Source organism: Cupressus sempervirens, chromosome 5 (assembly GCF_028749045.1).
Source record: "Cupressus sempervirens isolate cs-2001-9-10 chromosome 5, ASM2874904v1, whole genome shotgun sequence".
Classification (NCBI taxonomy): Eukaryota; Viridiplantae; Streptophyta; class Pinopsida; order Cupressales; family Cupressaceae; genus Cupressus; species Cupressus sempervirens.
Window position 1 is genome coordinate 822,610,408 of NC_143122.1, and position 288,358 is coordinate 822,898,765.

The window sequence follows — 288,358 nt, forward strand, 5'->3', positions numbered from 1 at the left end:
TGAAACCGTTGATGGCTCAACACATGGTTAGCTGATCGTGATCATAAGATCATGAGGATAAATATCGTTGTTGCTAATGATATGCTAGAATGCAATTATAATATCGTAAGGACCAATCCCCAATCTGAGACACCATGATAAAAGGTTTATCATATGATCATGTGGTCTTAGCATCATGAGGTCGAGTGATTGCAGGTGCAATTTAAGGATAGTTCTAATGCTATGACAGATTGTTTGTCATGAGATCATTAGGCGAACTAGACGAGGTTTAGATGCTATGAATATGTGCTTTTCATGTGATCACATTGCCGTAACATTGTAATGGTCGTACGATCATAAGCCAAAACAAAAGCCCATTTGATGTTATGAGGTGGTCAAAGATCAAAAGATCGTAGGGTAGATTGGTTAACTAGGAGACATCATGAAGTGGAGGCAATCATAGGATCATAGGTGCTACTGAGGAGTCTTCCAAAGACATGAGGGAAAAAGGTTGGCATAGCATCATGTGGTTGTAGCATCATAGGTGCCATGAGATTGTGAGCCAAGTAGTGATGTGTTTCGATGCTATGAGGACTCAATGATTGTATGATCATAGGTTTGACCTTCTAGGTTGTTGAAGCTACAAAAGGCAAGTTTTTTCATGTGTTCGTACTATCATGAGATCATAAGACAATGATGTGTCATAAGATTGTGAAGAGGTTTCAAGGAAGGCCAGATGTTAAGATGAGTTGACAATCATAAGATCATAAGAGGTTATAAAGGTTTCCTTTGACCATGAGATATATTAACGATCGTAAAGTTTAGCTTCCAGACTGAAGATAATACAAGGGTTTTTGACTCCAGTGATGATTGAAAGATCATAAGTCCTAGATTTGACCATAATATAAGAGTTTCGCCCATCCATACTGAAAAGTGAATGGTCTTCGACCAATAAGATTACGAGAAAGGTACAAGACAAACATTGAATATGGTTGACTTGCTGATATTTATGACTTGGCATGCTAATATAGGAGAATATAGTTGTTTAATAGAAAATTTGATATAGTTGATCAATTATTGGTTATTCTCACTGTCTCCCATGCTTGTTTAATGCAAAAAGAGCATACTCATCACTTGGTTATCCATGTACCTAGCTATACATTAATGGTGTCATTTTTGTCTTCTCAGGCTTTTGTTTTGGTTAAAGATTACATTTTCTTTCATCTGGATGTGTACCAAGATCAAATATTCCTTAAATTTGCATGATTGTTTCTGCAACTTTAATTGTAGTGGTTGAACTTGGCTTCTTTCAAAAGTCATCTCAGTTATGCTTGAACTATAAAAGAATATTTTGTAGTCTTTCTTAGGGTTAGTTCTTCTCTATTTTCTTTGGCATGTCTTGGCATGCACATCATAAATTCATTTGCCTTTGAACTTCAAGACATTCTATTTTTATCCTTTTCAACCATTGATGTACTATGTAAGATCTATTTTCCCTTCACCAATGGATTGTGGTTATTTGTAATTGGCATGACTATATCTTTTTTTACCTTTGAATGATGTAAAGTGAATCTTCTTCCTTGTGTCATTTGTCTAGTTATTTGATCTGCATGTGATTGCTTGATTCAAACAAGTCTGAATCTGTATATGTTTGGATGTCATGATAGTTTAACTATGCATGTATGGGCACAGATAGGATTGAACACTCTATTTTGGTGCATCACCCCTTAGGTTAGAATAGGTATATTTTCTTTTGTGCACTTCTTCTCCCTTTACCTCTCTAAGAGTAGTTATGTGCACCCTGATAGTAAAGGTAGCTGACTTTCTCCAGAGAATCAATCTCACAGTTCAAGTCCCATAGCTTGGAGGTTGTTTCCATGTTACATAAGGCAACCTAAGATGCATTCCCTCAGGCAAGGGTGCAAGCTTTTGTGTCAATAATAATGTTGTATCTAATTAGTAACTTTAAGGGTTTCTCTTCTTGAATGACCTTAGAAATCCTTTTGACTAATAAAACTATTCCATAGCTTCTCGAAACTTTAAATCCATGTCCTCATTTGGCCTTATTCATAGTGCACTATTTCTAGCTAACTACATGTCTTTTTATATTCCCTTTACCATCTAATTAGATGAAATATCTAATATGTTTTTCTATGTAGTTAAATTGAGCTCAATTGAAGAGTTAGGTAGATACATAGTAAATAGTAGAGGAGACAAATATATACTAACATACCTAAATTCTTCTTGTCAAGGTGAGGCAATATTTAATTAACCAATCTTCTTGTCAATTATATTCAATTTAATCCATTATGATATCTCTTTCAGGTTAGGATTAGTGTAAAATGGAATACCAAAGTATCTGAATATATGATTTATTCCTTTGCAAGATTAAAAAATCTACAACAAGAAGTTAGGGGTGATTTTTCCACCCTAGCATCACTAATTTAGTGAGTGAAAATTTTCTCCCTAAGGTAGCACATAAAAAGTAATCGATCTATTAGAAAAAGAAAAAGTTAAAAACCTGTCATTCTCATCTAAGCTTTAGATAAAAATATTCTGCTGTGAAAAAAATAATTGACCCATGAGCAAAATGAGGTCATGTTTGTTCTTTAGCTGATCGTAAGCAAAAGCAAATTGAGAAAAAGCATGACTACCCATGAGCAAAATGAGGTCATGTTTGTTCTTTAGCTGATCGTAAGCAAAAGCAAATTGAGAAAAAGCATGACTACTATAGTTGGTTTTCACTATTAATGGAGTTCCGGAGAAGAGTGGAGGCAACCCGCTACATTTCTCCACATAAATTTAAAAATAAATTACAAGGGAAATAGGATTAAAAACTGAATCGATTATTAGAAGACAGCTATGAATCTTAGGAAAAGGTGGGCAGCAGCTAGAAAGAGAAATGGTGGAACTGTGTTGGAGCTACAGGAAAATCAAGATCAAATACACATTTATAATGAAGCTTCAACCAGGAAGTTGGAAGCAATGGTCACACACCATGTTCCTTTAAACTTTAAACTTTGATTTGAAATTGATAATGAATTCCTTGTACAATTTTATAAAATACCAACGGTGTTTTCTTTGATTAAAATGACCTCCGTGGAAGTTTATTGTTCTTTGAAATTACAAACCGATGTTTTATGGAGTCCACTACTTTTGTGTTTGTTTCAGTCCAAGTATTAGCACTTGAAATCAGCACATAAAATCAGCGTATAAAGTCTCTGGCTGAACACACAAGAAATACATTGCAGGCTTTGAAATCAGCGTATAAAGTCTCTGGCTGAACCCCATAATTCTCTTTTCCCAAATCCAAATCCGACATGCATAGGGTAGGGGGAGAGCATCTGTGACTTAGAAAACAATGGTAGTTAAGAAAAAATGTTATAGAAAATATACAAGTCTTCATGAATATATTTATGCAGTGGCCACACATAATGTTAGCAAAAATCTTAAGTCTTAAAATGTGAAATTATAAAGACTCTCTGACTATCAACAGCCATGGTCATTCTCTATGATTTTTTTTGGAATAGAGTTTTTAAATTCCATTTTGTGTCATCCTGTTCCAAATTCCTTCTCCCAAGTTTTTTCAGACTTATAGAGGACTTTTAGTTTCCTTATAGAATCAATTCATTAGTGGATAATTGGATAATGTTTTACCATTATCAATTCATGCTAAAATACTTGCGAAGTTTCGATTTTTATTTCCTGTGTGAGTGAATTTTAATAAGGAGAAATCAATTTTCTTGGAGGTAATTCACTTTTCTTCCCAATTTAGAAGTGGCTATTGGTCTAAGAATGAGATGATGGATTGGGGATTTTCTAATTAGTATTTCTTCCCAGGAACCAAGGTCAGATCAGGTGGATATTGGGGATTCACACTAATTTGGATTTGGAATCATTATAGTATTGGGCCTTTCATTATATGAGTTGATTCTAACGAGATGAATCGATTAAAACAGATTGAAAGAGGACTTCTGTAATATTTTATCTACATTTTCATGGACAACAAAAATATGAATCTTGAAGTTGGGTATCAATTTTATTTAGAGAACATATTTATATCTAATGGACTAAAGGGAAAGGAGAGCACCCCAGAAAGTCATCTAAGATCAATATGCACATCATGTATACAATACTTCCTTGTACAGCTTCTAATAAGAAAATATAAGTGCATACTACTATGCCTTAAAAGCGGAAACAAACATAGTTGATTTTCCACAATTAAAACCTTAAAGGTAAGTTAACAATTATCTGAATTTTCCCATTTAGTGAGGAAAATTCAAATAATTGTTAACCAAAATGCCCTCCCGCCAAAAAATTGAATTCAAATGCCTTAGCATGCCCTAATGTTCATATATTCAAAAATTCAAATATTAGAGCATGTGAAAACCCATTACATAAAACTTTGGCTTATCCCATGTTATCCTATGTCTTAGCCATTTTTATGTTATATCCTTTGGAGTTTTAAGTCATGGCTATGTGACTACCTTTCCCTCGCCTAGTCATCGTAGTTTGTGGCTTAACCATTTACAGATGTGCAAAGGTGCGATGGTGGTCTTCTCACGATTGGTGCAAGGTCACAAGCATTTTTATAACTGCGTGCTTTTCACTACAATGCTTTTGTTGGCTCTCGATTTAACAGATTTAAAGATAACCAAGAAACCAAACCAATACATCTAAGGCTAGCAAATTCCTATGATGGATGCACTTGACTGCAATCTTGGACCAACTATAAGGCTATTTAACTCTCCTTCTTCTTCTTTAGGCTCTGCAAGACCTAGGTGGGTGGACCTTAGATTCTTTATATGGTACTAGTGTAAGGCATACAACTGAATATAAATAATAAATAAAACCCCTTAATCTTCTATGTTTATGCAAGCATTCATGAGTGTGAAATAGCTAATAATAGAGCACATGAACCTGATAAACCAAATGAGGGAAAACTTTTTTAATTCCTTAAACATAAAGGGAAAAGATATTCAATTAAAGATTTGGATCATCAGCATAACCCAAGTATGCAACAGAAAAAACATGTAACCTCTAAGCTGACCAATCCCTTATCCATTAAGCATAAACTGAACTTTAACATACACATGGATGCCTAAAGTATACTCATATATCCAGACATCTAATCTATTTATCTGACTTGCAAATAGACATCAATCTTCATAAAAACTCTCATACTTATTTTAATATCCTCCTGGTGAGAACTGCAACCCTATCAAGGTAAACAAGTATTTATTTAGCCCTTTGTTCCAATAGAAGATTTATCCAGACATATAATCTTAAGGGATTGCAATTAAGTTTAAGCTCTTTGTTCTTAAACACAAAACATTGCAAATGATAGGGGACGGAGATGAGAATCAAAATGAGACTAAGAAAAATGAAGCTCTTATATTAATTTTATTGAAACCAATACATCATCTATATGTCAAAACTTAGAAAATACAAAATGAATGATTGTATAATATGAATGCTTCAAAAGAAAGCTACACTATTATTATTCATAATAGAGCAATACTAAGAAAATGGTATCTTAACTCTATAACTAGAGCCAACCTTGTGGTCTCACTAGTCATAAAAATTGGAACCCATACCAAGAGCAGTGAAGAAAGATATATAGAAGAAAAGATATTTCAGGATCTAGAATCTGAAATTGACATGTGCCCTACTGAAAATGTCTCCAATCTAATGTTGTTGAAACTGATCTTCCTTCATCTGTTTGTAACCAAAAACCATAAATGATGTAGAAAATATATAATATATCCCCTAAAAATAATCTACAAAATATCATATGGAGAAAATATGAGATACATATCAAATATGTGATGGAGCCTTAAAAACTTATTTTGGCATGTCACTTCTGCCTTTGCCATGAAATCAATTGTGTTCTTACCAAAACATCATTTGCAACCAACTACATTTAAAACAATCATATCTCTCTTAAAGTTGTCAATGAAATCAAATCTGATAAAATTATGGCTATATCTAATCTCACTTCAACCTGGAAACACAAATCTAGAATTTTCACTGAGAAGACCCTAGAATCACAAAACCTCATGTAGCTACTTCTTGTTAATACTTGTTCAAATACTGATTGCAAAAATGGAAAATTCATCTTTTTCTGATTTCGTTGGTATATTACATTATATTTTTTGCACAAAATTCGTGCCCTTGAGACCAATTCAAAATTTCAACTCCCAGGCTATGAATAGAGCTAAAAATAAAAAAATTAAATTTTCATATAGTAACAACTTTATAAAAACTTAAAATTATTTATATCTTTCAACTTTGAAATTTTGAGCATTAAACACTTCTGAATTTTTTTTTATATTCATCTTTCACTTCCCTACTTAATGGATGCCAAGTGTTGAGTTCCAATTCGACATCTTACCAGGTGGGCCCCACACGATTTCATACATTAGAAAATTGGAATATCTCCCAATGTGAAATCTTAAGACTAAACATTCAACCTCACTGATCACTCAACAACCCAATGTTACGAGGAAATTGTAACATCTCGTATCTCAAATATATGCATCTTGATCATACGTTGGGCCCCATTCGTAGCATCGTAAAACTATGAAAATCGTTCCACAATCTCATGCTACTCGTAATACCGCAATACATGGAAATTTATCCAATGATCTTATGATAAATCATAGTATCGCAACTCCCCATGCTCTTTGTTTCGATCTCATGATGCCCTCCTTGAAGCTGACACGTGGCAATCCATCCTAGCATTTGAACATCAAAATCTATTGACCTCAGTTAGTAGGCTTATCCACAATACCAGCGCCTGTCTTGAACCAACATGTCTTCAAAGACACATTCACCTTTGAGTGTGTGTGATTTTAAAAACCAAAGATGCTTGTCCTTGGAAGCATGTGGGATATTTCTTGTAGATCACACCGCCTTCTACTATAGAGTTCATCATATCCCTACTACCGGTGGTCTTTCTGCAATGTGAGGCTCACTATTCTATAGCTTCCTCTTGTGATGTATCTTCCCACCATGGGCATCTCCTATAGATGGTGTATCTCTAATAAGCTATGGCCTCCTTTTATTCTTGTTGTGGAGGCTCTCTTGTATGTTGCCAACATGGAGAACTAGGCTCCTATACCACCGTGGAAACCCTATAGATGAAGCTTCATTTTCTGTGGATGCTTCTCTATCTTGTGCCCCCACACTCTGTAATCTCCTCCAAACTGTGGATGCTTGGAACAATTATTGCTGCTTCTTCTCATGCCCTCATGCCATGGAACTTTGGACTATAGCTCATATGTGGGTACTCTTCCCTAATGTTGCAAATGATCTAATGCACTTTGTTGCCAATGTGGATCTTCCTCATACATGTTGTAGTTTATCTTAAAATTCTCCAAGTTCATTCCCTTGTGCATCATTTACATATGCAATAAACTTATGATTGGGGTTCATCTCAAATGCTCCAATATTATAGAAGTCATGTTTTTCAGCCTTCACATTTTCATCAAGTAAAACACTCTCCACTGGTGCATTAGATCTAGTCTTCATTATTTCATCAATAGAGTAAGGCCTTTTACCTTCAACAATGTACCTTATATAATATTGTGCATATTTCTTTTCCTCCAATGTTTTCTCATAATAAAAGTAAGATTCTTTCGTGATGTTGAGTCATGGACCTTACCTTCATAGTGGAGCCTTCTCAAAATTGACTTTCCAGTGTTTAAATCATGGTCATAAAAAATTGAGGTGTTCAAAATGAGCTACACGTATATCGTAATACACTAGAATTGAATTTTGATTCCATAGGCGAGACATAATATATTGGTTGTTATTGATTGAACTTCCTAAGCTTCTTGACAAATCTTAGCATTCTGCTAGCAACAGTCAGGCCCCAAGAAGGGCCTAACTAAAAAAAAATTCAAACTCACACACCTGACTCATCATATTGATGTAATTGAGCTATTGAACCTTTAACACACACTAGATTCCAAAATAATTGATATTTGATCAATTAAAAATCATTTTGTAACCCCTTTTCACAACTGTCAAATTCACATCAAGAGGCCTATTGGTCGGCTTTGAAAACTAACAAAAATGCTTGGTTAGGCTCTGAAACACTGGATATCTTGTCCCTCTGACATATTCAATAGGTCTTCCAAATCTCATCACATGATGACATTAGGGTCAAAATATATTGACCTCCAAAGTTGCTTACTTAAAATCACCTACAAATAAACATGTTAGAAAACCACAAAGTGGACTCGGATTTGACTTTAAAAACTAGGCAAACGAGCACTTAAGGTTCTGCAATCTGGGGCATTGGTAGAAACTAACATAAAGAGTATGAACCCCCAATTTGGGATCATGATGAATGACTGGGAAAATTTGGAAAAGGTTGGAAGTTGGTTACCTAGATTTGTAGGATTGGGGATATTGATAAGATAACAATTTTTACAAATGGAATGGACCTGGAAAAATGTACAAATGGATTTTTCAAGACTTGAAAACTGGCACACTTGTAGTATTTTCATTATGGAACATTGTGCTACAATCCATTTGGTCCCACCAATCACAGAATCAAAGATATGATGACCCGAATAGGACTCTTGACCATTCTGCATCTTTGATTACAAGTGAAACTCTATAAATTGCAAATGGAATCAAATTTGAAAACTAATCAGACAGATTCATCATAAGTTCAAAACTAGAGTGTAGCAATTTTTGACCCACAGAATATGATCCAAAAGGAATTTTCTTATTTGGTTCAACTGGTCAAAAGTTATAACTTGTCAAACAAGGCTACTTGGAAATATGAATGATATGCAGATTTACAACAGAGGCAACTGACCAACTTTGAGACATTCAAAACCTAGGCAAAATATGTTGAAACAACTTGAAACTTGGAAGATAGGCTTTTTGGTATGCATACTAAACATCTCCAAAGTGGTGGGTTATGAAACATTTCTAGGTAAAAGATATTCGAAGGCAAATAGGGCTACTCTACACTATTTGACACTTAGCAGAATTGCAAAATATGATGCTAGCTTAAAACAAAACTTCACCAAATGACTCGAAATGATAGTTTATCATTACAAAATGCATGGATATGTTGAATGTAAGGTGTTAGAAACATAAAACACCTTTTAGGCTTTAAAATGACAGCCAGATACACAAGCAAGAAGATGCATTTGTAGGGCTCAAAGTGACTCAAAATTTAGAATAGACATTCAAAACAAGAATGCAATTTTGAGTGCCATTAGCTACAATCACATGATCTCCACAAATGTAGGTTCCAAGCTAGGGGACCCACTATTCTCTTCTGTTAGATTTTCCAAGATCAACAGTGGGTGTTTTTTCACATTTTCAAGATGCAAAATGTTTAGGCAATGTGGGCAAGCACCTCACTGCCATGTGGCATGTGGGTCTTTTTCTCTTGTGGGTCACAAACAAAGTAAAGGTGTTAGGTAGGTTGTTAGGTTGTGTTGGCATATAGAGGGGATTTCATTGGTTGATATGATGACATGGAGAATAAAATCGTTTGCATGCTTCTGGACTATCAGATGTCAAAAGATTGACAATTCTCACTTTTTTGCATTTTGAAGGTGCAAGAAGTTTAGACAATGCAGGAAAGCGAGGTCTCAACATGCGGACTTCATGATGTCATTCCTATCATAGCTACAAAAAGAATTTGTCAGAACAACTCAAAAACATGTCAAGGCATGTTGGAATTTTAGCGTCGCTTCATTGGATGAAGTCGATGACTAGACCAAGTAAAGGTGCTAACTATGCAAAAGGTGGACCAATTTTGTTTTTGTCATTGGATGGAGTTAGTCAATGCCTCTCATTATGTTGCTATATGAAAATGATTGATCTTTATCTATAGTGATATAGCGAGGTGTCACCATGTGTCCATGTGTGCCCAATCTCATGTGTTCCCATTGTTGTAGCATTGCAAGGAACCATTTTTGAAGTAATCATCCATAGAATGAAAAGATAAAGGGTTCAATTGAAAATTTTTATATCAATAGAAGTAGGAAAAGTAGTGTTCTAATCTTATGACAAGGCAGTTGTTCATAAGATCATAGGTGTAAAATATGAAACCGTTGATGGCTTAACATATGGTTAGCTAATCGTGATCATAAGATCATGAGGATAATTATCGTTGTTGCTAATGATATGCTAGAATGTAATTATAATATCGTAAGGGCCAATCCCCAATCTAAGACACCATGATAAAAGGTTTATCAAATGATCATGTGGTCATAGAATCATGAGGTTGAGTGATTGCAGGTGCAGTTTAAGTATAGTTCTGATGCTATGATAGATTGCTTGTCATGAGATCATTAGGAAAACTAGATGAGGTTTAGATTCTATGAATATGTGCTTTTCATGTGATCATATTGTCATAACATTGTAATGATCATAAGATCGTAAGCCAAAAAAAAAGCCCATTTGATGTTATGAGGTGGTCAAAGATCAAAAGGTCGTAGGGCAGATTGGTTAACCAAGAGATATCATGAACTGGAGGCAATCATAGGATCATAGGTGCTATTGAGGAGTCTTCCAAAGACATGAGGGAAAAAGTTTGGCATAGTATCATGTGGTTGTAGCATCATAGGTGCCATGAGATTGTGAGCCAAGTAGTGATGTATTCTGATGCTATGAGGACTCAACGATCGTATGATTGTAGGTTTGACCTTTTGGGTTTTCAAAGCTACAAAAGGTAGATTTTGTCACGTGTTTGTACTATCATGAGATCATCAGACAATGATGTGTCATAAGATTGCGAAGAGGTTTCAAGGAAGGCTCGATGTTAAGATGAGTTGACAATCATAAGATCATAATAGGTTATAAAGTTTTCCTTTGACCATGAGATATATTAATGATCATAAAGGTCAGCTTCTAGAGTGAAGATAATACAAGGTTTTTTGACTCAATTGACAATTATAAGATCGTAAATCCTAGAGTTGACCATAATATAAGGGTTTCGCCCTTCTGTACTAGAAAAAGTAATGGTCTTTGACTAATAAGATTGCGAGAAAGGTACATGACAAACATTGAATATGGTTGAATTGCTAATATTTATGACTTGGCATGCTAATATAGGAGAATATAGTTGTTTAATAGAAAATTTGATCTGGTTGATCAATTATGGAGGCAAGAATTGCTAGATCCATAAACTAGACATTCTTGATGAGCAAAAAAGTAGATTGCTATAATCAAAAGTGAAAGAATGTTTATAATGAGAGATCATCCTTATAAAGGAGATCAAAACCATAAAAAGGTCTAAGCTAGGTTGCATCAAAATAATTAATAAAAGAATTAATTATTAGATGCCTAAAGTTTAGCTTAAGCAACTAGAGTAAATTAGGAAATATCTAATTACTCTAACAGTTTCTCCTATTTTTTGATGATAGAGGCAATCTTTAATTCCATAGTAATCTTAGACTTGGTCATCTCATAGTTACCAAATGCTTTAGCATCTTTGTTTATTTCTTCTGCAAGTAATGTTGTTATTGCTGCATAGGCCTCATCTACATTAATTTCATAGTCTAATGGCCTCAGCCATCTTACTCTTGGGGTTGTTGCTTGAAATAACGTATAATTAGCATCAACTAGGAAAAAAACATCATGATAATGTTTTTCCACTAATGACATTTGAATCCTTAATCTCTTCTTCATGGATTGCTTGAAGTCCTCAAAGTAACTGGTCATTATTGACTCAATATTTTCACCAAATTGTTCAATAAACTCTCTTCTTTGAACTACAAAAAACCTATTTGTCTTCCATGCCATACTGCCAAATGTAGGAAATGTGTTCTAAACATAAAAGAAGATACATATCAAAATAGATCCAAATTAACACTAAGCACTCTTTGTTTTCCTTATTTCTCCTAGGTATTCAATCAATTGTTGTAGCTACAGCTTGGCAAGATCATATGCATGACTCTTCTTCACAATCTTGTAACCCATATCCACTGCAATACAAGGCACACTATTCAATCTACTTGATTGATAAAACTTATGTGCAATTGCCCTTACTGCAAAATCTATCAGAGGATCTGTGATGGTGTCTATGGTCATTCCCCTCTTGTTCCACACACCACATAGATCCCATGTTCTTTTCAATAATTTCTTTAAATTCACTTCTCATAGTCTTTAGTTGGTCTAGGGTTGGATACCCTGTTACCCTATAGATTATTCTCTTTGATATTTTGATTTGTCTATTATCTAACCACACTGAACTATCATGAATCAAAGCAATCTTGATCCATTCAATTTTGAAAACATTAGGGAAATCTAGGGCATGTGTTAACCCTTTCTTTTCTACAATCTTGAATTCTTCCCTTAACACACTGTTTTCACAAAGTTTTCCATATGCTTCTATGATTTCCATGTCACCAATACTACTAATCTTATAGTTGTAACACTTCTAACATCTTGAATCATTAGAACTTTTAGTGGTATCATAGATAGCACACTAGAGGGATCTTGTTTGTATGTTATGTTTGGTATGGCTTTGAAAATAGGTTGTTTTACTCCATTGCTAAACAACTGAACATACAAAACCTCTTTTCCTTCTACACCTTTTTGCTTTGAATAACTAGACACCATTTTACAAAACTAGGGTTTATGAAATTAGAAATAGCATAGCTCAACACACAATAAATACATTGCAAAATTTGATGAAATGATGTCAAATAGTTGTTCAAATCTCTTACAAACGCTTCAAATAGAATTTCCTTGTCACCTCTAGCTCTTCTTGCTCTCTCTCAATTTTGAATGATGTTAAATGAGCAAAAATTGATTAAATATGCCTTTGAAATACTATAATTAATATTGAGTGCTTACACAACTGTAAGCTCGGCTAATTTTTGGCTCACTCAGCATCCATTAGCATTATGAACTTGGCTACAACTAACTAGTCTGTTAGCTGGACATCCACTAGAATTTCACTCGGCAATCATGGGAAACTTTTCATGCTCGAAAGTATTTCATGAAAATTTGACAGAACTTAAAGATTTTTCTTTGATTCCTGGTAACACATTGCATCTTTATTCATGCTTATGTAATCTTTTTAGAACTATATCCTTTGGAACTGATGTATGATATAACTTTTGAATTATATCAGTCCAACATACCTCTTGATTGCTTACTTTGATGAGGTGTGATCACCTAACCCATTGGGTGAAGTAATTCCTTCTCCACTTGATGTGTTGTAATCCTCCTTTTTCTTCCATGTCTTGTTCATTTCATTTCTGATATTTTCAATATCTGCCTTGCCTTTGCCTTTATTGAACTCACAACTTGGTGCCTTTGACCTTGTTGGACAATATTGACTGATGTGACCAATCTTAAAATAGCTGAAACATATGGTTTGACTCAACCACCTTTTTTAGTCACTTCTAAAGTGTGTTCTAATACAATTCACAGGAACATGTCCATACTCTTGAAAATAGTGACAACTATACCTTGTATTATAATCCTAGTTACAAGAGTTGTCATTGTTCTTTACATTTGCTTACCTTTTTGATGACCACATGGGTTTGGATTTGCACTAAAAAGCTTTGTGTTCATACTTCTAATAGTTATAACAATATCCTTCAAATCTTTGAGTGTGCATGGTCTTAGTTATGCATTCATGTGCTTGATGACCTTGTTTGTTGCACTTATGAAAATGATCCATACTCTTTTGCTTAACATTCTAATTTACAGTCTTGCTCCTACATACGTTTGTAGTGTGTCCTTTCTTACCACAATTATGACAAGTAGATTTGGAATTCTTACCTTTGTTACACCTTTCTTCAGCACTTTTGGATGACTCTCCTTCTTTAGTACTTGTGTCTTTTAGTCCAGATGTATCATTGTTGGATCTAGGGGATCTCAATAATTGCTCAAAGTATTTGATGGCTTCACTAGGTTTATTAAAACTTTCAACAAATTCCTTTTCCAATTTTAGGTCATTATTCAATTGCTTATTCTACAACTTCAATTTTGTTATCTCAATGTCCTTGACATTCAATTCATAGTTGGCATTCATCATTTGACCCAAAGTATCCAATTGCGTGTTAGGAATCCTAGTTAGCTCTGATGATTTCTCTTCTAGTTTGCTAGTCAAATTTTTTTTTTCATCTTCAATCACGGCTTTGTCTTCCATAGTTTTCTTTTTCTATTTAGTCACTTCATGTAGTAGTATGGCTTGTGATTCTTGCTCTAACTTGAGATTTCTAATTTCTTCAGCTTGGGCTTTGTTCTTTTCCATTAGATCTACAACTGCTACATCAAATCATTGGAGTCTCCATTAGCAGATAGCTTAGTAGTGTATATCTCTCTATATTGTGTGTCATTCTCCTCAATAGCAATTTCCTTCCTTCTCTTTAAAGATTTCTTTAAGTCTTCTCTTGCTTCATTCAGTTGATGTAGAATGAGTTGTATTTTAATTCCCTAATTCTCAATGATCTTTTCCAACTTGTAGACTCACATTTCCAAAATCTTTCCTCAAAGCTGCAAAGCTTCACTTTTAGAGAACAAGGCTTTGATACCAATTGTTGGAATTTACAATAGGAAAGGTAAACTTCTGAGAGGGGGGTGTGAATCAGTGCTTCAAACTTTGATCCATAAAATATTCACTACACATCCATCTTACATATTTAATAAGTAAGCTAAAATGCCATGTAAATCATGTACATCTAAATCATGTAAACATGTAAGCATTCACACATATATATGACCCTAGATATGATAACTTAGAAACTCTCCAATGAGAAGGTAAAAATGGGGTAGGGATGACACCCAAAAATCTTCACTACTATAGTAATAAAGTGTATACAATGAAGGTTACAATGTTTGATCATGAAACATGAACTACCCTGTGAAAGGTTTGCCTTGTTAAAAGCTTAGAAAGAATATTAAATCTTACCCTATTAAAGGATTTTAACACCATGTTAAAAGTGTGCCTTTGTAAAGGACTTTAACTCACAATAAAGTAAGCACCTTGTTAGAGGATTTCAAAATAGCCTATTAGGACTACTTTGTTAAGAGATTTAATTGATTCACCTGTTAGAATGTCTTAGCATTGATCTTGTGGTTAGCACTTTGTTGCTTGATGACAGATCACCTCTAAATTGATGTATTCTTGATCCTTCTTGATAAGATGTCTCTCTATTGTTCACTATTTCCTTCCTATGTTCTCCTTTAACTAATTTTGCAATGCAATTTCACTTCACAACTCCTTAACCACCATGAATACTTTGTTTGTGCATGCAAACATCTCTCTTCGCTCCTTTCACATACTCTTGAAAGTTTAGGGTTTGTCCTCCTTAAGAAGACCTAGGTGACTTAGGTATGAATCAATGACTGTGATTCATCCATTTTGCCACTTAAACCTTCCCTTTACCTAATTGGATGCATGTAATGCATGGGATTCCAACTTAAGATTCGTCCTTATCACCAAAATATCATAATTCAATCTATAAGTTGGCTAAAAAATGGTTTACATATTAGTTTATGCCAATACAAACAACTATGACAAAACTATGTTACTCGACATCTGAAGTCTCTAATGCTCGGTACATACTAACTTCAATACTAACTTGACATACACTGTTTTCTTAGCACTTGAGTGACTCGACACTCATTGTTGACTTGACATGGTCTAACTTATACATGTTTTTCTTGGCATATACTACTTGTTTGACATGAACTAAGTAAATGACTTAATTGTATAAACACTCACTAGTCAAAACCAATCTAAGATCAACAAGAACACAATTATCAAATTATCAAACTCAAATGTTGTCAACCTTCCCACTAGTGCATCCAAGGTTATATCACTCTTAGGATTACATCTCATTTCTTGAATAGTTAATACTCTAATTGCATAAACAAGAAGAAGCATTCTAAGTACTTCGCTTACCACTGTTATATCATCAATTTCCCACCCAAAGCTCTGATTGCACACACATTGGATTTGATTCTTTCATTGTATTGTTCAATGTTCTCATCTTCTCTTATCTTCATATGATCAAATTGACCTTTGAGACTTTCTTCCTTGGCTCTCCTCACATTATCATCATCTCCATAGATAGCTTTTAGCTCGATCCACATCTCATAAGTAGTAGTACAATCTTTTACCTCATCAAATTCAACATAGTCGAGAGTGGAAGCAATGTCAATCATCATAATGTTATAGTTCTTCTTTTCTATAATTTCTTCCATAGTCATAGTTCCAGTAGGTGCCACATACTTGGTGTTCAGATACTCTAGGCCCGAGTCTCCAATTATTGCCAAATGTAACTTCATAAGTTCCTACCATGCTTGGAAGTTATCTGTGTTCAGCTTAGGAATATCCCTTCTATAAGACATCTTGATCTTTAGCTTAGGTCCTTGAAACCTTCTCTGCAAGCACCAAATGCTCTGATACCAATTTTTGGAAATGTAAGAGAAGTAACTAAGAGAGGAGAGGTGAATCACTTACAACAAAAACAAATCCCAGTCCCTTAAGATGTCAATACAAAATAAAACCAAACTTCGTTGAAATAGTGTTGTAACTCAATTAGCACTGAAACACTCGGTTAACACAGTAATTCAGTTTACACTAATGACTTTCACTCGGTAAACACTCGATTAATATTGAATATATGTATTGTTACTTTGTTAACAGTGAACATGTATATCTTATGATATTAAGTGTGATTATCCTTAATTAACTTAGTTACATAATCATAAAGCAAATAACATGAACACAAGAGACACCATGATTTAACTTGGAAACCTAATTTGGGAAGAACCACCAATTACAACTAGTTACTATTTTTCACTCTTCTAAGGTGAGCCCTGTTAGGAGCCAACCCTATTAAAGGTTACAAAACACACTGTTAAGTGTGACCCTGTTAAAGGATTTAGTTCACCCTATTAGGAGTGGCCTTGTTAGAGGTCTTTAGACACTTCAATCTAGAAATGCCACCTTGTAAGATAATTTGGCAAATAGTTGTTAAGCTAACTCTATTAGGAGATTTGATTCACTACTACAATTATTAGAGAGTAACAATGATATGACCTGATTGTTAATGCAACTGTATTTGTTGATTTTAGATCTCTGTTTTGTCTTGAATACTTGATCCTTTTTTTTAGAATGTTCTTTTCATCTTAGTCAACTCCTAATTTGCTTCCTTGATTTATCTTTTCAATCCCATGCTTCTTCTCTTATTCAATTCTCAACTTGACCTTATACATTTTACCATGTCAAGTCAGCTTGAATACAATATCAAACAAATGAAATTCATCCCATGAGTTAGTTAGAACTAACCAACAAAATTGATACAGGGAAATCCTTCATTAGCTAACCCAAATTGGTCAACACTAACTCATAAATGATTTTCCTTTAGACTTCCTTTGGTAACCGAGTGAGCTCGATTTAGATTGGTTTCATGCCAACTTTTCTTCAGTAATCAAGTGAGCTCGGTAGACATTGTATTCTTGAAAACTTGATTTGGTAACTGAGTGAGCTTATTTAACACTCGCTCTGAACTTGGTTAACATTGAAATGCTTGTCATACACTGCAACTTCCTTTGAATCTTGAGTGAGCTCAAGATACACTAATTTCTTGGTATATACTTCACATTTGTGTAACATCAAAGACAACATACAATTGAATGATTGTATCCAACACCAACTTCTTCACTAATTGCACCAGGGGGATGCTTACTTCTTCAACCTTTTTCAATGAAGTGTATCTATGAGCCAAGTCTTTTAGTTCCATAGTCTCTTTCCCTTTCCTTAGAATTTTCAGGAAATCAACTTCTTTCAATTTGAAGATTGCTCTTACCTATAAAAAAAATCAAGAATTATGAGTCTCTTTAGAGACTTGGTAAGAAATCTAGTTTTTCCATGAAATACATCATTATTCCTAAGTTTCCAAATCACCCAAAGAATATGAAAAGATAAAATAGACCAAAGTAAATTGAACAATTTATTGCTGCAAATCTTCCCATAAATGATGTTATGAATGCTGAAGTTTCCATCATGAGAGAAGTCAAAAAGATCCCAGACACCTTTGGCAAAAGGGCAAAAGAAAAACACATGAAGGATAGATTCATATTGTTGGCAGACAAGATAGATGTTAGGGTCCCCTCCTAGTTTCTTGAAAGGCAATTTGTGCAACCACAATTTCCAAATAAAACAAGAGATTTTAGGTTCAGTCAGGTTAGACCAAAGCTTCAGCAAGTATCTTTTCTAAGTCAAGGGATCAAGAGTAAGGTTTCAGTAGGAGTTAAGAGTGTTAAGGATGGAATGGCTAGCAGAAAGGGCAAAATAAATCTGCTTGTACTTAACAAAGAGGATGGGGGTGGAGTCAATCCATCTCAATTGATAAGAATGGGAAGATAGGGAACATGAAAAGAATGAGGCCAAAGATCTCTCAATTGCCAGCTTGATAGAGAAATAGGTCCTCCAATGGGAATTAGGGAGGTTGAACCTATTCTGAAGATCTTTCCAAGGAATAAGCTTGTCATCCAAAAGGATATCCTAAAACTTACAAATTCCAGCTTGTGCCCATTTCTTAGTAGAACATCCCTATATAAGAGCTAAAGGTTTACCATCTTTTTTTAAATTCCACCATATGGAACCTCTCCCACACCATCTTTTGCGCAGTTCCATTCTCTAAACAGGACCCAACAGGGGTCTATTAGTATTCCAACCCTTCCATAAAGATTTAAAGATGTTAGAACGTTTGATTGAAAATTTAACCTCAAGAGCCAATATATCTTGTATATCTAGTCCTTTCTAGTACTTTGGTCGAATAGGAGAGCCACTATAAATATTATATTCCTGACAAGGGATCTTCCATGGTTCATCACCCTTAATGGCTTTCACAATCCATTTTTTTGCTAAGGCAATACCTTGATCTAATATCTTTAAGACCCAATCCACCATTATCCTTACTCATAGTGCACTAGTCCCATCTAATTGCATGCCCAGATTTACCTCCTCTCCCATCTGACCACAAGAAGTTCCTAATAATTCTTTGAAGATACCAAAATCGTCCTACATTGAATAACCACATAGATGAAAGATACACAGTATATGAAGACAAAATTTTCTAGTAGACTTAAATCCTCTCAGCCATGTTTAAATATGTGGTGTTCCACTTATTAAGGTTCTTAGTCACCTTGTCCTTTATTTAGTTCCACATATTATTAATATTAGGATTAACTGCAAAAGCAATACCAAGATATCTAACTATGTGATTTGGTCCTCCCTAACCAATATTAAATTTCTCACACTAGGTTAGAGGAATCTCATCCCAACCTAACAAGATAGATTTACTAATAGATATCTTGCTACTTGACCCTTTGTAAAATATATCCAACTTAGTCATTAGATGAGCCATATTTTCTTCCTCAAGAACAAAAAGAATTGAAGTATCATTAGTGAATTGTATGTTTGTTATTTCCTCTTGATTGGGTAAAATAAGGTCTTTGAATTTTGGGGAAAGAGCATGATCTCTTAGTTAAAAAATGCAAGGAGTCTACAACAATAACATAGAGGGAAGGAGCCAATGGACATCCTTTCCTAATTGATTTGGATAGTCTGAATGTTTCATATCTACCCTCGCTAACTTCTACAATTGTTGAAGCATCTTTCATTAAGGTAGAAACCATATGACAAAATTGATGTGGGATTCCTAGGGCCTCAAGCATCATCAAGATGAAACCCCACTCAATTCTGTCATATGCTTTTTCATAGTCAATGAGGAGAATACCAATTTTTCATTGAGAAGATTTAGCCCATTCCATGGTTTCCCAACAAGTCATAAGGTTTTCCAATAAATAGGATCCTTTAAAATAAATCTAGTTTGGGTAGGATTGATAATCTTAGGAAGAATATTCTTCACCCTTTTTGCAAGAACTTTGGCCAAGATCTTATATGAAACATCGAGTAATGTAATTGGCCTCTAGTTTTTTATAAAAGGTTTTATCCTCAGGTTTGGGAATAAGTTTAATAAGACTAGCATTGATCTCTGGTCCTAAAGTTCCTTTGTTAGGTGAAAATTCATACAACTGTTTGAGTTCAGTACTAATCCATTCCATGTTTATTTTAAAGAACTCTACTCATAAGCCATTTGGTCCTGGGGCTTTCTCTATGGCCATACTCTATCTAGCTCCTCTAATTTCCTCCAAATTGATAGGAGCTTCTAATGTTAATGAATTTGCTATAGAAAGTTTTTTTTGGAATAATAGAATGAATATTCTCTGTTGCTCCTTCCATATAGTTATTAACATCTTCCAACCTGAAAAGAGTCTTATAATATTTGGAGAAGGCATCAAGGATACATCCTGGATCTGTAATAATATTCCCCTCCTCACATAAACAATCTATCTTATCCTTTGATTCTTTAGACTTCAAGATCTTAAAGAACAACTTAGAACCTTTATCTCTAAACTTAATTTAACCAATTAAGCCTTGACCTAATTCTGGCTCCTTGAGCTTTCCTAGTTTGAAGCTTCCTAAGGTTCTGTTTGGCTTTGGCCACTGACTCCACCATTAAATCATTGAAGGGATAGGATTGAGTAGATACTTCAGCCTCATGGAGCATATGTAATTATCTCATGAATAATTACATATGCGATATAATGTGTACATTTTATATATATATATATATATATATATATATATATATATATATATATATGTATGTATGTATGTATGTATGTATGTATGTATGTATGTATGTATGTATGTATGTATGTATGTATGTATGTATGTATGTAATGTAATTAATGAATTAGCATGTCCCATGGACATCTCTCTTCATAGCCTTATTCCCAATATAAACACAAGGGAGATTGCTGCATTTGAAAAACACATACCAAATAGGTAGTGCTTAGTACATTTGTAATGATCCTGAAAAAAACAACACTTTATTATATCAGCTATACTTTTGTATCTCTGTATGAGATTATATATTTGTTATTCTTTTATGATTATGAACATTGTACTTAAGATTTAAACTTATTAATAAAAAATCTTAAACAAGACTCACCATGAAGGAACCCTTAAGGAATGAAATCTGTATTTGTATTGCATATGTGTAATTGATGTGTATGTGTATATCGCTTCCACATTGCTACTTTGATGTTGTTTAAACTTAGAAAAAATAGTTCATTGAACTTTGTAATATATTAGGTGTATTTCTTTTGGGTTCCAAAGCTAGGCACTACAACAATGAAGGAATTAAAAAAAAGTTAGATAATCCATTGTCCATTAGGATAAATGAAAGATAGAGAGATCAACATTAGTACAATAGACCAAACATAATAAAAATATCACATTACACCTTGATAAATAAAAGAAGGAAGGCAACATTTACACAATCTCCATATTTGTTTAAGAGCAAATATACTAAGGCTGAAAATCAACCTGCAACTTACAAATACTATAAATGTATTTAGAATGGTAAACAATGGGCTCTTTTAGCCAAATATTGAAGAATTTTGCTATCAAAAGACTACTTTATCGGTTCTCTCTAATGCTTTTCTAAAAAAATGCTTCCTTTTATTTATATTGTAGGTTGATGTTCTATAGATCTTTCCACATGATCTTCTAATTATTACAACAATTATAATTGCCTTCATGTTGAATATCTTTACTTTACATTATTAGTTTGTTATGTAATTGGTATGGTACTAGTTGAGCTTTCTACATCTCAACCACCATCATTAGAAGGTCACCCAGAAATTCTTTTTTCAAAACAAATAATCTTTCGTCGATACTTGTCAAAATTTCCTTTCAAAATGATTGCAATAAGGTTGTAGAGTTGCCACATATTTGCACATGATAAAGGAGAATCCTTAGTTGATAAAATTAGAAGTGAGACAAATTATTGTAGAGAATATCTACAATCAATAAGTAACAACTATTAAGATATAAGTTGAAATATACACAAATTTAAATTTCATTTCTAAATTTTTAAATTTATTTATAAATAAATATATAAACTACATATTAACTATTCTTTAAATATATGTAAAAACAAGATTTGATTAAATTTAAGTTAATTCTCAATTTCTATATTGAAACACATTTTCTAATATACTAATCATTACATTAAAATAACTTCTTACGACATACTGATTTAATATTATTATTTATTTATTTATTCCATATTTTTTTAAAACAACAACAAACGGACGGAAAACGAAACAGGGAAAACGGAAACCGAACAAACAAAAGCAAACTACTCACGGAAATGCATTCAACCAGGAAAAGTAAGTGAGCTCCTCTTGCCAGAAACAACGATTTAAATTGGTCGTTTTCCTCTTCCTCGCAATTCAGTCCAGAGACCTTAGCTACTTTTTCGGTTCGTTCTTCAGGTGAGGGATGCATACGCTTCCGTTTGGTTTTACTTGCAAAATCTTTAAGTTTACCATACTTAGATCATTCAGTTTACCTACAATTAAATGAGTGCCGCTGGTTTCCAATATCACAATTCTGAACAGGAAATCATCCCCATTAACCCTCTATACGTACATCTTAAATGTTTCTGTAAATTAGTTTTGAATTTCAAGGCTTTTTGAATTATATTATTTACCGCAACTTTACAAATTTCCCTCTTCAAACTACCTTGTTTTCTCTTTTCATTCCTTAATGATTGAAATATAAAATTTGGAGATATCGTCTCCTTTTTACAGTAATGTATGCATTTTTGGTTTTTAATATTTTCAAATTTTAAGAATTCCTGTTTTATTTACCTTTGTCATCAATTCTTTCAAGTTTCCATGGTTCAATTCATAATCTGTTTTTTTTCAGCAGCAAGGAAAATTTGTTAGACTGAAAATAAATTCAAATGATACACAAATAAACAGTTTCTATTACTCAAGTGGAAACGTAAAAGCACATGGAGCTACAGTGATATGCATTGTTTGGTTGAGGATTTTGTCATAAACCTGTCTTCTAAAACTATGCTTAGTAGCGCTCTGTTAATTATGAAGACAATAAGGGCCCGTTTGGTTGATGGAATAGGAATAGAAAAATTGGTATACGATTTTTATTTTCTGTTTGGTTGATGGAATAGGAATGGAAAATTTTGGAATACGATTTTTGTATTCCCATTTTGCCTCTAAAATGAGCTTATACCCATTACAAAAAATACCTGTTATTGGAATAGCCATTCCTATTCCCAATATTACATGCCTATTCTCCGTTCCTATGCCCGTGGCCAAACGGGCCCTAAGAGTCTAGGACACATTACTATGCTATATTTCAGGTTTTCCTTTTAACACCAAGTATCTATGTAATTTTACTCAGCTCTATGCTTAGTAGCGCTCTGTTAATTATGAAGACAATAAGAGTCTAGGACACATTACAATGCTATATTTCAGGTTTTCCTTTTAACACGAAGTATCTATGTAATTTTACTCAGCTCTATCTCTTTGTTAGTTATGTTTTGAGCAAATTTGTTAATTTTCCTTTTTGTATCATATTTTTCAGCTTATTTAAAGAATTACATAACCTCATTTAAAGAATTGCATAGTTTGGTTTTAAGCTATGATTTAAGTGAGCACTCTAAATTGCAATGTAGGCATCATTTTCCATCACATGTTCATTTACAATTTACTTTTATGCATAAAAAGATTGCCTTATCATTCTTATCAATTTTGTTTTGGATAAAAGACAAAATTGCCTAAACTTGTTTTGAACATAGAAGTTTACAATGCAGAATGCCAAAGAGGGAAAATGGCAGCAGAAGGCCAGGAAAAGGAACTAACCCAGTCTGGAAAAAGCCTATAATACCATTGTTATCATTTAAATATTTGAAATTCCTCTATATTTTAAAAATTTCTTTAGTTTCTATACAGCCATCCCCTGCTGTCCCCAAAAATGGTTTCAGAAAAATCTGTCCCTGAAACACACCACCCCTTTCCCATGTTCCCCTGTCCCGGAAACTTGGTGGAATGTAGGGAAATTCACAACCTTATTGTGCTGATTAAGTATGCCAAACTGATTTATATCTGCGAGAACCACCATCAACCAGGAGCTTCTTCATCTTTTTCTTGGTATAGTTCAACCTCAAGCAATGTACAAGCTAGCTAATACGCAGCAGCATGACACAATCACCTCGTAACTTGACAAGGGAGAAGGCTATTGCTGATTTGACCTGACAGGTGAATGATGATAAATCAATGATGAAAACATACATTAAGTAGTACAAACACTGGGTTTCATTCATATAGATACCGACAATGGCCATTACAGAACTGCAATGAAGACTGAGTAGATTCACTGCCCTAGACCGATTAGTTGATATCTGTATTAGCAGTTCGGACACTATTTAGCAGTGGAGATACATGGCATGCAGTGTATGAAATATATGATGCTAGTTATATCTCAAAATTCCTTAGGCTCTAGAGTATGTTGGTTAGCAAAAATTAGGGAATGTAACGCCGTCCAATCCACCAGACTTTGGTTCTACCAGGAACTTCTGGGATGGCTATGTTTTAGATGCAAATCTTTATATTAATATGCGTAGTGCTTATCTGTAGCAGATTGTTTTTAATAGTTGCTCATTTATCCATGTTCACTTTCTTGTTAGTAAGAGTCAAAGATAATCAATCAAAACAAATCTTGAATTTTTTTCTTTGGTCATTTCTATTACGTTGCCTTTACTACAATTGTGGGTGCCAGCAGTGTCTTCTATTACAATACGTGTGCAGTCTGACTTAAATCACCATTCTCCCTTTGGTTTGAAAATACCTGGTGTGGAGATGTCTTCCTTAGCTTGGTGAACAGTCCTATAACGTGTGTTGTGCTACCCAAATTTAATTTGCCCTTGCCATCTGGACTAAAACACTGTTGTTATTTCTTGTGGGTGTTAGACATGCCTTGTTCCCATTGTTGAAATTAAGATGATAGTTTAGAATCCCATTTTTTGATTTTGGGCAGCAATGTACTTACAGTGTTTTTCCCCTCTGCTTCTTCCTAGCTATCCTTAGTACTTGAATTATGTGTTGGCACTTTTTCCTTTTGTTGCTTTTGTGAGTTTTATGACTCCCATTGCTGAATGACATTTTACAATTCCCATTATTGACTTTGGGCACTATTACCTTGATATTTTTACCCAAGAAGTTAAAAGAAGGTTAATTCGGGAATGAGAGTCAATTGAAATGCGAAAACCTTCTCTCTCTGCCAACTTCTCTCTCCACGTACTAAAATTTTTCTCTCTCCATGTACTAAAAGTTCTCTCTCCCCAAACCTTAACTTTTTGCCCTAATCCTAACCCGAACTTTTGAGCCCAAACCCCAACTATGAATAACTACCATATTGAGTTCATCAAAGATGCAGGTGGTGGTGAGAATAAAAATTGCAAAAACCTTCTCCAATCTTCTCTTCAACACAGCTGTGCAAAGCATATCCTATGTCATAGTTGATAACTCACAGAGCTTGAAGACGATCATACCGGTAATAAAGATTACTTTTGAGATCATTTGAAGCTATGCTAATCAGCAGATAGAAAAGGTAGTTGAAATGGAAAAATTATTCCACATCCATCTTAAAAGAGTACTTACTCTTAGAGTGTGGTGAACACATGTAATGTGTTGGCCAAATATCAAAATTGGTATGGAATTCATTGGCAAGGTTGACAGAGTAGTGCAAGGTGGCAGCTTGAGACTTCATTTACAAAGCCAGTAATACCATGAGTGTTTACCACATAGGTTAATTAAGAATTGCACACAGATAATGAACATGAACACGAACAATAGAACTCTTCTTATTATTATTCGCATATGCCAGAACATTACATTATGCTTCAATGATAAGATGAATATAATGCTTCCCGAAGGGGTTATAAATACTTTTCGAAGAACTTTCCAAAGGAGTCCGTCGGCCACATACAACATGTCGCTACATAACAAAAATCTTTCCGAAGGGACCCGTCGGCTATATAACAAGAACCTTTCTGAAGGGACCCGTCGGCTGATACACAATTTCCTTTCCGAAGGGACCCGTCGGCTGATACACAATTTCCTTCCTGAAGGGACCCGTTGGCTGATACACAATTTCTATCGACGACATCATCCCCCCCCAAAAAAAAAGTCGTCTTCTGACGACTATTACAAAATCTCTGAGACAAATCAACAACCAAAATACATTGACTAACTAACTGGTCTTCAACACTGTCACCTTAGCCAATCTGACATCTGACCCTGATAGCCACCTATGCCGCTTTCTGCATTCCAATTCCGGGTACACTGAACCAAGTGTCGCTGTACTGCCTTTAACTGGATGACCAACTCCTCCCGAGCTCTCTACGCATCCACCAAGACAGCCTCATGGCCAACACCTACTCGTAGTGCCTTTGGTACACAGACACTCCATGCCTGCAGCAGCTCCAAGTCTTCTCAACTGGTTAGACTCCCACGACTGATATCTGCAACGACTGGGGGTCCAAGGGGCAGGTACAGGGCGGGGTCGAGGGGCAGCGCCCCTCGCCGCCAAGACCAAATTAGCACTCTGAAACCCACACAAAACTGCACGGAACACACCATTTTTGTCATTTTCTGCCGATTCTACACTCTTTTTGGCAATCGTTGGTTCTTCCTCTACCCTGTGGCATCATCTGATACTCATTCTGAGCATTGTTGATTTGTCGATGTTTTTTTTTTTTTTTTTTTTTTTTAAATTTTTAAAACCTCCTATCACCCTTCTGTGCTACCAAATAGCAAGTAGAAGCCATACGCCAAAACCTCCTGTCACCTTTCTGTGCTACCAAATAGCAAGTAGAAGCCGTACGCCAAAACCCCACTCTTTAGAATCTGTAATCTTGCAATCCAAATCCGTACAATTACCTCGCATTCGAAATTGTAATTTCCGTACGCTGTCTTTACTTCCAAATTCCGTACGCCGTACGGCCAAAATCTGCAATGTTAATGGCTTTCCTCAAAAATCCGTACAGAGATACCGTATGGTAATTTTCATAAAGTCTGTATGGTGCATAGTTAAAATAGCTAAAAATTTGTACACTTCCAATCCCTCCAAAAATTCCGTACTGAGACTCCTAGTTTATAAGATTTTTTAAAAAATCCGTACGCTCCAAGTCTTCATAAAATCTGTACGGTGAGTAGTGAAATCCTCTCAATGAAAAAAATCCGTACATTCCCAGACTATTTAAAAAAACCATACGGTGGTCTCAAATTGATGTACAATGTGCAGCTCCTGAAAACCGTACTGTCTTCAAATATTGAAACCCATACACCAAAAAAAAATCCATACACTTGCTGGAAATCCGTACAGGAGAAAGTCGTACATCTCATACTTTACAATCTACAAAACCGTACTCTTCCTCCAAACTTCGTACGATGAGTAGGTTAAAATCCGTACGGTGCTTCAGAGTTTAATTTAAAACCGTACACTGGCTCCCAACTTAAAAACCGTACACAATCTCAAAATCTCAAAAATCGTACAACTCAAAAACCAAGTGAAAACCGTACGGTGAGTAGACAAAATCCGTACGATACTTTTTTTGTTTTGGTTTAATTTTTTGTTTTTTTTTTCATTTTCATTTTTTTTTTCAATAGCAAAGTCAGTTTTCCCTTTGACCGTCAACATTTACGGTCTGCAACGACAAAGGGGTCGCCCGAAGGCCATTCTCTGACGCAGAAGTCTTCTGGCCATGGTATACCTTCAGCTTCGAGCCATTCACCGCCTGAGGCACTTCCTGTCCATCCAAAGTCTATAATCTTATTGCTCCATTGTCCCCTACTTCTCGGATCTGATACGACCCGACCCACTTAACTTTGAACTTGCCTGGTTTGATCTCATTCCGGTTGTCGTACTTCAACACCCACTGTCCGAGTTGAAACCTGCTACGCCTGTTTTGTGTCATCTCCATATTGCCCAATTTGTTCCCGAAGCTCGCTACCATGGACTCCGTCAGCTATCCCTTCTGTCCGTCAATAACACATTCACTCTGTACTGCTACAACTTTTATTGAACCCTTCCTCTTTGTTGCCTGTGCAGACCGTATCGTGTGTCTTCCTTGCTGCTGGTACCTTTCTGCTATATTTGTGGTTCGACGTAATACTTTCTTTCGGCGCAGTTGTATAGTAGAATCTTTCCTTCTTTTGGGTTCGTACTGTATGTTCTGTCCTTCAGCTTCAGTCATACCCACGTTTCCTTCTTCGGCTTCTCTGTGTTGCTTCGAACATTCATTTCCTCCTTTGGCTTCTCCATGTTCCTTCAGACATTCATTTCCTTCGTCGGCTTCTCTGTGTTCCTTCGGACATTTATTTCCTCCTTCGGTTTCTCTGTGTTCCTTCGGACATTCATTTCCTCCTTCGGCTTCTCTGTGTTCCTTTGGACATTCATTTCCTTCTTTTTTCTTACCTTCGTCGATCCTTAGCATATTACAACTTGGAAAGAGCTCGTAATCCTCTATCTGCCAGTGGTAAAGACCATTTACTAAATTCAGATCGTCATCTCCTTCAAATCGTAGGACTCCCTCCTGATCGAGTTCCATACTCTACCTCCTCTCATCATCTTCTCCTTCGGAATCTGACGATAGAGCTTCTTCTCCAACCATCTGAGTGTGTAGATCGATGACATACTTTCGGCCTTTGCTTTCGAGTGATAAAGTATTTTTCTTCCAATCGTGCTTTGCCTTGGCTTGTATCAGCCACCCTCGGCCCAGAATGGCATCATATCCTCTACACTTCAATGGGATCATGACAAAGTCCAACAAGAACGGTTGTGTTCCAATTGTCACTGGTTGTGCTGTGAGTACTCCCAATGGCTTGATTCCATGTTGATCGGCTGTTAACAACTGGAAGGTAGGTGGCCGCAATGTTGGTTGTCCCAACTTTTTCCAGGTATCCTCTGGCAGCACATTGACACCGGACCCTCCGTCCACGATCGTGTCCGTTAGCACAGTCTCAAGAATGCCCATTTCAACAACTGCCGGATAGCGTTTGGATGAAAGAGCTAACAGCATCGGATCTTCTGCACTTGTGCCACTTTCCTTCTCCTTTTTGTCCATTGTACTTGCTCCACTTTCCTGCTTCCTTCCATGTTCTCCTGGTAGTTGAGCAGTGGGAAGGATGTTTGTGAGTGCCGATCGGAGCTGAGGCATAGTGAGCAATAGATCACTTATCCTGATGGGTATCTTGGCTCGCAATATTTGCCGTACAATGTTCTGTTCTACGCAGTTCCGTATGGAGGTACTCGGCATGTCCTTTGGGTGTGTCGTTTCTATCTGCGTTGCTCTCTGGATTTTTGCTCGTGCTTCCTCCAGTCTCTTATTTTCCTCAGTCGAATCAGGCTATAGCTTCGCCTGCTTCCGAGTGATTGCCAAAACTTCTTCCTCGTCTGTCTCGACGGTAATCAAGTTTACTCCAGACTTCGGGCACTTAGCATCGTCATGATCGCCAGGTCCACACCATCGGCATAGCAACTTCGGTGTGTTCGCTGTTGTGCACTCTCGGGCAAAGTGACCCCACAGATTGCACGCGCGGCATTGAACTATCGGCCGACCATTCGCATCATACTGAATTCGACTCCTTCCGCCTGTATTGTTGTTGCTACTATTGTTGTTGTTTTGACCGTGCCGGTTGTTTCTGTATCCGCCCGATGTGGCACCTTCCGTGCTGGTGTTCCCGCTCCCTCCTGCCGCAGACGCTTCTTGGGTGAGGAACACTTGCTGTGGTGTTCTTGATTTCAGGTTGAAAGGACATTCCTTTACCGAGTGTCCTAGAATCTGGCAAATCTCACAAAATTGATCTTTTGGGCAGGATCCCTTCGTATGGCCTTCTTTCTTGCACTCTGTACACCATAGGTCATTGCCCTTAGTCTCCTTGTTCATGTTTTTGAACTCTTTCATCATTCGAAGCATGTCCTTCTGAAGAGAACGAACTTTCTTGCTGCTGCCTTCATCATCGCTGCTATCTTCTCCTGAAGGCTCATCGTCATCTGAATCGGATGAGCTGGTCTTCTTCTTCTTCTTTGTCTTCTGTTCACTTTTGAGGTTCAATGCCCGATTGTATGCTTTAGTATATGTCGATGGTGGCACGATCTTCATCTTTTTCCGCAGTTTCGGGTGAACGCCTTCAATGAACCATCTTTTCTGGAGCCCATTTGCCGGCTTATTCTCCATTTTACTGATTAAGTCCTTCAACCTCCTGACGAAGACCCGTACTGTTTCATTCTTCTTTTGCTTGGTATTGAATATCTTCGCTACAATTTCATTATCATCACGTAGAAGTTGAAATTCTGTGATGAACTCCTTCTTAATGTTATCCCAACTGTTTAACTTTTGTGGATCAGTATCAGTAAACCAATCAATCGCAACACTCCGTAAGGTAGCGGGAAATTGTCGGATCCATTCGTTTGTATCTGTTATGCCATTTGCCCTCCAGATCGTTTCACATGTTTTACAATGTCGAATGGGATCAGTTGCTTCATCACCATCAAATTTAGGCAACTTTTCTTTCGGACCTGCCATTATCACTGTATGTTGGGGGTTTTGTTGTGTACCTGCGCTGTTTTGCACTCCCGCGCTGTTTTGAGCACCCGCGCTATTCTGAGCTCCCGCTCTGTTTTGAACACCTGTGCTGTTTTGCACACCCGCGCTGTTCTGGACACCCGTGCTGTTCTGCACACCCGCGCTATTTCCAACACTCGCGTTGTTCTGGACACCCACGCTGTTCTGCACACCCGCGCTGTTTTCGGCTTCCGCGCTGTTTTCAACACCCGCGTTGTTTGCAACACCCGCGTTGTTTTCAACACCCGCGTTGTTTTCAACACCCGCGCTGTTTTCGACTTCCGTGCTATTTGGTGAAGAATAGGGTTCGTCAACCGAAGCTGTTCGTTCCAGAAGTATATCTCGGACGAAGAGGTCACTCCACGCTTGTGCTCCTTCGGCACTTCGAGCCGTGCGAGTCGATCTCCTTCCGTTAGGATTCTCTTCCCGTGGCGTATGCAGGTTCAGAAACTCCTCCCTTGCTTCTTCCACCAAATCGAGCCGCTGTCGAGTCTCTTCCAACAATTTTTCAGTGCTTTTGTGTCCGTCGGTAACTTGCTGAAATCTCCGTCTGCGTTCAGCCTGTTGTGCCAAAATTAAATTTTCCTGTGCTGTGCGTAATTCATCCTTTTCCTTCAACTTATTCTTATTCTTGTTCAACTGATTCGACATTTAATCTTCATTTGCCTGTCACCGTACCAGGTCCATCGGGCAACGGCGCCAAATGTTTATCGCATAGGTTAATTAAGAATTGCACACAGATAATGAACACGAACACAAACAACAGAACTCTTCTTATTATTATTCACATATGCCAGAACATTACATTATGCTTCAATGATAAGATGAATACAATGCTTCCCGAAGGGGTTATAAATGCTTTCCGAAGAACTTCCCGAAGGAGTCCATCGGCCACATACAACATGTCGCTACATAACAAAAATCTTTCCAAAGGGACCCGTCGGCTACATAACAAGAACCTTTCCGAAGGGACCCATCGGCTGATACACAATTTCCTTTCCGAAGGGACCCGTCGGCTGATACACAATTTCCTTCCCGAAGGGACCTGTCGGTTGATACACAATTTCTACCGACGACAATGAGATGATGTATATTGATGCATTTCAAACTCTGTATCCACATGAACATCTTTTTCATCACCTTTCATTCGTTTGATCAAAGTCCTATTTGTAGACATTATGGAGATTAGTACATGTGCAAGGCATTTAGTCAAACACTTCCTGCTCATCCTCTTCAAACTTAACTTCCTAAAGCTTATTCATATCTGCAATTTTGCTCACATCGTGAGGTGGATAATGCACACGAATGAGAATTTAGGTAGTGCAGTCTCATCTATGCACGGGCTAGAGTTGCAGCTAAGATCATGCACATACTCTCCATGACATCAAACTCCCCCACCGAATGCTTTAGAGGAAGAGTTGGTGTGAGACCATGAAGGTTGACAAAATCGTTAGAGATCTATAGTCCCATAAAATGTTATGATCATGAAATATGAAAACAAGAAAACATAACGTTGTCAAGATGGAACTGTGGTAGAGCCAAATTAAATACAAGGGGCAAATGTGGAAACTTGGAATCATATGTAGCGTGCCCACGATACGTTTGATCAAATGCCTCATGGAGGTGCTGCCATGCAGAGTACAACGATCAGATGTGAGTTGTGAACCATATGTGATATGATATGATATAATAGATTTTAATGATGTCCACGAGGCTAAAGTAGCCTATGGGACCCACACGATCACCTCCTTAAGGCAGGAGCAGAACTAATCTAGCCACAAAGTTTTGGTTAACTTGTCTCTCCTTCTCTGAAGTTTGATAATCAGAACCGCTGTTCTCTTCAATTGATCTTCCTTGAATAAGTAGTTGAAGTCTTTGTTTTGCAATATCTCTGTGTAACCAGATTTGATGTCACTGTATGCCAGACAATCCTTGACAAAGTGCTGCTCCATCTCTACTGCTCCCATATTACAAAATAAACACGTTTTGTCTGCCCACTCTTCCTTTGGAACTTGCCATCCGCCAGTTTCACATTGCAGCCGGTGTGAACTAGTTCTGAGTTGTGCCATCAGCATTTTTGCTTTCCAATTAATAGGTGCTCTTATATAGGCCTTTTCATCGTGACTAGAAGTGGGGTTAAATTCTTTAATGTAATAAGAGTTTTTCCGCCTATGTGCCTTTTCCATAAAATATTGCAAAATTTTTCCATGACAAACTTCTTTATTTCTTTAATGTTATCCGGGCAAGTATGGATGTTGATATCTCACTTTCGCATTCACTTGTCATTTTGCTTCATCCATGTGTTTTTTTGTTTGACAAGTTTTTCCTCTACGACTAGCTTGGGCCAGCGATGTGTTTCTAGACCTTGGGTTTTCTTTAAATAGCTTAGCATCCGAACCAATGCGATGGCATCTAACAAAAAGGAACCCACCTTTGCCAATAAGATCTCATACGGCACCGTGGACTTGACTTTAAGATTGCATGTGATGAAGTGATTTTGAATTCTTTCTACTTGTCACCATTTCTGTTCGGACATACTACTGCCCCAAACTTCACATCCGTATAGAATAAATGGAGTGACCAGCAAAACCAAAAGAGTTTTCATGGTCGTCCAATCCCATAATTCTGCGTTCCTGCACCTGCTTCATAAAAAATATAATGCCTTCCAACACCCTCGAATCCTTTTTGATTTGCATGTGTAAACGACTGTTCATAAGTTGCACTCCATTAAATACCCATGGTTCTCATCTGCATATTTCAATATGGATAGCCTTTTCTTGAAAGCATTGGTGATAGGAATGAGTTGGATAACCAAATAGTGAGGTGATGCAAGTCGTCGTAACTGAGACGTGTTGCAGTGAGACTAACAACCAACTTGGCAACAAGCTTCCTATATAACTCGCAATGCCTCAGTATAGATATCATTGTGCCATCTCAAAGTGTAAAATCAAGGTACAACACGATGCAACACCCATATTATTTAAAGGGGGTGTGAGTCATCGTTAAGCGTAGGGAGCTCTTTTGTCAATATGTATGCCAAGCATGGGAGTATAGAAGATGCAACTCAACTATGCCATTGAAACATTTGACTTCATTGAACACCATGATTACTGGAAAGGCACGATTCATCAACCTGACAAAATAATTTCTTTTTGTAATTTGTTGAGATTGGCAAGAAAGATGAAGGGATTAGGCTTTGTGCCTAGTACAAGTTTTGTATTAGATAGTGCCGAGGGAGAATAAAAAAATAAAGGCTTCTCTTTCAGTGGAATCGATAGTCTGAAAATTGTGGAGTCAAAGGGAAGGCACATGAGGTGGATGGATTGAGCATGGTAATCATTTAATAAAATGCCTCAACATGATTGAGGGTAGATACACATATGGTATGTGAAGCCTGAATAAAGGGGAACCCAAATTGTTTAACAATTTGCTTTGAATGAATGACGTCTCATGGAATGCGATCCACAGGCTCTCTCTAAAAATGAATGTATGAGAAAGTATATGTCTATGCTTTTAAATAACCTTGTAAAAGCAATTGGCTATAGCGAAACCTTACTCAACCACCTTCACAGCTTAATCTAGACAAACTTCATACAAGACAACCAAATGTTTGACTGAATGCTCAAGAAGATGCTTTTTGCCATGTCGATCTTAAGAAGTTTTCAAAGATGTATACACAATATGTGGGAACAAAGAAAGAACAGTGAGCAATTTGAAAATGTGCCTTAGTATGGGAAGCATGTGATCTACGCACAAAGGATTCATATAATTTTGTAATTCTCTAATCAATTTATACACAAGACAATGGTAAAACCCAAGCTTCCTTCATATAGCAATAAGCTCATCCAACTGATGAATAGATTGCTTCATGGGAAATGTGAACTTGCGACATAGTAATAACAAGGTGGAGAGTTGATTCATCAACTTATCTAGTATTCTCTTGCCAGCTTGTAAAGCGAGAACCTCGAAAGGACATGTAGCTTATTGGATTGGTGCATGGTTGGAAGCAAATTTGCAAAGAAATCCATCAAACAAGTTGCCACTTCTTAAAGTCATTAGTGTTAACATTGCCATGGTGCCTCATCTACAAGTGATTGTATATAAACTTGCAAGACATTTTCTATTCAGCCAACATGGATTTATTTGGTTAGCAATGGGAAATAACATTTTGAATGCTTATCATCTTATAAAGTGGATTGAACAGATTCTTATGAAAAGACAAGTGAAGAATATCATGATGGTAATGATGAAGCTAGAGAGTCTCTTCCTAAATAGGTAGGTTGTTGATGGATTAACATTGCTCGTATTGAGAGAAGATGCGATGCATAATTTACCATAAATCAATTCCTTTATCTTTTGCTCAAACTGTGTAAGTTTCGTGTTATTCATTTTGTAAAAGTGACGTACGTTACTTATTGTAACTAGAGTTAGGATCTTAGCTTTCCTTTGGTTAAAGTTAGCTTTAGATGTCAAATTTTGCGTGAGTTAGAGTTCGAGTCAGTTTTCAGGTGCATTTCAAATTCAAAACTCTACTTTTTGAGTGGTTATGAACCCGAAAAGTTGGTTATGCTAGAATGGCTATAATTCCCAATCTCATTGTAATAAGGGACTTTTTGGGATTTGGAAATAAGGGGACACTTGTGTTTAAGTTTGATAGCAAAGCAATTTTTGGAAAGTGCATACAATTCTTGCTCTTATAATCAGCAAATTTTCTCATGTTCTTAGTGCAAAGAAATAAAAGGAAGTGCATTTTGTGTTCTCTTTTCTACAAAGTCTGAACTGTTTGGGTGTTGATTCTTGTTGCAATTAATGTTTTCACAGTATGGTGTAGATGTTAGTGAACCATCGAATCATCATTGAACTAATGGTAGCCTTCAAGCATAGTTCTTGATCGTTCTTGTTAGCAGTAGAAGATTTAGGAAGGCTCGGAAATCGTTTGGTGCATTTGTTTTCAATAGCTTTCTTCATATCTTTCTAAATTTGAATACTTCTTTATTTGAAAATAAAAATATTACATCATACGAGGGAGCTGCCCCTCCCAAACGCAGAGGAAGATAGTAATCTGATTGTGATCGGTTGCAATCTCTCCAACTGTTGGCACTATTGTCACTTTTCATAGGGCGAACAGGGTCATTTCTATAGGTAATTTTACAGTGACAAATCTGTTTACCAACAGGCAGCAATTGACTACAGTGTTTTCTTCTTTTTTTGCTTCTTCCTAGCTATCCTAAGCACTTGGATTATATGTGTTTGCATTTTTCCTTTCGTTTTCTTTGTGGGTTTTATGACTATCTTGACTCTCAGAAGTTATTCTTGATTTACTAAGTGTATATTTTTTTCTTGTTTTCATTTGAGAGGTTTCTTAAAGCATTTTTAGGCACCATGAGATAGTTCCTTGATGTAGGACAACTCAATTTGTGTAACTTTCTCACTTCTTCATGGAGCTGTTTTGACATCTTTATCTCAATGTAGGACAACTCAATTTGTGCAACTTTCTCACTTCTTCATGGAGCTGTTTTGACATCTTTTATAGCTTGGACTTCCTCTATTCGCAGGTTGTGAAAAATGGTTGATGCAAGTAATAGGCCTCAAATTTTTCAACATATATGTAAATCTTTGACAACAGCAGTGTACGACACTTTATGGGTTCCTAGCAGGTTAGGAGCAAAGAGCAAAGAGCTAACAGCAGTGTGCTAATTTACCATTTTTCTTGATAAAAAATAGGAAGTTAAGACCCTCACTTACATGCGAATGAATTCTTTAACAGTGCTAGGTTTGTAGTCCTGGGTTCCACTGCTCATTCAGGAGGCTCCATTCAGGTTAGTAATGAAGAACAATTATCTACCTGATTAAGTTTTGTTTCCGAGCATTAGTTGCTGTAGATTCTCTTTGCACTTAGTTGAACTTCATCCATTCTTAGGTCCATGTTAGAAAGAGGCAAATTGCGATTGACAAATCTCAAAGAAAAAAGATTCACTTTGCAATCAAATGCAAAAGCTACATTGATGTAATGATCCTAATGGGTGATCCATTGTTTTGCAGGTTTATGAATTGAGTGGCTCTGAGTTGAATAAAGTTGCAAAGGTAGGTCCTACTTGATTTGTATTGAGAATAACACTTGAAAATTGAACTGTTCATGCTGATTCTTTCTGGGAAATTGCTGTATGAGAAGGATTTCAGTTGTAGAGGTGAAAAATTCTTTAGGACAGTAGCTCCGCAAAACATGAATAAATTAATCCAAACATATGGAAAATTATGCTGAACATATCTATGCAATTTGCTGTACAGGTGGAGAAACCGTGCAGTTTTAAGTGTGGAACTTTTGGTGCCTCCACACTGGTATTATTCTGCCAATATACCATGAACCTTTTTACTTTTTCAACGTAATTTGCTTGTACTTGTTTTTTCTTTTTCTTTTTCTTTAGGGTACCTGGGGGCTAACAAGTTCTGGTATCAGTTCCCTAGGCATATAACAGAAATCTTTTTGTCTGCTTTATCACAGCTGCATTATTGCAAGGAGCTGGTCCATTGGTTCCTGGATGAGAATTGAACTCCAGTTTTTAATTGTAGTGGTCCTTTGCCTTGCCACTCAGTCAAAATTGCTATAAGCTTGTATATTTTTTTGCTCTGTAATATATCTATTTGATTAATTATAAAAGATTTATGTCAAGGATTTCAATAGAAACCATATGAGCATGAACAGATCCCATAATCTGACTACACTCTATTAACCAACCAGTAAACCACACCCACTTGAACAAAGCCTTCTAACTGTAAGGCCTAAAGCAACTCACACCGTTACATCAGATTCCATATCTACCTTGAAACTTAATGGACAGACTGCCATTCGATTGTTATCAACATAATTATCATTGCTCATTAACAAAATTACTGACAAACGACTGCAGACGAAAACTCCCCAGTCACTACACCAAAATAGTGCATGAAAGACAGACAAAATCAGTCTTCTTTCCATTACTCATTAAGCTCTCATAGCATATCAAACTCTGATTGCAGCTCTTGTTCATGGTCGCCTTGGAATTGGAGCAGGAAAGGCTTGTGCAGCAGCATTCACATCAAACTCATGTTGCCTGATCTCAGCTTTGATCTCCTCCTATGCAATCAAGATTTGCAGCTTATATTCTTCCTTGTTCACTTTCCCCAATCACTTTACAAACGAAACAATTCCAAACTCCCATGCCTCTTCTTCATTAGCAAATCCTTTTCCGATGTCAGTTCCTATTCCTGGATGTAACATACTAAAAATTAATAACAGAAGTTTAACTACATATTCTGATTAATTACGGTGAACTGAATTGCTATTGTTTAGTATGAAATGAACAGCAAGACAAATAAGTTTTTTTTAAGAGTTAACATGACAACATAATTGCTATGCTATTTTTTTTAACATGGTTTAATTACTGAAGTAAAGTTGATCTCACAAACTAATTCTATGAAAGAAAAGATCTTATAATGTCATTAAATCACAAGGTACATTTATTTTAACTTTATACTTCTTTCATCACAAAAATCTGCTGGAAATATCATGTATCTATCTGAATAACAATTTACTCACAGTAAGTGTACAGAGGTTGAACTGACAGAGTAGATCTGGTGGCAAGGCAAAGCATCAAGTCTCCAATCTGATAACAATGTACTCACAGTAAGTGTACAGAGGTTGAGCTGACAGAGTAGATCTGGTGGCAAGGCAAAGCATCAAGTCTCCAATCTGATTCTCGATCTGGGGAAGGAAAAGGCATCACCAGGGTGTTTAGCCCCCCAACCGTGGGTCACAAATGATCCCTCCTAGGCTGCTCATGATATGAGCAGACCCGGCCCTCTGCCAGGAATGGTTGGTGATCAAGACAAATTTCCTGGGAATCTGGTGGTAGAGGTACTTACATCATGACCAGTCAAACCTGTAGCTCCTGGCTATCTATTGACTTCTGTCATGGATGTATCTAATAGCTCTATTCTGACATCCAATAATTTATCTTGGCCAAGGATTTTCAGAAAATACTGGAGTCAACTTCTCACCTTCCCATTGAGTCTAGGTTCTGAGTTTATTCATCCTTCTTTCATGGTTATAATTGAAAAGAGTTTCCGTTTCTAATCAACTGGTCTGCTGTCCAGATCAGCCTAGCAGTTTCTTCCTCCCCCTGACTACTTCTGAGTCTCTTAAGGAATGTATAATTCACAGAGGTCAGCAAGACCTTAACTAGTAAATGAATTCTCGAGTTTTCTGTGTGAAGTTCTTTTAATAAAATGTTTTCGGATTTATACTCGGGCTCCAAGTTCAGCTCTTTTGTGACACTAGACAGTTAGTTCTATCTTTTCAAGAGAGTTTATAGTTCATTTTATGCTGTCCAATCAGAATAGTTACGTTATCTTTATCAAATGGTTCTACTTAGAGAAGTACTTATCCCTTACGCTCTGGATGATGGAAATCTGTGATATGGTTGTGAATGGTGAATCGTAATTAATGTTTGGTTGAAAGTCGGTCGTGAGACTTCAGTTTTCAGCAAGCTCTAACCTGAGGAAAGTTATGCTGGTACCAATCAGCAATGTGAAAATCGCTGAGATGTGCTACACTGGTACCTACCAGGGGTGAGCTGTTAATAGTTTTTTCTTTTCCCTTGAAGGAGAAACTAGAACTCTTATTTTCTCAACGGGGTTCCGAGAATATCATTAAGAGTTGAATAGTTTGGTCTCAAGCAACAGCCCAAGAGGTCACACAACTGGTGTGTTTAGTTCTGACCAGAAGTGCTAAAAGAAGTTTTCCCATTGTTGCCGTTTGACATCTAGTCCTAGACATTTCATACTTATCCAAAGAAAAGCTCGATAGCAAGAAGAAGCAACACATTTCATGAAATACATAACAAGCATGTGAACAAGAGGAGGAAAGGAAGGATTTTCTAATCACAAGCTTAATAGCAAAAAGAAGCTGTAGGTTTCATGTAGTACATAACAAGAATGTGGATGATAGAAGGAAAAGAAAGATTTTCGATTCACAAGCTCAATAGCAGTTGCTAACGTAGAACTTGCCTGTGAGTATCGTGTCTCCTAGTTGACAAGGTGTGACCACTGTAAACTCCCAGTACCTATGTGGAACGGGTTTGCTATCCAAACTATGTTTCTTTCCTGCATTTTCTAACACACATAACTATTTTCTTCTTATGCTGCAAGGTGGTGTCCACTTTGTTGAGTAACATGGATCGTTTTCTGCAAATGTACTAACATTGCCATTGTAATTGATAATTTCCAAATTTAGATTTGAAGACTCATAAATATGAGAGAAGACATGTCTCATGTCTCATGAAGAGACATGTCTCTATAGTTAATATATTAACTATATGAATAACCATATATATATAATAATAATATATAAATAACCACGCACGCACACACACACGCACACACGCACACACACACACACACACATATTTATCTAATGATAATTTACCATCAACAATGTATCTCATCATCAAATCAATCTGATTGCAACTATAAACTTAACACTCCCTCTTAGTTAGGGAGGATTGATATGGAACACATTATGCTCTTGAGTATATGAAGAGATATCATTTCAGTATATTCCTGAAATGGCATATTTAAAGATATCAACATAAATCCATCAACTGAGATGTTATAACTCAATATAATCCGAAGTATGATTCAACAAGAAATATCAATCATATGATATTCATCATACGTATATTCTTTGGTATGTGCACTGGCATCAAATCCTTGATGCCTACCAAAAGAATATGTTATGTTATATCCTAGAAGGATATGAGTTATCTGATTTCCAGCACTCTGGGACAACAATTTAATACAATTTATGAGATAACAAGAAATCACAATGTCATGGTCTCTATCATAACAAGTATCATGATCTCTGACACTCCAGGGCAACAACTTAATGAAGTCTAATCATGATAAGCTCATTATCATGACTTCCAACACTCTGGGACAACAACTTAATGAAGTTTGTCATGATAACAGGTCTACCATTTATAAGATCATCACCTTACAATGGTTACCTTCTGTTCTGGGACACAATTTAATGAAGTCTGTCATGATAAGAGGTCTACCATTTATAAAATCGTCACCTTACAATGGTTATCTTCTGTTTATATATGTCAATGAAAGATTGTCACCTTTCATTACATATCATACGCAAAATAGTAACCACCATGAATCAATTCAGAGGGTGGTACAGAGGCTTTCACCTTAGTTTTCTCTCACGGAGAAGAATGCATTACAAAGAATTTCACTTAGAACGTCTCCTCATAGAGAAGATATCATTCACAAAGGATTGCACCACAAAATTCTCCTTCTAAACAATGATCCTAGAAGTCAGGTCTTGTAGTTATTCCCTTTGAGACTCTCTTCCCCCAAGGATGCTTGTCAAACTCCCTCTAAATCTGATATTAATCTTTCAACCTTTAGGTGACAAGTTATTACTTCCTTGTGATGTACGCATGAGTAGGCCCCATCACAATCATGTAGTCATACATAGGTATGTTAGACTTTGTCTAAGCATCAATCTTCTAAGCTCCTTCTATAAGGTGGTCTCTGATGAATTATTTAACTCCCTCTTGATATGAAAGGATACTCATAATCTCAATCATCAAAGATATTCGCTTCTTGAGCCTCACTTTAACCAACTAGATCATTAGATGACTAATAAATTCTAGATCACAACTTCTTTCAGTTACTACCATAAGATTGAGTCTGCACAATATTTGGTAGCATGTGTAAAGTACTAGCCTTCTTTTCCTGCAAGAACATCCTCATACATAAAGGAAAAGATCAATGCAGATAACTCTTATTGTAGTATAACATTATAAATAAGAGAGAATACAATAAGTATATAAATGTAATACTTGGGATAAAAATACTTATTTGTACATCAATATCCTTGATACAAGTTTCTCTAATGAAGCTCCATATGCAACATCAAATCAGAAGATAGCTCTATATATTTGTCAATGGGAATGGAACATTGGTTATTATTCTCCCCACAATGTCAAATTCTCATTCAGATATTTTTCAACAATTTTGTATCACATCAAATATGGAAAACTTCTTTTCTCCATATTTCTTTTATGGTTGCTCCGATTAGTCAAACCATCAATTGCTAGATGTGAATTTATCTCTTACTACAAATCCTCACAATAGGATCCTCAAAAATAGAGACTCTAGCATACATTCTTCATTTCAATCCTTGGTACCATTATAAATAGTTGAACCATGAATATATTGACGCGGTCTCTTCTTAATTATAACTCGAAATATTAATAAATTATATTTATTTCTTTTTATTTGATTTGTATTTGCAACACAACTTCAATCCTTGAGTAAAATTTTGCTTCTTATACTTGAATTGTAGGCCCATACATATATGTTTGCAAATGGGCAATTGTTTTTCTAATGCCAAGGTGGCTACTACTTTAGAGCTATGTGCCTCACTCATAAGTAGAAGATACTATGCCTTTGCACACACAACTTGCCTAGTGCTAGAGTAATCCTTCTTTGAGGTAGAAGTTACCTCACTTTTAAAACACATGTCTGGAACTCTCCTTCATAGGCTTCTTGGACAAATGCATCCAACTGTACAATAATAGTAAGAGCTGATATGGGTTTTCAAATAGTTTTTCTAAACATGTATGTTGCGACATCTGTACTTGAATAACAAGTGAAACTGCTTTAAGCCAGCCATTTGTCAATGATGCGCTTGTTGCATTTCTTTTGAACTTACAAGTATTGTAGATGGTTGTGGTTAGTGTAGACAACTGTTTCTTTGCAAAGTTAAAAATGACCTTTTTTTGATGGAGTGGACTAATGCAATAAGCTCTTTGTCACACAACAGATAGTGCACTATTGGTGTTAAGACGTTGTAGTAGTAGGATATCAGACATCACTTTGTGACAAGTGGCTATCTTGGTGTGTAATTGTTTCAGTGTAATGTCCCCATTTTAGCAGTTGACCAAGTGTGTGTGTGTTAGCCTTGTTCTACATGGTCCGAGGGCTAATGAAGGGTTTAATGGGATCCTGGAGTGTTTTGGCCTAGTCATTTCCAGTTTGGACCAAAACGAAGTTGATTTACTCAGTTTCAGGCATACTTACTATTTTTAGTAAGTCGGCAGGACACAGTGCGGGTCAATTTTGGTGATTGGATTTGATACTCCTTGGTGAGAGCTTTCCGATGAGCTATCACTCGCATTATTCAGAGTCTGATTGCTAATACATTTTAATGCCTGAAGTTTTATTAAAATAACGTCTAATTTAATTGTAAAATATTAAAGTGTTACTTTAATATTTATTTTATGGGGATGTGTACCCAAGGGAGACATAAGGGGTATTTTAATATATGTTTTATATATTACACATCTTTTATACCACATTGCCCATATGAGTTGAGCGGACCCTCGGAAATAGAATAAAAGGAAGCATTTGTGGCTTCATTAGAGAGGTTGAATATGAGAAGAAATTGGTGTGTGAGTTGCAGCTCCGTTCTTGGCATTTGAGGACGTTTATCCTCTCTTGTAACATTCTAGACGTCATTCCCTTGGGGTTTGGCCTTTGGAATTCTTTGTTATCGGCTTCATTATCAGGCAGTTTAGTTGCATTTCCAGCTACAGGCAGATTTGGTATTTTGCTCATATCTTCTTCACTACTTATCCGATGCTTATGCCGCTTTGAGGGAATGATATTACGAAGGTAGTGGACTGATTGAAGGACAAAGTACTGTAGCAACACTGTTCATGCGGCACTATTCACGCAACACTATTCATGCGGCACTATTCACGGGACACTATTCACGCGGCACTATAGCAGCAAGTTCGAAAGCATGGGCTGGAGTATTATGTCAATAATGCTGAAGTAATTAGTGAGTTGATAAATCTGCCATGTATTTGGTTTTATGAATTTTGAAAATAACATTTTATTGGCAGCAATTCATTTCCACTTTGCATATTATTGTAGTTTCTTTCTTGTTTATGGTGTATGATACCAATTCCATGCACAAAACACAACAAACAAATAAACGTTTGATTTCCGGAGTTATAAGGGGTTTATAACATTAAATGGAGAAATAAGAGGTTGAATGCAAACTGTTTGACAAAATTCCTTTCAGCAATTTGGTTTAGTTTTTTGGGACATTTAGGGGTGCCCATTACATTCAGCAGTCCAGATAAGGGGTCCAGATGGGGTGGTAACATCCAGAAAATCATCTGCATATCTTGTCGACCACCACAAACTAGGCAGGAATAATCCTTAGCAATATTGTGAGGACCACGATACAACATTTTTGACCGAGCAGAGCTGTCCACAAATGGATTTATTCAAACAGCAATTTAATGTAGAGGAGTAGCTATGGAAGATACGACTGGAATGAACTTTACACATACATTGCATAGCAGGTAGCACTTATGTAACTCAATTACATTTGTCTCAGCCTCAAAGGGCAGTTGCAAGTTTTGTGAGGCCAATACTGGAGTGTTGCAAATCTTATCCTTCTTCATTAATCATTATTTCATATTGTTGATCACTTTGTATTTATTCAAATTAATCTTGATCTTGTCTTCTAATGTAGTCACCACTCTTAATGCAGTCAGTTCTAATACAAAGTTTAACGCAGTTAAGACTTCTGCGACACATTATCATTCTTTTTCTATATATAAAATTGCTAACTATTTCGACTTTGTGAACACTTCACACTCATTTAGGTTTTACCATCCTTTGCAATCTCTTCTCTTTTAATCTTCTTAATAGTTATTGTTATAGACTTTAAACATTTATTTTTATTGCTGTTTAATATGATTGTAATCAGGCTTTGTGTTGGTTTGTTGGTTTCATAACCACCTTCAATGATGACAAATATATTCTATTAACATAAATGGCACTCGTAGTCGTTGCTTTATATAAATATGAGGTTCACAATCATATTCAGATAAAAATCACTGCCTTATGTCTCCATTTTTACCTTGTTGGATTATGAATTCCCATTCTCTTTGACATCTGGTCCACATTATGATACTGTCCTTTTGATAATATTCTTATGATACTGTAACAAATATCAAAGTGAGAGCATATATAATATTGATACAGAGAGGATGAATATAAATGATAATTATGGGGCAATCTGTTTTGTCCAATCAATTGTCTGATAGAGATGGCAGTTATTGAACTTGAGGAGGATGATAACTTGTGAATTTTGCAAATACACTGAAGATTATATGTTCGTTGTGCATTTAGCAGATTCCATGACTGAATGGTCATGGCTTAACCTGGAGTCACGTTCAATGTATAACTGAAGTGACATATCCAGTCTTCAAGCGACGGTATGGGAATCCATGTTGGATGTCATTGCAGATGCTAATTTCCTTTATATTCCAAACTCCCTGCTTATGTGTTTTATTATCTCCTTTCAAATCCATTTAATTCGAATAGGTCATTGGCCTTGAATATGGCTTAATCATATGTTGTATGTGCATTCCACCAATAGCAAAGATATTAGGCATAATTATTTTATGTCAATCATGTTATTGTCAACTACTTCTGTGCATGGTCGATGGTGTCAGAGAAGTTGCTTCTCATATTTTTTTTCATATTTCTCCTCCCTCGGTATTTTCAGCAATGTATACTGATGCTTTTATCTTGTCACCATTATTGTGTTTGCAGATGATCAAAGATTGAGTCTTGAGCATGCCAACGCCCACAAATTGATCTTTTCCATAATCCCATTATATAGATGGTGATAAGGAAATGTCTAGGGTAAACTGCTCACCACCGTAATAGATAATTGCTACCATACATGCAACCTTTCCTTGTATGTCATTGTTGTTGGAGACTTAATGGTTTGATTAGAACTTCAAATCCCAAACTTGATATCAATTATATTAAGAGCTCGAACTTATGCCCAGTCGAAGACCCAAGCCCAAAGCACACAAATAAATTCTTCCTCTATCAACAATCTTGATAAAAGCAAGTGGGATGTCTATCTTCGATGTAGAACTCAAAATATATAAACTTTGACTATCTTGGGTGTTGTAATTGTAGGTCTCCTATAAAAATGTTTTAACGCCATGCCTTGATGCATCAGTTTTCATAGCTATTGGATGTGAAGTCCAAAGGAGTCTCTATATTAGAGTTTGCTTGTCTTCGATCCATAATGTCCTTGTTCATATCCTTTCCTCCTATCCACTAATTGTTCTACATCTTTTCTATTTTCTATTTTCTAATGATGATTTACCATCAACAATGTATCTCATGATCGAATCAATTTGACTGCAACTACAAACTTAACACACTTCTTGGTTGTGTTTTGCATATATTAGCTTAACTTCCACCTAGCATGAACAATTAGGAATCCCTAATAATTGTGTTCGTCCAAAGCTTATCGTGCGATCCTCACCTTGCCATCTGTTTCGAGCATGAGTGTACCCCTTAACAACAATTCTCGGGTTTATTTTTAATGTTTCAATTTTAATTAAGTTCTGATAGTAATTTCAAAGATCGGAATAATTAATAATGAAACATGGTAAAAGACTACAGTCTTAAGTCTTGCTTAGAGTTGGAATGGGCTAGATGAAAATAACGTGGTCAAGATAAGAAGTGTAGTCGTCAACAACTTCCACTATACAAGGACTCTACCCAATTTGAGATTAATCAAGTGAAAATATTCTTAGGATTGAAGATTTGTTATGAATCTAAATTGAATGAAATTGTTTGAGTTGATAGAAGTCATTAATTAGTGTAATGTTCCGAACAACTCCAAACTGAAATGAGTTACAGGACAGACTGGCCGTATGAATGTGACCAAGTATGCAAAGATTGGAGGTCTTACAAACTGGAATGGAGGGTAAATACAGACATTGTACGGTGGGTATTGATGGCCGTACGTTGGGGTCTAGATGGCTGTACGGTGTGCCAAGGGGAGTGTGTGAGGTACGATTGATGGAAGTGGCTGTACGGTGGGTAGAATTGGGCCATAAGGTGACTATGAGTGAAGTAAGAAGGGCGATTGGGAGGGCCATATAGAATGACTGTATGGGTATAATGATGCCGTATGGTATAGACTTCTAAACGTAGAAGGATGGTGGGACACTATGTAAATGCCCGCACGGTGAATGTATGGAGGGTTGGGGTAATACAAGGTAATTCGATGATACCACCTTAGAATGCAAAAATGCAATATGCTTTAAACACAAATAGTTTGCAGAAGCTAGAGTCTGAAAAGATACACACTTGTTACCAAATAGTAATGATGTTTCCACATACAAGAAATGCTTCGATTTGTTAGATCCGAGCCAGCAAATTATAGATGGAATAGGGTGAGGGTTAAATCCCATCGAAATCGGAGAGCCAAGTAAGGAAGATCTTTCACTTCCGAAATGGCGAACAATAGAGAATCCCAATTGGAATTCATAGTATACAAAAATAATCCAAAATAAAATGCATACCTAAAAACTACCTACAAGCTGTGCTTAAATACCCATTGGGAAAACTTTCTGAGGGTGTACAAAGATAGCTGACGGTGACACAAACTACGGAAACAAAAATAAAAATGGGTCCGAGATATATTAAATCAATCGGCCCATTAACAAAAGTTTGATACATAATTTATTTTATAACGGGGGTATTACAATTAGGGGGAAAATGAAATGACGACTCCCTTAGTTTAAATCATTTGGCCATCTAGGCGTATTTGCTATGTCATACCGTTTCTTGGATTGAACTTGATCACCCCTAGTACCCTTTCCTAGTGATACCTCATCCCCCTTCGGGTCTATGTCACATTCTTCCTGCATCCATGCCAATTAGGTGGTTAAATTTTGATATAAAGTTATACACAAGAAATGAGCTTAACATATACAAAGTATCATTATTATATCCATGAATATTCTTACTAGAGATCATCAATTTTAATCCACAAGATTACCAAAAGGTTTTTTGATCACATTTAACTTATAGTTACTTAACAAATCATGCGTTTTGAATTAGGAATATCTTACGTCTTGAAACCGGAATCCACTTAGGGCACAATTTGCAAAACCGCGGTTAGTCAAAACATACCACCTAGGGCAAAAAAGCTATACCATTGTATCATTGTAAGCAAAACCACTTTAGGGCAATGAAACCACGGTATTCAAAACCATTAGGGCATTATTACAAACCATTAAAATAATATTAAATTTTATATAGGGCATCCATTAAATAAGACGTAAGCATAAAAGTGTCATCAAAAAGGGGTGTGACACTGGAACTGCCCACTCCAAAATAGTGTTGAGCCCCAGTAGCAAATCCTCTTCGAACAATGATTGTGCAAACCACTTCACCATTTGTGACTTCACCCAGCTCCACACACCATGCGATCACCATGGAGATGACATTAAGGTTCAATCTCCAACTGCAACTGTTTTCCCAAAACATCGGACCCAACACTCCAAGCACCGACGCCATCATTTTCTGTCTTAATCTTTAGAAGGCTGCGGATTCTTTCCTTACTTGCTGGCCCTGGGAAGCCTTTCTGTTGTTTCTTAGTGTTAACTGTGAAGTTGGCCTCCATTGCTGTCACTAAACACTTCAAAGCTTCTCAAACACTCTACTAACTACTGCAATCCTTTTGTTTCTTTCCAAATAACCAACAACCCTTTAAAGAAACCTCCCATCTGCACCATAGTGTGCCTTTATTTCTGACGGGACATTTTCAACACCAACATTCTGCCCACCATCATGCCACTTATAGAAAGTTGTATCCCATATCCCCCATTGTCCTTCGCCATCTATTTTCATGATTGCATGATCTCCAAATTCCTATAAAAGCTGCAAATTCATGCAAGCTTGAATCATCACCTGCAAAAACTTATGACTCTTAATCACATAAGCCAAAGCTTGCATCAACACCTAACACATATTCCTATTCTTGATTATGCCAATCTTTTGACGGAAACAAAACAGTAAACAATAGAAGTTGCTCAAAAGGATTAGTTGCATCTAAATCCTCCATTTTGAATTCAAGCTCCTCACTGAAAGATAGAGCCCATTTTATAGTTCGTCCACAGCAGTGTTCCCTTCACTTAAACTATAACTTAATAGCATCAATGAATGGTTGAAGATGCCAAGTCTCCTAGTGTTCTTTGATTATAGCCTGAATCACTAGCAATGAATCACCTTCAAGATGAATCCACTTAAAACCAATCTGTTTGCCAATTTCAATAGCAAGCAAGGCCGCCTTGGCTTCTGCCACATTATTGGTTCCCTGAGCAAGTTTTTAAGTTCCACATGCCAAAGTCTCAAACCTAAAGTCCTGGATAATTATTTCCGCTCCTGAGATTCGTGGGTTTGAATTTTCAGCCCTATCGAAATTAATCTTTACCCATCCCGCGTCCAATTTTTGCCATTTAACCAGTGACCTTGTGGAAGAAGATTTATCCTTTAAACATTGACCTGCCTCCTTTATTCTGATCGCTTGTCAGCTGGATTGAATGCTTTGGTCCCACATTGTATAGGGCACCCCATTATGAAAGTGAGCAGTAGCAGCAGCAAGAACTTCCTTAATCGAAATATTGATTCGGTGTTTAATCCTCTTCACTGATTTATATTTACCTGTGAAGACCCTACGGCTCCGTTCCTTCCATAAATACCACACTACAATTGAAGGGCTAACTGTCCACACACTAAACATTGCTGATTTCTTTTTCTTGCAAGGTTGACTTATGAAGACATGTTTTAAGGAATTCTGCAAAGGACTATGCCACCCCAATTTCCCCAATACCATCTCCCAACACTCCCTGGCCACCTTACAATTTTACAGAAGATGGTCAACACTTTCCTCTGCCTCCTGACATAATGCATACCTTGTTGGGCCTTCAAACCCAAAGCATTTCCTTCTCTCTACTGTGAGGATTCTTCCCCTAGCAGCCAACCAAGCAAAGGACCTCACTTTTGGCATGCAATCATTTCCCCAGAAAAGCTTGAAGGGCCAATCACTCCATTCCTCCCTCCTATCCAACAGCTGATAACCCACTTTCACCGAGTAATTCTCCCTTTTAGCAGCACACCAGATCAGCTTATCCTCCTTATTGGTGAAAACAATTTGTCTCAATCCAAAAACCGAGTTCATCAACTCCTTTAGCTGTGCACTATGATCTAACCCCTCTAAGGACTTCCATTCCCATTCTAGACTTCCAATCCCTTATTTTTACTCAGTATACTTACAAACTTTATTACCCACACTTTTAAAAAAGATTCCTCAAGTCATGTGATTCTGCATTTTCTTTAAGAGTCAGGAAAGCATTTTACGAGTTATCCTAGAATTTGGCCTTGAGACAAATACCAGTCTGCTGCAAAATATGATTGGTGATAACAGACCTAAAACCCAATATAAAATTCCAAACAGCCGAGCCCTTAAAGAAATCCCTAATAGTTAAAAATTTGTCATTTTCCATATTTAGCCTTGACAATTTTGACCACAAAATGATTTGGGTTAGAATAAATGGTCCAAACTAGCTTAGCTCCAAGAGCTATGTTCATCATTTGCAGTCTCTAATTCCAGTTCCACCACCTTTTTTCGCCTTACAAATCTCCTTCCATGCTTAAAGAGGTCATTTATCTTCCTTCTGAGACCCATTCCAAAAGAATTTTCACATTTATTGTTCAATTGTCTTAATCACTTCCCTGGGAATCTTCATGCACATCATAGAAAAAATTCTTCATGCACAGCATAAGAATTATACCAGAAAAGGTCAACCATTTACTTTTTCACCCTTCCATCTTCTTAAAACAACTATCAACTAAATCCTTCCATAATGCTTCCTTGGAAGCACCTCCAAATAGAGGAGCCCCAAGATATCTGCCTGGGAGTGAACTAACTCTCATCCCAAGAATTCTGCAAATGTTCCTTTTGAGCTGTCTACTAGTATTGAAAAAGTAGACTTCTAATTGATTCCAATTGTTGCATTGTCCTCAAGCCTGACTGTATTTTTCCAAAGAGGATCTGGTTACCTTGCCTTACCTTCTTTTGCTTCCGCCATTAAATATGTGTCATCCGCAAGCTGGAGATGGGGAGGTGGGTCAACTCCATCTGTAATCTTAATGCCCTTCCACTATCCATCAATACACCTCCTTGATATTAACCTCCACAGGGCTTCTGTCATGATTATAAAAAGGCAACAGTGGATCACTTTGTCAAATGCCTGTTTGAATAAAAGAATCCCTATGGGCTTCCATTGACCCGGACTGAAAACCCACGGGTGCTAATACAACTTTTTGTCCATTTAACCCATTTCTTACAAAACCCAAAATTTTCCAACGATTGACTGCATCATATGCTTTCTTTCTGTCAAGTTTTATCATCATCCTTGAGGTTTTAACTGTCTTCACTGTGTAGATAGCTTCATGACAATGATGCCTTCATAGATTGATCTATTTGGTGAAAAGCCATTTTCCTCATTAGAAATTACAAAATCTAGATTCCCTAAAAGCCTGTTAGCTATGGTCTTGGTGATTAACATATAAATTGTGTTACATAAAGAAATGGGTTTATTTGGTGAAAAGCCGTTTTCCTCACTAGAAATTACGGAATCTAGATTCCCTTTAAGCCTGTTAGCTATGGTCTTGGTGATTAACTTATAAATTGTGTTACATAAAGAAATGGGTTTGTAATCACCAAAACGCAACCTTTCTTCCTTCTTTGGGATTACACCAATAAATGTGTTATTGAAGTCCTTTAGCATAAACCTCCCATTTCTCAACTCTTGGATCATCTCCAAGATCTCCTGAACATCAATATTCCAAAAGTGCTGATAGAAGATGGCTGAAAAGCCGTTAGGTCGGGGAGCCTTTTCACCCCCCATAGAGAAGAGAGCCTTTTTAACTTTCTATTTTAAAGGTGGGGCTCATTAACCTTAGAGTTTGTGTGTTTGAGACACATTTGGGGATTACATCCAGGATGTCCAATTCTGAATTAGAATCAATTCAGTCATCCCAAAAAATGTTTTTGAAATGTCCTACTGCCTCTAAACTAATTTATCAAGCTTCTCCACAGTATTAAGAATACTACTAATCCCATTGGTCCATGTGGATTGTCCATTTCTCAGTTCAACCTCAATCAATCCATTCTCTGTTATGATTTGATTGAAGTCCTGCTAACTTCTCCCCATCCATCCTTTCTCCCCATTTATTCTAGTGGGCTTCTGATAGCATTAAAATCCCCACCCCCAGCACAAACATGTCATTGGAATTATTTTGAAGAATGCATAAGATATATTGCCAGACCAATTTTTCAAAGCTGGGTTGTTAGGTCCATAAATGTTTACTGCTTTCAATATAGCCTGAAGCTGCTTTGAAGCAATTTCCACCCACATCCAGTTTCTACTTTGGGTCTTAACCCTTAAATCAACCACTGATTCTAACCACAGAATGCCCAATCCCCTCGAAGCACCAACCAAATCTACAAAAACCCCTTCCACTTTGGAAAACTCTTTTGGAAAGAGAGAATTTTCTCAGCACTTTTTTTTTTCCTGAATAAAGATCATATCAATTCTCACCTGATCAAACATCTTTTGATCAGGCGAGTCTTGTTAGGGGCATTGCAGCCCCTAACATTCCACGAAAGGAGCTTTATTACTCCTAGGAAAGGGCTTAACCATTTCCCAACCTAGAGAGTTTAGTTTGATTTGCAACACTCCCTTCTATGGCCAATTTCCCCTTAGTAGATTCTGGGTCCAACTTTTTCTTCTCACATATTTGGTTTGTCTTTGGTAGGAGTTAGTTCAATGGATCTGCACTCCAAAACATTAGGAATATCCATGACCCCTAAATCGTTCGCATCCCCTTCTTCATCTTGCAAGGTCTCCTCACAATCTGAATCATCTATGTCCCCACTACTATCTCTAACCCTTCAAAGGAGCTCTCCAGATTGTGAATATGAGATATCCTGATGTCTTTGAAGCCGCCCTCTGCATTCGAGTCTCCACCACACTTCAAACCTACCTCATTTATAAATCCTGTCGTAGGCTTTGTCCTGCCCAGTTGGAGATCCAACTCTGTAAAAGATTTCCTGTTCTATCATTATCCCAGGCTTGTTTATTACTTTGCATGCAGATGATCTGGGGGTATAGCGTGCCTTCCAACATTGAGACCTGCCCATCATTTTGATCTTGTGGTTCCTCTCTCAGCCACCTGTTATCCTCTTGTTGTTGCACTACATTCTCCAGTTCCATGAATGATTCCACAACTAGGGTATTTGTTGTCACTAGCTCACCATCACCATCGTGTAGGTATTGTGGGTTGGGATCTATGTCCCTTTTATTGAGAATCTTTTCATCGCCTATTATCAATATAAATTCATCTGAGTTTGTTGAAAAATGACCACTGTCCATTTAAAAAGTAGAGATGATTTCAGATTTTTCGTCATGATTCCCAATCAAAGAAGTCCTTATCTGCCTTCAACTCCTTTAGAGTGTTGTCTAGAATAACGCTTAGTGCTGGTCCTTCAAACGTTATATTTTTCTTTTCCTACGAGATCTTTATAATCATTTTCTCTAAGTCGCCTTTGTCTAATCCTTTTCCAGCGTCACGAGCTTCCGCGTCCACCATTGTGCCTGTCGCGACCACCACTACCTTCGCGTTTCTTGCTTTCGTGTTGCATTTTTCCTCGCATGGCTCCTCTGATTTCAACCTCCCTCCATGCTCGGGTGCCCTTCGTTATTTCTCCGTTGGTTTTCTTATTGCTCTAGATTATTCTTGTTCGCGGGCTGACTGGTGTCTGTTCGACGGGCTGCTGTATTTTTCACAGGTTAGGGCTTCCGCTTCGGGTTTGTGCTCACCTTGGTGTGCTTTTCGTCTGTGTTCGAGTCTCTTGCATTTGTGATCACGCGATTGGTGCCGTTTGTGCTCTGGTTTTCACACTTTTGTGCTCATGCATCTGCGGGTTTTCTTCATGCGTTTCCTCTCACGCGTTTCGCGATTTTTCTGTGTAAAGGCACCTACCTTTGCAAGTTGGAGTGTGTTTCGTGTTGCTCTTCTTCCCCGAGTCTTCTCTACCTCTTCCATGTGAGATTTCCATTCATTTATTCTGGACTCATTCGTATTTCGTTGTTGCTTATGGGTTTTTGATTGTGGGCTTAGTTTATTTTACCTCCGAGTTTTAACTGCTTTATGATGACTGCAACTGGTGATGCATCACAGTCACAACCTCTAACCTACTAGAGGCTCTGTGATTAGGTTTCTAAATTGGAAACTGATAATCAGGTGCTCAAAGAACAAATACTATCACTGAACGAGACCATTACTGAACTCAAACACGCTACAGGATCAAATACCTCCAGATCAAGCACTTCTTTGATACTTTCACTTCAGAAACTGTAGGTTTAAATCGAATCTAGAATCCATTATTGAGCAGTTTGAGGAATTGGATACAATTAAAATACAGCAAATAGAAATGGCAGCGAAACACTCCTCTTTGATCTTGGAAATTGAATAGAAAGTGAAATCATGGGCTTCTATCTACAACACCTCAGTTGTTACTGTACCTTTACTGAATCTGGATAAGATTGTTTAGGGGAAATTGAGGACGAATGTGTGAGATGTGCTCGTGAGCTCAACCTACGAGTCCGTGGTCTCTCTCCCACTTCCGATCCTCTCTCGGCGGGACGTTTTTTCCCTAGCAATCAGCTTGCTCTCTTTGACATTACACTGGACAAATGTTGGATTGGTCACAGTGACATCCTTTTCATTCGATTTCTCAACTTTTCAGATAAGCTTTTGTGCTCTTAGAGCAAAGAGGAAGTTATTCTCTCTCCCTTCTAATATTTTTCTAGATGAAGATCTTATGAAGGCTCAGGTTGTAGAGCTGAAATATGCTCGTGGTATTGTTGCGGATGCTAGATGGGCTAGGAAATGGGTAGTTCTTAGGAATCTTAAGGCAGTTGTTTAGGATTCCTTCCCCTGTGGTTGGGAAGCGAGACATGCCCCTAAGACCAAATGATGGTCTTGCTAGCAGTCTGACAAGAGGGAGACCTCCACTTGCTCTTTTCTTGTTAACTACTGGAATGGTAATGGATCTTTATGTTAATTACCTAGTCTTTTATATGATGCAGTGGGATTCGCCGATATACTTGTCATCACAGAGACCCACGAGAGTCCTGTGCATCTTCTTCTGGGTTTTAGGTTATCAGTGATTATCTATTTGTAGAGAAGAGGTCCGTGCTTCTGGTGGGGTCCGAGGATCTGGTGGCATTGCTTGTTTGATTAGAGATTTTATCTTTAGTTGTACATCTATTGTCCACTTAGATACGTTTGCAAGTTCTTGTTGGTTGCTATTGACCATAAGAGTCACCGACAGAGAGATTTCTTTATTGCTGTTTGTTATTTCCTGCCAACTTCCTCCCATTATGCTATCCATGGTACTGAGGATGGAGACTCTTTTGTTGATCTTAGCGAGAGTGTCTCTCAGATTGTTGCTTTAGGTGACATCATCATTCTCAATGATTTCAATGCGAGGACTAGAGAATTCCAGACTCCGCTTTATGACCGATGCTCTAATTCCATCTGCTCCATTGAGATTGATCCGACCACTATGGGACTTCAACGTATTTCTGAGGATTTTCTTGGACCGGTTTCTTGCTATGGTCGCCATCTTCTGCAGCTTTGTGAGTTCTCTGGGCTTGTGATTTTGAACAGTCTTTCTTGCTTTCCTGGATCTGAGCTCTTTACTTGCTGGCCCCATTGTGGGGGTGCTAGTGTGGTTGACTATGCCCTCACCTCTCCCTCCTTCATCCCCTTATTCACAGCTTCACCATCTTATGCTTTCCTCTTGCGACCATGCTCTCCTTAGTATTCATATTTGTTTTTCTCCTCATTCATCGCCTCTTCAGTTGCCTCATCTCTTCTCTTCCACTGCCCGCTGCCCCGCTCGCTTTCGCTTCCTCGATGGTGACAATGAGCTTTTTTCCTTTCATCTTTCGAGACTCCTTAATCTTGCGTAATTTTGCTAATTCTTGTGAGGCCTCCTCCATGTTTGATTTGCTTGCGACGACCGTTTGGAAGTCCACCATCCTTTCCATACCTCACAATCCTTCACTCTATCTTCGTTGCAAGTGCTATAATACATGCCTTATGAACCAATGGTTCGATGTTGATTGCAAAGCTTTTCATCGCTCAGTACGTTCTGCTTTCGAGGCTCACTCTCCTGATTTTTCTCACCTTCGGTTGTCTTACCTTCTTTTTCTTCATTGCAAGAAACAATCCTTTACTGCTTCTTAATGTAAATCCCTTTGCTCCATGACGATCCGCAATCCCCAACTTTTCTGGCACACCCTTTTCCCTTGCTGCACTCCTCTGTCTTCCATCCCCGACTTTCGCTCTCAAACCACTCACACTGCGGCTCTTTATGACATTCTTGGGCAGCCTTCTATTCATCCCATCCCGCCTCCTTTCTCTCACGTGTTGACCCCCTCTTTCATTTACGAGGCCATCAGATCCATAAGATGCAGTAGAGCAGCGGATGAGGAGGGGTTCTAGGCTGAACTCTTCAAGCTTGGTGCCTCCATTTTGGGCCCCTATCTCTCTATAAATAAGGTGGTTTGCATTGAGTTTCCGGTTTCTTGGTCTAGGCATTTGATTTACCCAATCCATAAGGCCGGTCATGTCTCTGACCTTGGGAATTACAGGACTATTATGATCGGACACACATTCACCAAGTTGTATGCTATAACTCTCAATGCGATGTTATCTAGAGAGTTTGATAAGAAAGGCTGTAGAGCTAGAGGACAGGCTGGTTTCTAAGCTAACTATCAGACCATGGATCACATTTTCACTTTACGGGCTATTATTGAGGAGGTTAGACACAGATCAAAGAAAGTTTATTGCGGCTTTGTTGATTTTTGCAAGGCTTTTAATTTTGTTCCTAGGATGACTTTATTTCAGAGGCTTTAGGAGATTGAGATTTCAAAGATGTTATAAACTGCTATCATGAGATTATATGAAATTGTGGTGGGTAGATTCAGAACTCTTGATGGTTTCTCAGTTCTAATCCGTAGCACCGTTGGGGTTAAACAAGGATGTCCTCTCTTCCCCACTTTGTTCGGTTTGTATATTGATGAGCTTGAGGATTTCCTTTTGAAATCTTCGCTCCCAGGTGATGGTTGCTACTTACACCAGGTTTTGATCTCCATTCTTCTCTTCGCGGATGATGTGGTTCTTTTTGCTTCTTCTCCAGAGGGTTTACTGAGGCTTCTAGATGATTTGGCTTCCTTTTGTGTTTAGAGATAGCTTGTAGTTAACCTAGGTAAGACTTGAGTTATGATCTTTAATTGCTTAAAGAATTCTCATCTTCACTTCTTTTTTCAGGGACAGGAGATTGAAATCATATCTTATATGTATCTGGGAGTGAAGTTTCCGAGGCCCTGCTTCAATACAAGACCAGCGATACAGTCCAGAGTTAGTAAGGGTATGAGTTCTTTTGCTATGCTTGAGAAATAGTGTTTCAGACACCATTTCCAGGATACCTTGTCCAAGTTATCCCTCTTGGACTCTCTTGTTCAACTGACTGTTCTTTATGACTCAGTGGGTTGGGGGCCTTCTCTCCTTGGTTTTGACTGGGCTTCGATCGAGCGGGTTCAAACATTGCTTTTACGGTGCATCATTAGATGTCACAGGTTCACTCTTCATAGTTCATAGTATCATTTTTGTTGAGTTTGGTGCTCATCCCTTTAGTCTTGCGGCCATATTTGATCTGATTTGGTTCCTTTATCGCCTGTGTGGTTTTGCGGAGTTGGCTGGTAAATGTGATAGATACTCCTACCTGGCATATTGTTCTTCTGTTGCTACTACGAGTTCCAATACTAGCTCTCGTGCTCGTTGCTGGTATGTCTTTGCTGAGTTTGATTGGGATTGATATTGATCGTCTCCCTCCTTACCAATTCTCATTGAATTCCCCTGCTCATCTCCTTCCCTCTTGACAAGAGTTGAATGAGCATGTCAGACTTGATATCTACAGACAGTATATTACCACTACATTAACCAACCCTCATGGTGGCTTACGATCGAGGATGACCTATGCAGAGCACTTTTTGGAGATCAGTGATGGGATTATTGTTCGTCCTAGTTACCTTTTTCGATGGTGGTGTCATGCCTTGCGTATCTCTCTGGGGTCTTTCAGAGTTGGTTCTCACCGTCCTCATCCTCAGACTGATCATCATATTGACAAAGGTGAATGTATTTGTAAGTTGTGTACTCTAGCTGAGGTCGAGACGGAGACTCATTTTATTTTCCATTGCGCTATCTTTTATGAGATTAGAGGGAGATTTTATTGTCTGTTCCAGGACTGTTCTCTCTTTTAGCCTTCAGTTATTGTGACCAGTGGTGTCTAGCGCTTTATCTTTAGGAGGTCACTCTACTCCATGATAGTACTTTACAATGACTACTTCCTCACTGACATAGCTTTGATAAGCTTAGTACTGCCTTTTTCACACCCTTAGCTCCTTTACGGGGTGTGAAAAGGCCGTTTAGTTTTACCAGTTCTACTGGCCATTCTAGATCGGTTAGACCCCGCAGTGGTTTCTTGCGTTAGTGACACTCTTCCACGAGTACGTTCATGGCTCCTTACTCACAGTCTTATCCTTCTGTGACTGATTTCTTTTTGCCAAGGAAGGACTCCTAGTCTTTCCTTGGCCTCTCTCTCTTCTTGCTTCTTCTTGTTCTCTTTTCTCGGACACCATTTGGTGCTCCTGCTGTTGTGAGCTGTCTGTTTGTAAACTCTCAGTCCCATAGACCTTTTGTGGTCTTTTGTTGGACATTAATAATTTTATCTTATCTTTCCTTTGTCTAAAACTGAATCTATGCCCTCCCTAGTTTTATCCTTTATTTCACCATTTGAACCTACATTGATGTTGACTTCCAGCCTTTGTTCCATAGTGCTTCCCTTGTCCGGATTTCTATCAATTCAGGAAGAAGGTGGACCTCTTGCCACAAAATTTGCATGCAAGGATAAATAGACAAATCTTTATTGTCCATTGCTTCTTCAAACTTCAAAAAGATTTCAAGTTTGTTCCCAATAAAATTAATGGTCTCTAGATCTCTATATTCCTTAGGCAAATTTGGCATTTTGATCTAGTTTGGAACCTCATTCAACTCTTTTGCAATCGGATCAAAATTCAGCCACCAATCAACAAAATATAAACCCTTTCCTTCAATCACAAACGGCCCACTGTTAAAAACCCAAACTTTTTCTTTTGAAATGGAATAAATCACCAAGAAAAACCCATTGAACAGGGTTTTTAGGGTGCAATCCTCACCTAGATGTCGTTCACACCATTGCTTTACCTTATCAAAGGAAGTCCATGGCCCTGCCCGTTAGAAAAAATAAGTCTTCAAAAAATTTACTGTTTCGCTTCACTCTTTGTTATCAATCAGCATTGAAGTGACCAGAGCATGCTCAATGTGTGGGCTAGCCAAGGTTTGGGGCTTGATCACCGTTCCCTTCTCCTTCAGCCTTGAGAATTATTTTTTGATCTATTTGAAACCAAAAACCCCTGCTATCCTTAATGGGTGCTCCTCAAACTGCCTTTGTGGCCAGTTTTGATATTTCTTGAGCGTGCCGACCATCCCAATGTTCCTTGACTCTTGCAGTTGCAGCATTGCGTCCCCTTTGCCATTGCAAATCTTGCTTATTGTTGAAAGCTGGCTGGTATCTATGGTTGAAAGGCCAACCCGAGCCAAATTTTCCACTGCAGTGCAGTCCATCATGTTTGCAAAACCTTGATTTCGGCTCCCCACTTTCAATAAAGCTTCTTTAATTGTAGTAGATTTTTTTTCGTTTATAAGCTTGTATTTATTGATTTCATTCATAAGTGGAATTTTACTGTAGCATTATTTAATTTCTAAGTTACCGATTCAGATGCGGATTCCGAAGCGGATTCCGGAAGCGGATACGAGATGCGGGGATTTTTATTTTTTTTGGATGCGGATGCCGGAGGAAACGTGTATATATATATATATAATAATAATAATAATAATATATATGCAAAGAAATATATTATATCAAATGATATTATTATCGGGACCTGTTTGTTAGACAGTCTTCTCAATACACAGGTGCTAATCTGGAATAGCACCAAATCTGCCAGATTCTCCAATATCGATGGTCTCCTAGTACAGATTTCAAATCGGATATAATAATTGTTTTTATTATTGACCTGTATGCTTGCTCTGTTATCGGGACCTATTTGCTAGACAGTCATAGAAAACGTTTTTAATAGTTCTTTTTTTTACTTTAATGCCTGGGCAGGCCCGCAGATGCTCCCGGATACATCCGGAAGCCCTGGCGATGCTGGCAGGAAGCCAGCCGTAGGCTCCTGGATGCGTTTGGAAGCCAGTCTCTGGATATAATAATTGTTTTTATTATTGACCTGTATGCTTGCTCTGTTATCGGGACCTATTTGCTAGACAGTCATAGAAAACGTTTTTAATAGTTCTTTTTTTTACTTTAATGCCTGGGCAGGCCTGCGGATGCTCCTGGATACATTTGGAAGCCCTGGGGATGCTGGCAGGAAGCCAGGCGCAGGCTCCTGGATGCGTTTGGAAGCCAGAGACTAGCTTCCAGACGCATCTAGGAGCCTGCGCCTGGCTTCCTGCCAGCATCCGCAGGGCTTCCGGATGCATCCCGCATCCGTTCGCCTCCGATGCGGAAGCCTCTGCCTCCCAGGACGAATCGGTATCTAAGTTTAATTTTATTGTATATACTATATAAGTTTGTCTAAATGCTTAAAATTGTGGCCAGTGATCCCAGCTGTCAAACTACTTTATGGTTTGATTTTCCAAATATATTAAATTAAAAATTTAAGAACATTAGTAGGACTTAATGTATGTGGCAAACTGTATGTTACTTTCTAAGAAAAATAGTCTATACTATAAAGCTGCAAACAATTTAATCACTTGACATAACAGGACATAGGGATGTTATGAATATGCTTGGGAATAGTTTCTGGGCTGTTGCAATGCAGGCTCTTGAGTTCCTTATGAGAAGCAAACATTCATCATTCTGAAATTTAAAATGAAGCTAGAAGAAGGCCAAATGAGCATGACAAATCAAAACTGCTTTCATTATATATAAATATATTTTGTGTATGATAATTTACATGTAATGTGTTTGAAGTATCTCCACCTTATTCTACTAATTTGCAAATACTTTTGGGAAAATTTGAGAATTTTTTGAGCTGCTTGGCAATCGCTAATACCCAAAACAAACCTAATTGACACTATCAGAACATGACATAGTTGGATATATTGTCACAATTTGCGCACTTAAATGAGTTAAAACTTGCGTTTGATTTAACTGACAACTTTTTTCCTGATTAGTAAATTATAGAATCCCAGCCCATGAAACCAATGTGGTTAATGTGGTGTTCCATTTCCGTGGCATTGTCATGACAAAAACTAGAGTATATATGGATTCAATTATATGGGTTTAAAATGGGGAAAACCTTAAACATAAAAAAATGCTAAAATACTCAATAAAAACATGGAAAAAAAATTCCTTTTAAACTTGGGGAAATTGATGGCCAAGTTAATAGTATGTTTTCTTCCTCTCAATTGATTGAGACAATGAAGCAGGAGTCAAAATTTTGTCCGTTCCCTTGTAATAAGCAACATGAGTTACTATCTTGTCAGTGAGGATCACTGCTCTATGTGCCAATGTTCTATATATATTTCAAAATTATACTTATGTTTTTATCTTACACAAAGTGAATGCCATTTTATAGTAATCACCATATTCTCATCTTTATATGCAAATTCTCCCTATCAGATACATGAATTTCAATTCCTGTTTACATCCAGTTTTTGCTATTTCTTACTTGGAAGCAAATTTGATTTAGCAACTATTGGGCTATCAATTTGAATGACTACTAAGAGAAACTCAAGGTTTAAATTTATTAATGATTTCTTTCCAGAATACAAACACAGTTCATTATCATTGTCGAAAGCTAGCACAGGTGTTTTGGCTCATTGTTGGTTATGAATAGAAAGGTTGTTTGTTATATTGTCCATTGGCATTTACATTATTTTTCTGTTATCTTGCATTGTTTTTAAATGTTAATTCTGGTCATTTATTTATTGAGCACAAATGCCATTAGTTATCATGGCTTCATTCATTTTTATGCTCCAGATTTTAAGAAATGATAGTCATTTTTAGACAACTGTTCAAATTTCAGTTTTTTGTCAATTTAGAGAAACTCCAGCAGTTACTCGGTAAGATAACATTTTGTATGTTAGTTTCATATAAGTAGTACATTAACCCTTAGACAATTTCGAGGCAAAATATATTATACAAGGTATGTCCAGGCTTACTTTAAGAATACTCAATAATACTATAATGTTCACTATGATGATTTTTAAATCTATCAATTATCCTATTCCGCCCTTTGACAAATTAGTATATTAACTTGTGGACAACTTGCAAGAAAAATCTAGTGTAGAATATATGTCCAGGATTGCATCAAGAATGGTCAACACAAATTATTGTCCACTGTAATGTTTTTTGAATCTTTTAACGATCCTCTTCTGCGGTCTAGTAAATATAATTCTCTACTTATATGCAAGCAGCCCGTTCATCTGTGGTCAGTTTGTAAGCAAAATCTATTGCAGAACGTACATCCAGGATTAATTGAGGAAATAGTTATTTTCCGCTGTAATGCTTAATCTGTGGACCTTAGCATGTAAGAATTAATGCTTATTTCCCATTGTAATCTATCAGTGATTCTATTGTTTGCTTCCACAAAATATTCTAAGAAGTTAGTGGATGATCTCTGTAATGGCCCTCCTCAAATCTGCCCTCAAAAAAAACTAATGAAAGCTCAAGGAATTTCATCAAACAATTCACATGCAAGGGACGTATGACTGATATAGTATTTCAGCTAGCTTCAAATGACTTTTTCTTCAATTTGCATCAATGAGAATCTTGTGCTAGAAGACTACAATGGATTACACAATGACCTAACATGAGTGTGCTACTAATTTTGACAATATTCAGTGCATATATATGATCTAAGCATGAGAAATGAACACCTACAGCCAACTGACATTTTTACAAACAATTGGTATGCAAACTAACTAGCTGATAAATAATGATATTAAATTGCTTAAATGACACCAGCAACTATTATCTTCTTAATTGCAATGAAAATTACAATGCTCATGAAATATGGCCAAGACTTTGGCATTTACATGGATTACAAAAATGATAATGCTGGTATAATGCACACTTACAGCTGAAAACTTATAACACCCTAAAAAGCAATATGAACAAAAGAATCTGGTTGTAGATGGCTGTAATAATTTCCTTCAATGCTGCCCCTTCTGCTTTGCTTTTTTCGAACTGCTTTTTCGGCCTGCTTTTCCGGTTCTGCTTTTTCGGGCTGCTTTTTCATACCCGCTTTTTCAGCCTGCTTTTTCAGTTCCGCTTTTTCAGACTACTTTTTCGTATCTCTAATATGTTGAATCTCAAGACCATATCTTTCAATGGCGTCAAGATTTTCAGCTTGAAGGGATTTCGTCCTTCAAACTATAGAGACATAATCTCCAGAAAATTTTCCAATTTATTTGATATTTCTAAGCATGCTTAAAAAGGAGCTCTTCCATTTTTTTTATAGTGTTCTCACAAGAGCTCCATTCTTCATTTTCTCAATGTGGGATAAAACATAACTCCCTTTATGTAACTTATGTCTCCAATGTGTTATAAAATAAAGGGGACTCTTTTAATTTAAATATTTCCCACAAACTATAGTGTATGCATTAATAAAGTTAAATATTTAAATTTAACTTTATAAAATAGCTTTATCAATGCATAACAAATCTTATCAATGATAAACAAGTCTTCTTGCCGATTTTAAACAATTACCATCGACATACCGGTGCCACTGGATGTTCGACCATATCCAAGATGACTTACTATAAATAGTAAGTATGCCCAAAGTTGCCTCAAAACCCCTCAAAAAGACCTGCAACTGAAACTATGTAGGCCAAATGGCCTCTAAGCCCCTTTAATGTCCTGGTTAGCCTACGGGACCGTGGGGAAATAGGCTAACGACAACATCATGCTATGAATGCTAAAAAGGGGACATTACAGTCCGCCCTTCCCAAAATTGCTTGTCCCCAATCAATGGTCGAACAACAACCTAATCAATCCACCTGGATCCCAAATGTAGTCATGAACTATACTGCTGTCAGTCAACATAGGCTCCTGCAACAACTTCTGAAAATTAACCAAGAGGAATCCATAATCAAATTGGCAAATACAACTCACCCAAATTCCAAAGTCAGGAACCCATGAGAAACAAGCTCTCGAAATATCAAAACCCAAGTAGAGTAGATAACCCATACTGCCAACATAGTAAATACCATCAACACATCCCACTAGCCTATGTGGAATGTACAATACAGTTTTGCAACAATGATGAATACTCCCGCATGAAACTGCACCAAATACGGAGAATCCACACACTGCACACCTACTGCAATTAACACAACTCTGTAGATCACCGGTCACTGTCTCATAACCATAACACTCATGCACTGTTGATGGTGAATAGTCATTACACGGTAGATAGCAAAAACGAGAGCCCAGACCAAACCTTTCTGCCATCAACTCCTCAACACATGGATCAAAAGCAAACCGATGAACATATCCTACAGTATAATGCCGGTAAAAAGAACCAATCCCAGTCAAAGACTCATCCTGCAGACGTGATACAACCAACTGTGATTGATCATCAGCTAAGTCAGAGGATGATATAGCCAAGAGTGCAGAATCAACAACAACATCACTAGTCTTTGCGCCCTCCAAGTCAAACATACCACAATGCTCAGCTGCAGCGCCCAACTCAGCTGAACTTGCCTCCAGTAGAAACGGACCAAATATGCCAATACTAGTGTCATGGATAGATATATCCTCATCTCCACTGCCCCTATCAACCTCGACCATGGACATCCTCGGATCACCAGACACCACGGTCAGTGACTGTACAGAATCTGGTAAAGACTGAAGTCGTTCCAACTCCACGGTCACCTTAGCTAAATGAAACTGTGACTCGTCGAAAGCCAACTGTGTACTCTCAAGAAACTCATAAGTCACCTCAAGCTGCTGAGTAAGCTCACTCACCTCATCTTCCTTGACCAATAATGCGTCATATGCTGTACTGCCCCACTCCATAAGATAATCTCTGTCAGCTGCCAACTGCATATAATTCTGTCTCAGAATCCGGATAGCCTCCCATAAAGAGTGGATCTCTGTCAAGGAAAGATAACTGCCTCCCTGCTCATCACTAGTAGGAGAACCCCATCCATAAACTGCTAACAACTGCCGAGCAGCATCGAAATGCTCGCAAGTGATAGAAATGTCTCGCTCGCCAACTCTCAACTGACTAGACACGTGATTGTGCCGACTGGTCAAACTCCTATACTCTATCCCTGGTACACTGTCCAAAGGAGTAACCTTAGAATAGCTATCATATGTAATACTCAGATCTTGGGACTCTTCTGTAAACTCTGTCATATCTGAGAGATCATTAACCCATTCCAACAAGAATGGTCGACTGGATATATGAACAATGCCCAACACAAGTGTGTAAAAACTAAATCCAGCATCAAACAAGTTGCTGGCATGGATGAGAACTACACCTGGCAAACTACTAATCAAGTCCATGATGGTGCAACAGATACTACTACCAAGGAATGATAGATATCTCCGGTCAAAACGATCCAAGGTACTAAGATAAGGATCCCAACATCTAATCCATGAACGGAAACCAACTGGCAATTCAAGCAAACTTCTCACCTGAGTAATGTGAACAATACCAACTGAATTCACGCACCTGTCTACAATCTCTGAATCCGGAGTGTGAATGCTAGACTCACTCATATCATCATCAACATGTGACCCAACTGTAAAAGAAAACTGAGTGCTTGGTATACACGCTAACTCCCGAACTGAACTCACCTCAAGACAAAGCTCGTCCACGTGTCTCTCAGAATCTTGGAGAGCCAATTGAGTACACACCAAGGAATTCCGAGTATCCTCCAGCTCATGAAAAAATTGGTCAACCTCCTTCTCCTCCTTCTTCACTGCATCTAAATAGATCCTTGCAAGATTAAAGATATGATCGCGATTTGAAAGTAGGTTTATGTAACTTAACTTCATTGCCTCCATGCTTTCCTTGATCTGTCGTAAGTCGTCACAAGAAGAACCTGTTGTGACTCCTTTCTGTCTCTCCTGCAGTTGAATCATCCAAATGTGATTCTCAATCAATCCATGTCTCCTATCATGATGAGATAAAGCCGTGACAATATTCTTGTCCCTTGGCTTCAGCTGGCATGCCAAACCAAGTAAAGAGCTACTAGCTTCTATCTCATGTGAAGAAGCATCCAACTGTGCCTGATACTCACTTTCTGCAAAGTCCTGAATGCTCACTTTTTGATCAATTGTACTATCCTGAAACATGACAGTATCCTCAACCGCTTTAACTTCATCCAGCCCAACTGTACTAGAATCACTATCTGTGTCAATCGCACAATCCGGTGTGCCTGTGATATCACCTTCTGGCTCAACCTGCACAATGTCTATAACCCCTTCTACCTATGAAGATGATGCAGATAAACCATTACCTGAAGATATGCTAATGCCTCCCTGTATCGAATCAGCATGTCTGTTAAACTCCTCATACAAGTTTCTGCTTGTCATAGGGAAGGTATGATCCTTAGGCCTATCAAAACGTTCAATCAGTCTCTCCTTAAACTCCATATATGAGGTAATGTGTGCATGACCCATAGTGACCATACCATGATGCCACCACTCGTGTGCTAACCGATCCAAGTGAATTGTTGCATACTTAATAGCTTCTTCCTCAGGCATAGGGTTCATTTGAAAGTATGTGTCAAGCCTTTGAACCCAAGCTCTTGCTATAGACTTCCTCGAGCCATCATAATATGGTAATTGAAGTTTTCCTACTTTCTTCCGTAGCTCATAGCTCTGGTTCTTGTCATGTCCACGAGGCATATGCTTCATCCGCACATCTATATACTCCCTAAAGGTAATTGCAGCAGTAAAATCTGGACCTCCGGCTTCTCAATCTCTCCTCAGCTGGTCCTGTATATCAGTGATCTGGGGCTCTGGTACAAGCTGCTCTGGAGCTCTAGGAGGAAATGTGGGAATCATGGGCCTCGAACTCACTGTCGTAGCTTGCTGGGGTGCATGACCGAAATTGTTTCCAACTTGTTCACTTCCATTATGTGTCCCATTCTGATTATTCCCATTCTGATTGTTACCATTCTGATTTTTTCCTCCACCTACGTTAGCACTCAACCCCATTTGATGAGCCATCATCTGCATCATAAGCTCCAATCTCTGACTCTGTTCCTGTGCTCTTTGCTCTGCTGATCGCTGTCCCCGTGCTAAGGTGTCTAATAACTGTAAGAATCTTTCCTTTCCCTGATCTGGACTGGCATTCATTTTGTCAAACATTTTTCTCTCTATCTGGCTAATCCAAATTCCCAATAAGACCTCCATAGGATGGCAAAAAACCGCTCTGATACCACTGTAATGGCCCTTCTCAAATCTGCCCTCAAAAAAAACTGATGAAAGCTCAAGGAATTTCATCAAACAATTCACATGCAAGGGACGTATGACTGATATAGTATTTCAGCTAGCTTCAAATGACTTTTTCTTCAATTTGCATCAATGAGAATCTTATGCTAGAAGACTACAATGGACTACACAATGACCTAACATGAGTGTGCTACTAATTTTGACAATATTCAGTGCATATATATGATCTAAGCATGAGAAATGAACACCTACAGCCAATTGACATTTTTACAAACAGTTGGTATGCAAACTAACTAGCTGATAAATAATGATATTAAATTGCTTAAATGACACCAGCAACTATTATCTTCTTAATTGCAATGAAAATTACAATGCTCATGAAATATGGCCAAGATTTTGGCATTTACATGGATTACAAAATGATAATGCTGGTATAATGCACACTTACAGCTGAAAGCTTATAACACCCTAAAAAGCAATACGAACAAAGGAACTTGGTTGTAGATGGCTGTAATAATTTCCTTCAATGCTGCCCCTTTTGTTTTGCTTTTTTCGAACTGCTTTTTCAGCCTACTTTTTCGGTTCTGCTTTTTCGGGCTGCTTTTTTGTACCCGCTTTTTCAGCCTGCTTTTTCAGTTCCGTTTTTTTGGACTGCTTTTTCGTATCTGCTTTTTCAGATTGCTACTATGTTGAATCTCAAGGCCATATTTTTCAATGGCGTCAAGATTTCCAGCTTGAAGGGATTTCATCCTTCAAACTATAGAGACATAATCTCCAGAAAATTTTCCAATTTATTTGATATTTCCAAGCATGCTTAAAAAGGAGCTCTTCCATTTCTTTTATAGTGTTCTCACAAGAGCTCCATTCTTCGTTTTCTCAATGTGGGATAAAACATAACTCCCTTTATGTAACTTATGTCTCCAATGTGTTATAAAATAAAGGGGACTCTTTTAATTTAAATATTTCCCACAAACTATAGTGTATGCATTAATAAAGTTAAATATTTAAATTTAACTTTATAAAATAGCTTTATCAATGCATAACAAGTCTTATCAATGATAAACAAGTCTTCTTGCCAATTTTAAACAATTACCATTGACATACCGCTGCCACTGGATGTCCGACCATATCCAAGATGACTTACTATAAATAGTAAGTATGCCCAAAGTTGCCTCAAAACTCCTCAAAAAGACCTGCAATTGAAACTATGTAGGCCAAATGGCCTCTAAGTCCCTTTAATGTCTTGGTTAGCCTACGGGACCGTGGGGAAATAGGCTAACGACAACATCATGCTATGAATGCTAAAAAGGGGACATTACAATCTCTAGTTTCCTTTCCATGAAATATAAAGAAATACTGTTGCAAAGGACTCAGTTCTGGATGTTTTCATACAAAGACTTCGTTTTCTAGACAATGTAAGTTAGTAAATAATTTTTTCATTGTATGTGTTAATATCATGTGATATAAGTATGATCTACTAAGGTACGTTGTTGTAGGTTTATATACATGTCCTTATCATTTATATTTGTATATGTTGCACAGGTTGAGAGACAGCTGGCTACTGGTGATTTTAAAGGAAATCTTCACACATGGTATTGGCTTGATTGATGCTAATCACCTTTAAATATCTTTTCTATAGATTGATGAATCTTGTTTTATGTAGTACTTTTGTAAAATATAATACTTTCTTATCTTACATAAGGAGTATAGTTTTTGTTTCTCTTACTATGTACATGTTTTTTTCTGGCTGGAATAGAAACTTCTTAAAGATCTGAAAATTCTCAAAGATTCATAATTAAAATGTTGTGAGTGGTGGTAAATGAACTGGGCCTTTCTATTTAAAATGTGTTGCATTACTTTGCCTGTTGGTTTAAGTATGAAGATGATATTTGACCATAAAATTGAGCTTCTAATGGTGAGGGTAAATAGTAGAGTTCTTTTTAGAAAATTCTGTGAACTTATGGTTAGCTTTCCTATTAAATATTCATTTCTGTACAGGGATTTGGAAAAAATGGGCAGTCCTGTTTTTCATGTAAAAGGTGCATCCTTTACTTTCTCAACTTACCCAGATTTTAGTTTCTTTCTATTATGGGAATTGAAGTAGCAAGCATTTATTAAAATTATAACATGCTTATATATATCAAATTGCTAACCAGTATATATATATATATATATATATATATATATATATATATATATATATATATATATAGTACAAGTTGAATTTAACATTCTTTAGTTTCAAAGTGATTTATAGTTACTCACAAATTTGTATTTACTTACATAGAAGATTGATTCTAAGATTGTAGTTTCAGAATAAGCTCTCCTTAGTTTGATTACCTTGGTTTACGATTTTATGATCTAGTTTATTATTGCGAAGGATTCCATATTCGTAATAAGCACTAAATTATACCAAGAAGTAATGACTTTAAACAGAAGATACCAAATTTAAATAAGACTTGAAAAGTAAATTGCAGTAACATGCTAATATATCTTCTTAAAAGATAATAACAACAATTTTTCAAAAATAAATTAAAGATACATTCTAAGAGTATTCTAGCCTTGTAATCATAATTATCATCATGAATAAAGTATTGCGAAAGGAAACACTCTCGCTATTTACATTAGCAAATGATATACATTTATTTTTCTTTAGTTCCAATTTGTTTATCCACCCGACCATGGATCTTTACCGATCCCCCTTTCTCACTTCCTACTCAAAGTGGGCCAAACCCTCATTAAGGGATGTAGTATTGTTATGTCAAGTCATGTGAGAACTGGTGTAAGACCCTACAATTATAGTCGGCCATACCCTATAGCTGCTACTATCTTGGTTGAATCCTGACTAGGACTGTATCCAGAATCCTAATACTGACAAGCACTAGCACAGGGTTAGTGCACCTTAGCCAAGGATTAATTCTTCCATGTTTTCTTGTCGCCAAGTTCTCACCCTATTTAACTTGCATCCTTAGAATACAATGGGCCATTGATGTTACAAAAGGAAGGAATTCTAGTGACCTCTATGTGTACTGTCAAACTTGTCTTAAAGACAAAAAAAATTACCTTCTTATTATGATTTCATTGTTGGCTAGGGCTGCTGTTCACATTTGTACAAGACAGTTAGCTTAACATAGGTGGCTATAGGAGTGTCCAGCTTATGAGCATAGCTAAGCTCTTAAGGTACCATCCTGTATCTTACAAGCACATCGGTGTAAACATCTAGCTCACTGCAAATATATTCATGTCAAATGAATCCTAAAAGACTTCTATCAGCCCCATCAAGTTTACTGCACTTAATCCTTGACATGTTACAGTTACAACAGCGTTGTATAATCGAGACTTCATTGGGTCTCAGGTCTCAAGGTTACATTATACTTTGACCATGATAGTGTGTATTTAAGTTATTAAGTTACTGAACATCTAGAGACTTTTCTTAACTAAGTTACTTAGATCTATTAGATTTCCACAATCCATTTGATTCTGATAATTTCTGGATTAGATTGGGTAGATTTTTTTCTCATCTACGTTTTGGATCACATCAGGATATGCAAGAGAACATAAGGAGAAAAGGAATATCCTGATGATGGATCACGGAGTGTGATCAGAAATGTTGATGAAAAAATTTCTACACAATCTAATCCATAAACTATCAGAGCAAGTTACTGTTGAAAACTTAATTGCTACTCTCAGAACTGGCACAAGAAACAGACTCTTCTTCATGGCCACAACAAGATGAGTTCTCTTTGGTATAAAGAAAAGCTGCAGAAAGAATAAAAAGTCAGGCTTATGATTTAGTTTCTTTCATATACCGCTTAGGAAACAAGGCATTCAGCTCACCTTTTACATCAACACTATCATTTCCGAAAAGAGAACAATTAATTTAGTTCACTGTAGTTATGGCTGTGTCAAGACTCAATACATTAATCATTATGTACAAAGGTTGACTATAAGGTTGAGTAGGTCTACATACATGTGCATTGCTTGCACAAGAGCATACCTAGGCTGCCAATGTGCACTCTTGGTTTTTATCAGCATTTAAGTTTATAAACTATGAAACTAAAGGACTGCCCCCTTCGTAATATATTCCACTCAAGACTTGCATCACTTGTCTCAAAACTATGGCTTGCAAAATCTGTTGTAAATTGTATTGTTTTCAATAAAATCACAATACCACAGGTTTCACACCAGGTATTGTCGGCCAAATTCTTATTTCGGATCAGTGGTAACAGAGATCGTTCACACCTATATGTCCCATCGCATGAGGTCATCTTACCAAAGGTTGGGATTGAGCACGAGAGATCCCTTAGATTATCTTCCTTTGAGACGCACACAACCGCAGATGGAAAAACAACAGACTGACGGGACAAAAGATTCCTTTAAGATGCTAGTGGAAGAGGCATTAAATAAACAATGTGAAGAAATGATGGAGTAGTTTTCACGGATGCTTGAAAAATGAGTTTCAGGCCAACCTAAGGAATTCAACATTTGGCAGACAAACCCCATTCAAAGTGTAGGTAAATTTTGATATCCCAACTTTTTAAGGAAAAATTGATGCAGACACTATTGATGATTGGTTGTCCAAATTGGAGAGGTACTTTTGTGTTAATAATTCTTACATTTTGAAAAGATCACCTTTTAACCTACTCAAAGCTGAGAATCATGTGAAGTTGGCATGGGAAGTTCACACAACAACTAAAGAAACCCAAGAAGCCCAATATAGACACGAATTTTTTATTTGATAGTAGACCCACATTGGAAGAATTTGTGGAGCATATAAAACAAGAATATTACCTTGAAGATACTCATTAGCATAAATATTGCAATGGAAATTACTCTTGTAGAAGAAGGACCAATTAGTTTAGGAGTACACCAACACATTTTCTGCTCTCTCAGCCAAGCTTGGTATCAAAGACTCATAAAAACATCAAGTTTTGAAGTGGTCTTCATAGATACATTTAGACCGAAATGGATTTCTTGAATATAGAGACATTGTCCAGTGCTTTCAAATATGCATAAAAAATTGAGGAGAAGTTCAAACAAGAAGGGAGGAGGGAAAATTCCATGAACAACAAATGGAAAGGTGAAAGTAACAAACCAACAAGAAAACAAATAGCCAAGGAGTCATCTCCAAATTCACCAACAAAGAAGACATGGGGTGTGAAAAAAATAGGGGAAGAATCAGTTATATTGTGTCAAGTCCGGACAAAAGTCCCTCTCATAGCACTAAGGATTGCAAAACTATAAAGAATTTAATAATGGAAACCCATGAAGAAACTATTGAAATCGAGATGGTAGATTCTTGCAAACAGAAGGAAGATGAACAAATAATTCAGTCTGACCCATATGCCATAGTGGTTATTGCTAAGCTATTTGCCTAGGATGATGGAGAGAGATTATTTCATTCACGGATGTGGATTAGAGGAAAGGCTTTGCATTTTATTGTTGGTAGTGATTGTCAAGAAAATTTGATATTTGTTGAGACTGTAAAAGGATTGAATCTGAAAACATCACACCAAAACCATATTATATGGAATGAGTAAGCCAAGGACGAGATATTGAAGTAAACAAGCAATGTCACCTTTCATATTCCATAAAACCATTTAAAAATGAGGTGATATCTAACATAGCTCCTCTTGATGTGTGTGATATTTTGTTAGGGCAGCCATACATGTGTCAACGCCATGGGGTGTATGATTCTAGGCTACGAAGTGTGACAATCAATTGGATGGACATAAATACTAGGTACTAGAGGTAAGTCTCGCACACTTTGCATGCTTGATTAGTGCAAAACAGTGTAGAAGATTAATAGCCCAAACTAGTACATTCGTGTTATTAATGACTTGTCTTGAGGAACAAAAAAAACTGTGTAATTCCCATGCCACTATGACCATTGCAACAAAACAACAAAGGTCAATATATTAGATTTTAACAAAATAATCGAAATGTGTTCAAGTCATATTTCCCAAAGTCGGATTCGACTTGGACTTGGCAAGGCCGACTCGCCAATGACTTGGAAAAATGAAAAAACCCTTGGAATTTAGAGATTTTAACTATTTAAAACTTGTTTCATGCACCCTTTATTGAATATAACTTAAAGACATTATGACATCATAAAATAGAAGCTAGCATACATAAACATAGAAAACATAGAGTCATATGACATGGATATATAGAATTATAAATATTGTAAATCATAAATGTATGTAAAATCCATGAAACCAATGACATCAAATATTCTATTAAAGACTTATGTGTAACTGTAAAGTGTAAATAGTAACACTGTAAACATAAAACAAGTCTATTTTCTCAAGCTCTAGCTCAAGCCTCATCCTCTTCCTCAGCCTCAACCTAAGTCTCATCCTCTTCCTTGGAGTATCTTGTCGACCTTCTACAAGTAAATACCAAATGCTACATTGTAATAAATTTATCTCCAAAATTTTTGGAGAAGGGGTCGAAAACTAGCCTCAACAAAAATGTAATTTGGCACATCTTATTACGATAATAGATAAGCTTCTATTATTAGTTAATGGTTGTCTGTTTGTAATCTATTGTAAATATTAGAATGTTTCTAATATTTATTTAGCTGTAGTTATTGTTAGCTTTCTTTAGCTTTCTTGTAGCTAGAATAGAATATTTCTATTCTTTATGATCGTTTCCTAAGGAAACATCGCTTTATTCTTTTGTATATATTGACATCTCGATCTCTGTTAATAACAAGCAAGTATTTTACCAATTACTTTGTAATATGTATTAGAGCCAATTCTTTGAACTTTTTTGAAAAATATTATAATCTCTTGTTTGAAATTATCAGAGCAATATTTTCCGAAATTATTTTTTGTGATATCTGCTTCTTACAACCATTCTTCTGCAACTGCTGTTTGTTTTTGTTGCACATTTCTGCCATTTTTTGTGTTTTTTTCAGCAAGGCCATTTTTGTTCAAAACCCTAATTTCCTATACCCAATCAAAAAATATTTTATAGATTCTTGGTGGGTTTCTCGAGAGCTCAATTGGGTTGTCTGATTTTTTTGGGTGCCTCGATTTTTGTGCCTCAATGTTTGAGCCAATGGATTTAGAAATCGACAACATATTCTTTCTAGGCTTTTCGAGCTCTCTTGTGGATACCCCTTCAAATTTTATAAGTCTTCCATTTTTTGCCTCGAAGAATGCACCTTAATAGATTTTCATGCTTTTTCATTGAAAAATGTGCTATGGCATCATTGACTAATATTCTGCTCGAGAGCAATTCAAAATTCAGTGGTCAGAATTATGTGATGCTCGGACAAGATTATTCAAGCAAAAAAAAAAGACCTCAACTTAAACCTACTAACATGCCCTGCTCAGAGTTACACGTGGAAGCAATATGTATCACATGAAACAATGAAAATAAGATTTACATGAGGCTAGGTAATTGGCAACCACTTTGGTGTAATTATTAAAAGAAATCTGTCAACGTGCTTGACTGTGAGGCCTTTCGGTTTTTGGTCATATAGAAAGGAAACTATGAAATTAGAGTCCAAGCTCGCATCCTATCTTCCTCTTCAATATCTCATGCTACTCCCCTCTTATCTTTTACATCTAACCAAGCCTCTCATATAGCCAGCTAAACCACAAGTCGGCTAGGCAAGCATTTAATTACATTATAGGTCCAACCTAGGAAGAGTAAACCAAAACCATCGCCAAATGAAACATAAAGCAACGTGCACTCAAAGGTGGATCCACACGTGTCCGAGAAGTCGGCTCCTAACTTCGCAATAGGCCACGTTAATATAGGAAACTGTGCTAAAAGGAACAACACGCATTGCTGGAAGAATAACTCAGGAAACAGGGACCGCAAAGAACGATTCACAACTCGAGAAATACAAATGATCAAGGCTTGCACACTTAGGAGGAGGATCATGGATAGGTCCTCATCATTATATTAACCGCACATAACACAAAACCGACAACAACAACTACCTCGCGAACAATAGATTGGTACAGAAAACAAGAGATATTTTTGGTTGATGCAAGATCGCTCCAAGATCCAAGATGCTCCTACATCATAATGGCACTTGGAAGCAGTAGATAATTGCATTTTTGAATATCGGAATACCGATCAAATTGTTCTACGTGTTACACAACGTCTGACTGCCCCTGGTATTGATCAGGATACGTGGGATTTGAATAATTGGGAGGCGATAATGCTTCTCAAATTATCCGTAGCTGATGATAATCTCTCTTAGATTCCATCCGACAAGACAATTGCCAAGATACGGGCACATCTCAAAAATCTTCATGAGGCTTTTGAAAAAAGCAGAGCTTTCATCTTAAAAAACACTCTGTTTTCTATTATCATGGATGAGCAAACATCGCTCCAAGCTTACTTGAATAGGATTCAGGAAATCTGTGATCAGTTGCTTGCCATTGGTCGTAAGATGGAGGAAGAGGACATTGTGGTTATCACTCTCTAGATTTTACCCAAGTCCTACGACCATTTTATCGAGACTCTCAACATCACTTCTATTGGTGTTGTTCTGAAGTTCATGGATCTTTGCACACTTCTGCTTCAGGAAGATCAGTGGAAACAACAATTCGGTAGCAGTTCCAGCTCCACCTCCACAAAGCAAGCCTTTGCTGCTAAATCCTTTCAAAAGGATAAAGGCAAGTTCAACAGTCTTCTCAACAGAAGTACTTTGTTTTAGCTTCAAAAGGCTCCTGGAAGAAGAACATTCAATGCAACTTTTGCCAAAAGTTTGGTCACATGAAGGTTGATGGTCGGAAATGCTTAGCTGCCCAATCTAAGCAATGAGATTCATAGCCCAATGTGAACAGTGCAGTGTGTAGACAAAATTTGCCTTTTATGCCTTGATGGCTAAAAGACCTGCAAATCATGTGAAGTCATCTTCCTAGTATATTGATTTAGGTGCCTCTCATCATTTCACCCACCACAGAGATTGGTTCATTGACTACCAACGTTACTTAGATTCTGTTATTTTTGGTGGTGGAGAAGAGTACACCGTTGTCAGTAAAGACAACATTCAGATTTAGTCTGCTAGGAGGAATCTCATTTTCCTCGATGTGTACTACGTTCCAGGGATGGAACTAAATCTACTCTTAGTGAGTTAATTACTGCGACATTTTACACACTTGGATGTCACCTTCATTTCACATTAGTGTACCATCACTGATCCGACAACTCAGTCAATTGTTGTAGTGGGTCTTGAGGATCATGGTTTTTTTTTGTCTTACTGATTCTGGTGATTCTCAGGAGTTAGCTATGGTTGCTTAGTGGTCTTCTGTTAGCACACTTTGGTATCAATGGTATGGGCACTTAAATGTGCATTATGTAAGAATTTAGTATAGCTCTGATACCATGTAAGAATTTTCCTTTGGGCAAAATTCACCCAAGACCAAGGAGCACAATAACTAGCACAATAGACCAAATGAAGTATGATCAAAATAACAATATGATATTCAATTCATTGTATTGATTGATGTAATAGTACACTAGAGGTGCCTGTATATAAAGGCCTCTAATATGCATCTAGAATGTCTAGGAGTTAGCAATATGATAAGCTCCACAACTAAGCACATGTCCACTAGGAATGGGTTATCCTCCATTAAGCACAAGAGTTAGTGCGATGATGAGAGGATAAGCCTACAAAGGTGTGTTATGTAAAATTGTGTTGTAGACACCATGTGCTTAATTAAGAGTGCGAACAACTGTGTTGTCTACATGACAACTCAGTTGTTTATGCAAACTCCAGTGTTGTAGACACTGTGTTAAATTGAGAGTGCGAATAGCTGTGTTGTCAACATGACAACTCAGTTGATTATGCAAACTCCAGTGATGTAGACACCATGTGCTAAATTGAGTTGCTTACTCCTGTGTTGTCAACAAGACAATTCATATGAGTACGCAAACTCCTAGGTGTCTAACCTAATAAATAATAAAATAGTGCATTTATCCTAAGTAAACTTAAGTAAAGTCTAAGTAATAATTATTTAAATTTTACACTAACACCCCCCTTAACTGCAACTTAGGATAAGCAATCAACCCCCCAAAATGCAAAAATAAGCAATCAACCCCCCCTAATGTATGATTTGGCACTTTATAGGTAGTGCATTTACAATAGGCCACTTTGTCAAATTTGACCTTAGTGGACTTCCGATTTTCTGTTTACAACCTCCTTTGATAGTTCAAATCGGGAACTTTACAACGTAGCTCACAAATACAATAATTTTGAAGCAATACAATACAAAGAAAGGACCTATCTTTGAAAGTGATATTTGTGTCCACACAAGCCTATAATCTGATTGCAGATCTGGAAAATAGATGAAAAATTATGCACTTTAAAAAAAAAGTGAACCTAATTTGGAGTCCAGATGAGCCCGTACTAAGCATTTGAAGTTGCAAAAATCGAGATTTGCGACTTGCAAAAAAATTCAAGAATAGAGAGATCAAACATCCTGCACCAATGTGTAGATCACAAAATTCTACCCCAAAACAAAAAAATTGCTCGAAAAAAGGAGTCCGTATGAGGGAGATATCGCTGTTTCAAAATCACCTCTGTAATTATTTTCCCGGAATCGCTGCCGTTGCACCTCCAAAAATCAAATGACTCTAATTTTTACCTCAGATTTCCGATTTTGGTGAAACAAAAGTTGATTTGGGGGTTTTCTGACCTTCTGAATATGATGCCAATATCTGATTTGCACCAACCAGCTCCAATCTTCACTTACAAAAAATCTCTCCTACTGGCTTGATGGCCAAAATTTTTTCGGACAAAATATGCAGATTCGAAAAATAATGTAGAGAAATTGCAAAGACTGAAATAATAAAATATTCAGATCTAAAAATTAAATTCAGAGATCTAAAATGATCATACCAATTCTACAAATCGGGTCTCCAGGTGCCGGTTTACAAATTTTTTTGCCTCAATGTTGACTATGGCCCAATATAGGCAAATTTATTGTCAATTTTCACCGAATCGACGCTCTAGATGCAATGGCGAGGTCAGCTTTGGCTCTAGATGCTCCCAATAGCTGCAGATACTTCGGATCTGTGTTGACGTGTCCTCAGAGAGGTGAAGCAAGATTGGTCTCCAGTGGCTATGAAATGATGCTCCTATGGCTTTGATACCATGTAAGAATTTGGTATAGCTCTGATATCATGTAAGAATTTGCCTTAGGGCAAAATTCACCCAAGACCAAGAAGCACAATAACTAGCACAATAGATTAGATGAAGTATGATCAGAATAACAATATGATATTCAATTCATTGTATTGATTGATGTAATAGTACACTAGAGATGCCTGTATATAAAGGCCTCTAGGATGCATCTAGAATGTCTAGGAGTTAGCAATATGATAAGCTCCACAACTAAGCACATCTCCACCAGGAATGGGTTATCCTCCATTAAGTACAGGAGTTAGTGCGATGATGAGAGGATAAGTCTACAAAGGTGTGTCATGTAAAATTATGCTGTAGACACCATGTGCTTAATCAAGAGTGCGAGTAATTGTGTTGTCTACATGACGACTCAGTTGTTTATGCAAACTCCAGTGTTGTAGACACCATGTGCTAAATTGAGAGTGTGAACAACTGTGTTGTCAACATGACAACTCAGTTGATTATGCAAACTCCAGTGATGTAGACACCATGTGCTAAATTGGAGTTCCTTACTCTTGTGTCATCAACAAGACAACTCATATGAGTATGCAAACTCCTAGGTGTCTAACCTAATAAATAATAAAATAATGCATTTATCCTAAGTAAGCTTAAGTAAAGTGTAAATAATAATTATTTACACTAACTCATTATCTCTCCCAACTTGCTCAGGAAGAGCTTGTCCTCAGTTTGCCAAAGATTTAGACTCAGTAGCTTGGAGTTTGTGATGCATGCCAGGCTGGGAAGCAACATCGTACACCTTTCACCAATGATGATTCATGGTGAGCTTCTCAGGTACTTCAGCTTGTTCATGCTGTGTAATGTCCCTTCTCCTATCTTGAGTATTTTATGCTTAAAATCTGTAAAAAATGTTAGTAGATGGAAAAGACAATAGAAACATAGACGAGTATAAAAATTTTAGTAGAAATTAACAAGATGAATATTATTAAATCATCTAAGTACTATTTCCCATACTAAACCCACCTAATCCTTTGAAGGAGGCTTTACTCAGGTTTACCTAACCCTCTAATGAGAATAACTCTCAGTTAGGAAACCATCATGTTAAGAGCACCTTCTAAGGCCTCTGGGACCTCTATTAATGAGTGAACTCATTAGCAATACATACTTGGTAGAGATCCCACCTCTAACCAAGCCTCTTGTCTCTAACATATGCATATGATTAACCACTACAATATATATTGTCTTTAAGAGATTCTCTACAAATCTCTCTCTGGATTCCAATTCGGAATTCCGAAATATAATCAAGAATGTCCTCTAATCTTTGAGTTCTCTTAAAATAAACTCGACATTCTAATGAATTTCCTTTGCCAAGTTCTTACTTTATCTCTATGAGAACTATAAAGTTCTCATCTCAATCCTTGATCTTGATAATTTCATTTATCAAATGATTCATATTTATTTATGAAATAAACATATCAAATGAACACGCCTTTGGTTCCCTTTAGTTTTTCATTTTATAATTCTTCATAGAATATATATTACTTCAATTCCCAACATTCAATATAAATTAGTGTAGTTTTTTTACTTTCTTTATTCTGATGTAGTTCAATTCTCTTATGCATAATTGTTTTTAATCCTCCCATATTTTATTTATCATCCATGGCCTTTTTAAAGAGTTGCAAACCTTCATGATCACAATCCTTTTGAAAAGTCACAACCCTTCATAATCACAATCCTTTGGAAAAGCCACAACACTTCATAATCAAAGTCCTTTGAAAAGTTACAACACTTCATAATCACAATACTACCATAAAGTTACAATACTTTATAATCACAATACTATCAAAAAGTCACAACCTTCCATAATCAAAACTCTTTTGAAAAGTCACAACTCTTCATAGTTAAAATAATTTTGAAGAGTCACAACCATTCATAATTACAACCCTTTCAAAGAGTTGCATCCTTTCATCTTTGAAAATATTTGAAAAAGTCACTTGTTTTCTTCTCATTCCTTTTCTAATAATCCTTTAACTCTTTTCTTCTCCTCCTCTTCCTTCCTCTTTAAAATGAACTCTCCCTTTTCTACCTTAATTTTAAAGTGTCACATCTTTTTCTTACATCTCTTGACTTTTTATTAGATTTAGTTAATTTATATTATATTATATATTTACTTATCTAGTTTATATTTATTATTAAGTCTTATTTAGAAAGATAACATACTTTCTACAATATTATCTTGTATTTAAGTTTAATTAATTAATTTATTAATTGTAAATTTATTTTTATTTAATTGTTTTAAATATTATACTAAATATTAGTTTATTGATAATATATCTTATATGTAATTTACTTGAATATGATTTTATTATTTTTATTTATTTAATTATTATTAAAATTATGTCTTAAAATGGGGACATGACATGTTGATATCTGCGGCCCTATGGCCACTCCTATTCTTGGGTCCAGGTATTTTCTATTGTTTGTTGATCATTTCAGTAGAAAAATGTGGGTGTATTTTCTTAAAAAGAAATTAGATGCATTTATGGTATTTCAGAAGTTTAAATCTTTAGTTGAAAAAGAGTCTGAAAAATCTATTATCACTCTTAGGTTAGACAATGAGGGAGAATTTTGTTCTAATGAATTCTCTAGCTTCTTGGATACTCATGACATCAAATGCTAGTTAACCACCCCCCACACACCACAACAAAACGATGCAGTTGAACGTCGAAAGAAACCAATCACCGAGATGGTTCAATCCATGCGCAAACATAGACATGCCTCGAAGAAGTTCTGGGCAGAAGTAGTCAACACTGCAGTTTATCTTTTGAACCGGTCACTCACAATGGTGGTCAAAGGTAAGATTCTAGAAGAGGCCTAGTAAGGTTGCAAGCCAAAATCACTCACTTGAAGGTTTTTGGCTCCCTTGCTTTTGTTTGGCTCCCTAATGCGTCATGCACCAATTTGGATGCCAAGAGTCGGAAACTCACGCCTTCACTAAGCCTACCACTTGATTGACACTAAGATATCTCATCTCCCGTGCAGTCATGTTGTAGTGTTTGATAAGCAACGAGGACCATTCATGCCTTTTTCTCCTGTACCCGATCCAACAGACCAACCTATGAAGACTCATGGTTTGGGAGTTATGCTTCCATTAGGTCCACTTGATGGGAGGGCTCCAATAGCTCCTGCAGCTCCAGCTATGCTAGTGCTCCCTGTATAGACACCTCCACCTCCTCCTGTAGGATCACCTTGATTTGTAGATGCGTCACATGAGTTTGATCTAGATTCTTCAGGTGGAACCTGATCACCAAACATCTCCTCATACTAATGTTGGTTGTTCTCCTCTCCGGCCTAAGACACTTGTTGATCTTCGCGAGGATGAGCTCATTGATGGGAGAACTGCTCGGAAAAAAGGCGAACCTACAGAGTCTATTAACTTTGCTCTCATGGCCAACATTCATGGTGTGTTTGAACCTCAAACATATTCCGAGGCTAAATGAGTTTTAGAGTGAGAACATGACATGACATCTGAACACTAGAGCTTGCTGAAGAATAACACATGGGTCGTTTCTGATTTTCCACTAGGGAAGAAACCCATTAGTTGCAAATGGGTTTACAAATCAAATACAAATCTGATGGTACTTTGGATAAGTACAAAGCTTTTTTAGTTGCGAAGGGCTTTTCTTAGCGCTAGAGCATTGATTATGAGGAGACCTTTGCTCCTACTACAAATATGAGCACAATTAGATTAGTCCTTGCCATGGCAGCACAGTTTGGTTGGAAGGTCCATCAGATGGGCGTCAAGAGTGCTTTCCTGAATGGTGATCTCCACGAAGAGGTCTACATGACACAACCTCCTGGTTTCAAGGTTGTCAATAGAGAATATCAGGTTCTCAGATTAGTGTAAGCTCTCTATGGCTAGATGATGATTAGATGATAAATTGTCATGAATCTATGATTAGACAAAGAAGACTTCAACTTCGAAGTCTCAAGTCCAAACTATAAATATAAACGTTTAATGTAAAGCAAATAAATAAAAAGGACTCACCTGACTGCAACAAATGGAATGTTGCAAGAGTACCAAAATTTGCAAATTTGTATTTGTAGCATTATGAATCTCCTTGTTCCAACCCATGCTCTTGAGTGAGGGTTGTGCGCTAGGAGTAGTGCGCGACGTAAAATAACTATCCAATCTCAACTTTCGCACTCTAGAACAAAACATAGTAGTGCTACTATTAGGAGTAGGAGCACTAGCATTAGCATTAGGATGAAAGGGAGGTCTAGTAGAACCATCTCCAACACAACCTCCGAATTAGGCTGTGGATGCAAATGCGAGAGCATGGGAGCTAATAACACTTAACTCATCAAGTCGCCCCTTCCCAACCAACTTTTCTTGTTCATGTGTCTCTAAGCTGACTTAACAAAAACTTTTTGCCTCGACAATTTGTTTAGTGTACGCAATAATGTCATGCCCAGGTATGGCAACAATTTGGTATTTGAATCTATTGATGCTGCTAGAATTTATATCTTTACAAAAACGAAGTTTTGTTTGATTAGTTTTCTACTAGGAAAATCCTCAGTATATTTCCAAGCTAGACCCTTTGGAGGCATTGTGAAAATTGAATGCTAAGGATGCTGCAATAAGAAAATTCAAAAGTTTACAAAGTTATAAAGTTAAGCTAATAACATAATGAGAAAACCCTAAATTTTGTTGAGAAAATTTTATATATAGATTGTTTTTAAAAACATTATAGGGTTTGCACTTTGCCATTATTCTACTTCTCTTGTACAATTTAATAAAAACAATTCAAGATTTACAAGTTAAAACTAAAAAATTTTAACAATGAAAATACATTAACAACAAAATAAAATCAACAAAATCTACAAAGTTTAACACTGCCTCTTGCAAATGAGTTGAGAAGTGTTGCTATTGACTCCTTAATGTTCACAATGCAAGCTTATGGCCTCCTCAAATTGATTTGTGGTCTCCTTGATGCTCTTCTTCCTTGTTGGTTGCAAGCCTACGACTTGTCTTTTTTCTTCCTCTCTCACACTTTTCCTCTCTTCTTTCCATTCAAAGCAATTAGAAGGCCTTTTAGGGTTATAAGAAAAATAAATGTAAAAGAAAAGCAATAAAAAAAGTTAGTTTTTTTATATGTTTTTATCTTTGTGAAATTCCCAACCGCACAACTAAGTGATGAGGCATGTAACTCGACGAGTTTACTGAGTTTTGCCGACTCGCCGAGTTAGGTGAGTTATGAGCCATAATTCGCGAGTTGAGCTGCTGAGTTGGCATTACTCGACAGAGTTGACCTTGCACGCCAACTCGCTTCTTGTGATGAGTTTTGGATAGCTGGTTTGATTTACCAACAAGAGTATCGTCACATTGCCAAGTTAAACACTATTGATTTGATACCAGGAACTCTGTTACCTAATGAGCCAATAAATTGGAGGTCAATATTAGAAAACTATGAGATAAAAAGTCAGATACAAGAATTGATTAAGAAAGGACATATCTGCCCAAGTGCGTCTCCCTATGGTAGCCCTATTGTTATTGGAAAGAAAAACGATGGAACATGGAGGCTTTGTATTGATTATAGATCATTAAATAAGATCAATGTGAAAAATAGATATCCAATTCCTCAAATAGATGATCTCTTGGACCAGCTTAGAGGGGCAATTGTTTTCACTAAAATTAATTTGAAAATCTAGGTATCATCAAGTACCAATTGATCTAGTAGATGTATGGAAGACTGCTTTTAAATCTAAGGAGAGGCTATTAGAGTGGTTGGTGATGCCTTTTGGCCACGCAAATGCTCCAAATACATTTATGAGGATGATGAATGATGTACTTAGGCCATTCATTGATTATTTTGTATATCTAGATGCCACTCTTATTTTTAGCAAAATTTGGGAAGAACATTTGCAACATGTATTTTCTACCTTGCAAGGCCATTGACTCTATGCAAACAAGGAAAAATGCTCTTCTAGTATGTAGAGTATTAAATAGTTGGGTTATGTTATTGACAGTGAAGATGTTCATGTTGACCCTAAAATGGCACAAGTAATTAAAAATTGGTCTTTTGTAGGGAATCTCATAGAGTTACGTAGCTTCTTGGGGTTGGCTAACTTTTATCACGGATTTTTGTTTGGGTTTTTTTGCCTTCAAATTAGTCACTACGAGGAGTGCAAGCTAAATTCAAGTGGACAGGTGCTCAACAACAAGCATTCGAGGAGTTAAAGCAGAGGTTATGTTTTGCACCAATTTTCTCTCCTCCTGATGTACAATAGTCTTTTGAAATACAAGCTGTTGCATTAGAATATGCCCTACGAGGAGTCCTAATGCAACATGGACATCCGATTGTCTACCATAGTGAAATTTTTTTTGATACAGTGCATAGGCATCCCAAGCATAATAAAGAATTATATGGTATTGTTCAAGCTTCTAAGCAATGAACGCATTATATTTTGGAAAAGGAAACTATCATCCATACAACCTCTTCAATTTTTGCAAACATAAGGCAAATTGCAGAATGATATGCACCAAAGGTGGTCAATGTATCTTCAACGATTTCATCTCAATATTCGCCATAAGAAAGGAAATACTGATAAGGTAGCAGATTGCGAGTAGGCCTCCAATTGCAGTAATAAGCTCTGTGTTAGAATTATGTGGTCACCAAACAAAAAGTTGGGCTCACTTGTATGGATATGATAATGAATTTGCTTATGTATATACTCAACTTGTAGAAGGTAAACATGTGAATGATTATTATTTGCAAAATGGAATGCTTTGTCAGCTCAGCCAAATTTATGTGCCTGAATGTAACATCCCCTTTTCCCGAGCCTTAGCTAACAACTAGCAAATCAATGAAATATGGTTACTAATTCAAATTCATGAGAAGGTAGTTATAACAGTTATGTTCATGCGTAAGAGATTAACAGTTACCATTAGTTTAATCGAATTGTTATAACTAACAATTGAGGGCATCATCAATATATCTAAATAGAGGATTTGAGCTTTCCATACCCTAAATTCCGAAACTGGAGTCCCCCTAGGGCAGCATCTGTAAAACCCAAGATAGTCCACATATACCACTTAAGGCACAAATAGTTATACCACTGTATTGTAATTATCCCTTTTCTTTTCTATTGCTAACTCTGGCAATAAAATATTGTTAAAAGATATGTTAATATTCATTATTCACATAAATGAAAGAGAGATATAGCAATCATTTGGTATGCCTGACTCATGCACGAAGATACATTTCATGTTCACTTGGAAGATCAACTGATTTAACCATTTTTCAAATACATTAAGAAGGACTATTAATCAATCTAACATATCTTCAACTTGTAATTTCAAATTGAAGAAAATAAAATACCAGTTGCTAGTAGACAATTTAATGTATAACTTATCTCTGTCTTATGCATATCTTGGCATTTGGTGGAGAGAAGCATTGTCAAGGGCTTTACCTCCCAACTTCGGACATTTGAATATTAATACACTATGTCAACTGAGAGAGGCCCACCCTACCTTGGAATTAGGCCTAGGACACCATTGACCAATCACTGAGCAACTTGGAGCTAAAGTGACAAACCACTGCTCAACTTGAGAACAAGAGTCCTTACAAGGTTTTCAATTAGCTATCTTTATACTTGATTTAGAGGATAACACTGATAATATTCTTTCTTAGTTGCAGGAATTCTTCCCACTCTTTTCTCCCTTTAGCTTGACCATAAAACTGCTAACTACTTGGGAGGAAATTTGTATTAAATCTCTGGATTTTATAATCTCTTATTCCTTTGCCATACATCATGCCTTTATCGACCAATGGCATCATAAGATAGTATGCTCTTAATTTTGTCCTATTATTACAAAAGAGAGTATTCCATCTTAGAGACATATCGCCTATGCCCCTTTATGGAACTCTTATTCACATATTTTATTAACACAGTATGGTAATATCCAGAATGCATAAACAGATCAACATAAGATTATTTTAGTCCAACGAATCATGTGCAGCCCTGAAGCATTGAAGTATTAAACAAGATTGATAATCATGACGTAACTCATATGAATGACAAGGTATTGAAGTAATAATTTAGGACTGATAATCATGTCGTATCACATACGAAAGACATGGCGTAATGAATACAAGGAAACAAATGCATGAACCGATTCTTAGTTTAGTCTGAAGTATTCGGTGAAAACAAAATGAGTCGACACTAATACTTTGATTGGGTTGATGAACAATATACAGCTTGAACTTACAAGCTTCGGTTCTAGTAGTCGCTTCAATGACACCACCTCAATGTGATATGCATCAATATTATATTGTAGATAATTCTCTATGCATGGAATGTTGCAAAAGAATAGAGAGAGAACAATGAATATTGTCTTGAAAGAGTCTGATCCGCAGGGATCATAAAACACATTATAAACTTGTATCAGCCAAGATGGTAAGGCGTCCTGCGTGGTTCAGTTAGAATCAAGATGGACGTGGTGCAAATGTTGCAAGATTGTCTTGTTCTTTTCAAAATTTAAAAATGAATAAATATATAAACTATAAGCCTGATGCCATGAGGTGGTGATAATAAGTTTGATCAAGCAAAATAATAATAATTAAGGACCATGCCTATGGCAAAGAAAATATTATAAAAGCATGGTGCAAAAGGATATATCTAAGATTCTAAACATATATTTTGTATAAAAATATCACCTACCATATATTCATGCTTGCCTGAGTCCTTTGATATGTAGGTATATATATTTGCATGCATACATATATATGTGTATGCTAATGATTATTTCGCACACACACACACACACACGTGTGTGTGTGTGTGTATGTATACATACATACATTTTTCATACCCACACAAGTATGAGTATAGACAAGATATTTTTATATCAAGGTATGTAGGCTTACACAGAGCGAGGAAATGATGAAGGTATTATTCTTATTTAAGTTACTTTTAATGCATCTTTTTATAATTGTTTAACCAATTAGCTCATGGTCATCCTTTGTTCTTCTTGCTTGTCTAGTCGTTTCATCCTTGGTCATGGTGGTTTAGGACTCCCACCTATTTGCTCAACGGTAGGTGATGCTCTCCGTACCTAACTCCTTTCTAGAAATGTTTCCCCCCCTGCGAAGTGATCCTGTAGGGAAGAAATTCTCCATGATAATGTCATATTCCTCAATATAACCATAACTACCATAACAATTATTATTCATAAACCATCATAACGGCTAACCACCATTTCATTTCCATGAATTCATGATGAATAACCAACTTTCCAGGATAACATTAAAATATTCTCATAACGGTTAACTAACATGCCAACTTCATATGAAATTATAATGATTAACCATCTTATCATTTCACATGATCATAACTAGTTTTATCTGTCAACTAACTTCACATGAAACCTCAACGGCTATACAAACATTTTTAAATTGAGCCGAAAATTAGGATGTACGTTGAGACAGAACGTAAGAAAGTAATATGGGAAGCTCATTACAGTAAGGTTGCAGGTCATTTTGGAATAGGTAAGACTACTACTGTACTTAAAAGATATTTTTACTTGCCAAAACTGAAAAATAATGTGATAGCATATATGTTGTGTTGGTTCCCAAAACTGCAGATTGGAATCCTACGAGCCTTGCCTGCACGATGCTAGGATATCCAACTGGTTAAGGCCAACTTGATGAAACTGAACAACACGGTCCGAGTTCCCTGCACTTCCAGCTCTGGAAGACCGAGGCGGGTGTACCTGATCCTGGACAAAACACTTAAAGTCCAAGATGCTTAAAGCAGATTGATTAGAACACAAAAACAATAAAAGTTTTCCAAATGGCAAGAAATATAGGAAAACTTTTAACTTGCAATTTATGAACTGAGAAGAAAAGTAAATGATTGAAGTAATGTTTAAATAAAGAATAAATATAGATTAACACAACATATGAATATATTAATTCCTCTAATGGAAAGAAATGAATCAATTGCTAGCATATGGATTATGAATCAGGAGTAAAAGACCAGTGCCTCATTAAATGGGCAATCAGAGTCAACATTATAAGCTGAGACGTACAACTTTATAAAGTTCAATATATTAAACTATAAACAATTTTAATAATTCAAATGCAATGGATCAATTATATAAACGCAATTTTAAATGACTCTAAAATGCACTTTAACTCCTGTGGAGACAAATTAGACATAAATACGGAAACAATAAAATATTTCACTATATTTATGTTTATCAAATTTAAAATGCAATAATGATCCAATCCACTTATCCGAATATTAAAATATTTATAGAAAATAAATAAAAAACATTTACAAAGGACACAACTTAATAATAATTAAAAACTCCGAAATATAAAATAAATAATAATGCCGAAAATAAAATCACAATAGAGACATTCTGTACAGAAGATCCATCTATTGCAAACATATCCGGATCGCACAAAATCCACTCAGTAACTCAAATCCCTGAGCTTAGTTCAAAATTCCATTTCTCCGCAATTGGAAAAATATAATATATCATATTGTATACAATAGGTAAAAATTAAAAATATGAATAATTAATAATGTCATAAGTCTCTCCTTGTTTTGATTTTACATCATATATTTATAGGCGATGAAAGGGTGTTTGGGTGAATAGACACACCCATTCGGCATCTAATTTTTTCAAAATGATGCAACTCTTCATAACAACAAACTAATCGTAACTCCCTTTAGATATCTTGGAAGTTTATTCTTAATACAAACTTTGTATAATCAATGCCAATAAACTTTATCCGAAGATAAAATTAGTAATATGAATAATGCTCGATTTTGAATGTTTGATCGCTCCAAATTTTCCTACGCGTGAAAACTCCCTCTATACATTTTTTTATGTTTTCAGACGGCTTCCCCTCAATGCGTGAGGATCTTATGCTCCCGATGGCTAGTTCGATATGTCTTGTTTGGAGGTTTCCATATCTCCCACGCACCTGGACCTGCAAAACAAACCACAAAACGTCAAACTAATGATGAATAGGCAGAACTACCACTCACGCAATCCTGGGAAATACTTCGCCTGAGAATTTACTCATAGCGTGAAGCAACAAAAGCGCAAGACGTGAAACCCCTTGCTGAAGACAAAATCTGGCCATACCTCATGCGATTAGCAACACAAAGATAAATTATTACCATTGGGTTGATTTCGCTACAGTTTACAGGTACATTTAATGGAATCCTCTCGACAATGATTGATAGCCTTCCAGTGGTTTATCATGTGTGTGTTCCTTCAGGCAGAGGTTCCTTTCATTACCATATATACTTTTCACCAAATAATTGCTGGAGAATTTGTGTCAATGCATATGTATCTGCTTTTTCTCCAGACTGATTAACAAAGACTGCAGTGTCCTTTCTATGTATTGGTCCTTGTCTATCAAGCAAATCACTTGTAATTTCCACTGTCACAGGAATACCTGAAAGCTCTTCTACAATTGCTCTGGATGCCAAAGCAGCATTATAACTCGTCTGTACTGATAAATATTCCTTAACAGGCTCTTCTTGTATCAGATTTTCTGTAGCATTTATACCCAATGTGTTTCTCACTGTCAATATTCATTATGTACTACTTTGAATGCATTCCTCTTGTTCTGAAAACGTTCCTCATGCATCCTGGATACTGGTCTAGAAGCTTGAAGCGAGAAAAATACTGTGGAGTGCACAGACAACACAAGGATCGCCCACATGAACATGCAGGGATTTTGACAGTACAAGAAGCTCCTGCCGAAATCTCTGTAAATGCCATAGTGATTGTATGATAATATTTAAAAAGCAGTTGCACTCGCCAACTTCATTCTGTAGTCCTTTCTGAAGATTAACACGCTAATCATGCTCTGAACACCGACCACCTCCATCTCCCATGCACTAAAGCTTTCGATCATTTCTTCTAAAATGATATGTACCCGAGTCAGCCTTCAATCATTTCTAATGCAAAATGAAGGAGAGTTCCTTCATTTTATACTCTTCAAGCATCTCCTTAGCTTTCCTTTATAGTGCAACCAAGTGTCATTAATAATCTATTTGGAACGACTGCCAGGTATGCTATTTATTTGGTGTATACCTTTCTCTGCGGCATCTTTCCATTAGTGCAGTCGGTTCTAGTTTTAACTCTGGAATTTGATTAGATGCAGATAGTCTGAAGTCACATGCATCATTGGACCCATGGATTGCAGAATCATCGGATTTAATTATGTATCCACATCCACTTGACTCGATCTTATAATCAGTAGCAGGCATGACCGTAAACTCCAACTCATTCTAGCAAAGGTCATGGAAGAAGTCTAGGTCTAGGCTAGCAAACTGCAAATAGCTACACAGTAGTGTTTTAATCCAATACTCTGAATCCTTTAACTAGAGTCACAAGCCCATGGTGATCAACAGCTTCCCTATTCATGATTGGGATTTCAACAAAATCACTGTTGCTATGAAACTTTCAATAACATCTTTCTTTAATTTGCTACCAGTAAGTGTACAGAGGGTGATGTACAGAAGCAATATGCTTATTTTATGTGGCTCTGTATATAAGAAGTCTAAATCCAGAAACTCTCCAATGTCTGTGCTTACTGCTGGGTGACTCGGAACCACTTCTAGATTGCTTGATGCTTATTATGAGTATGTAAACTCTGCTGTATTACTTTTTTACTGCTAGCTGTGACTGATGCAAACTGATTGCGAAGTCTGTAGTCTTCACTATCTCGTATATTTAGTGAATTACAAATCTACTTGAATATGTTGTGGAAGAAGATTCCATTCATCGTGAAATGAAATTATTTTTGATGCAAAGTCTTTGAAGCCTGTATATGAAATATGACTATTCTTGCCTTCATCATTGTTTATCTGATATAAACTTTGAGATATATTGCATGACCTTCCCAGTATTGTAACTAACATCTTCAAATCGAATGCCTATAATATGAATTACCGATAAAGAATATGCAAGAAAAGATTACTGAATACATACTGAATAGAAACAGCAAGCTTGGATGTGTGAACATAAATTTCTGAATCCCCCTTGTTCCAAATCTCGATATCCCCCTTGTTCCAAATCTCGATATCTGCTATGTCATGTTTTCTTTTTAGATTACTGGTTCACGCAACTGGAGACTTTACAACATCATACACAGACCTCAACAGAGAAGCACCCTTGATTGCAAGGAGAACAGAGTGAAATCATTTCTACGAAATAGGTTTTTGTATGCCAAGATATGCTTTTACAATCCTTCATCAATCTCCAAACATATTTTCTAAATGGAGACTCTAAAATTAGAGTTCCATCATGTTGTACAACATGTGCCATCGCAAAGCCTACAAATTATAAGCTTGGTTTACTTCCTATTCCAGATAAACCTTGGCATTCAATTTGTATGGGTTTTATGTTTGGTTCACCTACCACTAGATAGGGGCATGATTGTGTATATTTTATAGTAGATAGATTTTTCAAAAATGACAGTCTTGGTGATCTGTAGAAAGGCAATCTTTGCAGAAACTGTAAAACTCTTCTTTGAGCATGTTTGGGTTCATTTTGGGCTACTAAGAAGCATTATTTCAAAAAGTCGGTTCTGTTAAAATTTATCGGACTTTATTTTAACACTGAGAAATCTTTATTTCTTTTGATCTTAAATCCTTTATATAGCAACACATATATATAGATATCTTGATATCTATATTGAATGGTAAATGTTTATATAGTAGTGTGCTGATGGTACGCAGTTTGAAAGAAGATGGGTCTTGTATAAACCAAATCTGTAGGATGATGTCGTGACTTGAAACCAGATTTGATGACGTTGAAATAGAGGACTGAATCTGCAATTTACATTGAAGACTTTTGTACATGATGTGTTTGCTTGTGTAAAACTGCATGGTCTTTGGTGAGTTATATATTTCATTGGGGAGCCACGACCTTGATGGAAGTGACTCCACCGTGAAGTCACGTCCCATCAGGTACGTAGCCCTTGATGTATTTTATTTTGACCAACATAAAATTATATTATCGACCAACTCGAATGCATAATACAATCAATCGGTCAAGCCAAAGTTTGAACAATCAATTTTTATTAATTTGATATTATTATTGTATAATATTTTGGATATATCAATTTTAGTAGTTTTGTATATGTAAATATATATATATTACTTTCTAATATATTATACAATAATAATAATATAATATATTGAAACATCATAAAGATATATTACACAAATATACTTATTTTTTCAAATTATTTTATCCTGATTAAACTAACACATTGACAAGTTTCTTAGTAAATTTTGGTCTTCACTATGGGCAATGATGGACACAAAACTACAAAGTCCACTACATTCCATCCTCAGATAGATGGTCAAACAGAGTTTGTCAATCAAATGATTATTCGAATTCCGTGCATGTGTCACTCAAAACATTCCTATACATGGGATGAGAGCCTTCCATACATACAACATAGCTACAATAGGGCAATTCATAGTTCAGTTGACCATAGCCCATTTGAAGTTTGTCTTGGATATCAACCTTCAGCCCCAGTAAATGTTTCTATACTAGTTATGCAACCTGAGTACCATGCTTGGATAAGGAGAAGGACAAAGCCATGAAGTTCATTGATAAAATTTATCTTTTGTTGTAGAAAGTTCAAAGTTCATGAAATTTTGGAGCAGACCTCTAAGAAGTATAAATAAAGGCATGATAAGCATCAAACTCCACATAATTTTCTGGTTGCGGATAAGGTATAATTGCATTTTCAAAAGGAACGATTGTAAGGTCCTCATAGGAAGCTTTGTCTTCTTTGCTATGCTTCGTATAATATCATCTAGAAAGTTGTTGAAATGCATTTGAACCCAACTTGCCTCCATTTTTGGGTATTCTTCCAATCTTCAATGTAGAATTATTGAATCCCTATTTGCTTCAGGAAATCAATCATATAGAGTTGAATCTACAAATTACTAATCCACTCAACAGTGATCAAGTGGTGGAGGTGGTTGTGAAGAATTTAAGAGACTAGACTATTTATTTGTACCATGTGGTGACAGCAAGACAGTTTATGCATCAATGCAAGTGTCTTACGCCTGAACAAATCTAGCTTTGTTTTCCACATCTGCTACAAAGTGTGGATGAAATGGGGAAGGAATGATTAAAACGCAATTTAGGATCATGCAAAGGATGTTTGACACAAGCAGAAATAGGAAAATATCAAAATCTATTTTTTTTGGTCTTTTCTATGTTTTAGTATCTTACATTTTCAGAGGCCTTCAAGGCATTTTAGGGCTTCTCAACCTTTGGGAAGGTGCATCACTTCACTTAAACACGTTGGCACTAGATATATAACTTGTGGAGATCTTTCCAACAAAGTTAATAGTTAGCAATTTCGAGCTAGGAGTAGAAAGTTACGACTTCTCCAAGAAGACCTAACTTTTTTATATAATATTTTATGGTTTTGGTAGTTTTTAGAGTTTATTTTGTAATTAATTAATATGTGGACTTATCATTTTCATTTCCAAGGGAAACTGGGGACCCTTGGGATCCATCAGATTTTAACTCCAATTTCGAATAGAATGGATCACTTTTTGCCTGCAAAATCTGTTGTTATACTTTATTGTTTTCAATAAAATCACAATATCGTAGGTTTCTCAACATGTATTGTAGTCTGAATTCTTAATTCAGATCACTTTACTAATGCAAGGGATGGAGGGGTATTGTGAACCTAGGAACACTCACCAACCTCCTTGCTAGAGTTACACACGGAAGCCGACACAAATATGAAAGAAACACTAATTTATATAGAATCCAATGTAGATGTGTTGAGACAATCTTCTTTACATGTGCTAGGCATAAGACCTTCCTGGTTGCTGCCATAGACAATCAAATTACAATCAGCGAGCTTAGAAGCTTGGGCTTATAGAGCCAAACCTATATTATTCTTCTTGTACTTCATTCTACCTCACTACTGCCTACTCTATTCCTAGATCTCAAATATATAACCATCAAGACCACAAGTCGCCTTGACAGATACAATTATTACAAAATATAGGTCGAGTCCCAAGGGGGGAATCAGCGACCGCAAAATTAAGCCAATTAACATCCATGAGATCAAAGATAGGTCCAAATGTGATCCAAGAAGAGAACCCCAAGGCTGCGGAAAGTCTTGATTTCGCAAAAACCTCATAGAAGCAAATAACCACATATTACTCGACATGTCATGAAATGAACACACTACAAGCAAAGAGAAAGGAGAACTCTTTGGCAAGTTCAAATGAAGTTCCACGAACATAGGAGAGTGATCCACAATAGGTCCTCACCAGGTTAACAATTGCACGGAAAGCGATAACACAAACAATAAGGGCCATTCCTTGAATGACATACAGGTTCAATAAATAGGAAATATTTTTGGTTGATGCAAGATTGCCAAAGAACCCAAAATGCTCTTGCATTATTGACATTCCAGGAAATGCATGAACAATTACAAGAAGATTGGAATAACGGACACATGGAAAGGGATATATCCTATAGAGATTATGAAGATTTGAGAATGAGAATTACACACCTACTCCACCACCTCTCTCATAGGAGGAAAAAGACAAGGAGATGACTCAGAAAAAGCCTCTGATGGATGACTTTCGATAGGAGCTTTAAAGGAGGAAGCTTTGCCTCAGTTGTAAGGAGCCTTGGGGACCGGGCCGCCGTTGTCATGGCAAGGGGGAAGATTCCCTACATTGAGTTATTACCTAATGATGGAGAAGAAGATTAGATATAAAAAATGCTAGGTGAAGAAACTATCTAGGCAAAGAGAATTGCCACACTCGTGCAAAAATGGGGTTCGATTGCTACACTCTGTGCGACTTTTAGAAGTAGTATATTTTGGGTCTGTGGCACACTTTACGGAGGGCAAGTCACTATCATGATTGATAGTGGAGCCACACTCAATTTCATCAATTCATCATTGGTCGCTAAGTGGGCTTTGCACCCAGTGGTTTATGGAGGATTTGAGGTTAAGGTGGCAAGAGGAACTTTGTTACCCTGCACTCTCGTGATTTCACAACTAAGAATCACCCTGGGAAACTATATTGTGACAGATAATTTCTTGTCATAGATTTGGATAACACATATATCATCTGGGGCATCCAATATATAGAGACCCTTGATCAATACACACAATTTCAAGAGGATGGAGTTTTCATTTGAGGCGGATGGCAAGAAGGTGCTGCTAACAAGGATGTCAAGTAGAGGGCTAAGGGAAGTCGCAATGAAGAAGATGGAGGCAATTTATAGAGAAAATATGACTCAGGCATGTAACTTTGACAATGCAGAGGTGAGTAAAAACGTGATAGTTAACACTTTACTTGAGGCATCTAGCCTTAACCCCTTACTTAAGGTCTTTGAATGATTGGATGGCTCCTTTGCTGGTTGAGTACTCCAAAAGCACTTTTGCATGACAGTTGATGGATGGCTATAAACAAGATGATAGATACAAAGTGATCGATGATATCATTTACTACGACATTAAAATCTACTTGGTACTTGGCTCCAAACTGAATATGTTGATGTGAGGATTCCTAAATTGCTTGCGGGCAAGCAATTTTCAAGATGGGAGGACTCTAATGTCCCTGTTATTAAATAAAATGAAATAATATGTTGTATTTGGGGTCTTGATCGTTTTATGTATATCCCGAGCCTATCTTTTATTTTTGGTTGTAGGTGTTTGTTGTTGTGTTGACACTAATTGTGCACCTTTGGAGTTTTCCTTCGATGGGGTATTTATGATGGACGTGTAGGATTTTTTGGTATGCAACTTGTATTATTTTATTGCATTGTGAATTCCTGTTGGAGTTCAGCTCTGTTTTCACTATTTTGGAAGTGAAAGATCTTCCCTATTTGGCTATTGCAGTTTCGGTGGGATTCATCCCTAACCCTATTGTGCTCTGCCCTCTTTGTTTCAGATTTGGCAAATCTTATATGCTATCATCATCTGAATATAAAGTTCTTTGTGGCATAATATTTAATTTCTGTATTTTTGTGGCGTTAAACCTCTCTTGCTTCATACTGCTTATACTAAAACAGGAAGAACCATCATAGTAGGCAGAAGGGAAAGCATTAGAGAACCGTGCACCATCCAGGAGAGATTAGTGACCGTACATCATAGTTAGCTAGTTGGGTCCCCACGTATGGCTGAAGGAGCATCAACGTTCCCTTGATATCATTTGCACATTGTATAGTAAGTATATTCACCAATATATGGAAGCAACGTATGACAGTTCGAGGGACTATACAACTGTACAGTGGCACACATAGTACTGTACAACCCTCAAACAATACTATACAACTCTCACAAAGCCAATACAGATAGGTCCATATGGTCCCAACACCTCCAAGTGCCTGCATAGTATCGTACGACCTTAATAGTGGAAGGACACTTAACGCCATTAGATGCTTTGAGTCATCAATCCATCAGTTTGCTAAGGTGATCCCTAGGATAAACTATCATAATCCAAAAAGGTACATTATAGATTATGATCTGCAAGTTGATGCTAAGTGCAAGTCTTGATTTAATGGTTATTTGGATATGAAGGCCGATATTTTGTATTACCGTCTCTGATAATGGGATTATGTTATATATGTGATGATCCGATTTCTTGACTCAAGGAAAGCTTCATGTAATAGTCAATCAGAAATTCTTATTGTTTTCTCTAATTATGACTTTATGATCACGTGTTGCACATTTTGGAGGCTATGGCTCAATCGATTTTCTGTTATTGATATGATCTTTACACTCCTACTTTAAACTTGAAGTCGTCTCTGAATATTGAGTTTGTATTCATGCATTTTTACTTTATAATGAGGTGGGTTGATACCCTCTCTTACGTGGCTGTCTAAAGCTCTTTAGAATGCTCAAGATAAATCGGAATAGAAATATAAAATCTTGTTTAATTCCCTTGCTTTTATATATTTTAATCTCCTTTTAGATATCTCTTTTCAAATCAGAAGTTACATCTTTTCTTTGTTCTTTGTTGCTATTACTTTGGCTGTATTCATTTCTGTTCGGACACCTTTGTGTGCTCCTGCTGGTGTTTGCTTCACCGTTGTAATCCTTTCAGTCCCATAGGCCTCTTTTTGGTCTTTTGTTGGACATTAATATCATTATCTTATCTTATCTTCATTGTAATTGTATCCCTTTAGAGAATAATCATATAAATAAACTTTGACTTATTGAGAATATTTAGTGAATATACTACATCACAGCTCTTGAATTTGCTTTTTGCATATTACACTATTATACCCAGTTCCTTCAAAGGCATATTTCCAAGTCCCATCTCTAGCCCCTTTAGGGTGCGTGCCTACAAATCCAGATGGACATGCGTTTATAGGGCCGCTGATAGATGCTGCAGCTCACCCAGTTGTAGAGGAATGTATATTTGCCATTTAATGTAAAATTAACCTACACATACAAAATACAAATTGAAGCCACAAATTTAGAAATTTAAGAAACATATTTAGGATCAAACTAAATTAGATTATAACTTAAAAAAAAAGCTGAAACTTGAAAAGAAAACCAAAAATGTGTTAGGTGTTGATGTTTGATAGCTTTTGTCAGATAAACATTATATGAGATACAAATATATGAGAGAAATTAATATTATATATTTATATATGATTAATTATGTTATTATATTAATTATTTGATTACCAAATAGACATGTCCCTCCATGTCTATTCACTGCCTATTCTCAATATAAATTTAAGGGATTGTTGCATTTGGAACTCACATATAAAGCAATGCTTAGTACATTTGCAGTGATCCTCCAAAACCAACATTAGGTTACAAAATTATTGAGAAAACTATGTTTTTTTGATAAATTTGCAAAAGTATGGTGTTAGATCTTTTAGTCATTAGGCTCTAAGATGTGTTAGAGAACATTGCAAATGGTATTCTAGAGTTTCAATAAAGTTAGATGCAACTAAGACAAGACAAAACGATTTTTAATTAAAAAGGTAAAGAATTTAGAAAACTTGTGAATCAGATTTTCTTGAAAAGAGCTTCGAATCCGCCTGGAATCCACTCGCAATCAATCTACAAGGCTTCTGAACACAATTTCTCTCCTCCAAAACCCTTCTCACTCACAAACGTCAAAAAATGCAAAATGAAAACAAAATAAGCAATTTGCTGGGTGTCACAGTTTTACTGCTGCTGCCTGAGAGAAATCTGCTAGTTATCACGCGAAGTGGCCAACTTCTCGCCAAGAAGTTCAGGACTTCCTTGCAGGGATTCTCGGTGATAAAACTATGTTATTTCTTGTTTTGAGAAACTTCTCACGAGAAGCAGAGATATCTGCCACTTCTAGGCGAGAATTTGAACTAAGATGTAAAGCAAATTGTAGAGGAAAACAAGATGCCAGGATATTGGTGATAAGCAGTTTTTGTCTTTGGAAGTCTGTAGGAGATATTTCTTGTTTAAAGTTTTTTCTTGTTGGTCTTTCTTAGATGAATCTCTTGTTGTGGTCATGTTCTCTAATTTTTGCAGTCTCTTTTCTGGTTCATTTAACATTGGGTTTCTCTAGGATAGAATTTCTTGTTTGAGATCTGCTGTTCTGTATGTTTGGTATCTTTTTCTTGCTTAATCTACATCAATTACAGCACTTAGGCATCTTATTTCTAGGCACAATTGACTGTTTCCTTGTGCAAATACGAAGAAGAAAATGTACATAGTTGATTGAATTACATTCATTGGAGATAGTGTTTATGTTAGTAATTACTAATCAGCTATTGAATATCTTTTTGATGCTAATTATTGATCATTTGATCAAACCAGAGTTTAAACAATTCTTTTAGTTATATTATAACTGATAGAAACAGGAATCTGGCCACATAAACTGTCAATACTGCATTGTTGAATGATGTTTCTTTTTTGGCAGCTCATGAAACAATTATAAATGCTATTGATGGATGCGGTGGCCTTGGAATCGGACATGGGGCTCCTGAAATTGTTACAGGTGGAAGAGATGGTGAGTTTGTGTTACCTCCATCAGATGGCCACGGACTTGGTAGTGTTAAGCTTAACATTATGTACAAAATTCATCTATTGATATTCATAACTAAATCATGAATTGTTTTAGTAAATTATTTTTCACAGATAATAGAGGCAGGTCTGTCTGAGTTTGATGCTTTTGCTGGTCTGGAAAAGGTTGCGGTATTATAGGTTATGAGTTACACTTTCTGTTGCACATACACCCTGTTTTCCGAACAGAAAATTTCAGAATTCTGGTTGTAAATTAAGTTTAAATGTGACTGAGTGATGTCTATGTTCTGATAATTGCAAAATTATGGAACCATGAGTATTCTAGAGTAATTTAATGAGGTGTCTATTTCTCTATTCAAAACTTCCTCCTTGGAACAAACATATATTTAGCGCTAATGTATAGTAGCTTCAGTCAGATTATTCTAATTGATGAAATCAAATGCTCAATTGGCCTATCGACCTTAAGCATTTGATATCGATCACTCACAAGATGGTAATCTGATTATTTGCTTTAATTATGTTAATCATAAATTAATTAAGCATGATTATAAATTAATCATCATGTGTGTGTGTGTGTGTGTATAAATGATCATAGTTAATAATATTAATCTAATTAAGATTGATATTAATTACATATAACATGGCAAACTTAATTGATCTCATTACTAAATGATTGCTGTATATTATAGTATGAAACAGCATCATTAAACTGGCCGAACAGAACATGTCTCAGGTAGAGACACGTCATGGAACATGTAAGCGTACAGAAGACATAAGTGCAAAAACCAAGTATCCTTACAATGATTCATACTATCTCAAATAGCATTATTAATAAAGAGATTGGGTTTCCATAAGAGATCGATACCAGCAGATTGATCTAAGCAATAAGAACATATTCAGATTGAGAGTAATCTTATTAAGATTAAACAATACATTTCTATCCATTAAGATCATATTACATCAGCCTAATTATAGATTTATAGGAAATCAATGTTGAGATTAGATCTCTTAGATTTATATCTGCACTAATATTAGAACTGATTGATATTAAATTGTGATTGGTATATAACAATCATCTTTGTGATATTGTGAAGAATTATACCATCAACATTGAAGATACATACATAGATCTGAGATTAAAATAAAATTCCTTCTATATAAAAATCCGATCAATCTTTAACCTTTAGGTATAATGACTTTATGTTGGAAAGATACTTCGATTTTGAAAATATATAATTTAACTTTGCTTTATCTAGATTTTAATAGTTTGACTGAATATTTGGATTTATATATATATTTTTAATGCTAAATATGTTAACTATGTTTTGTAATGTCCCCCTTATGGCTTTTCTAGAATTCTGAGGGAACTTCAACTTTCTGGGAGAGCGACAACTTTATTGGTCTGGAGTTCATTACTGGGATTGAATTTTGGGGATTTTGTTGAGTCCATTGTTGCTTTTTAGGAGCAGCTATGGCATGTTAGGTACATGTCAAACTATTTGGAGGAAAATTCAAAATTGTATTTTTAAGAAGTTGGATATCCAGTGATGTAATTGTTCATGTGAGTTTTGTGACCACTCCAACCTGCATAATAAAATATCGAGTATTCTATCCTCTCTTGAATGAGGAAACTTCATATGGTAAAGAATGTGGCATTGTGTGATCAAATACATTGTGAACTAGTGACTTTGTGTTAGATATGACTTCATCTAATGATGTGATGTGCTGGTAATTATGCAGGGACTTATGCTATTCTTCCAGATTTATCAACTTACTTTCTTCTAACTGACTGGAACTTGGAAATCAAAATGACTTAAACATCAAATAAAAGATAAAAGGGTGAAGGGTTAGGAAATCTAAGTTTAATCTAAGGACAATGATATTAATAGATGTTGCCTAGTGGATTGAATTCCTTTAACCAAGCTTTGCTTCACCAACTGAGATAACTACATAGAGATAACCAAATATCCTACAGGCCTTAAAAGCTTGCAACTATTCCAACTGCATGTGCAATATCATTTCTACTGTGTACTACATATTGCAACTTGCCAATCATTGATCTTTATTATGTCTCATTCAATTCAACAGTGTTGTCTTCCTTAGATAATATGTATCCAGTGACCATAGGGGTTCCAACTGGCTTTGATTCATCTATACCAAATGTCTTCAATATCTCCTTTATCTACTTAGATTGGGTCACATATATACCACATTTTGTTTATGAACTTGTAAACCAATGAAAAATTTAATCTCACCAAACATAGACATCTCAAATTCTTTTGTCATCCGATCAACAAATGATTTGCACAACAAATCATTACCACCAAATATTATATCATCAACAAATATCCCAGCTATTAGGACCTTATATTCAGCTTCATTTCTCAAGTACAAGTTACTATTATCACTTGTTCTAACAAATCCAATCTTGGTCAAATATGAATGTAATCTTTCATACCATGCTCTTGGTGCTTGCTTCAATCTATACAGTTCTTTGTTCAATTTACATACTAGGTGCCTCTAATTTCCTCAAGTCCTTTAGGTTGTTCAACATAGACCTCTTCTTCCAGTATTCCATTTAGAAATGTGGGCTTAACATCCATTTGATAAACTTTGAATCTCTTGTAAGTTACATAAGCCAAAAGTGTTCTGACTCCTTCCAATCTAGCTATAGGTGCAAAGGTCTCTCCGTAATCAATTCCTTCTTCTTGGGTATAACCTTTACAAACAAGTCCGACTTTGTTCCTCACAACTTACCCTTTTTCATTCAATTTGTTCTTGAATATCCACTTGGTTCCAATCACGTTTCTGTCTGAGTCTCGATACCAATGTCCATGTATGGCTCTTTTTAATTTGATCTATTTCCTCATTCATAGTATTGATCCAATTATCATTATCAAGTGCAACTTTGGCTCAGATTGAGCAATCAAACACGTATTGCCCTTCACCTTACTTCTTGTCATGATTCCAACACTCTTATCTCCAATTATATGATCTTGTGAATGATTCCTTCTCACATGCTTTGCTAGGACAGGTTCAACTCTGTGATCTCCAGCATTAGCATTTCTCAGTTGGGGCTCAACATTCTGCTCGGGTTGTTCTATCTGTGGCTTAGGTAATGCAAATTGTTGCTTGGTAGCTCTCTATTGCAATGACTTAGTTTGGTGCTCAGGTACAGTAGCAGATGTAACATCATAGACATACACAAACTAGTTGTAATCTTCAGTTTTTTCTTGCTTTCTCTCCTCATCATTCTTAGCTAGAGACTTATCAATTCTAAAATTTGCACTTTCAATCATTGTGTCAGTCTTTTTGTTCAAACATTCATAAGCCTTGCTCCTAGATCACTTAGCATTCTCAATCTTAAGCACACTATTATCAAAGTTAACTCCAATGCAATTGATCTGTCGACCAAACCATCAAGAGTAAGATCATTACTTGACATAGCATTGAATTCCTAAATAGAAGACACTCTTATAACATAAATAGGTAATAATGTTCTTAGAACCTTACAACTTCTTCATTGCTGATGATTTGTCCAACAACTTTGATGGCACTCACAGCTTCTTTGATTCGATTAACATATTGAGCAATGTTTTTTCCTTCTTTCATCCTCATCACATCATATTTTCCTATTAGACTTTCTACTTTGGCTCTCAACTTGTCTCACATCTTGTTTGCAATAGCATAATTTTTGACATCATCAAACTTAAGATCATTCACTATAGAAGCAATCTCAATCATCATGCTATTGTGTTCTTTCTTTTGGTTCATTTCCTCAACTGTCATAGGAGGGTTAGGAGGGGAGTACTAGTTGTCTAGATAGTATAAAACATTGTCTCTAATCCTTGATAGATGCAGCCTCATCCTACTTTGCCACGAAAATAAGTTCGTATTCAACTTTGATACCTCTCTCTTATACATCTTCGGATCTTTAGCTTAAGTCCCTTCAAACTTTTCCTTCAAGCACTCAAATTTGATACCAATTGTCAGATGATTGGGGGGGGGGGGGGGGGGAATCAGTTATAACTAGTTATCCTACAAGTCTTAAAAACACCTTTTCACAAATTCAAACACTTTAATCTTTCATATCATAAGCTTGATAACTAGATCTAACATCAAAATCTAAACTAATATAAACTCTGCATTAAACTATCAACTTAATATACCAAGTATTAGAGTAATCTTCCAACTTATACCGAGTTGCAGTAATAAACAATAAACATGAAATAAACTTGCAACATAATAAGCATCCACGCAATCTGACAAAGTATTTAAAGTGGAAACCTTGTAAAGGGAAAAACCACCCGGGAGCTGATAGCCCAAAATTTTCTCTTTTAAAGTGAGCTCTGTTAAGAGTCAACCTCGTTAAAGGTTACATACACATTGTTTGAGGATTTTCACCAAATATCATCTAGACCTTGTTCATTCCTTGAAACATCTAAAGAACGACTTGCTCTAAAGGACTTACAAAACATTCGACAAAATGTCACCATATAGGATTTCAAAAGTCTATTAGGTCCACTTGGTGAAGAGATTTTCTGCTTCAATGATTAAAGAGTAATTAGGTTTGAACACTACCTTGCTTGTTTAGATCTCTATGTTGCTCAATCTCTTTCCTCTTTCAACTTTTGATCCCTTTCCGGTCGATGCACACACTTCACACATCAACTTGGCACTTCCCTTGCTTGATCTTCACAATGCAGTTCTGCTTGATTCTCCTTTACTTCTTCAACTTCTTCAGCATGATCAACAACAATATAATCAGCATAATCAACAACATTAAATCACAATGTTCATCCTTTAAATAGAAAACTTTCTCCGTTCCTCTAGAATATTCCAGGTTTTGCTACTTAATCACAACCATCAGATCTTCATCAAGTTCATATTAATTAAATCTAGACGCTCGGAAAATATACTTCCATGTTGAACTTTGTGCTTCATTTCCAATTGTTAAATCTCCTTCATCAGATCTTCTTTGAATTTCTCCAACCGTTGATCTCATAACAAACTTTCACCTAATCTTCGAAACTTCTCGAACAATCTTTTTTTCATCAAATGTTGACCTCTGTTTAAATTGTTTCTTAAACTATTCTTCCTTTTCATGTTGGGTTAACATTACATCTTGCTTGGTCAACACTAGACTCAGTTAAAACTGAAATTGCTCGGTTGATAGTACACATCCTTCATTTCTTTATCAAGTGTTCAGTGACAATTGTAGTAGCTTGGTTAATACTATGGTTCTTCATCAACCGACTAAACTGTCTTGCTTATACATGATCTCGACACTTAATCAAATCATGCAAAACAATCAAACCAACATTATAGTGTTAGGGTCTAACTCATTCAAGTGCCCATTGAATACTATACACTTATCAACCCTTGCATCATCATACTTTCCTCAAATCCTCTTCATCAAGCAAATGATATGACACTCTATTGAATTAGCACAATGTCTAACCAACTCAGGCTTGACATGAATGGCAACATAATTGATATGATTCTTTCACATAAATTAACAACATTATCAATTGGGGCTAACAGATCCACCATATCTTCAACGAGAATTATATATAAGCTTCAATTTAGTGTTGGCAACAATTTCTTGTTTCCTCTTACTCTACTCTAACTCATCCTTTACAAATTAGAAGGCCCAACCTTTTATAGACCTCTTAGTTATAATGATGGGCTTAAATTAATATGCATCAGCAATTGATGTAATTCTATGAAAACCCTAATTAGTTTTTTTTTTACAACAACTTACAATCATTTAATGTCATCCAATGAGAGAATGACATGGCTTTTAGTTCCATATAATTTCAAGAATGAACCAATGAGAAAATTCATTGTGATAATACATTAAATGCTCTCCACATGTCAAGTTGGAATCATTTGATTAGTTGAAGATGAATGGGCACCGCCTAAATATGCTTATCTTGTTATCTTTGTTTCAACTCCATTTCGTTATCTTCATCATTATATGCATCTCTAGCAACAATATCTCTTGATACTCAACATTTTCAAGCGTTTCAATTGACTGTGATGGCCTATATTCCCAAATTGCTTCATCTTTATGAATTTTCTCCATCCTCTCCATTTTGGAAATCTTCTTCTTGAATTGTTCTTGAAATTTTTTAGTCTTGATATCTTGCCTCAATCCTTCTTTATGTCTTGAACTTTTTGTCTTTCATGTTGTCGGATCCTTATAATTGATCTTGGATTTCCAAAGGAAATTTAGGATTGTGGTAGTCTTCTCCATTTGTAGACTTGTTCATTTTCCCTGCACAGCTTGTTCTTTGAATTCCATCTTGAAGTGAGTCTTGAAACCCCCATGTAATTGTTGACTTGAATCTTGGTATCGATAATTCCCATCCAATTTGTTAACATTTTTCTTGAATCCTTCATATCGTTGAAGCTGTGATATCTTCCGTTCTCCATCTCTCCTTCAAGCCTTGCCCTTAAACTCGCCTTTTTTAGTGCATTCACCTAAATATTGCCTTTTTTAGTGCAAAAACACAAGTTTATGAAGTAAAATTGCAAAAATACTTTCATGACATTAAGAACATGGTGTTAACTTCCTTCAATTTCTGATTTTCCTTTGATAATGCTTTAATGCATACTTTCAGAAAATGCATACCCTTGATTGAATTTATACTATTTTAATCGTCAGTCCATCCTTATGCATGATTGAATTCTCTTCTTGCTGGGTTATTAAATTTCGTAACGCTTTGATGTGATTTCAGCTTTGATATCTGGAAATTCATCTTTTAATTCTACTGTTGAATTTGCCTTTCTATTCTGGAGACCTGTTTTTGATTTACCCTTGAATTGATTTAATTCTTGCTATTGATAAATTTGCACCCGATCTGATTAGAATTCACTATTTATGTGATGATAATTCATCTTTCTTGGTCTGCAAATTCGCTTTTGCACATGCTTGGACTCTCTTGGATCTGATTTTTAGTTTTCCAGGGTCTGCAAGTAATTTGCATTTATTCCCTCTGCTTTTGTCTTTATTGCCCTTTAAAGTCTTTAAAATGTAATCTGATTCTTATTTGCCCGGTGCCTCATACCTGGAAATCATACTTTTCTGCTCTTAAATCACACTTTTCTGGCTTAGTCCACCTTTGAATTCATGTTTGATATGATGTTCTTAAATCATTATATATAAGCAATCATACCGAAATGTGTTTTACCTCCTCAAAGACTTGCATTAAACTTAATAGGGCGACCCTCATCATTTTAAATTTTGCTTTTTTCCATCTTCTAGGTCGGTCAACATATCTTGAAAAGATATGTTGTTTGAGAAGATATAAATACAAACTTGAATTCTGTACTTGAAAAGCTGTCTGTGCCTTGTAGTACGAATGTTGTCAGCCATTGTTTAAAACAAAATATCATTCATTAAGTTTGAACATGTTATGAATGTATAAGAGCTTGGTTAGGTCAGATTGAATTCATGAATATTCTTCTATATCATTGTGTTTTGGAAGTAATTGGAATTTGCATAAAAAGAACTACTCCAAAACTCTACAGACAGGTGTTTTGTGGAGCTTAGATGGCTGAGACATGCTCAAAACCCTTTTTTGTAGGATTCTGGGTAGTTTTACCATACCCATTCTAGAATCTCAACCCAGGCATGGACTAAGCTAATTGCTAGTGTTACTATTTTAGTTTTGTTGGTGGATGCAGTCTTGATAGTTGATATAGTCCATTGCTTTTAATTTTAACAGTGATAAGTTATGAAGTTAAATTAAATATTTAACTTTTATTGTTTTAATTTATTTGGTGAAGGGACTATATCGGTGCCCCAAATAATAAAGTGTAAGTATTTAATGAAGGGTGCCTTATTGGACTGAGCACCACTTTAAGGAAGACAAATATTTAAAATTAAATTAAAAAGCCTCCTTAGCTGGGCATGGCTTTTTGAGCACCTATAAAGACAAATTTGAAAGCTCAATTTTGTATGCTTTGTTTTGGATATTTGGATACTTCTCTTGCTAGTTGAAATTGCTCATCTAGTGGCTTTGTGAGGAGGAAAACCCTTGCAAGCAGCATCTTCGACGTTGATGAAAACCCATTTTGGAAAATTAGCTGGTGTTTTCATGCCTTGGGACAAGAGACGCCTAGGGGACATTGACATGGACATCGAAAGAAAATTGGACATTGACTCTCAAACTAACATAAATTTGGAATGTAATTTTTGCTAATTCTTATATATCAAGGAACAATTATGTATAAGTGCATGCTTTGTCCATGTTTTCATATGAATATTTTGAATTTTTTTACAATATTTTAATTTTCCCTATGGTTACATTAATATATAGCTGTCCCCTATTCGTCCCCGAAATTGGCTCAAAAAATTGTCATCACGAAAACTCATCCTCCTTTCCCTTGTCATACCTGTCCTGGAAACTGGGGGTAACTCTAGAGATAGTTGATTTGGTAAATTTGTTGAGAGCAGAATGGAGGAGTTTGAGCAGTCATTGAGCAGATTTCTCCTGCCTAAGGCTTGCTATACCATTCCTAGTTAGTCCTAAACAAATAACTAAATTGGGAGATATTGTTGAGAACAGATTGGAGGAGTTTGAGAAGTCATTAAGAAGATTTCACCTCTCTGAGGCTTGCCATACCATTCCTATCCAGTCCTCAACTTGTTGGAAGCGTCATTGTAATAACCCTAACCAGTTATAACCTTAACAAACACCAAATTCTATTATAATTTAGTTGTTTGACATTTCATCAAACACTTTGTAAGCAAGCTCTGATACCATTGTAATAACCCCAATTGGTTATAACTTTGTCAAACATCAAATTCTTTTATAATTAAATTGTTTGACATTTCGTCAAACACTTTGCAAGCAAGCTCTGATACTGCTGTAATAACCCGACTGGTTTTCAAACAATCTGTACTGAAGAAATGATTTCTTTTTTTCATTCTTGAGGTTTTGCAATTTTGATACAACAATATAGCAGCAAACTAGAAGATTTTGCAATAATAATTTCAACTCAAATATTTAGATATTACATAAGGAATATACAGCTGAAAAAATTTCAGATTTTAGTATCAACTTAGATACTGAGTATTTTCACAAATTCGAACAACCCAGTTGATAAAATATACCCATTATCTAAAACAACAATACCCCGAAAAATTAGAAGTTACAATCCATGAACTTACAGGTAAGACATGCCTTGAAACCCTCTTTAATGAAGACTAGCAGCAACAAAGAATTCTCCAACAAACAAATGCATCTGTAGATTTGGAAAATGCTGGTTCCAAAGTGCAGATAGAAAATAACACCCAGCAACAAATATAAATTGGCGCTCGACCAACTCCAAATTATCCATCACAAAATTTGATATAACAATTCCTGTGAATCCCTTCACAAATTCTAGAACAACCTCCAACAGCAAGAAAAATTAAACTTCTCCTTAGCAACAATTAATACAGTAGGAGAAATGACAAATCGTATACCTCAACACAATTTGCATTGCAATCTCAGAATTGAATTTACAAATACTTCAGCTGTAAATCCCAAACCCTTATACTTCAGCAAGGGCAGAAAATTTTAGAAGTGTCACAAAGACAACAAAGAAAGATAAGATAATGAAATAATTGGATGCTTTTCTTATCAAATGTCCTCATATTTATAATCTCCAAATGACACCAATTTCCCAAAAGAACTCCACTTAAGAAGCTTTCTCTACACAACATTAAAATATAATAAAGTGCCATTAATATAATTTATTAATTGCTTTTGGCTCCAAAAATGACTTTTTCCACCATAACTTAATGTTTTGACATGCAAGGCCATTGTTTCTTGTTCCCACGATTTAAAACTTTTCATCCTAGTTCAACTGAGCTATGATACTAAGGTGTGTTAATTCTGTAATTTCGATCTCATATTGATCTGATTTTATAGATCGTACTGATCATGTAATGCATGTATATCCTCATTTGGATTTGCCTCTTTAATATGTCTAAGATTGTTAACCTTATTGGCGACCTTCCTAGGAGCATTTATTAATGTTCCTTTGCATGATTGTTGTTAGTATATTTACTAACAAATTATGTTAACTAGGAGACACCAATCTTAGAGTATAATAACTAAGTTACATATAAGGGCCGACCTAGGAAGAGACATGTCCTTTCTAAGAACATACCTCTTGGGTGCATTATAAATATAAGGTTAGAATGAGGTTAGAGAACACACAATACAAAATAAAGTTTGCTTCTCTACATTACTGCCTTATATGTATTATTGCAGAGTAAGAACATTTCCAGAATTGAGATTATACCATTTAAGACACTTCATATAAGTTTGATATAGAAGATCGTCTTCTGCAAGCAATTAAGAAGGTATTATTTCAGTTTGATTTATAGCAGAACTTGCAGAAACTTTACATGGTGTCAGAGCTTTGGTAGTCAAACCTAGGCTCTACAAATTGACAATTAGATTTAAATATCTAGCAACATCCTTCTACATTCAATGGCTAGCAGAATCAGACCCAAAGATAGGTTTCATGGAAAGCAACACGACGTTGCTTGGAAGTTCAAAATTATGATGGTTCTTGAAGACAATGATGTGAAATAGTTTGTTGATAAAGAATTCAAGCAACCTAATGCTTATCCCTATAGAACTGTCTGGAGTAAAGGAAACAAGAAAGCCATGCAAATCATATTAGATGGAGTAAAAAATGATATAGTACCTATGCTCATGAAACATCAAACAACATTTCATATGATGAATGCATTACTAAATGCATATGAGGTTAACAATACGACTAGCAACCTTGCACTAAAAAGACAACTGAATCATATACAGATAAAGAAGGGAGAATCTATGAATTCATACTTCCTAAGGGTGGCTAGTCTAAGAGATGAACTTGCAAGCATAGGGACCATAATTGAAGACAAAGAGTTAACACTTATGGCTATAGATGGGTTATCGGATTTGTGGCAAACATTCTCACAAGGAGTAAGTGCTAGAGACAATCTTCCAGAGTTCAATAGACTTAAAGGAGATTGCATTCAAGAAGAATTTAGGAAACTTAAGAAAGGAGGAAAATTGCAAACTGAAGATGAAGAACTTCATGTTCTCAACACAAATTCCTATAAAAGTAAGAAGAAGCACTTCAAGAAGATGAAGGGTAATCAAAGAAATGATAAACCTAAGAAAGATTTATTCAAAATAAAATGCTTCAAATGTGAAAAGTTTGGACACTATAGATTTAATTGCCCTGAGAATACAAAGCAGCAAGTAAACTGTACAAACGTTACCAAGAAAGAAGAAATCTATGATCCTGAGAATTTTGTATTGCATTTTGCACTATCAAATGAAGTATCAAGCAAAGCATGGGTAATTGATAGTGGATCATCTCAACACATTATAGGATACAAAGAAGTACTAGATTCTATATTAGAGGAAGTTGATGGCGAAGTTATCAATGGTGATAATTCCTCTCATTCAGTTAAAGGGATTGGGAATTGCACCTTGAAACTGAAGTCAAGTATTTCTCTACATCTCAAAAGAGTACTCTGTGTACCAGGAGTTAAAAGGAATCTAATCTCTGTTACAACACTTGAAGATGATGGACATAATGTTGCATTCATGGACGGTAAAGTAATGACCTGGTCTAAGAACACTTCATTTAAGAAATCAAAGTTGATTGGTTATAGAAAGGGATTCTTGTATGAATTAAATACATAACCTAGTCAACCTATTAAGCCTTAATTCATGAAGCTGCTAATATAAACGAAATATGGAACAAAAGGTTAGGACATCTAAATTTAAAAGCTTTATTAACTACGAAGAAGATGGTTACTAGTTTACCTAAGTTGAATAAAGATCATTCAAGCAAATGCAAAGGATGCACCTTGGGTAAGAACACCAAAAGTCCATTTCATGATAGCATTAGAAAAACTAACAGTGTTTTCAAATCAATCCACTCAGATTTACGTGGACCTATGTTTGTTCCTTCTCTTGGAGGATTTTGGTACTATATACTTTTTATAGATGACTTCTCTAGGAAAACTTGGATTTACTTCTTAAAATGTAAAGAATCAAAAGAAATCCTTAAGAGATTAAAGAATTCAAAACCTTAATTGAAAACTTATCAGGACACAAAATTAAAACTCAGCACTGGTAATGGAGGGGAATATACTTTAGATTTGTTTAAAGAGTTTTGTTAAGAAGTAGGAATTAAGAGGGAGTTTACTGTTCCTTATAACCCACAACAAAACAGGGTAGCAGAAAGGAAGAATAGAACAATTATAGAAGCAACAAGAGCTATGATATTTGATTAAAATTTAGAATATTATCTTTGGGCAGAAGCCTCTTGTACTGTTGTCTATATTCAAAACAGAAGTCTTCACTCCTATCTTAGAGATAAAACTCTTGAAGAAGTCTTTACTAAGGTTAAACCTAATATAACTCATCTTAGGAATATTGGGTGCCCAATATATATACATGTTCCAAAAGAAAAGAGAACTAAGTTAGAACCCTTTGGGAGGAAAAGTATTTTTGTTGGGTATAGTGAAACATCTAAAGCATATAGGATTTTCATACTTGGTCAGAAAAACATTGAACTTAGTAGGGATGTAAAATTTGAAGAAGATTTAGCATTCAAAAGAGTCCTAAGTTCTAAAGATCCCTCTCCCTTACCTAGTTCTAAAGAAAATATTGAATCTGAGTTTTAGAGGGAGAACATTGAAGAAATTGAAGATGAAATTCAAAATCTTAATCTTGAAGAAACTCAAAATCCAAACAAAAGACCACTTTGGGCTATTAAGATAGTAGAGGAAGCACAAGACTTCGCTACACCATCTGAAACCTTCAGAGAGCAAAAGACTCAAAAGCTTTTCTAGTTATGAAACAAACATGAGTGATTTATCTAAATCAGAACCAACCAATGTTTCAGATGCTATTAAACATACAACTTGGAAGGATGCTGTGACAGAAGAATACTAATCCATTATTAAGAATGATGTTTGGGAAATTGTTTCAAGTCCTGAAGGTAAATTCGTTGTTTCTTCTAAGTGGATATTTAAAATAAAGCATGCTGCTGACGGTAGCATTGAAAAATATAAAGCTAGATTCGTAGCCAGGAGATTCTCTCAGAAAGAGGGAATTGATTATGAAGAAACCTTTGCTCCTGTTGCCAGATACACCTATGTAAGAGTAACCCTAGCTATTGCAGCATTGAAGGGATGGAAAGTACATTAGATGGATGTAAAAACAACATTTCTGAATGGAAAGATTACATACGAGGTATATTTGGAACAACTTGAAGGATTTGAAACTCATAACCCTAAAGTTTTTGTTTGCAGGCTCAAGAAAGCTCTCTATGGGCTTAAACAGAATCTAAGAGCATGGTATGAAAGAATTGATAAGTATATCACCAATTTGGGATTCTCAAAGAATGAAGCTGATCCAAATCTCTATTACAAAAAGGATAAAGATGATATGATAATTTTGATACTATATGTTGATGATTTACTAATAACAGGTGATGACCATCTTATAGATCAATGCAAGAAAAATCTAATTAGAGAATTTGAAATGAAAGATTTAGGGCTCCTTCATTACTTCCTAGGACTGAAAGTATGGTAGAACTCTGATAGCATTATACTTAATCAAGGAAAGTATACTCTAGACATCTTGGACTAACCTACACAAACTTAAGGAATCAGCAATAGAATCACCCTTCGCAGATTCTACTCTCTACGGATAGATGATGGGTCCCTTATGTACTTGATAAATACAAGACCTGATATTTACCTGATATTTGCTATGTTGTTAATGCTTTAAGTTAGTTTATGTGTGAGCTAAAGGAGATTCGCTAAGTTGTAGTCAAACACATCATGACATACTTACAAGGAACTCTTAATCTTGGGCTCAAGTATGAGAAAGTTGACTTGGACTTACATGGGTACACAAACTTAGGTTGGGCTTGAAGTGTTACTGATAGAAAAAGCACTTCATGATGTTGTTTTAGTTTAGGCTCAGTGATGATATTTTGGATATGTAGAAAGCAAGCATCATTAGCGTAGAGTTCCATAGAAGTTGAATACATTGCTGCAACAATGGCCTCTCGGGAAGTAGATTGGCTTAGAAAGTTACTTGTGGGAGTATTTGGTCAACCCATGAATCCTAATATTATTCATTGTGATAATTAGAGTTCCATCAAACTTTTTGTGAATCTAGTTTTTCATGACAGGTCCAAGCATATTGAAATTCTTTACCATTACGGAAGAGATATGGTAGATAGGAATATTGTAAAGTTATAATACATTTGCACTGCAGATCAGACAATAGATATTCTTACCAAACCTCTCTCTCAAGTGAAGATAGATCACTTCAGGAAAAGACTTGGTATGGTTGAATTGTAATACATTTGTATTCTTTAATTATTAAAAATTTTGAATTAAAATTATTATTGTCAGGCTATTGACTGTTATGGGCTTCACTATTTGTATTCATTATTTAATAGGTGACGATCTTTGAGATAATGAACACTTGTATAAAAGATATTATGAGAGATGACAATCTCTTAGATAATGTGCTGAACAGTAGAGAACTACTGTCAGATCTAGATGAGTTCAAGATCATGTTGTGATGTAGACATTTCTACGTCTATGAGTCACAACCTGGATAAAGGAATAATTTAATCATTCTCCGGATTTTATCGTGTGTTTTGGTAGATCTTAACTTAGGATCATGTTGTGATATAGGAGTACGAATACCTATGAGTCACAACTTGGATAAAAGAAGAATTCAATCATTCTCCATGTTTTATCTTGTATATTGCATTCCATGCAATACTGTTATCACAAGTATAAGTGATAAAGTCATATCATAGGTATAGTAGTATGGCATAGTATCATGTGTTCAATGATATGACATGCTTAGAAGATTTAGATAGATATAGAGTATCAATCTATGCTTATTCATCTTAATTGATGATGCTAGATATGTTATCTCTCAGTATGAATATCAAGTTAAGAGGGAGTGTTAATTCTATAACTTCGATCTCTTACTGATCTGATTTTATAGATCGTACTGATCACGTAATGCATGCATATCCTCATTTGGATTTGCCTCTTTAATATGTCTTAGATTGTTAACCTTATCAGCGACCTTCCTAAGAGCATTTATTAATGTTTCTTTGCCTGATTGTTGTTAGTATATTTACTAACAAATTATGTTAACTAGGAGACGCTGACCTAGAAAGAGACATGTCCTTTCTAAGGACATGCCTCTTGGGTGCATTATAAATATAAGGTTAGAATGAGGTTAGAGAACGCAATACAAAATAAAGTCCGCTTTTCTACATTATTGCCTTATACGAATTATTGCAGAGTAAGAACATTTCTAGAATTGAGATTATACCATTGAAGACACTTCGTATAAGTCTGATATAGAAGATCGTCTTCTGCATGCAGCTAAGAAGATATTATTTCAGTCTGATTTATAATAGAATTTGCAAAAACTTTACAAGGCGACCGACCAACTATACCAACAAAAATAGCAACCTCAGCGTATTTAGATGAATAATAATAAGAATTCACCCATCTTGCAAAAACAACTGAAAAAGCATCAGAATCAAAATCTGACAACACCAAAGTGATCCTGATGATGAAAGATGATGAATGAACCTGACGGGTGTGACTTACTATAAATAGCCGCTCCCTCCAAGATTCTTGGAGCTCAAATTGGAAGCCTGAAATAAAAACTGAGAGCATTACCCAACTCCTCTAACTCAACTGAGCTCATCAGAACCTACAAATTGACTTACTATAAATAACAAGTCTCTAAAACGGAGCCAAAACACACCATAGGCTGCTGAAAGCCTATAATCACACAACTGAGAGCCTCAAATCGTACTGTCAGCTCACGAGGGTCACGATGGTGAACTGACCTGGCCAACTGTAGTAACCTACTTAAAATGGGGACTTTACAGTCATGAGGGTTGAGGATGGATGGATTTGGGGTTTGAAGTGCTTATATGCAGTTTTGTGGCATCTATTCTCTTGCTACATGTTCTTTCATCAGTTTGTCCTTGGTGGTGGTTATAAATAGTGGCGTCTAGAGCTATTGGGCATCATTTTTCAGTCTTTTCTCTCATTGCTCAATATCCTATGTAATCAGAAAATGGCTACGTTAAATATTTGATTGTAATGAGATTTAATCAGTAGGGTATCTCTAGTTTTGCTACTGTATTGTGCTTCCAGGTTATAGCTGGTTGTGGGTATTTTGAGATATTGTATTTGCAAGTTATTTTCTTTTTTATTTGCTGCAATAAATCTCTCTATATATTGCTATATACTTCTATACTTCTGTCTTCTTCTACAAGACACATCAAATGTAATGTCCCCTTTTAGCTTACCATGGTTTGTGGTTTTGGTTAGCCTATCATTGGCCCTCGTATGTGAAGTCAGATGGTTAGAGGATCCTAATTGGTAGAACAAGAGGTTCTTTCCCTTCTGGAGATCAAGAGTGTTTAGGATTGCTCTTTGTTTGGGTCTGTTTGGTACTCTTACTATCTATGCATTGTTGTATGTATTAGAAATGAAGACTTTTAAAAAGTTTTAAACTTCAAAACACTTGAAAAATTTTTGCATTGCAAAAAGTTCAAAAAGGGGCAATTGACAAAATGTTTAGAGATTGAGCCAGTAGGTCTCATCACAATGGTTTCCGGCCATCCTATTGAGGGAGGGGGTGTTGGAAATAAAAAGGGATGAAGTGCTTAGCATGTTCAAGGATGCAATCTTCTTCCTTAATATGTTAAGAAAGATTTATCTTTCTATCATTTTATGGACATTCATCCAAGGCTATGCAGTATGATTGGTTCAGTAAAGAAACAATATCACATGATAACTCACGACCTACTTGCAAGAAGAGTTGGTTCATGTAGTGCTAGGAAAGATGGCGTTTGGTGAAATTTAAGGAAGAACTGACATTACTAATGCCTCAGAAGTTTACTTATAATGATTCTGATATTTATTACAAGAGTGATAATGTGGAGCCTGCTCATGAGATAGAAGCCATTGTATGTGTGAAAATGGTTGTATGGAGTTCCATAGTGTTGATACTCATGATTTGGGTGTAAGAAAAATGAATTGAATGATACAGATTCATGTCACAACAAGTCTGGTTCAGCAGGTCAGACCTTGGCAAAAATTGCAGATAATACAATGGTTGGCAATGAGTTCAAGGATTGAGTTTTGGATGGACATGTAGCTAAATTAGAAGTGGAAATGTGTGAAAAGATTGTCAAAACAACATCTTTCACTTTGCTAGTTTGAACTTTGAACCATCCTTTGAGGTGCATATCAACAGTACCTTAGTTGTTGACTTGTACATATGACGTTGCTTATCAGGAGGTGAGTGATGTAGATGCAACCTCATGTCATAGTGTAAATTTATGGTGAAACACTTGCATGCAAGCCATTGGTGTTAGAGTCCTTATCATTTGGTTGGGCTTTGGGCAACTTAAGGTTAACAACAACTTGATTGCCACAACTATACAACACTTTGATGTTGCTCATCAAATGTTGGCTACATGTGTTTTGGGAACTCATATGGTGGTTGAGTATTGTGATAGTCTTCTTTCCTTGGTTGTCACGTCCCCTTTCCTAGGATAGTGATTTTCGCTGCACCATTAGCCCGTTTTGCCTTGGTCCAAAGGGCTAATTGAGTTTACTCTGGGATCGGTTCAATTTTTGGTGTAGGCAGTTTTTGTTGCAGGCCAATCAGGGTTGTTTTAGAGGAGTTTCTAGAAACCTACTATTTTTAGTAAGTTAGTAGGCTCAACATTCATGACATTTTAGGGTTGAGTTAGGAGCATCTTGTGGAGACCTTTTTGGTGAGCTATCACACATACATATCCAAGTCCATCTGATCAAAGATTTTAATACCTGAAGATTTAACTGATTGATTATAAAATGACTTTATAAGTTCATATTGTTAAAGTCCCTTTATTATCTGTGGGCACTTTATTTCCTTAAGTGGGGGAAAAGTATAATTTTAAATATGAAATAAAGAAACAAAGAGAGGAATACGAAGAGTCACTAGGTTATGTTTAAAAGAGGGAAGCAAAGCTCATTTTCAGCATACTTGGGTATTGAGTTTTCGATTCCTTTTCTCTCTTCAAGAGCTTTTGGGAAAACTACAACTTTCAGTAGGCAAGAGAATGAAAACCCATAAGCTTGGATAGTGGATGGAAACCCATAGTTGGTTGGAGACATCATGCAAGTGTTTCACATTGTATTTCAAGTTCATCTTTTTCGTTATCTAGTCTTATTGTGGTTACTTATTTACAATTGAATGTCTTGGTCACTTTGCTAAAGAACTTCAATGAAATATTATTCCCAAAACTGTATCGATGCTGAAGATTTATTGCAATAACATTTTGTGACTTCTAATTTGATGAGGTTTTTCTGTTGAAATTTGGAGAATATTGCATGAGTTCATTTGTTAAAAAATATTTGAGATTATGTTAAGGGTTCTGAGAAAATATCCGGTTAGGGATATTATAGTGGTATTAGAGCATCAAACCTGCCATCCTGTTGGGTACAATTAGAGGTTTCATAGAACATAATGGTAGATATATAGATGTATTAACAAGGATTTGGAGTTTTGAAAAATTTATCAGTGTTGGAAATTGATTCATCAACTATTTTTATTATTGCATTAAAGGTTTATTTATTCAACATGCAATATACATGAAATACAACGTTTGATAACCCATATTAAATGTAGTTTACAGTGGGACCTGAGTTTACTGGCCAAAAATATGAATAGTAAAGAATTGGGATTGCTCACATTTCAAGTGTTCCAAATAGATTAACTTCTTGATAAGAGCTCAAAAACTTTATCGATTATGGTCCTATAATTAAATGCCGCAAACCTCAAGGGGAGGATTAAAATTTTCTTTTTAATAGGAATGAATTGAAACAAGTATTTTTATTAGTGGAATAGATGGAGTGATAAATCTTTTGGCCTCATATATTTGTTTGGAGTTTAATATTTGCCTGTGGAATTATGTAATGTCCCCCACTTAGCCAGTTTGGATATATGTTGTCGTTAGCCCGTTCTTTTCATGGTCCCGAGGGCTAACCAGAACTTCAGAAGGGATCCCGAGGTTATTTGGCCTAGTCAAATCTAATTACAAGCCAAATGGAGTTCGTTTGTTGGGTTTTGGGGAGGACTTACTAGTTTTAGTAAGCCAACAGGGGATGGAGTGCCTTCATTTTTCAGTGGCAGGATGAGATGCATTTTGTCAAGCTCTTTCCGATGAGCTATTATATGTGGAGATTCCAAGTTTATTTGTTATATTATTTTAATGTTTGAAGTTATAACGATAAAGTGACTATTAAAATTAAATATTATAATGTTTCATAAAGTCACTTTATAAAAAATCAAGTCCCGCCTTTTAAAATACATACATGGGCATTCATAAAAGGGAAAAAGTAACATTTAAACTCGTATTATCCCACATTGGCAATAGGGAAGCGTTGAACTAGTGAGGAAGGGTTAAAAGAAAGAGGATAGCTCTCATTTGGGCATGCTGAATATTATTTGAAATTGGAAGTAATTGTGGAGATTATTTCTTCGGGCCTGGAGGACGCAAACCCTCTACGCTTTCAATCTTGACGCCATTGAAAGATATGGTCTTGAGATTTAACATTGTAGCAGTCTGAATGACTATAGCACGATACTGTAGCAGCGAGTTACTGTAGTAGTTCGAATCACTGTAGCGCGGTACTGTAGCAGCGAGTTACTGTAGCAGTCTGGATCATTGCAGCTATGAGTTACTGTAGCAATTTCAGAACTATTAACACTGCTGTAGCTGCAATGGGTATGGACCATCATTGAACTTTATAATTGATATAATGTGTTGAGTTTAATGAGAAGATATGATTGTTATGGTAGTTGTAATTTTCTGATAATCTGAAACAAGAAATAAATGGATGGTCATTGTTATTTTTTGCATATGGTTCTATGTTGCCTCCTATTTGCATATCATATGAAACACAAACAATCTTGAGAAACCATTAATCAACATCAAGCAGAAAACTATAAGAAATTTAGTTGCAAGTCAATTGTTTGACAAAATTACAGGAAGAAATACACATTAAAATAACAGAATAAGGCAGACTATTACAATGGTATCAGAGCCAAGTTATCTTGCCATCCTAGTGGGTACAAACACAATGAACAAGTGGTGATATGACAGATTGGAGTGTTCAACCTTTAACTCATGACTATAATTTAAGAAGAACCAGGGCTCGTCTAAACACAGGACAAGAGGAACAGGGAAATCTAGAGGATCATATTGATACAGGTGAATAGGTTATTGGCAATATGGGAGACAGGAATGTTGGGGATCCTGGAGAGGAAAGATTCTTACAGTTATTAGAGATCCTCGCACAGGGACAGTGATTAGCAGAATGGAGGGCACAGGAATAGAATCAAAGATTGGAGCTTATGATGCAGATGATGGCTCGTCAAATGGGGTTGAATGCTAACATGGGTGGAGGAAATAATCAGAATGGTAATAATCAGAATGGGAATAATCAGGATGGGACACATAATGGAGGTGAAAAAGTTGGGAACAATTTCGGTCATGCACCCCAATAAGTTAGGACAGTGAGTTCGAGGCCCATGATTCCCACATTTCCTCCTAGAGCCCCAGAGCAGCCTATACCAGAGCCCTAGATCACTGATACATAGGACTAGTCGAGGAGTGATTGGGAAGCAGGAGGTCCAGATTTTACTGCTGCAATTACCTTTAGGGAGTATATGGATGTGCGGATGAAACAGATGCCACGTGGACATGATAGGAACCAGAGCTATGAGCTATGGAAGGAAGTAGGGAAACTTCAGTTACCATATTAGGATGGCTCGGGGAAGTCTACAGAATGAGCTTGGGTTCAAAAGCTTGACACATACTTTCAATTGAACCCTATGCTTGACGAAGAAGCTATTAAGTACGCAGCAATTCATCTGGATGGGTTAGCACACGAGTGGTGGCATCATGGTATGGTCACTATGGGTCATGCACACATTAACTCATATGTGGAGTTTACAGAGAGACTGATTGAACATTTTGATAGGAAGGATCCAAAACTCCATTTCAAGGAGTTAACTCAGCTTAAACAGTGGGGATCATTGGAAACATACATTTCAGAGTTTCAGAAACTTGCAGTATTAGTAACAGATGTATCTGAATGGAGGATACTGGTTCTATTTATGGATGGGTTAGCTGATCTGTTGAGAGGGTGGATTAAAGCTCTCAACCCTCCTACTTTGTAGGAAGCCATTAAGAAAGCTCATGACATGGATTCCTCTTTAGCTTCCAAAAATAAATTCCAGGCAAAGAGTTTCCCTTCAAGGAAAGATAAGAACAAGAAACCTTTTCACAGAGAGGCTCAGCCACCTAAGGAGGAAAGTAAGAGGTTGGACAATGAGACACTTAATGATCTCAGGAAGAAGAAGCTTTGTTTTCATTGCAAGGAGCCTTGGGATTTGTCACATAGGTGTCCATTGAAAGCAAAAGCTAAGCAGATGGAGTACTTTTCAGCCGAAGAGTCAGTGGATGGAGATTCAGAGCAGTCATCAGAATTAGATGGAGATGATGATAACTCTTCACATGAGGAAGCAGGCAGTGATAGCACGATAGCTCAGTTGTCCAGTATGCAGGAGGCCGTCACTTTCAGAGTTAGGGGAACTTTAGATGGATAGAGATTTGTGGCACTCATTGATACAGGGGCAACACATAACTTCGTTGATAAGAAGTTTGTGTCACGCAGAGGGCTACATACAGAGGAGCATAGGGGATTTAAGGTGATGGTTGCTAATCGCTTCAAAATCGACTATACCAAGAAAATCCTCAACTTGCAGCTTCGTTTGGGAGATTATGACATGGTGGGAGATTTCTTTGTGGTCAACATTGGTGATCAGGATATGGTGCTTGGAATGAACTGGATGAAGTCTCTGGAAGAGTTTACATTTAACCTCTAGAAAATGGAAATGAGGTTTGAGGCAAATGGTAAGAAGATAGTGCTCAGGGGTTTGTTAGATGGGAGACTTCGAGTGGTGTCACTCAAGCGGATGCAGAGTTTCTTTAGACATGATCAGGTGCAGTGGGCAGCAGAGTTCAAAGCAATGTCGAAGATAAGAGAGCAGTATGAACAAGAGTATCCACTTGATGTACAGGAACTAATAACAAAACATACTAAGGTGTTTGGTGAGATACCTCCAGGGAGACCCCCGGATAGGGGAATTGAGCATGTTATTGAGCTAGAGGAAGGGGCTAAGCCAATCATCATCACACCCTACCGCCACCCAAAGAGATATAAGGATGAAATAGAAAAGGCAATCAAGGAGTTGATTGACATGGGGCACATACGGCCAAGCAAGAGTCCTTTCGCTTCTTCAGTAGTATTGGTGAAGAAGAAGGATGGTACAATGAGGATGTGCATTGATTATAGGGAGCTAAACAGGAAGACAATCAATAACTGATACCCTATCCCGCGCATTGATGAGCTTATTGATGAATTGCATGATGCATGCTACATCTCTAAGATTGATTTGAGATCCGGCTACCACCAGATATGGGTTAGAGAGGCGGATGTGGAGAAGATAGCTTTTAGATGCCACTACGGACATTTTGAGTTCTTAGTCATGCCCTTTGGGTTGAGTAATGCTCCCGCCACTTTCCAGTCCTGTATGAATAGAGTGTTCAGAGATTAGTTGAGGAAGTTTGTATTGATATTTTTTGATGATATATTGATATACAGTCGTACTTGGGAGGAACATTTGAAGCATATTGATACAGTGCTCAGTATTCTAGAGAGGGAGTCATTATATGCCAAGATGAGTAAATGTGAGTTCGGGATGACAGAGTTGCTCTATCTAGGGCATATTATTAGTGCAGGAAGTGTTCAGGTTGACCCAGACAAGGTCAAGGCCATTCTGGATTGGCCACCGCCGAGGAACACTTCACAACTCAAGGGATTTCTCGGGCTTTGTGGGTTCTACCGCAGATTTGTGAAGGGATTTTCACAGATAGCAGCACCACTTACAGATTTGACAGGGAAAGACAGTTTCAAGTGGTCAGAGAGGGCTCAGGATTGTTTTGACAGGTTCAAGAAGCTGATGAGTACATGTCCTATTTTGGCTATTCCAGATCAGACCTTTTGAGTTGCAGTGTAATGCCTTGAGAGAAGGCATAGGAGCTGTCCTCATGCAGGAAAAACATCCCATCGCATATGAGAGCAGGAAATTACGAGGTGTCAAGAAAACCTATAGCATTTATGACAAAGAAATACTAGCAATCATGCATGCGCTAGCTAAGTTCAGGCAGTACTTGGCAGGAAGCTGATTCACAGTGAAAACAGATCATAATAGCTTGAAACATTTCTTTGGACAGAAGGATCTTAATGAAAGGCAACAGAAATGGGTGAGTAAATTACAGGTCTATGATTTTGACATAGTCTATGTCAAAGGGAAGAAAAATATTGTTGCAGATGCTTTATCCAGGAGGCCTCATTTGCTTGCTGTTGGGATAATCATGGATGATTGGAGAGAGATGATCTTGGCAAAATATGCTAAGGATAGTTGGGCATCTAGTGTTATTGAGGGGGCTATTTAGGATAGCCGATACACCATTGTAGATGATCTGATCATCTACAAGGAAAGGATTTATTTAATACCCGGGTCTGCTATGAAGCAAAAGATTTTGAGGGCATTTCATGATTCACCATTGGCAGGACATTTCGGATTCTTTAAGGCATATCGGCAGGTGAGAGAGCACTTTACTTGGAAATGACTCAAATCAGAGGTGCTTCAGTTTGTTAGGGAGTGCCTAGTGTGTCAGTAGAACAAACGGGAACATTCCTTTCCAGGTGGTTTACTACAGCGCCTATCCATACCAGAGAAGAAGTGGGATAGCATTTCCATGGATTTCATCACAGGCCTCCCCAAGGCATAGGGTCGGGATTGTATTTTTGTTGTGGTAGACAGATTGACGAAATTTGCACATTTCTTTGCAATTTCGTCTATGTATTCAGCAATACAAACAACATAACTATTTTTTCGAGAGGTATTCAGACTACATGGGATATCGCGGAGCATAGTCAGTGACAGAGACAGCAGATTTATGAGCCACTTTTGGCAGGAGTTGTTCAGGTTATGTGGAACAGAGCTCACTCTGAGTACCAGTTACCACCCCCAAACTGATGGGCAGACAGAGATAGTGAATAAGTGGGTTGAGGGATATCTCCAAAACCACATTGCAGGGCAGCAGAGGGCTTGGGTGAAGTGGCTACATCTAGGGGAGTACTGCTATAATACCTCTTTCCATATGTCTATTCAAATGTCCCCTTTCATGGCACTGTACGGGTATGATGCTCCTAATTTCTTGGATTTGTTATTTGGGGATAGTAGGGTGCCTAAGGCCAAGGATATTTTGTAGGAGTGTCAGGACATTATGCGATCCTTGAAGGAAAATTTGCAAAAGGCACAAAATCAGTAGAAGCAATATGCTGATCAGCACAGGGTTGAGAGGTCTTTTGAGGTGGGAGACATGGTGTGCCTCATGTTACAGCCGTATAGACAGTCCTCTCTCAAGAGGAGTGGAGCAGAGAAATTGAAACCACGTTACTATGGACCATTCAAAGTAATCAGGAGAGTGGGCGAGGTAGCTTATGAGTTGGAGCTGCCAGCAGACAGTAAAGTGCATAATGTGTTCCATGTGTCACGCCTTAAGAAGACATTGGGGCATAATGTGGTGCCTTAAGTAGTATTGCCACCTCTCAATGATGAGGGAAAGCTTATCTTGATTCCTGAGGCTATACTTGACACCAGGGAGAGGGTGCTTCGCAAGAGGACTATCAGGGAGTACCTATTGAAGAACCTACCAGTTGAGGATGCAACATGGGAGGCAGAGCAGATTCTTCAGCATCTTGAGTTGAGATTGGTTGGGGACAAGCAATTTCAAGAGGGGCGGACTGTAATGTCCCCCACTTAGCTAGTCTAGATATATGCTGTCATTAGCCCATTCTTTTCATGGTCCCGAGGGCTAACCAGAACTTCAAAAGGGATACTGAGGTTATTTGGCCTAGTCAAATCTAATTACAGGCCAAATGGAGTTTGTTTGTTGGGTTTTGGGGAGGACTTACTATTTTTAGTAAGCCAACAGGGGATGCAATGCCTTCATTTTTCAGTGGCAGGATGAGATGCATTTTGTCAAGCTCTTTCCGATGAGCTATTATATGTGGGGATTCCAAGTTTATTTGGTATAGTATTTTAATGTTTGAAGTTATAACCATAAAGTGACTATTAAAATTAAATATTATAATGTTTCATAAAGTCACTTTATAAAAAATCAAGTCCCCCCTTTTAAAATACATACATGGGCATTCATAAAAGGGAAAAAGTAACATTAAAACTCGTGTATTATCCCACATTGGCAAGAGGGAAGCATAGAACTAGTGAGGAAGGGTTAAAAGAAAGAGGATAGCTCTCATTTGGGCATGTTGAATATTATTTGAAATTGGAAGTTATTGAGGAGATTATTTCTTCGGGCCTGGAGGACGCAAACCCTCTATGTTTTCAATCTTGACGCCATTGAAAGATATGGTCTTGAGATTCAACATTGTAGCAGTCCAAATCACTGTAGCGCGGTACTGTAGCAGCGAGTTACTGTAGCAGTCCGGATCACTGTAGGTGCGAGTTACTGTAGCAATTTCAGAACTATTAACACTGCTGTAGCCGCAATGGGTATGGACCATCATTGAACTCTATAGTTGATATAATGTGTTGAGTTTAATGAGAAGATATGATTGTTATGGTAGTTGTAATTTTCTGATAATTTGAAACAAGAAATAAATGAATGGTCATTGTTATTAGTTGCATATAATTCTATGTTGCCTCCTATTTGCATCTCATATGAAACACAAACAATCTTGAGAAACCATTAATCAACATCAAGCTGAAAACTATTAGAAATTTAGTTGCAAGCCAATTGTTTGAGAAAATTACAGGAAGAAATAGACATTAAAATAACAGGACAAGGCAGACTATTACAAATTAAGTTTGTTAGCTTAATTTTATTTGAGGTTTGAAATAGCAATTTTGGGCTATTCCTTAGTCTATGCCTTCAACTGTAAATTTCTGCGAAATCTGAAACGGTAAACACTTATATCCATGCAAACTTTGGAGATAATTTTAAGTTTTTGACCTTTAATATTTATGAAATATTGAGGTCAGAGGTGTAGCAAATATTCTTGGAAGATAGTCATATTCATTGGGGCTACGCATATTGAATAAACATCTCTTTGTATGAGCTCAATGAACTTGAGTCTTTGGTGCGGAAAGAAATTATCCAAGGCCAATTGTGAATCAATTTTCTTTGTAATTTCTATGAATCTTTGTGAGTAAGTTGGGCATGAAAGCTTCAGAGAGAGGTATTATAGTAGGCAAGTGATGGATATGGTAATAGTTTTAGGAGCTTTTCCACATACTGCATTGACGAAGATGGTTTGAATGAAGATTAGGAATCTCTGGATTCAGGTGTGGTACACTTGCACAATATTAATGACAGTGAGACTCGACAGAGATCTTTTTAGTCATGATAACATTACTTGAGTTGTGTGGGGACTTGTGTAGCCATTACTGGGGGAGACAAATGTTAATTGGATAGTAGCTTAGCGAACAAATTTTTCTTGTCGAGCAAGTATTATCTTAGGAGAAAGCAGTTCTTAGTTCTGTGTGAGTAACGTCAAAGGAGGGAGGTCATGAGAGTTGATGTCTTGTGTTGTGCAACTCAGAATGCACCTTTCAGTTATGCAGTTATTTCTAATAGGAGCATGCTCAATGTTTCCTATTACAACACCAAGGTGATATCCATTTAGTCTTGGAGAAAGATTGGAGGACACCAAAATTTATTCTTAACTTTGGTTGTTGATGGATTACACGAGAAAAAATATATGAGCATACTTTTATATAATTGGCAGTAAATAGTGTGAATTTGGCCCATTTCAATAAAGGCAAGAGTAATCTTCGCAAATTAAAATATTCAATTAATGATGTGCTTAGAGGGGTTAAAACTATCGGCAAATAATATGAATGTTTCCAAGCCATTGATTTAATAGTTGCAGGAGCTGTTTTTCAATTTTGGTTCACTATAATGGAGGACGTGTGAATGTGTTCTGAATGACAATAATATCTGGTCCCACACTTTAGAAAATCTCGTTGTTACTAAAGATTAGTTACCAGTTTGGAACACTATGTGGATCATTGTAATATTCTCTAGATGAAAAATCTGCTGAATTTGAAGTGTAACCACTATAAGGTGTAGATTTGTTGGCTTCTTCTTGAAACTTTGCGAAAGCTACTTGGAAGTCAAATTAGAATTTGGTGAACTGGAGGTGATTTAAAATTGTCATAGCAAAACAATATTTCCAGGTTATATGACATTTGAAGAAGTTGTTCGTGAAGGTAAAACGAAGCAAGTTCTCCTAAGAATGACAAATAACAGTCTGGATTGTGGGACATTTCCTTTCTTCCTACAAAGTCTTGATGATTTCCATGGGTGAACCTTTTCTTTGCATGAACTTATTGGGGGTGACAACATCTGAAAGAGTAATTAAATTAAAATTGGATCCTTTTGAAGTTTACTATTAAGTGAAGCATTCAGTGATGTGTGTTATATCTAAGTTGAAGATCGTGATCGTCTATCATGTTGATTATTGTATATTGGAGGACACATCCACAAATAATGTTAACTCTCTCTTGATTATATCTAATTTCCGAGATACAATTTATGAATTTATCTATAAGCTAGGAAGATATAATGGGTCAATTATGGTATCACATGATTATCATCGAACTTCATAGACCAGTCATAGCTCAATGCACTTGTTTGACGAAATTCCATTGAGCTGATAACACACAAAAGAAAATCAGAACACAATGAACTCATATATTGAGAGAAGGAAAAGTTTGGGGGCATAGATTGCATTGAGTCTGGACATTTTTCCGACACTAAGAGAACAAAGAATTGAGTTGGGTTGGCTTTGTAGTTTTCCTACCACATAATAAATTGGGGTAGCAAACCGTACCATTCGATAACTGAACGTAAATATTAGAACTTCAATACAAATCGATCAAGCTTCCATTGGTGATAAAAAATTTTAGTTAGATTTTGAAAGAACAACTTCCTTGATAAGAATGGGGAAGGGTGTAGTGGCATCTAGCAATGGCAAAAATACATGGTTAGGGAAAAGTTGAAAAATTTCTTGTTAAATTACAGTAGCAGTTAGCCCAAAATTTCAAAACCGATGCAAGAACTGAAATACTCGGCATATACGATGAGTACAACAAATTCCCTCCACAGATTTAAAAAGATTTACCCTTCATTGATTACACGGACTTTCATCCAAAGCTACAAAACAAGAAAGATATGGCAAAGAAAAGTACTATTAATTAGCCCAGGATCTTCTTGCAATAGATGGGCAAAAATTTTTATGAGTAATTTTCAGTAGACAATAATCACTTACAGGCGAACCAAATTTCAAACAAGATTTGGAAGGCAAGGAAGAGGAAAATCAGCTTATAGGCGGTCTTGAAAAAGAAGAGCAACCAACTATAATTGATTTGCAGTCTTCTCATGATCATGTAGAAGATGCTAAATATGATGCATGCTTATTGATTGGTAGCATGGAGTTAGAGGTTTTTTACAGGGCTATCTATACTAGTGCTCTTGATGGGCATGTTGATAACACATTGGAAAAGATTGTCCAATCAGAAAATGATGAGGATTCAACATCTTTTGTGAGCACTGATGCTGATTTTGATTCAGACTTAAGGGTCTCTACATATGGTATGGATTCTTCTTGTGCTTAGTTGATTTTTGAACATAGTACTGCCTTTAATTTTTTTTCTTGGTTGAGTATGAAAGATGACATTGGTGATGTTGATATGTATGATGAAACACTCTCTCCTACCTCATGTGCGTTTGACTTATCTCATTCACCTACTAGTCCACCTTATTTGGAGAGTCAAATGAAGGTGACTGAAAATAAAGTTGGTGCAGCTCTATCACATTTTAAAAAGATATGTGAGATGGTAGAAATTTTTTTTGGGAGGGAAGAATTAGAGAAAAGCTAAAAAGGACGCAAAGAAGAATTTTTGCATTTGTAGGTGATTAAGGAAGGGCTGTAAACAATGAAATCAGACTATCTACATTTTCATTTAGATCATGATCATCTTGTCAATCTCACCAAGATCTCCTCTGAGGCAAGGAATAAGGAAGAAGAAGTGGACATCCTTTTTTGCAAGCTCACGAATACTAAGGACATCTGCGAGGCTGTCTTAGTGACATTTCATAGGCAGAAAATCAGAGTGTTGGGCTTAATTGGGAATTAAATTTGGCACACTCTACCTTAGCTCAATATTTAATGTGAGAGTTGAGGAAGTTGACAATGATGATAACGAGGGGTTTAATAAATATGGACATGTTTTACCACATTCAGCAGGCACATAGTACTGTATGATGAGTCATCAACTGAGGTTGAGGTTATGTTTTGTGACTATACAATGAGGAGTGCTTATCACTTTTCGTTTGATCCACATGTGAAGGATTTGATGAGGCGTAGGTGTGGATTGGCTCAAAGTTGATATCATCCATTGTTGGATGGATGACTGCCATCTCTAGATGATGGGATTAAGAGGCTACAAGTATCCGAATCAGGTGACTATGGGAGATTACTTAAAGAGACACTAGTCAGTTCTCCACCATAGCGATACGTATCCAAGAGGCTTGATTGCTTCTATATCACAGAGATCTAATTGGAATAATGAAACAAAACTATTTACAGTTATTGGTTGACAAGGAATATCTTCTTGAGTGGGATAACAATTGATGCATTGAGGGGAAAGGAAGAGGAGGCAGATGAGCTCACCCATGAGATGGGGGTGACTATGGATTCTTTGGAGAGAGCACAGTTGGTCCTTTACGAGTCTCAATCATGAATTAAGGAGTAGTGTCTTCGCCAACTACAGATACAATATAGTCTTTATAGTGACAGCTGGCAATGATATTAAATCTACAGATTATGGTTATGAGAAAGTTGAGGCTATGGGCTGTTTCAAGTGTAGTTGATACATATTGGAGTGCCTCTTTAGAGAAACAAAGAAACACATGTTGTACCGGGTTCTCCTATGGTTACATCTATCACAGGTATTGTTTGTGATGAGTTAGATAACATAAGTTATATTCAGAACTATGGCAGTCAACCATTGTCCAAGGTTGGAGCTTATTATTGTGCTTGTATGGGGAGGAGTGCTCATCACTTCTTTTATGATCCACACATGGTGTATTTGATGACTCATCAATGTGGATTGGATTTGAGGTTGTACCATCCTTTTTGGGATGGGTATTTGCCTTTTGCAGTAGTTTGGACCAATGGCTGCAAGTTGGATTACTTGCAGAGTCATCACATCCATGGGAGCCTAGCAAAGGATGGAGATAGTGGTTGTCTTACATAAACCTTTAGATATTCTAATCTCCATTAAATAGATGGATGTGAGTTTGGTGTGCTTTGGGACTCGAGTGATGACAAGGTTTATATGTAGTTCGGGCAGGTCCAATTGATTGGCTTCACCACTTTGGCCATGGTGAGTTGAGTTCAAAGTCGAGCAGCAAAATGTAATGTCCCCATTTTCAAGAGCATCAAAGTTTGTGGGACTAGTCTATTATATGACCCTTGTGGGCTAATCAGATGGATATGGCCATGGTGAGTTGAGTTCAAAGTTGAGCAGCAAAATGTAATGTCCCCATTTTCAAGAGCATCAAAGTTTGTGGGATTAATCTATTATTTGACCATTGTGGGCTAATCAGACAGATATAGGGTCTCTGTTGGTGGCAGAAAAGTCCTTTTCCGCATTTCATAGGTTAGGGATGTTTATGATTTCTCTTCGTTTGGGTCAGATTGACACAATTACTATTTATAGTGTCTATTTTCAGAAAGTCAGAGTTTCCATCTTTAGCAGGGCACTTAAACAAATTGGCGGCATTGTGGCATTTTGGTAACATTGTTTGTGCTTTCATTCACAGACTTAATTTTTATAGTAAGTCAGTTATGTCATTTTTCTATTTTTCGAAAGACATTTAGGTGTTAGGGTCAAGGAGTGTGTATCTGGATTCAAGTTGATTAGGTGGAGACTTTAATGAGCTATTTATCTGATTATTAATTATTAATGAAGTTATACTTAAATTATAATTAAAGTAAAGGTTATAATAAATAAAAGTCTTGTGAATTAAATGTTTTACTATACAATGACATTGGCACCTAAATATGGAGGGGTCATAATTAAATATTATAATTTGAAATCAACAAAAGGAAAATAACACAAAAGCTTAATGTTTTCCTCAATTTATGCGAAGAGTACAAATGAAGACTCGTGATCTTTCTCTTTGAGAATTATAAATGTTTTCAATTCAAGGGAAAAATCATTTTATTGTGCATCTTGACATTGTGAAATTAGTATTGTAAATTGAAACCCAAGGGTTTTCAGTTTTCGTCAACTTGTAAAATTGTGAATTCTACTTGGTGTTTGCACTTTGAATTGGTCGATATCTGTTAGTGAATTGTCTCAGCGTTAATCTCGTTCAGAGATAAAGATTCTGCTTAATTGGTGTCCAAATTGTGAGTAGGATCCAACTCTACATATCAATATCAATTTGTAGTGTGCTTGAAATGTGATTCAATCGAGATCGCTGCCATTAGAGGTGCGTGTTCGGAGTTTAAGGTAGCTGCTCTTCATTTGCAAATAGCAGCCATTAGTCAAGGGGTTCCGTTCTAAATTGTGGGAAGGGTATGTATAATTTGGGGCATGTTTGCATTATTGGATATGACTTAACTGAATTACATTTTGTGACGTCACCTAAGAGCATCAACAGAGGGATGCCATTTTATTTTGGTTGTCTATTGATAGGTAATAGGCCCCAGGATCATGACTTGCATGGACTTTATGGAAGTATTGTCATCAATGTCAAAGTTTTGCAATCAAAATTGTTACAAATGGTGTATACATGTGGCTTGATCAAAGAAAAGTGCTGATGTGATCAGATTGACCTCGGCATAACAAATAATAGTATGATGAGTCAATATGTTTAAAACAAATACATATAGAAAGTAATGATGGAGACAATGATCAACAGTAAAAAGATCATTCAATGACCAATGAAGATGCATTCTTTCTATCTTTCTTTGTTGATATGGAATACTTTTTCAACCCGATCATTACATGAACTGGAGTCTCTAGTTGGAGAATAAGGATTTGCAATGAAATAGATTGGCATAAGTCAATTCAGTGCATTTATATGAACATCAAATAAGCTTAAGGAAGATGCGACCTCCTTAATGAGCATAGTATGCAGCAATGATAGCAAAGGATTGACAATAACAGAATGAACAAATCAGAACATGAAGTAAACAACAACAGAATAAACAAATCAGAACAAACAAATCAGAACAAAGGAATGAACAGATCAGAGCATACACAAAATTCTGTACATACACTAAAATCAATGGTATACAACTTGGCACATCGCCATATATGTTGCAAACAGTTTGCAGAAGAAACAAATTCCTATCATGCAATGCAGATGCGTTAATTGAGATCAACGACTATCTACGAAGGATGTGTATCTGCAATAGACTGAATATGGAGTCTATAATATATTTTACTGTGTGTATAATCCACACAATCATGTCAATGGTTCAATAGAAATCAGAAAGCAATGATAAAGATAAATGTTTGACAGTGACCATATATGTTTAATGATGACTATTTTAGAAGGCACGTGAAAGCCACGTAAGTTAGAGACATGTCATCAAAAAGGACGTGCCAAATCATAAACATTTCCATGTTAGCAATAAGGAAGAGATTGTCTGACGGGTTGTTCAATTCAGGAGTGAAAATATGCACATGATGTAATTCGATATAAGATGATAAGGCAGTATCGTCAGAGTTGGAGGGTAAGCTGAGTCAATGAAGACAAAAGATTTTACTTTCGAGCAAGACGGAGCCTGACGAAGCCCAATAGAAGTATCAAACAAACCTGCATATTGAGTAATAATATTGTTAGAGACATTAAATTGAATGGGCAAACAAATATATGTGAGACATGTCAAACAAAGGTTCTTATTAATATATTATTAATATGTGAGATAGTATTGGAGCTCAAACTAGAAGCCCAAAATAAAAACTAAGAGCATCACCCAACTCCTCTAACTCAACTGAGCTCATTGGAACCAACAGATTGACTTACTATAAATAGTAAGTCCCTTAAATGGATCCAAAACACAAAATAGGCTGCTAGAAAGCCTATAACCATACAAATGAGACCCTCAAATCCTACTGTCAGCTCATGAGGGTTGCAATGGTGAATTGACTTGGCCAACTACAAGAACTTGCTAAAAATGGGGAACAACATTGACGATACAACCACATACCACAGTGAGGACTTTGATTCAAAGAGTTTGCATGGGGGCCATGAATTTTAGAGACATTAGTTGGTCGGGCAATTAAAAGTGAATGAGAGTATGACTGCCACATCCATTGGGCATTTCAACATTGCTCACCAGATATTGATTAGGTATGGTTGGAGCACTCATTTGATAAATGAACACTAAGATGGTAGTCTTTACCTTATAGAGATTCATACCCCTCGAGAAGACATCAAAATAATGAAATAAAGTTATTTACAAATATTGGCTAACATAGACTATCTTTTTGAGTGATGTTGCATTTTCTATGATGCACCAAGGGCAAAGGTAGATCAGGTAGATGAGCTCATTCCTGAGTTGGGAGTGACTATGGATTCACTTGAGAGAGAGTTTACTTGGTCTTTCAAGAGCCTCAATCAAAAATTGAGGAGCTTATCGTAGGGTTGAGTCAGGCATAGTCTTCTATTACTACGACCACAATGCAATTCTCTGTAGTGACGGTGATGACCTATTATCCACAGGTTGTGGTGTTGGATATCTTGAGGATGTGGCTACATCCATTATAGATTCGGGTGCAATGTCTCAGTCAGAATGAGCATACTGGGTGAGAGGAGAAGGGAGCCATTGGGTTCAACAGGTTTTCTCAAGACTACTCCTATGACAGATGATAGGGTGTCATTTGGTTGGGAGCATGTCTTTCATGTTGATTTGTTTCTCTTTATTGGAAGAAAATTCATTACTTCATCTCATGCAGTTGATGGTGGTGGACAACTTGTTGTGCTCTAAAGTCAGAGTGATTGGTTAAAGGTTGTAGAGAACAAGTTGATCTTGCCCCATACTGTTTTTATTGCAAGGATTTGATTAATGAGTACTTGCTTCAAATTCTGTAGTTTAAGCAGGGACCTTTTGGAGTCACATAGGCTACTCTAATGCAAGGTTCTTATGAGATTCATCATTAGGTGGAAGTGATTGTAGATACTCTGACTATAATGCTCCCTTATAGAGATTTTGTGTTTAGGTTTGTTGAGAGGTTTTCTAGAGGAACTGTCCAATCAGCTATTCAGGGTTAGAGATTAGAGCCATCTGTTGATTGTTGAGTTATTATTGATGAGCCATTGACAAAGATTGGATTTTTTTGCCTTAACTACACGATGAGGAGTGCTCATCATTTTTCTTTTGATCCACATGTGGAGGACTTGATGATGCATTAATGTGGATTGGCACTAGGATTATACCATCCTTTGTAGGATGGGTTTTTTTGATTTTCAGTAGACAAAATCAGTAGTTGCAAGTTGACGGGAGGCTACTTTGTAGATTTAGTACATCGATGATAGGTTAGTGGAGGATGGATATTGTGGTTATAAAAAAACTCTTGCTTATCTTTGTGGTATAATTGGATTTCACACCTATGAGAGATTTGTAGAGTGTAGAGGGAGAAATGGTGCAGCAGATGATTCTAGATATTCTTATCTACTAAGAGTCTCGTTCATGCTAGGATCCAACAGGTGACAGGGTTAGTACTGTAGGGTGGATGGGTCCCATTAAATGGATTCACCATTTTCAACATGGTAATAGGGTGATCATATTAACATAACATAGATTGAGATTATTCCAAGGTCACCGGGAGACGGGGAGACTTTGAGGTCTTCGGTACTGGTACTGGTACCGGTACCCGTACGACAATTTTTCAAATAGGAGACAGGGGTACTTGGAGACGGCAAATTTTTTTTTAAAAAAATAAATTTTTAATAGTTTAAACTTAAAGAGTCTAATACTAAAAGTAAATACAAAATTTCAAAATTTCAAAATAGTAATACTGTAAGACTAAAAGACTAAAGTAAATAATAAATTAATAATACTAGTGTTGTCACATTAAAAATTAAAATAGATTCATAGAGTCAAACTATCAAAGATTATAAGAATAATAAGCGGCATATTAAATGAGGGCTAAAATATATAAAATTATTTAATATTATATTTTACATTTATATTTTATTAGGAGAGTTCGGGGAGACTTCACTTTTTGGATTAGGAGACGGGGAGACTTCAGGAGACTTCGTCATGAAGTCTTCAACCTTTTTTGAGGTCTCCGGAGACGCGAAAAGTCTCCGAGATGCCACTTTTAGGGGGGAGACGGGTCTCTTGGTAACCATGGATTATTCTTATTAGTAGGTTTCTGTTCAGTATTTGGGATTGAGGCATATTTTGTTGGATACTCTTTAGTGTGTTGTGGGATCATTCATTTGCATCAGGGTTCCAAGTTGGGTTCATTAGGGAATATTCTAGTGGGTACATGATTTGGGTTTTTGGCAGTTTTATGTGTGATTTTCATGTACATGATTAGTTCAGATCCATAGTTTCATTGTGCAGAGATTGGACCGATGGGTGGTTGTTCACTTTTGTGGAGTTGTGGTTATGCTAGTGCTGTAGCAGTTGGGTTGGATTGTGGGATAGTTCCCAATCTTCCTGTGGACTTCTAGTGTAGTGGAGTTTCTTTACAGTTGTGATTGCTTGGGGACAAGCAATCTTAAGGAGAGTTGATTCTAATGTCCCCATTTTTGTGAGCATTAGAGTTCATAGGATTAGTCTATTATTCGACCCTCGTATGCTAATTAGATGGACAGAGGGTCTCAAATAGCAATAGCAAATGCCACTTCCCCACCCTAGAGGCCAGGGATGTTCATGATTACTCTTTGTTTAGGTCAGATTGACACACTTATTATTTATGTTAAGTGTCTATTTTGGGAAAGTTAAGAGTTTCTAATTTAGCAAAGCACCTGAATAGATTGGTAGGATGTGGTGTTGTGGTTAGTTGTAACATTGTTAGAGCTTTCATTCAAAGGATTACTATTTATAGTCAGTCAATTATGTCATGTTGCTATTTTTATAGGACTTAGACGTCAAGCTTAGACAATGTGCATCTAGATTTTAGTTTGATCAGGTGGAGGATTTAATGAGCCATTTATTAAATAATGCAAGGAACTAATGTTTCCGTTTGCCCCCGCCACCCACGATTGTATTAATTTTTTTTATGACAAAACTATATTCGAAACTAAGGTTTTGGGGCATTATATTTTCTAATTTCTTAATTCTCATTGGCCGTAGACTTATTTCCCAGGCAAAAGAAATAATTTTTTCAAACGAAAAATATAGGAAAAATGTTGGCAACTTGAAAGACTTGCCTAATCAAGCATTGTGCTATAGAGCCGTTGCTGCCATAGCAGAGAAGAGATGAGCTAATAAATAAAAGCACTTTACTCCAAAGATTGTGCAACTAGTAAAGAAAAATAAATCTTTTGAACAAGACAAAGAAAGAAATCGTTTATGAGCGATTTCAGAAGGAGGGAAAAAACAACTTCCAGAACAACAACAATCTCCAAGAATTATTCATTACGTCTAACACATATTGCAAACAAAAATTCAAGAAAAATGAAATCAATGAAATCCTAAAAGCCCTCATATCCATAAAACTCCTGGTTGCCAGAATCTTCTAGAAAGTTGGAAATATAAAATGGAATAATATTTTTGTCGGTGCAATTGTATCAATTTTAAAAAAAAAAAATCATATTACTTTTCTTCTTTATATATAAACTTTTTTTAAAATTTGATTATTAAATAATTAATTTTGATTGACATTTTAATTATGTTACAAAATAATAGTATTTATAAATATATTTATAGTTCATAGTTATAAATTAGTCATATTAAATTTATCGTTACTTTATTTCTTATATAAATTTATTTTATATTTCATATTTAATTATTTTATAATTGTAATATTTTTAAAAATAAATTAGTGCATCTTAATAGTTTCTTATAAAAAAGAATTATTAAAATTAAATTATATTAATGTTAACATATTTTTACAATCTATATACAGTTATCTATTTTTTTCTTTTTCATTTGATTGTGTCAAAAAGTTTTGAAAATGTACCTGTTCATTGAATTGTACTCTATTAAAAAAAATTGCAAAACCAAATCTAAAAGCACAATTGCCCTACAAATATAATTTGACACACTTTTAATAAATATAACTTTTATATAATATAACATTTGTATAATCTTAAGAGAAGTATTAAAATAATTAAATAATTATATTTGTAAAAACAAACTATGTTACTAAAAGTTAGGTGATTCTAATTTATTCAAGTGATTATTTAGTTTTCTAACTATTTTCCATCAGTGCAAATTTACTTTTCTTATTTCTAACCATGGTTTATAATATATAGACATAGATATATTTGTATGTTAAATTGTATAAATATTAAAGTCAATTTTATATAAAGTAAAATCTCATATTCATATTAGAAAAATTATCATTTAAAAATTTTAATTTAAGTATCTTAAAAATGCATACACCATAGAAAATATCAACCTTAGCAAATATACAAAGTGCAATGTACAAATATTTTGAATTTTTCCAAAGAAAAAATGAAAAAAAAAATCACTAGAAAAAATATCACCAACCAATTAGAAACAAGGAACAGTCTTTACAAAATAAAAAATAAAAATAATAAATTAGAAAACATTACAAATACAACTTAAGATTTTTATAACTTTTATAATGCTCTCAAGCAAATTGTAGAAAAAGAGGTGAAAACATAAGAGGAAACTTCAACTTTACACCTCTATCTAAGTCAAAAAAGATTCAATCCACTCACTTAAAAAGTAAATGCATCATGATTTACATAGTAAGTTGGCATATTTGATACCATTTTTCAGAAAAATCATTGACTTCTCTTTTCCAAAAGGCAGGGACTGAAGCTCCACAAGAGCTCTTGTTTGATTATTAATTACTAAGTTATACTTACTTAATAATTAAATTACAGCTTATAGTAAAGCAATGTCTATTGCATTAAATGTTTATTATACAATGACTTTGGTGCATAAGTATGGAGGAGTTATAATTAAATAATATAATTTGAAATCAACAAAATGCAAATAGCACAAAAGCTAAGTGTTTTTTCCAATTTATGGGAAGGGTGCAAATGATGTCTCATGATCATTTTCTGTGTGAGAATTATAAATGCTTTCAATGTAAGGGAAAAGGCGTTCTATTTCACATTTTGACATTGTGAAATTGGTGTTGTAAATTGAAAGCCAAGGGTTTTTCAGTTTTCCTCAGCTTGTAGAATTGTGAATTATACCAAGTGTTTGCACTTTTAATTGATTGGTCTCTTCCAATGAATTGTGCCAGCATTTATCTCTTCCAGAGATTAAAATTATGCTTGATTGGTGTTCGAATTGTAAGGAAGATCCAATGCTACATATCAGTATCAATTCACAGTGTACAGGGAATGTTATCTAATGTAGATTGCTGCCATTAGAGGCCAACATTTGGAAGTTAATGTCATTGCAGGCAACAATCATTGATCAAGGGGCTATGTTCTGAATTCTGGGCAGTGTTTGTGCAAGTTGAGGCATGTTTGTGCTATTGAATGTGACCTAACTGAATTATATGATGTGATGCCACTTAAGATAATCAACAAAAGGCTGCAATATTATTTTGGTTGTCTATGACTACAGACAAATCAATTCAAGGTTCCATACTTTTTGTATACAAATTAAGTTGATGCATAAAATTAGCTTGTAAACATCTGCAAGTGATTAGCAAATAAAGTTAGTGTGTTTGGATGTGTAAAAGATGCAAGACACACATCTGATGAAATAACTTGGAAGGCTTAATAGCTACTTCTAGTTTATTGTGTTTCATGCAACATGTTTGACAAAATGACACTGGTGTATGAGTGTCTTTTCAAAATGTTATGACTTTGTAATGACAGCAGCTGAATATTTAATTAATGCAATTTGTTTTTCATAATACCAATATAGAGTGAATGATCAATTTCAGAATATTATTGCCATGAACTCATAGTGATATCTAATCGTCATCGTATTGCAAGAGTTTAAAATGTTTTAGGACAATAAAATTATAAATGTATAATCATTCACTGGGAACATATGCAAAGTGTGACAATATTCCTCGAGTTTGAACTCAATAAGTAGATCACATTTTAGCAAGGATGAAGTTAGAGTTGCCGTTGCACCAAAAGATCGACCTGTCAACGCTCATACAACCACTAGACTTATAGAACAGAGGAGGCGGTTAAGTCATGTCATGAATCCTGAAGGGGAACGTTGGCGGTTAGTCCAACAATCCCCCCCTCAGCGTTACCCGAGGAGATTCAAACTTGTGATCAAGCTCTCATACCACTTGTTACAAGCTAGAGTTGCCGTTGCACCAAAAGGTCAATTTGTCAATGCCCGATACAACCACTAGACTTATAGAACACGGGAGGCGGTTAAGCCATGTCACGAATTCTGAAGGGGAACATTGGCGGCTAGTCCAACAATCCCCCCCTCAGCGTTACTTGAGGAGAATCAAACCTGTGACCAAGCTCTGATACCACTTGTTACAAGCTAGAGTTGTCGTTGCACCAAAAGATCGACCTGTCAATGCCCGATACAACCACTAGACTTATAGAACACAGGAGGTGGTTAAGCCATGTTACTAATCCCGAAGGGGAACATCGGCAGCTAGTCCAATAGTTAGAACATGCAAGGGCTATTAAAAATAAGTCAGAGGATGTTCTGTTAACAATATAGCTTTTGTTGGATTGATTTGTAAATCATAATTCATATGATATATATTAAATATTAAATATATATGTACCTGTAATATGTATATAAACACTTTAATATGTGTGTATTATGTATATGTGTGTATATACACACACACACACACACACACACACACAGCTATTCAATTGGTCTATTGAACCTTTATCATAATATGATTTACATCATTGATAATCTGCATTACAGAGATCAAGCAACATTGTTAGACATCATATAGCTCCCAGTGGTCATATCGTGGTTATAACATATAGTCCACTACACAGGATTATCGTGTGTCTACTATATCTAATGATTGCAGAGTTATTATCATTGTGCATTTATACTGATTGCAGCATGTGTATGAGTTCATTATGTAATGAATGGTCATTATATTTTGTTAAGAGGTTAGCTGTGAACAGTCACAACCATGTAGGTTTATGGCCTCACGTGGCATAAGCTACGTAGAGTCATACCCTTACATGGGTGTGACTTCTCACTTTCATATATAATTAAGTCATATCACTGGCTGGGAAAGTATCAAATACATCAATTATTATTACCTCCAGTGATATATGTATAAAGCAGTTACATCCTTTGCATATAATAAGATATATAACAGAGGAAACAGTTCAGTTGCAGAACTGAATAAAAGGAAAGATTCATATCAAATGTTTCAAGTTCATTAATATTAAAATGATCAGTTTCTCAGTTTGGATTAAAATAAATATGCTATTGCACTCTATATCAGATCCGTATTCCTTAACATGGTAACAGAGCTAAAGCGAAGAGTTCAAATAAGATATAGAACTTACTATTCAAATATCAGCCTTAAATAAAATCTATTCAACAGTGCAACTATAGTGAACGGTGTCAGACGTGAAGACAGACCTGAAGACACATCAAAGTTTATATCATGGGGAATGCAAATAATGCTCATTCTTTGAGAACTCGAATTAGATTCATATGTGGAAGAAAACAAAACCATGCCAGACAATGAACCCAATAAAACCATATGTAAAAGGCATAACAATAAAGCCATGAAAAATATTTATAGATGATGTAAAGAATCATATACTACCAACTTTATCAAAAATTGAAAATGCCTATGATATGTTCATCAATCTTCAAAATACATATGAAATCAATGAAACAAGCACGCTTCTTACCTTGAAACAACAACTTCATATCAAAATGAATAAAGGGGAAACAATTACATCATATTTTATGAGAATTTCAGAATTAAAAGATCAACTTTCAACTATTGGAAACCATGTAGACGAAAAGAATTATCCTTGATAGCCCTAAAAGGGTTACCAACTTCTTGGGAATCTTTTATTCAAGGGACCAGTGCATGGCTTGAACTACCTAAATTTGGTCAACTTAAGAATGACTTTACTAGGAAGAATCAAGATTAATACGAGAGGGATCAATCCAAATAAAGAGGGAAAAATACAAGCCCTACATGCAAACACAAACAATAAAAGAAAGAAAAGAAATTTCAAATGAAAAAGGGGGAAGAATAATCCTAAACAAAACTACAAGAGGAGAGATATGTCTAAAATACAAAGCGATAAGTGCGATAAATTCAGACACCCTCACATGTACTGCGCGGAAAGAAACAAAACTAATGCCTCTATAGATGAAGTCAAGCAAGCTGAAAATTCAGTATTTTGTTTAGCCTTATCAAGTGAACTAAACACTAACATCTGGATTTAGAGACCAATTCGAAACTTTTGAAAGACACTCAACGGAGGAAGTTACAATAGGGGGCAACTCCACCTATCTAGTGAAAGGAATTGGGACCTGTTCAATACAATTGAAATAGTAGTTAATTTGCAACTAAAAGATTTATTATTTGTACTAGGCATCGGGAATATTTTGTCTCCATTTGTGGCTTAATAGATCAAGGATATCGTGTCATTTTTCAGGAAGATAAAGTTCTGTCTTGATCGAAGAATTCTAACATCAAGATTGCAATCACTATAGGATTTAAAGATGGAAGTTTACATAAACTTTGTAATACTCAAAACCAAACATTAAATCATGAAGTTTCCCAAACTAATGAAATTTGGCACAGAAAGTTAGGACACAACCATTTTTGTGCCCTATCCTCTATAGAAAAGATTGTGGCAAGCTTACCTAATCTAAAATCTGAACATATTGGAACCTGCATGGGATGTGCTTTAGGAAAGAACTCTAAAGAATCTTTTCCACGTAGTGAACATTAATAAAAAATTGTACTTGAACTTCTTTACATTGATTTGCATTGTCCAATGCTAGTACCCTAACAAGGGGATTCTTGTATTACGTAATTTTTTTGATGACTATTCTAGGAAAACATGGATTTATTTTGTAAAGCTTAAAGAATCAAATGAAGTATTATTGAAATTTAAAGAGTTTAAAGCATTAGTCAAAAATCAAACTGGAAACATAATTAAAATTCTAAGATGAGACAATGGGGGAGAATACATTTTTGAAAATTTCGAAGGATTATGCATTTTTGTTGGGATTAAGAGGGAGTATACAGTACCCTATATTCCACAATAGAATGGAGTAGCACAAAGGTAAACATAACCATCATTGAAGCCGCTAAAGCCATGATGCACAATCAAAACCTTCACACAACCTTCTAGGCCGAAGCCTCAAATACAACAACGTACATTGAAAACAAATGCTCTCATTCAATTCTAGAGAATATAACACTTGAAGAATTCTTCAGAGGAAACAAACCAAACTTTTATCACCTAAGAATTTTTAGTTGCCTTGTATATATTCATGTTCCCAAAGACAAGAGGTCCAAACTAGAATCCTTAGGAAAGTAAGGTATATTTGTTGGTTACAGCGAGTCTTCCAAAACCTACAAAGTATATATTCTAGGACAAAGAACACTAGAAATCAATAAAGGTGTTAAATTTGAAGAATATGTTGTATATAAGATTTCTAAAAATATTGAAAAACCAAATATGAATCAAGTACAAAATTAGATGAAAACCGTACTGTTGAGATTCATAGGGAGAATTGTTTAGATGATTATGGACCCATACAATCCAATTCTGAAAATCTTGAGATTTCATCCAATAGGAAAAGACCACTATGGGCAAGGAAGATGATCGAAGAAAATAACGTAGCCCGTGAGAAATCTTAAGAGAAAGTAAGAAAACAAGAAGTCATTCATTCTATGTTGCACTAATAAGTGAACTCATCAAATTTGAACCATGAAACGTTGAAGAAGCCTTAACATGCCAAGCTTGGAAAGATGCTATTATTGAGGAATACCAATCTATCTTAAAAAATGATGTTTGAGACATCGTACGTAGACCAAAGAATAAATCTGTTGTCTCCTCTAAATGGCTATTCAAAATTAAACATGCACCAGATGGAAGTATTGGAAAACACAAGGCTAGATTTGTTCCCAGAAGGTTCTCTCAGAAGGCTGAAATTGATTATGAAGAAACATTCACCTCGGTTGCTCGATATTCTTCTGTACAAACTGTAATTGCCATTGTTGCATCTAAAGGATGGAAGATACATCAAACAAATGTAAATACCACATTCTTAAATGGTGTTATTGTTGAAGAAGTATATATAGAGCAACCAGAAGGCATTTTCATCCATGACAATAACTCCCATGTGTGTAAATTGAAGTAAGCTCTCTGCGACCTTAAACAATCCCCCAAAGCATGGTATGAAAGGATAGACAGTTACCTTACCAAACTAAGATACTCCAAAAATGAAACAGATCCAAAGATATACTTCAAAATATTAGATGGTGACATGTTAATACTTGTTCTCTATTTTGATGATTTCCTAATAATAGGGGAAGATCAACTTATCACATAATATAAACAAGACTTTACATCTGAATTTGATATGAAAAACCTAGGTCTCTTGCAGTATTTTTAGGACTAGAAGTGCATCAAGAGGAAAACTATATTTTCCTAAATCAAGGAAAATGTACGATTGACATTTTGACCAAATTTGGAATGATGGACTGTAAACTCTTATCTGCATCAATGGAGACAAACCTTCGCAGGCTTAGAAGTGATGCAATTGAATTTGAATCTACCGATTTCACACATTACAGATAGATAATTGGTTCATTAATGTATTTGGTGAATGCTTGTCTTGACCTCTGTTATGCAACAAATGCATTAAGCCATGTTATGTGTGAAACTAGAAAAATTCATCTTATGGCAGCCAAACACATTTTGAGATACTTGCATGGAACCATTGGATTCGGTCTGAAGTATGACAATGTTGAAATACAATTTCAAGGATATTCAGATTCTGACTAGGCTGATAGTTTTGTTGATCGTAAAAGAACTACAAGATGTTGTTTCAACCTAGAATCTGCAATGATAACTGGGTTCAGCAGGAAGTAATCTGCAGTTGCACAGAGTTTTATTGAAGAAAAATACATAGCAGCCTCTATGGGAGCCCGAGAAGTAGTTTGGTTAAGGAAGTTACTGCTTGGATTATTTGGAAAAGCCTTGAACTCTACAGTTATACACCGCGACAATTAGAGTTACATAAAGCTATCAAGAAATCTAGTTTTTCATAACAGATCAAAGCACTTGGAGATTCCTTATCTGGATAGAAATGTCATCAAGTTGGTATACATCAACACTCATGAGCAAACTGCCTATATACTTAATAAACCGCTTTCAAAACTAAAAGTCGAGCAGTTTAGAGGTAAACTTGGTAATGATTAAAATGTAAATGCAATTGTAATTCTTGATATTGAGTCTCAATTATTTATAAATTTAATATTCATGCGAGTTAATATTTTGCATATGTGGATAATGTCATGAAAGGTGACAATCTTTCATTGATGTATTTTTTAGGTTAGGATTGTAAGGTGATGATCTTAACAATGGCTTAACCTGTTATCATGATGGACTTCAAAGTTGTTTTGGAGATAATGATAACGAACATATCATGGAGATCATGACATCCTAATTACTATTCATGATGGACCACATTCAGTTGTTGTCGTAGAGATAATGATATTCTAATGTTAATCTGATGGACTACATTCAATTGTTGTCCCAGAGATCAGATTGCACCTATCCTACTCTAGGATCTCTTGTAGATAAAAAAATTTCTTGGCAGGCATCATGAACTTGATGCGAATGCACATGCCAAGAAAATATATCGGAAATAATAGGATGATGTCTCGTGATGCATGTAAATTTGATAACATCCAAATTATGTCATTCTAGTCACCATTGTGAGATGATTTTGATGTCTCAATCCTCCCTCGTTAAGAGGGAGTGTTAACGATATAGCTTTCATTGGATTGATTTGTAAATCATAATTCAGATGATATTTATTAAATATATATGTACCTGTACATAAACTTATATATATGCACATATGTATGTATGAATAACACACACACATATATATTCAATTGGTAAATTAAACCTTTATTATAATATGATTTACATCATTGATAATCTGCATTTCACAGATCGAGCAACATTGCGAGACATCATATACTTCCTAGTGGTCATATTATGGTTATAATGTATACTCCATTGCACATGATTATCGTGTGTCTACTATATATAATGATTGCTAGTTATTATCATTGTGTGTTATACTTATTGCAGCATGTGCGTGAGTTCATTATGTAATGAACGGTTATTATACTGTGTGAAGGCGTTAGTTGTGAACAGTCACAACCATGTAGGGTTATGACCCTATGTGGCATAAGCCGCGTAGAGTCATACCCTTACATGGGTGTAACTTCTTACTTTCATATATAATCTAAGTCATATCCTTGGCTGGGAAAGTATTGAATACATCAAATATTATTACCTCCAGCGATACATGTATAAAGCAGTTACATCCTTCTGCATATAATAGGATATATAGCAGAAGAAATAGTATAGTTGCGAAATTGCATAAAAGGAAATATTTATATCAAATATTTCAAGATCATTAATATCAAAATTATCAGTTGCTCAGTCTGGATTAGAATAAATATACTATTGCATTCTATCTGAGATCCATATTCCTTAACATGTTCTTCTTGACAGGCTTTTGTTCATATTTTGGGTTCCTCGCAGTGCATCGGGATTTCAGACAGAGTTTGCAAAGGAACTTCGGGGTGTGTACATGGTCCTGAGTACACATGATTTTACTTTTGACCCTCACATGGATGATCTCTTTCCGATGCACAACTCAGTGGTGCATGTGTTAGAGAGAGTGTATGCCAACTAGTTAGTGGTTATAGGGACATTACCCAATTCTACTCTTGGGGTCTGGGTGGACTGGTGTGTTATTTGTTTTTGAGATTGCTTGGGGACAAGCAATTTCAGGGAGAGTAGATTATAATGTCCCCTTTTTAGCTCACCATGTTTAGTGATTTAGGTTACCCTATCATTGGTCCTCACAGCCTAAATCAGATAATTAGAAGGTCCTAGTTGGAAGAAGAAGAGAATCTTAACCTTTTGAAGATTAGAAGTTTGCAAGATTACTCTTTGTTTGGGTTAGTTTGGTGCACTTACTATTAATAGTTAGTCGTTTATGTAGTATTTCTATATTTGGCAGAGCACTTAGACTACCTCAAATGTAGTGATGATCCTTGGCTCTTTTGCTTGATCAGGTATTTAGATATTTACTAAGTATAGTAAGTCAAGGGTGATAGAGATGGACCCTTACTATTTTTATTAAGGCAGTTGGACGCATAGTGGAAACATTGGCTGACCTCCATGATCAAACATAATAGAGAAATAATGAGTATTCAATGATGTTGAAGTATGATAGCTATGGTCAGAATGATCTTCTAAATGATTTACATACTATTAAAATCCCAAGTATACTATTGGATCTATTCTGGCAGATTACTAGTGACTTACAATAATCATTTCATGTTCTTGATATTAATGAGATGCAGGAATTGAATCATATTAAGACCGATTATATCCTCCTTGATCAGCGATCTCATAAGCATGATTACTGTTAAGGAAAATTGTTAGCGAAACCCTGATTAGTGATAGCATTTGATTAATAGAACTGAACTGATGAATATTAAGAGATATATCCTGAATGGACATGTCTCCACACAATGGACATGTCTCCACCGTGTGGAGACTTGTCAATTCATGGACATGTCCGCTTATAGAAGTATATATACGACTTAACCGATCTGCCAAATATATCGAAATCCATCAATATTCTATTCTAAGAGCAGATTGAACAGTACCACTAATAATCAGACTTTAATTTTAGTATTTCTAAATATTGAATATACATTAAATTGTAGATTGATTGATACCTTCATATTCAGATCTGAACCTGCAAGTATCAATTCAGAGATTATTAATTATACAATTCTACAATCAAAACCATCTAATCTGATATAAATTTAATTCCATTTACATGGTATCAGAGCCAAGTTAAGCAAGATCCAAACTAAATTTGAGATATCAGATTACTCACCTTGGTATTCCAGTCACAATCTATTCTTCAAAATGTCAAACATGATCAGATTTGAGGATTGTGTTGAAGGCGCAAACAACTTCACATCATGGAAGTTAAGAATGATGATGATACTAAAAGAGAATAAGTCAGATTCAATTTTGAAAGATAAAAAGAAAAAACCTGATAATGAACTAGAAAAATATCATTGGATTGAGAATAACAAAAAAGCCATGAAACTAATATTAGATGCAGTCAGGGATCACATAGTACCTATATTGGAAAAACAGGAGACTGCATATTATGTTCAAATCCCTTGAAAGCACATTTGAAATAAATAACACTGACAAAACCCTTGTAAAATAAATAATTAATCACATAAGCATGAACAAAGGAGAATCCATCAATGCATATTTCATGAGAAATGCTAAGGGTTCAACTATCAACCGTGGGATATGAAATTGATAGCAAATAGTTAACACTAATAGCTTTAGTTGGCCTACCAAATTCATGGGACTCATTTGTTCAAGGAATAAGTGCAAGATCAAAACTCCCAAAAGCTGATCAATTAAGATCCGACTGCCTACAAGAAGCTAGACATATGTCAAAGGGAAACAAATAAAAACCTATAGATGAGGATATCCATGTCTTAAACACTAATTCTCATAAGAAAGGTAATCGGATGAATTTCAAAAGAACAAGAAATTTTCATGGACAGGGTTCATCCAAGCAGAGGAAAGATGTTTCTCAAGTTCAATGTTTTAGATGTGATTAATATGAACACTATGTGGTCAAGTGCTTTGATAGGAAAAAGAAACAATCATCATTTGCTAAGGTTGGAAAAACAAATATAGAAGATGACTCTGAGAAATTTGTCTTCTACTCAACATTATCAAATCATGCATCAAACAAATTTAACACTTGGGTAATTGATACTGGGTCATCAAGGAATATCACAGGATTCATACAACACCTAGACACTATGGTGGAAGAAACCGATGAAGAAGTAACTACTAGGGATGATTCTGCACATCTAGTAAAAGGGGTAGGAACTTGCACCATCAAATTGGGATCAGACATCTTTATTCAATTGACTGATGTACTATTTGTACTTAGAATTAAGAGAAATTTAGTATCCATATCTTCCTTGGAAGACTACGGATATAGGTTCACCTTCATGGATGGGAAAGTTATGGCATGGCCAAAGAACTCTACATATAAGAAAGCTAAAACCATAGGTATAAGACAAGGATACCCATAAAAATTTTGCACTAAGACAAAACAAGCTCTCATCCATAAGACTTATAACTCAAATGAGATCTGGCATTGAAGGTTAGCACATATTCACTTTCGTGCCCTAAATCAAGACAAGACCATCCAAACTAAATCAAAGTCATAGTTGGGCATGGAAATGATATGCCTTAGGGAAAAACACTAAGGGAACTTTTCAAAAAAAATTGAGTAGAACCAAAAACATATTAGAATTAGTGCACTCTGACTTATGCGGACCCATGTTTATACCTTCCATCGGAGATTTTCTATATTATGTAATTTTTGTGGATGACTTCTCTAGAAAGACTTGGACATATTTCTTTAAGTGTAAAGAGTCAAAAGAAATCCTTAAAAGGTTCAAAGCGTTCAAAGGCCTAACAAAAAAGAAAATTAAAACTCTGATAGCATACAATGGGAAAGAACACACCTCAGAAATCTTTAAATAATTTTGTATCAATGCCAAGATTAAGAGGGAGTTTATTGTACCATATAATGCACAACAAAATGGGGTTGCTGAGAGAAAAAATAGAACTATTGTAGAGGCGGCCAAAGGAAATGTGGTATGACCAAAACATAAATGCGTCATTTTGGGCAGGAGCATTTAGAAAAGCTGTTTACATTAAAATGTTCCCATTCACATCTTGATAACAAAACTCTTGAAGAGGCCTTTACCGGTGTAAAACCTGACATAAGTCACTTAAGAATATGTGGTTGCCTTGTCTACATCCATGTGTCTAAGAGAAGAGGTCAAAACTAGAGGCTTTTGGAAGGAAAGGAATCTTTGTGGGCTATAGTGAAACCTGAAAAGCCTACAAAATATACATAGCTAGACTGAGACAAATAGAGCTGAATATAGATGTCATTTTTGAGGAAGACATTGCTTTCAAAAGGTCAAAGAGCTCTAATGAGTGAGAAATTCAAGATTCACTCAAAGATATGGAGGAAGATCCTGCTCCCGAGTTTCTAGAGGGAGTATCCAGAAGCAACCACAAGTGAAAACCAAATTGCTCCTAAGATTTAGAAGAAGCATTAAGATGACAATCAAAATAATAACAACAAAAAGAGATCACTTTGAGCTAGAAAAATGATTGAGGAAGCTGAAAACTATGCAACATACAAAAGAACTTTCAAAGAAAGAAAAAGGCCTAACAAAATCTCAAGCTATGTTGCCTTAATGAGTGAAATCATTAAACCTACTATTGTAACAAAACCTCACAAGCATCAAGTATAGAATGATGCCGTGACAGAGGAATATCAGTCCATTTTGAAAAATGATGTATCGGATATAGTACCTAGACCTAAAGAGAAATTTGTTGTCTCCTCCAAATGGCTCTTAAAAATCAAACATGTTGCAAATGATAGTATAGAGAAACACAGTCACGTATTGTTGCTCGAGTGTTCTCACAAAAGAAATGTATTGATTACGAAGAGACATTTGTAGCTATTGCTTGATATACTTCTATTAGAGCAGTCATAGCCATTGTAGCAGCTAAAGGTTTGAAGATCCATCAAATGGATGTGAAAAGTGCATTCTTGAACGAGACTATCGAAGAAGTCTATATAGAACAACCCGAAGGTTTTGTGTTTCACAATGCAAGCTCACATGTATGCAAACTGAAGAAAGCCCTATACGGACTTAAAGAAGCTTCTCGAGCCTGGTATGAAAGGATCAACATCAATCTTATGGGACTAGGGTTTACAAAGAATGATGCAGACCAAAATCTCTACTTTAAAATTATTAAAAGTGATAATTAATACTAATCCTATATGTTGATCACCTCCTTATTATAGGGGAAGATCGCCTTATTGTCCAATGTAAGGACTTGGCTTCAAAATTCGACACGAATGCTTGGGCATTTTACACTAGCTTGGTTTGGAAGTTTGGTAGAAATTTGATGGTATTCTTTTTAATCAAGGAAAATATACTATTGATATTCTGAAGAGATTTGATATGTTAAATTGTACACCAATGTTTACATCTGTAAAAACCCCAAACTGGCTTCCCACTTGAATATTGAGCACTACTTATTGTTTTTGCAATTTGCCAATATTTGCTTTATTATTTCTATGAAAATTGGAATCAACAAGTTCAAACAGTTTGACATGATATTGGATAATAACCAGATAACTTCCTTAACACTTTATTTCTTTGCAAGTTTTGATGTAAAACATAAAGCAAAATCATATAATTTGAATAAGGCACTTGGACTGTAATTAATTGTGTCAAGCCGTAACTCGTAACTGTTCCCTTATTGTTTACGACAACTCCTTAATACCAATTTGACAATATTTGCTTTATTATTACCAATTTGACAATATACTCCTTAATAGCAATTTGACAATATTTGCTTTATTATTTCTATGAAAATTGGAATCAACAAGTTCAAACAGTTTGAAATGCTATTGGATAATAACTAGATAACTTCCTAAACACTTTATTTCTTTGCAAGTTTTGATGTAAAACATAAAGCAAAATCATATAATTTGAATATGGCACCTGGACTGTAATTTACTGTGTCAAGCCATAACTCGCAACTGCTCCCTTATTGTTTACGACAACTCCTTAATACCAAACCACTGCGGATTGATAGCCGTCTTTAGGTAGCTCATAGAAATGCTGAATAGATGTGTGAATAATGGCAAGTAGGGATACCACAATTAAGGCATGACTCCCTTATTTCCTCAGCACGAGTTGCTTCAATCCCACGTAGGCTTAGTATCATATCATAGGTCCAAGATGGGTAGATTGCAAACCTTATAAAATGATGCTAGGCCCTGAAATCAAATGCAACACCTCCAACAATTGACACAGGACTTTGATATTGAAACAATAGGTCTGGAAAATAAATTGCAGCCTATGAATATGAATTGCCAGCGCTTAGAGAAGTCACACAGGCTCCCAAACTTGAATGCAGAAATCCAATTAAAGTACCAAGACCCTTTAAATTCTGTCAATAATCTTTAACATCAAATCTCCTTAGGCACAGTAGAAACAGTAAGGAGGAACGACAAATTGTTTTACCTCAACAACAATCTGCAATGCAATCTCAAGATGATTCTTAGAAAACTCCAAAGAAACTCTCAGCCAGATAATCAATAAGAAATAGATTATCCAATGTAATAATCAAGAATTTTCTCCTTAACTATAGGAATATAGTAGGAGAGTGTTGGCCAATTGTATACTTCAGCACAATTGCCAAGAAAAGTTCTTAGACTTAACTCTTATACATCAGCAAGGGCATTCAGTTTAGAACTCAGGAAAAAGATACAAAGGCACAAAAGAAAATATATAATCAAACGTGCCTTTCCCAATGAAATGAGCTCTCATTTATAAGCTTTTGTTGGCAAAAGTTTCCATAAAAATCCACTTCGGAAAACGTGGAAGTTTCCCAAAAGAACTCAACACTAGAAACTTTGCAACTTGCTTTCTATAAATATCTCTAAAAGTCATTACTATAATAATATAAACATTTTTATAATAATGCAACTCAATGAATAATAAATAATAAGAGCTCATGCAATTATTAGCCTAATCAAGTGCAGGTGACGACCAACTACCAAGCCACCCACTGCGCAGACTGGCCAAAAACGGGGACATTAAAGTCCTCACTCCCTAAGATTGCTTGTCCACAAGCAATCTCAGAGCAAAATGAACACACAATCCACCTGGATCCCAAAGGTAGAATTGTGTACCATCCCTGTTGTGCACAAGCAATTTTTGTAGCACCAACACCCAAATAATGAACATCAACATTAGAATCATCTGAAAACTAAACCGAGGTGCTATTGAAGACAACAACACATCGGAACTCAACACAACTGAAATACCAACTCTGTCCACACCTGAGTTCCCATCAAACTGATAATCATGCCCAACTGCATTGTGAAGATGGTAACAACCACAAGTACCTGAATCATTTACACCAACTCCAACCTCTACCAAATTGTTTGAGGTGTGTCGATATTGCACGAGGTCTAACTTGTAGCTGTCAATCCCATCTGCAAAAGATGGTGCTAATCCATCCCATAATGGATGGTATGGAACTGGAGCCAACACACACTGACATGAAACCAAGTCCTCTACTTGTGGGTCAAAAGAAAAATAATGAGCATTTCTCACCATGTAATGCTGACAAAACCTCCCAATCTCTATCAAGGGCTCATCGTCATCAAACTGGGAATGAGAAGATGGCTCCAATCTCTAACTCCAAACTATTGCTTGGGTAGGATCCTGGGAAACCCTCTCAGCAAACCCAACCTCAAAATCCTTGTGGGAAGCATAATAGACAGTCTCTCCAATCTTTCCCACCAAACTCTAAATAACATGAGAGCCTCAGATGAGAGTACCCTCAAACACTCTTTATGAATCCTCCCACACATCCGAACTCCCCAATAGATACTCCATGAAGGACTCTGTGCAATAGAAATTATATGTGGAAGCAGCCACCTGCTCCCTTGCGACCCACAACTGATCCCTCTGAAAATGTGGCACTGCCAACTCTCCAATGCTATAAACTATATGAGATGAAGAAATAGATTCACTTCTAGTAGAAGGAAGCAAATCAACATGAGAGCCCAACTCCCCTGATACTCTCATCTCATCCGTATCTACTGCACCCATATCCTGGATGAATGTGTCGGCCACATAATCACGTCCATCGTCCCCAACCATAGAAGCAAACTCACCACCAACCACAACATGCAACTGAATTGGATTTGGGGCTGCTGTGGTACAAAGATACTCCATCTCCATGGTCACCTTTTCCAATTGTGACTGTCACTCTTGAAGAGCCCCTTGACTACATTGAAGAGAGTCTACAGTCACCTCAAGCTCTTGGGTGAGCTCCACCACCTCCTCTTTCTCTAACAATGTCTCATGACAGGTGCTACCCCACTCTAGAAGGTAATCCTGATCAACAACTAGCTACGAGTAATTATGCTTCAAGATCCTGACAGCCTCTCAAAGTGCTTGAACCTCTGCTAGAGAAAGAGTACTATCACCGCGTTCATCAGACATAGGAGCACCCCAACCAGATATAGCTAACATCTGACGGACAACACCATGATGCCCAAGAGCTGAAGAAATGTCACTATCACTCACCTTCAACTGACTGGTCACATGATGTCTCTGTAACCCCTGACTCCTATGCAATCTCTCTGTGTCACTAACTGCACTATGATAGGAAATTGAATCAGAACTGCCCACCACAAGATCACTCATATGTGTGCCATCATCCTTGCACAACTCCTCATCCGAAGAAATGGAAGCCCTCGCAATATCAATCTCCTCGCATATCTCAGCTTCTACCTCAAATGTAAGATCATGTAAACATCGATCTTGGGACAAATAAAAAACCACCTCGGAGTCATCACGCAATATCTAATAAGGGATATCATACCCGGTGCAGCTCATAGTATCGTCATGTGCCCATACTATCTGCATCCACATCTCCCAACTTTGTTGTAACACCTATATCACCAACATCATAGTCGAGTGACTCCATACGTGCCTCAGTCCCACCCAAGGAAGCAACTACCTCCTGTACTGGAGCAACACTACAGTAGCTAACATACAAGTTGCCAATTACAACTCCCTCCTTCAATGAGTTTGAAAAGACAGTGGCAACTACATTATCAACTGCCTTTGAACTAACTATAGTGACTACCTTGGGAGCCTCAACCTGCTGAAACTCAGAGCTGCTATCCATCATGGGCACATCCACATGTCCCAGTGAAACAAGTCCATCATCAACCTTGGGGATAGGGATAATAGGTGCCGAACTAAATATAGGTACAACAATATCATGGACATGTGTTGGGGAAAACTCAAACCTTCCTTGCAACCTCGATGTCGGCCTTCTAAAGGCTGAAATCATATACCTTGCTGCCCTCTCAACTGTCGCTGGATTCGACAAGCTCTTCGCCAACCTCTGTTGATGAAGCTTAAGTTTCTCCATGCTTTCCTGCAAAGCATTCATTCTTAGCCAACTTCCTCATTACTCCATCGACTTTTAGAACTGCCAGTCCTATACCTGTCCATAGATGGAGAAATTAAAGTGCTAGTCACTCTAGTAATTAGATTTGAAAATCTTCAAAGTCAATACCGAACAAAATAAATGCTGAGCCCAATTCCTGTAGGCTGGCAGGAAACCGCTCTGATACCACTGTAGAAACCCCAAACTGGCTTCCAACTTGAATATTGAGCACTACTTATTGTTTTTGCAATTTGATAGTATTTGCTTTATTATTTCTATGAAAATTGGAATAAACAAGTTCAAATAGTTTGAAATGATACTGGATAATAACCAGATAACTTCCTCAATGCTTCATTTCTTTGTAAGTTTTGATGTAAAATATAAAGAAAAATCATATAATTTGAATATGGCACTTGGACTGTAATTTATTGTGTCAAGCCGTAGCTCACAGCTGCTCCCTTATTGTTTATGACAACTCCTTAATACCAAACCACTGTAGATTGATAGCTGTCTTTAGGTAGCTCACAACAATGCTGAATAGATGTGTTAATAATGGGAAGTAGGGATACCACAATTAAGGCGTGACTTCCTTATTTCCTCAGCACGGGTTGCTCCAATCCCATGCAGGCGCAGTATCATATCGCAGGTCCAAGATGGGTAGATTACAAACCTTATAAAATGACACTAGGCACTGAGATCAAATGCAGCACCTCCAACAATTGATGCAGGCCTTTAATATTGAAACAACAGGTCTAGAAAATAAATCGCAGCCTATAAATATGAACTGCCAATGCTTAGAGAAGTTATCTTATCTTATCTCCTATTTATAAATGGTGGAGAGGCATTTACCCAACCATCGTGCCTTTTCAATACACCTAATCTCAACTTTCTAATTACAAAATGCATTAGTCTCATATTAATAATGACCTGTTATTACTTTATTTGAATTATTTAAAGAAATAGAGAGCTACTATATATGGCTTTCCCGATGATCAATACCATAAGACCATCAAAGTTCGTATGCCAAAATTGCAACCTTCCCGATTTCTGTAATCATCACAAACTCGCATCTTCATAAACCACTCTGATACCACCATAATAAACCCTGCCCGGTTATAGCTTCATATAACATCAAATTTCTTCACTATTCAGTAGTTTGACAATTTGTCAAACATTTGGCTCGCAATTCTGCTGTGATGTTTACTTTTGTGTTTTAATGCGTTTATTGGTATAAGGGTAATCATGGACATGAAGTACTTAAATTGTAATAAAAATTCAGCAAATGTAATCAATTGACACTACAAATTAAATTCTCAGAACTGATCTGCAATTGATTAATTCCAAATATGATGCCAAGGAAAAATTACTGTAGTAATGCAGATAGAACTTGATTTTTCTGAACAAATTTGCAGCAGATTTCGAATACAAAAATCCAGGACATAGTGTGGGTGCCCGATTAGTAGGTGTGTGCCGTCTCAATGGGAATCAATGCCAACAATGGCATTCAAATCTGCAAACTAATTATTCCCCAACCCTAGCTTTGGCAGCCAAAAATGTAAGAGCTTTAAATGCTGCTAATAATCTCAGAAAGTCACACTAATCTGCAAGGTAAGCTGACGCCTGAACGTAAGGAATATGTGCGCCCAACTTTGCAAGGAAAAGAAGCTCTACAGGGGGCCCAATCATTGATTTTTGTAAGCTGAATGAAGCTGTGCTAAACCTCAAATCAATGGCAACCAAATCGCTCAGGTAAATAGAAATAAATCACTGCCAAAAAACTCCAAAATTACTGCTCCAAACTCATCAAATGGGCTTGTATTTATATTCTCCATCCTCATCACAACATTAAAATATAATGAAGTGCCATTAGAATATAATTTATAAATTGCTTTTGGCTCCCAAAAATGACCTTTTCCACCATAACATAATATTCTAACACACAAGACCACTGTTTTTTGTACCCATGTTTTAGAACTTTTTGACCTGGTTCCAACGAGCTATGATACTGAGGTGACCAACATTAATCACCAACAAAAATAACAACCTCAGCATATTTGGACAAATAATAATAATAATTCACCCGTCTTGTGAAAACAATTGAAGAAGCATAAAAATCGAAATCTGACAATATGAAAGTGGTCCTGATGAAGAAGGATGACGAATGATTGTGATAGAGTGACTTACTATAAATAGATGCTCTCTCCAAGATTTTTGGAGCCCAAACTAGAAGCCCAAAATAAAAATTAAGAGCATCACTCAACTCCTCTAACTCAAGTGAGCTCATTAGAACCAACAGTTTGACTTACTATAAATAGTAAGTCTCTCAAATGGAAGCAAAACACATATAGGCTGCTGGAAAGCCTATAACCCCATAACTGAGACCCTCAAATCCCACTATTAGCTCACGAGGGTGGCGAGGGTGAAGTGACCAAGCGAACTGTAGGAACCTGCTACAAATGGGGACATTATAAGATGCATCAAATTTTTCTTATTAGTGATGGCTTCATCTAGGAGTTGTAATTGTACCACAATTTGATAGTGTAGGAAGCTATTTGATTGAGTTTGATGAATTAGGGTAGAGTAATTGTTATAGTCAGCCAGCAGTAAGGAAATCACAGCATTTGGTGACTGATTTGATGTTACTTGAAGTCTTTTGTCCACCATTACTGATCACGTGAGCCATCTAGGCTTGACGGAATACCTCCAAGACAAGTCACATGGTCTCTTGGGCTGCTATTTCATCCCAGTCATTGATGCCCAAGGGGTTCTCAACTTTGAGTGAAGGTTGTGACCAGTTCTGTCAAAATTTAAAGGACAGCATTTACATATCAAATTTCGGTAAATTGCTGGTAAATCCTTTTCTTGAGTAAGTGTCCATGTATCTAGTTTGATCATCTAATGGACACTGAAATAATTTTTGATTGGAATATGCAAGAGTTAGATTTGGTTCATGCATTGCCATCTGTATTGCAAAAGAAGTCTTTTAAAAATTCGAAATTCAAATCACTTAAAAGGGGGCATTTGACAGAATGAGCCAGGAGTTCATCACATGAAAACAGCAAACAATCATAAAACAAAACAAAAGAACAGGATGGTTGCATCTTCAGTTGTAGTATTGGAGGTACATGCAAATCCACACCATATATATAAAACAATCTTCGTTGTTGAAAGAGACCTCTTAGCAAAATGTTATAGTGTCAATATTGAGTGTTAATGGCTCTTTGTGATGTGCTTGGAGATAGCTGAAATGAATAGTGAGAAATGGAAAGACTGTCAATGTTGGGACACCTTGTTACACTTACAACAAGTTAGCGATTGAGGTACGGATATGTACTGGTTAGAGGAAGTCTAACTCTATGTCAAAAGCTTGGCAAAGAGTGGGGTTTGGTGGGAAAATTTGATTGCATAGAGAACCAGAAAGTCTTGATGGGGGAGGGAACAATACTATGGAATGGACGAAAGGTATGACCAGACAAGGAAGTTTTAGTTGCTGACAATAGCCAAGGAAAAGGGGTAGATAGATGGAAAAACATGTTAGGAGGAAGAAGTTTGAAAGTTCAACCAGGTTAAAGGAAAACACGAGTTGAGCGGAAAGCATCTTGGGATGGTGAAATTTGAAAGTTTGGTGGGGACAAAGGAGATGTTGGACTTGTATGGGAAGGCACACAAGGACGAACTCCTAATTTTCAATGACAGATAAATTCTTGGAGGAATCATGCTTAGAGAATTTGGGTACCTTCAACTTACAAAATTGGACTAGGAAATAGACATTTTGATTAATGACAAGTTAATAAAACAATGGACCGTAAATTATAGTCCCTGCTTTATTTTTGTTTTGGTAGTAATGGTATATCTTGAATTGCCATTACATGGGACTGCAAGTGCATTTTTTTATATAGTTGCGAATTTCAGACAGAAGTCTGTCAGGTGATTTATATTCTATCTGGTTATAAGTGTGTTCCTATCTTTTTATTCCTAAAGAAACTCATCTTATAAACTTAATTCTCTCCTAAGCAAATGATTCCATTGGCTGAACACCAGGGTTTCCAATAGAATCTCTTCCTCAATGAGAAAGGCAATAAAACACCCAAGTCTGCACTTGTATTGGATGAGTACTAACAGCCTTTTAATAAAGCTCAATTTTAGATTTTATCATCAAAGCCAGATCTTGTCTAAAAAGTTTCAGCTTCACCAAGCTGTCTGAGGATTGTATCTTCCTGATAAGTAGTTTACATATTTTCTACAAGAGAAAACTGATTTCCGCCAACTGAAGTTTAAACCAAAAGTTTCTTGGAGCTGCCCCAGGCCATCCAAGAAAGGCTTAGAGATTCCTTGTCAAGGACAAATGGCAGTAAAAAGGAAGTTGAATTCGGCTTCTAACCAATGCCAGAGCCCTTTGTAAATGATCTGTCAACTGTCTCTCTATTTTCCACATACAATGCAAAAAGCATCCAAAATGCCAACTTAACTGTGTGTGACAGCTAATGTTTAGCACAATACTAATGTGTTGTTACGTTCTCCATTTATCCTTTCTTTTGATTTTGTCTTTAACTGAATCTTGCAGGGCGGGTGTGTGTTTGGGACCAGCGGCAAAAAGATGATCCAGTGAGTATTTCTATTTTAGGTTAGTTCTCCTATTTGTTTGTTTATTGCCTCAATTAGGATTTGATAACATTTTCTGAGGTATCCAATGGTTTTAGCAAGACTGAGATTTCTCGTACCCTTGCACTTCATGGTTAGTATCTAGTTTGTGGAATTTTCTAAATTCTTGTTTCCGAGGTGTTAAAAAAATCGCCACAACTGAAAAGTTTTATTGAAAAATTTATCTTGAAAATGGATTTGTTTAATTTGTATCTTTGAGAAAAAAAGTGTAGCTTTTAACTTTAATATACTGAATGATTTTTATAGCTTTGTGCTTTGTTAAAGTATTAAGAATTTGAGAGCATAGTTGAAATTTTTGTTCTCAGCAACTTCTCACTAAGGCCCCAAAAAACTCGGTAACATAAAAAATTGCTTAAGTTTAACTATAAATGCATTTCTTTTGCAAAATTAAATGAGGAGATGCATAATGAGTCAGTAAACAAAAGAAACAAGCTGAGTCTAGATATATTTAAATGCAAATTGGGTGCAAAATGGCATTCTCATGTGGAATGTTGATGGCTGGTAGCTTGATAGTTTGAAGTAAAACAGGAATTTGTCTTTTGCAAAACTCTAAGTAAATACAATGTGAAAACAATTTACATCCTTTTCCTAACACTGATAAAAACTAGTGGAGAGGTAGAGGGACTAAACCTAGGATTCCACTGTTGTCGTACCTCCTTGCTTGACATGACTAGTTGCGGCACATCTCCATCTTGGATAAAATGTTGTTAAATCTGGTTCATTGAACTCTGAAGTAATTTAGAGTACTTAGGAAATGCCATTATTGAGTTTCTACAAGCCTAGATGCAACAATAAGGAGATAAAACAATGTTCCACAGTCCATTGTGGATAGCGGGATGGCGACGTTAGTGACAGGGGGAACTCAATAAATTGGGTATGAAAACATCAAGTTAATTTGACACAATTTTCCTTTCAATTTCTTCTTTTTCTTTTAAAATCGGATACAGGGATTTGGGGACAGTAGCTTTGAGTGGGGCCAATGGGCAATGCTCCTTGCAGGGTCCTGGGGCAGTGCCTAGGGCACATTCCAATGCTATGATGGAAGACGGGGTTAAGGGGCAGTGCCCTAGCTGCCAATCACATTTCCCCTCTTGTGCGGCTATTGGATGCTTCATTTTCGAAGCATTTTTCTTGCGAAATTGACATGTTTGAATTTGAACTCCCTTGGAATTCCACTTCGAATTTGAACTCAATTGACTTGAATCCTTGTACATGACCTTGCACTACCTTGGAAGGCTGTTTTGTGGCTTGGGCAGCAAACAATAAATAATGACATGAGAAGAAAACTTTTTATTTGATGTCAGAAGTCTATTATACAACTCGTTGCCGAGAATTCTGTGATTATTGCATCTGTGATTGAATGTATTATAGTTAGAATTCATCTGTTTCTGACATTGAAATTCATTATATCTAATTCCTTTTAGTTTCTTAATCGTGTGTGTCTAACTTATGACAGGTAGCTCTATTTGAACCTGAAAACAGGGATACAACCCAGGATTGCTGGAGCGTTGCATTTGGTAAAAAATTCCCACTTCAAATGATTTTATATTAATTCTGTTTAGATATTCTTCTTGAGAATTAGCAGTTTGTGGTTTCTGTGTTCTTATTTCTGTATGCATCAGTTATTGGTGTGGTTGTTCATTTGGTAGTATGGAGTCATAGATTGGGAAAATAGAAAGTTCTGATTGTCTGAAAATATTTTCTCTCATAGTACAATGTTTCTTCCACTACCTTGTGGATTTTCCTTAATTGGAATAAGAAAAGCTCTGGTTTAGAGTTACAATGAAACTTGTGTTTTAGTTTTTCCATAATGTTGTAGAATCCTAAAAGCTCCCGTTTAGAATTGTGATGGAACTTAAGTTAGTCACTCATAAGGAATCTTAGATGATATGTTTTTTCTTTCTCAAATATCTTTTACATGGATGATCAAATTGTACAGTCACAGTGTTGCTTTAGGCTCTCTATCCTGGTAAGAATTAGGAGAAGTATTGTTCATTTTCCTTTTCCTACCTGTATTTGTATAAGAAAATGAATGAGATGATCAAAATCTCAGAACAATGAATTCATAGCATTTTTCTTATACAGATGAGTTCATAACACTTTACTAATAAAGACATTGGATTTTGTATGATTTGTCTCATTCCAGAAAGCTTTGATACAGCTTGTAATGTATTTATGATAGAATCTCTTGTATCGTATTATTGGTTCAATTTTTTGAGGTAGGCTGTCAGAGTTAACCAAGTTTCTTTGTGAAAATTCAAATTTCAGCTACCTTGACTTAAAAAATTTCTAGTTGGGTGAAAGATCCACACAATAATAAGTTTCATAACTAAATGTTAGAATGAGCTACAGGGTTTTGGTTTTCTTGAAAAATGTCGAACGTTTAGTCTTCTATAGTTTCAATTAGAATTTTTTTTTTTGTTGTTTGTTAAAGTTGTGATTGCTGTTCCCTTTTGCATTGAGATTCATTGCTTTTGTCTCTTTATCTGCTTGCTGCTGTTCTGTATGTTTTCTGTGGGTATTTCTCAATCAACTTTGGGTCTATAGGGTTGTGCCAACAAAGAGGCAAAGTCTTTTATGTTTGTCACCATATCCTTGGCCCTGTTTTGACTCTGCTTAACAGATTTCAGCATGATATTTGCTGCTAAAATTTCCGCTCTTTTTTCTGTTGAAACTTAAGGCCATTGATAATGAACATCATTTGGCGGGGGTCTTGCCACTTCTCTCACATCAATCAGTATTAGATTATTATTATAAATAAAATTTACTAATAGATGGTTTCCAACAGATTTTATTATTATTTTTTTTGGGGTTTTAGATTTTTATTCTATTTTATCTTTATCTATTATGATTATAATTTCATATACTTCAAACTTAATCATATTTTTCCAATTTTTGACTTTTGTACACCAATGAACTTGTTCTGAGTAATCTTAAATCAGCAAATGAGTAATCTAATCAATTGAATCTAAGTTGATAAGTAAGAGATATTTTTCCACAACAAGTCAAATTGTGATATTGCTATCCGGATTTAACTGTATAGTTTTTGAGTCAAACTCATTGACCCATGTGTCATGAGTAGTGATTTGCACGAATCCATCTCTCATGATAATAAATGGACAGTTAGCACTCATTGGATTTAGGTGATGCTCACAGAGGTGAAGCATCGGGACTTCTCGGGAGGTCACCCATCCCAGTACTACTCCAGCTTGAGCATGCTTAACTACAAAGTTTCCTCCATGAGTTTGACTCAAAAACTACATAGTTAAATCCTGATAGCAATATCACAATTTGACTTGCTCTGGAAAAATATCTCCTACTTATTCTATTTGTAATGAATGGTTCATAAGGCACAACACTTGGTGAAGGTTTTGCAAATGGGGTTGCAAGCAGAGTGGGCTTAACCATGGAGGAAACTCTATAGTTAAGTGCGCTCAAGCTGGAGTAGTACTGGGATTGGTGACCTCCTGAGAAGTCCTGGTGCTTCACCTCTAAGAGCATTACCTAGATCCAATGAGTGCTAAGTGTTCCATTTATTCTCATGAGAGATGGATTCGTGTTGAATCTCTACTCATGAAATATGGATCAACGAGTTTGACTTAAAAACTACATAGTTAAATCTTGATAGCAATATCACAATTTGACTTGCTGTGGAAAAATATCTCCTACTTATCAATTGATGAGCTTAAGGGACTTTCTAATGAATGGTTCCTAATGTACAACACTTGGTCAAGGTTTTGCAAATGGGGTTGCAACCAGAGTTGGTTTAACCACGGAGGAAACCCAGTAGTTAAGTTTGCTCAAGCTGGAGTAGTATTGGGATGGGTGACTTCTTGGGAAGTACTGGTGCTTCACCACTGTGAGCATCACCTAAATGTATAGAGTGCTAAGTGTTCCGTTTATTATCATGAGAGATGAATCCATGCGAATCACTACTCATGAAACATGGGTCAATGAATTTGACTCAAAAACTACATAGGTAAATCTAGATAGCAATATCACAATTTGACTTGCTGTGGAAAAATATCTCCTACTTATCAATTGATGAGCTTAAGGGGTTTTCTAATGAATGGTTCATAAGGTACAACACTTGGTGAAGGTTTTGCAAATGGGGTTGCAAGCAGAGTGGGTTTAACGACAACAACTCACCCCATTATTTGCACTTAGTGATTTGATTTAGAAGAATGATATTTTCTATAGTAATGAAATACAATCGCAATCTCTAAGTTGATAAAAAATATGATACTCTTCAGTATGCCATCAAACCTATTGGACTAACTCTGTAATTGAAATTTATTAGTGGTTCATTTCCAATTAGCTATATTCCAACATAGATTGAGTGATTCTTATATAGTGAATTGAATAAAAAGGAATGCCATTTTCAGACCAACAAGGTCATAGAAAGCTTAATTTGCCGTGAAATGTATAGAAGGATTTGTCTAAAATGCATGTGGCAAATTAGAGGCAACACAACTGTATGCTGTTTAAATCACAAGTGCCCTTTGGACTATGAAAATCGCATATCGTCAAATATTGGCATGCACTATAATTCATTATTTTTTTATTTAGGATTAAATAATCATCTAATGAGTTTCCTCGGTTGAGTGTGAGCTACATAGATGAGGTTGTCATTGTGCTGCAAGGTGGCATCAATTATTAAAGTTGGACACAATCACATGCTTGAATCTAGATAGAGATAGACTTTATGCAAGCTTGTAGTTAACCATGTGAAATCATGCAAGAACAAGAACATGTTGGGTTTTGTTGAAGGATGATCATGGTAGAAAGCTATTTGGTCTATAAGAATGTTTTGTCAAGCTTGTTCTGTAGAGTAAATTTCAATATACAAATTATAGATGAGGAACTCCCTGTAATGATCAAATCATTGACCTAGAGAATTAGAATGAAAAGAGCATCTCATTGCCAAATTTTAACATTTGGATCCAAGTGTTATCTCAAGAATCCAAGTGAGAGAAGATTGAGTTTGTCCAATCATTCCAACCTCGATGGCCTGTTTACCCAAACTAGTGGAGAGACCAAATGGACTGTTGTGCTTCTTCATCTCAATCTTTTGTGGAAGATCCTCATGAAGAATATCGCTTTTTACATCCATTGAATGATCAACCCAACCATGGATTGCAATAATAGCATGAGTGAAGTAGATGGAATTCATCTTGGCTATTGGAGAAACTTTGCCATGTTATCAAAACTAGGCACTCTAGGAAGCTTTCACTATAAGCGATCATTTGAATTGGTCAAATGTCTTGTTTGTTGGATATTTGATTTGATAGATCTTCTTGAATCAATCTAGTTTCCGACCTTTAGAAAGTGGAACTAAATCCCACACATGTTTCCTCATTAAGAAATTGTGCACCTTTCTGATTTCTAAATCCCACTTAGCAATCCTAGATGCCTCTTGAAATGATTATGGATATGGAGGCAATTTAGCCATGCATAAGATCCTAAAGATACAACCATATCTTCTAAGTGGTAGAAGGATCCCAACCAATGTACCCACAACTTGTAAGAGCCCTGCTGGCTCACACTAGTAAGGCTGAGGAATTTTTAATTTTTTTTGCAATTTTTTTTTGTGGTTTTGGAATATGTGATTTAAATTTTTTTCAAAAGATATAAAAAAAGAAATGAACAAACACTTGTCTTGCAAGTATAGTATTGCATTTTATTGCTTCAATATTCAGTGAATTGCAATAAAATAGATGAACCTCTATGTAGCTGTTGAAAAAGTTGGTTGACTGATATATAGAAGAACCCATGTGCAATCCCAATGCTAAATGGATCGCAGCCCACAATGTATAGACATTGCCCAAAATTCATCACCCATTGTGATAACCCCAATCGGTTATAACTTCAACAAACACCAAATTCTTTTATAATTCAGTTGTTTGACATTTTGTCAAACACTTTGCAAGCAAGCTCTGATACCATTGTAATAACCCCAACCGGTTATAACTTCGTGAAACACCAAATCTTTCTCAAATTCAATTGTTTGACATTTTGTCAAACACTTTGCAAGCAAGCTCTGATACCACTGTAATATCCCCAACCAGTTATAACTTCGAGAAAATGCCAAACTCTTCTCTAATTTAGTTGTTTGACATTTTGTCAAACACTTTGCATGCAAGCTCTGATACCACTGTAATATCCCTTGTCAATTCGAACCTCAATTTGTTTATTTGTAGGTCAAGGAAAATTATCAAACACTTCCAATACAATCTCTATGCTTTCTGTTTCTGAGTTTCAGATTGATTATGCTTGCTTGAAATGATATCAAAGGGAATCTAAAAACTTGTAATTGATTACTACTATATCTAAGAAAAGAATTGTATGCATATGCAATTCTCTTTTGGCTTTTCAAATGCATATAGATGAATTCTAAATGAAAAATGTGCACTTACAACCAATTGGTATTTTGCCAAACACTTGGCATGCATACTTGGTATTTTATCAAACACTTGGCATATGAATTCAATACTTAACATAATATTACAAGGCTCTTGGCTTTGCAACCTAAAAAAAATTGAGTAGAAATGACATTTTAAATCTGATATAAAATGTGCATCTACAGCTACTTATGACAGCCACCTTTACAATGCCAAATGTCCAATTTAAATGATGCAAATTGATTGTAGAACCTGATATACAAATCACCCAATGAAGGAGATGAAATTGCAATTGTAATCAAGCCAAGTACTGTAGTGTGGGTACTGTTCACGACACTGTTCATGTCACTGCTCATGACACTATTCACGTCACTATTCATGGCATTGTAGCAGCCAACAATAAATGTATTCTCCAGTTTAAGCACAAATAAAACTCTAGAATGAAGCTATCCTGAATGCCAAATTCAGTGGATATTTCAACACCTCAAATGGTTGCAACACTGAAGAATTGACACTTTCCGATGGTTAACAGAAATCAGAAACCCTTAGTTTCTTCTCCCAAGTTTATATCAAGTGCCATTAACAATAATCGGATGCCTAACAATGAAGCTCTTGCCTCTATTTATTCTTTTCCTTCACCCTTCTAGAAGGAAATAAAATATTATTTAATTGCACTCTCTAGAAGCTTCCCCCTTTCCAATACAATAATTAGTTGTGCTTCTAGAAAATGCACTCTCTAGAAGCTTCCCTCTTCAAAATACAATAATTAGTTTTGCTTCTAGAAAAAAAATAAAAAAAAATATAAAGTCACCTTTGGATTTATTTATTTATTGACTTTAATTTAAACTATTTCTCCTTATCTCTCCAATTAGCTTTTGGAGAACGAAAAGCTAAAACTCCATTGAGGATCTAAAAGATGGGGGACACTACACCCACTCCATACTAGACAAATCATGGCTGCTAGGAGCAAAGCCATGACAGTTGTAATACTCAAATGGCAACAGGAAATACTCACAGTAATGATGTGAGAATGTGATACAAAAACACACCCTTCTTGGTGTTCAATAAGCAATGAATTGATTGTGGTTTTAGGCACCCAATCATAGTGCCAAACGCCTAGCAGAAATGCTGCCAGATAATGCAAATATCAGATATTTATCATCACCAAATTGTAGTATAAACTCACCTCCAAATCACAGTAATCACAGTCTTGAAGGCTGGGAATTCCAAATGCTCAATTCAATAGAATAATTCGCTGCAAATGAAGAACTATTCTTGGTAAACAAGAGCACTAAGATTCCAGACTTTGATTATGGAAGTAAATCTCGGAAATTAGGCACAATTTACCATGTATTACAATCGCTCAAAGTGCTTAAGCCAAGAGGAATCACTCCTCTAAATTCTTCATCTACAAACCTTCATTAGAAAAGAAAATGCATAAAAAATATAAGGCAATAAAAGATAGTTGATCTTCTCCAAGGAGTCATATTTTTAACACAAAATGCATTTCAGCTTCACCAATACACCTCACTTAAGAGGCTTATCACTTACACTTTCAAATTATAACGTAATAAATGATAGTCATTCGTGAAAAATGACTTATTAAACAACTTATTATATCACTCCAATTTATCACCCAATCCACTGTTCATGATGGCCAACAAGATGTGCCTCTACTGCACTACTGAAAATAGTAATCACCCCAAAAATGACATACTAAAAATAGAAAGTCTGCCAAACAAATCAAGTTGTCATCTTATGAGGGCCTCAATGATGAATTGACTAATCCTGGCTACATGAACTTGCTAAAATAGGGACATTACAATCCTCCCTCCCCAAGACTACTTGTCCCTAAACAATCATAGTCTAGGGTGCTAAAGTATATGCTTAGGCTCCCAAGTGTCATCCACATTTGGCAATCCCTGCTAGTTCACCATAAATGCTCTGATGGTCCTCTAGTGCCACTGTCTCTCCCTGGTATCCATAATAGCTTAAGGGATCAACTCAAGTCTTCCCTCATCATCTAGTGGGGGTAAGGTGGAAGATAGGACATGTCTACCTAACGCCTTCTTGAGGTGAGATACAAGGGCCACATTATGTACCCTGCAATCCTCTGGAAAATCCAACTCATAAGCAACCTCACCCATGTGTCTCACTGCGCAGAAGGGACCATAATAACGGGGCTTCAACTTATTAGCTCCACTCATCTTGTCGGAAGGCTTCCTATAAGGCTGTAGCATCAAATAAACCATATTGCCCACCTTACAGGAACGAGCATTCCTCTGATCAACATACTGCTTTTGCTAATGCTGTGCCCTCTGTATATTATTCCTTAGTGTGCTCATAATATGTTGGCTATCCGGTAACAAATCACTTGCACTAGGTACCCTACTATAGTTGCATAGAAGGCCATGAAACTAGGAGGATCATACTCATATAGAGCTCTGAACGGGGACATATGAATATTTGTGGTGAGTGGAATTATAGCAACACTCACATAAATGTATCCACTTCCTAAGCCTGATACTAAGAGGAAAAATAGTTTAACAAATAACCTTCCACCCAGTTATTCACAATCTTAGTTTGACTATCTGTCTGAGGGTGGTAACATGTACTCGGAGCCAACACTGCCCACATAATCTAAATAACTCCTGCCAAAATTGATCCATGAAACGACTATAATGGTTTCTCACTATAGTTTGGGGTAACTATGCAATCTAAACACCGCTTGGAAGAGACTCTATTATCTGAATAGCTGAATAAATGGCTATGATGGGAAAGAAGTGAGCATATTTAGTGAGGCGAACCATCACCACATAAATACAAGCTCTGCCTTGGGCTTCTAATAAACCCACAATGAAATCCATAGACACACACTCCCACTTCTGCTCAAGAATGAGAAGTGGCTGCAACAACCTTGCAAAATAACTATGCTCCTGTTTGTTCTACTAACAAAAAAAGCACTCTCAGACGTATCATTGCACAATTGACTTTAGGCCTTTTCATGTGAATCTATCCCAAATTTGTCTAGAGGTTTTGAAAAACTTGAGATGACCATCCAATTGTAAATCATGAAAGGCCCAAAGAATAACCTTGCTGACACCTAATCTTGGGAGTAGATAAATCCTCCCCATGTAAATGACAAACTCATTTGCAAGAGTATGACAGTTGTCTTTTATACTGTCATCCATAATGCCAATTGACCAGAGATCTTTGGCATACTTAGCATTGGTCAAGTGTCTCTTGTCCTCTGCTATCTCAATAATCACGCATAAGTGGAGTCTCCGTGAGAGGGCATCCACCACTACATTCTGAGTACCCTTAATGTAGGAGATGTCAAAATCACGACTGTAACTCATTGACCTACTTCTGTTGTCTCTCATTCCAATCCCATTGACCAAGGAAATGCTTCAAGCTATTGTGTTATGTTTTTATACAAATTTCGCCGCCAACTAAATACTTCTTGAACTTGACCTAAGCATGCATAATGGCCAACATTTCCTTATCATAAATGTTGAATTATCTCTCAAGACCCCAGAGGTTCATGCTCTTAAATGCTATTGGATGGTGATCTTTGGAAAGAGCTGCTCCAATGCCCTCCCCTGAGGCGTCACAGTGCAACTCAAATGACCTCGTGAAATTTGATAGTGTTGAAACTAGGCATGATTGCATGATCTCCTTGAACTTCTCAAAGAACTCCAATGCTTGAGTAGTCCACTCAAAAGCACCTTTATAGGTCAGATTAGTAATTGGAAGTTGCATTTCGAGAGAACCTTGCCACAAATCTGTGGCAGAATGCACTAATTCAATGAACCCTATAAGTTGTGTCAGGTTCTTCAATGTAGGGCGATCCAAAGTAGCATGAACTTTATTAGGATCCATGCGACCTCCCTTTCTATTGATGATATGTCCTAGATACAACAACTGAGTCATGCCTAATTCATGCTTAGACCCCTTTGCATACAAGGAAGCCCTATCAAGAATAGTCAATACTGCATCCAGATGTGCTACATGATTATCCCAAGTCCTACTATAAATATGTCATCAAAAAATACTAACACAAATTTCTGCAACTAACTATGGAAAACCCTATTCATAGTAGATTGAAATGTGGCAGGGGCATTAGTCAAGACAAAGGCATGACTAGAAACTCAAAATGGCCACAATGACATCTGAGTGTTCTCTTCTCCACATTCTAATCTCTGACTCTGATTTGATGGCGCCTTGATCTCAAGTCAATCTTGGAGAGGTAACACACCCCATGCAACTCATCAATGTGCTCATCAATCCGAGGGATAGGATATCAGTTCTTTATAGTCCTCTTATTTAGCATCTAGTAGTCTATAAACATCCTAAGCGTTCCACCCTTCTTCTTTAGGAAAATAACAGATGAAGCAAAATGAGACTTACTCGGCCTAACGTGTCCCATAGCGAGAAGCTCCTGTATAGTCTTCTCAATCTCGTCCTTAAGCAACTTTGTGTGATGGTAAGGAGTAATCATAATGGGCTTTGGGACCTCTTTTAACTCAATAATGTTCTTTATCCCTCTATTAGGTGGCTTGCCAGGTGGTATATCACTAAACACTTTAGAGTGTTTAGTCCTCAACTACTGAATACCAAGATGGTAGGCTGGCTTATCTGTACTATCCAGCGTAGGCAACATCATACACTGTACTGCCCAATCAACCATGTCATCATGCTAAACTAAATGTTGCATATGTTTGAAAGAAATTTGCTTCAAATTACTATTTGGCCTTACGAATATGCGTTTTCCCACCCTTAACAAATCTCATCTCCATCTTCTCAGTATTGATGCAAATGTCCTTAAGAGTATGCAACCAGTTCATGCCAAGTACTGTATCAGTACTGCCCATGTCTACCACATAGGAATCTGCCTTAAAGGAATAATTATTTAGCTTCATGGGAAGCATAGAAATCATCTTGTTACACGTAAGGGTGTAACCATCAGCCACCTATCCTCTAGGTCCTTCAAAATCTTATGTCTGAATCGTCCTCTTGGCAACCAAATGTGAGTCAATGAAGTTATGTGTAGCACCTGTATCAAAGAGTGCAATGACACGCTGCTCTACCAAGAGTCAATGAATCTTGAAAGCACCTTCCTTTCTCATGCTAGAAAGGTAAACAACCTTGAGGTTAGAATCATCTACCTTATCATCACCATCTCTTGAAGCCCCATGTGTAATATATCCATAATCAGCTAGCTGTCCAGAAAAATCAGAATTATTGTCATCATCATAAAACCACTCCATCATCTTATTCTTACCCTCATAGGGAAATTATGATTTGCATCATAAGGTCCTCTAGAATAAAAACATAATTTTTCCTCCTTAAATCAGTCAAAGTTTCCTGATCTAAGGGGGCTATTGTAGGACACCTAGAATCAGATTTATACTCTCTCTTAGGGACTGCCCTATTATAGGATGAAGTTGTAGGTTTCGAAGAAAACTTGCCTCGTGGTATAGATGACTAATGATTTCTAGCCTTTTTCATTTCCTCCTATAAAATAGGTTTGTCCAAGGACATAACCCATCCTCTAAGTGGATCAATGAACCCCTCAATGATTAGCATAAATCTCCTCTCAAAAAAATCATAGACCATCACGGATAGCTGCTGAAACTCACTGATAAAGGCCTCAAGGCCACCTGTTTACCTCAATTTAGCTAACTTTCTGAAGTAAGTCTCAGGATCCTTCCTATCAAACCACTATCACTCTGTTCACAAACTCCTGATAGGAAACTATTTGATTGTGATGTAAAGACACTAGCCCATGGTATCACCAATTATGAGCTATCCATCCAGTTGCAACACAACAATTTTAATGGCATCCTCCTTAGTCATGGGATGAAATGGTAAGCATGTATCGAGCTTTTGAACCCAAGCTCGTGTTGTAACCTTGTCACTGCCATCAAAGGAGGCTAAGTCAATCTTGCTGGCTGCTTCATGCAAGTTTGTCTATCTAGGCCTCTGTCTCTTAGGTGCAAACCTACCTCTAGCGTGCTTCCACTTCTGTGTGAGGAATCTGTCAAAGTTTAGATTCTGCTTGATGGCCTGCGGTAGAGCATCCCACTCTGCACGGTGAGCCACAACATCATCTACAAATGGTACGACCTCAGTTTTAGTACTAACTGTGTTAACCTCAAGTCTCAGAAAAGTAGGCTATTGCGGGGTATCATAAGCACCAGTAAATCCTGTCCTATCAATCTTGTCATTAGCTCTGATCCTGTCACCAACTATAGACCTGTCATATGCTTGGTAACCATGTGAATTGATAGAATTACTCCTTGTACCTCTCTGCCTACTCCTGCCTCTGTAGAGTGCAATGTGTCAGATAGCTACTGCAGCACATTGGCAACATGATGCCAACCTTCAGACAAGGTCTGTAAAAGTCTCCTTGGCCTCTGTATCAATGTCAAAACTAGTGCCAACATCTCTATAACTTGTACCACTTGATCCTCCAGAACCATCACCACCTCAGTCACCTATGCTGCCAAACTGTATCTCAGTCTTTCCATCACCAGGTGGAGAAGTACTACCTTTAGGGTGTAGTGCATACCATGTCTGAATCTATGTGCCATGTTGAATCCCAATTCCTTGCAGGCTAGCAGGAAACCACTTTGATACGACTGTACGAGCCCTGCTTGCTCACACTGTCAATGCTGAAGAATATATTTCTGTTTTTGCAATTTTTTTTGTGTTTTTGGAATATATGATTTTTTTAATTTTTCAAAAGATAACAAAAATGGAAATTAACAAACTAACAACAATGCCAATAACCAAGAATTGTCTTGCAATTATAGTATTACAATTTATTGCTTCAATTTTTAGGAAATTACAATAAAATAGATGAACCTGTATGTAGCTGTTGTAGAAGTTGGTTGGCAGCTGATAGAAAGAAGAACCCACATGCGACACTGACACTAAATGGATTGCAGCCCATAATGCATAGATGCTGCCCAAAATCCAATGTTCACTCCACACAAGACAAATTGTGGCTGATAGGAGGAAAACCACGAGAACTGTAATACTCAAACGGTAGCAGTAAATACTCAAGCCAATGATGTGAGAATGTGACACAGGAACACGCCCTTCTTGGCTTCCAATAAACAGTAAGTCAATTGGGGTTTTAGGCGCCCAATCACAGTGCCAAACGCATAGCAGAAATGTGGCCAGCTAATGCAAATATCAGATATTTATCAATGCCAAATTGCACCATAAACTCACCTTCAAATCACAGTAATCACAGTCTTGAAGGCTAGGAATTCCCAACGCCCAATTTAAAAGAATTATTAACTGCAAATGAAGAAAATCGTGGTATACAATAGCACCATGATTCTAGACTTTGATTGTGGACTTTAATCTCAGAAATCAGGTACTATTCACCATGTACTACAAAGGCTCAAAGTGCTTCAGCTAAGAGGAATCAGTCCTCTCAATTCTCCAACTCCAAACCCTTATCAACAAAGAAAATGCATAAAAATTATAAGGAAATAAGAGATGGTCGATTTTCTCTAAGGAGTCATTCTTATAACACAAAATGCATTTCTGCTTCTGCAATACACCTCTCACTTAATAGGCTTGTCTTCTACACTTTCAAATTATAATACAGTTTTTGAAGAAATAGTTTCATTCAGATAAATTGTATGGCAATATATTAATTTTGATCTGCACATAACTTGCATGCATACATACCAATATAACTTAGCCTATATTGATACATGTACACATATATTAGTATTCAGATTAATTATTTTGTCATCCACTAAATCTGCAATTTTATCCAACTATGTCAATCTGTTCGGTGAGATTTATTCATTGACATTTCATGATCTTATACTGATCAAGTTATGATCATATAATCTGCTTATAAGTATATATACAATCAGATCAAGTCTGATTATTTCCTTATGGAGATGAGCGATATTATGTAGAGGTTAAGTTTAAACTAAATAACAAACACCGATTGAAATTGGTTTAATCTGCATAACTATTTGCATTTGTGAGGAGAAATGTCTTGTATAAAGTGGAGACATGTCCATCCAAGGCATGTCTCCCATTAGATATATACACTTGTAATCGGCCAAGCAATAGAACATAGAAATCGAAAATGTTTGTCTCATCTAGAGTTCTGTGATCAGATTTGAACATTCAGTATTTTTAAATATTGAATTAAATTCACATCAAATTGAAATATATCAAGACCAATATATTCTGATCATAATCTGTCAACAATAAAGATCAGAGATTATTAATAATTATATTCTGAAAATGGACAAGACATTCATAGTTCAAATTTGTAAGAAATCTAATCAACCTGTTAACAATAATAAATGATAAAGTCATTCAAAAAAATGACATTAAACAACTTATCATATGAACAGCAATAATTTACCGAATCAACTTCTGATAATGGCCAACAACCTGTGCCTCCACTACACTACTAAAAGTTGCAAAAAGCCCATAAATGACTTACTAAAAATAGAAAGTCTGCCACAAAGACCCTCAAATCAAACTATCAGCTCGCAATGAACTGACTAATCCTGGCTATAGGAACCTGCTAAAATGGGGACATTACACAATTTGAAAAGTTTAATGAGCTGACTGTGGCATTGTCTACTTTAAGAATCTTGAGTGCTTCCTGGATTGTTGATTAGCAAGGGCCTCAAAGATCTCATCCATTTAATGAAGGGAAAGCTCAAGTGTACCTAGAAAAGTCGCCAATCCATGTGATCACATAGTTGGCCATTGAAAGCCAAGGATAGAAAGGGTCTTGCACTTTCACTGTGAGCAAATTTCAAGACTTGGACTTAGTCATTTTTGAACAATTGTTTCTGCAACTATCTAGACATGCTCTTCAGTGATGTTTTTCATGGTTTACACATCAAAAGGATGCACTTGAGAGTTCTTTACGTAAAGCTCCAACAGTCGCAAATTTTTCATTTTTTGGCAAGGGATGCCTTGGGATCAACTTGCCATTCATCTTTCGAGATGGGAATTTATTGCTGTTATAAATTCACATCATAGACCATGACTCCTAGGCATCAACGTCATCCTTTGTGTTACAACTTGTGCAACTCCTCCCTTTATCAATGAACTTTACTTAATAGAAATTTAATGGACAAAAACCCAATCTCCATGATCAACATCATTATGTGTCAAATTGATAGAGCAATAAAACATGTGAGGGGGATCATAAAATGGAATGTGTCATAGCTGTACAATAGTTAGCTAAAGCTTCAAGATTTGTGTGTTTACGCAGTTTTATTTGTAAAATTTTGGTTCAATTAGAGATTAAACTTTTAACAAAGAAATTTGTTCCTTTTTCAATTTTATTTTCTTAATGTGTGAAGTATGCATAAATATGTGAATTTATTAATTTGGTTAGCAAAAAGGAAAATTTTCAACTTATTTTTGTAGTAAATGTGGGAGATTCTATCCAAGTCTCTGAAAGCTTGGAGGTGTTTCTCTACTCACCTTATATCTCCGAGATGCATCTCTAGCCCAACATGCATCTCTCAGTTTCTATGTTTTCAAATATTCTCAAAGTAGTGAAATAAATAGATATCTGACACAATGCCAAAGTTGTTTCTTCTATGTGTTAATGATGTTATTCTTCTATCAATTAAATCGTTATCTGCTCATTATCTTAGGAATGCTTTTAAAAGATTGATTGCTTCATTGTATCTATATTATTTTTAAAATTATTTATATGTTCCTTTTAACTACCTCAGTCATTTTAAATTCCATTTAAAGATATGATACGTGACATTTTCTGTGACAATTTGAGCTGAGTTGAAACATCCGTTGATAATTATTTTTCAATTTTTTGCAGGTAATTCATATAATGACGAAGAGCGCTGTGTTATGGCTGGTTCGTTTACAATTTTTTTTGGTTGAGTTCACAGTCCTCTGTACTTTCTATTGGATTAACTACAATAACTGATAAATAGGTGGTCAAAAATAATTTTGATTTGGTAAATGAATCTGTTAGTGAAAGGGGTGGATTGTCGTGTGTTTATGTGCAGGCTATGACAATGGAGATATAAAACTGTTTGATTTAAGAACTGGAAAGGTTCGATGGAATAGAACACTCAAGAGTGGGGTAAATACATTTTTTGATTCAACATTTACTACATTTATGTGCGATATTGAAGGTTCACTGGGGAACCATTGACAAAGATAGCAACTGTGAAATATGCTGCTTTATTGTCTAAGATCAGACACATTCCGAGAAGTGAATTGATTACTGTTTTGGTATCATATGCCACTTCAATTTACTTATATAGTCAACTAAATTGTTTAGTGTTCTTTGGATTGAAGGTATGTGGCATACAATTTGATCGCAAAGATACGGAGATGAACAAGTGTGTGGCAACAACTTTAGAGTCAGAGTTTCATGTATGTAAATGTCTTTGAAATTTCAGTTATCTTGTACATGCATTCTATTTATAAGTTGACAGTCTTGCAATATGAATGAGGAATTATTGTCTGAAATGTAGGTTTTCGATCTGCAAACTCAACATCCAGAATCTGGATTCCCAAGTATCACAGAGAAGGTAGATTAAACTGTAATCATTTTTGTTCCTGTATGAAATTTGCAACTTAAATCGATGTTATATTTCTGTGAGAACATTCTATTGAAGCCTAACATACATTTATTCTTTAGTCTTTGTAAGAAAACACATGCAGAAGTGTGATAGAAGTATTATAGTAGGGACATTGACAAGTACAGAGAGTGCAAATCTATTAATCTGATGGTGAAATACTATTGTGCAAATCTTATGTACAATGTTAGGTGTCTAGTTAATATGACCAAGGATAGTTCTAACTTTATTCCACTTCTTCAGGGTGAGTGCATCAGAAGCAACCATGATTTAGACATATCATTCAACAGCTAAATATGCCTGTGTATGCAGGGCATAAGGTTGGAATTATGGTAGTGGATAAGTAATCTGTATTTATGCAGTGAAATATTTTGTTTTCAACTTATATTGTTGAATCTGATTACCTCCTAGTGGGTTCCAATGTTTATCTTAATTTCATTTTTATTGACTCTTTGGCTAAAGATAGTTTTTGTCCTTCACTAGGAGATATTGGAGCATGTCTCTTGTTGTCATGGGCTTTGGGAGCTACCCATGCGGCACAGGCTATATTTTGCAGAATTTGCAAGCGTTACCTTACAAAGCAATATCCTAGACTACGCCACTCTTATGCGCCTATGCGGAATGCACATCCAATTAGATCAGATACCTTCCAAATATGCAAATGGTTAAGCAATGTGATGCATGATGCAATGGTGTCAAAATTGAAAGATGCAATAACACGGACCAAGAATGTATGGTGGGGCGAATTGCCCAGATTCCTTTATTATGTGCAATACCAAATTACATTAACGAGGATAGGATGCTGCATTTAAAAATACAGATTGACCCTAAGAATGACCATGCCAAGGCATTCTTGACTTATTACAAAGAATGACCATGCCAAGGCATTCTTGACTTATTACAAAGAAAGAGCCCCTGGTTCGAATCCAAAGTTTACAAAGCAATGCAACAATACGGCTAAGTGCCAAGGTTGTTCGCCAAAAATGGTCACCAACTCCTCGTTCACACTTTGCTGCTCCTTGCTGCTCTACTGCTCCGATGATATCCAAATGAATGCGCAAGGCCTCTTTAAATAGAGATGGCCTCGGGTAAGTATCCAGATCTAGCCGTTGCCAAATAGGGCCGATCCCAAATGAGGCGCCTCTTCAATTAACACAAGTTTGCACATTACGTTAATCAAAAAGCCATAATGGCTACCTAGGTTGGCTCCAAAGAACAATCTCCAAGGTAATATAAGTTACATTGCTTCGTGAAGCATGCTACCAAATCCGATACGGGAAAGTGGGAACCCCATCATTGGACCCAAATTACCCTTGCTCAAAAAAATGTAAGCCGATCTCACAACTTTGTGCCCAGTCAATTTGTGAAGACCTAGTCGGCCCACATGAACAAAAAATATACTATGGTGGTGCCTTGACAAGGTAAAATGAGCTAGCCCAGTTAGCCCAAAGTGCAAATCCTTTACATCCTCCCCCACTAAACTAGTGATGGCACCCTTGATGCCTGTTTGGCCTGCTTTGCACTGGGAGATCAACTAGTATTCTTTAGTCTGCATGAATGAGTTCCTCCCATAAAGGAACTCAGACTCCTCTTCGATCCCATTTTCCATTTAACCTTGCCTTGGTGTGGACTCTGCCAATTGATCCAACCCATCTCGAAATGGTTCATAAGGTGCCTTCTCATGATCAGCTCAAGTCTCCATGACTTGAGTGCAATGTGCAAAGATCTCTTAACCTCCTTTGCACATCTCCGAGTTAGAAACTCTTGAATTATCTGCCAAGGTACACTGCTTCAACATAATGGATGGACCCATGATGGTACCATGTCTTCACGATATCATTTCTATGAAGATCATTGAAGCCAATGAAATCTGGAAAGGTGTCTACCAAATCAATACCAAATTGTGTCATATCATTACCAAGCTGCCTCAAGGCAATATGAGGCTCCAAGGATATGCTAGCTTAAACTGCACTGTGAGGTAAATTTTCCAACTTGCCTTCCTTTGCAACTTCAAGTTGAGCTTCCTTGGACTCCTTATTGTCGTCCTCAATGCCATACTCGAAAATGCGCAAAGTGTTGAACATCATGCTAACACATTTCTTAGGCTGGATTGGTTTGACCACCCTCGTTTCGAAATGATCATCACATCATCCAAGTACACTGCACCATGTTGTTTTGTCAAGTTGGGGAATGACCACCTAGACTTGCACACAAACTCATGAGAAAGTAGCTTGACCAATTTTGAAAGTTTGTCACAGAAAGGATCCAGTATCACTTGATTGTCCCAGTTCCACCGATCAAGGGTGTCCGAGCAACTAGCCAAAAGTGCCAAGGCCATCATGCATCCTCCAATTTGCAAGCTCACACTGTGTCTAAGAATCATCAAATCCCTCAAGGAAATCGATCCACAATGCTCCCATCTATCAAGGATGGCATCCTCCATAATGATGTTCATTGGGTTGGAATGATGGTGCTCAATTCTAAAATCAATGAATAGGTTTACTGAGTCACCTCTCACTTGTCTAAAAAGAATGCACGCAGTGTGGATGTTAGAGGTGCGATTGCCGATTTTTTCCTCCCAAGGGTCTCCAAGCTGTCCAACTGCAACCACTTCATCATTGCTTGTGCTTATGGTCTCCCAAAGACTTTGAGCAAGTATGCTTCCATCCTGCATGGAAGTCTCACCAAGGTTCAATGCATCCTCTTCACCAAATGGTTCACCATATCTTGGCAAAGCTAAGATTGGCTCCTCAGTTAGCTTCTCCTTCAAAGTGTCAAGTGCATGTTGCTTCTTATCTCTCCATTTCCAACTTTTGTCCTTCTTCAGCAATTCGGTGAGAGGACTGACTATTTTGGAATAGCCTACTGCAAACTTCCTGTGGTTGTTGGCTAGACCAAGGAATTGCCTCACCTCATGAATATTATGAAGTACCTCCCAGTCATGAATCGTAACTAGCTTCTTTGGATCTGGTCGGATTTGGCCACATCCCGCAATGTGCCCCAAAAATGATACTTCCTCTTGTGCAAACATGCACTTATCTCTTTTCACATGCAAGTCATGCATCTTAACTTAAGCAACTTGAACACTTCCTTGAGGTGTTCATTGTGCTCATTCAAGTCTCTTGTAATGTCCCCATTTTTGGTAGCATCAGAGTTTGAGAGATTAGCCAATTATTGTGATCTTCGTAGGCTAATTATTGTGGATAGAGGGTCTTCTAAGGCTGTAACTTGGTTTGGGAGGGTCTTGTCTTCTCCACAATTTAGTAAGCTATTGGTTGGTCTTCATTTGGCTCAGATTGGATTTCATTTGGGCTTAGTTTTGTGTACTTATTATTTGTGGTAAGTCGGATGTTGATTGAGATGGACCCTTTCTATTTTTGGAAAGTGCATTTGGTCACAGGGAGAAATAATAGGGGTGACTCCTATTTTAGACAGCATATTCAAATGATGAGTATTTGGGAGTTATTTTATTTTTAGTGACCAAATTATTATTAAGTCATTAAATGGCTTATTATAAAGTTATAATTTAACTTTATAATTTCACTTAAGTCAAGGGGTGAGTCATCATTGGAAGGGGCCATTTATTTAATTAATTATATGCCTGAACCAAGTATTAAATGTTACTAAAAGAGTTTTGTTGGAAAGTTTCAAGAGCTGAGTTCTTTTGGGAAACTTTCACAGTTATGAAGTTGAGTTCTTTTGGGAAGCTTTTGTCAACAAGGGATTATAAATATGAGCTCATTGTAAAGGACAAGACATCCGATTATTTGATTATCTATTTACCTTCGTTGTCTTTGTGACAATTTTGAGTTTCTGGTTTTATGCCCTTGCTGAAGTATAAGGCCTTGGAGTTGAATATTGCATTGATCCTACAGCTGAGGTATTGTAGACTGAATTCCTATGTATTGCATCTTCCATTATGTTGCTACTGTTTCTTGGAAGAAGTTTTGGCTTGGAGTTTTAGTGTATGAAATTCTGGTGAAATTGAAGTAATTAAATTCTGAGAATTGGTGAGTGTGTTCCTTCTGTGTCTACTGTGAATTGGAGGCCACTAATTTGCTGAAGTTGATAGTTATTTCTGCAGTATAGTGGTTATTCAGTATGCATTTCTTGGTGCCCTTAATTCATGCTATTGGTGTACAGTCACTCTGTGATTGGGAGTATAGAATATCCTGTTTTGGACGTCTGATTAAGGACTGTCAACAACGTTCAAGATCCTCCGTCTGGGCGTGATCTCTCTTGCAAATTCTAGACCTATGAGTTAACACACAGGCTGCAATTAAATTGGTGGACGGTTGGAATCTAGTGGGGGCTACATGTGCAAGAAAGGAATTTGCATTTCTAGCTTGCGATTGGATCTAGATAAATTCCCGAGTGCTGCAATTCTTATTTCAGTTATAAAAATCATGTTCATCATATCATTTGGAACAGCTCCAGGTTTTTAAACATTTTCCACGTAATTTCCAGTTTTGATTGTATCATTTAATAGCCCAATTGGACTCCTGTTAGTAATTAGTTCCCTTCAAGAATTGTTTGCATCAATTTAGTTTGAAGTATTTATAATTCAAAGTCCAAGAATTCTAAGCGCTATACAAATGATCAAAGGAAAAACATATCTATATATATATATATATATATATATATATATATATATATATTTGCCCATCTATCGACACAATTAGTGGAGTTAATATTTCAGAATTAAATATCAGAATTTAAATATTTACAATTATCATAAATTTCAATATTTGCAATTATCATAAATTTCAAAGGCTGCATTATATGATAGATTGGGGAAAATATTTATTTGCATTGGGAGATCTAGATATTGGTTTATGATTTTTGCTTGCCAAGTGTTTGACGAATTGTCAGCAGGCTTAATTGTAGTGTGTTTTTAAGTTATAACCGAATGAGGTTATTATAGTGGTATTAGAGCGGTTTCTTGCCATCTTGTGGGGTAGAAAAGTTATTTTATTTTCAGATTTGCTATTGCATTTGGAGTGACCAACAACATTTTTTGCTATGGACAAACATAGGAGGACTGGCAGCTCTAGAAGTTGGTGGAGTAATGAGGAACTTAGCACGAAAATGAATGCTTTGCGGGAGAGTATGGAGAAACTTAAGCTCCATCAATAAAGGTTCATGGAGAGCTTGTTGGATCCTGAGACAATTGAGAGGGCAACGAGGTCTATGGTTTTTGCCTCTAGAAGGCCGACATTGAGGTTGCCTACTGCTCTTGGAAAGATAATCCTATAATATTATAATCTTGGAATATTAAAATATTATTGCCTATTGCTCTTTGCTTCAAATGCATTGCAAGTATAATAAGTGAAATTGATTTCTCTTTGCTGATAATAAATCAAAATAGGTTTTTAGCGAGTATTTGATTTTGATAAAGTTTATTGATACAAATTTCAAAAGTGCAAATACTCTATCACCCCATTTGTATATCTGCAATTATGTTTTGATTGAACCTTTGACTATACCCAATGGGATGCAGGGTTCGATTTTCTGATACCACTATAGTATCTCGATTGGATATTCTCCTCAAATTCGCTAACAAATAATTTTTAGAAAACAACATACATTTTTTCAAATAAAACCACCAGAGTAAACCAACAATGAACCATAATGCTCATTAAAAATACTTAGTTTGAATACAACTTCAGAATTGTCATTGTGTTATAAATCAGCAATACAACAATGATATGCTTAAATTCCAATCTTAAAAACAATATTATAGTCAAGTTAGATAGAAAATACAAGCATGTGTAGTCCCACATGTGAATTCTGATGTGAATCCACCACAGATGATGAATTGGTGCTACGCACAATCCACCTAAAAATCTTGAAGGTTTTTCATCCTCAAGCCTCAACAAGAGAAAGCTAGAAGCTTACCAAAGTTCTCCAAATAGAATCTAGAAAATCAATCTCAAATCCAAGCATAGTTGAAAATGAATGAGACTTCCTCTTTTCATGATTAAACATTGACTCTTTAGATTCCCATTCCATCTTTCGTCTTATTTCCCTTTTTGACTTTTTAGACTTACGATAAGTGGAGGGTTAGGCATAAGATTATAGTTAGGACCAAGAAATACTAATTGAGTTAGGGTTAGATTTAAGGCTTAGGAATTATGATTGGGGAAAGGGTTACATTTAATAGTAGGTTAAGGGTTAGACTTATGGTTTGGAGTAGGATTAGGGTTCAGGGTTAGATTTAAGGCGTAGGAATTACAATTGAGGTAAGGGTTATATTTAGTAGTATGGTTAGGGTGAGAGTTAGATTATGATTAGGAGTAGGGCTAGGTTTATGCCTAGGGTTGTAATTAGGATTGTGGCCAGACATGAGATAAGTGAAGGGTTAGACATAGGACCAAAATTAGTCATTAAGCTAGGGTTAGATATAGAGTTATGGTTAGGGGTACAGTTATGATTGGACAACTATTCAGATTATAGTTAGTGTTACATTAATGCTTAAGATGCTATTGCGACACCTACGGTTAGTGCTAGTGCTATTGTTACACCTAAGGTTTTCTTAGTGGAGTTATTAGGTTACATTTAAGAATGTTGCAGTTCGTTCTATTATTATGGTTAAGGTTATTGTTAGGTTACTGCTCCTCTTACAGTTAATGTTAGTGCTACTGTTAAAATTAAGGTTAGTGTTAGTGTAACTCGTTCTATTATTATGGTTAAGGTAATTGTTAGGTTATTGCTCCTCTTACAGTTAATGTTAGTGGTACTATTAAAATTAAGGTTAGTGTTAGTGTAACTATTAGGTTTTTTTTTATGTGGATTAGAGTTATTGTGACACTTGCTATTGGTGTTAGATTTATTTGTACACCTAAGGTTAGTATTAGGGGAACTGCTACGTTACATTTAATAAGTTCGTAAGGGTTCATGTTATTGTTATAGTTAGGGTTATTTGTCCTATTACAGTTAACGCTAGTGCTATTGTAACATTTAAGGTTAGTGTTAGGTTCATTGCTAGGTTTCTTTAAGTGGGTTGGTGCTATTATGACACCTATGGTTAGTTTTAGTGCTATTATTACACCTAACATTTTTGTTATGATAATCACTAGGTTCTTTTTAAGGAGTTTGCTAGGGATAATGTTATTATTGAAGTTAATGTTTTTTAAGGGTTATTGCTCCAATTACAACTAACATTAGTACTATTATTACACTTTAGGTTAGTGTTAGGGTAATTGTTAGCCTAATGTTTTTATTTGGCTTAGTCCTATTATAACACCAATGATTAGTGCTATTGTGAATCCCTTCCCATTCTCTCTAGAGTATCCCCTTAGTCACCCTCTCTTTCTCTCGATCACTCCCAATCCAATCTCTAGATACTCCCTCTGACCCCTATCCCTCCCATCTTGCTCTCTAGATATGCCCCCTAACTACTGTCATTCCATTCCTGCTCTCTAGATATGCCCCTAACCTTCTCGCTCCTGTCTCTAGATATACCTGCTAATTTCTCCCTCTCTCTCTCTCTCTCTCTCTCTCTCTCTAATCTCTAGATACACACACTATCTCTCTCTCTCTCTCTCTCTAGATACACTGCCTAATCTCTCTCCCTCCCTTCTCTCTAGATACACTCCCTAGTCTCTCTCTAATCTCTAGATACACACACTAATCTCTCTCCCTCCCTTCTCTCTAGATACACCCCCAATCTCTCTCTCTCTCTCTCTCTCTCTCTCTCTCTCTCTCTCTCCCCCTCTCTCCCTCCCTAGTCTCTAGATATCCCCCCTAATCACTCTTTCTCTCCTTCCATGCTCTCTAGATACACCCCCTAATTATTGGTCCACACATAGATAAATATACTAAGATGGGGGGTGAATCAAAATATTCTATGTAACTTCAAGTTCTTCTTCCTTTCTTTCCCTCACACTGATTTGTTGTTAGTGATGACTATAACTCAACCGATCAGGATCAAGCAACAACAACAAAGACAAATATAGCATCACATAACACAGGTATATATCTTGTGGAAACTCGACTAGGGTGAAAACCACGGTGTGTGAGACGAACCTCACAAAAATTTGCACTCTCTTGAAGTCTCAGTCAATAACTTATCTCTATTAGAAGATTACAAGGACATTGTCAAGTGTCCCCTAGTTAAGGGATTTAGTAAAGACTTGTGAGTGTCTTGTCTAGTTAAGAGAAGCTTGGTTAAAGGACTTTGGAACACAAACTTATATTTCACCTTGTTAGGGGATTTGAATACAAAGAACTTGTCAAAGTTTTTCTTCAACTAGACTTGTTGTAGTGATTATAAAACAACAACGATTTTGATCAAAACAAGATAGCTACTATATCTCGCTGGATATAGATCAACTAAATACACTTGAACCTATCTAGACCTTGCTCTACCCTCTCTTGGCTTTGTAACTCAAACACGATTGCTATGTGCTTGGCTCTGCTAGCTAAAGCACACTTCTTCATCAAAGTTTTTCTTCAATTGGACTTGTTGTAGTGATTATAAAACAACAACAATTTTGATGAAAACAAGATAGCTACTATATCTAGCAGGATATAGATCAACTAAATACACTTGAACCTATCTAGACCTTGCTCTACCCTCTCTTGGCTTTGTAACTCAAACACGATTGCTATGTGCTTGGCTCTACTAGCTATAGCACACTTCTTCACCGAGTTGATCAGCGCAGTTGCTTTTCTCAGCACACTATCAGCTCACATAGTGTTCTTAACTCTTCTTTGTCAACCCTTTCCTCTCAAGATTATAGTTAGCTCATCTTTGTGGCTCTTGCTCTTATTAGTAATCTAAATTGTTCTTTCAAAATAAGTCTTTTATATCATCATTACACGCTTATCTCTTCTTTGTGTTGCGTCGTTCATGTCAGATGTACCTTTCAGAAACATAAGCCACGAATGTTTTGTGACTTCGATAGCTTGCTCTACTAGAAATAATTCAAATTTGAATTTTTTTGTTTGTCCTCAATGTGACAGCACCATCACCATTACGTGCAATGTTAGGTGCGACCCACTTGCTTTGTAATGTGGCAGTCATGGGTATCTTTTCTTTCCACAACCATTCTATTGACGTACGCCATCCTTTCTTTGCATTGGTCAATCATACCAACTTGGCTTCTTGCTTGACAATTTCCTTCAAGTTCCATATGTTCTTAGCACGATTTCATCTAAGTGTGATTCCTCTTTTCACTGCCTCAGCTTGGCTTGTCCTTACTTCTCTGATCACACCTATCAATTGAAGTTGCACTCATGTGCTCAGAATGCTTCATCGATCACGACTTCATACCGGTGGATGTTCTGTCTTCACCTTGACATCAATGACAACTTATTCATAATTGGTCACACTAGTACCTTCACCGATCTAGTTCCTTAGACTTTTTACAATCTTGCCAACACTAATCTCTCTCTCTCTCTCTCTCTCTCTCTCTCTCTCGCCCTCTAACTCCCCCTAATCTATAGATACACCCGCTTATCTGTCTCTCCCTCCCTCCCTACTCTCTAAATACACTCCTAATCTCTCTCTCTCTCTCTCTTAGTGTCTCCCATCTCTAGATACACTGCCTAATCACACTCTTTCTCTCTCTCACCATCATATGCTTTTCTCTATCCTTATCTCTAATCACTCTCTCTATCGAAAACATCTCTCTATCAAAAACATAATATGATCCCCTTCTTGCCTCTAAAGATGCCCCCTAATCTCTCTCTCCCCCCCCACCCATTATCTCTCTCCCTCCCTCCCTACTCTCTAAATACACTCCTAATCTCTCTCTCTCTCTCTCTAGATACACCCCCTAATCACACTCTTTGTCTCTCTCATCATCATATGCTTTTCTCTATCCTTATCTCTAATCACTCTCTCTATTGAAAACATCTCTCTATCAAAAACATAATATGACCCCCCTCTTGCCTCTAGAGATGCCCCCTAATCTCTTTCTCCCCGCCCCGCCACCCCCCCTCCCCCCGCACCCCCAATTAAAAATATAATATTATTGCTAGTTAGTAGTATAATTAAATATAGGGTTAAGGTTAGGTAGTTAGTAGTATAATTAAATATAGGGTTAAGGTTAGGTATATAATTTACTAAATGCTTAGTACAGTCACATATAGAGTTAGGATCCAAGGTTTATAATTTCATTTATATGACACTTAGTGTTATGTTTAGGGTTAATAAGTGCATAAGTGTTACACTAAAATAAGGGACGTGGTTATGGGAAGTATGAGATTTAGGTGTAGTGTTGGAGTAGAACTATGGTCAAAATTGGGATATAGGTTTTAAACATGACTCGAACAGTGGAAAACATTTACTTGTATCTTGTTCATGAAAGGAGAATTATGAGTCCCAACAAAACTATTTAGATATGTAGAAAGTGTTAAAGAATAGATAAGAATCAACTATATGAAAAATATTTCTCCATAATGATGTGAGTACATTGTTGAATGTTTAACAATGCTAATGCAAGTTTTATTGCAATGATTAAGAATTGTAATCAATAAATATGCCTATGAGGAAGGACATCAATGCAAAGTTACAATTTTCTTTATTAATTAACATATTTAGTAGCCACATTCACTGAAGACATCTTTTGTAAAAAATAAATTATATTTCTCTTGTTCTCTTCTTCATGAAAGTAACATAGAACAATGGGGAAACACAACTCCACATACAACTAATTAGAAGAGGTAAAAGTCTGAAACCGAAGACAAGAATGAACTATATACAAGACATTTCTCCATAATGGTGTAAATACATGACATATTCTTCAATGATTAGGATTGTATTGTGACTTTTTTTGAATAGTGATCGTGAAAGACTTATTTCATCATTGAGAGAAACCCATCCACTTTTACAGATGTGTCACGTAGGAAATTTTCAGCATCTTTCATCTGCATTATTTCCATTTCTTCAACATAGTCAATTGACAATGCTGTGTTCTCCACGACTTTAATTGTAGTTGTGCACGACTCTTTAATTATTTGTAGGAACTTGTCAAACTTAGTCTCAAAAGTCATTTGAGGCCACTGAAGTAGTCGGGCTAGTATCAATAATGTTTGATTCTCTGCTCAAGGCATCCATAGCTCAAATAATAACTTGCAAACTTATAATCAAACATCAACATATAGAATAATTAGAATAGAAAATGTATTAGTAATTAACATAAATTATTTGAAATGAAGAATGTTCAAAATAATCAAAATAAAAATAAAAATAATTTAAAATGAAATATTTAGATTGTAATGTTTGAAATATGGCAGCATTGCCTTGCACTTTTCAAACATTACAAATGTAAACATTATATATATTTTTTATGAAAAATACTTAAATAAAACATATACCTAATCTAAATAAATAATGACAAAATATAAGCTAAATATATGGTTAGTGTATTTTAAACAAATCAACTTTAATAAATTACAAATTTCATTAACATGGTGGTTTTGACATCCACATTAATGATAAAATTCAGTGTTAGACCATTGCAGGGGTGTGGCAGTGCTGGGGAATGTTGGGATGAGTTTTAGGTGCTAGAAAAAAGGCCTCAATTTTGGGATGGTGGGGGGACAGTGGGGGTGCGGCCCTTGGTGCATGTAACCATAATGTTGATAAGTGGACAATGACTAATGTCCATCAATCCATCCATGATAATGCTGGAGCCTGAATCCATCCAACATGCTTTCATCTGCTCCATCAAGATCCCAACTTTGTCATAGGCTCTATCTAACACTGTGGTCCTCAACTTGTGGTCACCTGGTGTGGCACATATGATGGCTCTCCCTCGTTCACTGCCATGGACATCATCCTGACAAAATAGGGAGATCGAGCCACATGTGTAGGGATGCCATTGGAAAAGAAGAAATCGCCAACAACATCATCTAATCGGTCCCTTGCGTGCATGTTAAATAAATGAGCAATGGGGTTCCTACCACTATGACTTGTAATTGTTTTCTGTTTCCCCTACTGCTATCCCCTGTTGAACTCTGTGTAGGTGACATAGTCCCTGCTCTCTGATGCAAGATACAAGTAGATGTATCTTGTTGCCCTTGTAACTATTGTATACCCTGTATTTGTTGCCTAGCAGCCAAAGATCTAGGCATTGGAACATTAATATCATCAAAAATGCCCCATAGTTTGTTCACTTCAATTTTGTATTTCACATTCTTAGGATTTGGCAAGAATATGCATGGGTTCATGCCATAACTAGTCCAAAAAAGATGTGAATTAACTCTTGTAATGTTGCCAAACCATTCTGCACCACATATATTACACTTCCATTTATGTGTGCCACCACCTGATGATAAAGGGCAACAAATTGTTTTAGAGGGGACTTTGGATCATAAGGACCCCTAGCATACTTTGCCAAAATCTCTGAAGGGCAATCAATAGAAGGCACCCCTAGTGCAACATAAGGAGGCTCTTCCTCAAATTGACCATCTAGATTAGCCCCATGATCACTGCCCTCATGCTCAAGCTCATGATTAGATGCACTTGCCTCATTAATTTCTATGTCTTCTCCACTTTGGCTAGATCTTGATGCCATTTATAAAACTGCATTTCACAAAATGAAAATAAAAAAATATAATATTGATCATGATTTATTTCAGCCCAAGTAAAACTAAGTTATACAAACTAGTTTCAGCCTACTTAAAACTTTGCTATATAATTTTAGCATTTAATAGTTAAAAACATTATATCTATAAAAAAGGAAGCTAAATAGTAAATAGTAAATATGTCTCAACATATTTTTAAGTTTTTATTTTAAGAACAATGGAAAAATTAATATAGATAATAAAAATCATAGAACTATCAAGTATCTACTATCAACAAGATTCAAGAATGAAACATTCAAAAATTTAACGTTGAAACTTCAAAGTAAAACTAAATACTAAATTTAAAAATTAAAAATTTATTTCTAAAAGAAAAAAAAATTGTAGAAATAAAAAAAACCTACCTTGAACTTGAAGAGACACTTGCCAAATCAAATCTTCTTACTCCTCTTGCTTCTCTTGATTTTGCAATCCCTTGCAAAATCACTCACTAAGCTCTCACAAACTCCTCCAAACTCTTTTGCTCACTTAGCTCCTTGCTGCTCCAAAACAATGAAATGAAATGGTGAAATGAAAATGAGGTCTATTGGTCTTATTAAACCTTCAAATAGACCACATGGGACCTACACCCAATTAGGGTTAGCATGCATAAAAGACAAATCTAAAAATGAATGCAAAAATATTTTTTTTTCTAACTTTTGCACCATTCAACCAAGCGCACCCCACGAGCAACCCCGCACCCGAGCACCCGCCATGCACTTGAGTCTCGTGTCCCACCCGGGTGCTCAACCGGTGTGGCCAAGGTGTGGCAATGCAATTTCTGTTGCTGGGGGTACTCGGGTGCGTGATGCACCCACACTGGGCGTGTACACGTACCAGGTGCTTTGGGTTTTTGACCCGGGTGCGCACACCCAGGTTACACTAATAAAATTTAATTTTTTTACATGCAAACCAAAACCATTTTGAGATATGAAAATCTAGAATTAATATGAAACATGCAAGTCTAAAACTAACTTGAAACATGCACATTAAAAACATGCAAATGAATAGTATTATGGAACATATAAATCAAAGAGATTTTGAATGCAATTCTAAACCTAAATCTAACATGAAAGGCTAAACTATTACATGCAAATCTAAACAATTTTGAATGCAATTATAAATCTAAATTAAACCTATTGAAATTGAAATCTAAATCAAAGTAAAACAATATAACTATTTTTGAAACTAAATCTACATCTAAATCTAAATACACAACTAAATCCAATTCTAAATGAATAACTAAATCTAAATGCAAAACTAAATAAAAAATAAAAAATAAAAATCTCACTTACAAAAAACTTGCTCCAAAACTTCAATCTACTCCTCTTCAAAAAATCCAATGTACTCCTCCAAAACTCTTCCAATAGATATCTCTTGACATTCCAATATTTTGTTTTAAATTCCTCCACTCCCCACAAGAAATAAGCATGAATGTGCATGGAAAAATGTTTCATATTTGAAATGTTTTAAAGTAATTTTTTCGGGTCCTATTATTTCAGCCTTGCCATTTGGCTTCCTATTATTTTGGTCTTCTATTATTTCAGGAATGCCTTTTTGTTTTATAATTTTATATTTAATTTTAAAGTTTGTAATTGCTCCTTTTTCTTTTTTATTGACATGGAGTCTATTTTGGCATATTTGTGTGCTTGGATTTCCTTTGTGCTCTGATTGTATAGAATGCCCCTCGGCATAGTAATAGTATTCAAGGACATAATGGTAGATGCTTAAAATCCTTTATGGTGGATACCACATGTGGTAGTATTTGACAACATTGCATAAAGGTAGTCCTCTAAAATCCATTATGAGGGGAAAACACATACGGTAGTACCCCAAAAAATACCATAATGGCAAATGTCTTAAATTCCTTCATGGTGGAGAACACATACAGTGATATCCGTGGACATGCAACAAAGGTTGGAAAGAGCATACGGTGCTACTCGAGGATATACCCTAATGGTAGAAATCTTAAAATCCTTTAAGTTGGATAATGTATATAAAAACATTCAAGTTGTGCTATAAAAGGTAAATATTTTGAGCCTATTATGGAGGATAGCACATACAGTTGTATCCAAGGACATAAGGGAAGGTATCTTAAAATCCTTTACAGTGAATACCACATATGGTGGTATTCAAGGAAATGTCGTAAAGGTAAAATCTCTAAATCAACAATGGATATTACATGAGGAAATGTCTAAGGACATGTCATATGGAAAATATATCCAAAGTGATTACATCACATGACATTATATCCAAAGATATGTTGTATGGAGGTATCTAAAACTCATTATGACGTTTGTGTTAAACCTTAATACAAATTAACCTAATATGGAAGACTCTTAAGAAAAGACATAGTGTTGAAGTTAGCATTATGAGGCTTACATATGCGATTCACAATGATATCTTAAATAAAGTATTATTTGAGACATTAATCAATTATGAATCAATTATTTTATTATGACTTATCCAATATTACTCCTTTATTAAAGAATCTATTGAATCTACTTATTCAAGGATAGCCATTGTGATACTACCTAAATGGATTCCTTCCTAACTAAGAGGGAGTGTTGATTTTCTTGTAGTTGTGGTCAGAAAACACAAGCTAGCCTAGATAACACAAAGGTTTTGATTATTTACATTATTATGAGATGATCATATTATAATATAATATACTGTATAATTATTAAATTATATGATTATATAATGTAATAATTGTGGTAATATTATTATTGATAATATATTATCTTATATGAATATAATCATTTAATACACAATTAAATTAATATAGAAGATTGGTGTCCTTCGGTGAAAGGATACCTTTTGTCTATATAAATGAAATAGATGGTCTCATCCAAATGTACAAATACAATGGAATTAAAATTGGAATAGAATAATAAATACTCTGAGTTTTCAACATGATGATACTCAATACTTTACCGATCCTGTAGCCGCAATGCATTGTAAACATCTGCCAACTTCTCCAATCGTCTAGAGGTAAGATTGTTCATCTTGATTGATTGGTTGAAACTATATGTGGACCAGTTCCTGTTTGCAGTAGAGGAACTGACAACTTGTGAAAGAAGACAAATGACAAGTAGTCTCAATTTAGGTGCATCCTTAACATGCCACTTCCACTATCCGATGGGGTCAGTTGAGCTAATGTAGCTCTGTACATCCTTGCCTCTAGTCTACTGAATGTTGGACAATGATGATAGACAAATGCAAGCCATTGACACGCAATTTTTGCGGTATCATTTCCATTGTACATTTTAGCAAGGGCCTTAAAGAAGCCCTCCTTACCTAAGTTGAACACAAAAAAATAACATAAATGTAAAAGCATAATGAAGAGATAATCATAAGAGATTTACTTTGCTATTTGAAATTTAACTTGAAAACTTGAGATTTGTGACTTGAAATTCACCTCGTTAGCATATGGACCCACCCCCCCAGGTCTCGGTGCATACAACGGTGGATTGAGAGCATAGGCTGCCATGTGAAGCGGTGTGTTCATAATATTCTGCTGTCATGTCACAATGGGCCAAAGATGTTCCTCATAAAATGTCAAAGTAAGGTCCCTTCTATAAATAGCTTGCTTGATTTGCCCAAACATGCTATCAAATGTCTCGTAAATCCATCCATGGTTAAGAGAGTCAATAACAACATATTTAATGACCCATACAATAGGCCCAATAAAGGAGCAAATGTATTTGTAAGTGCAAGCAAGTTACAAGTCATAAACATCTTAAAGTTTAAAATTTTTAATTCTTAAATAATAAAATAAAAAAATTACCAAAATCAGAAATAGTTTTGTCAAATCAGCAATAACGATTTTCCTACCTCATTATGGACCACAAGTCAACATCAAGGATTATTTGCTTCATATTTCTTCCCTCTGGTGTGTTGAATTCATGCCATCTTGTAATAACCCCAACCGGTTATAACTTCGTCAAACACCAAATTCTTCTCTAATTTAGTTGTTTGACATTTCGTCAAACACTTTGCAAGTAAGCTCTGATATCACCGTAATAACCCCAACTGGTTATAACTTCGACAAACACCAAATTCTTTTATAATTCAGTTGTTTGACATTTCGTTAAACTCTTTGCAAGCAAGCTCTAGTACCAATGTAATATCCCTTGCCTAAATTGACTGATTTTAGCTCAAGGAATATTGTCAAACACTTGTATGCTGCCTTTCTCTTTTCTGATTTTTTTGTGTTTCAGATTGTTTGATATAGTTTGAATGATGCTAAGAAATTTAGAATGTTTACAAATGATATTACAATACCTTTTTCAATGAACTTATATGTAAGTGCAGTTGTTTTTGGTATTTTCAATGCATATACATGGAAACTAAATATGGAATGCATACCTACAGCCAACTAACATTTTGACAAACAATTGGCATACAACTATTATGCTGATTATATATGCTGTTAGATGGATACGTCGTCAAACAAATGGTATGCAACATATATCTCCTTTATTGAATTTATTCCCATGTACAATGTTGCTATGAATTTGCCAAGACAAATGGGCTTACAATAATTGCTACAGCAATGCCAAATCTGATTATGAGTTATCACTTACAACAGCAAAATTATATGCCTAAGATTACAATGCTAACTACTAATAGTTGCAAGGGGAACTTGATAATAGTGCTCTCCAAGGATGGAGATGAAAGTTGCAATCGAAATCAAGCATAAATAATATAGTGTGGGTACTGTAGCAACAAGAAAAAAACAATTACTAATGGTTGCCAAAGATGAATCTTCAGATTTGCACTCGATAGTCCTTCAATATTCTTCAAACCCTTCGGTCATTCGTTAACTTTAAGCACAAATATAACTCCAAAATAAAGCTCTCTTGAATGCCAAATTCAATGGATATTTCACCACCCCAAATGGTTGCAACACTGAAGAATTGACTCTCTCCAATGGCTAACTGAAATCAGAAACCCTTGGTTTCTTCTCTCAAGTTTATATCAAATGCAATTGACAACAATTAGATGCCTAACAATGAAGCTCTCGCCTCTATTTATTCTTTTAATTGCACTCTCTAGAAGCTTCCCCCTTTCCAATACAATAATTAGTTGTGCTTTTAGAAACTTAAATTAATTAAATACAAAGTCACCTTTAGATTTATTTCTTTATTGACTTTAATTTAATTTATTTCTCCTTATTTCTCCACTTAGCCTTCGGAGAATGAAAAGCTAAGAACTCCATTGACAGTCTAAAAGATGGGGAACATTATAGTCCGCCCTCCCTAAAATTGCTTGTCTTCAAGCAATCCAACAACACAATGAACTCCAACCTCCATTTGGATCCCAGATGTAGTATGTGACATCCTTGTGGACACTAAACAAACTGCAAACCAGCATCATTAGGACCAACCACATGTCTTGCAGCCTAGCATCCAAAACTTGTGCTGATGATGTAGAAGTCAAAATGTCACCAAAAGGCAACTCCGTAGAAGATCTATGAAACCTCTTCTTCCCTGTATCCACCCACATAATATATATTGGACTAGAATCCTGAGCATCACCAACATGTGTTGAAAAGGATGAAGCTCTAGGCGAACCATATGTACTGATGTTAACTGTATCAACAATAGGTGTAGCCACATCAAAATATATGGACATAGGAACAACACTAACTACTGCAACAAAAAATTGAACCGAATCTGCAGTTGTTGAAAATTCATAATCATCAAAATGTGCACCATCATCAGAACACACATCAACAACTGCATGCATACTGCTAATCTCCTTGTTGGATGGCTTAACCGACACAGAAGTGGCTACTGATATGACAGTATCCTTGCATGCTCGTACTCCCACTATCATTGTATCACCATCAAATACATGATTCGGGGAACTCATGCTAACAACTGCACCATCTACTTTGACCTGACATAAATTCTCATCACATTCCACCTCAATTGTGCCCAATTCATGCAGTGTTTCACAAAAAATGTCCTGTAAATTTGAAGCCGCAACTGTATCATCACATTTTGCTCTTCGGAAAAGTGATATCATGCTTTGCTCAAATCTCGGATTCGAAATCAATTGAGTCACCCGTTTGTGATTTTGACTCATTCACTAGCACATCCAACTGTTTCACAATACCTTGTATCTCAGAATCTCCATCCCCTGGCAGAGAAGTACACCCTCCGTGAGTATAATGAATACCAAACCTTCTGTTACCATCCATAATGCTGAAAACCAAGTCGTCTACCTGTGGGTCAAAAGAAAAGTGATGAGCACTCCTCATAGTGTAATGCGGATAAAAACTCCCAATCTCTGTCAAGGGATCATCATTGTCAAATTGGGAATTAGAAGATGGCTCCAATCTTTGACTTCGAAGTATTGGTCGGGCAGGATCCTGGGCAACCATCTCAGCAAACCCAACCACAAAATCCCTATTGGGAAGCATTGTAGCGAAGGTCTCTACAATCTTCCTCACCAATCGTCATATAGCATGAGAGCCCCGAATGAGAGCACCCTCAGATATAGTATATGAAACCTCCTGCAAATCCAAGCTCTCAAGCAAATACTCCATGAATGACTTAGTACAATAGAAATTATATGTGGAAGCATCTATCTGCTCCCTTGCAATCCATAGCTGATCCCTCTGAAAATGTGACAATGCCAACTGTCTGATGCTACCAATTGTATGAAAAGAAAAAATAGATTCACTTCCAATAAAAGGAAATAAATCACCAAGAGAGCTCGTCTTCATTGATGCTCTCACCTCCTCTATACATACTACACTCATATCTTGGACGAATGTGTTCACCACATCATCATGTCCCTCATCCTCAAGCGTAGAAGCAAACTCACCACCAACCACAATATGTAACTGAACAGGGTTTGGGTTGGTGTCGACTGTACCTGTTCTAACTCCACAGTAACCTCATCCAATTGTGATTGTGACTTCTGAAGAGCCAGTTGAGTGTACTGAAGAGAGTCCACAGTCACCTCAAGCTCCCGGGTGAGCTCAACCACCTCCTCCTCTTTCCCTAACGTCTCATGGCAGGTGCTACCCTACTCCAAAAGGTAATCTCTGTCATCAACTAACTGAGAGTAACTATGCTTCAAGATCCTAACAGCCTCTCGAAGCGCATGAACCTCTACTTGAGAAAGAGTACTATCACCATGCTCATCAAATATAGGAGCACCCCAACCAAATGTAGCGAGCATTTGAAGATTAGCATCACAATGATCAAGAGATGAAGAAATGCCACTATCACTCACCTTTAGTTGATAAGTCACATGATGCCTTTGTAACCCATGACTCCTATGCAAGCTCTATATCTCACTAACTGCACTGTGATAGGAAACTGAATCAGAATTGTCCACCACAAGATCACTCATATGTGTGTTATCGTCCTTGCACCACTCTGCATCCGAGATATAACCACTATGTACCTCAAACAACTTCTCATCCAAAGAAATGGAAGCCCTTGCCGTATCAATCTCCTCGCATGTCTCAGCTTCTACCTCAATAGTAAGATCCTATAAGCATTGATCCTGGGACTCATCCAAAACCTCCTCGAAGTCATCACCCAATATCTGACAAGGGGTATCATACCTAGTACATCTCATAGCATCATCAAATGGATTATCAGATGTGTCTATACGATCTGCATTAACGTCTCCTTACAAAGCCTCAACTACGGACTCCTGACTTTGCACATATGACTCAGTGCTAGGTTGCGAATCAGTAATACTAGAGCATAAACCCACATCTACAGACTCCGCTGAAACGCCCACATCACCAACATAATAGCTAAGTGACTCTATACGTGCCTCTGTCCCACCTGAGGAAGCAATTGCCTCCTGTATTGTAGCAACACCATGAGATCTCACATACAAATCTCCAATAATAATCCTGTCCTCGAGAGAGCCAAAAGTTTTAGTGGTAACAACTGCATCAACTGTCTCTGCACTAACTATAACAATAGCTCTAGGAGCCTTAACCCGTTGAAGCTCGGTGCCGCTCAGTCCATCGTCAACACTGCAGATAGGATTGTTTACCGTATGGATTAATTAAGCAACGCACACAGGAAATAGACACGAACACCGAACAACAAATAATAGAACTCTTATTACTATTATTCGCATATGCCCACAGTACATTAGACTTTGATGATATGATATCCTATGATAAGATGAATACAATGCTTCCCGAAGGGGTTATAAATACTTTCCGAAGAACTTTCCCGAAGGGATCCGTCGGCCAGATACATCATGTCCGCTACAAACTATTTACCATCGGCTACATAACAAGAACTTTTCCGAAGGGACCCGTCGGCTGATACACAATTTCCTTTCCGAAGGGACCCGTCGGCCGATACACAATTTCTACCGACGACATCATCCCCCCCAAAAAAGAAAAGTCGTCTCTTGACGACTACAGAACAAAACTCAAACAACTAATACAACAATATTGCCATATTACTTACACATTCATCCCGTTGCATCTATAGCCTTTGCTAACACAATACTAACTCCTCAAGCTAACCTTGATAGCCACCTATGCTGCTTCCTCTGCTTCCAACTCCTAGGAACCTTGAGCCAAGTGTCGCTACACTGCCTCCAACTGGATGATCAGCTCCTCTTGAGCTCTCTACGCATCCACCAAGACAGCCTCACGGCCAACACCTACTCTCAGTGCCACTGATACACAGACACTCCATGCCTGCCACAGCTCCAAGTCTTTTCAACTGATCAGATTCCCATGATTGATATCCGCAACGACTGGGGGTCCAGGGGGCAACGCCCCCGGCGGGGTCGAGGGGCCGCCAAGACCAAATTAGCACTTCGCAACCCACACAGAAATGCACGGAACACACCATTTTTGTCATTTTCTGCCGATTCTACACTTTTTCTGGCAATTGCTGATGCTTCCCCTTCCCTATGGCATCATCTGATACTCATTCTGAGCAACTTGATTCTGTCGTCTTTTTTTTTTTTTTTTTTTAAGAAAACCTCCTGTCACCCTTCTGTGATGAAATCCGTACGCAAAAACCCCTCTTCAAAATTTGTAATCTTGCAATCCAAATCCGTACACATGATATGCTTGAAAAATCTGTACAATCACCTCGCATTCCCAACTGCAATTTCCGTACGCTGCTTTCCTTAAAAAATCAGTACAAAAAAAAGGCTCTAAAATCCGTATGTTTAATATATTTGCTTGAAAATCCGTACGAAACACAAGCTTATAACAAGCCGTACGGTATCTTTCTCTAAAAATCCGTACAGCAGCCTCTTGAGAACCCGCACAATTAATTTATCTGGAAAGCCGTACACCATCCTTTAGACATTGAAAACCGTACGTCAGTCCTTTTTACTGTGAAATCCGTACAGTGCCCATTACTGTGAAATCCATACGGTAGCAATGAAATCCGTACGGTGGCAATAAAATCCGTACTCTGGCCGTGAAATCCGTACGTTAGCAATGAAATCCGTACGGTGGCGAATGAAATCCGTACTCCAAACATGAAACCCGTACATTCTTAAAAAACCGTACTGCAATTTGAATTGTCTGGAAAATCGTACGCCCTCCTTCAGATATTAAAAAAACCGTACTTACTTCCTTTTCCCTTCAGACAAAAACCCCGTACGGTGCTGTCTCCTGCAAATACGGAACCGTACGGTACCTTCCAGAACCCGTATGGTGCTTCCCAGAAACCGTACGGTGCTTTCTAGAAACCGTACGGTGCTTTACTTCACTTTTTTTTTTTTTTTTTGAATTTTTTTTTTTTTTGGAACAACTATGTACAGTATTTAGATATGTATAGTACTTACAGTCTTCTTCTCTCAGTTGTTCGTCCATGGAGGTGCGTTACTTCTTTCATGGCAGACCTTCAACTTCGACCTATTCACTGTGTCGGCAATTTCTTTTCCGTCTAGCATCCATTGTTTTACTGCTCCATTATCACCCACTTCCCGAATTTGATACGGCCTGACCCACTTAACCTTGAACTTGCCTGGGTTGATCTCATTCTGATCGTCGTACTTCAACACCCACTGTCTGAGTTGAAACCTGCTATGCCTGTTCTGTGTCATCTCCATACCGCCCAGTTTGTTCCCGAAGCTCTGTAGCATGGACTCCATCAGTTGCCCCTTCTGGCCGCCAATACTCCGTACTGCTGCAACTTTTATTAGACCCTTCCACTTTGTTTCCTGTGCAGACCGTATTGTGTGCCTTCCTTGTTGCCAGTACCTTTCTGCTATATTTGTGGTTCGACGTAATACTTTCTTCCTGCGCAGTCGTACAGTAGAATCTTTCCTTCTTTTGGGTTCGTATTGTATGTTCTATCCTTCTGCTTCAGTCATGCCCGCATTTCCTTCTTCGGTGTAATGTCCCCTCTTTAGTTCGACATGGCATTGATCATGGATTTGCCTATTCCAGACTCTCATAGGCAAATGGTGTGGAAAGAGAGTCAATTCTGCGGATCAGATAGTCATATCTTGCTCTTGAAGAAGTGTTAAGAGGTTATATTTTATCATTATGTGATATTGGGGCCCACATGTTATAATTTTAATTTGAGTTGCACTTTTTATTTTATAAAATTACTTTATTATAAAAAGTGCATTATAATGAGAATTTATAAAGGATGTTTCTAGAAGTTCTAGCAACTTCTTAGAAAAGTGAATAAATAGAGGGCTGGGCCTCTCATTTGGACATGCTTGGATTGGAGAACTCTTCTACTTCTTCATTGTGAAGACATTTGTGGACTTTGGATCTGCAAATTATTCGATCTTTGGGAACGAATCACTCCCTTGGATTGGCGACTTTGAGGGTGTGAAATATCACCTGAATTGTTGCATAATTGGAGTTGGTATTCAGCAATCTCATTGGAGCTTATTGAGAATTCGTTGTTAGGGTTTGTTTTTGGTTGGAATAAGGATTTCAGATTTGCCCTATCGTTGGAGAAGCATTTGACAAGAGTTTGAAGACAGAATAAGTGCATTTTCAGAATTGGCAAAGCAGGGTTCGGAACCACATAATTGCTCATATCTCCTCAACCCCTTGGAGTTATTTTTTATGGTTTTACAGGGTTACTACCTAACCCTAGGCGCCCATTTTCCTTGCATTTGGGGGTCCCAAAACCCTAATATTATTTTATTTCAGCAGCCGTACAGGTACGGCCTGGTACGGCCCTGCTAGTTTGGGTAGTAGCAGCAAATTGAGGATAGTTTGGGGGTGCGGTTGGAGGTCTTCATCAACGATCTGCAGCAAAACATGGTGTTCTTCCATAGTTCTTCAAACCAGGTTCTTGCATTCTGAAATATATGTCAATTTTTGGGTAAATTTGCTGTCATACAGTCATTGTAATAATCAGACCAGAATTGGTAATAAAATAATTTCAGAATTTATGGCATTGTAATTGAAATATAGTTCAATGGCTTTATATATATTGTAATTCTGTGATTATATTCTGAAAGTATCAAATCTGAAATTACCATATTCTGAATATTGTTACTGTTACACGCCAAGTGTTTGACAAAATTCCTAAGTTCAGTTTGAGGGTTTCTGGGGTCATTACATTCGGCTTCTCTATGTTGCTTCGAACATTCATTTCCTCCTTCGGCTTCTCCATGTTCCTTCAGACATTCAGTTCCTCTGTCGGCTTCTCTGTGTTCCTCTGGAAATTCATTTCCTCCTTCGGCTTCTCTGTGTTCCTTCGGACATTCATTTCCTCCTTCGACTTCTCTGTGTTCCTTCGGACATTCATATCCTTCTTCTTTCTTACCTTCGTCGATCCTTAGCATATTACAACTTGGAAAGAGCTCGTAGTCCTCTATCTGCCAGTGGTAAAGACCATTTACTGAATCCAAATCGTCATCTCCTTCCAGTCGTAAAACTCCCTCCTGATCCGGTTCCATAATTTGCCCCTTTTCATCCTCTTCTCCCTCAGAATCTGACGAGAGGGCTTCATCCCCGACCATCTGAGTGTGCAGATCAATGACATACTTCCGCCCTTTGCTTTCGAGTGATAAAGTATTTTTCTTCCAATCGTGCTTTGCTTTTGCTTGTATCAGCCACCCCCGACCCAAAATAGCATCGTACCCCTTCCGCCTGAGAGGAATCACAACGAAGTCCAATAGGAATGGTTGTGTTCCGATTGTCACTGGTTGCGCTGTGAGTATTCCCAACGGCTTGATTCCATGTTGATCGGCCGTTAGCAGTTGGAAGGTAGGTGGCCATAATGTCGGCCGGCTCAACTTCTTCCAAGTATCCTCTGGTAGCACATTGACACCGGATCCTCCATCAACGATTGTGTCCGTTAGCACAATCCCGAGAATGCCCATTTCAACAACCGCCGGATAGCGTCCAGAGGAAAGAGCTAACATTGGATCTTCGGCACTTGTACCCCCCTGTTTGTCATTGTCTTGCTCTACGGGTTGCTTAGCACTTGGGACTATATTTGTGAGGGCCGTACGGAGTTGAGGCATCGTGAGCAACAGATCATTTATCCTGACGAGTATCTCAGCTTGCAATATTTGCCGTACAATGTTCTGTTCTGCACAGTTCCGGACAGAAGTACTCGGCATGTCCTTCAGATGTGTTGTTTTTGCCTGTGTTACTTTCTGGATCTCTGCCCTTGCTTCCTCCAGTCTCTTCTTTTCTTCCGCTGGGTCAGGGTATAGCTTCGCCTGTTTCCGAGTGATTGCCAGAACTTCTTCTTCGTCTGTCCCTACGGTAATCAAGTTTACTCCGGACTTCGGACACTTAGTATCATCATGATCTCCAGGTCCACACCATCGGCATAGCAACTTCGATGTGTTCGTCGTTGTGCACTCTCGGGCGAAGAGACCTCATAGATTGCATGCGTCGTATTGAACAATTGGCCGACCATTCGCATCGTACTGAATTCGACTCCTTCCTCCATTGTTGTTGTTGCCACCATTGTTGTTATTGCTATTGTTGTTTAGACCGCACCGGTTGTTTCTATATCTGCCTGATGTGGCACCTTCCGTACTGGTGTTCCCGTTTCCTCCTGACGAGGATGCCTCCTGTGATAGGAACACTTGCTGTGGTGTCCTTGTTTTTAAATTGAAAGGGCATTCCTTGACCGAGTGTCCCAGGATCTGACAGATTTCACAAAATTGATCTTTCGGGCAGGATCCCTTCGTATGGCCTTCTTTCTTACATTCCGTGCACCATAGGTCATTGCCCTTAGTTTCCTTGTTCATGTTTTTGAATTCCTTCATCATTCGCATCATGTCCTTCTGGAGAGCACGGACTTTCTTGCCGCTTCCCTCGTCATCGGCGCTGCTATCTTCTCCTGAAGGCTCATCGTTATCTGAATCCGATGAGCTGGTCTTCTGCTTTTTCTTTGTCTTCTGGTCACTTTTGAGGTTCATTGCCCGATTGTACGCTTCAATGTATGTCGATGGTGGCACGATCTTCATCTTCCTCCGCAGCTTCGGGTGAAGGCCTTCAATGAACCATCTTTTTTGGAGCCCATCTGTCGGTTTATTCTCCATTTTACTGATTAAGTCCTTTAACCTCCGGGCAAAGACCCGTACAGTTTCATTCTTCTTTTGCTTGGTATTGAATATCTCTGCGACAATTTCATTATCATCACGCAAAAGTTGAAATTCCGCGATGAACTCCTTAATATTATCCCAACTATTAAATTTCTGTGGATCGGCATCAGTAAACCAATCAATGGCAACACCCCGTAGGGTTGCAGGAAATTGTTGAATCCGTTCGTTTGTATATGTTATGCCATTCGCCCTCCAGATCCTTTCACATGTTTTACAATGTCGAATGGGATCAGCTGCTTCATCACCATCAAATTTAGGCAACTTTTCCTTCGGACCTGCCATTATCACTGTATGTTGGAGGTTTTGTTGTGTACCTGCGCTATTTTGTACTTCCGTGCTGTGTTGAGCACCTGCGCTATTCTGAGCTCCCGCCCTGTTTTGAACACCTGCGCTGTTCTGGACACTCGCGTTGTTCTGCACACCCGCGTTGTTTTCGGCTTCCGTGCTGTTTTCAACACTCGCGCTGTTTTGGACTTCTGCGCTGTTTGGTGAAGAAGAGGGTTCGTCAACCGAAGCTGTTCGTTCCGGAAGTATATCTCGGACGAAGAGGTCACCCCACGCTCGTGCTCCTTCGGCACTCCAAGCCGTGCGAGTCAATCTCCTTCTGTCAGGATTCTCTTCCCGTGGCGTATGCAGGTTCAGAAACTCCTCCCTCGCTTCTTCTACCAAATCAAGCCGTTGTCGAGTCTCCTTCAACAATCCTTCTGCGCTCTTGCTTCTGTCGGAAATCTTCTGAAACCTCCTTCGACGCTCTATCTACTGAGCCAAAATTAAATTTTCCTGCGCAATGCGCATGTCATCTTTTTCCTTTAGCTTACTCTTGTCTTTGTTCAACTGATTCGGCATTTAATTCATCTCCGCTTGCCTGCGTGCCAGATCCATCGGGCAACAGTGCCAAATGTTTACTGTATGGATTAATTAAGCAATGCACACAGGAAATAGACACGAACACCGAACAGCAAATAGCAGAACTCTTATTATTATTATTCGCATATGCCCACAGTACATTATACTTTGATGATATGATATCCTATGATAAGATGAATACAATGCTTCCCGAAGGGGTTATAAATACTTTCCGAAGAACTTTCCTGAAGGGATTCGTCGGCCAGATACATTACGTCCGCTACAAACTATTTACCGTCGGCTACATAACAAGAACTTTCCCAAAGGGACCCGTCGGCTGATACACAATTTCCTTTCCGGAGGGACCTGTCGGCTGATACGCAATTTCTACCGACGACAACGATTAATAGGTGTTTTACTAAATGTAGTTACATCCGCATCAGGGACTCTTGTCACGGAAAAGTCAAGCTTCCTTCCCTACAACCTCAATGTCGGCCTTCTAAAGGTGGAAACCATATACCTCATTGCCCTTTCAATTGTCTCTAGATCCGACAAGCTCTTTGTCAATCTTTGTTGATGAAACTTAAGTTTCTCCATACTAACCTGCAAAGCATTCATCTTCGTGCTAACTTCCTTTTTACTCCAGTGCTATTAGTCCTCCTATGTCTGTCCATGGCTAGAAAATGCTAGAGTGCTGGTCACTCCAAATGCAACAACAAATCTGACAATAATTAATATTTTCCTATCCCACAAGATGGCATGAAATTGCTCTGATACCACTATAATAACCCCAACCGGTTATAACTTCGTCAAACACCAAATTCTTCTCTAATTTAGTTGTTTAACATTTCGTCAAACACTTTGCAAGCAAGCTTTGATATCACTGTAATAACCCCAACTGGTTATAACTTCGACAAACACCAAATTCTTTAATAATTCAGTTGTTTGACATTTTGTCAAACACTTTGCAAGCAAGCTCTAATACCAATGTAATATCCCTTGCCCAAATTGACTGATTTTAGCTCAAGGAATATTGTCAAACACTTGTATGTTGCCTTTTCATTTCTGATTATTTTGTGTTTCAGATTGTTTGATATAGTTGGAATGATGCTAAGAAATTTAAAATGTTTGCAAAGGATATTACAATATCTTTTTCAATGAACTAATATGCAAGTGTAGTTCTTTTTGGTATTTTCAGTGCATATACATGAAAACTAGATATGGAATGCATACCTACAGCTAATTGACATTTTGAAAAACAATTGGCATACAACTATTATGTTGATCATATATGCTATTAGATGAACATTTCGTCAAACAAATGGTATGCAAAATATATCTCTTTTATTGAATTCATTCCCATGTACAATGTTGCTATGAATTTGCCAAGACAAATGGGCTTACAATAATGACTACAACAATGCCAAATCTGATTTTGAGTTATCACTTACAAAAACAAAATTATATGCCTAAGATTACAATGCTAACTACTAATAGTTGCATGAGGAACCTGATAATAGTGCTGTCCAAGGATGGAGATGGAAGTTGCAATCGAAATCAAGCATAAATTTTATAGCGCGAGTGCTGTAGCACAACACTGTTCATGCATACTGTAGCAGCAAGAAAAAAACGATTACTAATGGCTGCTAGAGATGAATCTTCAGGTCTGCACTTGATAGTCCTTTAATATTTTTCAATCCCTTCGGTCATTCCTTAACTTTAAGCACAAATATAACTCCAGAATGAAGCTTTCTTAAATGACAAATTTAGTGGATATTTCACCATCTCAAATGGCTGCAACATTGAAGAATTGACACTCTCCAATTGCTAATTGAAATCAGAAACCCTTAGTTTCTTCTTCCAAGTTTATACCAAATGCAATTGACAATAATTGGATGCCTAACAATGAAACTCTCACCCCTATTTATTCTTTTCCTTCACCCTTCTATAAGGAAATAAAATATTATTTTATTGCAGTCTCTAGAAGCTTCCCCCTTTCCAACACAATAATTAGTTGTGCTTCTAGAAACTTAAATTAATTAAATATAAAGTCACCTTTAGATTTATTTATTTATTGACTTGAACTTAATTTATTTCTCCTTATTTCTCCATTGAGGATCTAAAAGATGGGGAACATTACACATCTACTCCATTCGACATTGACCACCGTGGATTGTAGGCTATCTTGAACCTCAAGCATCCCCTCCAATAAAATAAAGTAGCTTACATATCTAGTCTCCACGGTCTTGGGGAATTCCTTCTTGGAAAATGTGCTAGACAACACAAGAGACCTGTGCTGGTTGCAAATAAGCATTGGCACATCTCTAGCCTTAGACACCACTACCTTTATCCAATCTATTTTCCCAATGTCCTTGAAGGTTTTGTTTAACGCATGTACACAACATGGGGTACAAAAAATGTGCTTAAAACTACTCTCTAGCTTCAATCCAGCTGAGTTACACAACTGTGCTAAATCAGTGATTACGTGCACAACATTAGCAGGTCTAACTTCTTCTTTAGCATCTATGTTTGCATCCTTCCCTTCCCCTAAATAATGTATAGCTTTAAGAAAATAAGAGCCCATTGTGCTAGTGACAATAAAATTGATGAGTGAACGATGTTTTATATAAGTCCACCCATCAATGATGATGAAGCATCCTTCACTCAACCATGTTTGTGTCATATCCTCCATCAAAATGGTCACTTTTGATTACTCTTTATCAAGAATGGTTGTGCATAGTTTTGTTTCTCGAGGCAGTACAAATTAGGGACCAACGACATATCTATCTTTGTACATTTGTTTATAATATGAGGAATATTTTTCACTCTTCTAGTCGTCTTTTCCATTCCTTTACTGGTTGTCATCTACTTAGAAGGTATTATAACAATTTATATTGGTGATTAAATAAATTTATTGTCTCCTTGAAATATAGATTCAACTTGTCACATATTGTTCACAATTATTATTGTCACTCTTTCCTGAGGCTGACTTGATGTTTATTGTGGGTACACTGGTCCTTTTGTGTGTTTCTGTTTATTTTTGTCTGTGATTGATATATTCAATCTCTAAAAATTGTGTATCATTAACAATAAAGTCTGAGCACAACACTTTCATCGCAAATACTATCTAATATGCCAGCAATGTTGATAGTTATTAGAAGTATGACATCATTGTCAGATATAATGACGTTGTACTGATCTTTTAATTCCATATCTAATAATATATCATAATGGTAATTCCCTCCCTATGTCAACACATCCATATGCGGTCTCTCTGCTAGCCTTCTTATTGTAAAATCCCTCTCTCTAAAGTCATATTCCCCAAGTAGATATTTGTGTCTCCTCTCTATATTTGTGTTCCGGAATGAAACAAGTGCCTTTTCTCAAATGTTGCAACTTATGTTTTTCGCATTAATTAATTTTTATTTTTTAGTTACTTGTTTATTTTTATTTTATATTTTGAATATTCCCTTCATTTGTATTTTAAATTTATTTATCAATATTATTATTTAGTTTTTATATTTATTTATTAGTAATGCATATATAACATTCTCAATATTCTATTTTTCTGTATTATAATAATAATTATATAATTTTAGTCAATATATTTAATTATAATGCCTATATGTTTTCGCACTATTTACTTCTTTAATATCATGTTTATTATCATTAAATTCAATTCTTGAAAGGGGACAATACATACATGGTGTTGTCTTCTTCTCAGATATAGATCTTAGGTCAAGTTACCATAATTTTTATGTGTTGGAAAACAATGTTCATAAGATAGCTTTGAGGTGTCATTATAGACATCTTGTGTTCTTTGTTATGCCCTTTGGTTTGATTAATGCCCTTGCCACATTTTAATCTTGCATGAACCATATCTTCAACAAGTAATTGTGAAAATCATTTGTGGTGTTCTTTTTGTCGACATACTTATATACAACAAGACATGGGAGGATCAGTAAAAGCATCTGGACAAGGTCTCATAGATGATTGAATCACTTGAATGAGGAGGCCTTTGAGTATGAGTTCGGTAGGATGAAGATTGTGTACCTAGGGCACATCATTAGCACATGAGGAGTACAAGTACATTAGGAGAAGATTCATGCAATCCTTGATTGGCCACCATTGGGGACACATAGAGTTGCAAGGGTTCTTTAGCTTATGCAACTACTGCAAGGGATTTGTGAAGGGATTTTTCCTAACTAGAAGCCCCTTTTTCTGGTCTCACTAAGAAGGGAGCTTTTAAATGGACAAAGGAAGCACAATGGGTATTTGATAAGGTGAAGGAGGCTATGAGCACTTGTCTACTTTTTGTTTTAGTAGATTTCACTTAGCCCTTTGTGCTCGAGTTTGATGCATTAGGAGATAGCGTTGGGGCAATGTTAAAGCAAACTGTCAACCCAACACCTATGAGAGAAGGAAGCTTAAAGATATTGAGATAGTTTACTCTACTTGTGATAAGGAGCTGCTTGGAATGATGCATTCATCGACAAAATTTTGAAAGTATTGGGTTGGTGGTGGATTTGTAGTTAGAATTGATCATAATAGTTTGAGATAGTTCTTGGAGTAGGACCTAGATGAAGGAAATAAAATTGGGCGAGTAAGATGAAGGCATATGATTTTGACGTCGAGTACATGAAGGGGACAAAAAATGTGGTTGTTGATGCCTTATCCAATGAATTCACCATATGTTCCTTATGAGAAGTTTTTGCAAACTGGAAGAGTCACTTGTTGGTGGAGTAGTCCAAGAAAACCTTTTCCTACAAGTTGATGGATGGCCAAAATTATGGTGAGAGGTACAAGGTAGTAGATGACATCATTTAGTACGAGGACATGACAGTCCTTGAGACATCGTTTGTCGAATATCTAGGCTTCCTTAAGCCAAAAAAATCAGATATTCTTTTGGAATTGTCTGAAAGATGATTACCTACATTTTTGTGGGAGTGTCTACTTGTTAGTAGAATAAATTGCAACATATGTTTCTGATGGGATTGCCTCATTCCTAACCTATTCTAGAGAAGGACAAAAGTCCCTCAATGGATTATACTGTAGGATTGAGAACTTCGTGAGGTTCAAGGCAAGGATTGCATCTTTGTGTTAATCAATTGATTGACCAAGTATGCACACTTTTTTGACCTCTCAATTGAGTACAAGGCAATGCAAATTGTAGAATTGTTCTTCAGAGAGGTTTTAAGGTTGCATGGACTATTGAACAGCATTGTCAGCAATAGAGATAGTACGTTCCTTAGTGCTTTTTGGACAGACCTCTTTAGGATGGTAGGCACCAAGTTGAACTCGAGTACCAGCTACCACCCTCAAGATGATGTGCAGAAAAAAGATTTGAATAAGTGGTTTGAGGGTTATGTTTGTAATCATGTGGTAGGGCAGAAAAAGTCATGGATCAAATGGCTCCACCAAAGTGAGTATTGTTACAATACCACCTACAATATGTTCATTAGGATGCCACTCTACAAGGCAGCATATGGATATGAGGCTACTTCGTTTTTGGATGTGGTGTTCACAGATAGGAGAGCATCCAAGGCTAAGGAGTGGATATATGAATGGTAGAACATGCATAAGATCCTTAAGGATAACTTACAACATGCTTAGAACCAATCAAATATCTATGCAAATAGGCAAAAGAACAAGTGTTGTTTTGAGTCATGAGACTTGGTTTATCTTGTCCACAAACTTACAAATAGTCCTCCCTTAAGGAAAGTAGTGTAGAGAAAGTGAAGCTTTGGTACTATGGTCACCACAGGGTGATTAGGTGAGCTGGCAGATGACATGGAACTACTACAGAGTAGTAAGATGCTTATTGTCTTCCATGTTTCTTGCCTCAAAAAGGCACTTTGGCAGTAAGTCAACGCTTTAGTGGAGCTTCTGCCTCTTGATGTGGAAGGTAAACTAGTGTTGGTTCTTGAGGAGATTGTGGACATTAGCGAAAAAAAGTCGAGGTAAAGAACCACCAAAGTATATCTCATTAGGTGGAAGAGGAGACTATAAGCCCCCCTCCGAATTGATAATAGAAGTAAATTTATAGCCTATCTCATTCATGTAGGCTATTAATTATTGTAAGGGAATTAATAATTACTTAATTAATATTGTTCTCCTACAAGCTTTTTCTAAAGAATAAAATTATTTAATTAATTCAAGGTCCATTGAGTTTGAAAATAAAATATTATTTGGGGCTACTTTATTAATTTCTCCTCCGAAGAGCCCATTTGAATTCAATTAATTTATAAGGGAAAAGTTCATTAGAGGTAGTATAGATAGGTCATCTGAAAGCATTCAAATCATTGGAGATTTAGACTATCGTCATTATTTATGCTGTGAGGTATACGATCAAGGTAACCTTGGAGTGCTCCCATGGCGGCTCACCCTAGTCTCCTTTCATATTTGTGAAGCCTCCATTAGAAGTCAAATTTGTATTTAGGGATGTAGTGAACATTAGGGGGATTGAGCTATTGGTGAACAATAAATTATCCCTGCTGGTGTGATCTTTAGTTGATGCACTATGGGTTAAGGAGAAATAATTTATAATTGCCTACTAACATGCCAAACCTATCACCACAACCCCTAGAGGGTGATTACTGTGGCAACAAGCAATTAGATCGAGGATGTTGATCACGTTGTGCCAACGTAAGTGTTGCAATGTCTTATGGTGCTATGGAGCATTATGATTCTCTGTTGTGATCGATAAGGAAAGTTGTGATATTATTTTGGGACACTTCAACATCAATTGCCTTTGTGACTGTAAGTATGACTAGCACAACACGTCATGTCCAATGAGCATTCAGTTACTACACAACAACAAACTTGGATAGTATTCACTAAGTACCATAACATATATCTAACAAAACTGAGGAGCATTGAGTGATGTTAGTGAATAGATTGTTTTTTCCTACTAAAACAACAATTCAATCTATGCCCAAGGCTTGGAAAATCCAATAAAGTTCATAATAGTTGGGTAAACGTTGAGTTATTCGTTTCCCTCTGAATTTCACAGGTACAACTCCCTTCACAAAAGATTTATCGATAAATTCAAAAGATCAAAATTAACTAGATGCACACTTTTGCCAGAAAGTGCATAAGGTACTCTTGGGTACTGAGGTAATAACTTGCATACTCAAAGATTTAATGAATGAAAAGCTCATAGTCTTTCCACAAATAAGCGGGATTTAAGTAAGAAATTGAACTTTACCATATATTCAAACTGAAACTAGGGAAAGATAAATGAGAGTGGACAACAAGAAGCAACAATAGATGTCATACAAAACCGATCACCATAGCTCACAAAGTAACTATGATTGAACCACTTTAAATGCTAAGTTTTATAGCACGACAAAGTGTGATAGATATATATTCAAAAAGACTTCTTTAGCACCAAGTCATGTAAGAAAGCATTTCCAAAAATATGACTATTTGCCTATCGCTACTTCCAGATAATTAACTTAAAATAGTACTAGCTTTATCAAAGTATATTTTTGGCTACTTAAAATCTAATCCCGAATTAGCTAAATGCTCTAGCATTTATAGTTCATTACAAACTTGAAAAGGCCTCCATTAAAGCCCAGTCTTTTGGTTAGAAATGATTGCGAAAACAAGAAATAGTTTTAAAAACAGCCTAGAAAATAAAATAGAAAATAACTGTTCCTAACTAAACAACATCGTCGGTATTCCCTCCATTTGTCATAGTTTTCTTTACCAATTTCCAGCTCTTGAAGGCGTTTGTGAACTCTTGCATTGCATGGGAGTGAGGATTCTTCAGACTGAGTAACTTCGATCTGCAAGCATCCTTTTGCCATTTTAGCTCTTTAATCCTTCGGCTTTGCCTCGGCATGAGATTCTGGTTTAGGTATAACATCGATTCGATGTTTGCTAGGGTAGTGAAGTCTCCAGGAGTAGGTGTGTCATTTTCTTTGATTTCTGTCATAGCATCATTGAAGTTTTTGATCAAGACTTCAGAGTCCATGTTACCATCTTCGAGTTGCAGGATTTTGGTAGGATTAACAACCTGCATGTCCTTTAGGAGTTCTTTGTGCATTCCCGCGATTTCGGCTTCCACTGAGCGCATTTCTTCAATGGCTCCTTTATAAATTGACTCCTTCCATCCCATATTGTTCTTAAGAATAAAAAGTATGCATGAATCCACAATCTTCATGGGATTTTCGTTCAAAAACTCCAATACCCTATATCCCTCAACGTCATGAACCTAGAATACAATGACTTGGCAGCAATTCTGGTCGGCTTCCCAAATTGGCAAGAGGGTTTGAATTTCACCCAACAACACTTCTCCTTCAGCAAATGTGGTGGTAAAATCTAAAATGAACTTATTGCCTTCCTTTGCAATGGATGCCACCCATTCTTGTACTGCGTCTGAGAGCAGTTTACCCATTTGCATCTATTTAGCCAACTGCTGGTTGTCGGAGGAATTGGGATCAAAAGATTGTGGGGTCTAGACCAATGGAAGGGTGCCTAAATTCATCAGTGAATCTATATAAGCTGCCATGGTGATTACCAGTGCCTTTAATTCTTTCTTCTCCTTGCTGTCCCTTTTTGATTGAGTTAGCATATGGTTTGCAGAAAATTTGAAGAAATGATTACCAATGTTTCTGGTAATAGCTCCCAATTCCACAATGGTGACCTAAAAGCCCTCGGCATCAATTTTTCTAGATTCCTCTTTTTGTTTTTATGTGGCCACTTCTGCCGTCACCCTTCTAGTAACTGGATCTTTGATCAGCCGCATGCCACTCTTCATCTTTTTACTTTTAGAACCACGAGCTGCATACTTGGTGACAATATCTTTAACAGGTGCAGACACAGGCTGCAGGGTTCACTTCTTGTTGACAGAACTAGACAACCATGATGGTATAGTAGGAGTAGCGGTCATCCCTTGACTTCCTCTCGGAGGAGTCATAAACTTATGCTGAAATAACCTGGGAGCTTCTACTAACTACACGTCACCATCCCAAGTGTCTGAGAAGTTGAGTTCTTCTACCAAACCTTGTCCCTGAGACATCATTTTCTCTTTTTGAATCTCCTGCTACATGAGTGCCTCAGACTTAGTCTTTGACCTAGTTCTAGCGGCCGTGCTTTGCTTAGGGGATGGTGTTCTTTTCTGCTTATTGGAAGCCGAAGTACCACCTGCAACATGAGACGAAATTGATATGTCAGAGGTCAAAGTCTCAGAGAAAGAAACCTTCTTTGGAGATTTTTCAGTTTGTTTTTCATTGGCAGCCTTCATGTTTCTTCTTCTTAATCAATTATCCGTGTGAGTAAGGATAGATCTGGTTCTCAAATTTATATCATCATCTTCCCCTTGGTTCCAATCTACCTCCAATTGTTTTAGCTCGATTCTTCCCATCCCGGTTCAATAATATCCGAACCATCCTCAACTACTCCTTCCAACTGAAACTTCAATTTGAGAGAATTTATTTGCGGGAGTGTTAGTCTTGAATGGTCTTTCTTTATCACTTCTTCTTCATCATTACAATCTTGCCATAAATCTTCTAGATGTGGAACGTGTTGGTTCCCAAAACCGCAGATTGGAATCTTACGAGCCTTGCCTGCTCGATGCTGGGATATCCAACTGGTTAAGGCCAACTTGATGGAACTGAACAACACAGTTCGAGTTCCTTGCACTTCCGGCTCTGCAAAACCGAGGTGGGTGTACCTGATCCTGGACAACAGCATTACATCCAAGATCCTTATAGCAGATTGGTTAGAGCACAAACATAGTGAAATTTTCCAAATGGCAAGAATAATAGAAAACTTTAAACTTGCAATTTATGAACTGAGAAGAAAAGTAAATGATTGAAGTAATGTTTAATTAAAGAATAAATATAGATTAATACAACATATGAATATATTAATTCCTCTAATGGAAAGAAATGAAACAATTGCTAGCATATGGATTATGAATCAGGAGTAAAAGACCAGGCTTAATCAAATGGGCAATCAGAGTCAACATTATAAGCTGAGATGTGCAACTTTATAAAGTTCAATATATTAAACTATAAACAATTTTAATAATTTAAATGTGATGGATCAATTATATAAACGCAATTTTAAATAACTCTAAAATGCACTTTAAGTCCTGTGGAGACAAATTAGACATAAATACAGAAACAATAAAATATTTCACAATATTTACGTTTATCAAATTTAAAATGCAATAATGATCCAATCCACTTATCCAAATATTAAAATATTTATAGAAAATAAATAAAAAACATTTACGAAGGACACAACTTAATAAAAATTTTAAAACTCCGAAATATAAAATAAATAATAATGCTGAAAATAAAATCACAATAGAGACATTCCTTACAGAAGATCCATCTATTGCAAACATATTCGGATCGCACAAAATCCACTCACTAACTCAAATCCACGGGCTTAGTTCAAAAGTCCATTTCTCTGCCAATTGGAAAAATATAATATATCATAAAGCATAGGCCAGGAAAAAAGTTGAAGTATGAATATGAATATTGTCTCCCCCAACTTGGTTTTTTACATCTATATTTATAAACAACGAAAAGGTGCGTGAGTGAACAGACACACCCATTCGGCACCTAATCATATAATTTTTGAAGATTACAAATTTTATTTATCCAATAATCCCAACCGCTTCAGAACTAAATAAATTTAATAGGCAATCGAAATTATTAGAGGAAAACCTCAGAGCCTTCCATACTATAATGGAAACAATGATGATGCGTCTCCCATTTTTTTTAAAAATCACATTAATTCGGAATGTGCCTCGAGCCTCCATGTTCCAAGCTCGTGCAATCCTTCTCCTTAATCGCACAGCACACAGACCTGCGATCAAAACAAAACAACATTAGACAGATATAACACTAATCAAAACTCCTCAATCATCGATGAAGATCTCCGTGCTTTAGCGGCTTTGTCCTTTTAGTTGTTGACGACATCTTTCATCGCACAAATCACCTCTTCCTTAAGCACGACTTCTCAGAATTGTCTCTGACTTTTACTTCAACCGAGCGTATCACATGTATATTTGCATTTGCAAAAGTACATAGTGTTGTTCCATTGCCTTCAAATTATTCTCACAGGCACACAGATGGCGATAAAACCCTCGGCCCTAGATCTTTCCTCACTTACACAAGATGCATCCTGCCGCTGGATAGCAGATACCAATGCTATATGCTCCAGAAATGAATCAACAAGCTTTTGAAACAGAGTGTCTAGTAAATTGGCAACAACTAATTTTCGTTATAAAAACTTGTTGCTAATGCTAGCAATGAGATCCCACTGTCAACAACTGCATCTTGATTTCTTCTTGCTTCCTTAGAGTCAAGTCTCAGTAATGAAAAAAGTCTTGACATTAGAATATTCTGGTTACTATTGCTTGAAATGGCTTGACCCGAACTTATGTAATCATCTTGTGCTATACTAGAAGATTCAGTAACTGTGATTCTCCAATCTGTGGCATTATAAAAGAAGCCAATAAATTTACATTGTCTTGCTGTATATCTCCACTTTATCATCTACTGTAAGATCTGATGAAGGAATTCTAGGAATTCATAGAAATGAGGTCAAAGTTTGAACCACTTCTGAACAGAGTAGCGTAGTTCAGGCTGCTAAATAATGGGGACAAAAATGGTCTCTCTCTCTAATCACAGATCATAGCTTCACCTGCCTATGATTCGAACCTCACTATTCCTTTTGAAAATACAAACTCCTTCATTCAAACATTTCCCTCTTATCATTGCATAGAGGAAGCTTTTATCCCGTCACAGATCTTATTCCATTCTTTAATAAATTTAATGAACAAGTCTGATCCTGCTCATATAGCTTATGACTTTTTCATAAAAAAGCTAGAATCTGAATATCTTCCTAATAACTCATGGATTGTTGATTAATGGTCTTACAGCATTATGCTATACAGCATAAAGAAAGGATTTCCCAGTAAGCTTTTCCTAAACAATAGCACATTGCGAAGGCTGCCTGAAAGGATACAAATTTCTAATAAGCTCCAAGAAACTAATACTCCATCTCAAATTCCTGAAACAATAATGGATAACAAAAGATGCATTGATTCTGTTTGTTTGCTCCATTCACTCCTCTTATCAGCTTCCACGTCAATATTATAATCATAGACTTGAATATATATATTGCAAACATATGCATCTCTTGGTTATGTCTTTCCCATTGGCTGATACGACATGGATGACGAAGCGATTAGGAGAATAGAGACTCATTAATTTTTAGGCTCCATCACAACCGTGGGTGATTGACCCTTTAGACCAAGTACTTTAGCTGTGAAACCTTTGCTGTTAAAATTTCTCCTTCCATGATATGATCCAAGATTAAAACTGGGCAAGTTGCTCCCAACAACTGAGGCATTAATCATGTTGCTGCAAGTCAAATGACCAAGCTTAACAGGAAAAACAGACCCCCAATTCTCCTGAGGTAGGTTATCTTTAATTACTGAAAACAATTGCCTACAAATTTCAGCTATGACGAAACAGTCTAGAGCATAACGAGGCAATTTTACTAGTTCTTCTTCAAATTCCCCTATTCTCAAGTATGTGAATTTAGGAAATTGGATAAAATAGCTCCCATAAATCTGAATTAGCTTTTGGGCCTCTAGGGATAATCTGGGCATGGGTGCCTTTTTGAGGTTCAAGTGCACACTTTCTATCAGCATATCATGTGTTTTCCTAAAATCCTCCAATACTCTATCTCTTTGGAGCAAAGGACAATATTGGTAGACAATTACGTCTTCACTCCAAATTTCATGAGGGAGGGAAGTAATATTGCTGACACAAGCAATGCAATAGGTCAGGTAGGAAGACATGTATAAATCTTCTCTAGACACCTTAGCATGTTTTAGCTGATTTCTCATTGAGCTGGCTATTAATTATGCCCAATCCAACAACTGTTCTCCCTTTAGAATGATTTCTACGTAACGATACATCCACTCTTCAAAGAGAAAGACATTCGAAGAACCCTTAAACCGGTGTAGTAAGACCATGAGGTCGTGAATATGAGGTTTCATATCGTCTTTGGTGGTTATTTTCGGGGAGTCTTGAATTGCCTTTATAATTTGTTTCTGTCCACTTCCTAGCCAACATGTTACAGTATTTATCTGGGCTTTCTTGATAGTCAACTAAAGACTGGGTAGGGCTAAAAGCGGCAAAAATACATTCAAACAAACTCAAGATTGATGAAATGGTCTCCCTAGAGATGGAAACATTGGTTCTCCATCTTTATTTAAAATGCTCTTGGTCCTCACATCATAGTGGTCAATACATAACTGGAGTAACTCAGGACTAAAAAGGGCAGGGAGAAAAGCCACAGCTTCAACCAAACCACTCGTCAAAATCTCCAGACAACCATTAACTTCGTCGGCTTGTTCAAAAAAATTTCCTTGTAATTTCTCAACTTTGACACCCTCCAAATTAGTATCAGTAATAACAGGCCTCCTACACTCCAAATTGGAAATGTTCCCAAAGAAATGTAGAATAGACTTCATTTTAAGCAAAGGAAATAAAAACCCAACATTGCTTTGTTCTTCGAAACACATACACAGAGGAAAGAACAAGGAGTTTCTCGTGTTCTCACCCGTGATTTGTTGAGAGAAAACCATGCCTTTTTCTTTGATTATTGTTGCTCCTTCAATTTGCACTTTCGCATAATAAAGCAATGAAACAAGAAACTCATACTTTAAAAGGAAAGGTACTGGCGAAAGTACTGCCCCATTATGAGGCATTCATGGCGATATCATTGTGGCTTGATTTGCACGCTAGGAACTGTGATAAGACACCATTAAATGATCATTCTTCATGGGTGTCCTTGCAATAATTACAAATTTCTGACAAACAATCCAACGCCTAGGCGAAAGATTTGCCTATTTGAATCATGATGACAATTGATCTCATGTCTCAAACAAAAATTAAATCCGACACAATCCCCAATCATTACTCCTATCATCTCAATTAGTTTCTCGGGAACCGGTCGTCTTTGGAAAATCATTAATGCTTGCCCAAAAATCTTCAGCAATTGAACTACTTTGAACCACTTCGAATCGAGGTTTGAAGAGGTTCAAACAAACATCTTCGTTATGCTCAGCGGGTCCCACCTGCAGAAAATAGTTAGTATCAAAACCTTTGGTTGAATTACTTTGAACTACTTCAAACCGAGGTTTGAAGAGGTTCAAAGAGGTTCAAGACATGAGAGTTGCGACGAACATCACAAGGTCGATCTCTATATGCAAGGGTTGGTGATATTTGTAAGATATGAGACCGATAAAGGCTTCTTCAATGTACGACTTCGGGCTTCAAGGGAAACTGGAGAAAGTTTAAAATATGGCGACTCAAATTAAGGCTAACAAGTGAGTACCATGATTTATGTTAGATTTAATTAGCAATGTGATTGGAAAAACGTTTTGCCACTATTAAGGTTACTTGCAGTACATAGGTATCATGCCCGAAGGAATCTTAGAGACATTGCAACATCAATAGCATCTGGTTTCAGATCTGACATAACCTCTGCAAAACTGATCCGCTTTGCAAATGAGCAATGTGTCCACAGGAACTCCCTCCACTGAAAACACAGTTTTGTATCCTATGACTGTATGTTGCCATTCACAACTCCTACGGATGTATCAGTAATCGTAACCAAGTGCAAATAACATACTTTCTGTTCATTACTGATCAATAAAGTTTACTCAAATTTTGTTCTGTCCACTATGCTTGGGGTTCTGAATAAATTGCATTTGAGTGCTTAGTTTTTGGATGGTGAGCAAGCATTTTGCAAAAACTTTTCACAGGTATTTCCTTGCCATTCATTGAAAATTAGGCAGGGACATTTCCACACACACACACATACTCACCCTTTGCCATCTATTAGTGTCCCCAATACTAGCCTAAAAATATCTCAGCCCTGAAACACGTATCCCAATCCTAGAAAATTGGTGGACCATAGAAGGTATCCTAGTTTCTGCAAAGCTAATATATTGCTTAAGATGCCAAACAATTTTTGTTGAAGATAAGAGAGTTGTTGATGAAGAAGATCGATAATTGTTTATGAAAACAATACAAGGTAAAATTTGGGCACAATCAATAAGAGTGCATTCTCTTTTAGGCATTATTTTCCAGCTGTCCAAGTCTATGTATAGGATAGGTTGTTATTGGGGAACTATGTTTTAACGGGTTGAATGGCTGCTTTATATGCCTTAATTTTGGTTTATTTGTTACTCTAATCAACCATTTTTGTCAGTTAGTTTTATGAGATCAAATTAAATTAGACACAAAAGTCAATTTGTAAGAAGTTTTAGAAAATTGGATTGTAAATCAAGACTCAAGGAAGTTGAATTCAGAATAAATAATTTTTGTGGTAAATTATGAGCAATCCCTGTTCAATAAGTAGATTTTGTTACCATACCTTGGATCATCGATTACAAGTTGTCTATTTTGATGACTTCCTCTTGCAATGGGCAACTAAAATGCTTAGTCAATGGAGTTTTAAACTCCTTATCAGCAACTATCAATGCATCTACAAACCCTTTTCAACATGAGTTGTTCACCTCATTGAAGTGTATATTATTGCAGTAACAAATGTTTGCCATTGTCATCTCAACAGAGTGTTTTCTTTTGGTTCCAAGGTGTAGCTTCAAGCAAAGATTTTACCCCTTGAATATTCCAAGGAACAAAGAAATCTGGTAAACAAGTAAGAATAGAACTCTCATGACCATCAGTGGAAGAGAGTGAATGCCAAATGTGTGTAATGTCCCCTTTTTTAGCATTCATAGCATGATGTTGTTGTTAGCCTATTTCCCCATGGTCCCGTAGGCTAACCAGGACACTAAAGGGACTTAGAGGCCATTTGGCCTAGATAGTATCAATTGCAGGTCTTTCTAAGGGGTTTTGAGGCAACTTTGGGCATACTTACTATTTATAGTAAGTCATCTTGGATATGGTCAGACATCCAGTGGCAGCGGTATGTCGATGGTAATTGTTTAAAATCGACAAGAAGACTTGTTTATCATTGATAAGATTTGTTATGCATTGATAAAGCTATTTTATAAAGTTAAATTTAAATATTTAACTTTATTAATGCATAGACTATAGTTTGTGGGAAATATTTAAATTAGAAAAGTCCCCTTTATTTTATAACACATTGGAGACATAAGTTACATAAAGGGAGTTATCTTTTATTCCACATTGAGAAAACGAAAGATGGAGCTCTTGTGAGAACACTATAAAAGAAATGGAAGAGCTTCCTTTTAGCATGGAGGGTTGGAAATATCAAAGAAATTGGAGAATTTTCTAGAGGTTATGTCTCAATAGTTTGAAGGACGAAATCCCTTCAAGCTGAAAATCTTGACGCCATTGAAAGATATGGTCTTGAGATTCAACAGGGTAGCAATCCGAAAAAGCAGAAACGAAAGAGAAGTCCGAAAAAGAGGAACCGAAAAAGCAGGCGGAAAAAGCGAAATTGAAAAAGCAAGTGAAAAAAGCGGAACTGAAAAAGCAGGCGGAAAAAGCGGAATCGAAAAAGCAAGTGGAAAAAACGGAACCGAAAAAGCAGGCCGAAAAAGCAATTCGAAAAAGTAAAGCAGAAAGGGGCAGCATTGAAGGAAAATTATTACAGCCATCTACAACCAGGTTCCCTTAGTATTGTTTTTTTTAGGGTATTATAAGTTTCAGCTGTAAGTGTGCATTATAGCAGCATTGTCATTTTGGTAATCCATGTAAATGCCAAAGTCTTGGCCATATTTCATGAGCATTGTATTAGAAATTTGATTGCAATCAAAAAGATAATAGTTGCTGGTGTCATTTAAGCAATTCAATCTCATTATTTATCAGCTAGATAGTTTGCATACCAACTGTTTGCAAAAATGCCAGTTGGCTGTAGGTGTTCTTTTCTCATGCTTAGATCATAATATATGCACTGAATATTGTCAAAATTAGGAGCACACTCATGTTAGGTCATTGTGTAGTTCATTGTAATCTTCTATCACTAGATTCTCATTGATGCAAATTGGAAAAAAGTCATTTAAAGCAAGCTGAAATACTATATCAGTCATATGTCTCTTACATGTGAATTGTTTGACAAAATTCTTTGAGCCTTCAATCAGCATCTTTGAGAGCAGATTTGAGGAGGGTTATTACAGTGGTATCAGAGCTTGCTTGCAAAGTGTTTGACGAAATGTCAAACAACTGAAGTATAAAGATTTTTGGTGTTTGAAGAAGTTATAACCTATTGGGGTTATTACAATGTGTGGGTCAATAAAATAATCTGTAGATGATTTTGAGTTGGAACTCATTACTATTGCCATTGTTTTCCATGTCCTTGCTTTTTGTTTCTTCATACTATAATTGGTGAGCATGGCATCACTTTCTCCCCTCACCTCATCAAGGAAAGTACTAATCTTCACATCATGTCTAGGCTTCAAAATAAGGTGGAATCTTAGCGTATCAATTACCCATCCCATAAAAAGAGTGCAAAAATTATAGGCCACCATCTCCTTTGTCTCACGCATTATGGCATGCTTCCATGTATTAAATATGCCATTTGTTGATTTTGAACATAGTAAAAACAAAGGGGATAGAAAGATTTTTGAATCTTGATACTAAAGTTTCAAAGAAATAAATGAAAGAGAAAGTTTAAAAGATAAAAGAGGATGCAGTACTAGGAGGTAGGGTTGTTTACTAAGTTTAAGAAAAGGGTGGTGTAATAGCCAGATTTTCAGTATTTGACTTTTAAAATTCAAAAATAAAATTGGAAAAAGGAATATGTAACTTTGTCAAATATACTTAACGCAATTCAATCTTTCAAAGTACTTTTCCAATCCCTCTCAACTTTACAATACTCCTCTAAGCTCAGTTTGCACCTCTAGAAGATCAAATGAGCGAAAAAAAATGAAATGGATGCATGTCTTAATGCTCAATTTTTCTATTTTTCATGCAGGTGAGTTCAGGCATGACTTTTGTTTTTATTTGGAAGTTGCTGATGTATTTGCAGAACTCATTTGTGACTAGGCAATTACCTAACAAGGACTTGGCATGCAAGTCTTTTCATTTGGCTTTTTGACTTGTGAGTCCATGCAAATCTGCCTAACATTTCACTTGCAAAACACTAATACTAACTTTAGGTGTGACTATAATATATTTTATAACCCTAGAAATAGTACATGGTATAAAATATGTTTTGCAGGTAAAGTGGGTGGGGCTTTTATAATTTTTTAGCATAAAACACAAAGATATGTGTACTTAGTCAAAAGAGTTTTCCTACACAATTTGAAGGTTTTTAATAGTTTATTTTCTTATTTGTTGTGTTCAAAGACAAAAAACAAGTTTATGGCAGTATCTGTTATGGTTTTTATATTGACTTGGCTTGAACAAAAAGAAAATGTCTGCAATGGTATTTCATTAGCATTGTCATCTTTTTTTGATGTTTCCATTATAATTGCAAAAGATAAGAATTAGAGGGTGTGTGGGACTCATGACTCAGAATGTTTAATCTTGCTCATGTAGATGGCTATTGGAACAACAATATGGGGAGTGAAGCATCTTCCACAGAATCGGGATGTTTTTATAGTTCTTGGAGGGGATGGATCCTTAACCCTTTATAAACATTCCAACCCTAGCAAGCGTTCTCTCAAAAGTATGGAAGAAAGACCATATGGGGTACTCTCTCTCTCTCTCTCTCTCTCTCTCTCTCTCTCTCTCTCTCACAGGTTGGGAAGGGTGATTTTTTAGTTTATAAAACATTAGTTTTAAAAAAAAAAAATTTCTTGTCTTATACATATTTGGTTTTGTATGCTTGATTGATTGTAGATTGAACATTGTTTATGCATTATAATAATATCTCGCAAGAAATGATGCCTTTCTCCATCTGTTTTTGAGTTGTCAGTCACTAGCATGTGAAGATATAGATTATGCATCTTACAAATGCTTGAAGGTTCAAGGGGGAGTGGCAGTGAGCCTGCTGTGCAAACTTAGGATTTGAAAGGGGCACCTGTTAACTTTTTTTGAGAGGCTTCTTTTTATTTTATGCTTGTTTGTTTGAATGATAGTTTCCTTGTCTTGTACTCAGTTTTTTTAATCTTGGCACTTCAATGATTGCTATGTTTTGGCTTCTCAAGACATTTGTTATCTTTTGTTCCTTTCCTTGCCCCAGTCTTCACTTGCATCCTGTTTGCATCCCGTTCCTTTCAGGATCCATTCCTTGTCTGGTTATTTATTATATATATTTTTACTTTTTGTATCTTTAGGATTTATCTGGTTCAAGTTTTCCTCTTGTTATTATTCTGGTGATTTACTGAGTGAGTTCTAGTCTCAGTCACTTTTGAAGAACCTAGGATTTTATTATTTTCTCTTTAACAGGGATGCATATTCATGTCCCACTGAATGACTTCTCATCTGTGCATGTCACACAAATAATCAGCTTCCTTTAAAAAAATTCCCAAGGTTTGAGGGGTTTTCCCTGGACTTGAACCTGACCTCATCATCTTTTGCATTAGCTATGAATGAATCTCTGGTGAGTTGTTTGCAAAGTAAGCAACTTCAATAAGGACTCATGACCACTTGAGCCATCAACCTACCTTTCAGTCTGTTGACACTCATGGACATTGATTTTCTTTTTTCCTGCAAAGTTAGCTCACTGTGTTGTCGGTCATTATCCTGGACACTTTCTAGCATCTTCATTCACATATTTCCTCAAACATTTGGTCATGTTTGTTTTGCATCTGAGAAATGTGATTTTTTCTGGTCTAGGACTATTAATTGATGAACTGCAGAAAACTAAAGTGGATCAACATTTGCTGGTAAAATTTTATATTACTAGTGTTATTAATCTTATGTAGTTGCTTAGACTTAGATTCAAGATTTTAAAGAGGGATTAGCTTTATTAGGTTATTGACCTTTTCCCCTTAGTTCCTACTCATCTTATAGGTTCTGTCCTCTTGAAGCTGTCCCCACATTTCCCATGGCTAGAACTGAGTATGTGATGATCACTCATCATTTTTTGTAGGCACTTGTATATTGTTATGAAATTTTACTCAAGTGGTATTTTGGCGCAGATAAGGGGTAAAGTAAATCTTCTATCTTCTCAGGCATTGTCTACTCAGCCAGTTGCATGCTTTGATTGGTAAAATCTACCTACAAAAACCTCTAACACCTTTTCTTGTGTACTAGGTATTTCTTACAAAATGAATACTATACCGAATTACTGATTTCTTATTAATTATGCAATCATTAATTTACAGGAGTCCAGACAAGGAAGGGCTGGCAGTGTTCGGTTCTTTTGATCAATGTATTAGAGTTGCTATTGTGACAAAACTAAACAAGATATAAGTTGAACGATTGTATAAATTGAATTCACCATTATCAGATGATAGAATATCCTTGATGTCACCAACTTAAAATATAAGCTTCAAACATTTTGTGTTTATTTTGTGGTAATGTTGGCAGATTACTTTTTAGGTTGTGTCAATTTTCTAGTTTTACATGTAGTTAGAGAATTTTTCTGCAAGATTTCTCACTTCTATTCTCAAGCTTTATTATGATTATGGCAACATGAATATTTCTTTATACGGTTTCTGTCCATTGCTTGGATATCATCTGTTTCATATGTTAATTTTGGCAGACGTGTATTTGGCAATATCTTAATGATTATATAGATTTGTTAACCAATGAATCAATGATGATTTCATGTTAATTTCTATATAATTAATGAAACGAGTGCTAACATTATTTGTGTACGAATTTACTTGAGGAGCTCGCCAATCATTCCCTTCCTATTCTTGATACTTGCACACAACAATTAAAACTTATGAAGTTTGAAATGGGGTGATGAATTATTTGTAAACAAATAAAAATGGTTTTCGCTTGTTTTTCCTTTTTCTTGAAGGCTCATAATTGATTCAATTAAACGCAACATAGACCAGCTTTGTCTTGAAGGGCAGTTCCTTTCAGAAATGAGTTTCAAAAGATTGAAAGTTTTTGGAACTTGTTTCCCCTTTCCAAATGCATCTAGTAGCCATTTTCAGACTCAGGAACTGTGCATCAACTTTTTATAGATCTGAAATTATTACACCAGTTACTCTTTCCTTTTTACTCTTATTTTGCAAACATGCAACTACACCTACATGAAATTCTTAAGGTGGCATTGTCTTGAACATTTTTTATATTCCCAGTTTATAAGACATAACCAAAAGGTGTAGCTGGACCTCTGTGGCTTAAAGGCAACAATTTCCCATCAGGTTTGTTAGGTGGTAATTTTGTAACTCACTGTGACCACAGCTTACAAAACTTTGTCTAGTTTTGAACCAATAATTTTTAAGGACCAATTGCAGAAAAGTGGTCCCAACCACAACATGCGAGACATAGCCTCTCCTACTTCTCATGGAAAGCTCCCCCCTCTTATTGCTACTAGAATATGTTAATGATAAGCCTATAAATAGATAACCAGCAACAACGAAGTGAATAAGCAAAATACAAAAGAAACAATACATTTATCCTGGGAAACCCTTCCACTTGAAGGGAAAAACCCAGCCACACCAGCAAAATGTTTCTTTTATTGATAATAAAAATGTTTAGTCCGAAGCTTTCACTTGATTTATTTACAAAATATCAAGAAATCACATAAATAGATTGCAGAAGACTCTTCATCTTTCGCACGAAAGTCCATTTGTCTCAAAAATAAGACCCTCCATATTTCCACATCAACCTTTCATATCTCCATATGTATGCCTCTTTGCATAACGTATGCCACTTGTCTTTTAACATAATATTAACCTAAATATAATTGCAAATATTTCTTTCAGCTGAAGATGGCCATAATGGTCATAGAGATAAATATCTCTATTGTAGCTACAAACATCAACACCCCCTCTTAGCAAGAGAGAGATCTTTAATTAGACATGGACAAATAGCTGCAACCAAAGATGATAAGCATAACATAATCCATCGTAGTTACTTTATACGCATATAGAATGAAGTCACACACATGGCTTTCCACCATGCCTACTCGTAGAGGGTAGAATGAATACTTTTATCACAAAACTTATTTCGGAAAACGACACATTTCCACCATGCCTACTTGCAGAGGTTGGTCCACCGTACCTACTTGCAGAGGGTGGAATGAGGGGTTTCACCTTAGACTTCTCCCAAAGAAGGATACATTTCCACCATGCCTACTTGCAGAGGGTGGTCCACTATACGTACTTGCAGAGGGTGAAACGAGGAGTTTCACTTCAAACTTCTCCTAGAGAAGAATGCATTAATTGAGATTTTGTCTTAATAGAGATTCCCTCTGAGCAGGGACAACTTTAATAACATAAATCCTCTTAACACAGACTCCCTCTTAGTAGGGACATCTTTAATAACATAGACTACCTCTCAGCAGAGACTATTTTAATCGCCTCAATAAGATGGCTGACTATCGCATAAACTTGCGAAGGGTTGGACATATCCCTCTGTCATGTAACCTCCTTCTGAAGCTGACTAATCTATCTTTCTCTCTCACACGCAATAATGCACCACCAGATTACTATCAAAATGGAAAACAACGTTGCATAATCTTTCACCATCCAATTGCATCCAATACGTGGTCCAATCATGAGATGGATCCATTTGAAAATTGCACTTTGCACAGATAACGAGAGATCCTGCATTCAACACACATCACAACAGTACCCAAGGTATACTCAGTTGTCCTTGATTTGTAGTAGCAATATCCTCCCATTTCTTGACTTGAATGTTTTCCTTGCTTCAAAGGCTTTGCACTACACAACTATGGCCATGTATGATTAGGCAAACCAAGGCAACACAAAGCACTTCAAAAAGGATTCCACTGAAGAATTTAGATCGGCCATGACATGATGATTAATCTTATAATTCATGAGGCCTTTCAGTCTCTCAAAATAAAATTTCTTAAAAAGATATGACTATCATTCATCAGCATCAATCAATCACTGATAGAGCAGATGACCCAACAAATACAATATCAATATCAATTTCTTGAAGAAGACATCCAGAAAATACAAAACTTGCGAGCACAGAATAATCTTATACAAGCTGAAATGAATCAATACTGCTATCTTATACGTACTGAAATGAATCAATGACAGAAATGACGAGGTTGCATACTTAGACCCAAAGTAACGCCATCAAAATTCAAGAATCTTCACTCGCAAACATAATAAAGCACGACCTCTGCGAACAATATAAATCACACCCTGCTGCATGTATGAAAATCGATCTCTAAAAAATATATATCATTCCACCAAAAGATTCAAATTCTCCAACTTCTGCCAGAATGAAGAGGCTCGATAAGACTCCAACTATGTTGATGACATTCCTGTGAGAGATCTGGATAAGCCATAGACCTAAGACGATATGCGAGAAATTTAAACTTCGAGGTCATGATCCATTCATAACGTGCAAAAGCAAATGAAGACTTCATGTTTCTTTAGCCACGTAACCATATGACATTCATTGGTGCATCCACTATTCTTTTTAAAAAACACCCAAAAACTTCGCTAGAAGAAAGGTAAAAGGAATTGGAAAGAATCTTCTCTTTCAGTTATCTCAGAACTGGAAAAGACACAAGCACGATAGAAGGAATCCGATAAACCATAAAAGAGGAGACTTCAAACATGTAATAATCTAAATAGCATGACACATACAATAACAACGCCGGCAATACGATTATAAAGAACCAAAGAAGGCACAAAGAATCCCAATTGGCCAACGTGAGCAAGAGACAAAGCAGAGATAATTGAAAGCACAAACACGGTAGAATGCTGACGAACAAGATCTCAGAATAAATTTGGAATATATACTCAACACGTTATACCAAAGATGGAAGAAATGCTTATTTTAGTTTATTTTCCTTGTTTCAAATGAGATAAACATTTAATGCAACTCGTGCCAGTCTTTGACTAGTAACCTCCTTCAAAGATCTTCATGCGGCATCCAGATGCATGAAAGTAATAGAGTCATGGCTTTGTCGCTGATGATAGTGCAGTCCTCAATCTCAACATATTCAACACATGTTTTCATGATATCCCATGAGGCTTCCTATCCCAGGGTATAGATGGACTCTGTCCGCTAGCTTTCAAATTCTAATGAAGAATGAACAGAGCTCCAAAAAAAATGAAGATGAATTGTGAACAGTCTCTTCATAAGTAACATAACTGATTGATCCATTCCCCATTCAGGCCACTGTCGATAGACATGAGATTGAGCTTATACTAATCTAAGTCTATGAGCATCCACGTTGACTTCTAATAATGTCGATACACATGACATTAAGCTTATACTAATCTAAGTCTATGAGCATCCATGTTGACTTATACTAATAACTTGAACTCGAGTCTATAATGTCCCTACTATTAGGGTTAGTTAGGGTCAAGTTGTACTTGCAAAATTATTGGTAGAGCTTAGACAATAATAAACCTAAATGCACTATTCTACCCTCATCTTAAACTCCAATTTTTTAATTTTTTCCATATCAGGATTCTTAGCTCATAGCTACCTCGTTATCTTCCTAGGAGTGCACCCTTTAAGATTCTTCTTGGACAAGACATCCTCTATTCAAGGCTAATCACATATGCATATGTTGACATCATCAGAATATTCTGGCACGTGGAGATTATCTATTTAGTCACGGTGGTCGGATGGAGATCTTAAAATCTCAATACCCCATACTTCAAGTTTCATTAATATCCATGGTGTCAATCTAATAGATTGACACAATATTATCCAAAATCCAGTGTTCCTCACATAAGAAATTATGTTGCTTATCATAATAAAATATATTCATATTATTAATACTTAGAACAATATCTTTCCTTTTAAGTATTATAAATACAAAGTATCTCTATGAATTGAACATTTATAAACTCTCTTATTTATAATAAATTCATCTTTATCAACATCAAATCATATTTAATAATAATCATATATATATATATGTATATGTATATGTATATGTATATGTATATGTATATAAAACTACAATGAAAATAAAATAACATAATGAATCACAAAATAGTTTCATACCTTTAGCCTACCTTATGAGCCCACTCATTTTGCTCCCTCCTTTCTTTATATGAAGAAATTATTGGCTTATCTTAGTAACTTAGTACCTTTTGTTGAAAAACTCTTTATTTTAGTTTTTAAACACTTTTAATGCTTACATAGCCCCATCCCTATATTTTCAGGTCTCTTATTTTCCAATCTTTAGAAGTCCTTAAGAACTTGTTTGGTTCCAGGAATTGGGTGGAAATAGGAAAATTTAAATGCTCGCATTCGCCAATTTGACATTTGTTTACAAAATACAAAATTGGAATTAGAATTCGCCTATTCTAATTTGACCCCAAAATTAGCATAGTGGAATTTTAAAAAAAAAAAATGGAATAAGAATAGCTTTTTCTTATTTGAGTTTTTAATAAACTCAATTTGTTGGGTTGTTGGGTCTGTGACTTTGTTGTTTGATTGTATTTTGTTACTCAAATGCATTTTTTGACTATTTTTTCCGTTCATCATAAGATGTAAACTAGGTCAACATTATTTATTGTTTAATATGTATTTTTTTAAATGACAAAATTGACTAATATCATATTTGTTATCTTTTCTAAACTTTCATAAAATTATCTTTAGAAATAAATCTTGTGTTGAGTCTTATAATTAAAACTGTGTTGAAAGATCATTTAAATAACATATTAATAATTTCAACTTATTTGTATTTTTTTTCTTTAATATATTTAAAAATAAAATGATTTTAGTTTTGATATTATACTCATTAAAATGATTTGATTTAATTTAAAATTAAATTTATAGTATACAATATAATATGTCCTTGGAATATTGATGAATTTCAAAGGTTGTGGTATGCCTTTCACTTATAAAATCAATTTAAAAAAAAAGAAAAAAAGAGGCTAATTAAAATCATTTGACTTATTAAAAAATTAATAAAAAACTAGTTTTTATAAGTAAAAAATCTTGTTTATTTAAAATATTACCAAACTAAAAAAAAATTTTAATTATTAAAATTTTAAAACAAAACTTATTCTAATTCCTATTTCAATTGTTGCAACCAAACATAGAATATGCATATTTCTACTCCTCTTCTAGATCAACCAAACAGGTCCAAATGAGATTCCAAAACTTATTTTAAGAATGCATGAATATCAGAAGAGAGCTTATTTTAGCATAGATCAATGCCACATTTGGCAATTCTTGTAACCAAACTGACCCTAAAAGTGACACTTGATTAAATAGGAATACTTGTCTTGAAGCTATCGAATATATAAATATAATGGTATTTAAATACATAAGTTCCCTTCTTCATGGCTATGCATGGAAGAGCAATTAATCCTTTGTAAACAAATAATTTCTCCCGTAACCTTTATTTCCCTACATTTTTCTTTCTCCTCATAAATCCAGTTCAATAGTCTATTCCTATATGGTGGGGTTTTACATTGTGTATTAGTTTGGTCATTGTTGATTGTACTACCCGTCTTATTTGACTATTTCTGCGAGGTTTAGCTACCTCTTATATGTTTATCCATGGGTCACAACATATTGTATAGTAATGATGCTTAGTTTACAAATCCGCATGTACTTAGGTATATTAATATTTTAATTCACCACTTTGCTGACTTCAATCATTATTTAGAACATGTATGAAATAATATGTGATCATTATTATTAATTCATACTTAGTTATCATACTTAATTCAGCCCCACTTCAAAACCAAATTTCCTTAATAAAACACACACACACACACAATCAATAATTTAATTATTTAATGTCTATTATAATTAGGGTTATCCAATTTCTTATTTAATCACTTACCTATAAGCATGAGTAATATCATATAATGTATTTACGTGGTGTTTATTCTAACTATTATGGTCTAATATTTTTTTTTATTAGAGTGGTTATTACAGAGTCTCCACTACCAGACATCAACATGCACTAGATAGAGAACGTCCCCCTGCTTCTTGAAAGTTGTGATCATAGCACAAAATGAAGATATCTAAAGATTATTTCTGATGAGTGCTACAAATGCCTTAGACAAATTTGGAAGCAATGGATTTTGAAACTCTGACAAGAGTTAACTTATGCTATTTACCCTATGTTAGCTTGGACTCTAGAAAAATTGTAAAACAAAAACACTTTCCCATCATTACTTGGAGCCACAATTTTAGAATTACAAATTCATTCTAAAACCCCGTCATTACTTCCAAAGACTAGTGGTTGCTAAAAGAGGTCTTTTTGGGCTTGTTAAACATCTTGAAAAGCCCTTTTTTTGCTACGGGTGGATTTTGGGCATGCATATTGTTGAAGATCATAGCTGCAATAGAGATCATTACCTCTTTTATTGCTATTGAGATATTGCCTTTGTATGGCATAAGCAAATAAAGAAGAGATTTATGATAATCGTTATGTCATATTCATTTGTATCCTTCTTATAATCAAGTGAGAATGGCATGACATTCAAGGTTTCTCAACCTAATTATTTGACATTCTATTATACGAAGAGATACAATATAAAAAGTGATGTGTTTAGAAATATGTAGACTTACATTTGGAAAATGAAGACAATTGGTTATGATACGAAGAGTCTCTCTCTCTCTCTCTCTCTCTCTCTCTCTCTCTCTCTCTCTCTCTCTGTGCACACCCGCGCATGCACACATGTGCACACACACATGCACACTCACACTCAACACACTTTTGAACATTTTGTATGATCAATATTGTATCAAGTTGAAAGCATTGTACTTGGACATTTGCTCTTTTACTAAAAGAGATATTTTTCTAGTGTAGTGAAGTTTTTCCCTCAAGTTTTATGGTGTTTCCACGATGAATTATTGTGTCTTTTAGTTCTTCATTTTGTTGAATGTTTTATTATATCAAGTTGAAAGTATTATACTTGGACATTTATTCTTTTAATAAAAGAGACATTTTTTTGGTAGAGGTTTTTCCCTCGAGTTGTATGGTTTTGCCAAGATGAGTTATTGTGTCTTTGGGTTCTTCATTTTGTTGAATGTTTTGTGTGATAAATATTGTATCAAGTTGAAAACATTCTATTTGGACTTTTATTCTTTTGATAAAAGAGATATTTTTTTGGTGTGGCTATGTTTTTCCCTCGAGTTGTATGGTTTTTCTAGGATGAATTATTGTGTCTTTTGTTCTTAATTTTGTTTATTTCTATTTATCTTTATCTTTGGGCAAAACATTAACATGGTATCAAAGCAGGTTAGATAACAACAATAAAGGAGTATCTAAATTTCCACTTTGTGCTACCTAGAGTTTTTGGGAGAAATTTGTGGAAGAAAATCAAAATTTTGATAGTGTTCTCAAGCTCTTGCAGATATACAGACATGGCAGAATCTCTTTGTACCAAACTCATGTATATTTTCATTCTTTATGTATTTTTTGACTCAACTTTGTGAATCCATTTAAGGGTATGTTTTCTCTTGTCAGTGCATGATAATTTGTTTTTGTTAATTTATGCTCTTGTTTTGCTTTGTATCTATGAGTTGTTCTCCATGATATCTTTCCTCTAAAGTAGAAGGGTCACCATGGCTTTATGTACACCTTGAGGATTTTTTTATGTTAATCCCTCAAATCTTGAAATGAGGGCTCCTAGTATGAATACTGGGTTCTATAACTTTGAAAGATAACAAAAAAATGTTATTTGGTTGTGGCTATAACAATAAAACCACACAATGGATATTTTATCTAGAATTGTCCTCTTTCATAGAAAAAATAAAGGTTTCTAATTATGAAGTTAAAGAGAGACTTGTTGAGACTATTTCTTAATTGGTTCAATGTTATCTAAGTTTGTAGTTATATGTTTGTTAGTAGGCTTTAACTCTTATTGGTAAGATTGTTCTTATGTTTCCTTATGTGATTTACTCCTTTTACTTATTACCTTCTTCAATGAATTCATTAAGTGCCTTTTCGTTGAACTAGTCTTATTATTCATTCACATCCTTGCTAGCAACCATGCCATAAACTCTTTGCTTCATATTTGTACTTGCTCAAATATTGAAGTTTTATTTTAAGGTGCCTACATTTTCTTTGGTGTCCATACTCTATGTATAATCCGTGTTAGGTGTTATTTCAGCACCTGATTTGTCAATTGTCTATATGTCATTATTGTTCTTGAATATATATACCACGTCTTTCAAAGTCGTGTATGTGTTGGCAAAAACATAGAATGTCATGAACCCAAATTATCGTGTACAATCAAAATATACTTTAAATACATACACTCTATTTAAATGCCTCATTACAATCATTAATTACTCAAATGCTCTATTAAACATTAATATTAATCTACAAATAGCATATAAAATAATAATAAAATAAAATATATGATATTATTATTAAATAATGGTGTAGAACTTTGTGGAGGAGCGTTGGCTGGAGGATGTGGAGAAGCGTTGGCTGCCGGCTGGGCTAGTGTTTTTCCCCTAGCCTATTTTTGGTGTTTGATCTTTACTATTTTTCTGTTCTGTTTGGATTGCTAGCTACTGGGCATAATTTGCGTCGGTGTTTTTGGAGATCTTCTGCAGTCAATTTTGGATAGAGGTTTTATTGTTTGCATGGCAGGGCCTGGGATTTCTTCTCCGTTGGTGAGAACAGATGGTTCTTCTCCAACTATGCATGCAATGCGATCTGAATCATTTTATTCAGGGGAGAGCTCCAAGCTGAAAAAAGTTAATGGTTGTTTTCTGTGTAGCCATGATCGCCCTGTTCTGGTTATTCCTCCAATGGCTGTAATGGAGGACATTGATTATTGGACCAAGCATGCTTTGATATGCAAATTTCTTGGAATCCGGATTTCCCTATCCGCTCTTGAGGCATGGATTCGCCGCTCTTGGCAGGTGGAAGGCAATATGGAGATTATGTTGGCAGGGAATAGTTTTTTTTTTGTTGTATTCTCTTGCATGTCTGATCGTGATCATATTTTTGAAGGAGGCCCTTATTTCTACAACCATGTGGGGTTATTTGTCAAACCTTGGCATTCAGGTTTTAATTCTGCTGAGGATCTCCCTTCAACAGTGCCAGTTTGGGTTCGCTTGCCTCGTCTTCCCTTGGAATTTTGGCGTGAAGACATCCTTCGACAAATTGCTGCTTTGTTGGGAAAGCCGGCTGCGATCGCACATCAATCCCTCGATAAAAAAGTTATTTCTTATGCTAGAATTTGTGTTGAAATTAATTTGAATAACCCATTACCAGATTCTTTGGAAATTTGTCTGGGGGATTCTTCTTGGGTGCAGCAGTTAGATTATGAATCCCTCCCTTTCCAGTGTTGGATTTGTCATGAGTATGGTCATTTACTGCGGCAGTGCCCCGCAACTCAAGTTTCAAAGGAGTGGATCGTTCTACAGTTGGCAATGCTGGTGGTTTGGCAGATACTACAGGGAAAGGACAATCTCAAATGGTTAATACTACCAAGGGGATGAATCCACAAGATGCTACAGGTAAGGGTAAGGCTCAAATGCAGGATAAGGATGGATTTACCCCTGTTCACCCTCGAGCTAAGGGACGTGGTCAAAAGAGGCCTTTGAAAGAAAGATTATCTAATTCAGGTTTTAACCGCTTTGAGGTGCTAGATAGTATGGTTCTAGAGGAGGGTATTCCTCCTCCTATCTCTTCTGATCCAGTTTGCCCAGATGAGAGATCTGTTCCTAATGATGCTTGTGGGGCATCTCAAGTTGTAGTATATCAGAATTGTGAGGTTCCTATAGCTCCTGTGACAGAGGCTCTGGTGACTCCTGCAGTGTTGGAAGATAATGATGTTGTTTTGGCTGACTTGGTTAAGGATGTGCTACCATCAGGTAAGGGCAAGGGATCTCCTCTCCCCTTGGGGTTGCTGCCTCGACCCTTTAAGTGGGCTTCTTCTACTCCTCCTCTAAGGAGTGGGCGCAAAACAGACCAAGAGAAGATTAAACTCACAGGAGATATATTGATTGAGTCTGGTTCAGTGAAACCTTTGGATTCTCATTTTCCCAATTCTACCCAATGATGATTATTCTCTCATGGAATGTAAGGGGGTTGAATAGCATCCCTAGACAAAAGGCTATTCACAACTTGGTGGTTGATCATAGTCTTGATGTTTTTTGTATCCAAGAGACTAAGCTCTCCGTGGAGTCTATGGTCCAACATGCCTCTAGTATTTGGTCTCGTGGCCAATGCCAGTGTGTTGGGCAACAGGCAGTGCTGGTGGTTTAGCTATATTTTGGGATCCTCAAAAAATTTCTCCTCTTGGCTGGATGTCTTCTCGCTCAGCTCTCTCTATGGTAGCTTCTGCTCTAGACTCAGGAGAGGTAATCATGGTTACTAATGTGTATGCACCTGTTGATCTTGTGGGAAAGGAGGAACTTTGGGAACATATTCAATATGTTAGAAATTGTCATCCTTATCATCCTTGGGTGTTAGCAGGGGACTTCAATTCAGTTTTAAGTCTGGAAGAGAAGCATGGTGATTTGGCTAGATCGGGGCCTTCTTCTGCTCTTTTTCGGAAACACATATCTCTTTTGCATCTCTCTGATGTTAAGCCTTCTAATGGCCTCTATACCTGGAATAATCGCAGGACTGGTGTTGCTGCTATCTCAGAACATTTGGATAGATTTCTTGTTTCTTGCTTCTGGCTTAGTGGCACCCTTACTATTTCTTCAGAAATCCTTGATTGGAGGGGTTCAGATCATTGGCCAATCAAATTTTACGCTATAGGGGCTTATGTTCCGAAGCATCCTCCTTTTAAGTTCCAGTTGATGTGGCTTCGTGACTCCTCTCTTCGTGATTTTGTTTTTTGTTGGTGGAAAGATGGTGCTCCTGCATATGGTACTGCAATGTTCTCATTTTCTAAAAGGCTTCAATATGTTAAAAGGCAGCTCAAGATATGGAAGAGGGAATGCTTTGGGAACCTTCACTTTATGAAGAGGCTTGCTCAAGAAAATCTTGATGTCATCACAAGGGAGATTAGAGATCGAGGTTTCTCAGAGGATCTTGGCCAGGCTGAATCCCTTGCTTCTAGAGCTCTAGAAGAATGGGAACTTTGAGAGGAAATTTTTTGGAAGCAAAAGGCTCGAGTTGATTGGCTCCAGGAAGGTGATCAAAACACTGCCTTTTTCAATAAAACAATGCAATCTCGCTAGAATTAGAGCACTATCTCTTCTTTGGTTAATTCTCAAGGTATCCAACTGAATTCCTTGCCAGCTTTGTTCCAGGAGGCTATTTCATACTTCTCTACCCTCTTCTCTGAGGACTCTCCTCCTGCTGATAATGAAGAAAATATTATTTTGTCTTGTATTCCTTCCCTTATCACTCAGGAAATGAATGATTATCTCATGCATCCTATCTCTTTGGAAGAGTTGGAGGAGGTGGTCTTTGGCATGCCTAAGGGGAAGGCTCCTGGTCCTGATGGCTTTCCAGTTGAATTCTTTCAAGAATTTTGGGACATCATTAATCATGATTTGCTGGAGGTGGTTAAAGAATCCTATGCTAGCAAGCAGATGCTTCGAGCTTTGAACTCTACATTCTTGACTCTTATTCCTAAGAGAGAGGGTGCTAATCAATTGGGGTTTTTTAGACCAATTGCCTTATGTAATGTGGTTTACAAAGTTATTACTAAGCTGATTGCTAAGAGACTGAAAAGGTGGCTTCCCATTATTATCTCAGAAGAACAAGGTGGTTTTGTTGCTCGCAGACAAATTTTGGATGGGGTGGTTATTGCTATTGAGGCTATTCACTCTATGGCTACTTCAAGGGAGAGAGCCATGTTTGTTAAGCTGGATATGGCTAAGGCCTACGATAGAGTTAAATGGAGCTTCCTAAGGAGTATTCTTCTTTCTTTTGGATTTAGCTCTGACTAGGTGAGTTGGATTATGAGTTGTGTTACTTCTGCCTCTTTTTCAGTTCTTATTAATGGTCAACCTTCACAACTATTTGGTGCTTCTAGAGGCCTCCGCTAGGGTGACCCTCTCTCCCCATATCTATTCATCATCATGGCTGAAGGCTTGGGCAGATTCATTAAGCATCAGGTGTCCCAGAATTCTATTCAAGGCTGGCGGTGGGGTAATGGCTTACCTTCTCTTTCCCATCTTCAATTTGTTGATGATTCTGCTCTTGCCGGTCTTGCTAGGATCAAGGAAGCTGAAGCCTTTCGACATGCTTTGGACGTTTATTTGGCAGCTTCAGGCCAGAAAGTTAATGAGCACAAATCTTTCATTTACTTTTTTAACACTCCTGATTCTATTCAGCACAGGATTGTTGGTATCCTACAGTTTCAGATAGGTTCACTTCCTTTGACTTATCTTGGCATTCCTATTGCTGTTTCTAGGCAGCCACGTCTCTTCTGGAAAAATTTGATTACCAAGCTTTAGGATAAGGTAAATCATTGGACTCATAGATGGCTTTCTACTGCTGCCCGGGTTACTCTTCTTCAAGCTGTTATCCAAGCTCTTCCTACTTATAGAAGCATGGTTCATGCTGCACCTATTTACTTTCTCAAGGAGTTTGATGCTCTTTCTCGACAATTCTTTTGGAGTGGTAATTTGCGTAGTACTAAATGGAGCTTGGTTAATTGGGCAACTGTTTGTAGGCCTAAAAAGGAGGGTGGTCTTGGTCTTCGATCTGCTCTATTGAGTAGTCAAGCTTTGGCTGCTAAACTTTATTGGCGATGGTGCTCTGGACAACATCAACTTTGGGCTCGTATTATCACTCATAAATATTTTCATGGTGCTGATCCTTGCTCTGTTTCTGCACTTCCTCTTGAAGGTCGTGGCTCAATGGTTTGTCATACTTTGAAGACAGGTGCGATGTTGGTGAAGAGGGGTCTGTTCTAGATATGTAAAGGAGGTTCTCAGGCTTTGTTTTGGTCTGATGCTTGGGATGGATTCCCTTCCATTTTATCCATATACCCTCATCTTCTGTAATAACCCCGACAGGTTATTGCTTCTTAAACACCAAAATACTAAACTTCAGGGGTTAGACATTTCGTCAAACAATTAGCAATCAAGGTCGCTAAGAACCAATGATGAACTGATGTCAAATTTGTAGTCGAAGTTGTACTATGAAAGACAATGTACTATGAATTTTTTCATGCAAAGGGGAGTATCTCAAATAATTCACCAAAGCGATAGATAATAATGCCAATAATGTTTAGGAAAGAATCAAAAGTTCTTAATCCAATAATCAAACAATGACCCGGACTAGATAGGAATAAAAACCTGAGATTGCCGCCGACTTCTGTCCAGTCTAAGCACAACTTCTTTAGATATAATTTGTAACAGGAAAACTTTCAATGAACTTAAACCTTTTTGAGTTTGCCACAGCAGAGCCCTTGCCAGTATTTTCTGTATGGATATTGGACAATGAACCGGATTTTACACTTTTACTTGATCCTGTGATGGCATAACCATCCTGAGAACCACGTACTATAATGGCACTGCGTTTAGTATGAGAAACTGATGCAGTTAACAGAGGACAATGTTGCATAGCAGTTGTAACTCTTGGATTATGAAGAGCACGCAAAAACTCCACCAGGTCTCTGACTTGCCCTCCTTCCTTGGTTTGGTGATTCCGACCCCCGAATTTGATCACTTGGCGAAGGTATATTTCAGCTACGAAATTATACAATGCGATGACTTCATCCTGAGTTCGGCGGCTTGCAAATTCGTTCCCTCATTTCTTGCTCCACGGAAGCACTGCCAAATCCAATCCTGCCTTATCTGTTATTCGCTCTGATGTTGTCCGATATGTATTAATACTCAGAACACGCAAGCTGAGTCCCAATTCTGCCCTTATCCAGACTAACAATGTCACTGGGTATTGGGAATATGATTCGCGTCCCGTGGTTTGACGGTTAGGGCAGAATCCATCTTGTATTTGGGAGGGTCGCGTCCTAGACTCCCATCTTCCAATGTCGCTTTCGGCTGCGGATGTACAGACCCATGAAATGCGTAGTATCTGTCGCTTCTCAGACCCAATATTGATCTGAATGTTCTCCTCCTGTGGTGAGAGACGCTCAACGCCTTGATGTAAGTAAATGGTTGTGCCTTCAGCTCGCGAATCTTTGACAAGGATGTATGTGGATCTACCAAATAGGATATTGAATTTTCCCTCCTGTCGCAGCTGGATATTAACTCAAATTACTTCTATTCGGCTGTTGCCTTTAACCAGAATTCTTCACTGTTATCCGATTGCAATAAAATGTATCATTCAAATTGGCATTTGGCCACAAATTTAGCCCTAATGAAATGACTGCTGTGCCACCTCCAATGTGCAACCCTTCGGGGGAATATTTCACCTCCTCAGTTATGCAGATCCAAGGGAGTTTTTCGTTCCCAGAGACCTTATGGAAATTTGCAGACTAATGACTACAAATTGCCTTAGTTGAAGAAGAAATTGAATCCACCAAATCGCTTGCTTCAAATGGGAGCCTTATGTCCTCTATTTATTCACTTTGCTGAGAAGTTTCTGGAAGTTTTCTGAAATCATCTTTTATGATGTACTTCAATTATTAAACTTTATAAAATTAAATAAATAACCTTATAAAGTTAGAGTACAACCTTAATTTAATATTAGAATGAGTAGGCCCCACTTACTTAATTATTATTCCTCGAGAGCAAAATTGTAACCATCGGAAGACAAAATTGACCCTCTTCCCATAATCATTTGCCTACGAGAGTCGATGATAGGCAAATACCCTGTTAAAATTATGTCGCTAAAAAGGGAACATGACAGTCCGCCCTTCCTGAAATTGCTTGCCCTCAAGCAATCTCAAAGCTGGATGCTGTAAAATTGTCTCATTTTCCCAAGTAGCATCTTCGACTGGTAGATCCTTCCATTTAACCAAATATTCTCTGATTACCCTTCTACGGAGCTGTTTTTCTCTGCTTTCTAAAATGAATTCCGGCACTAGGATCAATTTCCCTTCATAATCCAATGGAGGTAATTCTGCAGAAGGTATCACATTCTGTCCCAACGCCTTTTTGAGGCGTGATACATGAAACCCATTATATACTTTGCTATCTGCTGGAAGCTCAAGCTCATAAGCCAATTCCCCTATTCGCCTGATGATCCTGAAAGGTCCATAATACCTGGGCTTAAGCTTCTCTGACCCACTCTTTTTAAGAGTAGATTGTCGAAATGGTTGAAGCATTAAGTAAACCATGTCTCCTACCACAAAGCTCCTCTCCGTCCTCTTTTGATCTGCATATTGCTTATACTGATTCTGTGCCCGAGCTATATTATCCCGTAGAGAACTAATAATGTCTTTACTTTCTTGCATCAAATTCCCGGCACGTGGAACCCGAACATCACCCATTAACAAATCGATGAAACTCGGTGTATCATAGCCATATAATGCTCGGAAAGGTGTCATCTGGATAGACATGTGGAAAGTTGTGTTATAGCAATACTCACACAAATAAATCCATCTTACCCAAGCCTTCTGCTGATCAGCCACGTAATTCCTCAAGTAGCCTTCCACCCATTTGTTTACTATCTCTGTCTGTCCATCAGTTTGCGGATGATAACTGGTACTGGGTGTGAGCTTAGTGCCACATAATCGGAACACCTCTCGCCAAAAATGACTCAAGAACCTACTATCCCTGTCACTAACAGTATTGTGGGGTATCCCATGTAACCTGAAAACCTCTCTGAAGAATACTTCAGCTACTTGTACTGCAGTATAAGTAGTGGTGATGGGAAAGAAATGAGCATATTTTGTTAGCCTATCCACCACCACATAAATGCAATCACGTCCCTGAGCCTTGGGCAACCCGGTAATGAAATCCATGGATATGCATTCCCACTTCTGACACGGAATGGGAAGTGGCTGTAGAAGTCCTGCTGGAAAGGTGTGCTCCTGTTTATTCTGTTGGCAAACAGAACACTCACGAACGTACTGCAAAACATCCTTCTTAAGTCCTTTCCATGTAAACCGTTCTCGCACCTGTCTATATGTTTTAAAGTATCCGGGGTGACCAGCTATAGGTGAATTATGAAGAGCTCGCATAATAAACTGCTTCACCTTCGATCCTGGGACTAAAAATATCCTGTTCTTGTAAACAATAAACTCATCCACAAGTGTATACCTGGTATCAACAATTGTCCCGTCAACTATCCCAGATGCCCATGGGTCTCTAGCATACTTTGCAATAATCAAATGCTTCCAGTCCTCAGAGATCTCAATCATCGAACTAAGATGTGGTCTGCGTGACAAGGCATCCACTACCACATTCTGCGTGCCCTTAACATAAGATATATCAAAATCATATGCCTGCAACTTACTGACCCATTTCTGCTGTCTATCATTGAGATCCCTTTGCCCAAGGAAATGTCTTAAACTGTTGTGGTCAGTTTTTATGCAAAACTTACCACCTACTAAGTACTGCCTGAACTTAGCTAATGCATGCATGATAGCTAACATCTCCTTGTCGTAAATGCTGAATGTTTTCTCTGGTCCACGAAGTTTTCTCCTTTCATATGCAATTGGGTGTTTATCCTGCATCAAAACAACCCCAATACCCTCTCCTGAAGCATCACACTGGAGTTCAAATGTTTTCGAGAAATTAGGCAATGCTAGTACCAGACATGAAGTCATGATCTCCTTAAATCTGTCAAAACAAGCCTGTGCCTTTGCTGTCCAAACGAAAGCTCCCTTTTAAAGAAAATCTGTCATAGGAGCCGCGTGTCGCGAATATCCGCAAACAAATCTGCGATAGAAGCCACATAAACCAAGGAACCCTCTCAGTTGTGTCAGGTTCTCAGGAGTAGGCCATTCCATAATAGCGCGATTTTTATTAGGGTCCATCCGTACTCCTTCTTTACTGATAATATGTCCCAAGTATAATAATTCGATCATGCCTAAATCACATTTAGACTCTTTTGCATACAAGGACTCTGCTTGCAAGGTCTTCAGTACTGTCTCTAGATGCTCCATATGCTCATGCCATGTTCAGCTGTATACCAAGATATCATCAAAGAAGACTAATACAAACTTCCTCAGCTGACGATGAAAAACCTTATTCATGGTGGACTGGAAAGTAGCTGGTGCATTGGTCAATCCGAATGGCATTACTACAAACTCAAAATGCCCACAGTGGCACTTGAATGCAGTCTTCTCAACGTCCTGTTCTCTGACTCTAATCTGGTGGTAACCTAATCTTAGATCAATCTTACTAAAGTAGCATGCCCCATGCAGTTCATCTATTAGCTCATCAATCCGTGGAATAGAATATCTATTCTTAATGGTTCTTTTATTCAGCATCCTGTAATCTATACACATCCGTAACGAACCATCTTTCTTCTTAACCAAGACTACTGAAGAAGCAAAAGGAGACTTACTATGTCTGATGTGTCCCATCGCCAGAAGCTCCTTGATGGTTTTTTCTATTTCATCTTTGAGCCTTTTTGGATGCCTGTATGGAGTGATCATGACTAGTTTAGCACCTTCTTCTAATTCGATGATGTGCTCAATCCCTCTATCAGGTGGTGGACCAGGTGGAATATCACTAAATACCTTACTATATTTTTCCCTCAATGTTCGTATGTCAGGATGATACTCCGTCTTTTGTTTTTCCTCTTGTGTAGGCATGAGAGTACACATGGCTGCCCATTCAATTTCCTCATGTCTAACCAATCTTTCTAATCGTCTGAGAAAAATTGTTCGGATGTCGCTATTCCGGATAGCTCTCAACACATGTTGTTTCCCATCTACTTCAAACTTGATCTCCATGTCCTGGAGTCGAAAAGTGACCTCACCTAATAAACGTAACCATGTCATCCCCAAAACGATATCCAAGTCGCCCATATTGACCACATGGTAATCTGTCTTGAACTCATAATTGTTTAGACGTAACGACATGTCTTTAACTATCCTGTTACACTTAAGAGTATAACCATCAGCAACCTGTACTCGAAGACCTTCAAATTCTTCTGTCTTAGTTCCACGGTGCTCGACCAATCGTGCATCGATGAAATTGTGTGTAGCTCCTGTATCAACCAATGTGATCACCTTCTGTCCTGCTAGAACACCACGTAATCTGAAAGATCCTTCCTGCTGAATGCTAGACAAACGCCCCTGCTATAAATGCAATTCAGGTTCCTCTTTTTGCTCTAAATTCCCTGTTTCCTCCTCAGACTCTAGGCTACTATGATCATCTTCTTTTTTTGCACTGTCGGAATCTGACCCTTCGTAATATGCCCACATAACCCTATTGGCTTTTCCTTTAGGTCTCAGCAGGCAAGCATGATCCCTGTCATATGGACCTTTGCAATAGAAACATAACTTCTTCCTGCGCAAGTCGTTTAATGCTTCTACATCCAGGGGTGTAGTAGATTTTCCTTTGGTTTCAATGCTCTTCCCTTTATTCTTATCAAACTTCTTATTGTCTCTGAAAGAGGTAGTACTCCTGGAAGTGAACCTGCTAGAGGGTGTTGTAAGCTCCATACTCCGTGCTTTCCTCATGGCTTCCTGCAGTGTTGGCGGGTCAAATGCCTTAATCCATCCCTTGAGAGGTTCAGAAAATCCTTCTGTAAATAAGATAACTAACCTCCTTTCCGACACATCTGGTACCATGACTGACAACCTTTGAAATTCACTAATATAAACCTCAAAATTGCCAATCTGTCTTAACTGAGCAAGGTCGCGAAAATAAATTTCTGGATCCTTTTTATCAAAACGTTCAACCAATCTATCTACAAAATCTTGGTACGATGTTACCTGATTGTGCTGCAAAGTAACCATTCCATGTGACCACCAATCATGAGTTGCGTCTTCCAGATGCAAGGTGGCATACCTGATGGCATCTATTTCAGACATAGGCCTTAACGCTAGAAAGGTGTCCAACTTATGAATCCAAGCTTGTGCTGTCATCTGACCACTACCATCGAAAAATGGTAAAGTGAGTTTGCTAACAGCTCACTGTAACTCACTATCATAACCTCCTCTAGGCTTCCTATTTTGGCGGCTGCTCCTCATATGTTCTCTCCTTTGGTTTAAATAGCGATCAAAGTTCAATAGTTCACGCACATGCGGGGGTAGCGCCTGCCATTCCGCAGTAGCAGTCCTGAGATCATCCTGGAAATCTTCTGGTACATCATCTTCTCCCATCTCCTAAGCCTCTTCCCTTAGGAAGGTGGGACGAGTAGGCCTATTTGCTGTCCATGATCTGTGCCTAGGAGCACCTTGTGATCCTGCCACACTTCTATCATCGTGATCAGATGTGCCTCTTCCTTGATCCTGAATCCTGGGCTGAACAACTCTTTCCATTATGGTAGTCAAAGCCTGTAGTGTCTGAGCTATTTCTTGTTGTCCGGTAGTCATAATTCTATAAAACTCTCTGGTTTCATCATCATCGACTCTGGGAAATCTTGGTGAACCCTGTGTTTGTCTTTCACTCATATCTCCGTCCCTAAATATGGTTCTCTTGCGAATATAATACTGGGAATATGGTTGCATAAACCCAATCAGGATGGCAGGACTACTGCTCTGATACCACTGTAATAACCCTGACAGGTTATTGCTTCTTAAACACCAAAATACTAAACCTCAGGGGTTAGACATTTCGTCAAACAATTAGCAATCAAGGTCGCTAAGAACCAATGATGAACTGATGTCAAATTTGTAGTCGGAGTTGTACTATGAAAGACAATGTACTATGAATTTTGTCATGCAAAGGGGAGTATCTCAAATAATTCACCAAAGCGATAGATAATAATGCCAACAATGCTTAGGAAAGAATCAATGTTTCTTAATCCAATAATCAAACAATGACCCGGACTAGATAGGAATAAAAACCTGAGATTGCCGCCAACTTCTGTCCAGTCTGAGCACAACTTCTTTAGATATAATTTGTAACAGGAAAACTTTCAATGAACTTAAACCTTTTTGAGTTTGCCACAGCAGAGCCCTTGCCAGTATTTTCTGTATGGATATTGGACAATGAACTGGATTTTACACTTTTACTTGATCCTGTGATGGCATAACCATCCTGAGAACCACGTACTATAATGGCACTGCGTTTAGTATGAGAAACTGATGCAGTTAACAGAGGACAATGTTGCATAGCAGTTGTAACTCTTGGATTATGAAGAGCATGCAAAAACTCCACCAGGTCTCTGACTTGCCCTCCTTCCTTGGTTTGGTGATTCCGACCCTCGAATTTGATCACTTGGCGAAGGTATATTTCGGCTATGAAATTATACAATGCGATGACTTCATCCTAAGTTCGACGGCTTGCAAATTCGTTCCCTCATTTCCTGCTCCACGAAAGCACTGCCAAATCCGAGCCTGCCCTATCTATTATTCGCTCTGATGTTGTCCGATATGTATTAATACTCGGAACACACAAGCTGAGTCCCGATTCTGCCCTTATCCAGACTAACAATGTCGCTGGGTATTGGGAATATGATTCGCGTCCCATGGTTTGACGGTTAGGGCAGAATCCATCTTGTATTTGGGAGGGTCGCGTCCTGGACTCCCATCTTCCAATGTCGCTTTCGGTTGCAGATGTACAGACCCACGAAATGCGTAGTATCTGCCGCTTCTCAGACCCGATATTGATCCGAATGTTCTCCTCCTGTGGTGAGAGACGCTCAACGCCTTGATGCAAGTAAATGGCTGTGCCTTCAGCTCGCGAATCTTTGACAATGATGTATGTGGATCTACCAAATAGGATATTGAATTTGCCCTCCTGTCGCAGCTGGATATTAACTCAAATTACTTCTATTCGGCTATTGCCTTTAATCGGAATTCTTCACTGTTATCCGACTGCAATAAAATGTATCATTCAAATTGGCCTTTGGCCACAAATTTAGCCCTAATAAAATGACTGCCGTGCCACCTCCAATGTGCAACCCTTTGGGGGAATATTTCACCTCCTCAGTTATGCAGATCCAAGGGAGTTTTTCATTCCCAGAGACCTTATGGAAATTTGCAGACTAATGACTACAAATTGCCTTAGTTGAAGAAGAAATTGAATCCACCAAATTGCTTGCTTCAGATGGGAGCCTTATGTCCTCTATTTATTCACTTTGCTGAGAAGTTTCTGGAAGTTTTTCGGAATCATCTTTTATGATGTACTTCAATTATTAAACTTTATAAAATTAAATAAATAACCTTATAAAGTTAGAGTACAACCTTAATTTAATATTAGAACGAGTAGGCCCCACTTACTTAATTATTATTCCTCGAGAGCAAAATTGTAACCATCGAAAGACAAAATTGACCCTCTTCCCATAATCATTTGCCTACGAGAGTCGATGATAGGCAAATCCCCTGTTAAAATTATGTCGCTAAAAAGGGAACATGACATCTTCAGCCTCTTTGTGACTCTTTTCTTGCCACTGGATGGGATAAAGTGGCTCATTACAAGACTCCTTATCAATTGGGACCTGTTGTTGGTTACAGATGGAAGCATTCCTCTGATTGGCCTCCTGGAGGTACAGACATGGATCATCAGGAGCTTTCTCAAATTCTGGCCTCTAGAGAGTGTTCTTCTTTGCTTGGTCCAGATGTTTTGGCTTGGGGCGGTACCTTGTTTGGTAAATATCATCTCTCTGCTGGGTATCAGGAGATAACTAGACAATTATTTGGGGATGCTGAGGTCCCTTGGTGGAAGCAAGTTTGGAATAAAGTTTCTTGGTCCAAGTGCAATTTTTTCATGTGGCTAGTGGCTCACAACCGTTGTCTTACGTGGGATAATCTTTGTAAACGTAGATTTTAGGGCCCCTCTTATTGTGTTTTGTGTGGTAATGGCGAGGAGTCTGTCTCCCATCTGTTCTTCCATTGCTCCTATTCTACTCAGATATGACACCTTTGGTGGAGCGCTTGGGGTTGCTCTTGTCGGCATGCTTCCTCTTTGCCTGAGTTCTGGGTCCACTTGGGTAGTGCTCCCTCCAAGTCTTCTTCTCTCCATGCTGCTTGGATTGCTGGCCCATCTTTCATGCTTTGGCATATCTGGTTGGAGAGGAATCGTCGCATATTCCAAAATGTTCGGCTTGGTGTTTTGCATCTTTGGTGGAAAATATCACATTCTCTTCAGGAAACTATTCTTGTGAAGTGTGAGCTTGATGGGGGTATGGATCCGATTGATCTTGCTATCTATAATCGCCTCAATTTTCATCTGCAGGATGGGGTTGTAGCTCATAGGTTTCCTTCTATGTCCAGGCAGCTTCACCATCAGAGGAAGGGTCGGGTTAACCAGGATGGGCACTGGACTCCTCCTCCCTATGGAGTTTTGAAAATTAACACTGATGGTTCTTCCCGTGGGAATCCTGGTCCGGCTGGTATTGGCGGAGTGGCTCGTTGTAGTTTTGGGGATGTTAAATTTTTCTTCTCAGTTCATAAGGGTGATTATACTAACAATCTCATGGAAGCTCAGGCTATTTTATATGCTGTGGAACAGTGTTGCTTGCGGGGATGGAGTAAGATTATTTGTGAGTCTGATTCCCAGGTGGTGGTGAACATGCTTTCTTCGCAAGAGCTTGAGGATGTTAGTTGGCAGCTGGCCACTGTTGTTAAGCAGATTTTTTTCTTCTCTTCCTCTTTTCAGTTCATTAGGTTCATGTATATTCCTCGTGAATGGAATAGAATTGCTGATTGTTTAGCCAAATGGGCTTCTAGTCATGATCCGGGTTGGAATATTAGGGATAGGGGGCAACTGTCCTTTGAGATGGTGCAAGAATTTGATGATCTTGTTACTCAGGATCGAGCTCCTTGTTGAGCTCTCCTTGTTGTATTCCTTTCTGTCTTAATAAATTTTTACCCCTCTTTTTGCAAAAAAAAAAAATTAACTACAAATTGAACATTAGTATAACTAATAATATAATGATAAATAAATATAATATTTTAATTAATTAAGTAACATAATCCAAATATAAACATGATATAATATTATAATATAAAATAGATATTTATAAATATAGCATAAAATTATTACATAAAAAATATTTAAAAATTAAAAATTAATAATATATTAGAATGATATAATTATATATTATTAAATAATAATTAATAATTAAATAAGTACATAATAGAGTCATACTCTTTGGGACATGACAAGTATATAAAAGAATATCAAAAGTATTTCTGCAGATATAGAAGTATAACATACAAGATATATACAAAATGAAGAGAATTATCCAGCTATCATCATAAATGTTATGAGAGTATCGAACAAAATTTCATGCAAAAGAAGAATGTAGATAAAATATATATTCAGATTGAAAAGATAATTTTTACATCTATTCAAATCAGACCATATCAAACATTGACCATCATTGGCATTAGGCGGTTGTGCAGATGTGCAGATTAGCATGACACGCCAATCAACCTTCTTTTAAAAATATATTCCCTGCATAGTTACTTTATATTGCAAAGTTACGTTGGTCTATTCTGTGAGCATGAGATGTGAAGTGGGAAGATTGTGAGCAACTCTATTACTGTCTAGATTCGCTCCACATTACAAGAGGAACATTTATATCTAAGAAATAGTACCAAAATATTTTGGTGGGCAAAAATAATTACTCAAACATATGATGCCGCGCTCAACTTTGATGTTTTCTCTAGGCTAAGGAAGACGTGTGCTTGAAAGTTTGAAATGCCAGAGATAGTTTCTTTTGAATACGTTACACTGAGGAATCGCAACAGAATATCAACACAGACGATATGACAAAACTACTCAAAATTTGACCCCAAGACAACACACATCACAACATTTCACCATGCCCAGTCAAGTGTTAGATCTACTACGTACCTAGAATCGCTAGCGGATTGGGCATGATAAGAAAATACACAAATAGAAGGATGAGTAAATGAAGGATTCAAAATATATACTGTCAAACACTAAGCTTGACCTGAACGAGCCTACGATGGAGATAGCGGGGGAAATACAAATTATTGGCGGCAATATATTGCAATTCTGTGTAACCATGTATGATTCAAATTGCCTTTGAACCAACTATAGACTCCAAGCTTCTGAAGCTTTGCACTTGGACAGGGCTTATCCTTCCTGATAAAGGTTGATGTTTTCCTACCATCACAAAATAATCCAAACCCTTAATTATCACAAGACTCAGTATAAAGTCAACTAAGATTACCATGAAGAAGTAGGAAATTATGGTGTGAAAGAATCAACATCGATCTGCAAAAGTGAAGGAACCAACGACCAAGACTAGAGCATAGAATAACCACTAATCAAGCATCACGCAATACAAAATTTATATTATTATTGATAACATACAAAAATCAAAGTCAAGGCAATCACCAATTCAAGAAATTGCGTTTGACAAGGAAATCACGCCAAGGAAAGTGCTTCTCCTATGATTTGTGATAGGTATGTGTGCTGAGGTTTCCAGAATACGACGAGGCCACAGTATGGTGGTTAACAATAACAAGGTTCAAACATTGGATCGAGGTATATATTAAATCCCAAGTATAAGGGGTTCGAATATGCTAAGTAAATGATCATTTTAGTTTCTCTTATTAGAAGGGGTCATCACAAGTATAAAAGTATGAATCATAGTTGTATCTATAGAGAATGACAACATAAATACAAATTGACTACCACTTAGTAAACAGTAATATCTTATTTTAAGATAACTTTCATATAGCTATGATCCACTCATGATCTAAAAATGTTCTCACTTCGACATCTATAGTGGAGTGTGTTCCTTTTGGTTCTGCACATAATTCATTACAAGGGAAGTTAAACATAGATTAGTTTTTGATGAAGATATAAAGTATATGAGATGTGACATATATTGTCACTCTTGGAAGAATTTAGAAGGGGTCATCACAAGTAAATGATCATTTTAGTTTCTCTTATTAGAAGGGGTCATCACAAGTATAAAAGTATGAATCATAGTTGTATCTATAGAGAATGACAACATAAATACAAATTGACTACCACTTAGTAAACAGTAATATCTTATTTTAAGATAACTTTCATATAGCTATGATCCACTCATGATCTAAAAATGTTCTCACTTCGACATCTATAGTGGAGTGTGTTCCTTTTGGTTTTGCAGATAATTCATTACAAGGGAAGTTAAACATACATTAGTTTTTGATGAAGATATAAAGTATATGAGACGTGACATATATTGTCACTCTTGGAAGAATTTAGAGCCAACAAGGGGACATTCAATGGTATCAATATTCTTTCTGTTCAAATTCATAGTGGGTGGGGAGTGTGCACAAGGCGAGGAGTACATCGCTCACTTTTGGTTAATAGAAGTCCAAGTCGATCATGTCCAAACTCGTGACACAAGGAGGAATGAAATAACCAGGGTCAAACAACTAAGGCCAAAGGCACACCCATCTATCCAAACCAACCTGCAAGAGTTAACACAACAAAAAACACAACACAAGAACAACACCAAGGAGAGAGAGAACAAGATGCTTATATATTCATCAAATAATCAACATACATGCCCAGCTATAAGGCTTTTAGGTTATGACCAATTACAAAAATATAACTTTCAAATTCACGATCCAACTTCAAGTTCGCACTTCTAAAATACATATTGCCTTATTCTTATCCTCTCTATTCTCTAAACTCAATCCTAGACCTCCTTAAATACTTGTGCGGCCACAAGTCGACCTATCAAAAAATTAAATCTTACATTAAATACATGTACAACCACAAGTCTACTTACATCAAACATTAACTACCTATAATAGAATTAAATGTGAGCAAGGTCGGCCCAAACTGGAACCAGACATAGACCACTAGGAAAATGAAGACTTCACAAAACACTAACACTCGGCAATCACACGAGCTTAGCATCCAAAGAGTCACTTGGCATTAACTATGAACATGACATCCTCTAATGTTTGGCAACCACAGGGGACTCAGAAACCAAAGGGTCACTCGGCAACTAAAGGAATCACTCTGCAACCAAAGGATCACTCGGCATCCTCGAATGCTCGACAACCATAGAGGACTCAACAACTAAAGGGTCACTCAGCAACTAAAGGATCACTTGACAACCAAATGAATCACTTGACAACCACTAGTAGAATGAATAAAAACACAAGATTACAAGGCAACCCAGGATTCTCCTGCATCAGACAACTAGGGTTAGAGAAATGATTCTTCTGAATCATGCAAGTGTCACAACCTGAGATGAATCCAACTCATACTAAGAAATCCATGTAGCATCTTCAATTGGTCTATTCTTTCACTTCACCAAATAATCATAGTAATCTTTTGCTCTTGTGCTCTTACCAATTCTCTGATCTAATATCTGTTCAACTTCTTCAATCTGCTTCTTAGGATAATCTTCTGATACAACAAATTTATCATCTAACTCATGATACTTATACAAATCAACAACATTGAATATAGGAGATATATCCATGTCCTCAAGCAACTCAACTTCATAAGCATTACCACTATCAAACTTCTTCAAGATTTTACAAAGTCCAAACTTCTTCATCTTCAGCTTACTGTATGTTCCACTAGGAAATCTTCCTTTCTTCAAATGAATCATCACCTCATCACCAACTTGAAAAACATGATGTCTTTTAGACTTGTTAGCATTCTCTTTCTACTTCTAATTACTTTGCTCCAACCTCAACTTCACTTCCTTATGCAAAGACTCCATAAAATCAGCAAATGCTTCTCCTACAACACTTTTGTTTTCTTCATTAGCAATATCCCTCAAATCTGATACTCCTCTAGGCTATATTTCAGTAACAATCTCAAAAGATGTCTTCCCTGTACTTCTATTCATAGAATTATTATATGCAAATTCAGCTTGTGCCAGTACCATCTCCCGATTACTTGGCTTATTCCCAACTAAATATCTTAGCAAATTACTCAAGCTTCTATTCACAACCTCTATCTGTCTATCTGTCTGTGGATGGAATGTAGAACTAAACTTCAACTCAGTTCCCATCTTCTTCCACAAAGTCTTCCAAAAATAACCAACAAACTTACTATCTCTATCAGAAATAATACTTCTTGGTAGTCCATGCAATCTCACGATCTCTTTAAAGAAAAGTTTAGCAACATGCTCAGCATCTGATATCTTCTTACATGGTATGAAATGAACTATTTTAGAAAATCTATTCACCACAACAAATGTAGAATCATACCCCTTCACTGTTTTAGGCAATCCAAGAACAAAATCCATACTAGTGTCACTCCAAGGTTTCTTAGGAACAACAATAGTTGTATACAAACCAATATTCTAACTTACTCCTTTTGCAACTTGACAAACTCCACAACTCTTCACAAATTTTTGAATATCCTTATACATTTGTGGCCAATAATACTTCTATTTTAGAAAATTCAATGTTTTATCAATTCCAAAATGTCTAGCCAATTCACCACTATGCTTTTCCTTGATCAAATTTAGCCTCATAGAAATTCTAGGGATACACAACTGAATACCTTTGAATAACACCCCTTCTTGAATGAAATATTCATCATACTTACTCATGTGATCTGTCATATTTGGTGCTCTGCACTCTCTCCAAGCCTTAGAAAAATTAGGGTCAGTATCATACAACTCTTTCATTTCATCAAAACGAAGAACTTCAACCTTCATCTCAGTCAACAAAGAACATCTTCTACTCAATGCATTGGTAACTCTGTTAGTAACTCCACTCTTATGCTTAATAAAAAATGTAAAATTTTACAAGTACTCAACCCACTTCATATGTCTTTGGTTCAATTTATGTTGACTTCCCAAGTACTATAAAGCTTTATGATCAGTATACAACATACACTCCATAGGAATCAAATAATATTTCCACTTCTCAAGGCTTGAACAATAGCATAAAACTCTTGATCATACACAATACTTCCTTTTAGCATCATTCAATTTCTCACTAAAGAAAGCAATAGGTTTACCTTTTTGACTTAATACAACTCCTATTGCACTACCACTTGCATCACATTCAACTTGAAGTACCTTATTGAAATCAGGTAAAGCTAATATGAGTAATTCAACAACCTTTTGTTTCAAAGTCTCAAAACTCTTATCAGCTTCATGTGTCCACTTGAATTCCTTTTTATCTCTTCTCATTGTCTCAGTCATAGCATTATAAATAACACTAAAATTCTTTATAAACTTAATGTAAAAACTAAGCAAACCATGAAATGATCTTACCTCACCCACATTCTTAGGTGTAGGTCACTCCAAAATTGCTTTAACCTTCTCAAGATCCATCTTCAAACCATCGACTGAAATAAAAAATCTCAAATACACAATCTCCTCTTGCATAAAAGAACACTTTTTCAGATTAATCAGCAACTTCTCCTCTTTCAACCTTTGCATTACTTGTCTAACATGATCAAGATGTTCTTGGTCTTACTGAATATCATAATATTATCCAAATAAAAGATCACAAACTTATCCAAGAATCTTTTTAGAACTTCATTCATCAACCTCGTGAAAGTACTAGGTGCATTAGTCAAACCAAAAGGCGTAACCAACTATTCATAAAACTATTTTTTGTCTTAAAAGTAATCTTCCATTCATCACCTTCTCTCTTTCTAATATGATGATAGCCACTCTTCAAATTAATCTTGGTAAAATACTTTTCTCCACTCAAACAATCCATTATGTCATCCATCTTCAGCATAGGAAACCTATATTTCATTGTGATCTTGTTAATACCTCTAGAATCAGTACACGTTCTCCATTCTCCATTCTTCTTAGGTGCTAATACAATAGGTACAACACATGGACTCAAACTTTCTTTGATCAAACTTTTTTGCAACAACTCATGTACTTGTCTATTAAGTTCTTCATTCTCTGTAGGTGTCAATCTATATGGTGCTTTTTTCGAAAAACTATCTCCAGGAATCAGATCCATACAATGACTTATGCTTCTCACTAGTGGTAAACCATCAGGAATCTCAGCTTTCAAGGCATATTGGTATGCTTCTTCCACACTTTCCAATTTTAGAAAACATATTTAATCTTGAATTCTAGATCTCAATCCATTTATTTACCTTGTAATTTTCTCAACATTATCATCTACATGTCTGGATCTGATGTCCAACCTATAGAATTCCTCAGTATACTCTTTCACACTCATGTCTCTTTGCCTCAAATTCTGCATCTTTCTCAACAAGCTAACCTGGTAATTAGTAGGAAGGAATTTATTCTTCATTTTGTTTACCATCTTGACCCAAGTTCTGATCTTCTCCTTTCCTCTCCTTTGTCTATCAATTTGCAAATGCTCCCACCATAGTGAGGCATGTCTTTTCAACCTAGTAATTGCAATGTTCACCTTCCTATTATCTGGAGTGTTTTCATACTTAAAGAACTTCTCCATTTTAGAGATCCAATCCAACACAACATTGGTCTCCAATTTTCCATCATAAGGAACAACTTCTATAGCATGCTTTGAATTTTCCCTAGATAATACTCTCAACAACCTTGCTTTATCTTGGTCTTCTTCAGGTTCTAGATTAGGGTTTGGTGCTATTGCTTCATGATCACTTACATCATCAAGATGTGCTTCTCTCCTCTGGGCTATTTCCACAACATCTAATTTGGCTACAATTTGTCTCAATGTATCCAATATTGCATTATCAACATTTCCTATACCTTGAACCATCTTTACAAATTAGGCTCTTGAAAGATCATAACCCTCTGCAAGTTATAGGTCAAATATATAGATTTGCAACCCTACAACCAAATCTAATCTGGCTACAATTTATCTCAATGTATCCAATATTGCATTATCAACATTTCCTATACCTTTAACCATCTTTATGAATTAGGCTCTTGCAAGATCGTAACCCTCTGCAAGTTATAGGTAAAATCTATAGATTTGCAATCCTACAACCAAATTTTCTTATGGTTCTATAGGATCCAATCACCACAAGGACAAACCTTGAGCTCTGATACCACCTAAAATAGGGAGGAAAGAAATAACTAGGCCAAAGGCACACCCAACTATCCAAACCAACCTGCAAAAGTTAACACAATGAAAAACACAACACAATAACAAAACCAAGGAGAAAGAGAACAAGATGCTTATATGTTCATTAGATAATCAACATACATGCCTAGCTGTAAGGCCTTATGAGTTACAACCAATTACAAAAATAGAACTTTCAGATTCACGATCCAACTTCAAGTTTGTTCTTCCAAAATACATATCACCTTATTCCTATCCTCTTTGTTTTGTAAACTCAATCATAGACCTCCTTAAATACTTCTACAACCACAGGTCGACCTATCAAAAAATTAAATCTTACATTAAATGCATGTATAATGACAAGTCAACTTACATCAAATATTAACTACCTATAATGGAATTAAATACGAGCAACATTGGCCCAAATTGGAACTAGACACAAACCACTTGACAAATGAAGACTTCACAAAAAATTGGCACTTGACAATCACACGAGCTCGACATCTAGGGAGTCACTCAACATTAACTATGAACTCAACATCCTCCAACACTTAGAAACCACAGTGGACTCAAAAACCAAAGGGTCACTCGACAGCCAAAGGAATCGCTTAGCAACCAAATGATCACTCGGCAACCAAAGGAATCACTCAACAGCAAAGGAATCACTTAGTAACCAAAGGAATCACTTGGCAACATATAGCAAAATGAACAAAAGCACAAGATTACAAGGCAACCCAGGATGCTCCTACATCAACTCAAGAAGCATTAAATCTACCATCCACTATAGAATTGAGCACATACTAAGTGGGAAGGGAGTGTGCATAGGGGGATGAGTAAATTATTCACTTTGGGGCAAGAGAACTCCAAGTAGACCATGTCTAAATTGGAATAGCAGTAAATCTTCCATCTACTATAGACCTAGCACATGCCAAGTGGGTAGGGAGTGTGCACTGGGGGAGAAGTAAATCATTCACATTAGGGAAAGTGATTCCTAATATGGGAATCCCACATAGGCCATGTTCAAAATTGAGTGGCAGTAAATCTACCATCCACTATGAAATTAGGCATGTGAGAGAAAGTTTGCAATGAAGGAGGAACTACTAAGGAATAATGCATTTACAATCAAAAGTTGGTATTAAATATTTCCTTAACCTTTTCTTATTTCAAAGTGTACAAAGTAATATGTATATGTTGTATTTACATCATGTCTTAATGCACTAATGTGTTTTCTTTTCGTTCTTTGTCTCTTCATGCATTTATGTGTCTATCTTGTATTTGCATTGTGTTCTCATGCATTAATGTGTCTACTTCATGTCTTCATTCATATGTTCTTGCATTGGCGATCGTATACTAACATGTGTAATTTTGCAAGTGCATAGTGTATATCCAGAGAAGAGAATAAATTTGAGCTAGATTAATTAATTAGAAATTAATTACTTGAGGACAAGAAAATTTAAGAGAGGTGGACTTCTCATGAGCCCAAATTAGCATGTACAATCAAACCATGCTTTAAATACATACACTCTATTTAAATGACTTATTAAAATTGTTAATTAATCAATATAATATTAAACATTAATAGTATTCTACAAATAGTATATAAAATAATAATGAAATAAAATATAAGCTATTATTAACCCTAACTATAAATCAAACATTAGTTTAACTATTAATATAATGATAAATGAAAACAATATATTAATTAATTATAAATATAATGTAACATATTCCAAATATAAAAATGACATAATAGTATCATATATATGTGTGTGTGTGTGTGTGTGTGTGTGTGTAGGAATGATATAATTATATTTTACTTAATAAAAATTAACTAATGACATTATGGAGTCACATCCTTTTAGACATGAGAAATATATAAAAGGATATCAAAAGTATTTCTATAGATATAGAAGAATAAAATACAAGATATATACAAAACTAGGAGAATAATCCAAAGATCATCACATAAAAAATATATTGAAAGTTGAGTTGGAGAGGTGCGATTAAATTTTTTTTTTTTTTTTGTGTGTTTGTTGTGAAAATTACCATTTTAGTCATTGATTATTAATCTCCTATCTGAAATGATTATTTAACTGCCAAAAAATAATAATAACTAATATAGAAAATAACACAACTACAACTTTTGTGATAAAATACATAAAGAAATAAGCAACACAATAACACAATATTTTTTGGCTAAATCATCCCTAGAAAAAACCCCTAAGGAAAAACCACTTCTATAAATGATTTATATTATATTAAACTTCAGCAAATTAAGAGATACAAAATTCTTTGCCTCTTACTGGAAGAACTCCAACAATCTCCCAGTGTCTCCCATTAATATTTTCCTAATGCTATCCTTGAATCTATAATTGCACCCTTGTTCACGCAGTAAGACTATTTTTTGTCACTTCAAATTCATTCACTAATGCTGCAAATGCTTCTCAAACTTACATTCTTTTGCAAGGTCTCTCTTGCAATCCTCCATAAGGCTTAGTGAACTTGTAAGAAAAATGTCATCCCCATAAAGAACAAAAATGATAACCTCACCCTCAACTACCAAGTAGTAGAGGTTAGCATCTGTTTCACTCTTCACAAAGCCCATTTCCTGCAAGTTTGTATCAATGTACTCATACCACACTACAGAGTCTTCTTTAGTCTATACAAGGCTCTCTTCAATTTGCACACATATTGTTGTGTGTTGTAAATATTTTTGGTTCCTCTATGCATAGCTTCTTCAACTCACCATTAATAAATGTTGTTGTGACATCCATTTGATGTATCTCATTTGTGTTGGAAATGAGATCAAAACTCATATAGAAGTATACTTGGCCACAAGAGAAAATGTCTCCTCATAGTCTAGATTTCCTCTTTCTGAGAGAACCCTTCTTCCACAAACCTTTCCCTATATTGATGCTACCATATGCACCATGCTTTATCTTATAGATCTAGTGTGATCCAACTATTTCTCTATCTGTTGGTCTAGGCACTACCTCCCACATATCAATATGCATTACTATAGAATATTCCTCAACCATAGAATCTTACCATACCTAATGCTTTGCAACCTCCTGATAGATGGAATACTTACTATCTACCAATTGACTAACTAATGCCACATAGTCATTCAACTTGGCTAGTTGTCTCCAATATCTAGTACTATTCTTAGAAGCTCCCACAAACTCCTAAGTATCACTATGTGTATCTTGAACCTTGCAGTTCTCTTGCCAACCATAGAGGATGAAATATCAACCGCTATGTCTTCTTGATGCATTTCCTTTTGCACTAGTTGCTCTATATTCTGTGAATCTTCACCATATGATCCTACACTTGTACTAGTAATTGTACCTAAGTTTTGTTGCCCTTGACTTGGTCTTGCAACTTTTTCTAGTTGCTCGCTCTAATCATCTGCTGGAAAATTTGTGTTCTTTCTAAATTCCTTTTCCTCCATGAACTTGACATCAAGTCTAAGAATAATTCTTCTAGTCCTAGGGACAAAAATCCTATATGCCTTTGAGTTTTCACTATACCCAACAAGGCACCCTCTCTTTGTAGTTTGATCTAATTTTGTATGTGTATCATTTGGACTATGACAATATTTCAAACTCTCAGATATCCTAAAGTGACCAACATCTAGCTTCTCCCCTATAAAAGCTTCCTTTGGTGTCATCTTCCCTAGCACCTTGTATGGAACCCTATTCAAAATGGAGATTTTTTTACAATATGCATGTGCCTATTAGTAACGGGGCATGTCATGGTCATATAGCATAGCCCTTCCTTCCTCTCATGTAGAATGGTTCTTCCTCTTAGTAACTCAAATTTTCTATGGATTGTAAGGAACAATCCACTCTCTCTTGATTCCTTTCTTGGTACAAAAATCCTAGAAGACATTTCCTTTGTACTTAGCTTCATTGTCTAAGTGAAGAACCTTTATCTTCCTTCTTGTCGAGTTATCCAAGAGCCTTGAACTCTTGGAAGTGACTTAAAACCCCATCCTTGGTCTTCATGAAGTATATCCAAGTCTTCTTGGAGAAATCATCAATAAAAGTAAGATAGTATTCATATCCTCTAAGAGATTTTGTCGGGATTGCTCCATAAAAATATGAATGTACTAGATGAAGAACACCCTCAGATTTGGTGTCACTTCTTGGAAAATATTATTTCACAAACTTCCCCAACACACATCATTATTCTCTATGCTCACCTCACCACCTCACAAAGGAATCTAAATTCTCCATGATGAACATGTCCCATCCTCCTATGCCATAGCTCTCCAATATCTCTAGGATTATTGTTGCACATGAGTGCCTTAGGAGTATGAAACTATAGTCTATAAAGGTTACCACTCCTAACCCTAATAATTATGGGTGACTTCCACTCTTTATGCTTGATCAACAAATGTGCCCCTCTTGAACAAAACAAATATTAGCGTTTTAGTTGTAATGGTGATGACTAAAGACCAAGCCTGATTTATCACATTTAATAACAACTTCATATCAATCTAATCTAAGAGCATTGCATTTTGTTTCACAAACATTGTAGATTCATTTGAAGTACAATATAATTTGATTACTAGATCAAAAAATTACATAGATAATATTAGAATTTCACACTAAAATCATTTTTAATGTATCTTTATTTGAAGAGGACAAGGAAGTGGTGAATAATATAGAAAAGCATGTTTGTAAAATATAGTATGCAAGATGTGGCACCATAGCCCATGTGCCAAATGCCAACATTCACTGTTCTCTTTAGTCTGACTAAAATTAAAATGTTTGGAAATAAAGATGAATTAAACTAAAAAGTGAGATGAAAACATGATTTCCTGCCTCTATAAATATATAGGAACTAATATAAGTTTCTTCTTTGAGTGTTTATGTCTATCTCATAATATTTTTCTGAAATAATCTCAAGCATTTTGGATATCGTGTTATTACTTGTAGTTAAATCTTGTGTTGATAAGTTCCACTGGCTATAGCTTTAAATAATAAGTTTAAAAGAGTTATGTTTCTTGTGCTTTAGAGAGATGCCAAAAGCTTCTATTTCCAAGTTAGAACTTGAAGTTGAAAGATTTTTCTTAATATGGCTCCTCTCATTCCCATCTAATCTATGTTTTCTTCCTTTGTTATACATTGATTTATTGAAGCAATGTTGATTGATGTGGCCACCATAATTTTTGGAAAGCAATGTTGAAGTAAATGTATTTGTTGTAGCTAATTATAATCACGATTTTGACCAATTGATTTTTCCAAATGGGTATTTGATGTTGTTTATTATGAAATATTAAACAAAAGTGTTGGAATATGTGATTGCTAGATATTGAAGTAATACCAAACAATATATTCTATCAAACAAGAACAAATAGTCACAACAAGATGAGCAACATATGGTGAAATCAATAGGCTTGAAAAAAGATTTATTTTTAATGTAGGGTTACAAGAACCCCCCTACAATTCTAGGGGCAGAGTGATGCAGGGTGAGGTTGCATAATATACAAATAAATTGATTCATTTTTTCGAATCAAGTTCAGCATACGATAATGATCACAAAGTTGGTTAATGATTTCTAGAACAAAGATTAAAGTGAATGCTAGCTAATAAAATAATTTTTTGACAGGAAAGAATCCACAATCATGTCCATGCCAATCTTTTAAAAAATATCTACTTTGTTTCTAGTAGCTGGGTGATTTGCAAAGACAAAACAAGGAACATCAATTTCCAAATTTACCATTTTAAGTAATTAAAGTAGAAATATTAACTATTGTTAAGTGAAGTTTATCATTTCATCTTCATCTCACATCTACACAATCTTCAAATTTCTCTTCACTTACATGGTCATCATGATCACCTAGTCCAATACTCTATGATTGTAAAGTAATTTTTGAGTCTTAGCAACCAGAGCATCTTTTGCGACATAAATTGCCTCTCTTTGTAGCACTTTTGGGATCTAGGAGTTTTACATGTTGGGTCCAATTTTTTCTTCTCACTGCTTTTCTAAAATGTAACATGGAAATATATATGCATATCATGTTGAGAAGGAATTTTTGTTTCTTTCAAAACTTCTTGAGAAAAAATTGTTGTTTTAATTTTAGGCAATGAGTTTCTACCATTAGATGACTCTAGATGGCTTGAGTTCTCAAGGGATTTGAGAAAAATATATGGATAGACAAGTTTACCAATTAGAAGTAAGGAATTAGGACTAATGAATCTGCTAAGTATTTTTTCCAAATATTTAGCGAGGCCAACGTATATTCTAATCATTTTTATGAGTTTTCTTCTATATTCTTAATTCCAAAGAAATCATTTTTTTTTGTTGCTTACTAGATGGGTCAGTGAAAATAGACCAAAGGGGGTATTTTGAAAATTAAGTTGGGAAGTAGTGAACTTTTTAAATTGAGGACAACACAAAACCAATAGATGGAAATCACTGTTGATGTGAAATGTATTGATTGGAATCACCATTTTGACCACTTGATTTTACATTTAGGGTGTTTGATGTTGCTTGTTCTGAAAGATAAGCTGAAAGTAATCAAATTTGTGTAGCAAATTTTAAATCATTAAATAATTGATTGATACCAAATATTATGTGTCAATATGCTATCTAACAAGAAAATGTTTCATTTCACACACGTATAGCATAGGTCAAAAGATTGAAATTCCTGACTATAAAATTTGTTAGGAAAAATTAACATGCATAATTTATAAAATCATGCATTTCAGATGATCACATTTGAATAAATAAGAAGATACACAAAAGTTAAATCAAAAAATTCATTCAACCAAATAAAATATTGATGAATCTCAAGTTCAAGTTAAAGATATACATTGAAATATTGTAGGATGTAATTCCCCTGCAATGAAAAACTTTCTTGAATAACTCAAACACTAGCACTTGCCAACCCACTTTCTAGGAGACATGAAAGAATCCCAGTGCCTCCATTTTATGAGTGTCCTCATGTAAAGGTCAATAATAATACAATTATTAGTACCAACAATAAGTATAGCTTTGACTCAAATGATATCTTCAATGATGATAGTATTGGTGAACATTTGAAAATTGATGAATAGAAGGAAAATGATCAGAATGGTAATGATACTTAGATGTGCTAAGTAGAATATGCTTATTCTATTTCACAGTTGATTCATTTGAGTTGGTAGTGAATTAGAAGGACAAGCTCAAGTTCAAGGCCTATGTAGTGGATGATAGTTATGTGGGTTTGGAATTTCGGAGTACTTTCTCTCTAATAAAACAATATCAAGAAATTGTGCGAATTTACCCAAGGGAATTTATTTATGCATAATTGCATCTCTTAGGTACACTAAGGAACTTCAACATCTATGGTTTTTTTTTCTCTTGACTATTATATAATATATACCTATCTTTAAAAAATTGGTAAGTTGATTGAAGCTTCACAATTGCTATATGAACCATAGGTAATTCACTTTATGCATATGGAATATAATTGAAATCTTGAGAAATAAAAGCCAAATACATGTCAAAATTAGCTGTCATGATTTGAGGCTGCTTATGACCCTTTTGAGTCTTATTCACTTTATCAATATATGGTAAAGCTTTAGTTCCTTAAGATTAGATGTAAAATAGGAGTAGTTGAGGCCAGTGAGCCACCACTCCCTATCCTGGACCTTGTGTTTAGGAATGGATTCATGATGACACATGGCTTGGATAAAGGAAATATGTACATGGCAAGGTAATTGTTAAACCTATTCTTAGACTTCTTCCCTTCATCTAACCAAAACACATGCCATCTTATCAACTTTACCAAAACCCATAACAAAACACATCCTATCCCAAGCATATACTTGTCAAAAGGATCCCTTCACCATAAATAAAGATAACAAAATTGAAAAAAGGCTTCAATGACTTTATGAACTAATTAATCCTATAAAAAAATATCAACTTGAGTTATATGTCTTATCTCTATGTCCATGTTCCCTTCACAGTTCAAGATGATGATATCATTATAGGTTATGATCTTGAGAGTTAGGAGAATTCTTTGATCCTCCTTTTCTATATTGCAAAACACAAATCTCACATAAACTATATGAAGGAAATGTCTACTTTCATACATATCTTCCCTTGACTAGGTTCCTAATTCTTGTGGGAAGCTATAGTTCATGAAGATTTGTGTGTCTTAAAAACTAGCGTAAGTATTTATGAGAAACCATGGGAAGGATGGATTGGTACGATTTGGTATTTTCATTAGAATAATGCTACAATATTGTGGAAAACTAGATGGGCTATTATTGTGATTAGATAATTTTTCTAGCAAGTAACAATATGACCATTACATTGATCATAGAGGGTGTATTTTTTTATATGTGCAACAACTGACTATAAAAAGTTTTTTTTTTTTGTCTAACTATCATCTTCTTTATTGTAATCTATTGGTTGAAGAATGAGATTACCCATTCTTCTCTTTCCATCATTAGTGGATGGAGAACTCGTGCATTCAATTTTTTTTAAAAATCCCATTCCATGAGAATAAAATCATGTTATGTAAGGCCATCTAATGCTTGAAAAAATCACCAAATTCATATTCTATAAGATGAGAAGATAAAATTCAAATTATAGTGATTTATATCTGAAATCTTTAGACAACACTAACAAGTTTAGATGTTTGTAATAATCCACAAAATTGAGAAATAAGACACACCCCTTAAAGATTCTTCAAACACTTTAAAATCCCACCAAAACACTTCAAAATCAATAAAAAAATGAAACCCTCTCACATATCTTTCTATAACAACTTAACAAAATGCTACAAATATTGAAGAAGAAATGAAATCCAAGAAAAGAATAAAACAAGATGGCATGCATACCTAATGTACACCTTGGCTATACAGGGTCTTCACAACATTCCATCCATGACAACTTCTTTGATTATGAAACTCTATAATAGTGAGCAGAAGAAGAGTATAGAGGTGAAGCTACAACTGCATGCATTATGAAAAAGATTCTTAAGAAGAAGAGATGAATCTTATAGTAATATGAAAAATAAATAATTTTTTTGTTCCTATCATCACTGCACAAGACTAAGTATTTTTGTTCCTATCATTATAGTAATAGTTGCATTTCATTTCAAGCATCTATTTTAAGATCTTATAAACAAAGGAAATATAGACATTAAAGACACCCATGGATCCACTTCTCCGCTTAATTATAATAAAATTATGGAAACAAATGATGTGTATCTAGAAATTATTCGTCTTTCCCATATCACATCAAATGATGAAATTATATACAAAAAAAGAAACCAAACAATACAATTCTGATAATTTGGTTCTTTTAGAGCATACATCTCTAAGAATTCCTATATCATCCATCAAAAAAATACTCTAGAACATTTTCCTTGTAACACATGTCCATTGGTGAAGTGGGCTATCTCAACTATCTAGGGACTACGAGATTATCAATGGAAAAAATACACCTATTTCAACCTAAAATATGAAGAAAACAATGCTCTTAAATGATATGTGTGAAAAAATATTCATATTCATGTGGATACATGTGACAAAATATAACAAAAAAGGTTCCAAACCTACAAAAGTGACATCATTTTCCCATCTTCTGGTGCATGCCATTTTTCTATTGCATTCAAAATAAGATTCTGCCACTTTGAATCAAGAATGCATGTGCAACTATGTTCTACATGTATGGAAAAAATGTGGAGCTGAAAAAACACACCACATTTAGATTTATTTAATTGGTCTATAAAGTTTTTAAAATTATAGACCATCATGAATTTTTGAACTCTAGCTGCTATGACTCAGAGAATGTCCTCAACAAGCCAACAAATAGAAAGTCTTGATTTTCTTGCATGCTGAGGAAATTACCCTTTCCTATAAGAGTCAAATTTATAATGTTTGTAATGGTCTATAACTTAAAATACCTAATTATAGACCTATAACAAAAACACAAACCTATTACATTTTTCAACTCCACTTGATGTTGTATGCATATGAATTGAGATTGCATATTGAACTATGGCCTCCTTCTACATTTCCTAAAACCAAGAGATTGACACAGATAGTTGTCTTGCAATCATAGGTTAATGTTGAGCTTCACTTGTTTTCGAGAATATTTTAATATTGGAAGCTCAATTGCACCACCGCACCCCCCCCCGCTCCCACAACATCTAAATTCCCCATTAACATCTAAAATTGATTCATTCTATAAATAAAATGTAGCATTCATGAATTATCACATGATATCATTCATTAACACATAAGTTTCATTAGAACGTTCATGCTAAAATTAAAACATAAGATTCATTAGAACATTCAAGTTAACATTCACTAGAACCTAATTAAAACATCAATACATAAACATTAGTCATTATCAAATAAGTTACATAAATGAGAATCAATGGCTTGAACCTTAACACACTCATCACGAACTTGCCTTTACATCCCCTACAACTACAATATAAGATGTTTTCTTAATCCCAACACATATTATAGTTAAATTTGTATTACGACACCAAATTTAATTTAAAATATTTACTTATATTTATAATTCAGAAATCAAAATTTGAATAGAAAATATATACGTTTAGTACTACAATGCATGCACATTTGAATGGATGCCTCCATGGTGCTCAGATGGTGTATCATGATTGGCATGTTGTAATCCAATGTAAATAATTAGTGCATTTGTCAACAATATATGCATATAAATACAAGAAAAATACTAATAAATGTTAAACATTCATTTTAATACATATACTAACAATTCGTGTAATAAGTTTTGAATATTCACCCGAGCTAAGCTTGTGTTGCCCATGCTTCTAATTTGTTTCTTTGGTTGCCTTTGATGTGTCAGGAAACCTATGTGAAGTTTGAAATATGCTAGATAACATAAGCATAAAGAGCAATTAGCATATAATTTCATTCTTAATATTATGACATACCTTCTTTCCTCGAGTGGTTGTATTTCTCCATCATGTCTTGCACTTTTCTTAGTGGCATCCTTTTAAAGATTCCACTCAATAATAGGAATATAGGTGGGCCACTTATAATTGTAGAACCAGAATCAGTATGCAAAGAACATTAACAAATAAAGTAAACATTCACAAACCAAAAACTAAATTCACACATATGCTTAGACTAAGAAAGAAAATAAGAAGTGCAAACCTCACGAGAGAAAACACTCCATGCTTTCTTGATTCTGTAGATGTGTCCTTTTGCTGTGGATGTATGCTCAAGATGCTCAAAAGCTGCTTCAATGGAGATGGGTAATGGCAAATTGGTAGCTTTGTGAGCTCTCAATTTGGCATTATAAGGGTATGGTTGATGGCTTTGGTTCTCAAAATAGCATGGTAACTTTAGCTCAAAGATTGTTGATGAAATGTCTTGGGATGGGATTCAATTTATAGGCTAAGGGGTAGAGAGATGGAGGGCTTAGATGCAAGGATGGATGAAGGCTTAAGGAGGGCTAAGATGCACTTAAAGGGGAGCACATGGATTGTGCTTGTTTAGCACCAATGGGAAGGTGACACTTGTCACAAGGAGGATGAGTGTGAGAGGGTAGGGTTAAGGGTTGGTTAAGGGCATGATGAGTGGGGTTGAGTATGTAAGAGGGATGTAAGAGGAATGAGTGTGGAAGAGGGAAGAGTGTGGAAGATGGGTGTAAGAGTCATGAGTGGGCTTGTAAGAGTCTTTATGTTTTGTAAGAGCACTCATGACTTAGTGGTTGGGTTTTTTTGAGGGGAGACTTTGGTTTGGATTAGGAAAGTCTTAAACTTGTTTAAGGAATGTGACAACATTAGGGGGTGGATTAGGCTTGGGTTTAGGATTAGATTAGGGATGTTAGAGATGTGCAAGTGGATGGCATTAATGAGGGTGGGTGAGTTAGTGGCTAAGCTTGGTTAGTATGGGTGGATGGGGTGGATTAGGCTAAATGGAGGATTAGAGATAGGTTATGGTTTTTTTGAATTTGAGGATTTCATTTATCAAATAGATTTATTTAATAAATGGGGATTTTTGGAATTAGATAGGAGAAAAGGATTTAATTGATAAATAATAGATTATTTGATTTATCAATTAGGACTATAGATGATTAATTAAATTAATCAACTAGGGGATGACAAAGGATTAATTAAATAAGAATTTAATTAATGATGTCTTTAGAGATGGCTAAATTAGATTACCAAAGTAGTGTAATCAAATTTAGGTGTCTACAATAATAAGGGCTGTGTTTCATTTTGGCCCTATAGTTGTACCTAATATACTTCAAATCTTGGCCCACTTTCTCAAGGAGCCTAAGTTTTTGAAAGACATCGGGTCCAAAAAGTGTCATCATGGCATCCATGAGTTTATTAATGAGTATATCTACAAGAATATTGAACATGGTGTACTTAATGTTTATATCTGCACATATGGTTTTGAAAGGAAAATTTAGTGTAATTAATGTGTATATCTATATAATTATTGGACATGTTGTGCTTAATGTTTATATCTGCACATATGGTTTTGAAGATGGTAGAATTATTGAACAAGTTAGTCTTTTAGAACCTAGTCAAAACTCATAACTGGTAGACTTAAACATGGTGTTCTATTAATCTCATAAGTGGTTGGAAAATTCAAAACAATTTTGGGAAAATGCATTTCACCTCACCTCACTCAAATTTACCATTATTCCTTTTCAACATCCCACCTTTGTATTTCATCCCTATTCATCACATTTCTCACCCAATGATCGACCCATCTCACCGCTATAAATATGCTCCATTTATATCTCCATCTACCAGATTGACACAACTCCCATTTCATATTGGTTACTTATTTGGACTATCTTTCTCCCATTGATAAGTTTTGACAGTGGTGGAGGACTAATTATCTTAGTTGTTGATGAGAACCAATAGACATATTGTCTAGGTTAGGGACATAAAGAAAAGATATGGGTGCAATGAAGGAAATGTCATAATTTGTGTTTCAATTATGCTTCTTTATTTTCATTTTGTTCAAGGGAAGCCCGCCAATGCTAATAAAAAACAACAATGCACTTTCTCAGAGTTCAAAACAAACAATGTTTTACTTGAACTTTCAATAAATTTTAGAATTTAAAAAATATAAATATATTAACATTTTAAGATTAAAAATATTTGAATACTATATAACATGTTACAATATTCTTAGGTTGTATGGATTTTAGTATAATTTATTTAGTATATTAAAATATCAAGAAAATATTGTTTTGATATCAAATACAATCACTTTCTTACTAATAAGGATGTCATTAGAGATTTGTAAGATGCATTCCACATCATCTCAGGATTAATGCCTTGTTTACAAAGGTATTAATTTTGTAAATAAGAAAATTTATATGATTTGATTGATTTGACTAAGACTAAGAATATGTAAGAAAAACTTTAGTGAATTAATTAATTTCAACTAAGTATGAAAGTGGTGGAAAAGGGAATTTATGAATTAAATAATAAAACATATTACAATATAAAAAATCCAATTTATTATAAATTCATAGAGGTTAATTAGAGAAATAATAATAATTAGTTTATAGTTGACTTCTGTGCAAAAAAATCAATTTCAGCCAACATGATCACCCAAATCTTTCTCACATTGGCACCTATCCCTTTCTTGGCCTGTGTTAACTCAGTATGATCTCCTCTAAAGTTTTTGCAATGGTATTTGTTTTTTGATTTATTTTATTTAAATATTAACAAGTATTTATTAACATTAACATATTTAGTTTTATTTTCATCACCATGATGCCATTCTTTATTCTTATTAATTCTTTTCTTTCAATCATGTGTGCCTTTGTATCTTCTTTAAATACTTAATTCCTCTTCTTTAAATTAGCCTACCATAATGATCCATATAAACTACTAGCCCCTCCTTTTAGGAGATAAACAAACACCAAAAAATACCATGGAAATTACATTCAATCCATTCATAGAGTCATCTTGAAATCTGAATAATAATTATACAAATGTGAAAAATTATGCCCAAAATATCTCACATGGAGACTAATTGGACATATAATTCCATGTTTTAAATAATTGTCAATCTATCTATTATTAATGACATTCCATGATACAAATAATTGTCAATCTACCTATTGTTAATGACAAAGTATAGAGGGATGGTCTCCTAAAAATTGGATGATTTAAATGTTAAATTTTTGTAATGGTCATCTCTCATTGGATGTATACAAAAACATCTCAATTCCCAATATGGTAGACTATGTGAATACATAGAATAGGTAGCATAACAAGTTGGGAATAATTAGATACTTACAAGTGTATGCAGTTGGCATGCCCAAGGCCAAATAATAGTCTACATAGAGATTACTCTCTTAGGCATTTGGTGAAGATTCCACATGACTTGTCTATATTTCCACATCTATCATGCATTTTTTTGAAAAATACAAGCAAAATATGATAGTAGTATTAGTAGGCAATAATGAAAGGATGCCATAGAAAATTACTTTTTGTCACTAATGGAGACAATGATTATAGATGTTATAAGTTTGAGAGTAGTTCATATTTTCATACAATGTAGGAGCAATTAGTTTATGGGGAGGAGGTTTTTTACACACTTTAACGAGTGCTACATAAATCTAGTTTCTCATCCATGCAAACTTTTTGGTTTTGGAGTTTGCACACTAGGCATTTCAAAAAATCCCCAAACAAAGTGTTGTCGCTGAGAATACCATGGTTGTAATTTATGTTAAGAATGGGAAAAATATTTCATGAAATGCACCATCTTGGCCCCAAACCCAATTATGTGACTATTGGTATCCTACTTCTTACTTGCATTGGTTTAGTGGCTCTATAGTAGGGCAAGGAGCTGCATGATCACATAATTAGGAGTGAATTTGGTGCCTATATATTAGTCGACAATGCCCTTATAGACATGTATGCAAAATGTGGGCTTATAGTGGCTGCATATGCATCTATAATTGTGGGGGAACTAGCTTGGTATGGCTTGAACCTTGGCTTTAATCATACAACTTTTTGTTTTCCTTTAAATCGATTTCACTAAAATTTTAAGCTACTTCAATCTATAAATTTGGTACCATAATAGGTCCTATAATCATAGCCACAACTTTTAAAATATATTCTAACATCAATAATAAGGCCATTTTTCTAAGAATTAAATACTCATCAATCAATATATAATTCTTATACCTTGTAATTTAGTTTCACCATGAAAACTTTAGAGAAAAAAATAAAAAAAATCTTAGTGCATGAACATACTATACGATGTATGGGAACATAAGTTTAATTTAGGAAATTGATTCAAGAATTTTATTTGTAAAGACTGACTAGATTTAAGGGTGGGCTTAAAATTTTTCTTTGTGTATTTATGAAATGAGATTAAAGAATTTTCAATATTGGATATTTGATGATTCAATCAGTGTTGGAAATTCTGATTCTTTTGCAAATCGATAAATCAAATTTTTAGGATACTTGATGATCAAAATGATTTATATTCTACTTGTTTGGAAAACTATTGTACAAGATGTTGAGTTAATGGATAGAAAATAATAAGTGGAATTGAAGTTGAGCCAAGAGAAGGGGTAGAGAGCATGTGGCTCAAGGTTAGACAATATCATAAATGAATATATGCAGCAAGCAACACTGCTTCTAAAGTGATAGACACCGAATGTCAAGGGGTACACAAGCTCTCTCTCTCTCTCTCTCTCTCTCTCTCTCTCTCTCTCTCTCTCTCTCTCTCTCTCTCTCTCTCACCCCCACCCTCTCCCTCTCCCCTTATGAATATCTTGACAAAATTTTAAGACTTTGTATGTGTATGTCTATATTGATTTGTTAAATTAGTAATTATGCTAACATGAATTGTAAACATATTCTAATGATAATGTGCCAGGACTACAAATGATTAAAAAATAAATTGCAAACCAATTTTTAGTAGTAGTCAAACTCATGCCTCATGGTTAAATAATATGGATCATAGACCTCCAATGATATTTATATTCCTAACAAAAGCTAGTAAGGGTGTATAGCTACTATAAAGTCCCACTAAAAGAGATCGCAAAGATGATTTAAACTCACCAGTCTTTATTCAATTTTAACCATACAGTAAGGGCAATAACTTAAACAAAATACCAAGTACAACACAAAACATTAAAATATAGTAAGGGAAAGGATTTATTTGAATAGTGTAAATACATCATTAAAAACATGGTTCATTTTTTTGAACACAAAATTACATCATTTTAATGAATTTTCTTTTTTGATAGTAATTTTTGGAGTCTCTTCTTTGTAAGCAAGGACAAAAGGATTCTTGAATGAGTTTCCATAATAAGAAAAGAAATGCTTAACTCAACAACATCATCAAGACTATATTAATTTCTCTGCATACCAAACTTGGCTCAAGAGAACACAACATTTTCTTTTCCAATTCCTAAGTATCATCTTCAGAGGTTTCAATTGCATTCAATTGATTGTAGTCTAGATAGTGGTGGGGTGACCAGCTCATGCTCTTTATGTTATTATTTTGATTGGCTACTCCATTAGTAGGAGAAAAAAATTTGTAATCAATTTGAAATCAAGGCTATTTATAGGGTAAGTGCAAAAAGTTGGGTCTCACTTTTGGGCAAAAAGTGGAAGTCCTTTTCCTATTTTTGAATTTTCTTATCAATTGATGTCAAAATTTGATGCATATAGTAATTGGATATAAAAAAACTTTAGAGATAAAAATTGTATTGTTCGGAATCTACTTTTTGAATATGTAATTTATTTGTGTACCCATGTGATAGATTTTAAACCACTTTTTTGAAATGCGTATTTTAGGACCATACCACACTCGTGTACAAACACCATAATTTGACACAAATAAATAAAATTTTGTAAATCCTTTTAAACAAGGTTACCTAACACACCAAAGATTGATGATAATATTTTTTCTTAATTTTTTATTGAATAGTTTTTTTATTAAATTAATTTTTAATTGGATATAAGGGTAAATTTTAAAACCTCTTGTATATGGACACCATAATTTGATCAAAATTTTAGTTTTTTTAATTAAAAAAAAAAAAAAAAATTCAAAAGAATTGAGTTTATATTGATGACATATAAATTAATTTAAGAAAAATCATAAAATAAAAAAGTTATTAAAGTTTTAGTGAACATCACTATTTTACATTTAGATACCAACGTTGATTAAAAAAAATACAAAAATAGTAAATAAAATCATAACATCATAGAATTTATATTTCTAAAATCAGGACAATGAGAGCTCTAATGGGTCTCTGTTTTGTAAGAAAAATTGATTTGGAAGATCCTCTAAAAATTATGGCAATGCATGAATTTGTCAGTTCAATGCCTTAGTCAAATCTTGAGAGGCCAAGGTAGGAAAAAAAATCTTGCCTCATGTTGTAAGAAACAGGCACCCGTTATTTAAAATAAAAAAATGGGTATTTGTTTTGAAAAATTAAAAGTAGCATTAAAAATCCCCCCAAAATAAAAAAATTGAATTTTTTATTTTTTCAAAAATGGGTACCCATTTTTTGAAAATAAAAAACTAGTACTTAATTTTTTTAAAAAAATGGGTGCCCATTTTTAAAATTTAGGGTTGGGTACTCAAACTGAAAATAGGTACCCATTTTTAAAAATCAGGTACCCATTTCTAAGAGGTCTCATTCCATGGATTTGACTTCTACAGAATTGTGACCCAACTTTGTGCATTCATAAATTCTTATATTCTTAGACTATCAGTCATGACAAGTCATTGTGAAGAGTTTATTTTGCCTTATGTCTTTACAAGTGATTACATCTTAGTTAAAGTTCAAGCTTGCTTTCAAAATTTAGATTATTAAATTTTTAATCCATTCCAAAGCTTTATCAAAATAATGAAGAACATGTGATAGACTAGATGAGAAGTCTTGCATATCTGATGGGTTATGTATGAATTCTTCATGTCACTAATAAATAGTAATACATACTATGAGAAATAAAGCATCCTTTATCAAAATAGTAGAGGCTATCTTTTATTCATTGAGTGCTTTCCAATCCATGCATCTTGAAAAATTTTATGTGAAAGTATAAATAATTTTTTTCTAGATGAAATGTTAATATAGGTTATTATTGTAGGCTATTATTGGGGAAACTCCTTATACTTTAGAAAAATAGTTGAGGACTTGAAACTTTCATTTGAACTACTCAAGGGTCTCTATTCAGAGATGGGATTTGAGAAGCCAAGTAAAATCCAAGCAATAACTCTTCCTATGATTATCATTTAATTACTCAAGCTCACAATGGGTCTAGAAAGACTACTTATTTTGTTCTAGGTAAGTTGAGCAGAGTTAATTCAAAGATTAATGAACCACATGAACTTTGTGTATTCTCAACAAGAGAGTTGGGAATGCATGTTGTTATTGTTTCTATCTAGATTTTGTTTTGCACTAATTTTAAATATCATCTTGTGAATGATTTTTTTCTTCACATAATCCTCATTAATTTTAAACAAATTTTATATAGAATCAAGAAGTCCTTTTAAAAATGGGCAAGCATACATCCATAACTTCACATGTACTATGCCTATTGATGCTAAAAATTGCATTAAAAGGTGTGAACCTTTTATAGAGCATATTATTATTTGTACACATGGTACACTTGAAAAGTGGATGATGGCAAATTTTTTGAGCATGAGATACATCGATATACAATTTTTTTGATGAAGCAGATCATATGTTGGCTCTGGTAACAATGGTTTTGATAGATAATTGTCATTTTCTCCATTAAGGTACTTTATTTTATATGATTCAAAGAGGCAGTGTTTGTTGAAGCTTAGTAAATTGATATACAAGAAAACTTGGTCACATCTTTTTTCTATTATAGTTATTAGAGATGATGTAAATAGAAATAATATGTTATTGTAGAAATACAGTTTCTTACTTGTTTTGTTGAGATATAGATAACACTTACTCTTCTTCCACTCTGAGGCAATGTAGAGCAAGGGCATGAAGATCACAAGGGCATGACATGAGAAAAAAATAGCTAAGCAAGAGCACATATATCATAAGAGCATGACATGACAAGAAAATCACAAAGAAAGGGCACAAAGATCACAAGGGCATGAAATTACAATGAAATCATAGAGAAAGAGCACACCACAAAAACAAAATTTAGAGAAAGGGCATGAAATGACAAAAGAAATTCTAGATGATCCACACTCTTTCACAACTATTCTATCCACACTGTTTCACACACAACTCTTCACAATCGATCAAATGGGAAATGATTAATATCACATTTTCTTTTTTGGTTTATAGTTATGCAAACATTAAAATTATGACATCAATGTTGGTATAATGATTGTGTTGGGGACACTTGCAAAAAAACATTAAAGTCACAAAAAAATCACACTGTTGTTGCAAATTGCCATTGCAATTTGATCACAAATATTATAATGTGATATGGTTCTTGAGTTTGGCAATGATGCATAAATTGTATGTTCTAGATCCTTCGTTCCTCTTTCCCACTCCTCTATTTCTCTCTCCTACCATCATCTTTCTCTCTGCTCTTTTTTCTCTCTACTACTATCATATTTCTCTCTCCTACCATCATATTTCTCTCTCCTCCCTTACTCTTTCTCTTTTCTTTATTTCTCTCTCCTACCATTGTCTTTCTCTCTCCTCCCTTTCTCTCTCTACCGTTCCTCTTTCTCTCTCCCCTCTTTCTCCTCCCTTATTTGATATTTAGTCATGTGCAATTAAATTTTTATTTTTAAGATGTTCATTCACTTATAGTTAATTATAATTTAATCTATCTTATGCCATTTTTGATATATATTTGTTTTTAAATACATATTACATGTTTAGATGGTTTTAAAGATGTAATTATATTTATGTTTTAGATTTAGAGATGAATTAAATATAACTTTATCCTAGTTTAAAGCCTAACCATAATCCAATCCTAACTAGAGTCACATTACTACTTTGAACCCTTAGTAATATATAATCACAAATGCTAGTTAAATATAACTTTATCCTAGTTTGAACCCTAATTAAATATAAAATTATCCCAGTTTCAACCCTAACCATAATCCAATCCTAACTAGAGTCACATTACTAGTTTGAATCCTAACTAATATATAATCCCAAAGCCTAATTAAATATGACTTTATCCTAGTTTTAACCCTAATTAAATATAAATTTATCCTAGTTTGAACCCTAACCATAATTCAATCCTAACTAGAGTCACATTACTAGTTTGAACCCTAACTAATACATAATCCCAAACCTGTACCCTAAGTTTGAACCCTAACCAATAAATAATCTCAAACCCTTACTAGTTTGGACCCTAGCTAGATTATAACTTAAATTTCAAACCTTATATTCTTAACCCTATCATAGATGTTAAATTCTAAATGTAAATGTAAATAAAAATCATGAACTATTTAAACCCATATCAATACCCTAACATTAAAGTTTTATTCTTAGTATGCATTAAGATGTTAAATAGTTTTAAAGACAAGTAATTAGATTTATGTTTCATATTTTTTAATTAAATAGTAATTTTGTAAATTTTTATGTTATATATATGTATGTGTCTGTGTGTATATTAGATATCATGGATGAAATATTTGGTGAGAACCCACCCTAGCCCCCTCCATCCCGACCCCCCAACCCCACCTCCTCCACCACCACCTACCCTTGATGAGTTGAGAGAGAGAATGAGGAATAACATATGTGACCTTATGCAAGATATTGATGCTATTAGGTGTAAGAGATAGTGCCACAACCCCATCTACTTCACCTTGTAGATAGCATGCAAGGAATTATAGACTTTGGTCAGACCTTTGATGTCAAGATAGTTAGATTTTGGTCATGCAGGGAATCCATGCATGCATTGTATTCTGATGGCCTATTTAGATAGGTACGTGAATTGAAAATATCAAAAAATAATTTAAAAATATATTTTACGAGCCCAAAAATGGATGATGAGATAAGTGAGAAGAAGCCCCATATTTATATTAGATGGTGTACAAACCCTAGGATAGCAAACAATTTTTGGGAATTGTGGTGGATGGTATTTGACCATCCCCCATAGTTTAATCATGAGGTTCCTATGTACTTTCTTATGAAATTATGGTTGCAATTTGAATTGTGTTTAAAACCTAATAATTTTTATATAAAACCATTTCATGGGGTCAGTAGAGGAACGCCTTAGGATAGGCTTGAAGAAAAGCTTAGTTATAATACCAAGAATTGATAAAACCCCCAACCTCTTATTCCTCTTCTTGTACTAGTGGTTCTAACACATGTCCATCATAGAGTAATGTTATCTTCTCTTAATTCATTGAGTGCCCTTTTAGGCCATTTAGTATAGTAGTGGATGTTGGTCATGTTTTTTCTCTAAGCCTTCATGGACATATCCTGCCATGAATTATTGGTTTTGTATGAAAATTAGGGTTTGGCCTTATCAAATATTGGTTAACCCTAAGAAAAAACCCTATTCTAAAAAAAAATTATGCCTTAAACAAGCCCTTTAGGTCATAAGATTGTCACCTCTTAATTGAGCAGAAGAAAATCATTTGAAAAAAGTTATAATTTGTGGCAACCTTTTAAGATTTTTGTTTTGACTCCATAATTTTCTAAAAGATCTAGCACCATTAGATCTTTTTAAGATCGACAGTGATTGCTATATTGCAATGAAATTTTTTTGTCACTTTATCTCATGTGATATAGCGACCAAATATGGTGTTACACCTAGGATCCAGTTGATATTTAATATAACTTTAATGTGTTTCACTCAACCTGTTGGATCTTCTAAAATCAATGGTGGTTGCTATGTTGCATGTCAAAGTTTCTTAATGTTTATACATAGTGACATAGTGAGAGTGTGACACATGCCCACGAGCACTAGTGGGTCCAAAGAAAGTTCCTAGTAGTAGTGGGAAAGGCTTACATGGAGAGATTTTATTGGGTTGACCACCAAGCTGGCAAGAGGAAAATGAGTCATCCATGATTTTGTTCTTGGATTGTTAGATTTTTTGGAATTGACAGTGTGCTTTAAAAATAGAAGATGATGCCACCCTATATTTTCCTTACAATTCATTTATGAAGATTGAAGGCTCCCCGTGCAAACTAGAAACAAAGTATATTGTAAAGATTTCACCATTTCCTCTCTACACAAACAAATTTTAGACTTTCAAAGAGCTTAGGACCATTGAATAATTGTGCGTTATATGATTAGAGTGCAAAAGAATTTCCAGTGTTCACAGTATGTTGCAGAATTGCAATGAAAGAGTAGCGAAGAGCCAGAAAGTTTCTAAATTCACCATATATATCAATTTTTTCTAGTATTCTACAAATTTTATCCATTATGCCTCCAAAGAAAGTATTCTCAAGACAAGTAGATTATGCTAACATAAAAATACATGATGACTTTCTTGAATTATTGCTCGAGTCTACAAATGATTCTGCCCAGATGAAGAAGTTAATTCCTGTAAACACTAGGCTCAAGATTGTAGATGGTTTATGTGATAGAGGAAATTGGATTAGGGATGTGACTACTATCAAATCAAGGATTTTTCTTTTTAAGAAGTGGTTTTCAGAGAGAATTTTTTTTTCTCCCTATGGAAACATTTGGAACTTTGATTTAGGAAAACTAGTGGTCCCTAGTATATTCATGGATGTTGACCTACTCATGGCCATTGCCCAAAACTATGACCCTGCAGTTAGAGTAGTAAGAAGATCAGATGGGGAATCTTTGATAAGTGTTGAAGAAATTTGAAAGGTCTTTGGTTTGGAACCCTTTTTAGATTACCATATACACATTGACCTGCTAGGACTAGAAAAGGAATACTCATCAAAGAAGGATAAGGTCAAGCAAGGTGTACTGAGGGCACATTTGGCCTCAATTGGGAATCTTCCATTGGGCACAACATCTACAAAGGAGCTTTTTAAGAAGGAAATTTTTTTACCTCTAGAGCCCTAGAAATATATATGACTTTATGTAGAGATTTTGGTGAGGATGAGCATAGTTTTATGCTAGTTAAATTCATGTATATGATGGCTTAGATTTCTTCTTTTGGTGTGGATATTATTTTTGATTTTACATCCTATATAGCAGAAGAAATCCATATAGGACTAGTTGGAATTTACAAAGACAAGGTAGAAAAGACTTTTGACCATTACTCATTATTGATGCATATGTTCTTGTTTAAGGGGGTAACATATTTTGGGAAGGAGATGGCTTTGAACATAGAACATGAAGGAGAGGCTCTGCCAATCTAGTTATGGAGTGTAGATATGACTGGGATGTAGAAAATGCTAGTTTTGTTAGGTTTGGTCGATATTTTGCCTCTAGATTGAGAAGCCTCTTATTAAGGGACAATCCCAAAATCCATAGGGCATTAATGAATTTTATCAGACCAATGGATAATCCATCTAATTCAAAAGTGTCACATAATTGGGCCGATATCATACCATATCCTATTTCAATAGTCTTTAAGGTTTGTGGTTTAATCCAAGGGACTCCCCATAAATTGCCCTACCAGGTGCCTTTGAAAGTAGGGATAGCGAAGATATTGTAGCAGCTAGGAGGATTGGAGGAAATATATTTGATTAGAAGAAACAAAGGCTCAATTTCCCCCAATTGTAGTGTAGCCCAACATTTCATAATTACAAAAGGTGGATGGTTGTTTTTGTATAAATTCTTGGATCAGTACAAGATGGTTGTGTCTCATACCCATTTTTGTGATTATGAGGGATTTTTTGATATCTTTAGATTAAGGGATAAATTTGGTTTCAAAAAACATGAACCTTATTTCATTGAGAATATAATAAGGAATGAGTTATCTTTGCAAGAGAAGGAGATCAAGAATGAAAAATGGAGAGTTTTTTCTAGAGTTTTGGAATTTATTCATTGTTTTGATAAAGATTACAAGTCTCTAGATGATGCAAAAAAAAGGAAAATAGAATAAATAAACTCATGATTACTTTTCCTAAAATCATGAAAGCTATGAATGAAAAGAAACAATTTTTTATCAATTCTTTTCCAGAAAAAGCCAGAGAAGTCATAAGGAGATTGGCATTCACTCCTATAGTAGGAACAAGGTAGTTGGTTGTCCAAAAGAGACTTGGCTATAATGTGATTCAAAATAAAAGGGCCACTATGGATAAAGGAAAATAGATACTACATTAAACCAATATTGTCTTAGAAGAAAGACCTGATCAGCCCTCGCCTAAGAGGCATAAAATAATAAGGGAATAGACACCTCCCATTTAGGAATATTCACCTAAATAGTCTCTATTATAGATAAGAGATGAAAAACTCACTAAGGAGTAGATGGAGTAGTTAGGGTCCCAAGGGGGACCATTACATAGGTTGACTTAGAAGAATGAAATCTATAGGAACCTCCAATGCCAAGCTTAGAGATAACAATGGTAGATTACAAAGGAAATGAGCTAGATCATGTAATTGAATAAGCTAGTCATGAGTTCATATCTAATGATAATTTTGTTGAAACTAGAACCTTCTACCAATTTTTCTAGAGATAAAACATGGGAATGTTTGAGGAAAGGTGTAATAGGTTGAAAACAGAGCATCCAGGAATGGAAGATGTAGATGTGTAAAATCAAATAAAAGAAGAAATGATGTAAGAGGAGACAAATGGTTAAGGTATCCAATGTTTTATTGCTATCTAATTGGGATATAGCATATGCTTTAGTTTTTAATTCTATTGTAGACAAGATGAGTTTAGAGGATCAAGGGAAGAAATAAATAAAAGGTGCCAAATTCAGTGAGGACCAAGATGCATTAGTTATTTGGTCATTGAGGAAAGGATCTAGGACTAGCTCTTCTTAGCTTGATGATACTAGATTAATAGGAAACTTGATTGTGAAGAAAGTAGAAGAAACTACTAATGTAGAAGATGCTCATCTGGGTGTTGGAACAACCCACTTTACTTTAGCCATTGTTGAAAGAGATCAAAAAGAAAAGTTAGAATTACATGATAGATATGAGAAACTATTGGTTGCATAAAATAAAGAAGTTCAAAGAAGAATTGAACTTGAGAATAAAGTGATGGGATAGTCAACTAGACCAAAAATCACTTATCCTCACCCATCAGTGGTATCTTCTAGATTCACTCCATTCATTGAGATCCTTGATACTCCACAAAGGCCAGGATTTTATATTGCTAAGGAGTTCAAGGAAGAAAAGGATAAGCTGAGGGCCTTGCAAGATGAATTAACTTATCAGTATAGAGAAAAACTTAGAAAATCAATCTTATATTTGGTAGATAAGATTAATTGGCCAACATTCTATGAACAATTAGTGACCATATTAGATATGTGGAGAGAAATCAAAGATGTTGAGGAGATTTTGAAACCTATAATAAGTAAATGGGATGGAAGAGATAAGGATATTTCCCTTTTATGTATTTTAGTTATTGACTTATCTTGTGAATAGGTAGAATTTTTTTTTGATATAACTAGTAATCTATCTGATTTTGAAAATAAGTGGTAGTGCAAAAAAGAATAATAATTTGTTTCTCAAAATATTTAGGTGAGAAATTTGATCTCTTCCCCAGGCACTCAAAAAGATTGATATAATAAAAGAGAAAAAAGAATTGAGAAAATAAATAAATGATTTATTGTGCAAAAGAATAAATGATGTTAGTAATAAAGAAGGACATGTGCTATGGACAAGGATAAATGAAGAATTTGTTAAAGTGCAACTATTTTACAATTCCCTTAGAAAGGAATTTGTTGAAATAAATGGATTAGGGGATTGAGTGGTTAAAAAGAAATGAGAAATCTTGAGCTTTGATTGGCCTAATGCTATAATCTTCAACAAATGGATGGATGATTTTGTCCGTTCCAAACAAATGGAAATAGCAGAAGATGATGTGGACTAGGATGAGGACCAAATAGATGACACATTAGTGTATGTACAAGAAGATAAAGAAGAACAACCATCCCAAGTGGAAAGCATAGTGGTCCCAACTATTGATGTGGCAATCGAGGATTCAAAAATAACTATTTTTTTAATAGTTCATGATAATGAAAGTGTAGCCTTGAGTTGAAGTGAACTTGAAGAGATTAGAGCCAGACACATCATTGACAAACTTGATGGCTACATATTTCGAGGATTTATAATAGTGAAAAAGCCAATCATGGAATATATAGCATTTGAAAGTGTAACATAAAATAAGCCCACCAGAAGGAATATTATGATGCAAAGTTTTTCTATTGCACAAAATTTTGTCTTTTATAATAGTAAAAAATGTAAATATCTTTTTCCTAAAGGACAACTGTTAGTTCTCTATGCCTGAAGCTTTTTGCATCTCATGCTATATAAGTGAGATTCCAAGGCTAGAGAAAGGGTCTGCGTTATTGCATAATTTTAGTTTTTACTAAGTTTGTTCGGTCAAATTTCTTGGTGTAAATTTTATGATGTTTTTCTCTGCAAATATCTAAGAATACATTAATCTTGAAGGATCTTTATGTTTTGTCCTAAGTCATTCTGAATTTAGTTTCAATTGTATATAATTTTTAAAGGAAATTAACACAAAGATGAATTGTCCCCATATCTGTTCTTGTTGAATCTTGTCTCCATTTTTATTACCTGGTCATTTTGAAGTTGTATGAGCAAATCTTGTTCAATTGAATGTAATTAAATCAAGTTGTATGTCAATTCTCTGTTGCTTTTAATTCAATGAATTAAGTAAATTCTTTAGTGAGATTGATAGGGTTTTCATGGTAATAGGAAGGATATCTGTAAGAATGATTTTCCATGAGAATTTCTGATAGTATTGATTGTAATGTAGGGAATTAGATCTAGAAATTGAATGGACTTTGAATCCCAATGGATAAGACATTGATCTAGTGATTTAGTCTGTAGATGGAAAGATCATGAACAAGCATCAAGCTTAAATTTGAAATCAAGTTTACTTTACTATTTGAAGAATGTCAATGTTGGTCAACACTTGTTTGCATTTAATCCCTATGTTTTAGTTATCTACTATTGCCCAAAATTATTTGTAAATCTAAGAAGAACTGTGACCAAATCTGCTATAATGGATGTGTATTGTTGTGAAATTTCATGGAATGAATAAAATATGTATGTAATATCAGTTTGAAAATATTTCATCCCTTAGGTGCACCAACGTTGGTTTTGTAGAGCCTAAATAGTAGAAAATCTTGTTTGATTTTGTTGAAGTTGGGTCCAGATGTGAAGAGCAATTAACTTGTAATAGGAAGTAGCTGATCCTAAGGTTATTGTGATCTTTATTATCTTGATATTAAGTATGTTATTTCTTAATAGTTGAAAAACACCAATAGTGGACACAAGAGATGGATGTTCCTAGCATTAGACACATTTGTACTAGCTGTGGGGATATATGTAGAGGCCCTTAGAGTGAGTTAGATACAATACAATATGCCAAGGCTACCCAAGATGATGATTTTGATGATGAGGCATATTCTATTCATGGTGGTTGTGGTGATAATTTCTATGTGTCATCACATGTTGACATTCTTTGTGGAGAGGAAGATAATTAGGAACAATAGGTTAATTTATAAAGTACATAATTATTAACATTACACACACGCACACACACACACACACACACACAATTGTATGAACCATAATGTATGTTGATTTTGAATGAATAGAGGATGGATGATACTATTCCTCCTAGAAGAAAATACAACCTTTTTTTGAAACCTTCAACCATTGGCATCCCTCATACAATATGCACTTTGAGTTATGCTTCAAATAATACATATATTGGAGCTAAAATTTAATAACATGTGCTAATGTATTATTATTGTATGATTTTTTAAGGATTATAATTTTTTACATAGGTAGATGCTTCGATAAGTTTCGATTGATCCAATAGTGAGACATAGCCTCAAATACCCACAGTATGAACTTTCCAAGAAAAATAATTTTTACTATTTTTATGTACATGATTATTATCTTCAACTTTGATACATTGATAATAACATGTTGATTTTATGAATAGAGAATGGATGCTACTATTCCATCTAGGCCTTCATATAGTCTATGTTTGAGACCTTCACCTTTCGGCAATTTTGTATGTGTTGGTACATCCACTAGTGAGGCTTAGCCTCAAATACCTATTGCACATGTACTTTTTAAAGAATGTATTGTTACTCTTTATATGTATAGAAATGCTTACTAACTTATATCTACAACTCTAATTCATCTCCATGTATTACAAATGTAGGCCATTTTAGTACATGATAATCATGGTACAAGCATAACAATAGACCCATCTATGATACTAGACAATACTTAGGTATTATATATATGTTTTTATCTCAATTTTTTTTGTATAAATTATGTACTTTATAATTATATATGTATATATAATTTTGACCCAAGGTTTATATCTTCAGGATTTTAGGAGGATTTCTCCATGATTATTGGTGGGAGTATAGGAATGAGATAGATGGAGGTACACACATCATCCTTTGAGGTCAGTATTACTATTTATGTAGGTCACTATGATCTTTACCAAATTTTAATGTACATGTTGACTATTTTTATGTATTCTCTTGCAAGACTTGACCACTGCCACATTTGGTGGCTATGAGAGTGCACCTCCTCCTATCATAGAGGGACACCATGATCATGTGGTAAGTTTTAAACAAGTTCATTATTTAATTTTATTCATGAACTATATTAATCAAACCATTCTAATTAAGCATGCATATGCTATCTTTTCAAGGTGCTACACAGGATGTCGCACATGGTGCCCCACAGGATGCCACGCACATTATCGCACATGATGCCCCACATGATGGAACACATGATGATCCATCTTAGTGATTGAAGATTAGATAGATAGTCTTATATTTTTATTTTAGAACTTGTTATGGGGACACCTTTACATTGTGTTTTCATGATGCATTTTATTTATTGTGATAAACTTTGTATTAAGACTCTTATCTCTATTATGTTTTTAAGACTTGTTGTCATGTTATCATATGTTATACCATGTAATATTTTTAAGACTTGTTATCATACCAGTATATGGTATCTTATTGTGTTATCATGTTAGTATGACACATTTTGTTTATTACGATACATTTTATGGTATGCTCTTATTTTATCATATTATCTTAGATTGAATGTTATCATACATTATAACATGCTATATTATGTTTGTAGAACACATTTAATAAATAATATGATGAACATTTATATTTAATACATTTTTCTATCATTTTAAAAATTGACATATTTGTACAAGAATATCTAATTTATACTTATATTTAATTAAATGCAAGAACAACAGTTAATACATTCTTGGATGTATAAATAATGGAAACATATTGGAGATCATTTAAAATTGACAAAGAATTAAATATTAATTGCACACCAATAACTTTCAAATAGAAGTAAACTCATATATTTTAAAAAACTAAACTCATATATTTAAAAAGAAAGTGAGCTCATATATTTAAAAAAAGTGAATTCATATATTTAAAAAAATATGGACATAAATAGAAGTGAGCTCAACATATTTTGATTCAACTACAAAATTGGATGAACACATCTCTTCAAATGGCATCTTGCAAAATAAAAAATGAATTTCTTGAAATGTTAGAAAAAGTATAATTTTATAGTCCTATATGTATAATGTAAATATGTTTAATGTACACTCACCATGTGTAATTGTACAATATGTTGATGTTGCTTTTGTGACATCATCAAAATTTGCATAAGTTTTACTTGAGACCTACATAAGAAGTATATAAATTAATACTATTGAAAATGTGCACATGCATTTATTAGACAAGTACATATAAAAAGAGTACAATAAATTTTTTTTACATGTGTGTATTTTGTTATCAACCTACTATACCATCTACATCCTCTCTCTTTTTTAATGCATCTATGATTGCATCATGCTCTTTCATTGAAATTGTCTATAGTGCCTTATTGGAGGGTCTCCCTTTGTATCTTTCTAATTTGATAATCATTGCCACAAAATGAGAATAGTGTAAAATCTTATTTTATGATTGGTAGTCTTCGAATGCAAGTAAAAAATTTCTTCTTATTAGGTATCTGCATAGCCAGGTGCCAGCTACAACAATATACCAAATTTGATCAAAACCATTATCATCTACTTGATGACTTATGCATTTTTTCTTAGGTTCCACACATCTAGCTAGCCAGTACTTAGTCTACTCATCATTATCATTAGGTACAATAATAACATAAACATGTCCTACATGATATGAAAAAGTACAATTAAAATTACTTGAATTATATATTTATGCCATACATAAATAAATAATATAAATTGAAGAACAATCACAACAAATTGGATGAAAATATACATACTAGGTTTCATGAGATCTAAAACCTGAACTTAGTCCTCTGATGGAAATGTAACATTTGGGCTTTCCTTTATTGTATCATTTTCAATGTGTGTGTGTGTGTGTGTGTGTGTGTGTGTGTGAATAGGTGTGATGAAGGGTGCTCCCCTCAATACCTGAAACACATAACAAAAATAAACTAATAACTACAATTTCCAAGAATAAAATATGGGCTTCTTATTATCGCTTCAAATGAAAAATTACATAATTTAGAATTACAATATGCTTACCCACATGAGTGCCTTCATTACAGTAATGTACGAGACAAAGTTGTGAACTATCACCCAAAGTTGTCCAAGACAATGTACATGCATTTCTTAAATAGGCAATTTTATGCCACTTGGGAAGGTTTTAGACACTCAAACTAAATACCTAATATCATAGACCCTAACAATACATATAGAGTTGGCTGAATAGATTTTTGACATTTATTTTGGAACTTTTTCTTGGCCCAACTTTAGAAGGCCATAACTTTAAAACCATTTCTTTGATTGGCTATTATAACAACTTTTAGAATCCCCAACTCTTGATCTAAGGGCTTGGATATGCATAAACACCTATCTGTTGAGCTTTTGGATCTCATCTAGGCGCATTTAGGCCTTTGAAAATGAGCCTAAATTTTTGATACCAAAATTACACACCAAAAATCTGCAGTAAATCCATGAATACTCATGATATGACATCGAGCCTGAACTGGTAGGTTGGTATATCCAAGATGATCATCCACCTCTAAAATTAAGACATTCTAAACTTGTATGACTGATTTACTAAGTAGAAAGCTTCTAGAAACAAAAAAATCTACACTGAGACAACCCTTATTCAAGAAACAAAAAGGAAATATTTTTGGGTGATGCAAGATTTCTCTTACACCCACGATGCTCCTACATCAGACACTTGGGGTATTTTGAGAAGTGATCCTGTCACATCTCAGGTGTTTAGAGGAAAACCAAGATGATTAACCTCATCCCTTTCTAGCCATGATGAATCTTCTACATGACCCCCTTTCCATTTTACTAAGAATTCTTATAAGTTTTGTTCCTTGTACTTTTCCAACACGACTGCCCAATATCTCCTCAATCTCCTTTGTAGTTGAACTAGTTTTTGGAATACTCCATTGTGCTTCTACAACCTCATCTCCATCACCTCCTTCATACACTTTGTCAAATCTAAAATGTTAAATATTGGTGAAATATTCAATTAAGCAGGCAACTTGACTTCATAGGCATTTCCAAAGTCATGCCTTTTCACTATTTTGCACTATCCAAACTTCTTCATTTTCAACTTATTATATGTACCCACTGAAAATGCTCCTTTCTCAAATGAACCATGACTTCATCTCCAATATGAAATTCCTTATACCTCCTTTTCACATCTACCTTATCCTTGTACTATGTATTCATCTTGAGAATGTGCTTGCTTACCTCCTTATGGATATTCTTCAAATGTTTAACACATTCTTTTGCTTCAACACTACTTATTCTCCTTTATTCAATTGCCTTGATTCAAAAGCATTTATGGGACTAATCCCATAGACAATTTGGAATGGTGATTTATGAGTACTCTTGTTGACATAAGTATTATATACAAAATTTTCTAGTGGTAAAATCAAATCATAACCCTTTGGCTTGTCTCTAACCAAACATCTCACCAAATTTTCCAAACTATGATTCACAACTTCTATTTGTCCATCAATCTATGGATGATTTGATGAACTAAACTTCAAATCTATCTTCAATTTCTTCCACAATGTATGTAGAAATACCCAAAAAATTTGGTATCTCAATCTAGAACTATACTCTTTGGTAGACCATGTAGTCTCACCACTTCTCTAAATTTTTTTTTTGCCACATGAACAACATCACTAGTATTCTTACAAGGAATGAAATGTGCCATCTTTGAAAACCTGTCAACCACCAAAAAAATATAATTATGTTTGTGCTGAGTCCTTGGTAATCCAAGAATGAAATCCATTATGAAATCCTCCTATGGCTTCTTTGGTAGAGTTAATGGCTGATACAAGCCCATATTCTGCTTCACTCCTTTTTCCATCTAACATACTTTGCAATTCTATACAATTTTTTTGACATCTTGCTATAATTGTGGCAAAATAGTTCTCAACAACTAAAGCAATGATTTTATCTCTACTAAAGTGTCTAACCAATTCTCACTATGCTTCTCCTTGATGAGATTATCTCTCATTGAACTTCTTGGAATGCACAACTAGCTTCCTTTGAACAACATACCATTTTGGATTATGAAATCCAACCACTTCATCCTATCAAGTGTAACAAGTTTTGTACAAGCCTTCCATGCTCCACCAAAATGAGGATCCTTTAGATAAAAATTAAAAGTTCTTTGAACCCAACCACCTTATTCAACATTTCTATCAACAAATTTTTTTTTTCTACTAAGAGCATCTACAACTCTGTTAGACTTCCCACTCTTGTGTTTTAAAACAAATGTATAACTCTACAAAAAATTAACCCACTTTAAATTCCTTTGGTTTAATTTTCCTTGACTATTCAAATATGGACAAGCTTGATGATCAGTATAAAAAACAAATTTCTTAAAAAGATGATAGTGTCTCCACTTCTTCAATGCCTGAACTATAGCATAAAATTCTTGATCATAAAAAAATATATTTTCTGTTTGCATCATTCAACTTCTCATTAATATAGACAATAGGTCTACCTTCTTGGCTCAAAACAACTCCTATTGAAGTACCACTAGCATCACAATCTACTTGAAAAACCTCGTTAAAATATGGAAGTGCTAAAATAGGTTGCTATGTAAATTTTTATTTCAATAGATTAAAACTGTTATCTACTCCTATAGTACACTCCAATACTTTTTTATCCCCTCTCATTGTTTCAATTAAAGGTCCACAAATATATATAAATATACATAGGTATATATATATATATATATATCAGTATATATATATATGTATGTATATATATATATATATATATATATGTATGTATGTATATATATATATATGTATGTATGTATGTATATATATATATGTATGTATGTATGTATATATATATATATGTATATATGTATGTATGTATGTATATATATATATGTATGTATATATATATATATATATATATATATATATATATATATATATATATATATATATACATATATATATATACATACATATATATATATACATACATACATACATATATACATATATATATATATATACATACATACATATATATATATATATATTTGAATTTTATAATAGATCCATAATAAATGTATACATATGCATATATATAAATATATATTTATATATATGTATATGTATGCAGATCTGAATATATAACCATGTATGTTTTTTCTGTTTTTCCACAAAGATTATATCTACAATTATGAATAAGATATTTGCATTATAGAATGCATATAGAGTTCTCCAATTAATTAATCTACCCACATTGAGAATGCATATAAATATGAAACTTCTCAGAAGACATATGGAAGACACAAAGAAGACAGGGAATGGATGATGCAAAGATAACATAAGTAAAATCACAAGAATCTACCCAGATTCTGATGCTAAATCGCTCTTCCTCAGAAAATCCACAGAGCAAGCTCCTCCCTTCTTCAGAATTCTTGAGTCCTCCAATGCTCCAATTGCTCTCCCAATGCTCTGTCTAAGCTTCTATGAATGCCTGAATATAAAGAGCTTTCAAGAAACATCTAGAATGCTTCTAGAAATAGCTGGAAGGTGTCACCAACTAAGCATGGGTCTTTTCCAACCTTCAAGATGAGCCATAGGGTTGTAGACACCACGTGCTTAATTGATGTGCTAACCCCCGTGTTGTTGACACATGAGAAATAGAGAAGTGCGTTAATTCCCATGCAAGCTTATAACTCCAATTCACTTTTTATATAATTTTTATTTAAATATTTATAACTTTCATTTTAACTTTTATAACTTTTATATTATTTTCTTATTATTATTAATTTAATTTCTAATTTTCTTTTATTTAATTCATTTTCCTCAATAATTCACATTTAATTAATTACAATCAAAATATCAGATAACATGATATTTGATATTAATTTTCTCAAATAATTAATTTATTAATTAAATCTATTTATTAAGACTTAATTAATAGAAAATTCACCATAGACCTCCAAGATAAAATATGAAAACCCATCATAGAGCAAATCACTCAAAATCAGTTTAAAGGGTTAAAAATCATGAATCATGTCATCCGACACATTCTGTGGGTAAAATATCTTGATATTTGTCCTACCTCACTAGGACAATTGGCTAAAAGGTTCAA

The 288,358-nt window shown here is 36.0% G+C and overlaps 1 protein-coding gene across 8 annotated transcripts; it reads left to right on the forward strand.

Moving 5' to 3' along the window:
* Nucleotides 1-22,222: 22,222 nt before the first annotated feature.
* On the forward strand, nucleotides 22,223-223,204 carry LOC149558420 (dynein axonemal assembly factor 10-like). 8 transcript variants are annotated; one of them, XM_089832665.1, is made up of 18 exons: nucleotides 22,223-22,338; nucleotides 35,970-36,154; nucleotides 36,265-36,316; nucleotides 36,540-36,581; nucleotides 36,786-36,880; nucleotides 37,000-37,063; nucleotides 68,650-68,699; nucleotides 69,106-69,146; nucleotides 99,179-99,268; nucleotides 158,669-158,709; nucleotides 160,223-160,283; nucleotides 175,018-175,077; nucleotides 175,211-175,287; nucleotides 175,506-175,583; nucleotides 175,685-175,741; nucleotides 221,287-221,439; nucleotides 222,834-222,901; nucleotides 223,020-223,204. In XM_089832665.1, exons 2-18 carry the CDS (start codon nucleotides 36,063-36,065, stop codon nucleotides 223,105-223,107), a joined length of 1,209 nt encoding a protein of 402 aa, XP_089688791.1. In that variant the 5' UTR covers nucleotides 22,223-22,338; nucleotides 35,970-36,062; the 3' UTR covers nucleotides 223,108-223,204. The 8 variants fall into 8 exon arrangements, with proteins under 8 accessions (XP_089688791.1, XP_089688790.1, XP_089688789.1 ...); XM_089832664.1 differs by having other exon boundaries at nucleotides 36,031-36,154; XM_089832663.1 differs by having other exon boundaries at nucleotides 36,053-36,154.
* Nucleotides 223,205-288,358: the final 65,154 nt, after the last annotated feature.

Coding starts and splice junctions, on each gene's coding strand:
- LOC149558420 (XM_089832665.1), top strand. CDS start 36,063: ATGGTTGATGCAAGTAATAGGCCTCAAATTTTTCAACATATATGTAAA. Junction 36,155..36,264: donor ACTTTATGGGTTCCTAGCAG/GTTAGGAGCAAA, acceptor ATTCTTTAACAG/TGCTAGGTTTGTAGTCCTGG. Junction 175,584..175,684: donor CTTTAGAGTCAGAGTTTCAT/GTATGTAAATGT, acceptor TCTGAAATGTAG/GTTTTCGATCTGCAAACTCA.